Source organism: Ursus arctos, unplaced genomic scaffold (genome assembly GCF_023065955.2).
Source record: "Ursus arctos isolate Adak ecotype North America unplaced genomic scaffold, UrsArc2.0 scaffold_30, whole genome shotgun sequence".
Lineage (NCBI taxonomy): Eukaryota > Metazoa > Chordata > Mammalia > Carnivora > Ursidae > Ursus > Ursus arctos.
Window position 1 is genome coordinate 31,632,212 of NW_026622986.1, and position 284,568 is coordinate 31,916,779.

At 46.8% G+C, this 284,568-nt stretch overlaps 4 protein-coding genes, 2 long non-coding RNA genes and 1 pseudogene across 8 annotated transcripts; 2 read left to right on the forward strand and 5 right to left on the reverse strand.

Annotated features, from left to right (window-relative positions):
* The first annotated feature begins 289 nt into the window (after positions 1 to 289).
* On the forward strand, positions 290 to 34,232 carry GDI2 (GDP dissociation inhibitor 2). Its single transcript, XM_026478703.4, has 11 exons — positions 290 to 3,506; positions 12,352 to 12,459; positions 14,285 to 14,384; positions 16,601 to 16,735; positions 22,699 to 22,897; positions 23,132 to 23,263; positions 30,141 to 30,240; positions 31,434 to 31,605; positions 32,826 to 32,970; positions 33,169 to 33,223; positions 33,306 to 34,232. The coding sequence occupies exons 1-11, from the start codon at positions 3,462 to 3,464 to the stop codon at positions 33,450 to 33,452; spliced, it is 1,338 nt and encodes a 445-aa protein (XP_026334488.1). The 5' UTR covers positions 290 to 3,461; the 3' UTR covers positions 33,453 to 34,232.
* On the reverse strand, positions 34,227 to 111,194 carry TASOR2 (transcription activation suppressor family member 2). 3 transcript variants are annotated; one of them, XM_026478697.4, is made up of 25 exons: positions 110,603 to 111,194; positions 88,187 to 88,274; positions 85,677 to 85,810; positions 81,435 to 81,580; positions 81,051 to 81,146; positions 79,934 to 80,006; positions 76,431 to 76,522; positions 74,163 to 74,300; positions 73,892 to 74,016; positions 73,793 to 73,812; positions 73,603 to 73,702; positions 71,601 to 71,701; positions 70,825 to 70,928; positions 67,992 to 68,064; positions 67,831 to 67,893; positions 64,018 to 64,737; positions 60,162 to 60,404; positions 55,805 to 56,684; positions 53,547 to 53,976; positions 46,816 to 50,670; positions 41,176 to 41,301; positions 40,374 to 40,527; positions 39,542 to 39,647; positions 36,798 to 36,979; positions 34,227 to 36,392 (listed from the first exon to the last, which is right to left on the reverse strand). In XM_026478697.4, the coding sequence occupies exons 2-25, from the start codon at positions 88,195 to 88,197 to the stop codon at positions 36,274 to 36,276; spliced, it is 8,091 nt and encodes a 2,696-aa protein (XP_026334482.2). In that variant the 5' UTR covers positions 88,198 to 88,274; positions 110,603 to 111,194; the 3' UTR covers positions 34,227 to 36,273. The 3 variants fall into 3 exon arrangements, with proteins under 3 accessions (XP_026334482.2, XP_057160614.1, XP_044247987.2); XM_057304631.1 differs by lacking the exons at positions 76,431 to 76,522; positions 79,934 to 80,006; positions 81,051 to 81,146; ... (1 more) ...; positions 85,677 to 85,810; positions 88,187 to 88,274 and having other exon boundaries at positions 110,603 to 110,624; XM_044392052.3 differs by lacking the exons at positions 74,163 to 74,300; positions 76,431 to 76,522; positions 79,934 to 80,006; ... (2 more) ...; positions 85,677 to 85,810; positions 88,187 to 88,274 and having other exon boundaries at positions 110,603 to 111,190.
* Positions 111,195 to 155,301: 44,107 nt separating this feature from the next.
* On the forward strand, positions 155,302 to 176,114 carry ASB13 (ankyrin repeat and SOCS box containing 13). Its single transcript, XM_026478696.4, has 6 exons — positions 155,302 to 155,417; positions 163,071 to 163,258; positions 164,380 to 164,530; positions 167,194 to 167,328; positions 172,867 to 173,058; positions 174,216 to 176,114. Exons 1-6 carry the CDS (start codon positions 155,375 to 155,377, stop codon positions 174,341 to 174,343), a joined length of 837 nt encoding a protein of 278 aa, XP_026334481.1. The 5' UTR covers positions 155,302 to 155,374; the 3' UTR covers positions 174,344 to 176,114.
* Positions 158,144 to 167,197, reverse strand: LOC130542152 (uncharacterized). Its single transcript, XR_008956506.1, has 2 exons — positions 167,110 to 167,197; positions 158,144 to 159,972 (listed from the first exon to the last, which is right to left on the reverse strand). It is a non-coding gene; the product is annotated as an uncharacterized LOC130542152 (long non-coding RNA).
* A 16,327-nt stretch (positions 176,115 to 192,441) lies between the features above and the next one.
* On the reverse strand, positions 192,442 to 259,207 carry LOC113241091 (uncharacterized). Its single transcript, XR_008956505.1, has 9 exons — positions 259,073 to 259,207; positions 256,233 to 256,380; positions 204,538 to 204,756; positions 203,665 to 203,867; positions 201,846 to 202,049; positions 198,724 to 198,818; positions 195,301 to 196,477; positions 193,924 to 195,216; positions 192,442 to 192,881 (listed from the first exon to the last, which is right to left on the reverse strand). It is a non-coding gene; the product is annotated as an uncharacterized LOC113241091 (long non-coding RNA).
* Positions 217,664 to 217,759, reverse strand: LOC113241160 (U6 spliceosomal RNA; annotated as a pseudogene).
* A 20,262-nt stretch (positions 259,208 to 279,469) lies between the features above and the next one.
* On the reverse strand, positions 279,470 to 280,900 carry LOC113241128 (calmodulin-like protein 3). The gene has a single exon (XM_026478695.4). The coding sequence runs from the start codon at positions 280,599 to 280,601 to the stop codon at positions 280,152 to 280,154; it is 450 nt and encodes a 149-aa protein (XP_026334480.1). The 5' UTR covers positions 280,602 to 280,900; the 3' UTR covers positions 279,470 to 280,151.
* Between the last annotated feature and the right edge of the window lie 3,668 nt (positions 280,901 to 284,568).

The following is a 284,568-nucleotide window of genomic DNA, read 5'->3' on the forward strand; positions in this document are numbered from 1 at the left end:
TAAGGAAGTGGAAAGAGCCAGCTGTGAAAAGAGGTGTACGAGGGGAAGTGAGGGTTAGTAGCTATGGGACCCCCCAAGGTGCTGAGGTCGTTGGGTGGTTAAAAGCTTGACCAGATTCTAGGAACTGAAAGACTAGCGTGTTTAGAGTGTAGTGAGCGAGAAGCATACAAGATGAAGTTGGAGAGAAATACAAAGGTCCAACAATACCTTTTAGCCCATGGTAAGGGGTTTGCACTTTATTCTAAATGCAAAAGATAGAAGCATGAACATGATCTGATTCACATTTTAGGAAGATAATGGTCAGCCCAGAAAGAAGGGGAAACTGGGTGAGAAACTGTCGCAGTGGTTCAGGACAGAAAGATGACCGGGACTAAGATTCGTTCTGATTTTTTTTTTCTTAGACTCAGGCTCTCCCCTTGTAAGGTGCGGGTGGGGGGCTCAGTGCAAAAGATCAGCAGTGATTCCCAAGCACCTGGGTATAAATAACACTCACACTGGACTCTTGCTTTGTACAAAGACTTGAAATATCTTTCATTGGGATGGTATTTCCCACTCCTCTCCACCAATCACCCACTTCCCCCAAACCTAAGGTTTCACTCTGTTGGGAACTGAGACCTTTAAACACAGAACCAATTAGTGGCTTTCAAGCCACTTCCCACCATAAACAGTATTTGTTGTCTACCAAGTTCCTTGGCAACTAGAATAGGTGATGAAGATCCTAGAGCAGGCATAGAATTTTCGATTAAACCAGTTGCTGGTTTTTGTTTTTTTGGTCCTTCCACAGGGCCACGGGACTTGTACTGCCAACAAAACTAAACTTCAGTGTAAGGGATCGGATTGAAGAGCCTCATTAGTCTTAAATTCAGATCCTTTATCTGATGCCTTGAAGTTTCTCATTAACTCCATCTGAATATTGATTAAATGGCCTTCACTTAAAACATGGTAACATAATTCAGCAGATATGCTTAAAAGCCTCAACATTCAGAGGTTGATGGCAATACATGAAACCGGCCTTTATTGTTATTGCTAGCTTTTATGTTTTATTTTTTACAATTTTTTTTAAGTAGGCTTCACACCCAATGTGAGGATTGAACGCAGGACCCTGAGATCAAGAGTTGAATGCTCCACCAACTGAGCCAGCCAGGTGCCCCAAAGATTTTTTTTTAAGTAATCTCTATGCCCCAAGGTGGGGCTGGAACTCATGAACCCTAGATCAAGAGTCACGTGGTCTACTGATTGAGCCAGCCAGGCTCATTATTGCTAGCTTTTAAAAAATGGGTCAGTATTTCAAGTCAGTTAAAAAATATAGGTAACACTGTCAAAGCAGCCCTAGAGAACCCTTTCCTCTCCAAATAGGTGAGAACATAGTGAAAAGACAACTTGAACCAGGAAGCAGGCCCTCACCAGACACACCTTGATCTTGTACTTTGCAGCCTACAGAACTGTGAGAAGTTTCTGTTGTTTATGAGTTTGTGCATATAAATATGTGTGCACATACTTGGAGAGGAACAGCAGGACCTTTCTTAAAGCATCATGTTTAGCCAACAGAAAAATCAGCCATACCCACTGGTACATAACGGGTTCAGTAGTCAACTTTGCAGTTGATTTTTGTCTACTCATAGAAATTCATTTCATGGGGCGCCTGGGTGGCACAGCGGTTAAGCGTCTGCCTTCGGCTCAGGGCGCGTGATCCCGGCATTCTGGGATCGAGCCCCACGTCAGGCTCCTCTGCTGTGAGCCTGCTTCTTCCTCTCCCACTTCCCCTGCTTGTGTTCCCTCTCTCGCTGGCTGTCTCTATCTCTGTCAAGTAAATAAATAAATAAATCTTTAAAAAAAAAAAAAAAGAAATTCATTTCATGACTGATGTATACAAGCCCAATTAAGGTATGTAAATTCAACCCCCCTCCCCCGCCGCCCCCCGCCCCAAGGTTCATCGTCTGATAGAACACACTTTCTTAAACTCTTTCTGGGGTGAAGAAACATTGTACAACATTGTTAGATTATTTCCGGAATCTGAATGATTTAAATATGAAGGCCACCAAGATTCACTTTGAATAGTTCTGCTGCTGTGTTTGAGAGTAACACTAGAAGAAGTACCAGCTCTTTCGTCTGAGTATGCAGACCTCTCACAGGCTGTAAACACCGGCTGTCCAAGGCTTTAGGGGAATCACTGTTCGGACTGCTTCTATAGGGTCTCCTCTCTTTGGTTGAGAACACAAGCCTCTCCTTACACCCCTCTCTTTACCCAAAGCTGGAGATTCCAGTGGGAACCCTAAAAAAGTTGGGGGTGAGCAGGACTAGAGGAGACGGAAGGCACACGAGGAATGTTTCTTCCACGCTCATGGACTAACCCTATTCCTGCGTGGTCCCCTGCAATTTCTATGGCTGGCCCGAGCTATAGCTCTCAGTAGGCACAGACCTGCTTCAACTCCAGTCTGGCTTTCCCCTTCATTTGTAACAAGGGTTACTTTTTAAAAAGTTTTTTTTTCTTCTCATTGAATTTCCTCGGGCCGCACATGGGGCAACGCAGCAAGCACGACACAGGGCGGGAAATAAGATACAACCTGTGATCTCTGAACTGCTTTCAAGACGGTGGGGGCTTTTTCATTCAGAAAAAAGGAGGCCGGATGGGAGGAAACACAAAGCAAGCTGCCAATGACAGGAGTAGGCGCGGCCGCGCGGGCACGCCGGGCCGAGGCCTGCACAGCGCCCGGGCCGCAGCCGGAACCAGGCCACTAGACGAAACCCGGCGGGTGCGAGGGCCGCAGTGCGGGGCCCGAGGCGGCCGCCCGCGTCCCCAGCAGATCCCTGCGCCGCAAGCTCCGGCGCACGTGGCCGCCACGGGCTCAAAGTCCAAGGGCGGCGGGAGGTCTCGGGGCCCTGGGCGTGCTTCGGCTCCCACACCACAGTGGGAGTAACGAAGCTGACCGCCGCTCTCCGGCCACGGGCGCGCTCCCCCCACTCCACAGCAGGCCCTCAGGGGCCCGCGCTCAGCCACCTCCTCCGCCCCCAACCACGGTGGCAGCGGGCCCGGCGGGGAACCGGAACCGCCAGAGGGACGGCCCGCCCTTCTCTCGCGAGAAGCGAGAGAGGACGAAGGTTGGTCGGGCGACGGGAACGCAGCCAATGAGAGAGCGGGAAGGGTGTGATCGACGGCTCTCCGAGCGCCGTCTCTAAGCCCCGCCCCGGCTGCGGAAGCCCGGGTCGCCGCCCGCCTTTCCCTGCCCTCCCCGTCTTCCCTCCCCTCCCTGCCCCGCTCTTCTCTTCCCGTCTGAGGTGGCGGCCAGCCTCCCTCCTCTCCAGCTCCGTTTCGGCTCCCGCCCTGGCTCCCCGTTCCCGTCGGGCCCCGACACCGGCTTGAGCGCTTCCCCCGTGACTCCAGGGTGGCCGTATAGCCGCTGGCCCCTAGAGTCCCCGCGCCTTGTGCTTTCCCTGGGCCTCGGTCGTCGCCGTCCCCCGCCATGAATGAGGAGTACGACGTGATCGTGCTGGGCACCGGCCTGACGGTGAGTCCCCCTCCCCCGCGCCCTGCAGCCCGCGCCGCGGGAGGCCGGGCCCACCCCGCGGGGCCGCGCCGTGGAGGACTGCGTCCCAGTGCACGCGGGGTGCCGTCGTCGTGGGGGGCGCGACCCGGGGCGTGTCCCGGGGCGTGGGGGGCCTGCGGCGGAGGCTCGCGGCGGCCGCGCGGACCGGTCGCGGGGGGCCCCGGGTCTGCCCCAGAAGTGCAAGGACAGACCCGGAGATGGAGAACCCGGTCCGGGGGGTGGCCTGATGCAGAGCGACGGGGAAGTAAAAGTGGGTGGGAAATGAGAGAAAAGCCCGCTTGGGGTGTGGGTGCCCCTCCGCCTCCTCTCCGGGTTGATGGCCTCTCCCGATTGGAAACGGAAAAGCACCAGGCGGGGTGGGGGAGGGCGGGAGCGCTCGCAGCTGCGTTTCCTACTTCGACTACAGCCACCGCTGCTCGTCGGTCTCGGCCTACAAGAGCTAGGCACAAGATTTTGTGACAAGTCATTGGATAATCAGTGTCTTGTAACTGATGCAGTTCAGTGAACTTAGAGAAAATTAGCTTTTTTATGCCCCCCCCTTTCAAATGAGAAGCATTACACATTCCTTTTAACCACTCTCATCCCACTTAGCGTCTGTGGAATTGGAAATGAGTGTTCACAAAGCGTGCCTATCCGATGCTTTCTCTCCTGACCTTTGCCATCTTCTCCTTTGGTTTGGTCCGTTCCCGCGTCCATTGTCTCTTCTGGGGGTTTTCCCCTAAGAAATGGAACGGTGATGGGTTGCTAGAGGCCAGGTTCTTTCCTGTAGACTAGTCCGAAGCAGACATGTGACTGGCTAGGAAGTAGTACCAAATAGATGAGGTCGCTTACCTAGAAAACTAAATAGTCATTTTTAATGTGCGGGATTTGGTCGAATTTCTTCTTAGGTGGCGAGTTGGAAGACGGTGGGATGCCTAAATGAACAGGCAGGCCTACCAGCTGCAGGGCTGTTTTTCTTCAGTTAGTATTTTTAAAGTGTCTAATTGGCATTGCAAGCCTAGTAGTTCATGGAGGATTTTGGGCGAACAGGCCCCGTTGCTGCCAGCGTGTTGTAAGAGCCAGTTCTGTTTTTTCTAGGGTTGTTGCTGGTCTTTCAAATTTGCTCTTGATTAGGTCGTTGGACATGGACAAATGAGTGGAAATCTGCCCTGCGGGTTTCTACATGCCTGGAACAGAAGCATCACTTTGTGTCAGAGATAGCACGGTCTTACTGGATAGCAACCAAGTTAATATAATGCACTTTATTTAAGTATTCCTTTGGGTTAATTGTGACTTTTTTGATGAGTGATAGGTACTTAACTGGAAATCAGACCAATTTCTGCCCTCACTTTACAGCTGTGATAACTTTAATCCCTATGAGCCTTCTTAGATTGCTTCCTGAGATGTTCTTTGAGAATTCTATCCATGCAGAGCATTCACATTATTACCACCATTGATAGGAGTAGTGATGGTGGGATGATTTGGTAATGGTAAATGTGTACCCTCATTTCTAGTGACACAAATACTGCTTAGCGTTAAATAAGATCACTAAGGTTAGAAACCTCAAATCAGAATGGACTGGAGTGAACATACCACTTAATTTTCTTATTTTTTGGCTTATAAATATTTAGTGCCAGAGAGTTAATAACCTAAAAACAGGCATACTCTATCAGTTATGGGTATGAAATAGTAGGTGATGGCTGTATGTCAAGTACTTTTAGTGCTATTAACTTGCTACTTTTAAAGAAAATGTGTCAGAGTTACTCTGTTGCCTAGTATTGGCACTGTTTTGTATCAGTTGTTCCTTATAAAATGAAGGTCATGGTGATCCACAAATGTTGATAGTAACTTTAATAAATAAAACATAAAACCTGTAACTTGGAACAAAATCATTATCCAGGAGAAATGGAATATTTCGTGTAATCGAATTTTCTCAGGAATTGAAGATTATCCTTCTAAAGAACCACCACTTTCTGAAAAAAGCCTTTCCAAATGACATCACAACTTCTTTAACAAACTAAGGAACGTAATTTACTTGATAACTAAGATTTCACATCATGAGGATTAATTATTGTGTTAATGCTATAACATAATGAAGCCATCGAAACACCTGGTAAGCTTGGGCGCTCCTTATTAAGTACTCTCAGACTGCTGGCTTTGGGAGTTAGTTCAGTCTGCTCTTTCATTTTTTCCCTCCTCCCTTACTTTGCTGTTAGGCTGGTGACTTTTCCTTTTTTTTATTTCAGTGTGAATAGCCAACATCTGACCACCTAATACGCTGCTTGTAATTGACTTTGGGGTTGGCAATAAATTCTTGAATCTTCTTAAAAACAGTATAAAAGGGTAACTAGTTCCACAGCTATCTGTGGCTCTCAGAAATATCTGTGTTGTTTTGTTCTACGTAATAATTCTGGTAAGGACTTACGAATAGAAACGTGTACTTTAGTGAGATTTGACCAATATTCTCAGTATTAGATGTTTAGAAATTATTTTACATCCCAGACGTAATTTTACCCTTTTTCTTTATTAAAATTTTGTGATTTAAAGGAGTTTTTTAAAAATATCTGATTTAAAAATCTTAAATTGTCTCTCAGATTTGCTCCTTGAAAATCCTTGCCATTGCTGTGTTAGAGTTTTGTAGATGGACTTTCTATCCACTGCAGTAGTGATCATAGGGTCAATACTGTACAAATATCTTACTTTTGGAAGGTATAAATATCTTGTAGGCAGTCTGTATTTCATATCAGTTTCAAGCCTAGTGGCCCCATAGGATAGAAGTAAAATCAGACACATTTTAGCATCTTGAAGTAGTAGTGAGATATTTGGTTTGAAAAACCACTAACTAAATGTTTTGGCTCACATCCATGATCATCAGCAATCCCCTTTACCTTCCTTCCCCTTGTACCTGATTAAAGACTCTTACTGGAGTAGTGGCTTACCCAGTTTCACTTATTTAAACTGTGACCGTTGTGGTCAGTTATGGGCAATAAAAAGGTAAACACATCTGTGTATAAACAAATGGCTTATCATATGGAGGGTGACGAATAGTCAATATGAGGAAGTACTAGGTGCTGGACTAGAGCTTCAAGTGTGGGAATTCAGACAGGGGAAGCAGGAAGACCTTCATAAAGAAGGAGGTATGTAAACTGGCTTTAAAAATTATTGGTAAGCTTGGAGCAGGAGGCATGATTTTCTAGGCAGAGTGAGCAGGATGGATTGGTATCGAGAACAGGATGTATATAAGGAATAGGGAGTTTATTTTGCCTGAAACAGAAGGTATGAAGAGGCGTATTGGGAAATTGGGCTGGAGAGAGGGCCTATCACTAAGAATGTTGAATGTATTAGACTAAGAAAAATTTGAACTTTATCTTTTAGGCAGTGGGAGAGGATTTTGAGCAGGAAAGATATAATTAGAGCCAGTTTCAAGAAAAATGATCTTTTGACAGCATTTAATGGGATGCATTCAAGAGGCAGATATTTAAAGGAACATTCTGCTGAAAACAATTATTTTTACTATGTTGTTGCTGACATATAATATGGAGATTAACTGATTTAAAAATGTTCTAGTTAATGCATTTTCCCCATAATTCTAGGTAAGTAGCTTTCAAAAGTCACTTTTCTTTAGTATTAGTTTTTAGTTACCTTGTTTTCCTTATCACATTTTTGTGTGCATTTATTTTCTGTTTGGGTTTTTTTTGTTGTCGTTTATGTTTTGTTTTTCCTTGTAACAACTTTAAAATTCAGTAGGACTTAGGGTTCTGGTAGGTGCTTAGTTTGGTCTCTTGGAAGATCTGTCAGAATATTAATGTACTGTGACTGTATTCTCTTGGAAGCTTACTCTCTAAAGCAGGAAGGGTTTGGGCATTAATTTTTCCAAGACACCAGGATACTCTTTAGTACCGCTGACCTAGGAAGCTGTTTAGGTCGATCACGGTTCATAAATAGGAACACCATGCAGGCCTCTTCAGGACATTAGAGGTATTTCCCCCCTAATGTATTTAGGTGCTGTCCAAATAAGTTATTCTGATTATTGCAACTCTGGTGATATGTGCGGGGTGCTGAAGGGAAGTGAACTTCATACCACTGATAGGGCCCTTCCCTCACCCCCACGCAGCAACAGGTACTAGGACTTGGCTGCATCTGACCTTTAAACATTTGATCTGGATTCCTCTTTTTATGTAGAACATGAAATGCCAGGTGAGTGGCAGATGCCATTATCCTAAAGAACTTCGATTCTGAAGGTGGTTTTATAGTTCCAGTTATCCTGGATGCAAGTTTGTATTCTTATCCTGCTCAGGTCCTTCGCGGGTGACTTTGAATGAAATGTGGAGTACTCTCATCCGTTAGATGTAAAACTAACATGTTGGTTAATAGTCACTAAAACATAGATTTTTCTGGTAAAAGTTATCAGTATTGTTGATATATCTGATGGGTGGACCAAGTTTTCTAGTGCAAAAAAAGGAAATTCATGTAGAGTATTTTCTCTGGCTCTAGTGTGCTTTGCTTGTTATTCTATATTCATCAGCTAGGTAGTAGTATTGGGTTTTAATTTTGAGTTAATTTTGTAAGATATTAAAATTTGGGGATCATTAATATATACCCTTTGCCCAGATATGATTGACAAATTTTATCAGTGAATTAGTTCATCCCATGCTTTAAAGCAAAATGTAAAGTATTACACTTAATGCTACTATGTATTTCATCCTTTTGGCGATGTAAAAGCAATCTTTTATAGAGGGGCTTAGGAGAATCCATGAACCTGCAGATTTAACTAGCTTTTGTCGTATTTGTTCTAAGTAATGCTTCTAAAGGTAGTTGTTATTAGCTCTTTGGACTTCAGTGAATCTTTAAATTATTGAGCCCTTTATTTTAGGCCTCCCACCTGTAGTGCTTGCTTTAGAGCCATGGTCCAGTGAGTGGATCATGCTTATTTGCAGGGGAGTGTGGAAAGTTATATATAGAAGATATGCAACACTCTGAGTTGCTTGCTGTGATTTTGCTTCCAAAAGTTGAGCTCTGGAGTCTGCCTGTGTTGGCTGGAAATAGGACTGTTTCTCTTCCTCTGTTTCTGTCATAACCTGTTTTTGTGAAAGTAAATTTTATTTTACTTTCATGTAATATGTTGAACCATGTATGTTATTGCTTCTTTGGGTTTTGCTTTTTGGACAAGTAAATTGCTTTTGAAAAGATTAGGGTTGATTTTTGTAGTTGTAAAATGCCTTCAGTTCTCTTTATCAAGGCATCCTTACAGTAGAAAGGCAAGCCACAGAGTGGAAGTTTGCAGTGCATAGAACCAGTGAGGCACTTTTATCTATCCAGAATATGAAAAGAACTTTTATATAGCAGTAAGAAAAAGAAACCCATTTTTAAAAAAGGGCAAATAACTTGAATAGGCACTTATCAAAAGAAGATACCATAATTATCAGTAAACTAAAAAAACTAAAAAAGTGCTCAACCTCATTAGTTGTCAGGAAATGCAAATTAAACCACATCCTAACTATAGAATGGCTAAAATTAAAAAGAAACAAGTGTTGGGCAAAATTTGAAACAACAGGAACTTTCATACACTGCTGTGACAAAAGTGTAAATTAGTGCAACCACTTTGGAGAGCTGTTTGGGAGTTATCTGCTGAAGTTGAACATAGCTGTGCTTTCCTTGATATATATCCAACAAATGCATAATAAAATATGTTGAGAATATTTATAGAGCATTATTTATAAGAGTCAAAAACTGGCAACTGTCCAGATGACCATTAATGGTAGAATGGATAAATAAATGGTCTTATAGTCGTGCGGTGTATTCATTCAACTAAAGCCTCTATCGCTTTGTTACCCAAATTGTGGTCCTTGGATCAACTGCTTCTGCAACACCTGAGAACTTACTAGAACAGCAGGAGGTTAGGCCTCAGGCCTAGTATACTGAATCATAAAATCTACAGTTGAACATCCCCAGTTTTTTGTTTTAAGTGGGCTCTAAGCCCGACGTGGGGCTTGAACTCACATGGTCCAGTGATCTAGAGTCCCGTGCTCTACTGAGCCAGCCGCGCACCCCTAGCATGATCCCCCATTGATTCTTACGCTTATTAAAGTTGGCGCAGCGCTGCTTTAGTAATGGTTCTGGAATTGGTCCTGGACCAGCCTCATTAACATCACCTGGGAACTCGCGAGAGAGGCAGATTCTCAGCCCCAGCCCAGTCCTATGGGTGGGAGTCCCAGGGTCTGTTTTAACGAGACCTCCAAGTGTTGTGGATGCAAAGTGAAGTTTGAGAACCTGCTTAGAATTTACATTCCAAACACGTTCTCAGGTGGTCCTGAGTTGGGAAGCAGCCTTCGAGATGCGTCCTCCGCTTGCAGGGTTAGGTAGACTTTCTGTAAAGGTCCATGTCAGAAATAGGTTACAGTCTCTGTCACGACTACACTTCTACCGTGCACAGTGACAACAGATGTAGACAGTATGTAAATGAATCGGAATGGGTGTTTACCAGTAAATCTTTATTTATGAGAATCACATGCAGACTGGACTTGGCTCCTGTGCTTTGGGGACCCCTGCTCTGTAGCAGTGAGAATAAGTACATTTCAAGAACACGCAAAACATAATTTGGATGAATCTTGTAAACATAATGTTGAATAAAAGGTATATACAAAAAGGATACTGCATGATTCCATTTATTCAGAGTTTAAAAACAGGCAGAGTGAATCTGCACTCTTAGAAATCATGAGAGGGGATGGGGCGTGGGGGTGGAGTTAGAACTGGAATAGGGCATGAAGTGGCCTTCTGAAGCACTCATAGTATTTTGTGTCTTGATCTAAATAAGATATGACGCATCTTTCTAGAGTAAAATTTGAACCTGATAGTAATTAAAAACCTTTAAAAATACTAAAATGAATAGATACATTATGGAGTAAAATTAATGAATTTTTAAAATAAAAATATCAAAGTCAGACTTCTAGGGGAATGAGATTGTTCCCTGCTACCTAGGGTCTTTGGAGTAAATTTGAAAAGCCCTAAGGATTAATGAGGATACATGGAATTCCCCTTTTCTTTTAAAAAAATAAAGCCTTGGTCACCAAAACACGGGTGTAAAGAGTTTTCAGTGAATGTGTATCCCATCTGTTTCTTCTCATTAATTCATTAATCATATTCTTTCTTGATTTTCCCCCCTCTGTCTTGATAGGGTATATCTTAGTATATTCATGCTTTATTTACCTTTTCTTGAGACTGGACATTTATAATCCTCTATTGCCAATTTATTTATGGTTATCTTGGATGCTTCCTTTAGAGCTGTAGTTCTCAAACTCTTTGGTTTTGGGATCTATTTATACTCTTAAAAATTAAGGACCCTGAAGAGTTTTATTTATAAGGGTTATGTCTATCAATATTTATCATTAGAAATCAACACTGAGAATTTTTAAAAATTATTAATTCACTTAATGATAAACCCATTACATGTTAATATAAGTTTTATGAAGTGTAACTATATCTTCCAAAACAAAATTGTGAGAAGAGTTTCATTGTTTTACATCTTTTAAACCATTTATTTATTTTTAAAGATTTTATTTTAGAGAGTGGGCATGTGCAAGTGGGGGTGGGCAGAGAGAGGGAGAGAAAGTCTTAAGCAGAGTCCTTGCTGAGCACGGACCCTGCCGCGGGGCTCGATCTCACAACCTTGAGATCGCAATGCGAGCCAAAACCAAGAGTGTGTCACTCAGCTGACTGCACCACCCAGGTGCCCGTGTTTTACCTTTTCTGGCTCTCTAACGACAGCTGGGTTCTCATCTGCCGTGGTGTTCAGACTGTGAGATGCTGCCCCAGCTGAAGTGTACCAAGAAAATCAAGCCTCATGCTGATGTGTAGTCGGAAGAGGGAGGAGCATTTTAATAGCCTTTCACATTGTTGTGGATATTCTTTGATTTATACCAAAACGTAAATGGCAGGGTTTTTTTTTAATGATTAATTATAGTGTGAAATCTGCAGCCACATCTGCCAAATACCTAAGTCTGAATAAATTGGTCTGTTGTTCTTTCAAATAAAATGATGATCCATGAGAAAAAGTAGCTAGTTCAGCTTACAGATCAGTTGTACAAAAGGTTTTCCTTGAGCCAGAGTTACTTTATGTGGACTTCCCATTTTGTTACCCAGAGCATTAAAAAGGTGGGCATTCAAGGGTGTACATTTAACAGAGGTAATTTTTAATGCTTCATCAGGGACCTTTTTGAGTGAAACTAGCCTTGTTTTGTTTTGGTTTTTGTTTTTAAACTGCGAGCCCCTGGTGGTGGAGAGTATGATGACTAGCGCAGTGTGCAGCAACTGCCCTAATTTTTCTCTACCATTGGTCTTGCACCGTCGGTGCTAATGTCAACAGTGAAAAAATAGTCTTAACCTTGAGGCCCATGGGGTTCCACAGACCACACTTTGAACCCTAGTCGCTTTAGGGTTATGTTATGTTGTCCTTAAGTTATGTCATATGTTGTACATACGTTAAGTATTGGGTGCTCTAAGGGTGTTTAATTTCAGGGCTTTTATTTTATTTTTTAAAGATTTATTTATTTGAGAGGGCACGCACACGCATGCCCAAGCCCGGGGGGTGGGGAAGGCATGGGGGTGGGGAGAGAAGACTCCTAGCTGAGTGCGGAGCCTGATGCAGGGCTTGACCCCTGGACCCTGAGATCGCAACTCGAGCCAAAACCAAGAGTCATATGCTCAACTGACTGAGCCATCCAGGTGTGCCTGATGAGGGGCTTTAGAAAAAAAGTATCTGGGGGAAAAAGTATCTGAAACATGTGGTGACACTTCACTTCTTTTGAAGATACTTGTGCTTTCCCTGTAGGAATGTATCCTGTCAGGTATAATGTCAGTGAATGGGAAGAAAGTTCTTCACATGGATAGAAACCCGTACTATGGAGGAGAAAGTGCGTCTATAACACCTCTGGAAGATGTAAGTATTAGAATACATTAGTATGCCTTTCATTCTTTAAACTTTTACTTGTGAATCTCAACTTTACTCTTTATAAGAGGTTTAATTTTGTTTTATTAACTAGATTATCTGTAGCATCCTATTTTTCCGGGGACTGTTAGTTTTAGGGCTTGTTAAGTTGCGACCTTACTGCCATCTGGAGCAGTTCGCTGTTCCGTCTTGAAGTGCAAGTTCTCGTGCGGGGTCTGATACATGCCGCGCACAGGGCCGTGCTCTCCGCCTGGCTTTATGTATTCCTCCAGTTACTCAAGGAGAGATTTTTATCCCCCTCTTTCCGATGACAAAGTAGTCTGTGTTACTAAAATCAGAGGATTGTGAGCCTGGATCGTCAGACTCCAGAGCTTCGGTTCTTTTTGCTCTACTCCCCTGCCTCCGACCTTTTTAGACTGTGGGCACATGAGGCATTTCCAAAGTGTGTTTAGCCGAACGTTCCTCCGGGAGGTCTGTTGAGCATCCACACGCGTGGAGACGAGCTGTACCGTGTTGTATCAGAGACACGGGTGTCATCAGTTACTGTCAGTCATGACTGATGAAGTAGACTTCATATTCTTATCAAAATTGTTTTCTCTGTGCAGGCCTACAGAAAAGTTGAAAGAATAATACCAGTGAATCAACCTTCCATCTGGATTTAGCCATTAACATTTTGCAATATTTGCTTTATGTCTTTTTTTGTTACTGGTGTGCATCCTTGAAAGTAATAGACATCATGTTATTTGACCTAAATATTTCAGCATTTACTCGCTAAGAATAACATTCTCCTACATGATCATAATATCGTTCGTTATCACATTTAAGGAAATTAGCAGTAATACCCAGATGACAGTCAAATTTCCCAGTGACGCCAAGAATGTCTTACATTGCGTGTGGTGGCAGTGTTTTCTTTTTTTAACTACTTTAAACATTGCCTTTGGTCTTGTTTCTCTTTATTCTCTTAATCTACAGAAATCTCCCCACTTTTTTTTCCTTTTGAAAAGTCCACACTAGCTTAGTTGTATATCACATCAGGAGCATAGAATGTCTAGACTCCCGCACTCTTCTGATGCCCACTTTCACCTGAGTTAAGGCGATGACCACCAGATCTCTTCATTGTTAGTAATCTGTAGAGCAATATGTTGGCATCATTCCTTCTACCCTGAGTACATTCGTTAATCTTCAGTAAGATGAGCAAGCTGTCTCCCCCGCCCCCACCCCCTTGAATATACTCAAGGACTTGGGGATATTTTTTTTTAGTAAATACACCACCTTTGCTTATTCACTTCCACATTAGCAACAAAATGAATATTCCCAAATTTTAGACCATAAGCTTCTTTTTATCTAGAGCTCCTACTCAACTCACATAAGTTATAAATTAGCTGGAACTAACTTTTTAAATTTGAAGAATCCAGAATTTATTTTTGACTCCTTACATAACTACAGAAGCAAAATTAAACCTTTTTTTAGCTTTTTATTCAGGAGAGAATGAGTTTAAATGATTTCTACAATGATGTGTCTGCATAGCTAGTGTGTCATTGACAAATTGTTTTGTATTTGTGCTGTTCTGTTAGTAAAAAAATACCTCTGTAATACTTATTTTAGAATTCATTAGTTTAGTAGTATATTTAACTTAGAGTTGTATTGGAATTTCTCTAAAAGTTTTATCTGATGAAAAGTGAAATGCTGTTGTTACACCTTATGTCACTGTTGGTGGTCGGTTATTATACCAAAACCAGGTTGTGGAAGAATAGTTGCATAGCATAATGAAGAGCAAATTTTGTTACATTATGGGTAATTTTTGTTTTGGTTTTAGTTATACAAAAGATTTAAAATACCAGGAGCACCACCAGCATCGATGGGGAGAGGAAGAGACTGGAACGTGGACTTAATCCCTAAATTCCTCATGGCCAATGGTAAAGCATTCTGACATTTATGGCGGTACATGACTCCGATTTAAAAGTAGACTCTAGCTCTTGACAGAGCGTATTAATCCTCGCATGTGAAAGTAGACTTTGTCGATGGCAGCAGTTTGGTGAGTAGACTGTGGGCCATTAGAGGTGTCTGGAGTTTATAAGAGTGGAGGAGGGGGTGACTCCTTCCTGATTGGTTTTGGAGACACAAAGTTAGGACATGGCGCAGTGTATATGAAAACCGAAGTGTCTATAGCGCCCCTTCATTTCAATTTTTGTCACTCTGTCATACCTAAAGGCAAGATAATGGATTGATTATTTATTTAAGTTGACTCCACGCTCAACATGGGGCTTGAACTCATGACCCCAAGATCAAGAGTCGTATGCTGTACCCATGGAGCCAGCCAGGCGCCCCCATGGATTTTTTTAAAAGTATTTGTTAGACAGTGAAATGGTTTCTAGATGTTTATTGCCTTTCATATTGGTCGGCCTTAGGCTTTATACATTTTTCTTTTGAGGTTTTTCAATTTTTCCTTGTCGATGTGAAGGAGCTCTTTATAAAGACCATGGAATAAATAATCCTAACGTAATCGAAGGTATTTTTTCCAGTCTGTGATTGGCTTTCTATATAGCCGCGTTGTATTTTTCTTTCGCACATGAGCTTTTACTTTTCATGTAGCTATACAGATTGATTTTTTTTCTTCTTTTTATTATTTTTGATTTGGAAGGGTATGCTTAAAATTTTTCTCTTTACCTCAAGGTTATAAAAATATTAAATATTTGCTATTAATGGTTTTATAGTTTAATTTTTTCGTTGTAAAAATAAATTCACCTATTTTACTTTGTAAGTTAATTTCTTATCCTGTTTGATAACTTTACTTTAGATTTTTCTGGTTTTTTTGTGTTGTTGTTTTTTAAGTAATGTTTGCACCCAACATGGGGCTCAAACTCAGGACCCTGAGATTGAGAGTCACAGCTCTTTCAGCTGAGCCAGCTAGGTGCTCCCTCTGTTAACCTGTTTGAGAAGTAGAGATTGAGATTTATTTTTTCAAAGTGGTTAATCAGTTGTCCCTCAACACCATTTATCTTTTCCACTTTGATTGAACTTTTATAATATATTAAGTTCTTAGACATGGGTCTTTTCCCCCCTAATTTGTGGATTAATCGGTATACCTGTACAATTTACTTTAACGCCTGGCTGCATAAAGCTCTCTTCATTACTTTATTTTTTTTCAAAAAAAATTTTTAAGTGGTGCCTGGGTGGCTCAGTCGATTAAATGTCTGACTGCAGCTCAGGTCATGATCTCAGGGTCCTGGGACCCAGTCCCATGAGCTTAGCGGGGAGTCTGCTTGTCCTCTCTGCTCTGCCCCACTCGCTTGTGCATGCACTCTCTCACTCTCAAATAAAATTTTTAAAAATATATTTTTTATTTTGATTGTCCTAGTGTTTCCTTTCACATGAGCTTTAAAATAATTTTGTTTCTCGAAAAGTTCGCTATTTTTAGCATACCAGATTTCTTTGGTTTATAGACAGGTAATATTTTTAATTGTATGCCTGGTTTTATTCTTTATCTGAAATTAATGTTCATTTTATTTTTTGTTTATTTTTTTAAAGATTTATTTATTTATTTTAGAGGGGGAGAGGGAAAGAGAGAATCCGAAGCAGGCTCGATGCTCAGCCTGGGGCCTGGGGCAGGGCTTGAACTCGACTCTGAAATCATGATCTGAGCTGAAATTAAGAGTCGGATGCTCAATTGACTGAGCCACCCAGGCGCCCCTGAAATTAATATTCATTTTAATTAGTACAGATTGAATAATATAAACTGAATAGCACAAATTGGTGAAAATTTTTTCCTGTTAGTTGCCTCTCTTTATAATAGGAACTTAAAGGAAACTCAAACCCATTTGCAATAGTACTATAACTCTAAACTTCACACCTGTAATAATTATTAATACAGGTTTTACAAAAGCAAGTTGATAAAGTTATTAATCTTGAAGTTGTAACATTAAAAAAATACTATGCTGAGCAATAGGTGTGCATTCTGTTTGTCCCATTTAGAACATGGCATTCGAGACCTTTTTTGGTAGGGGTTGTTGGACAATGTTAGAAAAAACTAGGATAGCCATTAGTATAAGCCACAATAAATGTACTTTTATTTCTGCTGGTTTTTGAAGGTAGTAAGGCTTAAGTTACAGTTTGAACTGTGGGACTTTTTTAGGTCAGCTGGTTAAGATGCTGCTTTATACAGAGGTTACTCGCTATCTGGATTTCAAAGTGACTGAAGGGAGCTTTGTCTATAAGGGAGGAAAAATCTACAAGGTTCCTTCCACTGAAGCAGAAGCCCTGGCATCTAGTAAGTAATTTTATTTTATTTTCTCAGAACATTGAGATTTTATAATGGAAAGGAATCTTAGAAATCACATTTAATGTCCCTCGTTCTGACAGCCATCTGTCCACTCATCCAGTCAATAATATTTATTGAATGTCTGTTCCTTGCCTGACACCGTTCTGGGCAGTTGAGAGGACGTCATTGAAGAGAATGTTCAAAAACCCCCACCTCTGAAGCTCAGAGAGGGTTTAAGTGACTTATCTCTGTCTCATGGAACTTGGTGCTGGGGTGGGTCAGCTAGTGCTCTTTCATACTAATAATAATTCATAAGAGCTGTTTTTTTGGGTGTTTCCTGTGTGCTAGGCTCTGTGTGAAATGCTTCACATTCATTTTCTTATTTGACTTTTGAATCACCTGTATGGGTAGGGTTTCCATTTTATAGATGAGGGAACTCAGGCCTGAAGTCATGTAGGTAAGTGGCGAGATTAGAGTAGAAACTCTGGTAGTATTACTCCAGCGCCTGTGTACTGAGCTGACCGCTTACGCCTCATTGTCCAACCTGCCAAAGAGAACTTTGTTCTGGTGAAACATCCTCTAATTGATGCTGTTGTCATTCTCTGAAATCTCTGTTTTTAGGAATTTCCGGTGAGTATGGAGTGATTGTATTCTGTGCCCAAAATTATTTCCTCTCTTGGCTCAACCAAAGATTCCTGGTTAACATTTTCTTTTCTTTTTTTTTTTAAGATTTTATTTATTTATTTGACAGAGAGAGACAGCCAGCGAGAGAGGGAACACAAGCAGGGGGAGTGGGAGAGGAAGAAGCAGGCTCCCAGTGGAGGAGTCTGATGGGGGGCTCGATCCCCGAACGCCGGGATCACGCCCTGAGCCGAAGGCAGACGCTTAACGCCTGAGCCACCCAGGCGCCCCAACATTTTCTATTCCTACCTCTTTTCAATAGCAAACATCCCTAAAAAAGACCTTCTGTCCTTGAAGGTGTTGGAGTTGTTGCGCAGAGCAGTTTGGGAAAGGATGAATTTGGATGGCTAATGGGTGGATGAGTTACTATAGTAAGTGCTCGAGGAGTTTAGGGCGGGGAGCCGTTTGGATCGAGAGAAGAGAAGTGCCAGTAAATTCTCAGGGATTATTTTGGCCTGAGTGTGGGGAAAGTTCTCTCACCTAAAAACCTAATTTGAATTACTTTGGCAGCTTCTCTAACTCCATTTATTTCCTTCTTGCTATCAGGGGAGAAGATGTTGAAAGGCACTCTAGCCAGAAAGTGAAAAATCAGCCCGGAGATTTGTGGCTAAATTAGGATTGACAGCGGGAGAGGGAAAGAAATGGCTCCTACTTAAATTGAGGGAGTTAGTGGTATAATCATGGGTTAGAAATTAGTTTAAATGACAGTGTAAGTTTTATTCAAATGAAGTATTTTCATAGAAATAAGAGTTCAACAGTTTGGAGAGAATCTTGCAACAAAGTTTGTGTTCTGAGCTTTTATTCTCTCTTTGAGCTCTTACCTGTGTTAACAGCTTCACTCTCCTCCGTTAAACAAATATTGAAGGATTTACCTTGTAGCAGTTGTATTTTTCCTTTTTCTGGTTTAATTTTTTAAATATGTAAAACATTTACATGACTCGAAAATCAACGTTATACGACAAGAATTTAGAGTCTTGTCCTTATTCTGTTGTCTTCTAGTCCTTCCACTTGATTGTTTTCGTTTCTGGTTGATCCTTCTTAATGTCTCTTTTTCCAAAAATAAAGCAAGTATGTTTATGTATCTGTTTTTATGATTAGGCTTCTTGAGGTTTAATTTATATACAGTAGCGTTTACCTGTTCTTAGTGTACAGTTGTGGGAATTTTTTGCCAGATCCCTACTTTCTCAGCAACTGTTTTTCTGTTAATGAGTAGGATCTTGAAGTCAGAACGGCAGGCAGGAAAATCCTTGGTAGAATGAACGGGATAAGGATAGGTGGAGAAGTGGAGAAGCTCAGGAGGATGACCAAGAATAATTATTGTATAATTTTAAGAATAGCTAACGTGTTTTGGACATCACGTACAGACGTGTGTGTACTAAGGACTTCATGGGTATTCTTTACCCTTTGCTGTCACCCTGAGATGTGGGTACTAGTATCTTTAGTTTACAGATGGGAAAACTGAGGTATACAAGTGTTAAAGAAAAGCCCAAAGTAGCAAAGCTCATGACTGATAGAACTGGTTTGAGGCCAGATTTGTTTGACTCTAAAACCCCATACTGGTAACCTCTTAATATATAGTTTAAAATTACAGATTTTTAAAAGCCAATATTTTAACAACTATCCTCTGCTTTCTAGTTTTTCCATTTTTTTTTTTTTGTTGTTTTTGTTTTGTTTTGTTTTTTAATACTGAACCTTTCTGGTTTCCATCGCAGAGTTATTTCTCACATCATACGCCACTTTTTGCTGCTTTTCTCCGGGAGTTCTGATTTGTCGGGATTATCCAAGTTTAGTAAGGTGGGAGCCAGCAGACCGAGAACTCCGTATTGTCAGCTCACGCGGGGTCAGTGAGACTAGTGCTTGGCTAGGACAGTGCATTTCTGTCCGTGTGGCCTGAGTGCACACTGGCGTGTTCAGGAGCCGCACTCACGGTTGGTTCTCGTGGCGGTTCACGTGACGCCTCAAGGTTCCAGGAAGTAGTTGCTGATTGGCCAAGCATTATTTTAATCAAATCAGTGAGAAGTATCTTTGACCTCTAAAGTCATGTTGAATGTAGATCTGTTCAGAAATGTTCCGAGAAGTTTTCATGAATGGCTTTGACATGTGTCCAGCAAAATCTTCTGTCTGAATTTAAACCTCCAGCTCGTGTATTTGTTCTCACTCTTCACTGCTGTGAGTCCTCTGTTGATGCCGAGTCACCTTTCCCATGACAGAGTGAGTGACCCCCCAGGCCGTGGCGGCCTGAAGCAGCCGGAATTAGGTCAGGCCCACCGGCACTGTACTTCAGGACAGTTCTTTGGACACTGATTTCCACTCTCACTTTTTTTAAAAATTCTGTGGTCAAATTTCTTGTTTTAATTGAAGTATGGTTGGCACACGATGTTATATTAGTTTCGGGTGTACAACATGGTGATTCAGCCAGTCTCTGCCCTGCTCGCTGCCAGGTGAGCTGCCATCTGTCACCACACGGCGCTGCTACGGGACCTTGATATGTTCCCTGTGCCAACCTTTCATCCCTGTGACGTATTCATGCCGTAACCGGAAGCCTGGACCTCCCGCTCCCCTTCCCCATTTTGCCCAGCCTCCCATCCCTCCACCCCTGACATCTGTCAGTTTGTTTTCTGTATTTATGGGTCTGTTTCTGCTTTTGTAAGTTTGTTTATTCATTTATTCTGTTTTTATATTCTACCTGCAAGTGAAATCATACAGTATTTTTTTTCTTATTTCACTTTGCAAAATACCGTCTAGGTCCATCCTTGTTGTCACAAATGGCAGGGTCTCATTGCAGTTTTGATTTGCATTCCCTGATGATGAGTGATTTGGGGCATCTTCTCTTGTGTCTGTTTGTCCTCTGAAATAGAACTAGAAAAAGTTCTATTCAGATCCTCTGCCCATTTTTTTTTATCAGTTTATTACTATTTCTCTCTCTCTCTCTCTTTTTTTTTTTTTTGATGTTGCGTCGTGTGAGTTAAGTTCTTTATGTGTTTTGGATTTAGCCCCTTGTCAGATGTATCATTTGCAGATATTTTCTCCCATTCCATAGGCTGCCTTTTTGTTTCATTGATGGTTTCCTCTCCTGGGAAAAAACTTTATTTTGGTGTAGTCCGACATGTAGAAGACTGTTGCTGTGGCCGATGTCAGAAGTCACTGCCTGTCTTTTCTTCTAGGTGTTTTATGATTTCCTGTCTCACATTTAGATCTTTAATCCGTTGGCAGTTTATTTGTGTGTGGTGTGCATGTGGACGTCCAGTTCTCCCAGCACCATCTGTTGAAGAGGCTGTCTTTCCCCCCCGGAACCCTTGCCTCCTTTGTCGGAGATTAGTTGCTCATACAGGTGTGGCTTTATTTCGGGGCTCTCCTGATGCACTGATCTGTGGGTCTCTCTTTGTGCCAGTACCAGACTGTGTTGATCATTACAGATTTGTTGTAAATCTCGAAATCTGGGATTGTGATACTGTCGGCTTTATTCTTCTTTCTCAAGATTGCTCTGGCTATTCAGGGTCTTCGTGGTTTGTACAAATTTTAGTAGTAGTCTAGTTGTGTGAAAAATGCTGGTGGTGTTTTGAAAGGGATCGTGTTCAGTTTGTAGACTGCTTTGGGTAAGTATGGACTTTTAAGAGTATTCTTCCAATTCTCCGTGGTCAGATCTTATACCTGTAGAAAGCTTTCATTTATTCTCTTCATGAAACCGCTCTGGATTTTGTAACTTAATGTTTTAAATGTCTTGACCTAAGGTTTGTTTGTTTTTTTTCTTTGTAAATAAACCTAAGTGTGCAAGTGAATGAAGTGAAACATTTGAAATGATGTTAAGATACTACTCAGGAAACAGTAATTCGGAAAAAAGATTTTTTCTAACCCTTTTATCATATAGTTGAACATTTTTCTTCCTATGTTGTGTATCTAATATGTGGATAATTTGACTTATATTTGCTTGCATCAGTCACTGTGTGAATTGAATATGGAGCACATGTTTTGTGCCATGTTCTCTTCTAGGTTTGGGGTAGGCTGGGTTCAACAGAAGGGGAAAGTAAACAAAAAATGCTTTCTGTTCTTGAGCTTAAATTAGTGGGATTTAGGCTATAAATAAGGACGAGTATATCACATGGTGATAATGTTGTGCGGACAGATGAAGGGAGGTGGGAGGCACAGTTTTAAGTAGGGTGATCAGAGAAGGCATCAGACAGTTGAAAACTGAACTGTATATTAGCCGTCTTATTTTTACCCCTGACCACTAAACGTAAGTTGGGGCTCGTGTGGTCATAGAATATCTTTCTTTAGCCTTGTACCATTACTATGTATGCATTCTGTCCTTTTTTTTTTTTTTTTAATTTTCAAAAAATCATTCATTCATTGACTGATTCATTTAAAGTAAGCTCCATGCCCAGTGTGGGGCTTGGACTCCAGCCCTGAGATCGAGAGGGCCATGCTCTACTGACTCTGTCAGCCAGCTGCCCCGTCCCATTTTTTTAAAGCTGGCTTGCAAATATAATCTAAACATGTTAAGTGCAGTCAGCCGTCATGAATGGCCTCATGATCATTTTAATTTTCAGTTTCGTTGATTTCAGCTATAGTCTTGGGGGCAATAATATTAAAAAATATCAAAACATGACACCGTTTCGTGAGAGTTTGTTGTTTTTAAAGTAGTCCGTAGTTAGGAAAGGGGACTAGCGAAGGAGATAAAGCCAGAACACCTTTGCCTTGGCCTCGTCTGCCGGCAGCTGTATACTCAGGTAGGGCTGCTGACTGGTAAGAGAGCTCAGGGTTTGTAAAGTAGTTTATACCTGTATCTTCAGCCTTGCTTTTAGTATAAAAAGTGGTAAACTGATTAGGACTTTATTAAAGCAAGTGGCAGCATAATCATCTCTCCTGTGAAATGCTGGAGTGAATGTTAGCACACAGAAAAAGGGGGAGCATTCAGAATTTTAGCCGGTTGGCTGGTTTGGGTCAGAGTTGTCAAAAGAAGAGTGTTCAGGTGCATGCCCTCGTGAATGATAGTTTTTCAAAGTCATATCCACCTTGTACCTAATAAGAGACATAATTAAACTTAGTACAGTTAATTAAGTACTGGTTATAATTACTTGTGATTGTAAAATTGAAGACTTAATAACTGAGCTCTCGTAGGTTCATCTTAAAGCTAGTGGGTGGAAGCCGTCCCATGTAAAAGCTCCTGTCTCGCTTCGCACACGGCGTCAGAGGAGTCCTGCACCGTAATGTGGCACATTTAGACTTGCCTCTCACGCTCTCTTTTCCTCAGTGTCCTAGTGTGAATATTTGCTTTTTGACACATTCTTTAGGTTTAATGGGACTGTTTGAAAAACGTCGCTTCAGAAAATTCCTAGTGTATGTTGCCAACTTTGATGAAAAAGATCCCAGAACTTTTGAGGGCATCGATCCTAAGAAGACCGCAATGCGAGAGGTGTACAAGAAATTTGACTTGGGACAAGATGTCATAGATTTTACCGGCCATGCCCTGGCACTTTACAGAACCGATGAGTAAGTGTTTTGGGTTTTAGATTTATATTTTTCTTGGAACTGTCACTGAATTTCTCAGTTCTCCAAAATGGAAAGTCTAACAAAACAAGGACATAAGCATGTTATATTATGAAAGGTTCCAGCTGTAAATTAGTGTTAGAATCTTTTAGGTAAAATACGAAAGTAGTGAAATAAAATCATTTCAGAAAAACATTTTAAATATTTATTTTCTGATATTTATTTTCTTTATTTTAGCTATTTAGATCAGCCATGTTGTGAAACCATTAATAGGATTAAACTTTACAGTGAGTCTCTGGCAAGATATGGCAAAAGCCCGTACCTTTACCCACTCTACGGCCTCGGAGAGCTGCCACAGGGATTTGCAAGGTCAGTGTCCATCGCTAACCTGGTCCCCTCTTCAGCGGAAGGACAGGATGCCTGCTTGGGGATGATGAGAGGTCTGTGAGCTCTGAGGTGCTTTTCTTTTTATTGAAATAAACTTTATATAAAATGAAACCACAGATCCACAGTAAAAAATTCAGTGTGATGAGTGTACAGACCTGTGTATCTAACACTCCAGTCAAGAGAGGAAGCCGTTTTGTCCGGGAAGCTCCCTGGTGTCACCTCACGACCGCCCCCCACCCCCGCAGCAGCTCCTCTGTGACTCCTTTCACGGTAGAGTCCTCGTGCCTGTCGCGGAAGGTCACGCAAAGGCAGTGATATGATACGGACTCATTTGTGTCTGGCTTTTGTTTAACAATATATTTGAGATCCGTTTATGTGGCTGCATGTACTGTGGTTCATTTAAAAAATATTGAGTGGGTTTCCCTTCGCAAATCGACCACATTTTCGTGTGGATGGACGTCTGGGTGGTTTTCAGGTTGGGGGTTTTCGGAGTGAAATACTCTGGACTTGGGTGTAGAAGTCTCTGCGGACGTGGGTTGTCGTGTCTCATCGGCCAACGTGCGGGAGTGGAGCTCGGCCGAGACGGAGCGCGGAGGCGTGAGCGCGGGAGACCCCGCCGGGCAGCCGTGCAGCGCGCTGTGCCGCCTGCCGCCGCACCGCCCGCCCGGGGTCCGTGCCGCCCGCCCGGGGTCCGTGCCGCCCCCCTGCCTAGTCAGCAGCTAGTGCTGTCCGTCCGCCTGACTTGAATCACCCGAGTAGCTGTGACACTCTCATCCTGGCTTGAACGCGCATTTCCCGAGAACTCGTGTCGATCTCCTTTTCGGGAGCTTTTTGGCCATTTGTATAATTTTGTGATCGTTGATGTCTTTTGCACGTTTTTAAAGATTGGGCTGTGTTTTTTGGTTGTGATTTGTAGGAGGTCTTGAAGTCTGGCGGCAGGTCTTTGGTCAGATATGTGTATTATAAATGTTTTCTCCCAGCGTGAGCCTTGTCTTCTGTTCAGTGGAAGTTGTAAATTTTGATAATATATCAAGTTTTTTAGTTATACTTAGTGCTTATTGGGTCCTGTCTGAGAAAGTGTCACATACCTCAAGAGCACAAAGATTGTCTCTGGTGTCTTTTTCTAGAAACTTCACAGTTTGGGCTTTGTGTTTAAATTTATAATTCATTGTGAAATAATGTTGGTGTGTGGGGTGAGGTAGGGCTTGAAGTTCATTTTTTTTCTGTACCCGTATTTAGTTCTTCCGGCACCATTGCTGAAAAAACTTTCTTTTCCAGTTGTGTTGGTGCCTTTGTGGCAAATCAGTTGGCCGTAGATCATATCTGTTTTGTTCCATTCGTTTTTATTTTTTCTTACACCATTACCGTAGCATCCTGATTTTTCTAGTTTTTCTTTCTAAAAGACTTTTTAAAAGTTTTTTTTTTTTTTTAAATATTTTATTTATTTATTTGAGAAAGGGAGCACGAGCCAGGGGGGAGGGTGTGGGGAGCGGAGGGAGAGGGAGAAGCAGGTTCCCCCACCGAGCAGAGAGCCCGATGCGGGGCTCGATCCCAGGACCCCGGGATCATGACCTGAGCTGAAGGCAGACGCTTAACGGACTGAGCCACTCAGGTGTCCCTTGAAGACTTTTTAATTTTTAAGTAATTTCTACATCCAGCATGGAGCTCAGACCCCAGACCCACAGATCAAGAGTCGTGTGCTGCACTGACGGAGCCAGTCAGGTGCCCTCTGATTCTAGTCTAGTTTTACATTAAGTCTTGAAATCAAGTAGTGAACGTCAGCTCCAATTTTGTTCTTTTTCCAAAGTTGTTCTGGCCCTTCTAGGTCCTTTGCATTTCCATATACATTTTAGAACAGCTTGTCAATTTCTAGGGAAAAAATGCTGGGATTTTGATTGGGATTGAGTATAAATGTACAGATCAGCTTGGAGGAGAAGTATCTTAATAATAGTTTTCTGACCCAGGAGCCTGCTGCTCTCCCTGTGGACTTAGGTGTTCTTTGTCTGAGTGTTTGGAAGCTTCCAATGGAGGGCTCTAGCACCTAGTTCACGTTTATTCACAAGTATTTTATGTTATTAGATGCTGCTGTTAATGAAACTGTCTCAGTTTTATTATAAAGTTGTTTGCTGTTGAGAGTGGACATTCCTGCTTTATTACTAAACGTTTTTTATAGAGTTTTTGTGGATGGCTTTGTTGGAATGAATTCCTTCTTATTCTTGCTTTGCTGGGAGTTTTCTTATTAATGGGTATTGACACTGAGTTAATAATGCAGATTGTCTTCTCTATGCTATTACTATGGTGAACTAGATAGATTTTTGGATAGTAAACTGGCCTTGCATTCCCAGGGTCAACAACACTTATTCATGATGTATTTTCCTTTTAATTTAGTGTTGGATATACTTTGCATGCATGTGTGTATGTGTACGTGTGTACACACACAAATTAGAAATCAGGCTACTCAGATGTCCCATTTATTTCACTGTTGTGTTTTACAAGAAATTTGACCATTTCACATAAGTTCTTGAATTTTCTGATAATCAAGTTGTCTATAATATATATATATATTTTAATGATTTTATTTATTTGAAAGAGCAGACAGGCAGGGGGGAGGGGCAGAGGGAGAAACAGACTCCCCACTGAGCAGGGAGCCTGATGCAGGGCTCCATCCTAGGACTCTGGGATCATGACCTGAGCCGAAGGCAGATGCTTAACCGACTGAGCACCCCGTAATACTTTTTTTTTTTATTATCCTTTCAGTGTCTGGGATCTGTAGTGAAGTTCCCACCTTCATTGTTGCGATTGGTCATTCATATTATCTCCTTTTTTGGTAGGATTTTATCAATTTTATTAATCTTTTCTAAGTACCAGATTCTTAGTTTTATTTATTTTCTCCGTAGCTTATTTTCTATTTTATTGGTTTTGTTCTTTCTTAATTTCTTCTCCCTACATGGGTTTACCTTTCTTCTAGCTTTCTAACGTTGAAACAGATCATTGATTTTACTTTCTAACATGAGGATTTAAGAGGTTTAAAATTTCTCTCTAAATATGTATCATTCACTGTGGCACCCTGTCTCCTGTTTTTTTTTCCTTATTTTTTTTTTTTTTTTAAAGATTTTATTTATTTGACAGAGATAGAGACAGCCAGCGAGAGAGGGAACACAAGCAAGGGGAGTGGGAGAGGAAGAAGCAGGCTCATAGCGGAGGAGCCCGATGTGGGGCTCGATCCCATAACGCCGGGATCACGCCCTGAGCCGAAGGCAGACGCTTAACCGCTGTGCCACCCAGGCGCCCCTTTTTTTCCTTCTTTAATCCTTGCGCTGGGTCGTTCAGTCGATTAAAGCATCTGCCTTCAGCTCGGGTCACGATCCCAGGGTCTTGGGATCGAGTCCCACATTGGGCTCCCTGCTCCATGGGGAGTCTGCCGCTCTGTCCCCCTCTCCCTCTCTCTCTCTGTCTCATGAATAAATAAATTAAAAAAAATAAAATCTTAATCTTTGGGTTTTTTGAAGGTGTAGTGTTCAATTGTTAAACATTTGGACATGTTCCTAAATACCATATTGTTACTGATCTCTAATTAAATTCCATGAGGATCAGAGAACAAACTTGTAAGATTTTAATCTTTGAAATTAAGGCGTAATTTATGGTCACATTTATTTTTTATTTTTTTTTAAAGATTATTTTAGAGAACGTGCACAGAGGTGGGAGGGGAGGGGCAGAAATGGGTAGGAGGGTCCTACCCCTCCTACCTCCCATGGAGCCCACCACAGGGCTCCATCTCAGGACCCTGAGATCACAACCTGAGCGAAAACCAAGAGTCAGAAACTTAACGAGCTGAGCCACCCAGGGGCCCCCTAGTTTATGGTCGAATCAGTGGTCTGCTGCAGTGAATGAGTCTGCCCTTGCGGGGAGCATACGTCCTGCTGTGTTGGGTGCCGCGCTCTAGAAGGGGAGCGATAGGGTCGTTCACATGTGTTCGTACTGATTCTTCCCCAGTTCTGTTCCTGAGGGAGGGTCTTCCACCCAGAGTGTGGGTGTACTGGTTTCTCAATGTAGTCCTGTCAGTTTGTACTTCATACGTTTAAAGCTCTTCTACCAGGTGATACTCCTTTCCACTTTCCTTGTTTGATATTAAATACAGCCGTATCAGGGGCGCCTGGGTGGCACAGCGGTTGGGCGTCTGCCTTCGGCTCAGGGCGTGATCCCGGCGATCTGGGGTCGAGCCCCACATCAGGCTCTTCTGCTGTGAGCCTGCTTCTTCCTCTCCCACTCCCCCTGCTTGTGTTCCCTCTCTCGCTGGCTGTCTCTATCTCTGTTGAATAAATAAAATCTTAAAAAAAATAAATAAAAAAAAAAAAATAAATAAATACAGCCGTATCAGCTTGCTTACTCTTTTTGTATTTTTTTCCCATTCTTTTATTTTCAAACACTTGTCTTTATATTTAAATGAGTTTCTTGTAGACAAAAATATAGTTGAATATTGCTTTTTTATCCAGTGTGACAACTTTGGCCTGTAATGGGATTGCTTAACTCAGATATATTTAGTATAATTATTGATATGGTTGGGATAAGATTTTTTGTCTTGTTTGTTTTCTCCCCTCCCCCCCTTCTGTTTCTCTTCCCCTTCTGTTCCTGTTTTCTCTTTTCGGATTAATCAGATATTTTTTTTTATAATTCCAGACTAATTCCTCTAGTGGCTTTGTAGCCATGCCTTTTTATTTTTAAATTTTTAGTGCTCTGCAGATTATAGTATGCACCCTTTATCAGTTCATTTGGAGTTAATACTGTGCTAAGTACTTGACATAAAACATGAGCACTCTGCAACATTCTTGATGTTTCTCACTCTCCTTTGTGCGGTTGTTGCCTGTGTGTCACGTCTGCGGACTTTAATCAGTCCCACAATGCCGTGCTACGGTTTCTGCACTGCACGTCAGTTTAAAGAAATGAAGAGAAGGAAAAGTAACCGTTTTCGCACATTACCATGTTTGTTGCTTTTCTTTCTTGTAGACCCTTGTTTCTGTCTGGTGACATTTCTCTGTAGCTCTCCCGTGGCGTTCTTGTAGTTCTAGGTCTGCTGGCGACGAGTTCTGTCCCTTTCATTTTTGAAGGACTTTTGTTGGCTTGAGATTTTTCATTCAGCACTTTCCAGCTGCTGTTCCCTCACTTGTGTCTGCTTTGCTTCTGGTGAGAAGTGAGCTGTCACTGCCGTCAGTAGCCGTTCCTGTGTATGGAGTGGGTATTTTTTTCCCCTCTGGCTGCTTTCAAGATTCTCTTTGGTTTTGGACAGTCTCGCTAGGGTTTGCCTCAGTGTGGTTTTGCTTGGGCTTTGCTGAACTGCTTGGATGTGTAAGTTAATTGTTTATGTCAAATTGGGAATTTTAAAATCATTATCCTCTTAAGATGTTTCACCCATTTTCTCTGTCTTCTCCCTCTGGGACGATTCGGTGCACGGTGGGCACTGGCTATTATCCCATAGTCACTGAGGCTTTTTTTTTTTTTTTTTTTTTGGTCTTTTGGTCTCTCCATGCTTCATATTGGATAATGCCTATTGATTTGTCTTCAAGTTCATGGACTCCTTTTTCTATTTCCAAAAGGCTATACATCCCATTCAGTGAGTTTTAACTTTTTTTTTTCTGGTACTGTACTTTGTACATGTAGAACTTCCAGTTTTTTTAACACAGTTTTTTGTGAGATTCTGTTTTCTCATTTTGACCCCACTGAATATCTTTCTAATAATATGTTCTTAAACGTCTGTGTTTGAACGAGAGTGTCCTCGAATACATCTGTGATAGCTGCCGTTAGCCCCTGCGTATTGTAACATCGGTAATCTGGGCACCTGTTTGTATCGATTGCTTTTCCTGAATCTTTACTTGGAATCACATTTGTTTCTTCACATGCCTAGTAATATTTGACTGTATACAGGACACGTTTATTGGTACATTGTAGAGATGCTGGGCTCTTTCTCTGGGGGGTGATTTTTGTTTGAGTCGGCATTGGCCACTCACCTGGAACTTCTGGAGGTTTGACTTTACCCTTTATTGGGCGGGGAGGGCAGTTTTTGTTTCAGCTGAATCCTTAGTCCTAGTCCAACAGGTGTGACGCTCCTGGGGTTTCAGGGGAAGCTCAAGGTGCGTACCAGGCTGCCTAACGTGGCGGTTTCAGACTTCAGACCCGTTTGTCCTTAAGGCCCTCAGCTCTAATCTCTGCTCCGGTCCTGGCACCTTTCAGCTGTTGCTTTTTGCTGGATTCCTTGGAATCTTTCTCAGGTACAAGCCCTTTTGGAGGTAGTTAAGGATTTGAAGAGATTTTATAGATTTGGTGGCTCCCCTTTTTGTAGCATTTCCCCCTACAATTTTCATCTCCTTTGACAGCCCCAGCTTCTGTCCTGTGCCTCCTCGAATCAACAAGACTGCAGGCTTTCTGCTTCTGTTCGAGGGGCTCCTGGTACCAGGACCAGGGAGGGGGGAAGAGCCATACGAGCCACACACACAGCTCACTCCTTCAAGTCTCCTCTCCACTGTCTGTCTGCTTTTAGTCACTGTCCAGGGCCTCCAGATTGGGTATTTTTATTATTCATTCATTTTTTGTAGTTCAGTTTTATTTATATGTGGGAGGATTAGACCAACATAAGCTGTTCAGTGCACTGGTCAGTGCTTTTTTTGGACTTGGTATTCAGAACTGTGAATGTGAGACTTTGTTTCATGGTTTTGACTCTTTTATAATTATAGCTTTAATGACTTTTAAACTAATGGCTTCTGGAAGGAAATTGAGCAACTGTACATTGCCTGTAACTCAAGATCTAAGAAAGACTTTAGTAGTTGACCCAGTTATAAATTATTGTCATCTCAAAAATTTTTTTTAGGCTAAGTGCTATTTATGGAGGTACCTACATGCTCAATAAACCCATTGAAGAAATCATTGTGCAGAATGGAAAAGTGATTGGTGTGAAATCTGAAGGAGAGGTAAGTAGCTTTTACAATTTAAAAAATACTGTGTTCTTGTGAAGAAAATGTTGCCCGATGTCACATGGTATGGGCATCGATGCTGGATTCGAGTGTGGGGTTTGTTTCTGGCAAGTTGGTGTTTGTGATGACTGGGACTAAAGATGCTGAGCTTTATTGAGAAGAAAAACTTACTGCTTTCTGTCGTGTTGATTATTAAGACAGACGCGCATTATGGATGAAGTCTTAGTGGTGCGTATTCTTCAGTTATGTAGTGTGGGTTGGTCCCTCTCTCCCAAATTTTCATTTAAATTTAGCTTTATTTGTACCATTCAGAATTTATTGGTTGAATCTGGGCTTGAATACTGATCATTTTGTTATTTGGGTTTTAGCTGTGGAGCTGGCTAGGTGTTAGTGTTTCTCCAGTCCGAGTGGAATATGTCTGTGTTAACCTTGCGGACGTGCTTCTGCTGAGTCAGTAGGTCTGCGTTTCCTCGCGAGCTCTCGGGCGAGGCTCATGCTGTGGGTCTGCCAACCAGCTCGTTCGTATTTATGAAATAACCGCTCTGGCAGGTAGAACTGCTCAAAAGCTAAGGATGGAAAAGAATTTGGTGTTCCCGATGGCATTCTGTGGGGTAGGTCCACATAATCCACACTCCCTGGTTGTCTCACGAACCCTTAGTACTGTAGATCCTTTGTAACTGCCTTGGGCTCCCAGCAGAATGGGCTTTAGGGAATAGGGACAAACGGGGAGGAGTTCATGTGGCATCTCAGAGTCCTTTTTAGTGCAGTGGCATCTCAGTTTGTTTCCCAGGGCTGCTTCCTCTCAGATCATAGAACATTCACTTCTTACTGGGCACAGTCACATAGGACGATGGCCCTTAAATACAGTCTTTCATTTAATCCTAGCAACAACCGTTCGAGGTTGGGTACGGCCAGGATTGGACACCTGTCTGCCCGATTCTAAAACCTGTAACTTCTACAGACCGTGCACCAGGTTGCCTAATACTTGAAAAGGACTTAGAATTCATGGGTCTGTTGCAGGAGAATTTGTTGGGATTGTTGGCAAAATCAGTTTTAAGTTATCTATAGTTGAGTAATAACTTCCAGTTAACCTGATGAAGGTAACAGAAGGGGACAATGGCATCAGTATTCTATCTAAAAACTTCGTGGACACAGATCATTGTACATGCGACTTAAATGTCTTGGGACAGGTGGCCCGCTGTAAGCAGCTCATCTGCGACCCCAGCTACGTCACAGACCGGGTGGAAAAGGTGGGCCAGGTGATCCGAGTCATCTGCATCCTCAGCCACCCCATCAAGAACACCAGTGACGCCAACTCCTGCCAGATCATCATCCCCCAGAACCAAGTCAACCGGAAGTCAGGTGAGTTTGGAAGATCAGCACATGCTGGAGTTTCGTTAAGAGTTTGCTTTGTGTTCTAGCCCAGATTTTTAATTTTGTTTGCTCTGGTATAGTGAAGAAACTTGAGGTCACCTCTGGGAAACGAGATGGGATGGATTTAGCTCAGACCCTAAATCCTCACTGTGAAAGGCACACGTTCATCCCGGAGCCTCCCTCACCCTCCCGCTGGTCTACCACTTCCGGCCTCTGTTCTCTTGTTCTAGAAAGAGGAAAGAAGAGGCTGGACTAGATGAGTGGTCACGGTGTCTCCTGGCTCGAACACTGTGGCCTGCGGGGGTTTCGTGCTTATTAGGTGACCCAACTCCACTGTGGTTTTGAGCCAGTGACTGTGCTTCTGTGTCATTATTTGTCAAGTTCACACTTACATTTGGGTTTAACAGTGTGCTAGAAAACAGCTTTCTACGCTTAGGATCAGGACTGACTTCTAAAATTGTAATTCCTCATCTTTCTGTGTTGAGCAGTTGTTTTCATCCCCCCCCCTTTCCCCACCATCCTTTCAGGTAGAAGCCTAAATCTTTTATTTATTCAAAATTCAACTTAAAAGGGGTTATCAGCTTTTAAACAGAGCTATCTGTATTTATTTTCCCTGTAAGAAGCCGGAATCACGGAGGCTTAGGACTGCAACAAAGGGGGCGTTCAGGGGTCCCAAGCAGATCCCAGGGTTGAGGAAAGCCTCAGAAGAGAACGGGAGCTCAGTAACGACCCTGCGGTTAGACACGGTGCACTTACCGAGGGGCGTGCGGACAGGCAGAGCCGACGGACTCGTCGGAGTTCGTTATGCTGACTGAAGAACAGCTTATGCTGATCGGCAGTTTTGTTACTAATAAATGAGAATACTTAATAAATCCTTTCTTAGCTGTTGGAAAGCCTTTCTAAATGCAAGGCTTGGAGACGGAGCAGCAGAGCAGGTAATCAGGTTTGTCTGGTGTCTGGGGAGCGGTCACAGAGCCGGGAAAAGAGATCTGTCCGAGTCCAGCAGTTCCGGCTACAGAAACCTGTCGTCTCCAGTGGGCGAGAAGTCGCTGGATACGGGCCTGCCTTACGTAGGACCCTGTCTGCCTCCACGTAGAACTTAAGCTTAGAAGATCGGGGCTATTGCCAGCAATTTTAAGTCGCACCTCGATGAAATCGGGCGGAAGGGTCGTGAGCCCGGGCAGTGAGACGGCCTTGCTCGTTCGCAGATATCTACGTCTGCATGATCTCCTCCGCGCACAACGTGGCCGCGCAAGGGAAGTACATCGCCATCGTCAGCACCACTGTGGAGACCAAGGAGCCGGAGAAAGAAATCAGACCGGCTTTGGAGCTTTTGGAACCAATCGAACAGAAGTGAGTGATGTGCTCGTTTAGATGAGCTCGAGTGCAGGACGCTTTCTGACTCCGAGGCGGGGTGAGCCCCGGGAGCCGCCGGTGGTCGCCGTGCGGGCGTCGCGCCTGCCGGTCTCACGCGGCGGGTTTGGAATTGCGGGCGAAGCTGAGTGTGGGCTCGGGTGCGCTCATCCGCTTTCTCATTCTTTTTCCCTCCAGATTCGTTAGCATCAGTGACCTGCTCGTACCGAAAGACCTGGGAACAGAAAGCCAGGTGAGCGTGGCGGTCTGAGGAGGGCAGGGCGCAGGCGTCGTCGGGAGACGCCCCGCCGCACGTCTTTGTGGTTTTGTTTCAGATCTTCATCTCCCGCACCTATGATGCTACCACTCACTTTGAGACCACCTGTGACGACATTAAAGACATCTACAAGAGGATGACTGGGTCCGAGTTTGACTTTGAGGAAATGAAGCGCAAGAAAAACGACATCTATGGGGAAGACTAAGTGCACGTGCTCGCCTCGTTAGACAGACTAACTCTGGCAAACGACGCATACTGTGTGACGTCACTATTGTAAGGCCTGCTTTTGTAATCAGAACTGAGCCTGCAGCGCACTGTACCAGTGACTACGCCTCCCTTTCTAATATCATGTATTAACCCGTTTTCGTGGAGTGGCTCCAGAATGGGCGGGTGACCACGTTCTGTTCAGTTTAACCGATACTGGCTTTTTTCCCTAGCGAAGGATCCATTTTAAGAAAATCCTGTGATCCTGACACGGAGCACCCGATACAGTATTTGTATCTTTTAATCAGTGTCGCCTCCGCGGTCGTGTGCTTCTGCTGCTCGAGCGCTGGAGCAGTACCATCCGCGTGCCGTCTGTCCCCTGGGCCCGAGGTTCCAAGTGAACATTCCATCACTTGGGACAGCATCCCTGCGTTGGCCCCACACCGTTACATCTTGTGTGTCCTGTCCCGCCCGCAAACACAGCCACAGGTTGGGGTTACGTGGGCCTAAAATTCTAACTCAGTTCCAGGCTCGAGAGTCATTTGGGAGGAAGGCTGTGTGCGATGTTTTAACCTTATAAAATTGATGAGAGCAAGGGGGGAAGAAACCTATCGTAAAGCAGGTAAACGTAGAAGCTTCTTTTGTACCCCAGGTGTGGCTTCTTCAGCGGACCAAGCTGCGACGCAGTATTGTTTGACAGAGCCTCCCCCTCAGTGATGTCTGTCTCAGACGGCTCCACATGATTTCTGTACTGCAAAATAAAGCCAAACTCTGGAAACCAGTTCCTTCTCGCTTGGTCTGTTTCTGTCCTGGTGTTACGAGCTAGTGAGTACCGTCCTGACTCTGGCACAGTGGCTCCCCCTCTCCCGTGCAGCCGACGGTCGCCGCATAGAAGGGTGCGCTCCATCCTGACCGCACGTGGAGGCCCAAATCCGGACGGATCCAAACATCCCTGTCGTCGGCTTCACTGTGAGTAGGCCCCAAATGATGTTCTCGACACACCTCCAGAGGCACAGAGTGACCCAGTTGAGAAACCACTGCTTTATTTATATGGTAAGAGGATCTGAAATCCCAGCAAGCCTTTGCTTCCCCTTAAGCTGTCGGCCAGTGACGCGGGCAGAGGTGCACGCTGGGCTAGAAATCCGCAGACTCGTCTCTACTGTCAGGAGCTTCTCATAGTCTTCGTTTCACACATGTACGGAACAGCTGTAACACTCAGGCGCAGGCCCGTGGGGAGCAGGGACGGCGAGGGCGGTCTGGGAGAGTGGACGGTGCAGAGGAGAGCGACTCCATGGCTTAGTTAAGTGTGAAAGCGGTTCCAGAAAAGGTGCTATGGACACAGCCCTGTGGGTTGTGGAGGGCTCTTCGGCGAGAGGGAGGGTAGACCACCGCCCCCCCCCGCCCTGCCCCAACCCGGGCACAATCAATCAGAAAGGTTAGCAAAAGGCAGGTGCTCAGTCACTGGTCAGTCATTTCCGGTTCGGTGCGCCCCATACACAGTCCTCTCATCAGATCAAGTGACCGGGCTTCCAAGCAAGAAACAGTGTGACATCGGCCGTGTTCGGGTAGCACGTAGAGAGCCGACGAAAGGCTTGTGAAAGCCTGTCCATCCTGGCTCGGCGCCCTGCCTCGGGAGGGGAAGCATGGGGCAAGGCGGTAGGGCCAGAGTGACAGACGTGGAAGCAAAGTCATTTCCAGTAAATGGCCTAAAAACTCCCATAACATTCCCCACAAATTCAAATTTTGCTATAAAGGAGTCCCAGAAAGTTGATTTTTTAGTTGTCTTTATTTAAAAAAATGAAACAAATTAGTTACAAAATTTGTTCCAAAAACTTGTTCCAAATAGATACTATGTATCTACAAACATTTTTTGCTTGGTTTTGAATTTAAAGATTACGGTAGAAATTATTTCTAATACCATAAATAAATGATTTTCTTCCTCAGAGGGTTGATTCTGTAGTGCAATATTTACAAAAACTGAGTGAAAACTGACAGTTTATAAATCTGTAACATAACTTACTGTAGTGTTGCTAGGACAACAGCATATAAACCACATAGGATCCTAGCTTCTACAAGGGTGGGAAAGCCTGTAAAACAGACCGTAACATGCACTACATACGCCTTTCAGACATGAACATGCAAAAACAAAGCTATTTGTTAAAATAGACGTATTTTTGCTACAACTAGGTAAACGTGTTTGTAAAATTCTTTTTAACATTGAGCTTAATTCATAGCTTTGAAGGCTCTCTGTAAAAATGAAAATAATTTAAAACAGTAATATTGAACACTGCAGCCCAAAGCTAGTGGACAGCTGACGTCCCACTGTGAATGAAGGCCAAGATTTGATAGTAAAGTGTAAAGAAACGAAGGAAAACTCTCAAGTTGTAGAACATTGATTTTTCAAATATGCGAAAACTGCTGTTTATCTAAACAGTTTCAAAGTAAACGGAAACGAGGGATCAGTTGGCGGCGGCATCGCTGTCTGAGCCAGCTGGTCACCTGGATAAACCCAGAACTGGTAATTTCATCTTTAAACAGAACCGCCAAGAAATGCCTTAGAAACAGGAGAGGCTGTTGAACAGGGACAACTTCAACACAACATCTTAGCTTCTGTCGTGGGAGCAAGATGAAGTGCAGGTGACAACGGGGTCAGTCAGATGAAATGCCAGACCAACAGCAGTTCCACCCCTAATACGCACTGAAAATTGACAGCATGATGAGGAAGGTGAAGAACAGAGTTTGCCAACAACTGGTTTCCTCACAGACCCAAATGTCAGTGTCTGTCATGTCCCGTTCACACAGGAGAGTTCTGGAAAGTGTCCTTACCAATAGCTACTCTTAAACGGAGCTGCTATTTTTGGTGTATTTTCAATGAAATTATTTACATCTGTAACAAGGATGCCACTGTTTTCAAAGACTTCTCTGGACACAGTGAGCTTTTCTGTAAAACAAAAAATACAATATTCTGGTGAAAAATTCATTGATGTCTACTTTTTAAGTGTTAGAACCCCTTTTATTAAAAAAAAAACAAACCAAACTTTTATGGAACTGCTTAATCCATGGAGGGGAGGGGGGTGGGAGGTTCCAGGGAGCAGCTGCCGGGGGTGAACACCCATGACAACTAGTCCTTCCTTACGGAGTCTAAAAAGCTGCGTTACCACTCGTTCACCTGAAACAGAAGTGCCTGTACGCGGGGATGAACAAGGGCATCGGGCCTGCTCGCCAGACCGAACCCGCGCCCGCGGCCTGCCACGCGGGTATGAGAACGCGGCAGACGGCAGGCGGACATCCGATGTCTGTACCTGGGACATTTCTAGAGTGGCCAGAACGAAGGCTGTGAGCTTACCTGTTAGGAAGACCGCAAACCTGGCGTGGACGTGCTGAATCTGCAAGTTTAGCAGACATTTTAAATGTTCGGCTTTTGTTGGTGCCCGAGTGTCACACTGGTGATAAGGAAGCAGCTCGATGAGATTTGCACTCTGACAGGATTTCAGTAGTAAGTTCTTCTTACGTGCAACTGAATCCACTCTGGAATAGAGACAAATGAGAACCGAGTTTAGACTCCGTATAAAGTTGCAGGTTTACTTTTCACTGTATCTTCATTTTTAGCTGTTTCATTCCTAGACTTCTTGCTTTCACCATCCTTAACAGTTTGACCTCTTCTGTTAAAACAGGCTCCTGAGATGCTTTTTCCCTTTTCTGTCCTTTCCCACGACACACCTGGCTTCCATCACTGTGGTCCCGTCCGGTTCCCTCAAAACATTACACGCTTGCTGATTCCCTCTGTCAATACAGGTTTTTAGAAAATACAGGCCTCGTTCCAAGCGAGAGGGACACTGACATGTTCGCGTAACAACGCTGCTTGGCCAGCCTTGGGTCATTTCTAGTGCGTCGACAGCTGCGTGCTTTATGGTACAGCAGTGCTTCCAAACCCTGTTCTACACTCACCACGCTTTTTAGTCAGATCGGCTTCATTAAGGTAATTCCCGCTGCTACATAATTGTAATTTCTCATCTCTCTTAAAATTTTTTAAGATTTCTTTTTAGAGAGAGCACATGCATGCACTGGTGGGAGGGGCGGAGGGACGAAGAAACTCTAGCAGATTCTGTGCTCAGCGTGGACCCCGATGCGGGGCTCAATCTCACAACCCTGAGATCACGACCAAGGCTGAGATGGAGTCAGATGTTTAACTGAGCCACCCACGTGCCCCATGACCTCCCTTAAAATCTTGTAACTACCTTTTTTTCTTCCTCTTTTAGTGGAAGGTGTTTAACCTGTAGACATCTCCCCATCTGCTCTCCTGTCCTCTGTCAGCCTCTCCTGTTCGCTGGAGGAAAGCAAACTCCCCCAGGTCCCTGCATCTCCAGGGGCGAGCGCTGCCCGTGTCACGGCTGCGTTTCCTTCCAGGCTGTCCCCTTCGTACACATAGACTGATGTGCTGGGCATCACACTGCATGCTTTTATACATGTATTCCTTATTTTGCATATGTTTTTATTTTATTTTATTTTATTCTATTTTTTTAAAGATTTTATTTATTTATTCGACAGAAATAGAGACAGCCAGCGAGAGAGGGAACACAGCAGGGGAGTGGGAGAGGAAGAAGCAGGCTCATAGCGGAGGAGCCTGATGTGGGGCTCGATCCCACAACGCCGGGATCACGCCCTGAGCCGAAGGCAGACGCCTAACCGCTGTGCCACCCAGGCGCCCCATGCATATGTTTTTAAAAATACATATGTATGGAACCCATATAATCTGTCATATTTGCCTAGAGATGGATCTGAGGCAGTTTGTAGTTCCTGATAACCACCCACTGCTATAAACGTCTTTGCAGAAACAGTTTTTAAAAGCTAGGGGTTTTTTTGGCTTTAGTTGTAGGTAAATATCTTCAGAGGCCACAGGATAGGTTTCCGGACGACTTCCCACTACGCCCGTTCTCGAATGTGAGACTGGACCATTGGAAGTGCCTATCACACGGCCGGCAGTGGCGCGCCTGTTTGTTCACCTAAAGTTCTCTGTGAAACTTAACGGGCCCTTGCCAGTTTCGCAGGTGTACTGTGGGACCTCGGAGCTTGCCTTAGTCCTTGAACTTGAACCTTTCCTCTAGAGTGCTGGCTAGCCCCCTCCTCAGGAACTCTAGGTGGGCCTCTGCACAACCCCTCTACACAACCCCGCCCCCAACGCGCCCCGGGGAAATCCCTCCCGGATTTGACAATACCAGCTCTAGGGTCCACTCAGACCTCTTGGCTCGCTTTTCCTCCTGCACGAGTTCTAGGTGCAGCCCCTCCTGGACCTCTGCTCTCGGCCACTTCCCTTTCAAGACCTCAGGCTCAGGCCTACGTTTGTCCTTGGGAGGGAGCAGTGTGGTGAGACAGGAGAGAGTGGTCATCTTAGAGGTGCACATTCTAGGCTTGAAGCCCAGCGTCACAACAACTTGTCTGACCTGGATCAGCTCTGTTGTCCCCGTGCTTCAACTTCCACCACCTGAAAGTAGGTTTTTATTGTTGGTCTCTGTAGGAGGCGGGGGCGGGGCCATCGCTGTAAAGGCCTGACAAAGCCTGCCAGTCACTTCCTGGGGTGGGGTGGGGGGGCTTGTCGCATCTTCTCGGGGCTCTACACCGTGCCCAGTCCCATCCCAGCCTCACCGCAGCCGGGGGCACCCGCACGCCCCGCATCTCTTCAGCCAGGAAATCGATTAAAAAAATACTTTGGAAAATCCCAGCTGTACATTGCCTATTCATAGTCCGCTGTTTAGGGGTAAAACATTCTGGTCGCAAGGTTTCCATCCCTGTAACTGTGGCCACTTGATACCCGAACATCTGAATCCGAGTGCGGCAAGCCCAAGCCCGCGCGGTTCGCGTTCTCTGTTCCCTCCGGTTCACGGTCGTAGAGCCTCAGCTTCACTAAATGGACATTTCAGGACTCCTGCAACTCACTGCTGTTGGCCTCGAGTGCTCCAACTCGGCCTGACGCTCGCGGAGGCGGCTCCAGCCCACCTGCCTTCCCTGACAGCCCCGAGACAGCAAACGCTAGGACCTGTCGTGCACCTGCGCCCCCGGGTAAAGCACGCTGGCTGCGCCCCGAGGCCTCACCTGACGTCTCCTCTCAGCTTCTTGTTCTCCCTGTAGTGAAGCAGCCACTTCCACCTTCCGTTTCCATTCAGCTGCTCCAGGGTCCTGACCACATCCTTCAGCTGAGCTACAGAGAGAAAAGGTCTAGTCAGAGGCCGGGAACTGTGACTCGCGGGGAGGCAGACTCGGGGCCAGCGCACACCGTCCCCTGCCCGTTGCACGCCCAGGCCGCGGCGGGAGTGCCGACCCCAGACATCCCCCGCGTGCACGCGGCAAGCAGGACGTCCAGCTGTCTAGCTTGCAAATACTCTCAACTCAGTCTCCACGCGGAATTCATGCTTGTGGGGGTCCACTCCCCTCTTCTGAGCCATGAGTGGCGTCTACGGTGAGCTCTAATGTGACATCAGTGGGGGCAGGTTTTGATCACCCCTAAAATTAGCACCTGCCCAGCGCTGCTCTAACTGCCCTCTCCGTCTAATCACTGCGCAGAGGGAAGGGAATTAAGAGTGTTCAGCACATAATTCAGAAGACTTTTAGGGGCTATATTTCTGATTTCTAGAACATCACCAAGACGGCAGGGCTGACAGCGAGAGACACGGAGGAGAGAGGGCTGCTGGGCAAGTGTAGGAGACAAGGAACGGAGAAGCGGGGTGGGTGCTGGAGATGAGCCGGTGACACCTGGGAGATCGCTCAGCAGAGCACGTGGCCAAAACGAAGGCCCCAAGAGGTGGTGGTGGGTAGTGCTCTGGGTCCGTTTCTTTTCGATGAAGTAGTATTCGGGCCGCTGGGTGAAGAGAAACGGCTTTGACTAGATTTCAAAGACAGAACCAAGGAAGGAAAATAGAAGACTGACCTAATGTTACGGTTTCCAGGATCTTGTCATCCGAGACCACGAAGCCTCCCGTCTGAAAGAGCTCTTGGTAGGTGTACTCGAGCACGTCCTCGGGGCCGTCCACGCCAGCGAAGAGGACGCTGGGGAAGTGCTTCAGCTTCAGCAGAAAGGGAATCTAGCGAGCACAAAAGGGTCCCCGGGGAAGAGAGGTTGGCGGGGTCGCTTTTATCCGGTTTCGAGATTCAGGGAAGCTGAAAATACGCTCAACCTGGATGACTGGGAATTCCGCGACCCCTCTCAGAAGCCCACGCGCTTCTCCCGCGGAACACGCTCGTTCCCCACGCACGCCCCTCAGACCTCGTCCGTTACAACGCGGTCTCAGACCCCACGGGCTGGAGAGCGTGAGCGAGGGAAGAGCACCGCTCAGGTGTGGGGACCCGTGATGTGGCGAAGCAGGCGACAGGCTCACTCGGCCGTTTGTGTCCGGCTCCGTTCCCGCCCTGACCACAGCCCTGCAGCCCAGCCGGTGCTGCGGGGCCGGGCAACTCCTTTTCCTCAACGTAGAAATCTTCACGAAGACTCCGGAAAACCTGCACAAGTCCTTTCAGAGCCCAACTACTCTTGGGCCTAAGAAATGCAGGTTTACTCTCGGCCGAGGCAATGTCCCCATACCCTCTCCCCCCCAGCTACGATGACGTGCCCACTCCGAGCCCCAAGTGCCCCACCCACGCCTCGCTAAGGACGCTACCCTGCGGGACACCCCCGCGGGACACCCCGGAAACGCCCGGAGCACCTTTCTTATAAGAAACAGGGGCGGACGTACTTGATGGAGGTGCGAGGCGATGTCTTCATTTCTGATGACGACCAGGAGCGTGTCATTCTCTCTGTGAAAGGCTTGACAGAAATGCTGAGGTTCGATTTCCGTATGGCCTCCTTTCCTCAGGACGCTCTGGAAGGTTTACAAACAGCCGTTACTACAGAAAGGGCGTCTGCTCACGATTACTCTCCCAGTCCAAGAAACGCATCGAAGAGCACGTCTAGTCACTGACTGTCCTAACCAGGCCCCGTCAGTGGCCGTTAGTCCTCCTCCTAAATGAGCGTCCACATCTCCACCGGAGCCCGCGGCGTGGCTCACCACTGGCCTTCGAGGTTCACGTCGAAGGCAAGCACGCTGTCATCGATCCTTTATGTCCGTTGAGCGGCCGACGGCGGACCGATGCGGAGACACAGGCTCCCACCCGATCTGAGGCAGTTACCCTGGGGAGGCAGGCAGTCCCTCCAAAAATGCCACCTCTAGTCAAAACGTTTCTAGAACTCCCGGAAATGCCCCCTCTGCACACGTGGAGCGTCATGGAGAGCCGCGGAGCGAGCCCCCGGCCGGCCCTGCGGTGCCCGCGCTCACGGGCCCGCCTGCCACAGGCCTGACGGGCAGCCTACGTGCGTGTACCGGGAAGGAACTCCACTCTGCCCCCTCCGCCATGCTGGCACCGCTGCTGTCTGAAGGATTCTGGACGTTTCCGCCGCACACCTCCACGTTCCTCCTGGCACCAGGACACTGTGGTCTGACCAGCACTTGTTATTTCCTTTGTAAAAGGACGGTGTCCACCTCCCCTGGATCTCAAAACAACTCAAATCTGGTTATTTCCATTCTTCGCTCAAAACGCATGGCAACGTATCTTCAAAGAAACTCCTCCAGGTAAGATCTCTTTTAACAAAGAGCCCACTAAAATAGTTAAATATAAATTTTTAGCTCTGACTTAATTTACTATGAACAAACTACTTCGGAGACGTTCAACACCTTCGCCACGGGCCGTGGAGCGGGCTGTTTTCTCACGCACCCTGAATCGCGGTCACGATGGACCACCCAGCGCTTCCTCCACTTACGGAGAAACGGGGCCTGACGCCCCGTCTCTCCCGCACGCCTCAGCACCCTCCAGCACAGGAGACTTATCCGGGGTAGCTTTCTGAGTTCTTAAAAACATTTTGCTCAAGATTATCTTTATTCTGAAGCTGATTTTACACTGTGTCCACCTTCTCACTTGAAGATTAGTTTTACCTTTGCACAAAACGTGTCATTTTCTGTCGTAAACAGCAGCCACGTGATAAAGAGGATCACGAAACACGTGCGCTCCTGAACGCCGTGTGGCTGCTTCGCTCTCTCCCCCGCACACAAACCAGGATCCCCTGCGCTCTGTCAGGGGTGTGAATGGCACTGTTGCTTTTGAGCAGATGGAAGCAAAATATAAAGCGGGTTTTTTGCTCACTGTGGCTGTGATACTACTGAGTTGACCCTGGATTGACTCCAGCACCGGTCAAGGTACAGTGTATGTCATCAGCCAAACAAAATGAACTTTAATTCAAGGTTAAAAAAAAAAAATTTCATTTTTAGGTTACTTTTGGAGGCCAAGCACCTAAAAAAACTGCTTCATTTTTTCAACTCCACTGCTCACCAAGGCGGCATGGAAACTAGAACAAAGATGACGGCGGAGGGGCTGGGGGGACAGACCTGGCAACAGCTTATTTGAAAACCTTGGAAACCAAAGGATCCTTGATGGGGAATAAAAATCCATTACTTTAAATAATCTCAAATCATATTTAAAGGGTACAAAATAGGAGCCATTAGGCATCTTAGAGAGAACATGTGTTTGACTCTAGCCTCACACGCCGGCCTGCTACCCATCACGTTTCCAGTCCATTCCCCACACTGTAGCCAAAGAGCTCCTCTCAACACAAACATGACGTTATTTATCTTTTACAAGCATTGTTCAGGGCCCCCCACTGACCTCAGGCTGGGCGAACGGCCTCTCGCTCCGGACAGCGGTGTGACAGCACGGCCCTCCGCACTGCCGGCCGCGTGCCACCAGCTGCCCGCCCACCCCGAGGCCGGCAGGGCGACCAGGGAGCCGCCACCAGCTCGGCTTCCGCAGAGCCCCGCACTCGCAGAACTGGCCTCCCCTACCACGCTGTGCCGCGGTGACGGTCACAAACTTCTTCTGATGTTTAATGTTAGTAATTCAACATTCGTGGGCTTGCCAAGTGACACTTACATGACAGATACTCTGGACTTCTTGGACGTGTTGACATAAACCACCTCTGAAACAAATCTAGGCGAACGTTCAGAAGCAACACACTTACTAGTCTAGCTGTCCACACTTCATACAAGAGGCCAGCATCGCTTCCTTACGAAATAGGCCCTGACCCTTCGACGAGGCCCGCTGCCCTCACAACATCCAAGCACCCGCGCCATTACAAGGCCTGTGGATTTTACATTGAGGGTGTTTTGCTTGTCCCATTAGCTGTGAAGGTTATAACAGAATGGCAGGAATCCCCCGCCCCTTACACGCTGGGACTCCAGAATGGGTATCAAGGACTGCCGTCCTTCGAACCAGCTCCTGCTGCGAGTGTAGAGGGTTGAGGGAGGCGGTGTGTTTGGGCACCAGCTTTGGGTGGGCGCCCCAAGCCATGAAGAGGGGCTGGATGTCCAGGGGTGAGCTGCAGGCCAGGGGTGGGACTATCCGCGGTTTGGCGGCTTTTGACACCGGGGGGAGAGAACTGCTCTTCTGGCAAAGGTGGCCAGGACAAGCCTCCTGGTGCTGGACTGGCCCTGGGATGCGTGTGCAGCCGTTTCAGTTTTGTAAACACATCCATAGATTTCCTGGCTCTGCTGGGACAGCCGAAAGGCAGTGACACCCAGTGGCATGGAGTTAACCCAGTGCCCAGACACCAACTCCAAATGCCCTTCCTCCCTTAAAAGAATCAGCACTCCTTAGAGAAATGGCAGACTTCAAGGCTGGAGCAAGGAATACAGGAGATAAATCTGGAACATGGAGTTATACCACAAAGGAAGAAAGGATAGGGATCCAAACAATCATGGGGACTTGTCAGAAGGACATGGAAGCCCCTATGAAAGACTCCTGGGTCTGGGACAATCTAAGCATTACCATAAATAATGAAGGACCAAAACAAATATTGTTAAAATGTCCATACGACCCAAAGCAATCTACTTATTTCATTCAATCCCTATCAAAATACCACAGCGTTTTTCACAGACCTAGAACAAAGAATCTATGGAACCACAAAAGACCCTGAACAGCCAAAGCAATCTTGGAAAAGAAAAACAAAACTGGAGGCATCACAATTACAGACTTCAAGTCAATTACAAAACAGCAGCGATTCGAACAAGGGAGTACAGACACATAGATCAGTGGACGAGAACGGAAAACCCAGAAGTAAACCCACAACTATATAATCAATTCATCTTCCACAAAGCAGGAAAGAGTATCTAATGGGAAAACGACTCTTCAACAAATGGTGTTGGGGAAACTGGACAGCCACATGCAGAAGAATGACACTGGACCACCTTCTCACATACGCAAAACCAAATTCAAAATGGATTAAAGACCTAAATGTAAACATGAAACCATAAAAATCCTAGAAGAGAGCACAGGCAGTAACCTCTTTCACATCGGCCACAACTTCTTACTAGACACATCCTGAGGCAAGGAGAACAAAAGCAAAAATAAACTATTGTGACTACAGCAAAATAAAAAGCTTCTGCACAATGAAGGAAACAATCAACAAAACTAAAAGGTAACCTACAGAATGGGAGAAGATATTTGCAGATGGCATCTCTGATAAAGGGTTAGTATTCAAAATATATAAAGAACTTATCAAACTCAACACCCCAAAAACCAAATAATCCAATTACAGAATGGGCAGAAGGTATGAACAGCCATTTCTCCAAAGACATCCAGGTGGCCAAGAGACACATGAAAAGACGCTCCACATCACTCATCATCAGGAAAATGCAAGTCAAAACCACGAGACACCACCTCACACCTGTCAGAAAAGCTAAACTCAACATAAGAGGGGCGCCTGGCTGGCTCAGCTGGAGGATTGTGCAACTCTTGATCATGGGGTCGTGACAGCACCAGGAGGCTTGTCCGGGCCACCTTTGCCAGAAGAGCAGTTCTCTACCCTGGTGTCATGCACCCACACTGGGTGCTGAGATTATTCAAATAAATAATAATAATAATAATAATAAAACTTTAAAAATCCCCCATAAGAAACAAGTGCTGGCGAGGATGTGGAGAAAAAGGGACCCTATGCACTGGTGGGGGGAATGCAAACGGGTGCAGCCACATTGCAAAACAGTACGGAGGTTCCTTAGAAAGTTAAAAATAGAACTACCCTACGATCCAGCAATCTCACCAGTGGGTATTTACCCAAAGAATATGAAAACACTAATTCAGAGGGGTACATGCACCCGTGTTTACTGCAGCATTACCTACAATAACCAAATCATGGAAGCAGCCCAAGCGTCCACTGACTGATGAATGGATAAAGATGATGTATGTGTGTGTGTGTGTGTACACACACACACACACGGGAATATTACTCAGCCATAAAAAAGAATGAAATCTTGCCATTTTCAAAGATGTGGATGGAGCCAAGAGGGTATAATGCTGAGTGAAATAAGTCAGAGAAGGACAAATACCCCAGAATCTCACTCCTATGTGGAGTTTAAGAAACAAAACAAACAAGGAAAAAAAAAAAGAGAGAAACAAACCAAGAAAGAGACTCTGACCTACAGAGAACTGTTGCTGCTCCCTGGGGGGCGGGGCAGGAGGTGGGGGTTAAGGAGCACACGTAGGATGAACAAAAAGTGACGAGGGCCTGGATGGTAACCGAATAAAATACAATGGAATGCAGGTCCACGGGACAGAAATAAGCAAATGGGGGAGAAGGGAAAGCTCGACCCTGCAGCAGAACGCCCACTGATACACGCACAAGGAAGGATGGACTTTGAAACCCCCCCATTATATTAGTAGCTGCTTCAGGCCAGAATAGTCAATGGATATTAAGTCACGGGGGTGCAAGTCTGATGAGGAACAGGATACTGATATATATCCTATCCTACCTCCCCATTCATTCATAATTACAGCACATTCATTAGCTTTACACTGGAGGTGGAGGAACCCGGCAGAAACCATCTCACGTGAAAAGAACTAATACACGGGAATGGGACAAATCGGCGCGGTGTGCCGTCTCCTACGAGGCACTAAGAGGACAACGTCGTATGGGCATTTTCACTCAAAACGCATAAATCATGAGGAAACAGGAGATGAACACACATGGAAGGAAACTATCACTTAACTGGCCTACACTCTTCACTACTGTCGAGGTCACAAAAGGTAACAAATGACAGAGGGCCTACTCCAGACTGACGGAAATGGACAGACAGGACAAGTAGAGGTGACTCGTGACGCGGGACCCATAGCAGGATCTGTGATCTCGGCAGAGGAACACTTAGCATGCACATAAAGACACAGCTGTCAGACTCGAAGGCCACTTCCTGTCCTGATTTCTCTCTGAAGCCGAGAACGCTAACTGTACGACCTCTAAATTAGACTTAGATGGCAGCCAGACTCATGCGCACTCCGAGATGAAGCCGGCACCGTACCTTTGTTCTCACAAAGAAGGACTGGTCTTCGGTCTCCAGGAGGTAGAACAGGAAGGGGCTCTTGCAGGCCTCCTTGACCACGCTCTTCAGTTTGACGTGCAAACTGGCGCACAGGTCTGTGATCATGTCTTCATAGGAGGCTGCCCGCGGGAAAGAGGAAAGCAGCTCTCGAGAGGCGGCTTCTCCAGAAGCCACGTTTGACCCTTTCTCTGGGAAACCGACTGGGCAGCTATTCATCATCACCTTGTTGAATTCAGCATATTCGTTGAGAATGAGTGAAATATCGTTCCGGGGTTCTTTTAAAGTAGTGTTATATTTCAGTTTGTTGAGGTGGAATGAAACAGTCTGATTTCTTTCAGAATTTGCAAGACGATTTCTACTGGGACCACTCTCCTTCCAAAAGGAAGAACCGTCCACACTGGCGAGCGTGCGGCCTGTCTCGCGCGGACTCTGCTGCCTGGTGCCGGAGTGCACCACTGTTACCACAAGGGGACTTCTGCTCCGGGAGGCAAGGGGCAGGGCCGGCGGCTCAGGTACTTTCGTCAGGGGGAAAGCTCCAGCACCACTTTGGAGAGGGGGCTCCTTCGCAAAGACACTGGTGGAGGAGGCAGAATGGCGAGAATCTCCCTTCTTTACAATTTGTTTTAGCTTATGTGCAAACCGCAGATACTCCAGGTCTAAAGTGTTCCGGGTGAGGTCATCTGCCACCTGCCAGGTACTCGTCCAGGAGCTGAGCAAGCCACACTGTGCGGTGAAACTGGGGTGTCTCTTCAGGCTGTGCAGAGCTCTCGTGGTGTCTGTGAGCTCTTTGGTGACGGTGAAATTAGCATAAGTCCTGGGGATGCCACGGAGGTCTCGGATCTGGATATAAGATGGCACACACCTGTCTTCTTTCTTGAATCCAACGAGCCAGTGTCTGGGAGCAGTGCCCATCTCCAGCCCTGGGGTGTGGGTAGAGTAGCCCCACTCTTCATGATCACTGTTATTTAGGCTCAGGAAAGAGTCATAATCATCTTTTGAAGCATCTTCTTCTTTCTTGGTTTGACTACACCTCAAAGTGCAGGAACCCTCTACCTCTGACTTGTTATCTCTACAGTCCCCACAAGAGTCTTGATCAGACTCTCCAGAAAGCGGCTCATAATGGATGTCAGAATTCCCACTGACATCCACGTCTCCACCCACGGTCCCTGAGTTCTCCTCAGCTCTGAGCCCCTCACCAGAGCCCTTATCTGCCATCTGCTCTTCAGAGACTCCACAAACAAGAGGGGCACAAGACTGGGGAACAATGGCAGCACAAGGCTCTCTACTGGTATTTCCACCGGTGACGGCTGTTTGATGGTATGAATCTGCAGGTACACACGTGGGGAAAAGCCCAGCATTCAGATCTTTTGTTTCCCACACCGCCCTATCTTGCAGCACATGAACTGTTTCTTGTTTGCCTTTTGGAGATGTGGTGTTTGACTGGGAGTCAACATCTCCTGGATCTGTGGCTTCTTCACGGAACTTGGCCTCAGCGTCACTATTCGTAAGCAAACTGGCCATTCTCACTACTGGGGTTTCCTGTGTCTGGAACCCAGTCTCTGGGTCCGTGGGTCTGGGACAGTGGGGTAAGGCAGCACCATCTGAGGGAAAAGCAAGTTTGGGGACATCTGAGTGCCCGTGTGTCTGTGTATCAGCTCCGCCAACGGAGCCAGAACTCAAGGACTGAGCTTGCACGTAAACGCCCCCATCTGTCTCCACATCGCTGCTAAAGAGATTTTTCTTAATACTTTTAGGGCTGGCCTGTTTTAGTGACACGTTCACCATACCACTTGGAGCAGCTGTAGAAACAAATGGGTCCGCCAAAGACTTATTTTCAATCATCTTTCTAGGACTAGATGGAGGCTCACCAGTCTCCAAGCCAAGAGGACTTAAATTCCTGTTCTGTACGCTAACTGGCTGCAGTGGATTTCCTGATGTCACTAATTTTTCTAGAGCAAGCGTGACATCCTCTCCATATTTGGCAGCCGAGGCAGGCTGGCTCAGCTCCGCTGTATCACAGCATGGCATCTTTTCTGAGAAAGAGAAACCCTCACCATGCTCCCCTGGGACAATTTCCTCAGTTACTTTCCCAGAAAGGGTCAAACGGCTATCTTCCCTTCCTGGATGCTTACTTCCTCCTAGAGGCATTTCAGCAGAACGCGGCATCTGTTGTACTCCAGTTAAGTGATCTTGTCCCACTGGATGGGCAGGACCAACAAAAGAACCGTCTTTCTCCGTTAAGGCCAAATCCACCGACTCGACCCGGGAGAATGTGTCATTGCTCTCACCCCGCGTATCAGCCAGTTGTAAACTACACAGAGACATAGCCTGAGATGGCTGTGCTGCTTCGGCTGGGTCTTGGGGGTCAGGACTGGAAGCTGGTGACACTTCTTCAATGAAAGAAGCAAAGGGAAAGTCCGAGGTCACATTCACTTCCTCTGCGATCTCAAGGGCGCAAGTTTCTTTAGAAAGTATTAAGGTAACTGTTTGTAAATTATCCCCTCTTCTCTCCTTACTTTCTAGCGCTTTCTCAGGCACTGCAGGGAACACACATGTATAACCAGCAGAATCCGCTTCTGGGTTTTCTAGGAGAGTCACCTCTTCTGGCCCGATGAGCTCTTCAGTCGTGTCCTGAAGTTCCAAATTTGACACTGGGGCCTCCTGCCGCGGCTCTAGTCCCCCTGCCAGCATCTCTTCTCTGGGGCTGGTGGGTGGCGATATCGTGAGAGTGAGGTCAATGTCAGAATCTTCCTCTGAGAACTCCAAGCTGGCCTCCTCTCTACTCACAGAGAGGCTGGTTTGTTTGGTAAAAGCTGAATTAAAGGATTCAAAATTCCTGTTTTCGCTCTTTAGACCACTCGTGTCATTCCCCGGTTCTGAGGAGCTATCTGCCGTATCACCCACCGACGGAATGCAGTTACGTGAGGAACTTTTCCCCAAAGTGGCAGAGGCAGATGCCGAGACCACTTCTTCAACCTGGGACGGTTCTATGATCTCTTCCGAAGATACGCCAAAGAGACTCTGAGTCTGCAGGACAAATTCTTGAGAGCGTTTCATTTCTTCTCTGGGTAATGAATAATTAGAACTTCTAACTCGTGACAACGCCTCTGCCACCACTGAGTTATCAGATGGCGATGATGAGCCTGGAGCAGGGATCTCTTTCTGTAGCGAACACATTTCTTTTCCAAGTGTCTCTCTACTTACTGAGGAGGCACAAAGGTACTTGGTGCCTTTTTGTTTGGACGTTGCTGGAGAGGGAACGTCCCTAAGGCCTTGTGTCTGTGCCTTTTCAAACGCAGACACAGGATGTCTAAGACTCGTAGCAGGTGACTCTTGTTTCATCAACTCCGTATTAAAGGTTGTAGGCTCGTCGCTTCTATTTACGACTTCTGTCTGTATCGGTACGTAGGTATTTTTTTCGAGAGTGAATGTAACTGGTTCCAGATTAATCATCACGTACTCTGTATCATCCTTCCTCTGCAAGGCAGGCTGACACTCGTCGCTCACGGGGCTGTTCTGCTGGCTGAGGCCCTGTAATGCACTGGTTTTTGTTTGCACTGCTGCATGAAAAATATCAACTTTGCTTTCAAGGGTGCTGTACGCCGGCTTCTGACAGATCACCGACTGATTGCTGAGCCCATCATAAGTCTTGCTGAACGGGGTCTGTGTGACGGTATCACTGTACGACGCTCTTGTGCTATCAAGTGGCTCAAAGGTTTTATCTTCCTCAGGAATAGAAGGTCCATTAGTTTGGGTACTTCCAATACTAGAGAGCATAAGATTAGAAGTCTCTAGTTTATCTGATGGGTCTTGTTTGGCTTTTTCCCCAATTATCTGAAATGACAAAAGGAAAAAATCAAGAGTCAAATAGACTCTTTTTTCACATTTACATATGGTGAAAAACAGAGTGGACGAGAATCGATTTGTTTTTCATTTTGAATCTTTTAACTTTCAAAAATATCACAGGGTAGATATCAAGCAAATCCCTCTCTTTTTAGACAGACTTACAACAGCCCAAAACAGGAATTTTTCTTTAAATATACACAAAGGAGAGCTTCAAAACTTTAACTGCACAGACTTTTTTTTTTAAATTGACTTCTGGGAAGAAAAGTGGCTGGACCCATGACAATGCAGAGACCTGAAAAACGCAGCCTGTTTGCTACCTAGCATCACCTAATGCAGAAACGCAGTACTCGAGAAAAAAGGACTCAGTTTTAAGTATTTTTTAGTAAGATTAAAAGACAGTTTTTAAAGCAAAGAATAACTTATTTTAAACACAGCTTTCAACGAGACTGCAGATACACTGTTGTCTAGAACTTTCCCATGAGGAAAGAGTAAATTATGATCTCTTGTAGTGGTTTTTCCAAGGTGTCAATCTCCATGCTGGAAATAAAGATCCCTTACCCCCTAGCTACCTTCTTTGCTTGTAACTGGAGGCCATCTCTCATTACAGAACAACAGAAAACACATGTGGTTTGCATTAACAAACCGAACCAGAAGGACTGCTTTGAAGCAGGAAGGACTTAGGCTGAACACTAGCAGAACACCTCTGGACATTCTGATGACCTCACAAACGGGCTGTCTTAAGGCTAAAGCATGGTCTTGTCCAGAACACAGTACAACAGACCGGTCATCATGGACTGTACACCTGTAATATTTGGAACATTACGGTCACAGATTTCCTGACACGCCTTGAGGCGATCATGCTGAAAGTCAGGACCTGGGTCTCAAATCTGTTAAAAAGACTAATGTCTTAAACAAAGAAAGACACTGACCCACGTAAATGGCAGGGTAGAGCCGAGACTCAGAGTTTTAAGAGGACATGACTGGCCAGACACAAAGCATAGAAAAGTCTTGATGGTAAGAGTCATTCTGAAAACTTTCCTGTGACCCTTCAATCATGCTGTGGCTGCTAATCTCACCAGGCCTGTGGACTTAGTGAAATGCAAATTGTCATCAACTTCCTATGTTTATATTGACAGATATTTTTTTACTATTGCTGAAATGTAATGTGTTTAATATAAAGCCTGATACTTAAAAAGAACTATTTATTTATTTCTTACTTAGTTCTTTTCATTCACACACAAAATTAAACACACGACTAAGAGCAACATGCCAATGGTTTCTAATGCCTATGGTGCTGGAGTTCTCGTCCCATCTAGTGTGCCCACGTGGGGAAGGAGGAAGGAGGACAGTGCACGTGCACACACTTTTAAAGTTCGGGCACAGTAGCCAAGGAGATGACGGAAAAAAACCTTAAGTATATGCTATAGAAATTAGTTTTAATACTCTTTCTACTTAATACTCTTTCACATTTGCAAAAACACCATTCCTAGAATTAGTAATGATGATAGCTGATTACAGATTAAAACAACAAAAAATACTTGATCAGGTAGTAAGAAAGTCTTCTAAACTACATTTTCTTGTTCTAAGGTAGAGATTCTTTTTTTTTTAAATTAAGGTAGATTTATTAATTTATTTATTTACTTATTTCAGAGAGAGAGAGAGAGAGCACGAGCAGGGGAAGGGGCAGAGGGAGAGAGAGAAGCAGACTTAGTTTCCTCATCTGTAAGATGGGGGCAGTGGTCCTTATTCACCGGGTGGTGTGAGACTGAGCAACTGTGAATAAAGAGCGCGGACCACTGTCTGGCCCACAGCACACCAACAGTTTCATTTCGATAAAGATGAGCATCTGGAGACATCAGCTCTCTGAGGCTCGCCCCTGGACCCGCAAATCCCCAAGTAACCCCAGGTATAGAAACACTGTCTACTCAATGTTAAGACAGGCACTGCAGGTGCCCAAACCCATGCAAAAGTATTCTGGAAGAGATCAAGGCTGAAACCTTAAAGAGGCATATATTTTGTCAATCCATTTACTTATAGACTTTTGATTCAACTTTTTTATCTGCTCCAGTTAAAATGTGATTATCTGGTCTTGCTGAACATTAGTTGAGAAAATGGAAAGAAACAAAGTGTATTTTCCATATTTACAAATAGTTACCGACAGACCTAGGGAGTCCAGCATTGTACTTACTATTCCAGCATTTGTTTTCACAAATAATTTTTAACATATTCAATTTCAGTTTAAGGTTTATCAAAGACTTCTAATATTTATTACTGCACTTGCTCCTTAAAAACTATTCTAGGGCATCTGGGTGGCTCAGTTGGTTAAGCGTCTGCCTTTCGCTCAGGTTATGATCTCAGGGCCCTGGGATCGAGCCCTTTGTCAGGCTCCCTTCTCGGTGGGCAGTCTGCTTCTCCCTCTCTCTTTGCCCTTCCACCCTGCTCCTGCTCTCTTTCAAATAAATAAAACAAAAAACAAAACAAAACAAAAAACCTATTCTAAGTAAAAATAGGTATTATTTACCTCTTTTAAAAGATAAATATGTTCAGAGAGAACAAGTAATTTGCCCGAAATTATACAACTAATAAGTGACCCCATTATGGCTGGCCTCCAGACCCATATGACCCCCATGGTTTGTTTCTACTTCTGCTTCTTCAATCAGGATGGAGAAAAGCTCCACCTGCAGACAATCCAGAACAACATTTACGGAAACTAAATTGTTGGTTTCATCTTTACATAGATGGAGAATCCACCTTCCTAAAAGAAACCAATGCCGTGTTTTGAATATGATTTTATATATCATATCAAGAAAAAATACGGAATTTCTTCAAAAATGTCAGCACGTATAGTGTTCAGCTTTACTTACCTCATTATTACAAGAATAAATGAAATTCTGGCTTTTTGGGGTATCTGGATGACCCTCTCTTGCAAAAATTTCTTTCTGTCCATTCTGTACCCAGAATTCCAAGCCTCCTCTGGGTGGTGGTTTCATGAAGGGAAGCAAGGAGTTAGTGTCAGGGAAGGACACCTCGGCAGCATGACCTCTGGGAGTTTCGCTGGTCTCCAGCAGAGGGTCTGCAGAACATCTTTCCACACTGGAGGACTCCTCAATTTCACTGAATTCAAAAGATTCTAATGTGCTATTTATAGACACATATTTTGCTGGGTTGCTGTGTTCTACCACTTTTCGGGATGAGCGTATGACTTTGTTCTGATTGCTGTAAAACAGAGCTACCCACATATGAAGTAAAAGCTTCACTTCTTCCACGTTATCAGGTAAGTCAGTGTTCCAGGGCCTGAGATTTTAAAGAAAAAAACATGGAAAAATCAGTGAAACTGGTGTTTTTAATCTTAGTTTTAAATGTATTCATTTTTATAATAAAAATACACAAATGTGAAACAGTGAATAAGATAAAAAAGAAGTTGATTTAACAAATAATGACAACGGGGGCGCCTGGGTGGCGCAGTCGTTAAAGCGTCTGCCTTCGGCTCGGCGTGATCCTGGCGATCCGGGATCGAGTCCCACATCAGGCTCTTCCGCTGTGAGCCTGCTTCTTCCTCTCCCACTCCCCCTGCTGTGTTCCCTCTCTCGCTGGCTGTCTCTCTGTCACATAAATAAATAAAATCTTTAAAAAAAAAAAAAAAATGACAACGGATCTAATCCCCTCACTTACCAGAGTCAGAAGAGGGAACTGAAAATCAGAGCTTTGAAAAGTAATTTCTTTCAGATCGATCACAAAACCCTTATGCAGTAGAGCCATGACTGGAACAGAGATCTCTGGGGTCCTGGTCTAGGACTTTTCTTTTACTCTACTCCAACTCTCCCTGGACACAATATGCCTATTATGTGAATAATGGCTCCAGCAACCACCCAAATCCTCATTTTTGCCAAGTCTGGTCAACTCACTTCTTTTCCATTTTTGAGTTTATCTTCTAGTAGTTGGGAAAGTCTGAAGAATAAAATACCTCTGTGGCCAATTCAGCAGAACTACACTATTTTCAGATTACAGTCCTGGAAAATCTCCTGAAACCACACAGGAAGAAAACATTTCTGGCCATTTGCCCAGTGAAAGTACAGCAGAGAGCGGCAGGGAGAAGAGTCAGAGGGGCTGCAGAGCTGGGCTTCAGTTAAGCAGGATGAAGGCTAAAGAACTGACCCTCCTGAGTAGATGGGAACGTTAAGTGTATGCTCCCACGAGTGCGAGCTTGTAACCGGAGCACGGAGAGCAGTCTGGTACAATTTAGTGGCTCCCAGGGGAAACACTGCACGAAGAGGCAGCTGAGTGCCATTCCCCACAGACAGCACGCCTCGTGAATAGTAATGGTCACCACTTGCTAGTCTGTGCCAGTCACTGCGCAAAACCCGCAAGTACACAGCAACCTGACTTGTAGCTGTTACTAACCCATACTTCAAAGGGTTCCCCACAGAACCCTTTGCATCACCCAGAAATCTGTTGGAAATGCAGACTCTCAGGCTTGAGTTACAATCTGTGCTTCAATGAGGTCCCTAGATAAGCTGTACCGACAGTGAAGACTGAGAAGCACTTCCCCAAAGAACAGGAACCTCTTCCAGGTCACAGAAGCTAGTTCAGTGGGAGAACCTACGTTAAAAACCTGGGTTAGACCACACTCCAAAGCCCGTGCTTTCAGTCCCTCTGCTGTTCCTGCCTCGGCCCCTTAAAGGTTTACAGAACAATCCAATGTAATCCTGCTCGCTCAGAACAATCTGACCAGCTTAACAAGCTGGAAGTAACTCTTGAAATGTTTCTTCCGGAATTCAGTCTGTAAAGCATTATTTCTCTATCTCACGATTTTACATTAAGATCTCACTTAAATAGTATAATTCAAAGACCACAAAGTTATGTAGGAGCATCTCAAAATGGAAAGCTGCTCACAGGGCTAAAGTCAGCTTGCAAAAGGTCTCCGCGTGACCACTGACAGTGGCCAAACCAGCCTCATTTTCTTCGTTGTTAGTAAACACGACTGCTTGATATTATTACTAAGTTCCTGGGTTCACATACAGTACTTCTCTTTCCCCAAAGCCTGGCACAAGGATTCCTTCCCACTACATTTATCTCAACACAAAAGTCACGTCTACGTTCATGGAGCGTCACTCCTACTTACCCATGCAGTGCTCTGATGACAGTTTTCTCCAGTGGGTTGTTGGTATACTTGCTGTCCAAGCTGAATACATACTCCGTGTCACATGTGAAAGTGACCTTAAAGGAGCCGTCACAGCTGAACACGGTATGAGAGCAGTAAGAATCTTTCAGGCTGGAGGACAGCAATCTGCTCCTGCGCTTGAACGCCGGGTCCTCAGACAGTTTCTGCAGCGGGGAGGTGCTCTGCTGGTGCCGGAACGGCATTACTTTCCCCACCGGGGTTCCTGCTTCGGGGCCTTTTGGGCCGTTCTTGGCGAAGGCAGGGCCAGGAATTCCTCTCTGCTGTAGATGCTTCTTTGAATGTTCCGCAAGGAGCAGGGCATAGGAATGTTCCACGGCAACAAAAGAGCTTTGGCGTGCATCATTAGTTTCCAGCGTTTCCTCGACAAGTGCTGATGGGGCTTCCACAGGGGCCGGACTGCCAGGAGTCAAGCTGTCTTCCTCTGGGCTGACAGTGGAGTCTGACCCCGGATTACTCTTCTTCTCAGAAGGGGGCTTAGGTAACAGTCCGCCTTTTTGATTTTTAACTCCTCTGTGATACTCATGGTCAGAGGTACCGCGCACAGAATGTTCTTTAGAAAGCAAAGCATCATTTTTTGGTGACTCGGAGGAGCAGGGGAAGTTTGCGGGTTCCGACGGCGACGTGGCAGAAGTAGCGGCGCTTAACGCTAGGTCAGCGAGCATATTTAGGGCTTGGGAGTCACAGCCGACGATGGAGTTTTCAGGTAGGTCTTCCTGAGCCACGGAGATATCTTCCTTCTGAGCTGCATTTATGCTAATAACATCCTCTTGACCAACTGATGAGATTTCTGATGGAAGCTGTGACCCAGTTTCTCCTTTTGCTTCAGTATAAAAGAAAAAGATATGTAACATTTGATTTCCATATATTTTAATTTCCTGCTATATTACTACAATGGCTTAGTGAAAAATCAATGGTTAAGTCAATATATTCAAGAAGAACCTCTGGATATGTTACATAGATTATACGTTGAAATTTTACTATCAGACAGGTTTCTTCCAACTGCCAGTTCTAATATAATGTATTTACCAAAGGAACAAATCTTAAGGAATGTGCATATTGATTTAAAAAGAAATCACCTCTCCAAAATGCTTGTACTGAACTACACACAAGGTAGACTGCTCAGCTAAAGAAATATACAGAGGGGAAAAAAAACAAGAATAAAAAACAAGAGTCCTGCCCTCAGAGAGCTTACAATCTAGTGAGAACATAAGAATTTCTAAGTTTGAAGTGTATATTATAGTATGTTAACACATTTTGGAAAGCATGTCCCTTAAGTGCTTTGTTAGAGAAATCGCCTAAGTTCAAACTAGAGACAACTTTTAACCGTACTGATGTTTCATTAGAATATGTAATGATACAGATCAGAAGAGTCATAAGATTATTCATTCAGAATCACCAATTTCATCCCCTTCAAGAACTTTAATTTCTGTACTGAAAACATTTCCTCTGTACTCTGTCTGCAAAGAGCAAATCTCCTTGTCTACCGGTAATTCTCCTTCCTGTAGATGATCCGATCCACCCATTTGCCTTTAAGCAGAAAGCCGACCTTCTACAGTGGCCTCCTTGCTTTCTCAGGATGCAGTTCAGCCTCCTCACATGCAGCTACCATGAAAGACGGAGTTCACAACAATACCAGGCAACAATGCCCTGCAGCAGGTGTATGGACAGAAAAGCCAACTGTGTTCTTTATAACCGCAGCAGCAGGTCTGAAATGAATTATTAACCTGCCTGCAAAGGCCAATGACTACTCCATTTAAAGAGAAAACGCTGGCCTGTGAGGTCATCAAACAACGAGAAGGTATGTATATGCCGGGAAGGATAAAAGCAATCAACCACTGTCCACTTTTAAAATAGCAAAACCCAAGGGGATTAGGTGGAAGAAAGTGACCCAGAGCAGAGAATCACCTCATCAGCCCCATGATCTACTGGAAACACGAAATCCATTTTGTGACCTGATGTGTTTATTTACACTAATTCCATTCCACTGTCTTTACTATTATGGCTCTCACACAGGTGTGAGTAAAGCCTAATATAAAGAACACTGCACTGAAGAAAAAGGCTTCATTTTCACAAATATGTGTCTCAGATAAATCATTTAATTTCTGACTTGTTAGAAGTTCTCAATCAGTTAAAAATAGAACACTGGTCATCTCTTTTATTTTTTTTTTAATGTTTTTTTATTACATTATATTAGTCACCATACAGTACATCCCTGGTTTCTGATGCAAGGTTCGATGATTCATTAGTTGCGTATAACACCCAGTGCACCATGCAATACGTGCCCTCCTCACTACCCATCACCGGCCTATCCCATTCCCCCACCCCCCTCCCCTCTGAAGCCCTCAGTTTGTTTCTCATAGTCCATAGTCTCCCATGCTTCACTCCCCCTTCTGATTACCCCCCTTTCTTTATCCCTTTCTTCCCTTTAAAAAAAAATACAAATAAGACAACACCAAATGAAATACATAAAAAATATAGAGTTCAATAAATAAGACCTATACTGAAAACTTGAAAAAAGAGGCAGAAAAGCATTAGTTTCAGGAACAAAATTGAGCCTTAAGTTCTGATACTTCAACTATACGAAACGAAACAGATTAGTATAGGTGACTAAGAAATAAAAGAAAATTAAGAGATTATTTAAAAGGTAGCAATCTTAAAATTTTAACCTGGGATGTGGCTACACAATCATACAGACATTTACAACACAAATCAGCCCATGTCTGAACACGTACTTTAAAAACTTTTCATTTTCTGGGTGCACTTCTCTGCCAATACCGAACTGCAGTCCTCCCATTAATCCATTAGTCTACAAATATCTACAAATATTTGTACCAATTCGGTACAAATAATGCAAATGACACAGCTAAGCACACATGGCATTTATACGTGTATCTATGCTCATAATGTTTACAAATTCATTGGAAGACAGGACAAAGACACACCAAATGATCAGAGAAGAGGGTGAATTTGATTCCACAGTGTTCTCAAAAACCTAGAAGAAATGAAACAGAGAGCTGAGTGAAGATCAGAGCATCGGGAAACGCCTCACGGAAGAGGCAGGACCAAGCTGCACAGAATGTGGTGGAGGAGAAATGCACATCGGGGTAACACGTGTGGGGAAGCACGGAGTTGTGGCAGAGCAGGGACACGCTGAGCGAGAAACAGCAGGAGGGCAATAGGGAGGTGTGGGGTAAAGCCTCCTTATGAACCGCCCAAAAACCAGCAGAGTTTCCATTTGGTATGTGTGTGTCTCAAAACCGCAACACTGGGTTTTCAAATCACAGGACAAGCTCTTAAAAAATCATCACTCATTGAAAACAAAACAAAACCCTTCTGTCATGAAACAATATTAAAAAAAAAAGTAGAAAAAAACCCACACTTATCCATAATACCAACACCTCAACAAAACAATATTTTCTGAATTCCCGCTAATCGTGAGGTTTTTTAAAAATCCAAAAATAGGTGAGGGAGAAAGCAGAATCAGGGAGATTAGACAGAAAACTGATAGGAATACAAACATGTGAGGACATTACATCTTCGTCAAAACAAGAAAAACAACACACGTGCAACCCCACAGGCCTCAATACGGAAGACGTAGAAGTCCGAGACCCCGCAGGCTGGAAGAAACACACCACACACACACACACACACACACACACACACACACACAGATGTGAGGTGAGACAGGACATGGACATGACGGTGAGCTCCGCCTGGGAGGTGAACTCTGCGGGCACAGTGGGGCTTTCTGTCTAGCAGCTGAAAATACAGAACTAGAGCAGTTGGGCATTTATTCATATAACTAAACTTTATTATTCACTGAAGCGAAACTAGGAAAGTAAAACCGCTTTTAAAATTAATCTAATGCCTTTTAAAACCAAACACAGGGTTCTGGATTACTGTCTTCAACGATCTCTTTTTAACTCCCTTTGGACAAATAAACTTATACCTTCTACTTTTTAAACTGATTACAGCCCAGAAAAATATTGCCAGATACTGTCTGTGTGCACTTAGTTATAAGAAAGCCTCTCTACACTGACACTCTTGTAGACGGCTCATGTTCAGGCTTTATGCAAACTAAAAAGTAGGATCTATTTTTTGAAGGCCTGAACCTGCACTTGACAGATTTATTTACAACAGGAAACCCGCCTACTTAGTCCTGTTAGTGTTTGAACTCAAGGGTATAGCAGGAACTGTTGGTAAATTTCAAATGCTCTTAGATTATTTCAATACACTATCTTGCAATCTCAATTAATCTGCATTGTGGTGTTTAAGTTGACAGGAAGTGTTTTCTTACCAGGTTGTGGCTGCTTTCTGATTCTGGGATTCTGATTGCCTTTTACTAGATTTACCCTCTGCTTTTGTGGAGATTTCTTCACGGGTGGCTTAGCCCTTGGAACAGTTTTGACTGGAGATTTCTCTTGTTTCCTTGCCCTTTTAACACTCGTTGCCACTGGAGCATCTTTAGAAATGGGAGCTTCTTGGTTTTTCCTATCCAATCTGGTTGTCTGTACAAACCGTGCAGCCAGCACGTCAGCACCTTATGTAGAAAACACACCGTTTTTTAAGGGGTAGGGGGCTCAAATATTTATCAGCAACAGCTTCTCCTTTGACTTCTTTTGTTTTCGGAGGGGTAATTTTAGTAACAGAGAAGAAAATATAAAATTTGGGGTATTTCGTTAAAATATTTTTTTTAATAAAGCATGAGTTAAAAGGTCTCAGATAAATATAAAAAAAAATATGACTTTCTAAGCGCTGGACTATAGCCTGTCAGGTGAAGAAGAAGAAGGTCAGAGTAATAACTTTATAAAAACAAGGCTTGTTTTTGACTTAACTAAAGAAAAAAAAATTCTCCATCATCTTTCCTGACTGACGAGGCAGGTGAAGGCTGAAGATGGGAGTTCACAGCCCTGGGGAATGGAGAATCCCATTTATGGAAAGGCAACACAGCGCCCACGAGGTGATTAGATGTAACTGCACTGCAGACAAGTGACTGTATATTCATAAAGAGCCATCTTCTAGATTTCACTTGACTATTCCTAAATATACAAGTCTTAATACCACTCGGAAAATCGTCTTCAGAGAGCAGACAGAGGAAGGTCCACTGAAGAAGGCTTCACCTGATTTAACTTTCTACAAGTCTCTTACGGTGGTTCACCTCTTACAAAGTGCTCAGCTTTGCTTCTCACAAGGAAGGGAACAGCTAAGAGGCAAGGATGTAGAAAAACACCTCATGACTACCCTGCTAATTTAACAACAGAAAGTGTTTCAACCTTCTAAGGAAAAAAAAAAGTTAATAAATACTCTCTTTGAAAACTTTTACTTTCAGCTGTTCCCACCAAAAATTTAGTCCCAAAGATATCAATAAAAATATCACACATGAGTACTGGCAGGTATTTTAAAATTACGTTATACAGAAAACACTACAGTTGACCCCTGAACAACACGGTTTGAATGGATTCCTTTTAAATAAATCTAAGTATACTACTGTAAATGTATTATTATCTTCCTTATGATTTGCTCTTTAAGGATTTATTATTGGAGAGAGTGCACACACGTGAGTACTCGAGTGGGAGGATGGGGGGAGCAGAGGGTAAGGGGGAGTCTCAAGCAGATTCCAAACTAAGTGCAGTGTCCAACGTGGGGCTCAGTCCCACAACCCTGAGATCATGACCTGAGCTGAAATCAAGAGTCAGACGCTTAACTGACTGCACCATCCAGGTGCCCCCCCTTATGATTTTTAAGATTTATTTATTTGAGAGAGAGAGCACACAAGTGAGAGACAGTGGGGGGAAGGGGCAGAGGAAGAAGGAGAGAGAGAATCTCAAGCAGACTCCCTGCTGAGCAGGACCCTGAGATCATGACCTGAGCTGAAATCAAGAGCTGGATGCCTAACCAACTGAGCCACCCAGGGGCCACCCCCTATGATTTTCTTACAGCAGTTTATTTTCTCCAGCTTACATAGTTGTAAGAATACAGTGTATAATAAGTAAAACAGAGTATGTGTCAGTCAGTGACTTGTATTATCAGTAAGCTCCTGGTCAACAGGAGGTTATCAGGAGTTAAGTCTGGAGAGACAAAAGCTATAGAGATTTTTCCACTGTATGAGGCCACTTGTCATGCCCACATTGTTCAAGGATCAACTGTATTTCTAACTGAGAAAAGGAAACACGATACCAGTTTAATAAATTGTGATGACTGTTACTGAAACGTAGGAGAGAGACCAATTTCATTTCATTCGTTTGGGAGTCTGAGAAAGGAGTGGGTTTAAAGAAAAAAAAAAAAAAAGCTCTTGCATCTCTTAACGTGGTACACTTCCCTGGGTCTAATTATTTTCCTCCCTACTAAACTATTCCAAGTAATAAAGCAACATACCGTTTGTTTTTCTTTCAAGACTTCTCATTCTACTGCAGCTATTTTCTAAAATTTTTAGCACAAAAAAGGCAAAATATAAATCAAGCAGGAAAACAGTTCAGACTAAACTGAGAAAAGAAAGAAAATAAGACGAGAGGACCAAGAGCTTGGGGAGGCTCCTAGCAGCTGCACAGGCAGGCAGTAAGACCGCACACAGCACAGGTCCTGGGAGGGAGAGAGACACGGGAGAAGGTGATCTTTCAGGGATCATCTGCGTCACTCAGTCCCCATGTTTCTGGGAGTTGCAGGCACAATTCATTGGTGGACTGTAAAATAAATTTAATGGGTTGCAACCAGAATCCTCTCTTAAATGAAACAGAATTGAAAATACAGATTATGCATAGTTAGGGTAAATGTTTTTTGAAATTTTTCTTTCAGTCATGTATGTATTTGCATGCACTGGACTGTATAACAGAAAACATTTCTTACAATGGATGAAATTAAAAACATTTGAGAAACAGTGACAACATCTATGTTGAATTACAGATTGTTTAATAGCTTGAAGTAAATTGGTGTTATATATATATATTTACTTATTTATATATACAGCAGAAACTCAACATGGTTGGCCTGGACTGTATTTGTAAGTGGTTGTACAGTCTGATTCACTGCTTTATACTGCCACACTTTCCATCATCCTCACACGTGTGTGTGGATACACACCCCATTTCTCAAACTATAATAAGCCAGAAATAACTATTTGTTAAGCCACAGGCTAAAGTCTTAATTATCTAGAATCCTGAGGATCTGCATATCCCTGATGTTTTCCTCTTTAGGCACCAACATTTCTAAATTCAAAATGTTACACATACAGTTAGCAAACCTTTTCTGTGAGGGGCTGCCAGTACATCTTTTCAGCTTTGAAGGTCATACAATCTCAGTCACAGCTGCTCACCTCTGCCAGCAAGGTGTGAAGTAGCCAGAGACAACAGGTAAACGCCTGAAGGGCCCTCTGGCCCAGCTGGCTGACCCCTTCTGTAAGGGGTCACGGAGCATATGGTTCCCTACTTTTAAGCAAAGTACACTACACACAACTAAGATGACTCTACGCCAAAATCATGTTGTTCGCTGTGTTGTGTTTGCCACAGCCCATCTGACTGTACAGTCAATGGCTCCCCACTCTGATTCTCATGCAGTTTACAGGGGGCAACAAAGCCATTTGTAAAGCTGTTTCAATATACAAGTCTCTAGGCCACTGGACAGTTTCAGTAGGTCTATGGCAGGATCCAGGTGTATTTTTAAAACTGATGCATACAAGGATGGGAAAGTCTGCCCCAGACTGCTTTCGGTTTGGAGAGTCCCGGCATTTAATTCCCTCTTTATACACAAACTACTGGTTATCACTTCCTGCTGCTATTGGTGAGCCTGGTTTTAGAAGACCCTCTTCTTCACCCTTATTTGTCCGAGGATAGCTCAAAAACTGACTCATCATTGCTTAGGACGGAGTATAAATGAGTGACGGGTGGAACCACTTAACAAATGAAGTATGAGCCTTTGGTGAGTGGGCTTTCCAGGTATCTTAGAGTTTTTCCTATTTCTTGATTTTTATCTGCCATCTAGATCGGTGCTTCTCAAATCTTAGCATGTATACAAATCACCTGGAGAGAAATGTTGGTGTTTCTAGCAAACTTCTACCTGGTACTGCCCAGCTTGGGCCACGACAATCAGGCAGGACCCGCGTTAAGAGTACCACAGCTACTACTAATGCTCACTTCATAATCCACAGAAATCGTACTTACCTCTTTTTCTTTTCTGAGGGAACGGTCCTTTAACTAATTTGAGAGTTGTTGGAGAGTCCGAGCCCTTGCTTGCTCCAGCAGGAGTTCTTTTGGGGAAGGGACAGCACAAGTTCACCCTTTTACTCTGCACGGCGGGCGGCACGCTGGCCTTTCTCTTAGGCTGAACTCTCAGATTTGATGCTGCACTTAACGGAACCAGAGCTCCCTGCCTGGCTTTAAACATTTCTTCAGGATTCTTTTCGGTTTCAGTTTCTTTTCTTACTTCTACCTCTGAGTCAAGAAATTCAGGATCTGGAGTCATTACTAAAGAAAATCCAGCATCACAAATTCCATCTGAGATACAAGGGGACTGAGGCCGCTCTGCCAGTAAATCTACCGCAGTAGACACTTCCAAAACGTACCCATCAGGATCGGAAAAGTAAGACTTCAGCTGAGTTAAAGACTGTGAAGGGCACTTTTCCGCTGGAGGAACCAAATCAAATCCATTGGACAGCTGGCCAAAGAATGCAGTCCCTTGAATTCCATTTTGGGAAGCAGCGGTCAATGAAGGACCTTTGTCTACCTTGTACAATTCTTGGAAACTACGCTTTACTAATGTGTTTGGACAGACTCCTTCTTCAGTAAATGACTTCTTCGCTTCTAGCAGGGCACAACTAAGGGCAGGTAAAACAGGTGTCACCTTCGATGAGATGTCATCTTCACCTTTCGATTCTTTCAGCCCTAAAACATATACCATACATTCAAACCTCAAGTTTGGTCTTTTTTTTTTTTTTTTTTTAATTTTACAAAAACATACAGGAAGAAAACGCTTTAGATTACAAAACTATGGGATGGTTAAATATGGTAGTCTTTCAGATGGGAATCTAACTGGCAGTGAAAAGAAGACCTATGGGTACGTTTCATGAATATATGTATCTCTATTTACATGAAATCTCACACACACACACAAGAACCAGAAACGAGTGATCCCAGTGCAATCACTGGGGTAAAGTGAGGAAAGCAGCTCCACCTCATCTGGCCAGGAGCCCAGCACGAGCTCACATGCCATCGCAGATTGGTTTTCAACTATTTTCAATGCTCAGTTCCTGCTTTTAAAATCGGTCTTATTTTATCTGTACTTTATTTAACCTACTTCAAATTCTTTTAAAGAAGTTACAATGCAAACTAACTGACCTGCAGAAAATAAAACCTTTAAGTGATCCCTAAACCTCATGGTAACTATTGGTGTTAAAACGAAATAAACATTTTTAAAGAAATAAACTAAACTGACTAGTCTTGTGTTCCACTCTCTCTCCTTGGCTCACTCTTTGAAATGCTAATTTTTCAGCAAATAAAAAAAAAGAGAGAGAAAAGGTCAGGTCACTGAGAAATGGGCAATGAAGTCCTAGAAAATGTAAGACATCAGTAACTCTTATATTAAAAACCCCACAGATGGGGCACCTGGGTGGCTCAGTTGGTAAAGCATCTCCCTTAGGCTCAGGTCATGATCCCAGGGTCCTAGGATGGAGACCTGTATCGGGCTCCCTGCTCAGCGGTGAGTCTGCTTCTCCTTCTCCCTCTGCCTGCCACTCCGCCTACTTATGCTGTCTCTGTCAAATAAGTAAATCAAATCTTAAAAAAAAAAAAACCAACCCACAGATGATAAAGGTCTCTGGTGTCTACTGAACTGAACTGAGTCATGCCACTCTGTTTAAAGAAAAATTAACTGCAAAATTAAGAAACATCAAGTTAGTCCTAGCTGAATACACTTGCCCTTGAGCTGATATTACAAAAAGGAAAAGAAGAGCAAATACGGATAAACAGGAAAATGTGACTACACATTAAAATAAAAATTCCTTTCTTTGAGCAGTTCATCATTTAAAAAGTAACAAGTGAAGGAAAAATATTAAAAAGTTTTTATGTAGCACTAACTTCACAATCAAGTAGTATTTTCCTAGACAACTTTGTTATTTCAAAAGGTAGAAAGGTGGAAACAGAATGATTTGTAATAAACCATTATAAAGTCTATGAAAGGGAACTTTTACAGTCTGCTAAGCAAAGTGGGCATTTAAAACCACCACAGTTCTGAACCTCTGAATGCGCCACGTAGAAAATATCTCAAGGATCCAGAGGAAGATGTGAACATGGTAGTGTAACTGTCCACTGTTCACTCTGCTAGGAGCCCTGTGTTGTGTGACCGTGAGTGGTGTGGGGACCAGTGTTCCTCATTGTCTGGACGTACATTTAAAAATAAGGCTAATGACTATGAGAAACAAACTGGGGACTTCAGAGGGGAGGGGGGTGGGGGAATGGGATAGACCGGTGATGGGTAGTAAGGAGGGCACGTATTGCATGGTGCACTGGGTGTTATACACAACTAATGAATCATCGAGCCTTACATCGGAAACCGGGGATGTACTGTATGGTGACTAACATAATATAATAAAAAATCATTTAAAAAAAAAAAAAAAAAAAAAATAAGGCTAATGTCCGAGCTCTCACAGAAGAGGGAGGCAGTACGGGATCGGGGCTGGAAGGCAGCTCAGGAGTCCGCTATCTGACTGTGGGCAAACTCAGGTCTCAGTCCGTCTGCTCTGAAGCAGTCCTCACACGCAGACCTGCTGTCGGGGCCACCGAGCCAGCCACCCCCAGCACACTACTAGACACAGCAAATGCTTGAGAAGCACGCACAGCTACTGCCATTATGTTCTTATAACTGGTAATGTCGTGCTTCGTCCAAACTGATGCCCAAGACAGTATAATTCTCTGCTTTGAGTAACTGAATACAATTTTTAAAAATCAACTTTAAAAACATTTTTGTATTGGTTGTAGCTTTATAAATGCTGTATATAATTTGTGTTTAAAGATACACAGTGTGATTATAAAATTGAGGGAAATACCTTCACAGGACAAAAAGAAGTGACTCATTTACTTTCATTTATTTGTTCAGCAAACGTGTTATTTTTTTTAAGTCTATTTTTTTTTTTTTTTAGTACTCTCCACACCCAACATGGGGCTTGAACTCACGACCCTGAGATCAAGAGTCACACGCTCTTCCTTCCGACTGAATCAGCCAAGGCCCCAACATTTGTTATTTTTCAGTTGCCTGGCACCAGTAGGTGATAGGAATACAATAAAATACAAGAAGGGCAAGCATTAAATAATTACACAAAGAAATACTGAAATGATACTGCTGAGGGCAGCGTGGTAGCAGGAAGCAATACTGTCATAGTAAGTGGACCCGACAGACAGCAGTAACAGACTCAAGGGCTGCTCCTCTCATTTTAGTCCTTATTTCCCTCTGCCTCAGAGCCCTTTTAGACTTTGTTTCCTGATCACCCTCTAAAATTTTAATACCGCAGATACACCTATTTATATACTGTAGGAGTAATATTTTTTTTGCCCCCACGAGCCCATCCGTGGTCCCGTAGGAGCCAACTTCGGCTGCCGAAGGGGAAGGAGATGAGCAGTCTGGACGGAGGGAGCTGCATCTGTGAAGGTCCCAAGTCCTATCTGCTGGGCAGATGGTGACGACCGTATCCCCTAGCTACTGCTGTTCACTAGCATGGGGAGCTCCATCTGGGGCGTGCTGAGTTTGAGGAACACCTGAGATATCTAAGTGAACATGTCAACAGGCAGCTGAATATGGGCATGTGAAGCTCAGAGGAAAGGCCAGGTCTGCAAAGGAGATAAAGAGGGATCACTCAGGGAGGTTAAAGGAGAGTGATTTCAGAGCAGAAAACAGTTACCAGGGTCAAGTGCTGCTGAGAGGTCAAGATGAAGACTGGAAAATATCCCGCAGACTCTAAGAACTGGATGTCACTGTGCCCTTACCTGCTGGAAGGGATGCATGGAATAAATGTAACCCATGTAGACCTGTTTGCTCATCTCCAAAATCTACACAGAATGAAAATCATAAGAAAAGTTAGGTTGTTGATCTTATAAAACAAAAGTGAACATACTAAAAAACAGGTTTTCTAAAAAGTTGTCCTTACTTGTTTCTGGTATTAAGGCTGACGATGTAAATAAGATGAAAAACCCCCGATCTTCTAAGCATTTGATGAGTGCCTTAAACATCAAGAAAAGAAGTGAAAGAAGATTTAGTCCCTCTCTCCTTCTCCCTCTACCACACTCTGCAGTGAACTGTGAGCTCACGAAAAGTATAAATATAAAACAATTCTTGAAATGTGTTTGTGAGAATCAGGAGAATTCTGTCCCCAGTATCAGAAACTGCAAGTTTCTTAGTGCTCAAATAATCTTGGCCCTGTGAGGCCTGTGTATAAGCACCAGAACATCAAGGTTAGTTTTAGAATAGTGCTCAACTATGTAACAAATCAATTAGAAAAGACATTTCAGTTTTTCATAAAGATGCTTCACATTTCATACTGCTGCCCACGTAGCCAATCTGTCACCATTCAGCCACTACAAATTCAAGGTGACTCAGACCTGGGATTAGCATCTTAAGCTCATGTTTACACAAAAAATATCACAGAATCCTGGAACTCAAGACTGGAAGATAGCATCCAATAAAATAATCCTTTCTACAGCATCCTAAGAGAAGAAAATAATAGAAAATAATATAATAAGGTCCCGTGGCAACACGAGATACAAATAAAAATAAATTTTTCTTCTTATTTTCCTCTACCACAGTCTTCAGGGGAATCTGGAGGTCAAGAAAAAAAAATCCTGAAATTGTCATGTTTCCAGTAACTCTGGGAATTTTTCCCCAGATAGTGGGGAAGTTATCTAAAAGCTGCCATTGTAAATCATAAAGATAACAGCTTTTCCATTAGTCACCATTTCAAAAGCTTACATATCCATAACAAAGAGAAAATCCAATGTTCATATAGTAATTTTTCAGTTAAAAAAGAAATCTAAACAAAATAAACAATTTTTAAGAATAAAGTGAGAAAACGTTCTATTTCAAAGACTGATAGGTCATAAGCCTACAAATATGGGGAATCAATAAATTATTCAGTAACAGTTAAAGTACGAAAAAAAGACTTCCGATGATTACGACCACAGGAACAATCACTCCGCAGGCTTCTCTGATAAGCCCCTGGGCACCTGATAGTTTCTGCTTTTGTTTCCTCCAGTCTTACAAATTCTCTGATTGGCAGGAACTGTATTTGTATTTGTGCTTCTGGCGCACAGTAGGGACTGAAGAAAAAAATTACTGAATAAATATACCAGTAGTTATATATACCCATAGCTTTGGTACCTAGTAAGTTGCAGGTATAATTCTGGCTTCATTTTCTACTGTTGTAAAAAGTGAAAGTGACAAGAGTCAGCCTCTACATTCTTCTGCATTTTAGTTTTGCGATACAGATGAAATGTGCAAATAAAAGAGAAATAGATGCCTTACTGGTCTCTCAGATTATGTACTGAAAGGGCTAAAGTTCCTATTTGAACCTTTGTGGGGAGGAATCATACAGTCTTTTACATATCTAGTAGACTCTTCCATTTACACACAGAAAAACACAGCCATACATGTCCTTAACACCCCGTTAAAGACACCTTGGTCTGTACTGTTCTTGAAGGTCAGTGTTCTAGGTACAAGCCCACATACACTTTATCCGAGGGGTATCTATTGCTTGTCCTCTATACACCAGGCACAGGCACCAAGGCGTCAAAGATGCTTAAGAGATGATAATTGCCCTCAAAGAACTCAATGTCTAGGTGGAGAGATGAATATGTAAAAATTATTCATACAATGACGAGGCAAGAAAAAAAAAGCATGGGAGCTAGAGAGTATAATGCTAAGTGAATTAAGTCAGTCAGAGAAAGACAAATACCATATGATTTCATTCAACACGTGGAATTTAAGAAACAAAACAAATAAGCAAAGGGGAAAGAGAGAGAGACAAAACAAGACATGGACTCTGCACTCTAGAGAACATACTGCTGGTGACCAGAGGGGAGGGGTGGGGGTGGGGCAAGAGGTGATGGGGATGAAGGAGAGCCCCTGTCAAGATGAGCACCGGGTGCTGGACAGAAGTGCTGACTCACGGTACTGTACACCTGAAACTAATATAATACTGTATGTTAACCAACTGAAATTCAAATAAAAACTTAAAAAAAAGAAGAAAAAGCATGGACACCAAGGAGGAAGGACCTGATGTAATCTGTGATCTGTGACTTCACAGATCTGTGATCTGCGATCTGTGATACCATTTGCACTTACAGTCGCTTCAGGAATACATGTCCTGAAAACATCTTTGGGCTCTCTTCCTTTTACTTTCCGAACAGAAAATGGACTATGCTACTGCAGAGCAACACAGCCTCCATCCCCCGCAGACATTGACAGCCCCCCGCTCCGCATCTGCCGCCCGGCTGCCTCCCCTCGTTGGGGAGAAATGGACAGAAGTCTGGATTGTTACATACTCCTCATTAGCATCTTACTTTCTACAATATGGAAACAGTGGGAGCACCAGCATTTGATTCTTTTCCCTTACATACCCATAGATCAACACAGGCCACTTTTAAAGAAGGATCTCAGAAGTGGTCCTTTGATTAATTCAGAAACACTAGGGATCTACTCAATTCTTCTGTCATAAAACAAGAACAACAAAGGATTTGCGAAAACTTTCCTCTTATTCTTAAAATCAGGAGTACAAACTAACCAGCGAAACACGAAAGTAAACTGAGACACAAAGGGGGATGAAAATATTAGATAATAAATATTAAGAATATGTCACATATTAAGTGATGTAAATCCTTTCAGCAAACTAAAATAATTCACTCCAGGCACAGTCAACTAATAATGAGATAGCAATTTCTTAATTCAAGGAAGAAATACTAATTACATTTTAAATAGGTGATTCTTACCAATTGCTTATTTTTAATGTACTCTGTTAGTTTATCTATTTTTTCCCCTTGTTTGTTTGACAGTTCCACCTCATACATCCTGAAGCACATATCCTGGCAACAGACTATGGAGAAAATCAGAAAAACAGAACATTTCTTATTTTCAAATACTATTACGCTTTTTTATACCAAGTTTTTCATTTGGTATGTTAAAAAGATGAAAGAACTAGAAATACTCTTAAAAAAACATTTAATATTCAATGGTCTTTGTTATAAAACTCCTCAATAAGAAGTTACTGTGTCAAGTATTTGAAAACAATGCTTTCATTAATATGGACTCTACGACAGGATTTAACAAGACAAATATATACTATATAAATAATACAGACATCAGTGTTCCATGAATTAATCTAAATGACCAGGAAATTTCCTTGTCATGTTTTCTGCTTTTCTTCTTCAGTCAGAAGTCCATAAATATATAAAAAACACCGCCACAAAGCCTCTGCTCTCCTTGAAAGGCACGGTTATGAGTTTCCAACTATTCGTAATCATCTCTGCTGAATTCCCTCAGTGCTCTATAGTAAAGCTAGTCTCTACCACCTTAGAAGAAACCACCTTTCACTTTCTAGTTAGCCTCCAAGGCACTAAATCACAGCAACCCTACAACTTTTACAAAAGGCCCTTCTGCGGATCACTTAGGGCAAAGCCACAACAAGCATGTATGCGTGTGCGTGTGACAGACGAAAATAACTGAACAAAGCCCAGGGCATGCAGTGTATCACTGCATCTGAACAGACCTTTTTGCTCCAGGTAATTCTGTTTTCTAAAGGCAGCTTCTGGTAGTCTTTTTTTCAAAGATGACACTTTCATTACATACTTAAAATCTAGCTCATGTGGTCTAAAAAAAAAAACGACACCACGCAATTCAATAAACATTTAAACTATAGCTTCATAATTCTTTATTTTCTAATAAGTGCAAACAAAATACCATAACAAGAAAGTCCTTAAAATGATAAAATCTGAATCAAATAATGTGCATATTTATAAATATTATTGATTTTCAAATATATGACCCCACAGACCACAGTTTAAAAATATGTTCATATTTTCTGAATGCATGTATTTTTGAAATTAGCAAAATACCTAGATGAATGAAAGAATTATGCATGCTGGAATGAGAATTTTCTAAAAATTATGCTATGTAAGAGTTGCCAACTTTTGACAATAGTGGACTGCTTACCATGCAGTGCTACTGAATGAATCACATCCAGACTTCTTCACCACTTTCCCCGACTTTTCACTGAAAACTCATTTTTAATACTTGTAGACTTATAAATGCCCCTTGCCCCTAAATAATTCTTTGTGTGTGTCCTTAAAAAAGGACATTTCCTTATGCAACCACAAAACAACTAACGAAATCAAGAAATTAATAAGTTCCACTATTTAACCTACAGACCTTACTCAAATTTTGCCAACTGTCTCACTAAGGGGCTTTATAAGAAAAGAAAACAATTTTTTTTCTGTTTTAGGATCCAAGCCAGGGTGACACACTGCATTTAGTTATGTCTTTTTGATCACCTTCAATCTGGACGGTCTCTTGGTCTTTAATGCTCTTGGTATTTCTGAAGAATGCAGACTATGTATTTTGCAGAATGCCCCTCAATCTGGGTATGGCTGATGCTTCCTGCTGTTTAGATTGGCAGGAATAGCACACGGGTGGCACTGTGTCATTCTCTATGCATCCTGATAGGAAGCACGTGATATTTATTCCACCACTGGTGATGTTAACCATTTAGGCAATGGTTCCAGCCACTTCTCTCTACGCTCATTAGTTGTACTCCACAGTGACAACGAACTTTCCCAGCTCTTCCATTTATTTATTTACAGAATTTGTTTTGTTTTGGGTTTTTTTTGAGAGAGAGCAAGAGCACACATGCACAGGGGAGGGGCGTGGGGAGGGGGAGAGGGAGATGAAGAGAATCTTAAGCAGGCTCCACGCCCAGCGTGGAGTCCGATGCAGGGCTCGATTTTACCACCCTGAGATCATGACCTGAGCCGAAGTCAAGAGTGGGACACTCAGCCAACTGAGCCACCCAGGTACCCCTGTTCACAGAATTCTTACTTTATTCTCTGGGTTGTAATAACCCTCCATTCTCCCTCTTAGAACAAGTCAGTCAACAGAAAAAAAAAATGAATTCTGATAGCACACCTGTTTTCAGCTTATATTTCAACAAAATAGGTGTATCTTTCAACAGTTTGGGGTGCAAACTAAGAACAGACTAAATAAAAAGATTTCATAAGATGCCTTTCACAGTGCCCCAGAAGCAAATAATTCATTATAATGCAAATATATGTAATAGCTACTCTACTTAATAGGGGTCTAGGAAAATCATGGGAAAATTACAAAATCAGCTCCTGCAACTCTTAATAAAGACTCAATAATAGTATGAAGTGCCTATAATCTGCTGCATCTGTTATCCAGGCAAATCCAATTTGTTTCTTGGAAAAGTCAAACATCTAGTATCAGTTCAATTTAGTCTGTGAGGTCATATTCCCATGAATGGATTAAGACACTAAAACTTCCAAAGTGACTTGTCAAAGATTATAAAACTATTTCAAAGCCAAGGTCAGAATTTAGACCTGAATTTAAGTTTCCTATGCTCTATACATCTACCCCAAAGTACTCTAATCAAAAACCAAGTACAATTGCTTTGTTTCACACCAGTAACAACAAACAAGACCACAAAATGAGAATAAAAAAAAAAATTAAATAGTAAAGGACACAAACTCAATACTTACAGTTGTGTTGGAACAGATGTACTATAAGAGGACCAAAGAGTTATATCACACAGCAGACAGCCTTGAATAATTAATTTGCCTTGCCACGAAGAGGTAAGGGCTTTAAGAAATGAGTAAGAAAGACACTGATTATTTATGAGCAGAACATTTACTTAAAAGACATAAAAGAACCAATTAAATAATTTCTTACCATTTTCACTGAGTTCACATCTAGGGAAAAAGGAAAGGCATGCTTATAAGAGCAATCAGAACATATCCAGTAAAACAAAGTATGTGCATAATTACTTACATGCTTTTATGAGCTGATGCTGCCATCGTTTTAGGTTCCCTGTACTGAAAAGCTACAATAATATAAGGATAGATCTGCCTGGGTCGCTCAATAACAGAGCTGCCTGAAAGTTCATAGAGGTAATACTGAAAGAAAAGAAATAAGGATTATCAGAGTAGCACTACGGAACTCCATTGGTACCAAGTTTATCTCAACTCCACCCAGTCCTGACATTTAACACATGAGATTCAGAAATGTATCTTGGGAATGATTTATTCCCAGGTGACTATACCTGACTCAGTTCAAATGCGCGAAAATGACTCGTCTTGTGAGAAACCTTGTTAGTATTTGCAGCCATGTGGCAATCATAGCCAGAAGATGGACTAGTATAGTTAGTGGTATAATTCTCAGACACAAACTTGACTTTTCCCTAGAATAAAAATATTAAGACTAATCAGATGTCTTCAAATGGCAATAATCTTACTCTAGGATTCATTTAAAAGTAGCCTAATAAGTAAGGATGTGGATATGTTTTAAACAAACTGTGTTAACAACTATGGTTCTGAGCGAATTATCTTAAGGCCAACAATAGTTTTAATTATCCACGAGCCTCTTAACATTATATTTAAAAATCTGGTATGTCTGGGCATCCTTCTGAAGTAAATGATCACAGCTTTTATCACAACATGAAAGGAGTACATGAATCACCCCAAACTTAAGAGAAACATTTCTGTAAAAGAAAAATTAGATAGCCCACCAACTGAACAGATTAGCTTAGTCAAAGACTGTCACATAAAAGGTGACAAATGAAATATAAAATTTCACAAGATGAATTTTCAAACTGAAGTATTAGCCATCAATTGTAATTTTTAGATCAAGGTATTTCTACTATGCCAGGACCCAGTAAATCAGCAAGGGGCAAATATACAGTAAAGTGCTTAGCTGGGCCCGATTACTGAATAGTCGATAGTATTTCTGACAACAGATTTCTCTTCATCAAGGGTTACAGGTCTTTCAAGGCGGGGGGAGGGGGCAGTCAAGGTTACCATACAATGAAATATCATACAATGATTTTGAAAGCTGTTGTGAATAATATAATGACATATGTGAAAAAATACACAAAATACCTACCAAAATGAGGTAAAGTTATAGGAAACTTTTATTTTTATCTTTACAGGAAGAATTTTTTGGGGGGGGGGTGTTAAGGTCCTGCCTCTTCATTCATAGGACCACCAGGAGCAATAATAAAAAGCCGAAGAATATAAATAGTACTTCTCAGTGAGCAATCAACCTGTATCTTCTCCCCCCCCAACATTTTATTTTTATTTTTATTTTTTTTAATTTTATTTATTTATTTGACAGACATACAGACAGCCAGCGAGAGAGGGAACACAAGCAGGGGGAGTGGGAGAGGAAGAAACAGGTTCATAGCGGAGGAGCCTGACGTGGGGCTCGATCCCATAACGCCCATAACGCCGGGATCACGCCCTGAGCCGAAGGCAGACGCTTTAACCGCTGTGCCACCCAGGCGCCCCCTTCCAACATTTTATGATCTTGGGCATGGCTGGCTTTTGAGCAGTAAAGTAAGGAGAACTGAGAGCATATAGGTAAAAACTGACCAGCAATATCCACCAGACAGGGGGGTACAGGGCCAAGAAACCCAGGGCGAAGCACAATCTGACAGAGCTACAACACCTAAGGAGGGTTGTGTGAGCCGACGGCCCATCTACCGCAGCAGCTCTCCTGCAGGAGGACAGAGGGAGGAGGGGCGGGGATTGCCCGCCACTGTGAGGCTACCTTCCCTCCAGTCCTTGGGGACAAACTTTGGAATGTGAACAGTTCACACTCAAAAAAACCACATCAGTAGTGTTGGCTTATAATCAGAGAACTCAAGATAGTGAGAACTCAAGATAGTAAGAGCTAAGACCAAAGCAAAAAACAACAAAACGAGACCACGGAGTATGTCCTTACAAAGCCCACCAATCTTTAAAGTCAGAGTTTTCCTACAAACTACTTGAGTAAAAACTCTAATTGTGCGATTCACTTATACTGAACTATTGAGGGTGTTTAAGAATTTCTGAGATCAGCAGTTATAGATGCCACATAAAACTGTGAACAGGTCTGGATGTTTCAGGGATAAAGGAAAAAAGGCTCTCTTATTTCAACAATTTAAACCAGAAAACGAAAAGTCGCTTTCTAAATTCCTCTCTTACAACTGTAATCACGTTGTTTTTATAGGTTGCTACTTGTGTTGTTATTTAATGTTTAAAAAGTGGCACTGTGGACCAGGGTGAGAGGAAGGCTTTTTACTCATTACCTTTTTACCTATTATTTTGAAAGCTGTTTTGTTTTTTAAAGACATATTCATAGATCATCTATCAAATGAACAAAAAAAGCTTTGTCTTTAAAGGAAAGCAAGAACAACAGTTATTTTTTCTGAATTTACAGCTGTCTTCAGTGACTATGATGTTTAGCAAATGATATACTAAGAACATTATCACAGACTGATAACCTTTAGTTTTTAAAAGAAGAATTACATAGAAGCGCATTTGGGCTTTACCTTAATTAGGTTAAAAATTACAACATAACCAGACTTCCCATGATACCATGGTCTTGCATGAAGATAGTCTGAGTATTTGGAAATATACACACCTATAAAAGTATAAGATATAGATTAATTCACACTTTAAAAGGATTGTTTACTCATATACATTTCACATGTAGGTGCTACCTTTAACTGAACAAGACAACACAAAAGACAAAAGTCAACATTAAACTGTTTTGAAACTGCTTACCTTTTAAAAACTATTTGAGATATTCTAAAGGTATGGAAACATTAGAGCTGAGACAGGATGTATCTGACGGACAACCAATGTTCTAATTAGGTACCATACACACACACACACACACACACACACGGGGTACAATAACTAAAAAGGGATAAAAGCATCACAATTCTTGGCAAATTCTAAGTTTATTTTGTTTAAGGCAATCATTCAGTGAAAAGGCCTATCTGTAGTAATTCGATGCTCAGTTATCTTTTGCAAAAAATCTCAGTAAGGACTCTTATTTAATAATAAGCGCCAAAGCCTGCTACGTGCCAGGTACGTGCTGGGCAGCAGTGGCACCAAAGTAAATAGAACAAGGTCCTGCCTTGAAGCAGCTTATGCCGCTAGTCTGTGAGGTTTCCAGTTCAGGCAGGGGTCACGGCTGTTCTGTTCACCACTGCGGCCACACCACAGCCCAGTATGTAGTAGGTGCCTAGCTATTTGTCAGACACATGTATTTGAGGACACAAAGAAACGGAAATAAGCACTTATATTTGCTTAGAAAAGGAGTTCTTTAAACAGAGAGAGGAATGACATTCTCAGAGAACAGAGTGAACGCAAGTATGGAAGCATAAGGCTATAAACTGTGCAGGAGGGTGGGCCACAGCATGGGGAAGCAGGGGTGAAAGCAGGGGAAACTGAGGCTGAAAGGGAAGCTTGGAACTGAGTGGTAAAGACCTTTGCAGGACTTGCTCTTCAGGCGAGACCTCACCCTGTGGGCAGCAGAGACCCACCAAGGGTTTTCAGCAACAGACTGCCACTCACAAGACAGTGGAGTATGCAGAAGGGAGAGGCCAGAAGCAAGACCAACCAGAAAGCTACCATCAGAGCCGAGACAGGAAAGGGTCCCTGGGTGGCAGCAGCAGCAGGGGAATGGCAAGGGAAGAGCAGATCCCACAGAAACTCCTAAACTGAGGCATCTCTTGAAATATGAGACAATGGTGAGACCACCTGGATATCCTGGAAAGAGCCATGAACTTGTGGTCAGAAGCTTGGGTTCCAGCACCAAGGCATTCAGTTGCTACTACTAACCATGTGACTTGGGGGGGGGGGCCTTGGACACATAAGCCACAGGGTTTTCAGGAAGATTTAAAAAGATCCATAAACTTTTAAAACTGTAAGACACTACATTCATATAAAATATTACTATTATACACAGAACTAACCATTTCTATTTGAGACAAAACTATAAAATACACGCAGGCAGTAGTGCTACCTTCTTACCCACTCCAGTATGTTTTAACAAAGTATATTTGTTAGGAATAATGCAGTTTCTACTCCAGCACCCCACTGAAGCCAGCCTTTCAAACATCAACCATATAATTAGGGACTAAAGTAATATAGAACAAGGGCCTTATATTTTGGAAACGAAAGCTGAAGTATTTACTTGTAATTTATTTTCAAATTCTTCAACAACAACAACAACAACAACAACAACAAATTTTAACCAAATGAAGGGAATAATGCACAACGTGACCTGTTAAACCCAGGGAATGGGTACATTATACCCTCCTCTCTTCCTATGTTAGTTATGTTTTACAATGAGGGGGGGGTGAAAAAGAGTAGGAAGAAAAAAAGGTTTTATGTAAAATGTTATCGGGTTTATGAATATATTCTCTGTCATGGCCTTTAGAAGATGTAAATGTAAATTTTAAAGCGTTTTGTGTTACACAGAGTGACCACATAACCCAGCAATTCCACTGATGTGTCTGCACCTAAGAGAAGGCTAAACACATGACTCCACAAACACTTGTACATGAACGCACACAGCAGCGTTTCCATAAGAGCCAAGAAGTGCAAACAACCAAAGGTCCCTCAAGCGCTGAAAGAATAAAGAAAACGTGGTAAAACCACACAATGGGGCACTATTCCACCAAAAGGCAGATGAAGTACTGGTATGAGCTACAATGTGGATGAGCCCTGAAAACATTAAACTGAGAAAAAGAGTCACAAAACATCACACAGGATTCCATGTATGTGGAATGTCGGAATGAGGCGAACCTGGAGGGGTGAAGAGCAGGGTAGTGGTTGCCTCGGCTGGCGGTAGTGGGGAAGGGGGCATCACTGCTAATAGGCACAGGACTTCTTTTTGGGGGGATGAAAACACTCTAAAATGGACTGCACTGACAGCAGCACTACTCTATGAATACATTAAGAAAAGCTGAACTGTACACTTGAAATGGGTGAATTACAGGGTGTATGAATTTCATCTCAATAGAGCTGTGAAAAAGAAAAGGTCAGCAGGAAGCTAGCCGCTCCTGATCTCCACACTGGTAGCACCTAATAGTGCTACATACCTGTCCTCTAATCCTTCTGCTGTCAAACTCTACTCCCCAGTTCCTCCTCCACTGGACTGTTCTCCCCTTCTCCCCCCTCCCCCACTCCCCCCCACCTGCCGGGCCCACAGAGAGTCACAGTCCTGTTCTTTGCCATCTTTTCCTTTGATACTGCCCCACATTAACAGTATCCTTGGCTTCAACTAACACCTAGTCCTGCCACCTTGAGCCCCATCTCCAGTTCTAACCCGGCTATTCTTTACCATCAGCAGGGTATGTCTCAGAAACACCTAGGAAAATCTCACTATTTCTCAAGTTCAATTCATGAAAGGAGTAGCGTCCATTTACTGAGAACTAAGTGCTTCATGTAGCCTCACACGATCCTCACAGCAGATCTAAGAGACAGTTTTATCGATTTCACAGATGAGGAGCTTGAAGCTCAAAGAAATGTAGTGTTAATCCACATTCTTAACTGTAAGATTACCATTCTCTTTTAACTCCTGCTTCCCTACCAATCTCCTTTCCTTCTGTGTCTCTCCTCTATTAACAACATCACTGTAGTTTAAGTTTACAAGCTTGTATCTGAATACTTCCTCTTACTCCTCACATTCCACAGTTGCCAAGTCTGGCCAGTTCCATCTCTTCTCTATTCCTACTGCCATTCTGATAGTTTAGAAGACATCCTCATTAGCCCTGGATGATCGCACTAATCTCTTGGTACTGAAAACTACCTTCAGCATCTCTTCTAGTCCAACCAACCTTTAAGAAAAAGTTATCATGTAACTCCTACTGGAAAATCTTAAGTCTTAGACCTGAAGCTCATATGTTTAAAGCCCTGATTCTTAAGATTATTATTCATCATTAATGAAACTGGCTTTTAATATAAGTGTCTTACGAAGTGAACTAAACCCCACCTCATCTTGTAAAAGAAGAGATTCTTTCTTTTCTCACAGACTTACCTTTTGCTGGGTCACCGAGAGTGGTAATAGCACTGCTGCCCACACAGAGTCCGCGCTGACATACTAACTTTGCCTTTAAATAAAAGACAGTACTTTGCTTATCATATCAGTCTTAGGAGAGACAATGAAATAACACTATAAGCTTTCAAATAAATACAGAATCTGTACACGGTATGTATTTACGGCACAAAGTAAGCTTATGTAAGGCAACTGTATTTGGTTAATAGTTCACGAAATTATATCATTTCTGTTAAAAATGCCATCAGCAAAAGTAAATTAAACAAGCTCCCAGATTAAGTCCTCTCTTCAAGACTTCAATTATAGCTTTGGAATCACTAAATTTGAAAATGTCTTATCCCCTAATGCCTTTTTTAGTATGAATCCATAGTGTATCTTATTTGTAAGTAGATGATTAAGTAAATACACAAACTCTTCTGGTCTTACTATAGAATTCCTACGTTATGTGCTAACGTAAGTATTCTTTAAGCAAGTCTACCCTTTAAAAATCACGAACCCAATCAAAATACTAAATTATTTTAAGTTGAATTATAAATCTCTGGTATTGTTAAAACTGTATCTAGGAAGCCACATACATCTCTGGGGACACGTTCCACACAGCAGTTTCCTTCTCCCACAATTTGGGTACGAGCAACAATACGGAAGCTCCGTCTTCAAACACAGGCATGAAATAATTTCAAGTAACTCAACTGCCAAAAGTGTTCACCTTATCCCTAAAACCATGTAACTGAAACCTGAAAAACCTCCACAAGAAACAAAGTATCTATGTGAACGATGATCCAGAATGGAGAAATACCGATTCACTCCATTAAAAGGCATTGCCCATACTTAGGAAACCGTATTAATCCAAATCTCACCCTGAGCTGACAAATCTATTTCGATGAAATTAAAGAAGGCCTGCAAAAAGGAATCCAATCTCTTTCAGGACTAGCTGTCACGATCATTTCCACTGCCACCAGACTCAGCAACAAAAAAGAGTGGAGAACTAGTAATCTTACAAATTTCAGAGATGTGAAATACCAATATTTAAGTTTAATGATATCATTAATTTTGTACGCTACTATCACAAAATTAACGTTCTACGACCTAATGCCCTTACCTGATTTTCAGTTTCAAACAGAAGAAACCCGTAAGTCTCTTGAAGTTCTTCCTGAGTATAATTACTTGCTTTTTTTTCTTGGTAAAAAGTTTTGTACTGTATAAAAGAGAGAATAATCGAATTCTATAAACATATTATTTTGCCTTGCAAATTAAATTTTAAAAATGCATCATCTGAATTCCTCCTGTTAAAGAACTAACGAAATTTATTATTTTCCTAGTCCCTACTAAAACATATTCTTATTACCTTCCAAGGATTTCTTATCTCATTTGAAAGTGACAGCTGAGAAGAACTAGATAGGCTTTTATACCACAATGATGGGTTTATTTCTTAAAAACTAAAATAAAACTAACACACAGACACAGTGTGTACCAAGCACCTCACCTCATTTAAGAAAATGTCATTTTTCACCAAAGTCACTTGACTGTACTGAAAACCATGCTCAGATGCAGAGTCCAAGTAAGAAGTATGAAGAATTGAAACTGCCTTCTGGAAGACAGAGTCTGAACTCAAGGACACTGTCTCAAAAACTGTAAAACACAAACAAAAATAATGCAACTGTTTAAAATAACCAAAGGATGGGGTTAAAAGCGGCATACTAAGTATCACTGAATACTTCGTCTACTTCCTTCCTGTAAAACTCAGACACTTACATTGTGTTTTGGCTCCACATCCGTACTATCTGTACTATCTTAAAAGACCTCTCATGTGAAGAACATTACACAGAGGTGAGTTACTGAGGGTGAATTACTTTCAATACAACAGTAAAATAAACCCTGCCAGACTCCTTGGGCCTTTTGGTTTAAAACCGTGTGTTATAACCACAGTTGGGACAAGCAGATCAAATGTGGTAGCATCAAAGTGGTGGTCAGCAATCACTTAGACCAATGTTTCTCAACCTTAAGTTTTTTTAAACTTATGCCACATTTTGATAAACTTACCCCTCCCATCTTCTCATCAAATCCCCCAAGTAAGCCTGTTAGGTTCCTTTTAAGGGGCCTACCATTGCACACTCAAACACATTAGAAATTGTTCTACCTTTGGGGTTTCCTCATGGCCTAGACACATCTGTTGAATTTACTTCTTATGGGTTATATTTGAAGTCATTACTTTTTTTCATTTCACAAAAATAAAACTTTATTACTTTTAGAAAGTGCTTTTTTCAAACCCTACCCATGTGCTAGCCCAGAAATTCTGATATGACCCTCCCAAGAAAGGCATGTTTCCTCACAGAGAATTACTGACTTGACCCTTGATTGAGGCTTTGTGCCTTTTGTTTTACAAGTTTTTACTTTAGCAAGATTTGAGCCTAACGAATTCTTGTAACATTTAACTACCTGATTTGGTTACTCCCTTCTATTTTTATCTTTCTCTATGTTCTTTAATAAGGTCAAGGCAGGGAAGTAACAAACTATTTACAAATAATAAAGAGAATGGAATAATATACAGAGCACTGGAAGTTTTGGTGATATAGTATAAATAAATACATTAATATGGCTTCCTGCTTTTACCAGAACTCTGCTAATTAAAGTTCAAAAGCTAAAGGAAAGACAAGCACTTTAATTAAAATTAACTTCTGAACAACAGTAAAAAACTAAACTATTATAAAAATGAAAAACATTTCAGTAAAGTTAATTTGGACAAACAGTCCTAACACTTCAATTATCCAAGTAACTTAAAAATGCTTTAATAAACTTCCTAGTATCAAAAGTCAAAGACTTAAGTAGCAAGGAAGGAAAGAAAAGAGGATGGAACATTTAAGAATATCCTGAAGTTTGTACATCTGATCCATATCAGTTGTTCAACTTTTTCTCAGTTTCACTTCTTCCTTCAATATCAGTATATGAATGCTATAAAAAAATATGGATATTCTAAAGAGGTTCAAATAGCAAAACAACAGGGATGATAATTAAAATGATGGCTTTCTTTAACTATATCAGCTCAAAACAAACTGGGAAGCCTAAGCATTTGTGATTCTGTCTTACAAACAAGCTTCCCTGCTAGCCCAAAAGCAAGTCAGGATTCCTCCAAAAATCCTAATTTGGGAAACCTTGTATTTAATATTTGTAAAAGGGCAAAATAATATTTAAAAATCTATGTAAACTCTGAGGCTCAATATTTTAGAAATACGTTGCTTACAGCGAAAGAAATAAAAGTTGTCAGAGCTTTGGAAATGACCATTCTATGGTTATCAACTCTTAAATTCCACAAAATGTAATATGAAGACACAGGTTTTAACTTTTCCAAATACTACATATAGCCACATTTTTGAGGGTCAATGCACAAAAATAAACAAAAACCTGTGAAAAATAGTGCAATCTGAAAAGCAAACAAAACCAGCCCATCTGAAGTGTGCCAAATATATGTGGTCACAGAACACTATTTACCAATGTGAGGAATACTGTTCTCCATAAAGCTACGAACAGAGAAAATGGTTTAAAATAAACAGTAGGAAATGATTTTGTGCTAACATATTTTTATTCCTAAACTATTTATAGTTAAAAATGCTTCCCCTTTAGGTCAGCATTCTCCAAACAGCAATATATTTTACAAGTAACCATTTTACAGTTAACAGAAGAAAAAGCATGCCCAAAGCAAAACTGTTAGAAATCCACAGTAAATCTTGAATCTTTCATGATTTTATAATAAATGAGGTCAACTACACACTTTAAGAAAGCACAAGTTTCCTGCTGTATAACTAAGGAGATAAACATTTTATCAAGATATTATTTGACATTACCTCTTCTCACACAATGTACTCTCACGTAAGAGTCAAACTAGTGTACAAAACATTATGAGCACTCAATAAATGGATGGCTGCATTTTTGCTGAGCAATACACATGCTTCACTTAAACACTCAAGGTTATCAGAATATTGAGAGAAAGAAGAGGGGGCTATTCTACAGAGAAATACTGAAACAACTTGAAAAGTACCTGTCTGTAAAGTGAGAGTGTCCCTTAGGGCTTAAGTGACCAATGGAAAACAAGTGGGGAAAATTCAAGTTCAATCACAATAATTCTAGAAACAGAGTTAATATTCTTTCCCATAGCACCTAACTTTGGGCATATTTCTCCACTATTTGTGGTTCAGTCTTAAAAGTTAAGTCAAGCTTGACATAAGCTGGATTCTCCCCCTTTCTCAAAATCCATCAGCAATACGGAGTGTCTGCTTTTGGATACCTGTTTCTCTTTTTAACTTCTAATAAATAAGAGGGATTAGAAAATGATAAACTGATCTCCGATGCTATGGCACACGTATCTGTTTCCTATTCTCTAAGCGCCTAGTCTGAAAGCTAATAATGAGATGAACTAATGCCAACAACTTAAGTGTCACAATAATTCTAACAAAAATTAGCCCCTTCTATATCTCCCTGGGACTATCATGACCACTCCTCCTATTTGTGCATTATACAATAGCACTCATCAAAGACAGGAACACCCAGAACCGAACAGTATGGACTGCAACCTACCTCCGTTAACACTGTCGATGCCTACATATTGGACCTAGTCTAAGTAGGCCCGTTGATAATTAAAGAACCCATTTCTTTTTTTTTTTTTTAATATTTTATTTATTCGACAGAAATAGAGACAGCCAGCGAGAGAGGGAATACAGGCAGGGGGAGTGGGAGAGGAAGAAGCAGGCTCATAGCGGAGGAGCCTGATGTGGGGCTCGATCCCGTAACGCCAGGATCACGCCCTGAGCCGAAGGCAGACGCTTAACCACTGTGCCACCCAGGCGCCCCTAAAGAACCCATTTCTTAATCATCTAATCCTAAAATGTTACCTTTATTTTTAAGGGACTGACAGTTTAAGATAAATACAACTTTTTTATAGCACAATTTGGCAGGACCGAACAAAAACTTAAATGTGCATACCTAATAACCAGTCCATTTCTGGGAATCTTTTCCTTAGAAATACTAGCATGAGTGCACAGGAGATAGGTACAAGGCTACTCCACGCACCAGCATCCATAGCAGCAAAAACCTGGTGATAAACTAACTTGGCACCAATAAGGAAACACCTTACAACTACTACATAAAAAAACCAAGTAAACCTGTATGTACTGACACATATAGATATCTACTCTACTACTGAGTAAATAACATGCATTATATAATGTCATTTTGGTAAAAAAAAAAAAAAAATACATAAAAAATTGTGTTTGAAAGTTTACAGAAATAGATCTAGAAAGATGGGAAACCAAATTGTTAACGGCGTCTAAACCAATGGTTACTGAAATGGAAGTGGAAAAAGGTGAACTTAAACTTTTTACCTTACATATATTACTACAATTCAGGTTTTTCTTACATAAGCATGTATTATTTCTAGTATTTAAAATATCTCAATTCAAAACCAAGTAAAATGAATCATAATTTCAAAGAAATACAAATAGAGAAATGTGACAATTTCCCTTGAACCTTTTCTGATGCAATTCAAAAATTTAATCACCTACTAATTTTGGATTAATGATTATTTTGGATTAATGAAATTTGTAGTCACTGGAAATCATAAATTTTTTTAAAGAAAGTCCTTTCATTTTACATGATCTAAATTAAAAAAATTTAAATTGTACTGTTCTACTTGGATTCATTAGTAATAACTCATAGCATTTAGTTTAATACCCACTCTTTTCTGATATGAACCCTGGCTCGGTCTTCTCTAAGAAAGAATGTAGCTGGGAGGGTGGTCTTAATTCATTTTCACCAAGTATACCCCCAGAATTCTTGACATAGTCCTGTTCTCTGTTAATGTCATAAATGCTAAAATGAGAAAAGAAAAAATTAAATCACAAAGTGAATAGTTCTATTTATGTCATATCTACCATATAAACAAATGTCTACTGAACATCTAATTTACATTAGGTACAATTATGTAATGTTTACTTCCTTTGACAAGTCTCCAGAGCTAAGACTAAATTTGTAACATATTAAATGAAATGCTTTTCCTTCAATATTTAAGTTCTAAAGAAAATCTCTTCACAGAAATGAGTTATGCTTATAGGAATCACTTTTGCCTCAAAATAAAAAGTAAAGATTATAGAACCACATTCATGTTTCACTGGTTGAAAATAACAAAATCTAATAGAAAACAAAATTAGTATATGATCCATCCATTCTTTTTTTTTAAGACTTATTTATTTATTTTGGAGAAAGAGATGGGGGAAGGGGCAAAGGGAGAGGGAGAGAATCTCTAGCAGACTTCCTGCAGAGTGCAGAGCCTGATGTGAGGTCAATCCCACAACCCCAAGATAACAACCCAAGCCGAAGGCAAGAGCCAGAGGTTCAACTGATTGAGCCACAGGCGCCCGACCCATCCATTCTTTAAAAAAAAACTATTAGTGGTGCCTATTACATATTCAGTACCATGCTATACCCTGGATTCATCAAGAGAAATGAGAAACCGTCTCTACAGTGATAGCTTAGACTAGAAAAGGAAGACAAACCTATACAGAAATCAGTACTTTAAATGTGTAGGAGAATCTAGAACACAATGCAGTGGATGCATAATAGGGATTTCATTAAGACAGGGAAATGTCAAGAAGTTTCAGAGGCATTCATACTTGAAATCTGAGTAGGTATTCAAATAATAAAGGAGCCAAAAAAGGGGCTAGACTGCATGTTTTCTAGGTAATAGAAACAGTAGGAGCAGAGGCAGAAACATTATACATATAAGGAACCACAGTAGTTGATTTGAAGAATTCAATATGCTTCACACAAAAAATTAGCATGTCTAGTTTTATATTAGTACACCTTTTTTCAAAAAGCATTTGAGGCAGAATTGTATGGATATATTCAAAATTCTGTAGAAAAAGTAGCAATATTGATAATATTCATTCATTAAGCAAATAGGTTATTTATGTCTAGAGGGAAAAATTAAATTGGGAAACAGGAGACCAGGAGTCTCGTGTAGGCTGACCACTAACTTGTTCTGAGTCATTAGTGTGAGGACATTGTCGGCTGCCTTCCCAATAATCATGCCCCATTTTCTTTCCATCCCCCAAGCCACAATTTTGTTTAGGTGTTGGGTGATCCCATGCTTTAGGAGAGGCTTGGGAGGTGTTGGGGGGGGGATGAGAAGGGGAGAAAGAGAGAGAATTTAAGCTCATATGGTCTCTGGCTAATGTGATGTGAATGGACATCAGCAGAGAGAACTCTGGGAAAGCTTTCTTACAAAAGCACTGGAAGAAAAGATGCACTCTCCCTGCCTCCATCTTCTTCTAGACGTAAGGCCTTGTCTTTTTTTTTTTTCTAATTAAAAGATTTTATTTATTTATTTGAGAGAGGGAGGGAGAGGGAGCTCACGTGCACGAGTAGGGGGAGGGGCAGAGTGAGAGCAAGAAAAAGCCTTCCCACTGAGCAGGACTCGATTCCAGAACCCCGGGATCAAGACCTGAGTGGAAGGCAGATGCTTAACCAACTGAGCCACCCTGGCGCCCCTAGCCTTGTCTTAGGATGTGTTTGTTGCCTGGAATTCCTTGTAACCAAGATGGGACTGATCACAAACATATTGAGGGTGGAACAAAACAGAATCTCCATCACTGATGAAGTCCTTGAACTGTTGAACAAATTCACCTAGAGCCACCCTGCCTTTGAGTTTTTTGAGAGATGTAAAATAATAAATGTTTCCTACTGTTTCAACCACTTTTTTTGGCAACTGAAAACACACTATGAACTTTGTTACATTATTTATTCTAAGGTCTCGTTTAGTTGGAATTATCTAAGGCTCCTTTCAGTTCTAACACTATGACTTTTCAGACTGCCCTCCTGAAGGCCTCTTATGTATGAGGCATTATGCATTGCCCTAGATAATTTATCAAATTCCTTTTTTATTTGTTACCATGCACGGAGACATTTATCCTAGTATTTATTAGTAAGAAATCACAAAAGCTAATATAACTTCTGTGAAAACTTGAAACCTAAAATATAAGAATATTTAAAGCCTTTGATGCCCACTTTCTCGATAAAGTCTATCTCCCCTCCATACACAAAGGAAAAATGTCCAACTCCGAGCACTCCTGATGTAATTTCCCTCATTAGTTCCACAAAATCTGACATTGACACTCCTTCCCCACTTCATGTCTAAGTTGTCCTCATGTTTAAAGCCCACCCCCAAATCTAGCTTCTCTGATGACTTACGATTTTTCCATCCTGCTTTAACTGTTCTTCACCCATGTCCCACAGATATTCACTGTACTTCTGTTACATGTATGGCTCTGGGCTGGAGCTAGGGAATACAGGAAACAAAACAAAACAGGAGACTGCATGTCTATCTGAAAGAGTGGTCTTTAACACTGAGGTCATTAATTTCAGAATTGTATGTGAAACAATTATGTTCAGGACAAGCTCCTCTTCAGACTCAAGGGAGGGAGTCAGGGGTCTTGGCAAGACAGGATTCTGAACCTAGGTCTTTCTAGCTTTGTGACTTGGAGAAAGCTACTTAAACTTTCTTCCCCTTGTTTTTTTTTTTTTTAAAGATTTATTTATTTATTTATTAGACAGAGAGAGACAGCCAGCGAGAGAGGGAACACAAGCAGGGGGAGTGGGAGAGGAAGAAGCAGGCTCCTAGTGGAGAAGCCTGATGTGGGGCTCGATCCCGGTACGCCGGGATCACGCCCTGAGCCGAAGGCAGACGCTTAACGACTAAGCCACCCAGGCACCCCTCCCCTTGTTTTTTAAAATAAATTTCAACAAAGCATATACACAAAATAAAAAGCCAAATACCACTAGGCTTATTAATCGCTGTCCACAAGCTCCAAGGGAGCCCCTATTTCCATTCCTCTTAGGTGACCACTTTCAACTTTAGCTGTATCTTCTTGTGTAACTCCATGTTTCTAAATAAAATACCTATATAAACTCGTATCACTGATTTTGCTGTATCAGAATTCAATGTTTCTCTAAATTGTATGCACTAATCACAGCTGGGCCACACTGGGTAATTTCCTTTCTTATAGGATGTTTCATTTTACTGAATTTCAAATTGTCTCTGCTTAATTTTCAGTTACCAATCATTAATTCGGCCTAGAATTCTAGAAAACCAAAAATCTCCTCTGAACAGATAGATACATCAAGTGCTTTTGGAGGCATCCTTTGTGGAGCGCTATATTATCCAGCTTCAGTCTAGACTTGTGTTCTCCGGTAACTAGGGAGCTTTGTGACCTTGCTGGGAGATGCTGAGCTACGACAATGATGTATAAATATAGTTCCCCACACTCCCAGTTTGCAGAAACTGATGACCTGATTTTAAAACTTGTATTCAAAGGATACAGAACAGCTAGAACCATTTTAGAAAAGAATAAAGTTAATAGACTCACCACCTGATTTCAAGGATTATTACAAAGGAACATAAGTTGAGACTATGGTGTTGATGTAAAGATAATATATACAGATCAGTGGAACAGCATGAGAGCTCAATTTTAGCAACACTGCCAATATAATTCAAAGGAAAAGAACATCTTGGGGTGCCTGGGTGGCTCAGTCATTAAGCATCTGCCTTTGGCTCAGGTCATGATCCCAGGGTCCTGGGATCGTGTGCCCCTCATCGGGCTCCCTGCTTGGCGGGAAGACTGCTTCTCCCTCTCCCACTCCCCCTGCTGGTGTTCCCTCTCTCCCTGTGTCTCTCTCTGTCCAATAAATAAACAAAATTTTAAAAAATAAAATAAATAAATAGGAAAAGAACATCTTTACAACAAATGGTGCTATAACAACCAAAACAGAAAAAAAAAAAAAAAAAAAAAACAACCATGAACCTCAACCCCTACCTCAAACCATAAAATTCAACTGGAAATGAATTATAGATACAAACCTAAGAGCTAAAACTGTAAAGTTTCTAGAGAAAGATCACAGGAAAAAAAGCCTGACCAGCGGGCAGGTGAAGATTGTGTAGGGTACAAAAATCAGTTACCATAAAAGAAAAACTGACACACTGGACTGCCTGAAAATTAAAAGCTTCTGAGCTTCAAAAGACATCATTAAGAAAAATATTTGCAAAGGACTTGTGTCCAGAATATACAAAGAACTCTTAAACACATCACAAAGGACATACTAATGGCAAGTTAAGTACATGGGAAGATAGTCAATGTTATTAGTTATTAGGGAGGTGATGTTTTTGTCTCAAAATAAAAAGTGGTGCTTGCCCACTAGAATGGCTAAAATTAAAAAGACAGAAAATACTAAGTGTTGGCAAGGATGAGGAACCTCTGGAACTCTCATTCATTCCTGGTAGGCATATAAAGCTATACAGTCGACTCGGAAAATAGTTTTGTCAGCTTCTTCTAAAGTTAAACGTACTTATTTGCAGCCAAGCAGTTCTATTCTTAGATATCTACCCAAGAAAAATGAGAAATTATGTCCACAAAAAGATTTGTACATGAACCTTCACGGCAGCATTATTCTCAGTAAGCTAAAATTGGAAACCTACATGTTCATGATAGGTGAATGGATAAACAAACTACTTATGGCCTATTCATATAATATACTACTACTCAGCAATAAAAAAGGAAAACTGCATGCATCTCAAAAACATTAGTTGGACAAAAGAAATCAGACATAAAAAAGTACACACTGTAGGATTCCATATATGTTCCATTTACACACACACACACACACACACACACACACACACACACGTATATATATAAAGTTCTAGAATTGGCAAAACTAATCTATAGTGATAAAAATCCCACCAGTGGTTGTGGTTGCCGGGGTAGGTATAAGGAAACTGACTGCAAGTGAAATAGGCACAAAGGAACTTTCTGGGGTGACAGAGATAGTCTCTTTTTATTTGTATGCTGGTTACAGGGTACACACACATTTACCAAAATTCACTGAACTATATACTTAAAATGCACCAAATACTAATATAGTATAGAACACAATTTCTGACCAAGATCTAGTAAAATTATAATGTGACCATAAAAAAATTAATCTCAAGAGCCCCGTGTTTAAAAAAGAAAACCCACACCCCTATTTATAAATGACTCACAAGTTAAATTATAATGAAATTTAAAATGGTTGAACTGAATGACAATGTAAACACCATCTAAACTTAGACACATGTAAAATGTCTACAAGAAAAAAATATCTACAAGAAAACCATTAATTTTAAATGTAAATATTTTAAAAAAAACACTGGAAAATCAGTGAACTAAAGAGTCGATTCAAGAACTCAGAAAACATAGTAAGTTCAAAGAAAACAAGGGAAGGAAATAAATAATAAAGATCAGAAGTTAATTAAATGGAAGAAAAAAGAACTAAAGAGCAGGAAAAATAAAGATTACTTCTTTGAAAAAAAAAAATCAGGGTGCCTGGGTGGCTCAGCTGAACGGTTCCATGTCTGACTCTTGATCTCAGCTCAAGTCTTGATCTCAAGGTTGTGAGTTCAAGCCCTGAGCCTACAGTTTGCTGGCATTGCTTCTGTTCCGCCACAAAGCTGGTTTTCTTTCCCTTAAGATCTTTCGTCAGTCCCAATTTTTTTACCAGAATATGTCTCAGTGCTGGGCCAGTTTTCCTTGGAACATTGGGCATCCTTCCAATAGTATATTAAAAAAAAAAATTTTTTTTTTTAAGGAAATACCTTGAATTATACTTTAAGGTATCTGATTTATTGCACTGTTTTGATTTTCTTCTTTGGGGGCTCCAAGTTTGCATGTATATTTTGGATCTCTGTTGGTGGTCTTCCATATCACTATCTCAGTATTTACTTTTTTAGAAAGATCTATTTGTTGGCTTTTATTCACTTTTCTCATGTTATCTTTGGTTTTGTTTTACACAGTAAAAATCATGGTAAAATAAACATATCATAACATTTCACATCTAATCTTTATGTCCTTTCCCATGGTACCTAGTCTCCCATGCGCCTCATAATTTATTCTGTTTCTGAACTGGTTTAATCTTTTTCTTCCTTTTCGTTTCTGTTCTGCTAGTGTCCATTTCACATCCTCCTGTGGTCTGGCTATCTCTTCCTCAAATTCTTATAATTCTGCTTTGTGGTCTTCATAACTTCTGTGCTTCATTTATTTTTATTTTTTAACACTTTATTTGATATAGTTCACATAGCACACAATTCACACATTTATAGTATACAATTCAATGGCTTTAGTTTTATTCAGACCTGTGCAACCATCACTACTATTAATTTTAGATCATTTCATCACTCCAAAAAGAAACCCTGTACCCCTTAGCCACCATCCTCACCCTTCACTGCTCCCTATGCCCAGGCCTAGGCAACCACGAATTTACTTTGTCTGTACAGATTTGCCTATACTGGACCATTTTATATAAATGGAATCATACAATAAGTGGTCCCTAGTGACTGGCTTCTTTCACACAGCATCATGTTTTCAAGGGTCACCCATATGGTAGCCTGTACTGTACTTCACTCACATTTCATTTCATTGGCTCATTTAGGGCCAAATGATATTTTACGGATATACCACATTTTCTTTTATCCAATCATCAACTGATGGACATCTGGTCTGTTTCAACTTTCTGGCTATTATGTATAATGCTGCTATGAATGTTCAGGTACATGTTTTTGTATGCACATTTTTTTCATTTCTCCTGAATATATACCTAAGAGAACGGCTGGATCATATGATAAATCTATGTTTAATCATTTGGAGAACTGCCATTTTGTTTTCTAAACTGACTGTGCCATTTTACATTCTCATTAACAGTGCATGCAAAGTTCTACTTTCTCCACATCATTGTGACACCTGTTATTATCTTTCTGATTACAGCCATCCTACCAGGTGTGGAAACGATGTATTATTAGTTTATTTTTAAGTTTATGTTGGAATTTTAGGTTACAACTTTTCACCTACTTCAAAAGGTCCACAAGCTTTTTCATAAAGGGCCAGACAGTAAATATTTTAGGATTGTGAGCCACACAGTCTCTGTCACAAAGACTCAATTCTGCTGATGAAGCATAAAAGCAGCCACAGACAATGCATAAATGAATGGAAATGACTATGTTCTAATGAACTTTATTTAGAAAAATAGGCAAGACCACAGGCAAGGGCTCGCCCAGCCCTGATCTACACTGTACCAGTATTTTGGGCTTTTCTTATCATTTGTAGAAAATTGTGGTGCACATCCCCCTACCTTAGCCTTTTCTTACACATTTGTGTCAGTTAACTACTGCTTAGTAACAAGCCATCTCAAAATTCAGTGATTTATAGCCACAATCATTTACTACTGCTCACATTTCTACAATGTTGGCTGAATTAGGCTTAGCTCAGCTGGGGCAGCCCTGATCCATCTGTCCCCCATCTTGCTTCGACCAATGAGTTAGGAAGGCATGTTTTTCTCATGGAAATGCCAGAGGTGCAGAGCACAAATGGAGAATACCCAAGTCCTCTTAAGGTTTATTAGGCCTGAAACTGACATACTGTCATTTGTACCTGATATCATTGCCCAAAGCAAGTCATATGGCCAAACTCAAAGTCCACGGGGAGGGAAAAATACCGTGTTTTTAGTGGGAAGAATTTCAGAATCATGGAAGGAATACAAGAGGAAATAAAGCCCTGGGGTTCATAACACAATTGATGGTGGTGATGGTTGTACACCTTGTGAATATACTAAAAACCAATGAATTCTATCTCAATATTAAAAATATTGTGTTAAAAAAACCAAAAACAAACCAACAAAGAAATGCAATCTACCACATATCACTGTAAGGATGCTGTGCATATTCTTTTTGCTTTTTGTGTTCGAACAAGATGAATTATCCTGAACCAGCAGAAGACTCAGGGTGCAGGGAGGGGTCAGAGAAGTCTTTAGGTTTCTTAATGTAAGAGATAACCCTTCTCTGTTCCTGCATCCAAGGACTTTTGAAAAAAGCATACGGTGCCTTTGTTGCCAGTCCTCTTCTAACCTGCAAGTGTAATCTGGTTCAGGAGGGCCTATACTTCCAGCTTTGTTTTCCTCTTCAAGACTACTATTACTAAGAGCCACACCCCTTGCTTTTCAAGGTCATATACTCACTTCTAGGGGTATTTTGCTAGCACATTCTAAGATCTCTGGGCCACCAAGGCACTTTCCAATTCCTCTCTGCTTTCCTTAATGGACACCGTATGGCTGTTCAGTCTTAGCCTGGTATGCAGCAATTCTCTCTTAGGACAGGACTGCCTCTGGACTAAACAGCTGCTGGTGATTTCTGAGCTATGCCCCTTCTGCCCAACTCTGCCTTTTCTCACAGAACTGGTGGGACTTCCCAACGGTACTTACATATAATTTCAAGTTTACAAGGTTTCTTTTATTCCTGTATTTGTTCAAAGTGCAGTTTGAGAACTGCACCTCCACCACCACCCCCCCATTCTTCTTTCTAGAAGTAGAATGATTAAGAACTAATCGGGTCTTCTTCCTTTTGGAACTACACATTCGGTCTGATGATTTGGTTTTGTTCTCGTGTTTTCTTCTTCAGGACACCAGACAGAAGACACGTTCAACCAGAAGCTCACCTCTTCCAGTTCTGGGACTTAGATGATGTTTCCTCCCACTGTATAAGACAAAAGACCTCCTTGACCGGTTCTCCATTTTTCTTATTCACTCACTCTTATTTTCTAATTCTTGGCTGTTTTATTTTGGGGGAGAACTCTTCAGCTTTATTATCCAATCCTTACATATCTTTCTCTGCTCTCACAGAGACCTTTTCTGTTTTCTGAATAATTTCTCTTTTTTAAAAAATAGAACCTCTTCTTTCACAGATGTCATATCTTTTCTCCCAAAAGGTACCAGAGTTTTATTTGGTTCAAGTTTCCTCTGTTACCTGCAGTAAATCTATTTCTACCAAGCTCCTTTTATTTCCTACTTGTTTATTCCTGTTTGGTTTCTTTTTTAAAAATATTTATTTATTTATCTGAGAGCGAGAGAGTGAGCTAGCAGGGGGAGGGGGCAGAGGGAGAAGCAAACTCCCCTCTGAGCAGGGAGCCTGACTCGGGCTCAATCCGAGGGCCCTGGGATCATGACCTGAGCCAAAGGCAGAGGCTTAACTGACTGAGCCACCCAGGAGCCCCTCCTGTTTGGTTTCTTTCATGTTAGAGACTTCCACCAAATGGCTGGTGATCCTTGGCTGTCCATTTATGTTTACCTGTGAGGCACTTACAGCTGACTGAAAGTCTGGTGTATGAACAGTGTCTCTTGACTAGAAGCCCCCCCTCTCTCTCTCTCACGTGATGTGATGGTGATGCAGCTGTTTAATCAGGTGAACTCCCAAAGTCTGTATCTGTTAAATATTTTATCATGGGTTGATGTTTCTCCAGAAAAGAATCCTTCACTATCCTGTTTAGGGGAGCATAAGCTTGACTATTAGTTGTGAGTGTCACACAGAAAGACAGCTCTGGCTTCACTGTTCAGTATGTTGACTTCCACTTAATCCTCATTTTCCTGTAGGTGCTTCGCTCCACCTCAGCTGTCTGAGCCTGCCTCCTGAGTGCAATTCTCTCTTGCAGGTAATCTCTCAGTGCTCTGGATAAAAGAGAGCTAGGCAATTGTCTAGGTGCAAGGAGCAGGGAAGGGAATCCAGAGCATCAAAACTACAAAAATCTTCACTTAATCATTCTACTTCTACTCCATCCTATGATCTTGCCTTGAGAAGTACTTGTAATTCCCAAATCCTGAGGAGCTGCCAGGTTGACTGGTGGGAATCAGCTTGCTTCTTGTCGGTTTACTGCTGTTCAGCCTTCAGTATCCCCTAACCCATAAAGTCACTTATCACTGGACCATCTTCTTTCTAGTTTCCCAAAGGTGATTTCACCTGGTATGGAAAAGTAGATACTTTTCCATTCTTTCTGTCAATTCATATCTTTATTCTTTTCCTACCACCTCAGTGGGATTTCTAGAGGATGTATACAATTGGACATATTAAACTAGAAGTGTCTACTTAAACTAAATCTTAATTTCTTCATTTAAAAAATGTGGAATATACCCTCTAACTCTGGTAGCTATGGTTACCAGTACTTTTTATTTTAACTTCTATAATTATGAAGACTTCATTTTATTTACCGCAGAGCTAAGAGCATATCAAATCTTCAATAAATATTTCACGTAAAAAGAATTACCTTTTAGTGCATATGTACTCAATAAGCATGTCCTCAAACACAGAAAAAGTACGATCTCAAGTAGAACTTCAATGATATTTCTCTCAAAGCACTCTGTTCCTTTCTTTCAGAGTACTTGTCATGATTTATAACTACATATTCATAATTACTTCATTAATGGCTAATTCCCTAATGAACCAAACCCTATGAGGGCAGAAACCATTTGTTTTGTTTACCTCTGATTACTCAGCATCCAGCCCAATGCTTGGCATACAGTAAACATGTATTTGGTAACTAAATGAAAGAGTAAGTAATATTTATGCTATTTAATCTGTTCCAAAACTCAGTAAAAGGAATAAAGCTTCCCAACTTTTTAATAAAGCAGCCAAATGCAGTACCAAAATAAAAAAGGAAATTAAAGACTTATTTCTAGTATGAATATTGATACTAAAATCCTAAAATATATGCACTGGCAAAGAAAGTCTACCAGGATATTAAAATAACAGAGATCAATTCAGATTCATTATAGGATTGTTAAGAATTGGTTCAATAAATAGGAAATCCATAAATTTAACTAACTACATTAATAGGTGAAAACAAAACAATCACAGAGGGGCTGCTGGGTTGTGGGATAAAGTAGGAGAGCCAAACGTCAGACTGTCAAAACAAAGTTACTATATACCTGTTTATATTATGATGCCTTATAATGTGTAAATTTTTGTTGCTGCAGAGTATTTTTTAAATTTATGCATTATTTTTTGCCATACTTAATCTAAAAAACAAATTAAGATGCTCCCAAATAGGGGTGCCTGGGTGGCGCAGTCGTTAAGCGTCTGCCTTCGGCTCAGGGCGTGATCCCGGCGTTCCGGGATCGAGTCCCACATCGGGCTCGAGTCCCACATCGGGCTCCTCCGCTATGAGCCTGCTTCTTCCTCTCTCACTCCCCCTGCTTGTGTTCCCTCTCTCGCTGCTGACTGTCTCTCTGTCACATAAATAAATAAAATCTTAAAAAAAAAAAAAAAAAAAGCTCCCAAATAAAAGCTGTTGATTTAATAACATAGAAAAATATCCTACCACACCAAAAGAAAGCCAGAGTAGCCATACTTTTATCAGACAAACCAGATTTTAAACCTAAGATGATAACAAGAGATGAAGAAGGGCATTATATCATAATTAAGGGGTGTATCCATCAAGAAGACGTCAACGACTGTAAATATTTATGCCCCCAATTTGGGGGTACCCAAATATACCAATCAATCAATAACAAACATAAAGAAACTCATTGATAATAATACAGTAATAGTAGGAGACTTTAACACCCCACTTATAGTAATGGACAGATAATCTAAGTAGAAAATAAAAAAGGAATCAACGGCTTTGAAACACACTGGGCCAGATGGACTTAACAGATATATTCGAACATTTCATCCTGAAGCAGCAGAATACACATTCTTCTCAAGTGCACAAGGAACTTTCTCCAGAACAGACCACATACTGGGTCACAAATCAGCCCTCAACAAGCACAAAAAGAAGATCATACCACGTATATTTTCAGACCACGACACTATGAAACTTGAAGTTAACCACAAGAAAAAATTTGGAAAGACCACAGATACATGGAGATTAAAGAACATCCTACTATAAGAATGAATGGGTTAACCAGGAAATTAAAGAAAAATTAAAAAAATACATGGAAACAAATGAAAAGATGACAGTCCAAAACCTTTGGGATGCAGCAAAGGCAGTCCCTAGAAGGAAGTATATTGCAATACAGGCCTACCTCAAGAACCAAGAGAAGTCTCAAATACACAACCTAACCTTACACCTTAAGAAGCGAGAAAAGGAACATCAAATGAAGCCTAAAGCCAGAAAAAGAAGGGATATAATAAAGATTAGAACAGAAATAAACGATACAGAAGCAACAACAAAAACAGGTCAACAAAACTAAGAACCTGTTCCTTGCAAGAATAAAATTGATAACCCCCTAGGGCAGTCTCATCAAAAAGATAAAGACCCAAATAAATAAATTCACAAATGAATTCACAACCAACACCGCAGAAATACAATTATAAAAGAATATTATGAAAAATTATATGTCAACAAACAGGGCAGTCTGGAAGAAATGGACAAATTCCTAGAAACATACAGACTACCAAAACTGACATAGAAATAGAAAATTTGAACAGACCCATAACCAGCAAAGAAACTGAATCAATAATAAAAAATTTCAGAACAAAAACAGAAGTCCAGGGACACATGGCTTCCTGGGGGAATTTTACCAGACATTTAAAGAAGATTTAATACCTCTTCTTCTCAAACTATTCTAAAAAACAGAAATGGAAGGAAAATTTCTAAACTCATTGTACAAGGCCAGCATTACCTTGATTCCAAAACCAGACAAAGACCTCATTAAAAAGGAAAAAAATAGTCCCATGTCCCTGATGAACATGGATTCTCAACAAGATACTAGCAAACTGAATCCAACAGTACATTAAAACAATTATTCACCATGATCAAGTGGGATTTATTTCTGGGTTGCAGGAGTCGTTCAATATTTGCAAATCAATCAACATGATACACCATGTTAATAAAAGACAGGATAAGAATGCTATGATCCTCTCAATATATGCAGAAAAAGCATCTGACAAAATACAGCATCCCTTTTTGATAAAAACCCTCAACGAAGTAGGTATAGATGGAGCATACCTCAACATCATAAAAGCCATATACAAAAGACCCACAGCTAATATCTTCCTCAATGGGAAAAAACAGCTTTTCCTCTATAGTCAGGAACAAAGACAGGGATGTCCACTCCCACCTTTACCATTTAACACAATACTGGAAGTCTTAGCCTCAGCAATCAGATAACAAAAAGAAATAAAAGGCATCCAAATCAGCAAGAAAGAAGTCAAACTTTCACTATTTGCAGACAACATGATACTCTGTAGAAAACCCAAAAGACTCCACCAAAAAAATTGTTAGGATACATGAATTAAGCGAAGTCCAGGATATAAAATCAATGTACAGAAATCTGTTGAATTTCTATATAGCATTAATGAGGTGGCAGAAAGAGAAATAAAGGAATTGATTCCATTTACAACTGCACCCAAAACAGTAAAATACCTAAGAATACACCTAACCAAAGAGGTAAAACGTGTACTCTGAAAAATATAGAACATTTATGAAAGAAATGAAGAGGACACAAAGAAATGGGAAAAAATTCCATGCTCCTGGATTGGAAAAATAAAGACTATTAAAATGTCTATCTTACCCAAAGCAATCTACACATTTAATGCAATCCCTATCAGAATACCAACAGCATTTTTTCAGAGCTAGAACAACCCTAAAATTTGTATGGAACCACAAAAGACGTGGAATAGCCAAAGTAATCCTGAAAAAGAAAAGCAAAGCTGGAGGCATCATGATTCTGGACTTTAAGCTACATTACAAAGCTGTAGTCAAACAGACACCTAGATCATGTAACAGAAGAGAGAACTCAGAAATGGACCCACAACTATATGGTCAACTGATCCTTGACAAAGCAGGGAAGAATATCTAATGGGAAAAAGACGGTCTCTTTAAAAAATGGTGTTGGGAAAACTGGACAGCCATATGCAACAAAAGAATGAAACTGGGCCCCATTCTTACACTATACGCAAAAAGAAATTCAAAATGGATTAAATATCTAAATGTGAGACCGGAAACCATCAAAATCCTAGAGGAGAACACAGACAACCTTTTTGACCTCAGCTGGAGCAACTTCTCACTAGACACGTCACTGGAGGGAAGGGAAACAAAAGCAAAAATAAATTACTGGGACTTCATCAAGATAAAAAACTTCTGCACAGCAAAGGAAACAATCAACAAAACTAAAAGGTGGCCTACGGATTGGGAGAAGGTATTTGTAAATGATGTATCTGATAAAGGGTTAGTATCCAAAATCTATAAAGAACTCAACACCCAAAAAACAAATAACCCCGTTAAGAAATAGGCAGAAGACATGAAAAAACACTTTTCCAAAGAAGGCATCCAGATGGCTAACAGACATGAAAAGATGCTCAACATCACTCATTATCACGGAAATGCAAATCAAAACCACCATGACAGGGGTGCCTGGGTGGCTCAGTTGGTTAAATGTCTGCCCTCAGCTTGGGTCCTGGGATCAAACCCCATGTCGGCTCCCTGTTCAGCAGATAGTCTGCTTCTCCCTCTCCCTCTCTTCCTCCCACTTGTGCACTCTCTCTCTGTCTCAAATAAATAAAATCTTAAAAAAACAAAACAAAACAAAACAAAAAAACACATGATGAGATACCACCTCACACCTGTCAGAATGGCTAAAATTAATAACACAGGAAACAACAGGTGTTGGTGAGAATGTAGAGAAAGGGGAACCCTCTTGCACTATTGGTGGGAATACAAATTGGTGCAGCCACTCTGGAAAACAGTATGGAGGTTCCTCAAAAAATTAAAAATAGAGCTACCCTATAATCTAGCAATTGTACCTCTAAGTATTTACTCAAAGCATACAAAAACACAGATTTGAAGGGGCACATGCACCACAATGTTTATAGCAGCATTATCAACAATAGCCAAATTATGGAAAGAGTCACTAAGATAAACCTCTGATCACCCCACCTAAAGTAGGTGTTCTCTTTTAAAGCACTCCTTACGACATGCCAATTCTTTTATCAATTTACTTTTTGGGGATGCATCTTCCCCACCAGAATGTCAGATCCATAGAGGCACATACTTGTTCACCAAAGACCCCCAGGGTCCAGAAGAGCTCCTAACACCACAGGAAACACTCCATATTGAGTTATCTTTAGGTAGGGCAAGTATAGGTATTTTTTATCTTTTGTAACTTTTTGTATTCTCTAAAATTTTACATAAGCATAAATACAATCTGGGGGAAGTAAAGCAATTTGCATTTTGGAAAAAAAGATCTCCCATAGCCTTAAGTAGCAGCAAGCTAGTTTTTAAATATGAAGACAAAGCAGAGAAAATAAATGGAAATAACATTTCCCATGAGGCAAAATAATAGAGATCCACGAAACAAAGCATCCCTGTTAAAAAAGATAAAATACTATAGAAGAATGATATGATGTTCATAAAATTTTTTAAAAATATAAAGAAGTTTGCCATGTACGAAGTTTAAATGTTTTCTAATGCCCAGATAATCATACCAGAAGGAATAAAAACCAAACGACCTTTGCTATAAGAACAAAACATGTGGACTCTCACTTCAGAAGATGACCTATAATACTGTAAATCTATACACACAGTAGAGCTGTCAGACGTGATGCCCTCTCTCTAGAAGTTCTGCAAGGGTTTCCTCACTACCATACTGAGAGAATTCGGTGAGGAGTTAGGAGCAAAGGAGTTCCGTAAACCTGTAAGTACCATCCGACCTGTCTTGGCGGTCCCACCACAGCTTCACTCTCCAAAGTCCCCTGAAGGCTAGACACCTCGTCTGTCCCTTCTCCCAGTCTCCTCTGCACCCCGCGCTAAGGAAGACAGCCCGCTGGCCAGGTGGGGCGCCCTGGCAGCACTGGGGAGCAGAGCTGCGGGTGGAGGCCAGCCCCTCCTCCTCCTCACCTCATGGTGTGTGGGGGAGGGGGCTGCACCTCGGCCCAGCAGGCCTGTCGGCTGGGGAAGCGCGGGGCGGCACCTTTTAAAAGTCAACGAGGGCGGCTGACCGCGAGCCCGCGGAAGGCAGGCGCAGACCCCAGAACCCCAGCCACCGGGTAGAGGGTTAATGGGAGCTGCGATCTGGTTCGAGGGCTGGTCAAAGAAGCAAAGTGCCCTTGGTCTTCCTCTGATGTCTCCCAATACCCTCAGGTGTTTGTTATTTTACAGTGAGGGCTCCAAGCTTCAATGTCTTCAAAGGATCTTGCTCACAGGCTCTCAGTAATGATGCTGTAATGATGATGGATTGCCAACCCCAGACCTAATGTGAAATCCACATCTTTTCACTACAGTGATCCCCAATTACTCTAAATCAGTGCCCCTATAATGCTTTCCCATTATCGTCTATATAAATTCACCAGCTGAAGTTTCATAAGGCTTTTCTGTACAATTTACAAAAATAGAAGGTCTACTGAATATGATTTTGAGTGCTCCACGGATCCCCAGGAGATGCTGATATTAGCACTTGTGGTCAGGACGGGAGTGCTCACCCACTAAGCCAGGCAGCCCTAACAAAACCTACCAAAAATAGAACTTTGGGGGCGCATGAAGTATTTGGCCTGACCCAAGGACATCTCTACTTTTGGCTCATGCTTGAACAAAGTTACTGAAGACATGCATCTGCATTCCTGAACATATCTGCATTTGCTGGAGCAACTATTCAGGAGATCCTAGAGAATCATTACCACTACTGTGCTGTACATATAGAAAACATACAGGAAAATCTTAACTCACAAAATTCACTTAAATTCATAAAGAACCATGTAGATTGATTATGTACTACTTTAAACCGCAAATCACTTTGAGAATTTAGTATATCGAAAGGGAGAGAAATTGCTTTTTTTAAAAACATTTTTGGAAGTTTATATCCATTGTATAAAATGAGATATACCTATGTACTAGGACTTTTTCATTTAACTGTGGCATATTTACTTTTGGATTTAATATTCAATTTTTGAAGACTGTTTTAACATCCTCAGAATCCAACCTGACAGTCAAAAGTATTTTTGTATATCAAATAGATGCTTATAATCTTATATCTACAAAATTTGTTCTCTTGCTATGCTATATAAATTCTTTTGGAGACCATACTTTCCATGTTCAAGTTATGCACCTTTTAAGTTTATATGGTGTCATTTTTAGACATGGGTATAAAGTAACTGCCCTTTTTCTGGCTCCTTACCAAACTGGATTTACTAATTTGTGCTTTATTTTTTAAAAAAGATTTTATTTATTTATTTGAGAGAGGCAGCACAAGCTGGGGGAGAGGCAGAGGGAAAGGGAGAAGCAGACTCCCACCAAGCAGGGAGCCCAACGTGGGGCTTGATCCCAGGACCCCAAGATCATGATCCGAGCCAAAGGCAGACGCTCAACCAAATGAACCACCCAGGCACTCCTAATTTGTGCTTTAAATTAAACTATCAGCCTCCAATGAGATGGCTGCATTAAACTGTACTTTATTACAAGGACACTGTTAAGTTGTTTTGTACCTCTTAAAAGAAAATCCTAAAAATAAATTTTTCTCAGAGACAATTACATTTTAAAACCTGCTCTGGATTCTTTTGATTACAGATGATGAAATAGAAAGTGACCTAATCCATGCCATAACAAAGGTGACTTTTTTTTTTTTTACTGCTTACACCCCTAGAAATACCCATCCCGAAAGTCCTGCGCAAAGAACAGGACTGTTCACTAACAGTGGCTCACAGAGAAGTAGGGGAAAACCACAGGGTAAAACAGGTACTTCAACTGGCCAAACTAAATCTCACAAGGTGGGGTCTTGAATATTCTTCTAACCAGGGAGGGAGAAGGTGTACTCAAAAGTTCTAAACAGGGTCTATTTCACCATGCCAAGGAAGGTAGTGAGTCTTTACACAGAATATAAGCAAGAGATTTAATTCTCCAATTCTCCTTCTCTTATTAAGGGAAAACAAAATATGCTCCAGACATATTTCTTATGATAAAAGTAGTAATGTTAAAAAGAGAAGCCAAATTTAAAACAAAAACAAAAGGCCAACTGAGTTAATCAATAAAAATAAAAAATGTTACTTTTAGAATAAATGAAATAATCTTTTAGCAAATATATTCAAAACAGAAAAATTAAAAAGCAGAACAAAAAGGAGACTATAACCACAAATACAAGGAAAACATTCCTAAAATTATAAAATATCACAATTTATACCAATTAATTTGAAAACTATAAAAATATAATTTGCCAACACTGATCTAAACAGAAGAAACATCTAAATAAACCAATTATGATGAAAAAACTGAAAGGATACTCATAGTCCTACCCCTTCTCCCCAAAAGACTCGTTCCAGAGTTTTATTGTCAAATTTCACCTCTCACTTATCAGATTATCAAAAATCCACAAGTTTGGCAATGCATTCTGTTGGTGGAGCTGAGGGAAACAAAGTGAAGAGAAAAGCAAAAGAAGAGGAAAAAATACTACACAGATGATAAAAGACTGATTTATACATTAAGATGGATAGATCAAGAGAAATGGAAATTCACAGTTCAGAAATTATGAATAGCTAATAAACACATTTCAAAATACCTCCAGCTTACAGATTTAAGCCAAACGATCCCCAGCAAGATAAAGATACATTGCATTGAAATAGCACAGAACTAAAGACAAAAGAGAAAAATACCAAAGTAGCCAGAGAAAAAAGAATGGAGACACAGCCGAGCTCTCAGTGGCAATAATGGAAAAGACAAAGGAACAAGGGATGAGATCCACAATGTGCTCAACAACTGCCAAATTAAATTGCTATATTTAGCAAAAACGTCTGCCATAAGTGACAGTGAAACAAAGGTATTTTCAGGTAAACAAAAATGGAAAGAGTTCATCATCAAGCAATCCTTCAAAAACAACAAAAAAACCATCGCAAAGAACACGCTTTGAGCAGAAGGAAAATGGTCCTAGACTGATGTTCTAAAAGATAAAAGAAGCAATAGAGAAAAGTAGTAAAAATGTGGGAAATGTAAATAAACACTGACCTTAAAACACAATAATTCTAAACAAGCCCTCTTCTGTCCAGTAAGATTATTATCTTAAAATATTAAAATATATGATAACATATAAGTCACGCAGGGACACTGAATGAAGTTAAACTTCTAAGGTTCTTGTACCATCTAAGAGGAAGATAAAACTATTGGGGTTTTCTTTGTTTTATTTTTTAGATTTTGAAAAGTCAAGGATGCATGATATTTCTGAGAGAATTAGGAAAAGGAAAAAAAAGCGTATTTTCCAAACTAGTACATGGGGAAAATGGAATGATAAAGATACTAAATTGATATTTAAATAATAACAGAAGGGGGACGCCTGGGTGGCTCAGTTGGTTAAGCAGCTGCCTTGGGCTCAGGTCAGGATCCCAGGGTCCTGGGATCGAGTCCCAGCATCAAGTTCCGGATTGGGGAATACCTGCTCAGTAGGGAGCCTGCTTCTCCCTCAGCCTGCCATTCCCTTTGCTTGTGCTCTCGCGCTCGCGCTCGCGCGCTCTCTCTCTCTCTCTCCGACAAATAAACAAGTAAAATCTTAAAAAACAAAACAAAAAAAAAATAAAAATAAATAAATAAAAAGTAACAGAAGGGAGAGAAAAGAAATATAGAATAGCCAGGGCAAATAGAAAGCGCAAAATGAGAGTAATTACAGTGAGTGTAAATAGGCTAAATGTCCCAGCTGAAATGCTTTAAAATTGCATTAAAAAATTCCAACAGATGCTCTTTAAAAGAGACATCTAAAACATACAAGTGCATGAGTCTACAGCTATTTCAAAATAAACGCATTTAAAAAACACAAAAAGAAATGTATTAAAGAGAAAATCACAAAGCATAAATGATTATAAGCAAGATGAATTAACAGTACAGAAGGGAGAAATATTCAATATCAAAACTGAAAAAAGGAGACATAATTACACATGCTTCACACATTAAAGACAGCAAGAGGGCACTGTTAACAGCCATAAATATTAAAAATTCAGACAAAACAGGGACCTAGAAAAATCTAAGCAATACTGACATCTTTTTCAAATCTTGATTAAATCATGTAACCACTAAAAAATTTGAATCACTAGTCAAAAATTTGCCACAAAAAAAACCTTCAGACCCAAGTGGATTCAATGGTAAATTCTACCACAACTGGTTATCTACATGAGAATAAAGTTAAATTTTATCTATACTCCAAACTATCCACAATTAACAATTCCAAATATATAGACACGAAATGAAAAACTTTAAAATTAACAACTTCTGTTCATCAAAAAACATCATGAAGAGAGAGAAAAGGTATTTGCAATCCATTTAACTATCAAAAGATTAGTACCCAGAGTGGGTAAAGAAGTCCTATAGTCCAGGAACACCTGGATGGCTCAGTAGGTTAAGCACCTGCCTTCAGCTCAGGTCATAACCCCAGGGTTCCAGGATGGAGTCCTGCATTGGGCTCCTTGCTCAGCAGGGAGTCTGCTTCTCCCTCTGCCTGTCATTCCCCCTACTTGTTCTCTCCCTTTCTGACAAAGAAATAAAAATCTTAAAAAAAAAAAAAAAGTCCTTTAGTCCAACAACCCAATAAAAAACAGAGATGGACAAGGGATATGAACAGTACAAAGGAGAAAAAAAGGCCTCTAAACACATGAAAAGATGCTCAAATTCAGTCATAATTATCTGTAAACTGATTTATCAAACTACCAAACACACAAGTTGAGCAATGCACCCTGTGAGGGGGGCTTTAGGAAAACAGTCACTGCAGCATACTGCAGGTAAGCGTGCAAAATCCCAAGAAAAGCAGTCTGGCAATATGTCTCAAAATTTCAAAGGCTTTAACCCAGTAATCACAGTTCTGGAAATTAATAGTACAGAAATACCTGCTCAGATACAAAATGACAACTCTACAAAATTACTCCATGCACCACTGTTTTTAACAGCAAAAGACCAGAAACTAATTATCTACTACAGACTAGTTAAATAAACTGGTACAGCCACACAATGAGAAACTGGTTTCCTATGCTGTAGAATAAGCATCTACCTATATGCTGATTTGTGAAGATTTTCAGGATATACTGAAAAATGGAGGGGAAAAAATGTAGCATAGCACAAATCAGATTAAGAGGAATATAAAAACAAACACTGGGGAATGAGGTGGATAGGTACAGGAAAGAAGACTTTTCTTTGTATGGTCTTTATGTATGTTTTAAATGTTTAAATAAATTATTCCAGTAATTTTTTAAGCAGCAGGAAGAGTTCAACTTGTATATATAACGCGTTTTTTAAAAATTCATACATATTAAAACAAGTACCCAATAGAAAAAGTGGCAAAAACATGACTAAACATTACAAAGAAAACAAATGTTTAACTTCTTTTATGTAATCGCAGAAACGCAGTTGAAAGCCACAATATTTCATTTCCACCAGACTAGCAAAAAGTAAAAAGCTGGACAATGCCATACATGGAGAGAATGGGAAGCAATGGGAGGTTTCATTCAAAATTAGTGGTGTATAAATCAGAACTACCATTTGGGAAAAGTTAGACATTATCTAATGAAACCAAACATGCATATATCCTCCCAACGCATCCAGCAATTCTATTACTAATATGCCCAAGCAAAAGTATCATATATACACACTTGAGGATGAACAAGAACGTTTATGGCAGCACTGATTATAATAGCCCCATGTTGGAAATAACCAATATGTTCATAAAGAATAAAACAGCTAAGAATATAATGCAATTATAATATATTCTTAGAGTAGACCATTATACTTCAATGAAAATGAATGAAATATAGCAGTGGTTCCCAAAGTGGTGATGGTGCTTAGGTGGATTTTTTGATCTATATTGAAATGTGTCATCATCTGAGAGATCTACACAACTCAGAGAACTAGTATCTATTGCATGACCAATGTGTGGATGAAAGATCCCTTCAAAATGCAAGACAGACCAATGAGTTTACATGTCACAGAGTTCGAGAAGTTCACTGACATGGCTTCAAATTTTACACTGCAGCTAACCTGTAAAGAAACTATTAGTTTTATTTTCCTTTGATATTCATCAAAACCTATCTTAAAAGTTTATTAAAACATTCCTCTGTTTTCTAAATACACAGATGAGTCTGGATTTTCTTCATATACCTTCAACCATAACAATATATTGCAACAGACTGAATGCAGAAGCAGACATGAAACTGAGTCACTAAAGATATTGGTGAAAATGTAAAAACAATGCCACTTATTTTTTTTTGGAAAAGTTTTTTCATTAAAATGTTATTTATATTGTATTATTATTTTTTAGAGATACCAATAAATACACCAACAGATGCCATATGTACCATATTTAAGATCAATCGGTTTTAATATCTAATGATATAATCCACATAAATGAAAGATCTTTAGGGTCCTCACTAGTTTTTAAAATCATAAAGGGAGCCATGAGACCAAAAAGCTTCTGAATTGCTGAACTACAGGCACATGCTTCGACAATGATGAATCTCAGAAACATAACGTTTAATAAGTCACAGATAAAGCTCAAAAACAGGTGAAAGTAAATAGGTTGATTTAAAAAATATGTATGTGATACAACTGTACAGAAAGGCAAGGGAATAATTAATGCAAAATTCCGGATGACCATGGTGATGGTGGCGGCGGCAGTACATTGCTTCTGGGGAGAGGTACACAGTGACGCTTGTAAGGTAGATATCCTTCCAAGCTAGGTACACAGATATACTTTTTTTTTTTTAAAACAGTACCTATAAATGGTATACTTAGCAACAAAAATTTTAACTGAAGAAACAAAGGGACATACCTACCATCCTAAAAGGAAAAACTCAAAAGAATGTCTCTTCTCAAATTAATCTATAAATTCAATGCAGTCACAAACAGTATCCTAACAAGATTTTCTGTAGAACTTGGAAAGATGGTTCTAAACATCATCTGGAAGAAAAATGCAAAAAATGCCCAAAGCTTTTTTCAAAAGAAAGTAACAAGATATATTATAAAGGTACAATAATTAAAACAGTGTGATAATAAATGGGTCAAAGAAGAGTTCAGAACCCGTTTAAAAAAAAAAAAGAGCAAAGGATATGAGCCAGCCAAGATGTTTCTTTTTTTATCACCCAAGAAAGATAAAAATTAAAATGAGAAGTTACTTTCAGTTATTAGAAAAATTAGTAAGACGTTCGAGAAATACTGTTATCATCCACTGCTGGCTAGCAGGGAGATAAAGCGTACCTTTTGAGAGTGCATTTTATTAAAGGGTATGATATTTGAGGACAATTTCACAGCATTATTATTCAGCATTCTTACAGGGAATCAACTCTACAGAAATACTATCATTGTTAGTTATAGGGGAAAACTTGAAAATAAATATCCGGCAAAACGGAAAGACTCATTTGATAAAGATACCATACCTACTTAATCATACCAAGCAGATACCATACTACATTTGTTAAACACTATGTCTCAGACAAGTTTTTAGGCACTTTGGGTATTTTAATTCATTTAAGCAACTACGTTTGGAGTACAGGAGACGCTTATACAGTTCTAAAAAGAGAAGTGGTTACATTTGGGCCAACGTCCTGAAAACCCAAAATTTCAAACACTGTTCTTGGTCTTTCTTAAAAAGAATTATATACAATCTGTCCCTTTTTACTTCTCTCTAGTCTGGGTTATTTACTGGAGTGCTGAACATACTGCACAGCATTCTCCAGCTCTGGAAGGCAGTTTTCAACAGAAAATATTCTTACACTGTTAAAGAAGATCTGCTTTGTTATAAAACTGAGTAGGCTTACTACCAATTTCAGATCCTATAAATTTACGTATCACACCCTTTTCCTCTTCTAAAGCTTCTTCAGGAAAACACTGTGGGCCTTCCATCACTAACGTTACTAAAATAACAGATACTCGCTCAACACTTAAGTTTACAATGTCCTTTCATAAACCCTACCATTCTAACTACTTTATAGGGAAAATAAAGAAGGGTAAGACAAGTGTATTTAAATTTTTGGATTTCAAATAGACAAGTACTAAGTGAAACCAGAGGATTTTCAAAGTGTCTTCCTCAAGTTTTGAGGTTAACCTGCCATGTTCCCCTACAACCTGCTGCTCGGTGCCACCTTCGGATAAACTGCTGGGCTGCGTGGACCAACACAGCTACGACATTCCTTGTGCACTACTTGAGCTTTCTGCTACATGACCCTCCCTAGGGATAGACCCCTTCCTTCTAGAACTACTTTAAAGGAGAAAATGTCATGCACTGCCATGGATTCACGACAGAAGGAGACCTGAGATGCAGACTTCATACAGAAGCCTTTACAATTTATTTAACAGCGAGTCCAAAGCAAATGAGCAAAGCTTGAACTCAGTATTTATCGTGGCGTGCACGAGGATGAAGCTGTCCTCTGACAAGCAACTCAAAGGCAAAGCTTCTCCAGTTCTGGGCGTCCGAAGCTCTATACGAACGTGCAAACTACCGACGCCGCAGAATCAAGTCAGGATCGAAGCGTCAGCAATATTCAGAATGGCCACAGGTTATAACAGGCCGACTCATTTAAACAGCAGCATGGCAAAAACGATTCTGAAAACTACCGCCCCCCTTCCCGCCCCTTCACCCCGAGAGCGGAGCAAACAGGCAAGAGAGCGTTAGTCACGCACCATCCAAGGAAAGCATGCAATGTCCACCGGAATTTAAACAATTTTGTGCATGACAGCCTCGAAGCCCCCAGCAGACAACCACAAAAGCCCAAGCAGCTACGCCGTACACTCAGCTTTGGAGGCGGGGGCTGCTCCTTCCCTCCCTCCAGGTGCACAAACAGAAGCGCCCACCGCGGGTAAGGTTTACCTGTCTCCCGTGCGGCCGCTGCCCCCGAGGATTTGAGGTTACTGTTCAATTTCTTCCCCATGCTTATGGGTATCCGCCTCTCCACACATGCACTTCCTCTCTCTCGGTCCCCCGCGGCCAAACGTGACAGGTACGTCCGGACCCTAGTAGTCCCCCGCCGCGCTCTGCCCTCTCCCCGACGGGGGGGGAGCCCTCCAGGCGCCTTCGCGACTCTCCGCCCCCGGGGTCCCTAGCGGACGCCCTCAGCGCTGTCTGCACCGGCTCTTCAGGGGCGCGCAGGACCCTCCACGTCGCAGCCTGGGCTTCCTCCCCGCCCTGGGGCCGCGCTGGCCACGAGGGCTTGGCGCCCAGGCTCCCAGCCCGCAGGCACCACCGCGCTCGTCAGCCAAACGTCGTTCTTCTCCGGCAGGGTCATAGGAAGGAACGCTCACCGAGACGCCCCGCGGCCTGAGAGAACATGCCGATTATCTGAGGTGCGGCGGTAGGAAACCGGAAGTAAAACCTCTGGCCTCGGGAAAAGAAGAGGGTAGGGGGTGGAAAAAGAGAAAGTGAAAACTGAACCGTGGCGAACGGCGGGAGCCAATCACTGAGGAGAAGCCAATGCGCAGGCGCGGACTGCGGCCGGCGTCCACGCGGCGCTCGCTTCTCTCCTGTGCGCAGGCGCGAGGCTGCAGCTCGCCCTGGGATTGGAGGACGGAGTCTGGCGTGCGCAACTGGGGGAAGGGCGAAACAGAGCCTGCTGTCGCCAGGAGGTTGGTGCGTGGCCGGATACGGAAGACGTCCAGGGGGAGATGTGTAGCCACCCTGAAGAGTCTGCGTGTTTGTTCTAGCAGCTGCCTCACTCGGGGTTGTGGTGTTTGTCTGCCATTGTGTCTCCTGAGGGTATGGTGGTGACACTGGTCTTGCCTCAAAGTGACATTAAATAAAATCTTTTAATTTAGTAAATCCTTAAAAATAACCTTAAGAGTGTTAACCTTAAAAACAGAACTGATATGTTACCAGGCTTACTTATAACCAGAGAAACTGTAGTTCAAGACATGCAGAGTATACTGAACCACGGCAAGTGTCCTTTTATAGAGCAAAGGAAGACGTTGGGAGAGGTGGTTGTGACAATTCATTGGCGGAGAGCCAGAGTTCAGGGTCGTGGTGGCTTCTCATTGGCTGGGTTGTTGCCAGCAGGGAGAAAATCTTCCTGCTGGGGTATGTAAAGTAAGCTTCCAGTACTGGTGCTTATTGGGCACCCTTCATTGGTTCTTGACTCCGTTTTGAATTCGGTTTCTTTTCATTTTCACACATGTAATATTTAAGTGCTCATTCCCTAGGAAAACACCTCTAGAAGTTTATAATCTCTGCAGACGCTTACCATGAGCCAGGTATGTACCACATGCTGGGAACAGAGGATTTAGTCATTCAGTAGCAGCTTTTACTGTTTACTGTGGCCAGCTACTAAAGTAAGCACTAGGATTATAGCTGTGAACAAGCCAGATAAGCACCCTGCACATAACAGAACTTACTCTAGAAGTGGGTACCAAACATTAACAAGTAAACCACCACCACAACAAAAACAGAATTTGATTGAACAATACAGCTGTGAAAGCAAGCTGGAAATGCTGGAGAATCGGGTTGGAGGCTAGAGGCCTGGGGCCGAAGAGACAATTGCCAGAGCTCACTGAATAAGGGACATTTGAAGCCAAATCTCAATAGTAAAAGCAGACCAAACCAGTCCTTGGAAGATGTGGAGGAAGAGCTTTCCAAGCAGAAGGCAAAGCAGTGCAAAGTCCTTAGAAGTGAAACTAGGTGTGTTCAAAAACAAGAGGGTTGGGTGTAGAAACAACAAAATACGACTTATTTTTAAAATACACAAAACCAAAATGTACAACTCCATGATTTATCACAAAGCAAATATTCATGAAATGACCACTATGGTCAAGAAATAGAACATTGCCAAAACTCCAGAAGCACCATCTTGTGTCACTTTCCCTACCATGATACCTAACCACAAATCTAACTTCAATGGTAATCTCTCCCTTACCTTTATATTAGGTTTGCTGCCTAAATATACATCCCTAAACTTCACCATTTAGTTTTGCTTGTGGTTTGAACCTCATATAAATTGAATAATTTTGTGCCTAGTTTCTTTGGAGTAACATTGTTAGTGAGACATGTTTTCATGGGTACTCATGCTTTCGTTTTCATTGCTATATATGTAGATGTGGCCATAGCACATTTTCTTTATCCATTCTACTGTGTTGGTTTTGTTTTTTGTTTTTGTTTTTTTTTCTTAATGTATACCATACCCAACGTGGGCCTTGAACTCACGACCCTGAGATTAAGAGTTGCATGCTTGAGGTGCCTGGGTAGCTCAATCGGTTAAATATCTGGCTTTGGCTCAGGTCATCATCCCAGGGTCCTGAGATTGAGCCCTGTGTCGGGCTCCACACTTGGCAGAGAGTATGCTTCTCCCTCTCCCTCTGCCCCTCCCCCCAAATAAATAAACAAAATCTTAAAAAAAAAAAAGAGTTGCATGCTCTACCGACTGAGCCAGCCTGGCACCTGTCCATTGTACTGTTGATAGACATTTGGATAGTTGCCAGTTCTTGGCTACTATGAAAGTTCTGCCTGAATATTTTTTTTCATGTCTCTTGGTACACATGTGCATCATTTCTATTGGGTGTATACCACACTGGACATGATAATTTGGAATTGTTTCAGCAAGTATTTATTCTCTCCTCCTTCTGCTGTTGGCCAAATTTACTTCTCTACTCCATTGATATTGCTCTTGGTCATGTAAATATTTTTGGCTGATAGAATGTTAGCAGACATGACAGGAGCAGGAGTCTTAAGTATTCATATGTAGTTCATTTGACTCTTGAGTTCAGATGATGTACATAAGGAGACTGTGTCTCAAACAGCTGTGCCCCTTCAGCCTGGGCCTTCAGAACAAACATGGAGCAGATGAGAATCCAACCTGCAGCATAAACCCACCTTAGATTCACAGAATGTTAGACCTCCTGAAGACTGATGGTCATGAGAATTAATGCTGTTGTCCTAAGCCACTGAATTTGTGGTGGTTTATTACGCAGCATTATTGTGGCAATGAAAAAGACATAAGTTCAACTTCAATAGATAATATCAAATTTTTTGCAAATTGGTTTTACCAAGTTACATTCCCACAAGCAACATATGAGAATTCTAGTTGCCCTACATTTTTGGCAACTTTTTTAGTTACTCTGGAGGGTGTGTTATGGTTTGAATTTGCATGACACCCAACATTGTTCTTTTTCATATATGTTTTGGGTATTCTAAGTCTTTTGATTTTCACATAAATTTTAGAATTAAATTATTTTCTATCTAAAAAACTGCTAGGATTTTGTTTGGGCTTGTGTTGAAATAGATCAATTTGGGGAGAATTACCTTCTTAATATTTCATCTTCACATTCATGAACATGATATCTCTACTGAAGTCTTAAAATTTCTCTGGGCAGTATTTAAAGCTTAAGGTATACAGGTATTATGCACATTGTTATATTTATCTCTTTATATTTTTGATGGTATTTAAAAATTCAATTTATAGGGGCGCCTGGGTGGCATGGCGGTTGGGCATCTGCCTTCGGCTCAGGGCGTGGTCCTGGCGTTATGGGATCAAGCCCCACATCAGGCTCTTCCGCTATGAGCCTGCTTCTTCCTCTCCCACTCCCCCTGCCTGTGTTCCCTCTCTCGCTGGCTGTCTCTATCTCTGTCGAATAAATAAATAAAATCTTTTAAAAAAAATTCAATTTATAATGACTTGTTGCTGATACACAGAAATACAATTGATTTTTCCATATTAACTTTTTATCTGCAACTTGCTGAACTCACTTATTAGATCTGATAGCTATTTGTATATGTATATTCTTTAAGATTTTCTAAGACCAGCATACTGACTGCAAATAAAAATACTTTTCTTTGTTTCCAATCTGTATTTTCCTTATTATGTTAAGGCCTCTAATGCAATGATGAATAGAAGAGGTGAGAACGAACATCTTTTATATATCTTAGTGGAAAGGCATTCAGTTTTTGACAATTAAGTATAATGTTGGCTTTGGGGGTGCCTGGGTGGCTCAGTCATTAAGCATCTGCCTTTAGCTCAGGTCATGATCCCAGCATTCTGGGATCAAGCCCCGCATTGGGCTCCCTGCTCCACTGGGAGCCTGTTTCTTCCTCTCCCACTCCCCCTGCTTGTGTTCCCTCTCTTGCTGCCTCTCTCTCTGTCAAATAAATAAATGAAGTATAATGTTGGCTTTGGCGTTTTATGTCCTTTTTTAGGTTGAGAATTTTCCCCTTTATTCCTAGTTTTTGAGAGCTTTTATCCTAAGTAAGTGCTGAATTTTATCTGCATCTACTGGAGACTATATAGTTTTCCTTTTTAGTCTATTAATTTGGTGAATTACATTAATTGATTTTCAAATGTTAAGCCAACCTTGAATTCCTGGGATAAACCCAATTTAGTTAGGATGCATTATTCTTTTTGTATATTACTGAACATGAATTGCAGATATTTAAAAAAAAATTTGGCATTTACATTCATGAGGGATAGTGGTCTATAGATTTTACTTTTCTTGTAATATCTTAGTTTTGTTATCAGGTAACTCTAACCTCACAGACTTAGTTGGTAAGTATTCCTTCCTCTTTTAATTTCCAAATTACTTTGATTAAAATTGCTAATATTTCTTGGAAAAATGTTTAATAGAATTAACCAGTGAAGTCAGCAGGGTCTGTTTTTTCTTTATAGAAAGGTTTTTAAGTACAATTTTTTTACTATTAATGTAGAGTTATTAAAAAATATCTATTTCAGAGGAAGATAGCTCTACTAATATGACTGTCACACCAGGATGACTGTTGGCATACCCAGAGCTATGCCTCCCTGTGAAGGAATAATAGAAGCTTCACACTGTGTGAATGGGGAGATAGATATCACTAAAATAATCCAGCAAGTCACTAAACAAATAAGCAAATAATAGTAACAAGACCCAAAGGGAGGAGAAAAGACCAAAACACAGAATCGAGGAAACTTATTATCTAAAATGTAGCAGTTTTCAACCAAAAATTATGAGGTGTGAAAAGAAACAGGGAAGTATGACCTAGACACTGAGAAAAAAAAAAAAACAAGCAACAGAAACTCCTATAAAAGTGACTAGAGTTGGATTTAACAGAGACTTCAAGTAGCCATTATAAATATGTTTAACAAACTAAAGAAAATATGATAAAAGAAATAGATATGACAGTGTCACATCAGATAGAGAATATCAGTAAAGAGAAATTATTTTAAAAGAGCCAAATGGAAAATGTGGAGTTGACAAGTACAATAACTGAAATTAAAAAAAACACTAGAGGGGCTCAACAACAGATTTGAACTAGAGGAAGAATTAGCAAATTTGAAGATAGATCAATAGACACTATGTAAGCTGATAAAGAGAGAAAAAGAATGGAGAAAAATGTTAAACTCACAGAAATGTGGGAGAACATGAAGTACCCCAATATATGTGTGATGGGAGGACCAGGAGAGAGAAAGAAAGAAGAAAAATATTTGAAGAAACAATGGCTGAAAACTCCCCAAATTTATTTAAAAAACAATAATATACACAACCAGGAAGCTCAATGGACTCCAAGTGGGATGAATTCAAAGAGATTTGCAAACACACACATCACAGTAACAATGCTGAAAGTCAAAGACAAGGACAAAATTTTGAAAGCAGCAATAGAAAAAGAACTTGCCGCTTACGAGAGATATCCAATAAGATTAAAGGCTTACTTAGAAGAAATAATGGAACGTAGAAGCACTATTCAAAGTGCTCAAAGGGAAAAAACTGTCAACCAACAATCTTATATCCAGCACATCTATCAAAATGAAGGTGAATAAAAGACTGTCCCAGATAAACAAAAACTGAAATATGTTGTAGGCAGATCTGCCTTACAAAAAATATAAAGTTCTTCAGATTGAAACCAAGTGACCCCAGATGGTAACATGAATCCATGTGAAAAAACAGAGAACACTGGTAAAGTTAATTATGTAATGATATAAAAAGTATAAGTGCATAATTTCTCCTTTATTCTAATTAATTTTAAAAGCCATGAAATAATATGTATATAATATTGGATTTATTGGGTTTATAACATATAGAAATGTAATATATGTATGTTATATCTGCTAATAAAAGCACAAAGGAGGTAGATGGGAGCAAAGCAAAGGCTAAGGAAATGACAACTGATAGTAAGGTAACAATTATAACAATATACTGTTGGGCTTTAACATTAATAACAATAAGACCACAAAAGAGTGGAGAAAGAATTAGAGCTATATAGGTGCAGCAGTTCTATACATCATTGGAATTAAGCTGGTATAAATCTGATCTGATTCTAATAAGATGTATATGGCAAACTCTAGAGCCACCATTAAAAAAAAAACAAGTAAAATTAAAGAAACAAAAATGATACAATAGAAGATATTCACTTAATGCAAATGAAAGCAGTGAAGGAGGAACAGAGGAACTTATAAGACACGAGACATAGAAAACAAAAATATAAAATGTGCGACATATGTCCAGCTATGTCAATAATAACATGGGAATGGATTAAACAGTCCAATCAAAATGCAGAGATCAGTAAGATGGATTAAAAATGATCCAGCTATAAGCTGTCTGCAGAAGATCCACTTTGGATTCAAAGATATAAATACATTGAAAGTAAAAGGATTCAGATATAGCATGAAGATAACATCCATAAGAAAGCAGAAATGGCTGTATTAAGGTAATATACTTTAAAACAAAAAAGTTACTAGAACTAAAGAGGAAATTTTTATAATGATAAAAGGGTCAATCTCTAAGGAAAATATAACATAAATAGATATTCATGTAATAACAGAACTAAAAGATACATGAAGCCAAAATTGCAGAAATGAAGGGAGAAATAGCCAATAATAGTTGGAAACCTCAATACTCCTCTTTTGATAATGGATAGAATCAATAAAGACAACAGTAGAAGGCTTAAACAACATTACAAGTCAACTAGACCTAACAGACTTTTGCAGAACACTTGACAACAGCATATAAATTCTTCTCAAGTGCACATGGAACATTCTGCAGAACAGACAATGTATTAGGTCATAAAACAAACCTCATTAAATTTAATGTGTTTCTCTGAGCACAGTGGAATGCAATTAGCAATCAAGAGCCAGAAAAAAATGAGGAAACTTATAAAAATGTGGAAAGTAATACATTCCTAAGTAACCAATGGATTTAAGAATAAATCAAAAGGGAATTAAAAGACATATTTTGAGTTAAGTGAAAATTAAGACACTAAATGACAAAACCAATAGGATGCAGATAAAGAAATACTTAGAGGGAAATTTATACCTGTAAATGCCTATATTAAGAAATAAAATCTCAAATCAATCATCTAACCTCCACCTTAAGAGACTCATAAAAGAAGAGCAAACTAAACCTAAATCAGTAAGATGGAAATAAAAATTCGCACAGAAATTAAGGAAATAGTGTGTGTATAACTTTTTTTACACTGCTCTCAAGTCCCAGACGATCAAAAGGAAATGGAAAATCTGGTCACATTCACCACTTTTCTGATGTAAAGTTATACACACGCAAATATATATAAATACAAATATATACATAATACATAATATACATAATGTCATAAATATATTCACACACAAATATAAATGTATATGTGTGTATAAACTGACATTTGTATTATTCATAGCTCAAAACCTTTAAAAACAGTAGTACTAAAAAAATCATAAGGTAAAAACAGTGAAGATTAGCATTTACTTGCAGAAAGAATATTAGATATTCTTTTTTTTTTTTTTTTAAGATTTATTTAAGGGGCACCTGTGTGGCTCAGTTGGTTAAACATCTGCCTTTGGCTCAGGTCATGATCCCAGGGTCCTCGGACTGAGCCCTGCATCAGGCTCCCTGCTCAGTGGGAAGTCTGTTTTTCCCTCTCCCTCTGCCCCTCCCCCCCCCGCTCATGCTTTCTTTCTTGTTCACTCTCCTGCTTAAATAAATAAAATCTTAAAAAAATATATTTTAGAGAGAGAAAGCATGTGTGAGTTGGGGGGAGGGGCAGAGGGAGAGAGAGAATCTCAAGTAGATTCCCCACTGAGCACAGAGCCTGCCATGGGGCTCGATCTCATGACCCTGAGATCATGACCTGAGCTGAAATCAAGAGTCAGGTGCCTAGGGGTGCCTGGGTAGCTCAGCCGTTAAGTGTCTGCCTTTGGCTCAGGTCATGATCCCAGGGTCCTAGGATCGAGCCCTGCATTGGGCTCCCTGCTCAGCAGGAAGCCTGCTTCTCCGTCTCCCACTCCCCTTGCTTGTGTTCCCTCTCTTGCTGTCTCTGTCAAATAAATAAATAAAATCTAAAAAAAAAAAAAAAAAAAAAAAGTCAGGTGCCTAACCGACTGAGTCACCCAGATACCCCTAGATAGTCTTTATTTGATTACTCATTTGGAAGTGATTTTGAAAGAAGTTGCTTAATATTACTTATGACTATTTTCCTAACAAGAGTCAAAATAATTTTGTATGCTTTGGAAGGCTTTTTGAGAGCTGACTCTGCTTACCTTTTCATCCTCACGATCATACTTATATCTGTTTTGCTTAGATGTCTGGCTATGGCCTTATTTTGTTCTCTCATTTAGGATCAATCCCTCTGCTTCTCATTTTGTCTGTCTCTGCTTTCTTCTCTGTGTTAGAAAAGCCATTTATGTCTCCTGCTCCTGAAAGCAATGGCCTTATGAAGAAGAGGTCATATAATAGCCAGTGTCTGGTGCTTCAGGGAATGTCTCCAGGGTGTACTGTGTGCCCTCCGCTGTTGTGTTCTGGCTGCTCTGTCCTTTAGGCCAGTCTTCTGCAGAGTGTGTCCTTGCCTACTGTGGGCAGTGTTTTGGTCTCTGGCCTGAATGTGGTGAGTTTTAACTAGGTGAGTTTTGGTCTGCTTATGAAATGAGATGTGTCATTACCTCTACCAGAACCGAGGGCGTGCAAAACTCTCTGATGGGGAGAAGTGTTATAGGCAGGGGGTTTGTGCTGGTGTTCTGGAGGAGGGGTCTGCTGCACTGGCACTGAGGCAAGCTTGACTTGAGAGGGACAGTCCCACCAGAGCACTGGGGAGTGGGGCTGGGTGTAAGCAAGTTAGACAGTGCTGTGCTGCTTCCCTCCCACAGGTGTTTATGTTGAGGTGCGGGGGAGGGAAATGGAGCCAGCCAGCTCTTTTGTTCCCAGAGGGGTCTCTGTGAGTGGGGCTTCTCAGGTACGTGCTCGCAGAAGAACAAATACCCTCCCTGCTCTGCGCCCTGGGAGCTCTTCGAATTGCTGTTTCCGCACTGCCTGCCCCTGGGTCGTTTGCCTGCCTTCTCTCCAGGATCAGCACAGTACCCTCTGGGATCCATGCCCCGCCAAGCTTGCTGACCTTAGAACTCCAGGCTTTAAGCCCCACTGGTTGTACGAACTCATGAAATTTGGCCTTTCTCTTTTTCCAAGCCAATGGCTGTGGGGAAATGTTCTTTTTGTGTGTTCCGCTCTCTCTCACCCTTCTCTGCAAACACGGCTCCCTCTCTTCTGTAGCAGCCAGGATCTGTTTCTCTCCCAAGCCTCATTTCCATACTTCCTACCTTCTTTGATGTGGCCTCTTCTCTCTCTTTAGTTGTGGAGTTTGTCCTGCCAGTCTTCAGGATGATTTCTAGGGTAGTTAGGATTATTTGCTAGTTATCTAGTTGTATTCATTAGACGAGGTGAGCCTAGGATCTTCTACTCTGCCATCTCCCTGTCTTTCCCCAAAGAGGCACACTCTTATCAGGAGATTCAACATGTGCCCTCTACATTACAAGCTAAAGCTACCACCAGGACATTTTGGCCTCTTATAGCCAGAGAGCAGCAGGCGAGAAGTCAAGTCACTATCTTGAGAGTAGCAATTTATACTGATTAGCAGGACGAGGTAGGGCTGCTTTTACACACAGGAATACCTTTTACCCCAGGAGCCAATTGGGTGTGTCTTGGTCCTCCCATGCCCCATTATAACTGTGAATGAACAAACATAGCAATTCCAATGTATGAAATAATCACTATGCGTGCAGACCACTCAAGAATCAAGGTTTGAGTCACACCAAGTGAGCCATCACGACCTATTGAGATGATAGCTGACAGTGAGGGATGACGGAGACATTTAAAATGGATTAGTGGAGGAGGAAAAAGACGAGACTAACTTCACAGACAGAGGCTGTAGTGTATCCTATAAATTTTCTAAGTTCCCCTTGAGAGGCCCCTGGTAACAATGGAGGTAACTGCTCCCCAAATATATGTTGAGAAATGGATCTGTGTGGTGCAAGGGTTAGACTGTGGTGGCAACAGAAGTGATCTCCTTCAAGAGAACCTCTTGTGGAAGCATAGTTGACTCATGGACTCCAACTGCCAACCCACTGGACCCCATCATGGCGTTCGAGCTTCCTCCAGGATGCTCCCAGATCGTTACAGAGCACACCGGGGTTACTAGTGCTGGTGCATTCCCATCTGACTCCTCCAGTGGGTACCTTTGGTCAGAGACTCTCATCAGCCTGGCCAAGACTTTTTCAGGGCTGAGCTGCTGCCTGAGAATCCTTATATTAAAATCTTCTGTATTTTTTTCACAGTTATTAGACTTTCAGCACATCTGTAGGTTCTCCCTGCCTCTCCCTGTTCTCTCCCTCCATTTATCCTTTATGGAATTTCCCCTAATCCCTTCAACATCTATCCCATCTTGGTATCTGATTCCCAGAGGAGTCAAACTGGAACACTCTTCAATAAACATTTTAGACTCCTAACTCTAATTTTAGCATCTGCTCTCCAGAGAACCCAACCAGCACTTGTGGAGCTTATTAGAAATGCAAATGCTGCTGGGGCACCTGGGTGGCTCAATCAGTTAAGCAACTGACTCTTGGTTTCAGCCCAGGGCATGATCTCAGGGTCCTGGGATCAAGCCCTGCTTTGGGTTTAGCATGGAGTCTGCTGGAGATTATCTTCCTTTCCCTCTCCCTCTGCTTCTCCCCCTGCTTGCATGCTTATTTATAATAAATAAAATCTTAAAAAAAGAGAAAGAAATGCAAATGCTGGACCCCGACTCTGGGGTATATATTTTTAACTGGGTAAGAGTCAGGAACTACTCTTTCTTACTGGCATTTCAGGTACTTCTGTTGCAGTTGAGATTTGAAGAAACACTACCTTGTCGTCAATAGTAATGACTCCAAACCAGTATAAGACCATCAAGCCAATTCAAGAGCACTAAACCTGATTTTTATTAACAACAGCAACACAAAAGCAATTCAAGCCAAAAGAGCACATGCTATAATAGCAAAAGAAAGAGCAAAACTTTTAAGGGCTGGAGACGAAATGAAAACATTGATGGCATTTATAAAGAGAATTACTGCCATAAAGTGGGGATTGGCAAACTATGCCCACAGGATAAATCTAGCTGGCTACCTTTTAAATAAAGTTTTATTGGGACTCCATTACACACATTTGTTTTTGCATTGAGTATGGATGCTTTTGTACTTCAAGACCAGGGTTGAGTTTTTGCAATAGTAATTGTCCCATAAAGCTTAAACTATTTACCATCTGACTTTTTACACGAAAATATTTTTGTCAACCTTTGCCATAAAGCAAAGCCTTGGTGAGAATGAAGTAAACCTAGTGAACCTAGTGAAAGCTCTGGAGACAGACTAGCTAAGTTCAAGTTTCAGTTGTGGCACTCACCAGCTGAGCAGATAGTTTAAGCACTCTGTACTTAAGTATTCTTATTTATAAAATGGAGATAGTAAGAGAACCTACCTCATAAGATTAATATAATAATCAAATATGATTGTGTATCTAATTTCTTAACATACGGGTTGGTATGCAGTAAAGAATTGTGGTGGGGGCGCACCTGGGTGGCACAGCGGTTGAGCGTCTGCCTTCGGCTCAGGGCGTGATCCTGGCGTTGTGGGATCGAGCCCCACATCAGGCTCCTCCGCTATGAGCCTGCTTCTTCCTCTCCCACTCCCCCTGCTTGTGTTCCCTCTCTCGCTGGCTGTCTCTATCTCTGTCGAATAAATAAATAAAATCTTTAAAAAAAAAAAAAGAATTGTGGTGGGTTTTTTTTTTTTAGTTATTTTAATAGATGGATCAGGCTGACAACTCCTAGACCAACTGATCAAATTAATTATTATACAAAGAGGAAAATACAGGCATCAGAAACTTCCTGATTTAATGCAATAGGAATTTTACAATCTTTGATGTATTCTTACCAAAAGACCCTGATCTAATTAAACACCTGAACTATAGATCCAGCTTTCAGTGTACAGGAACTACAAAGAACAAAGAAACCACAGAGATGACACCACAGAGATGTAAGCAGCAAAATCTAGAATGTGGAAAATTCTATAGTTAAAATGACTAGTTTCTGGGGCGCCTGGGTGGCTCAGTCGTTAAGCGTCTGCCTTTGGCTCAGGGCGTGATCCCAGCGTTCTGGGATGAGCCTCACATCAGGCTCCTCCACTGGGAGCCTGCTTCTTCCTCTCCCACTCCCCCTGCTTGTGTTCCCTCTCTTGCTGCCTCTCTGTCAAATCAATAAATAAAATCTTTAAAAAAAATGACTAGTTTCTTTAAAAAATACATTACAAGAGGGAAAATAAGATGAGGAAACCTAGTTCAAGAGAGACTTAAGTGGTATATCAGCAATGTACTGACCTTGCTTACTTTCCAATTAAAACAAATAGTAAAACATTTTTTGGAGACAATAAGGAAAACTAGAATACTAGTTAGAGTTTTAATATGAAAGAGTTATTTTTAGATGAGGATAATGGCATTGGGTTTATATTAAAAAATTCCTTGTATTTCAGAGATATGTTCTAAAATATTAGAAGATTAAATATTATATTGTCTGGGGTTTGCTTCAAAATAATCCAGTGGCATAAGGAATTGGCAAATTATAGCTTGGCAATGCATTAAGAGTGATTAAAGCTAAAAATACCAAAGTCAGCATTTTTCTTTCTGGCCATGATGGAGTAATGGTACCAGTACAGTCTTCCTACTATATACTTCTGGAAAACTGGGGAAAATATATGAATAAACAACTATTTCAGACTTGGACAACAGACAGTTCAAGACTTCAATTCCTGACAAAAGTGAACAATGCGAATCCTATAATTGTTCTAGTTTTCTGAATAAATACATTTATTGCACCCTGGACATGAAGGAGAGCCTCACATAGAACCATGGTATTCTTGAACTGAGGAGACAAATTTCAGCTGCAAGAGGGTAACATGTTTGAATTTTGGGGACAGCACACAAGGAGGAGAAAGTATTCAGAGAATTCCAGAAATCTTTATAGGGATTCCTCTGAGTCTCTGACAGAGTACTAAACTGCACCTGGATAAGGAAAGAGTCTAAGAGGTCAGGAGAAGAACAACTTCCAGAGAAAGACTACTGGGGGGCTATAGAACTACCAAGTATCAGGGGTGGCTGGGTGGCTCAGTTGGTTAAGTGGCTGACTCTTGATTTCAGCTCAGGTCATGATCTCAGGGTCCTGGGATGGGGCCCCATATCAGGATCTGCCCTTACTGGGGAGTATGCATGATATTCTCTCTCTTCCTCTCCTTTTGCCCCTCCCCCTCACTCTCTCGAAGAAATAAATAAATATTTTTTTTTTTAAGATTTTATTTATTATTCGACAGAGATAGAGATAGCCAGTGAGAGAGGGAACACAAGCAGGGGGAGTGGGAGAAGGAGAAACAGGCTCATAGTGGAAGAACCTGATGTGGGGCTCGATCCCATAATGCCGAGATCACGCCCTGAGCCGAAGGCAGACGCTTAACCACTGTGCCACCCAGGCGCCCCAGAAATAAATAAATCTTAAAAAAAGAAAAAAAAAAAAAAAAAAAAAAGAAAGAATTACCTAGTACAGAGCTCACACAGGCTTGGGAAACATTTCTTTCTTTTTTTTTTTTTTTAAGGTTTTATTTATTTATTCGACAGAGATAGAGACAGCCAGCGAGAGAGGAAACACAAGCAGGGGGAGTGGGAGAGGAAGAAACAGGCTCATAGCAGAGGAGCCTGATGTGGGGCTCGATCCTAGAACCCTGGGATCACGCCCTGAGCCGAAGGCAGACGCTTAACCGCTGTGCCACCCAGGCACCCCTTGGGAAACATTTCTAACCTACCAGAGTGGAAAGACCTTGTTGAACACCAGGGGCATCCAGTAGAAATTAATAAAAGCCATGCTTTTGTAGGGATAAACTAGCCTGAAAGGAAAGGTACTACAGACATGCCCTAACAAAGTTAAGAGAAGGCTTGAATGAATCAAACAGATTTGCAAGTAAACTGACTGCTTGAACAAAATTCAATGTTCTTTGAAGACAATACATTCCAAACACTCAATGATGTAAAATTCATGATATTCTGCCTTCAATAACCATTGGACATAGAACAGAGCAGAAAAAATGTCTCCTATAATGACGAGAAAGAAATCAGTCAATAGAAACAGTCAGAAATGACAGAGACATTGCCCTTGGCAGATAAGGATTTTTAAATTGCTGCTATAAATATGTTCAAAAATTAAAGAAAACATGAAATAAGAGAAATGGGCACTATATTAGAAACCAAGTGGAACTTCTAGAACTGAAAAAAATTAATATCTAAAATGAAAAATTCACTAGATGGACATAACAGAGGATTAGACATTGCAGAAGAAAAGATCAGTGAACACGAAGGACATAGTAATGGAAACTACATTTCAGTACAGAGAGAAAAATCTAAAAAAATAAAACTCCAGTGCCTTGTGAAATACTCATCAGTTTAAAATATGTATAATCAGAATTCCAGGAAAAAGAACAGAGTAGAACATAATTAAGGAAACAACAGTTAAAACATTGCCAAATTTAATGAAAAATATAGACCCATAGCCCCACCAAGTTTGAAAAAAATCCTAAGAAGGATAATTACAAACAAAAGCATATCTAGGAACATCAATGAAATTGTTAGAAACCAATGATAAGGAGAAAATCTTAAAAGCAACCAGAGGGAAAAAAGGAAAAATCTGATACTTAGAAAAAACAATAATAATAGCAAATGACATTTCATTAGGAATAACTCAAGTCATAAAACAACGGAAAAATATCCTTAAAGTGAAATTGAAAACTGTCAACTTAAGACGCTATATTCAGAAGATGGCAGAGTAGGAGGACCCTAAGCTCACCTGCTCCCATGGACACACCTGGATAACACCCACATCAGTGTGAATAACCCAGAAAATGACCCAAACACTGGAAGAACCGACTCTGCACGGATAAATGTAGAGAAGAGGCTACCTAAAAGAGGGTAGGAAGGGTGGACACAATTGGGAGCCAAACTGACCCACTTGACTGTCTGCAGGAGGGAGAGACAGCATGGGCGCAAAGAGGGGAGAGGAGCAGACCCTACAGCAGTCACCCCAGGCAAGGGGACCTGCACTGGAAAGAAGAATTCCCCTAATGTTTGGCTTTGAAAACAAAAAGGACCTAACTTCATGATTTCTTACAATCAGTGGGTCTTAACACCTGGAATTTTAAAAATCAGTGAGCTCAACTCTGGGAAAGCTAGAGAGTGAAAGGAAACTGAGTCCCTCTCCTTAAAGAGACAGCACAACAAACAGTCTTGCTAATATACAGCATAGAAAGAGCAGTTTGAAACCCCCCTGGGGTATACAGGAGGGAGATTTGCTTACTAATTTCAGAACAGGTGCTAGAGGGGCAGAAGAATGGATCAGTGATCTGGAGGACAGACTAACGGAAAACAATTAAGCTAAACAGGAGAGAGAAAAAAGAAAAGTAAAATATGAAAACAGATTAAGGGAACTCAGTGACACCATTAAGTGTAATAACATTAGCATTATCAGGATACAAGAAGAGGAAGAAAGAGAAAAGGGGACAGCTACTTTTTTTGAATAGCTGAAAACTTCCCCAATCTAGGGAAGGAAATAGAAATCCAGATCCAAAAAGCACGGGGAGCCCCCAACAAAATCAACGCAAGGAGGTCCACATCAAGACACCTAGTAATTAAGATGGCAAAAAAGTATTGATAAGGAGAGAATTTAAAAAAAAAAAAAGAGAGAGAGAAAAGATAATAGTTACATAAAAGGGAAACCCCATAAGGCTATAAGCAGATTTTTAAGAAAACTTTGCAGGTCAAAAGGGAACAGCATCAGGGCACTGGGGTGTCTCAGTCGTTAAGCATCTGTCTTTGGCTCAGGGCGTGATCCCAGGGCTCTGGGATCGAGCCCTGCATTCGGGCTCCCTGCTCAGCTGGGAGCCTGCTTCTTCCTCTCCCACTCCCCCTGCTTGTGTTCTCTCTCTCGCTGGCTGGCTGTCTCTCTGTCAAATGAATAAATAAAATATTTTTTTTTAAAAAGAAGGGAGCAGCATGATATATTCAAAGTCCTGAAAGGGAGAAAACTGCAGCCAAGATTATCCTATCCAGCAAGGCTGTCATTATCATTCAGAATAGAAGGAGAGATACAGGTTTCCCAAATAAACAAAAGTTAACGAATTTCCTCACCACTAACCCAACCTTTAAGAAATGTTAAATGGGACTCTTTGAGTGGAAAGGAAAGACTAATAGCAGGAATAAGAAAAGTAGGAAGCACAAAAGCAGTAAAATTAAGTATATCTGTAAAAAATCAGTCGAGGGATTTACAAAATAAAAGAATGTAAAATAGGACACCAAATACCTAAGATGTGGGAGGAGGGAAGTAAAACTTTAGTGCTTTTAGATTGGGTTCAACTTAATATGACCCTCAACTTAGTATAGATTGTTATATACATAACATGTTATATATAAGCCTAATGGTAACCACCAATCAAAAACTGGTAGTAGATAAGTACAGAATAAAGAGAAAGACCTCCAAGTCTATCACTTATAAAAGCCAGCAAACCATGAGAGAAGAGAGCAAGAGAAGAAATGAATGGAGAAGAACTATAAAACAACCACAAAACAAGTAAGAAAATGGCAATAAATACATGCCTATCGATAATTGCTCTGAATGTAAATGGACTAAATGCTCCAACCAAAAGACATAGGATAGAATGGATAAAAAGCAGGATGCATTTATATGCTGCCTACAGGAGATTCATTTCAGACCTAAAGACACATGCAGATTGAAAGGGAAGGGATGGAGAAACATTTATCATGCACATGGATGTGAGGGGTAGCAATATTTCTCTCAGACAAAATAGACTTTAAAACAAAGACTATAAGAAGGGAAAGAGGGAGACTATATAATCATAAAGGGAACAATCCAACAAGAAGATATAACAATTGTTAAATATTTATGCAACCAACATCGGAGAACCCAGATACATGAAACAGCTAATAACAAACATAAAGGAACTAATCTACAGTTATATAATAAGAGTAAGGGAGTTTTAACATCCCACTTACATCAATGGACAGATCATCCAAACAGAAAATCAACAAGAAATAGTGGCTTTGAATGACACACTGCACCAGATGGACCTAACAGATAAATTCAGAACATTCCATCCTAAATCAGCAGAATACACATTCTTTTCTAGTGCACATGGAACATTCTCCAGAATATCTATCTAACATGGAGACAAATAAAAATGAAAACACAATGGTCCAAAATCGTTGGGATGCAGTAAAATGTTCTAAGAGGGAAGCTGATAGCAATATAGGCCTACCTCAAAAAGTAAGAAAATTTCAAATAAACAAGCTAATCTTATACTTAATGGGGCTAGAAAAAATAAGAACAAACAAAACCCCAAACCAGAAGAAGGAAGGAAATAATAAAGATTAGAGTAGAAACAAAATAGAAACAAACACAAACAAAAAACACCCCACAATAGAACAGATCATTAAAACCAGAAGATGGTGCTTTGAAAAGATCAAAAAAATTAGCAAAACTCTAGCCAGACTCATCAAAAAGAAAGAAAAAGAGAGAGGACTTGAAAAAACCAAATCAGAAATGAAAGAGGAGAAATTACAACTGACACCACAAAGGCTTGTAAGAGAATATTATGGAAAAATCCTATGCCAACAAATTGGATAACCTAGAAGAAATGTGTGTGGGGGGGATGGGTGAAATAGGCAATGGGTATTAAAGAGCACACTTATCATGATGAGAACTGAATAATACATAGAATTGTTGAATCACTATATTGTACTCCTGAAACTAATATAACACACTATGTTCACTATCCTGGAATTTAAAAACTTAATAAGAAAATAAATACCAAAAAAAGCCTCTAGAAAAAGCGGATAGATTCCTAGAAACATATAATCTCTCCAAACTGAATCAGGAAGAAATAGAAAATTTGAACAGACCAATTACCACCAATGAAATTGAATAATAAAAAATACTCTCAACAAACAGAAGTCCAGGACCAGATGCCTTCACAGGTATTCTACCAAACATTTTAAAGATGAGTTAATACCTATTCTTTTCAAACTATTCCAAAAAATTGAAGAGGGAGAAAAGCTTCCAAGTTCATTGGACAAGGCCAGCATTACCCTAATACCAGAACCTGATAAAGATACTACAAAGCAAAGAGACAGAGAGAGAGAGAAAGAGAGAGAACTATAGGCCAGTATCTCTGATGAACACAGATATAAAAATTCTCAAAATATATTAGCAACCTGAATCCAACAATACATTAAAAAAATCATTAGCCATAATCAAGTGGAATTACTTCTGGGATGCAAGGTTGGCTCAGTATAATCAAATTAATCAATATGATAATCACATCAACAAGAGAAAGGATAAAAACCATATGATCATCTCAATAGATGCAAAAAAGGCATTTGACGAAGTACAACATCCATACAGGACAGAAACCCTCAACAAAGTAGGTTTAGAGGGAACATACACCACAGGTAACATCATACTCAAAATGGTGAAAAACAGAGCTTTTCCCCAAGAACGGGAACAAGACAAGGACATCCACTCTCACCACTTGTATTCAACAAAGTATTGGAAGTCCTAGACACACCAATCAGACAACAAAAAGGAGTAAAGTCATCCACATTGGTAAGGAAGAGGTAAAACTTTCACTACTTGCAGATAACAGGATACTATACATAGAAAATCCTAAAAACTCCACCAAAAAACTAGTAGAACTGAGCAATGAATTCCATAAGGTCACAGAATACAAAATCAATGTACAGAAATACATTGCATTTCTATACACTAATAATGAAGCTGCAGAAAGAGAAATTAAGAACACAGTCCCATTTACTATGCACCAAAAATAATAAAATACCAGGAATAGCCTTAACCAAAGTGGTGAAAGACCAACACTCTGAAAACTACAAAACACCGATGAAAGAAATTGAAGATGACAGAAACAAATGGAAAGATATTCCATGCTCATGGATTGGTAGAACAGATTTTGTTAAAATGTCCATACCACCCAAAGAAATCTACCAATTTAGGGGAGCCTGGGTGGCACAGTGGTTAAGCGTCTGCCTTCGGCTCAGGGCGTGATCCCGGCGTTATGGGATCGAGCCCCACATCAGGCTCTTCCACTATGAGCCTGCTTCCTCCTCTCCTACTCCCCTTGCTTGTGTTCCCTCTCTCGCTGGCTGTCCCTATCTCTGTCAAATAAATAAATAAAATCTTTAAAAAAAAAAAAGAAATCTACCAATTTAATGTAATCCGTATCAAAATACCAACAGCATTTTTCATAGAACTAGAACAAATAATCTTAAAATTTGTATGGAACCACGAATGACCTGGAACAGTCAAAGCAATCTGAAAAAAGAAAAGCAAGGGTGCCTGGGTGGCTCAGTAGGTTAAGTGTCTGCCTTCAGCTCAGTTCATGATTCCGTCCAGGGTCCTGGGATCAAGCCCCGCATTGGGCTCCCTGTTCAGCGGGGAGCCTGCTTCTCCCTCTCCTCTGCTCCTGCTCTCTCTCGCTATCTCTGCTCTCTCTCTCCAATAAATAAATAAAATCTTTAAAAAACAAGCTGTAGTAATCAAAGCAGAATGGTACAGGCACAACGACAGACAGAAAGATCAATGGAACAGAATAGAGAGCCCAGAAATAAGCCCATGATTATATAATCAATTATTTTTGATAAAGGAGTCAATAAGCAATGGGAAAAAGTCTCCTCAACAGATGATGCTGGGAAAACTGGACAGCTACATGCAAAAAAAATGAAACTGGACCACTTTCTTACACCACACACAAAAATAAACTCAAAATAGATTAAAGACCTAAATGTGAGACCCGAAACCATAAAAGTCCTAGAAGACAGCAGAGGCAGTAATTTCTCAGACACTGGCTGTAGGAACATGTTTCTAGAAATGTCTCCTGAGGCAAGGTAAATAAAGGCAAAAATAAGCTATTGGGACTCCATTGAAATAAAAAGCGTCTGCACAACAAAGGAAACAGTCAACAAAAGACAACCTACTGAATGGGAGAAGATATTTGCAAATGACATATCTGATAAAGGGTTAGTATCCATAGTCTATAAAGACCTTACACAATTCAAATCCAAAACACCCAAATAATCCAATTAGAAGATGGGCAGAACATCAAGGAAATTCAAATCAAAACCACACTGAGATACCACCTTACGCCAGTTAGAACGGCAAAAATAGACAAGGCAAGAAACAACAATTGTTGGAGAGGATGTGGAGAAAGGGGATCCCTCCTACATTGTTGGTGGGAATGCAAGTTGGTACAGCCACTCTGGAAAACCGTGTGGAGGTCCCTTAAAAAGTTAAAAATTGAGCTACCCTATGATCCAGCCATTGCACTACTGGGTGTTTACCCCAAAGATACAGACGTAGTGAAGAGAAGGACAATATGCACCCCAATGTTCACAGCAGCATTGTCCACAATAGCTAAATCGTGGAAGGAGCCGAGATGCCCTGCAACAGATGACTGGATTAAGAAGCTGTGGTCCATATATACAATGGAATATTACTCAGCAATCAGAAAGAATGAGTTCTCAACATTTGCTACAACATGGACGGCACTGGAGGAGATAATGCTAAGTGAAGTAAGTCAAGCAGAGAAAGACAATTATCATATGATTTCTCTCATCTATGGAACATAAGAACTAGAATGATCAGTAGGGGAAGAAAGGGATAAAGAAAGGGGGGGTAATCAGAAGGGGGAATGAAACATGAGAGACTATGGACTATGAGAAACAAACTGAGGGCTACAGAGGGGAGGGGGGTGGGGGAATGGGATAGACCGGTGATGGGTAGTAAGGAGGGCACATATTGCATGGTGCACTGGGTGTTATACACAACTAATGAATCATCGAGCCTTACATCGAAAACCGGGGATGTACTCTATGGTGACTAACATAATATAATAAAAAATCATTATTAAAAAAAAAAAAAAAAAGAAAAGAAAATGGGCAGAAGACATGAGCAGACATTTCTCCAAAGAAGACACCCAGATGGGGTGCCTGGGTGGCTCAGTCGTTAAGTGTCTGCCTTCGGCTCAGGGCGTGATCCTGGCGTTATGGGATCGAGCCCCACGTCAGGCTCTTCTGCTGGGAGCCTGCTTCTTCCTCTCCCACTCCCCCTGCTTGTGTTCCCTCTCTCGCTGGCTGTCTCTCTCTCTGTCAAATGAATAAATAAAATCTTTAAAAAAAAAAAAAAAGACATCCAGATGGCCAACAGACACATGAAAATATGCTCAGCATCACTCCTCATCAGGAAATGCAAATTTCAAAACTACTATGAGATATCACCTCACACCTGTCAAAATGGCTAAATCAATAACACAGGAAACAACAGGTGTTGGCGAGGATCTAGAAAAAGGGGAACCCTCCTGCACTGTTGGTGGGAATGCAAACTGGTGCAGCCACTCTGGAAGACAGTATGGAGGTTCCTCAAAAGTTAAAAATAGAGCTACCCTATGATCCAGCAATCATACTACTCAGTATTCACTCAAAGAATACAAAATACTAATTAAAAGGGATACTTGCACCACTACGTTTATAGCAGCGTTATATATAATAGCCCAATTATGGAAACAGCCCAAATGTCCATTGACTGATATATGGATGTATGGATAAAGAAGTGTTTTATATATATAATAGAATATTACTCAGCCATAAAAAATAATGAAATCTTGTCATTTGCAGTAACATGGATGGACCTAGAGAGTATAATGCTAAGTGAATTAAGTTGGAGAAAGACAAATACCGTATGATATCACTCATATGTGGATTTAAGAAACAAAACAAATGAACAAAGGGGAAAAAGAGAGAGAGAGACAAATCAAGAAAGAGATTCTTTTTTTTTTTTTTTAAAGATTTTATTTTATTTATTCGACAGAGATAGAGACAGCCAGCGAGAGAGGGAACACAAGCAGGGGGAGTGGGAGAGGAAGAAGCAGGCTCATAGCGGAGGAGCCTGATGTGGGGCTCGATCCCACAACACCGGGATCACGCCCTGAGCCAAAGGCAGACGCCCAACCGCTGTGCCACCCAGGCACCCCAAGAAAGAGATTCTTAACTCTAAAGAACACGCTGCTAGTTACCAGAGGGGAGGTGGATGGGTGACGGGTAAAACAGGTGATGGGGATGAAGAAGTACACCTGTCGTGATGAGCACCAGGTGATGGACGGACTTGCTGAATCATGACACTGTACATCCAAAACTAATGTGACTCTGCATGTTAACTGGAATTAAAATAAAAACTTAAAACATTATTCCAAGTGAAAGATGCCAGTCACAGAAGACCATATATTATAACTCCACTTATTTGCAATTTGGAGAGTAGGCAAACCTCTAGAAAGCACATTAGTAGATTATCAGGGCTGGGGTTAGGGTGGGAATGGGCAGTGACTACTAATGGGTAGCAAGCTTTTTCTTGGGGTGATTAAAATGTTCTTAGAGGATGGTAGTGGTTTCACAAATTTTCGTATGCTAAGAAAACTACACTTTATAAAGGTGAATTTTATGGTGTATAAATTATCTCTCAACAAAGCTATCATTAAAAAATGTTTAAGAAAAAATAACAATGTATCATGGTTTAAAGCACATGTAGAAGGAAAATACTAGAATATAGTACAAAGGGTGGGTGTGGAGAAAATGTGGCAAATTATTGCAGGTTTCTTAAATCATGAAGTATGATAATATATTTTGCAAGGAGACTGTTTTAAGTCTAATCTTATGTAAACCCTAGAGCAACTTCCAAAAAATAAAGCAAGGAGGTATGGAAAATAAATCAATAAAGGAGGCAAAACGGAAAATTTTTTGAAGGTCCTTGACCCAGGAGAAGGCAGGAAAAGAGGAAAAAAGAACTAATGGGGAAAATAGAAAATAAATAGCAAACCCAACCCTATCACTAATTACATTGACTGTAAATGCACATTAATTAAAGGGTGGAGATCATCAAACCAAGTAGATGCTTAATATAAGGGACATTCTTTAAATATGGACAGATAAGTTGAGAGTAAGAGGACGGAAAATATATACACGTGTAAATACTAATCATAAGATAGCTATAATTGCTAATCATAAGAGTGGCTGTATTTATATCAGATGATACAGACTGCCCAGCAAAAAAAAAAAAAAAACAGAGATAGAGAAACATCCAAAATGTTCAAAGGGTTAAATTCATCAAGAAGATGCTTCTTAACTGAGTATGCCTCTCATGAAAGCTTCCATAAACATAAGACAAAGTCGGACAGAATTGAAAGAGAAATTCTCCCAAGCACTTTCAAGCAACCCCTCGCTCCGTCATAAGCTTTATTTTCACTAACGTGTTTTGTGGCTGCAGCTACTTGGTCACCCAAAGCCCCGCCTTCTTTCAGGTAGCTACTGGCGATGGCTTTAGGGACTGCTTTACCACTGCGTCCGATAGACTACCAGTGTTCCTGTTATTACTAGCAACAGCATCGGCAGTGCCTTAAATCTAATCAGAGCAGGACTTCCCATACCAGCCAGTGCAGTCGGCCCAATACAGTCTGTCTCCCACTGGTTACAACCAAACACTGGACAAACACCAAAAGCAACTTCCCAATGTCTCTGCAAATTTAACAGCAGCAGAAGATTGGATTGGGAGGGGCAAACAAACACTTGAAGAATCCTTGTGCACACCTTTGGGCACTCTTCAATACCTATATCATCAGAAAAATCATCTCCCTATACGGATTTTTTGCTGAGCGTGCTTCCTCACAACCTTTGGAGGACAAGGTGCACCAATCTTTGCCCAACTCCTCTATGGAAAGAATCTCCCTTAGCAATAGTTAAAAATTATAAGGCAGCTTCCCAGGTCTCTTTCTTGCAGTCTAGAATCTCCAGGAGGAACTTGGGAGTATAAATTTTTAAAAAAGATCTGATTATTCTTTTATTAACCAAGTTTAGAAAAATTGGCTTAACCAAGGAAAGACAATTGGACTCCCTATGAGTTCAGTCCTCATCCAAGCTATCCTTTTTCTAAAGATAAAGGAGAATGTTATAGGACCTGGAAGACTGAAAAATGTGGTATGAAGGCTATCTTTATTAGAAAAATCGGTGCTGCTCTTATAATTATTTGCTTTAGGAGGCGGGGCCTGGGAGTGTGCATTTATCCACTTCCAACACAGAAAAAATAAAACCTGGCTGATGGGTGGGAAGGAAAGATGACCATAGATGTGATTCCCCATTAGTCCAAAAAGAGATTCCGGGGTTGTAAAACTTCTCTGAGCCTTGGTTTTGTCTATAAAAAGGAGACACTGGTCTGAGTGGAACACTTTGAACATTTTCCAGATTGCCAAGACTTTACAGTCTTGCATTTGATGCCTGTGTGGTAGATATGTCGTATTTCCATTTAGAGAGAGAAACTACAATAAAAATACTCCCTGGTCTTTAAAAGACTCTCGCTCAATACCCTCCAAAGCCTTCCCATTGCACTGAGAACGAAATCCGCCTTTTTAAAATAAATTACGTTCAGCTAGCCACTGTGTAGTGCATCATTATTTTTGATGTTATGTATACCCCCAGTGCTCATCACAGCACACGCCCTCCTTAACACCCATCCCCTGTTACCTCCTCCCTTCTGAGACCCTCAGTTCGTTTTCCGGGGTCCATAGTCTCTCATGGTTATCCACCCTTTTGCCCTATTTCTTGCCTTTGCTTCTGAGAGAAGTTCCTGCTTTTTGACCACCAGGGACTTGTCTGTTCTGTACTTTAGCCTTGAGAATGACAGCTGGCTCTGAACAGACTCTCAAAAGGAATTTGTTGAGTAAATGAATAATTAAAGGCTGTCTTTCATGAGCACGTTCTTTTTTTAAAAAGAAATTTATTTATTGTCAGAGAGAGAGAGTGAGAGTGAAAGAACACAATGGGGGGGGGCGTGGGAGAGGGAGAAGCAGACTCCCCGCTGAGCAAGGAGCCCAATGTGGGGCTTGATCCCAGGACACTGGGATCGTGACCTGAGCGGAAGGCAGACGCTTAACGACTGAGCCACCCAGGCACGCCATGTTCTCCCTTTTGACAGAGAGTTATCAGATGTGTATTTGCTGCCATAGAAAGATGAAGATAAGGCTTGAAGCTAAGGTGAATCAGGATAAAATCAGAAGGATAAGGAGCACCTGGGTGGCTCAGTCAGTTAAGTGTTTGCCTTCCGCTCAGGTCGTGCTCCTGGGGTCCTGGGACCCAGCCCCGCATCAGGCTCCATGTTTAGTGGGGAGTCTGCGTGTCTCTCTCCCTCTGCCCCCTCCCGCCCACTCATATGCATGCGCACGCTCTCTCTTTCTCTCTCAAATAAATAAACAAAATCTTAAGAAAAATAAATTCAGAAGCATGAAATCGTTCCTGTACTTGGCATCCTAAAGCAAGAGTCTTTTAAAGCATTACGTGACCACCTTGACATCCATCTTCCTCTGCTTTTGTGGCTATTGCTTATGCAGAAAGGGAGGCGAAGTCACTCCCTCAGTCTTTGTCAGGGGCTCTCTGATGCCGCAAGCTGACACGGTGCAAACTTTGCTCCTAGGGTGCTCCTTTTCCCGGGTGGCACCATCATCTTAATATTTTCCCTGAACCCCTAACTCTTACCCATTTGGAAGAAGTAGTGAACGTGAGAGCTAACATTTTAAAAAAGAAAAGGTAGATTTACCCTACCAAGTTATAAAACTTGTTAAAACTTATAAAAATCTGTGGTACAGTTTTAAAAATCATGAAGACAGTATCTTTTATAGTTAACATGAAAAGCAGAGACAAGTAGAAAGAACACCTATCAATCCCTCAAAAAACGTATCCCACCCATTACTGTTAATAGGCTGGTTTATTTACTTTTGAGATATCCCCTCCCCCCAATCTGGTACTCTTCAAAAAAATGGATGTAATCATATTATCTTCATATTTTTAGTTTTGATTTTTTGACCTAACCTTATAATTTTTCAAGTTATTTTATATTGGCTCCAAACATTTTTAAGGACCCCTTAGTGTTCTGAAAGGTATATAATTCACTTAACCATTTACCCATTACCTTGTGTTTAAATGTTACAAGTTTTGAGTATCTTCAATTAAATATCTTGAATATCTTCTTTTATTTATTTTATATTTGCTATTTTTTTTAAATATTTTATTTATTTATTTAACAGAGATAGCCAGCGAGAGAGGGAACACAGCAGGGGGAGTGGGAGAGGAAGAAGCAGGCTCATAGTGGAGGAGCCTGATGTGGGGCTCGATCCCATAACGCCGGGATCATGCCCTGAGCCGAAGGCAGGCGCTTAACTGCTGCGCCACCCAGGCGCCCCTATATTTGCTATTTTTTAAAATAGATTCCCAGACAGATATCAGACAATAGGTATGAGGTTTCTAAAGACTGTCTTGCTATGTAATGCCAACTTTTAAAAGTCTCCTCATTTAGGGCATTGGGCTGGTTCAGTTGGCAGAGTATGCGATGCTTGATCTCCTGGTTGTGAGTTCGAGCCCCACATTGGGCATGAACACTACTTTAAAAAAATTTGTTTTCCTAATTTACACATTTGCCAGTAATGGCTTCGTAATAGGTTTCCCTCGCTTTTTACTTAATATTAAGTATTCTCACTTAATATTAGAAAATAAACTAATTAGGATTAAATTATCCCCCATTAGGATAAAAAAAATGTGTTAATTCTTGTTTTATTTGGCATGTCTGTGATTCTGAGGTGGGAATACTCTGGTGTATGTTATGGTTGACTGATTTTGTTACGTCTTCAGTGAAGTGTCATAGGAAAAACCCCAGCGAGGGCTTTGGACCCAGACCAACCTGGGTATAATCACAGCTCTAACACCTACCATGTGCAACCTTGGGAAAGTCAACAGGTAAGAATCCTGCCACATAGGGTTCTATGAGCATTAACAGCAGCATGTGTAAAGCATCTAGCGGATAGTAAGTATTCAATTCGTGTTTGATCCAGTAGCAAACACAACACCACGGTCTGGTTTGGCTTTACCACTTGTGAGGGTTTGTTTGTTTGTTTTTTAATTTGCTTTTTACAGCTAATAACATGTTAAAACAATTAATCATTTAGTTAGTATATTTTCTTTTTTTTTTTTTTAAAGATTTTATTTATTTATTTGACAGAGATAGAGACAGCCAGCGAGAGAGGGAACACAAGCAGGGGGAGTGGGAGAGGAAGAAGCAGGCTCATAGTGGAGGAGCCTGATGTGGGGCTCGATCCCATAACGCCAGGATCACGCCCTGAGCCGAAGGCAGACGCTTAACCACTGTGCCACCCAGGTGCCCCGTATTTTCTAGAATTATTCTTACTTTTTATTTTATTTTGGAATCTGAGCAATTTAGCCTCTAACTATTAATAGGACAGATATGTTTGGCCTGGACTTATGTCAATACTTCATTTTATACTTTCTATTTTTATGGCATTGAAAAACATTTCATTCAGTGTTCTTTGCATGTTTCTTGTGAGAATTAGGGGGAAGGATGTTTATTTTTCATCGTGAAGTATTTCAAACATACAAAAATATAAATAATAGATATTTATGTACTTACCATGAAAATTAAACAAATGCTAATCTTTTGTTATATTTAAGATAAATGAAATCCTCCTTTCTTAGAACTAAAATTTTGCAAAGTACCCCCCCCCCTGGGAAACATTATCTTGAAATGGAAGGGTTATCATTTCTCTGCATATTCCTATTCTTTTGGGGTGTACATGAAAGTATGGTTTTATACAATGGCATCATATTGCAAATATTCTCTTGACCCTTCCTTTTTTACTCAAAATTAAAAAACAATTTTGGGGGCTGTGGTTGGCTCAGTCAGTAAACCTGCACCTCCTGATACCAGGCTTGTGAGCTTGAGCCCCATGTTGAGTGTAGAGATTAAAAATAAATTCTCGGGGCACCTGGGTGGCTCAGTCATTAAGCATCTGCCTTTGGCTCAGGGCCTGATCCCAGGGTCCTGGGATGGAGCCCCACATCGGGCTCCCTGCTCCGCTGGGAGCCTGCTTCTTCCTCTCCCACTCCCCCTGCTTCTGTTCCCTCTCTCTCTTACTGTCTCTCTCTCTGTCAAATAAATAAATAAAATCTTAAAAAAAAATAATTCTTAAAAAAAATTTTTAAACATTTTTGTTAAATGTAGTTTGTTTCATTAATAAAATGACACAATTGCTTCATTCTCTTACAATTAGACGATTCTGTATTTTCTCTTGAAAGCATGAAAACATGAAGAATGAAGATTTCTGCACATCTCTTAAGCATGCTTGGGAGAGAGCAGAAGAGCATCATCATAGGGTGTACGGAGAATGACCATATAATTTATTGTGTGACCCCAAAACACTTGGGAGATGAAAGGGAGTCTTACTAATAATTATTCTGGGACAAGAGGCTGCAACTCTAAGTTTCTCAAATAAGCCTTAGGTGGGTGCATTTTCAAATTTACTAGGCTTGGTTAAAGTGGTGAGGTCATTTTGCCCTTCCGCTGGGTATGTGTAAGAGTTCGTATTTCATCACTTCATCACCAACCCTCCTATTGTCAGACTTTAAACTTTTTGCCAATCTGGTGGGTATAAAATAGCATCTCACTGGCACATCCAAGACTTTATTTTCTTTCTCTGTGAATTGCCCATCCATATACTTTGCTTATTTTTTTTCTATTGGTTTATCTTTTTCTCACACATTTGTAGAACTTCATCGTATTATACCAGCGATCAATCTTTTGTTGACTATGTGGATTGCAACTCTCTTTTTTCTGTCCGTGGCTTATCTTCTCAGTTTGTTTATGGGGTCTTCTGTCATACAAAAGCTTTTTATTTCTGTGTAAATTGACTAACACTTTCCTTTATGCTTTGTCCTTTTTGCGTCTTAGGAAATTCTTTCCTATCCTGGTGTTATGACAGTTTTCTTCTATGTTACAGTCACATTTTTGTTTTTTACCCTTGGATTTTTAATCCAGCTGGAATTAATTTTTGTGTGTGGTGTGAGGTAGGAAGTAAATTTTATCTTTTTTCACACAGACATGTGACTGAATACAATTTATTAAATGAGTGCCTCTTTCTCACAGACACTTCTGTTGAACACTAGGTTCCCTCCTGTAAGTGAATCTCTTTCTGGAGAGTTCTCTTAACATTCCACATCATCACGCTGTTTTATTTACTGATTTAATTGCCCACTCATAGAAAGTTACCTGGCAGGCCATCTAACTCCTTAAGACCTCTCAATTCACGATGCGTGGGAGTCGCTAATATACCATTTTCCAAATAGCTGTCTTATCTCATTAAAAAGTTACGATCTTATAAAATGACATTTCTTTAAAAAATGTAACAGTTAGTTTAAAAATTGCCTACCTTAAATTAGGTAATCAGTAAATATTTGCTAAATAGAACTTTTAATTAATATCATAGATATTCCTACAATAGATGTGAAAGATAATTGTAAACTCGTAATGAAGTGAGTATAGAGGGAACATAGCTCAACATAATGAGGGCCGTATGTGAAAAGCCTACAGCTAACATCCCACTCAACAGGGAAAATGGAAAGCTTTTTCTCTAAGATCAGAAACGAGATGAGGATGCCTGCTCTTGCCACTTTTATTCAATGTAATATTCAAAGTTCTAGCCAGAGCAATCAAGCAAGAAAAATAAAAAGCATCCAAATTGGAAAGAAAGAGAAAACTGTCACTATTTGCAGATGACATATCCTAAAGAGTCCACCAAAAAAAAACCCAAAACAAAACAGAAGAAATTCAGTAGAGTTGCAAGATACAAAATCAATATACAAAGATCTATTGCATTGCGATACACTAATAACAAACTGTCAGAAAAAGAACTTAAGAAAACAATCCCATTAACAATTCCATTGAAAAGAATAAAACACCAAGGAATAAACTGACCCAAGGAGGTGAAAGACCTGTACACTGAATATTATGACATTTATGAAATAAACTGAGGAAGACACAACTAAACGGAAAGGCATTTCACATTCATAGATTGAAGAATTAGTATCATTAAAAAGCAGTCTGTAGCTTCAATGCAATTCCTATCAAAATTCCAATGGGATTGTTTCACAGCAACAGAACAAGTCTAAAATTTGTATGAAACCAAAAAAGACCCTGAAGAGCCAATGCAATCTTGAGAAACAACAACAAAGCTGGAGATTGCACACTTCTGATTTCGAACTATATTACAAGGCCATGGTAATGAAAACACTCCGGCATTAGCATGGAAACTGACACGTGCAGGGATTGCAGGGAAGATGGCCGAGTGGGAGGACCCGAAGCTCGCCTTGTTTCAGGGATACAACGAGGTAACACTCACATTAGTGTTTATAACCCAGAAAATCACCTACAGTCTGGCAAAACAAACTCCCGACTAAATGTAGCGAAGAGGCCACATCAGAGAGGGCAGGAGGGGCAGAGACTTGGTGGGAGCTAAACAGGTGGAGGGACTATCCAGGAGAGGGAGGGACCCGCAGGGACGCCCACGTGGAGAGATGCACACTGCCGGGAGCCCACATAGGGAAGACGAATCCCCATAGCATTTGGCTTTGAAAAACAGAAGCGCTGAATTTTGCCAATTCTTAAAAACAGCAGGCCTTAAAAAGCCTGGAATTTTAAAAATCGGTAGCCAAGGAGAGCCCAGAGGGCAAGACGCAACTGAGTCCCTGCCCTTAAAGAGACAGCACAACAAACACCCGTAGAGATAAGAGCCTAGAAGCCGCAGTTTGAAAAATGCCTGGGGCACACGGGAGGGAGCGTAATTTACTAATCTCAGAGCAAGTCCCAGAGAGGCACAGATCCTCCGAGGCTTCTTCAGGAACAAAGGAGCTGATAGCAACTCTGTCCCTCCCCCGCCTCCCACCATACATACACAGCACCTGCAAGAACCAGTGCCACCCAACTTGCTCCCCTAACTTGCTCACAGCTTCCCCAGTGCATACTTTGGCAGAACAAGCCTCCCTCCCCCCAAAAGCCAGGTCTCCCTCAGTCCTGGTGCTGCAGGGCCTCTCCCACAGAGGACCAGCAGCATAAAAAACACCACCCGGCTGCCCTGTTGACGACCTGGCCTCCAAAACACTCTTGGCCAGAGCCCAGCCAGGGCGGTGCCCCAGCCTGGCAGTGTGCAAGCAGCCCCAGCATGGGCCAGCACCACTGCACCGTGATTCCTGCCCCCCGGGAGAGGGAAAGATAACCACACACACCAGTCAGACTGGGCCCCGGCAGTGGGCGAGTGGCAGACGACTAGTCTGACTGCAGGCCCCGCACACCAACGGAGGCTGCTCAGGGGAAGCACGCCCTGCAGCTGGATGCCACTGCATCTCCGGCCAACGCCTGGTCTGACTCAGCTCAGCCCACGGCAGCCCCAGACTGGCTCACTGACACGACGGGGACCAACCCTGCTCACGACAGGCAAAGAGAGCCACTGCAGACAACAGGGCAGAAGGAAAAAGCCGCTCAACCGCCACAGCAGGGTGGACAGAACATGCATAGCAGTCGCCCTTGAAGAGCCAGGTTCTGGTGACCAGGGGACACTGCCCTGCAGGGCACTATAGGACTTCTTCCGCATAAGGCCATTATTTGCAAACACAGGGAGATGTAACTGTATTTCCTAACACACAGAAACAGACAGAGAGACTTAGAGGAGACACAGGAATATGTCCCAAATGAAAGAATAAGACAAAATCATAGCAAGAGACCTTAAGTGAAACAGAGACAAGTAATATGCTTGATAGAGAATTTGAAGCAATGGCCATAAAGATATTTACCGGTCCTGAGAAAAGAGTGGGGGACATCATATAAGACCTTTGACAAAGAGATAAAAAAGAACCAATTAGAGATGAAGAACACAGTAAGTGAAATTAAAATACACTAGAGGGAATAAATAGTAGCCTAGAGGAAACAGAAGAGTGAATCAGCGACCTGGTGAACAGAGTAATGGAAAGTAATCGAGCTGAGCATCTGAGAGAGAAAAAAAAAAAATTGCAAAATGACGACAGATTTAGGGAGCTCGGAGACACCATTAAACATAACAATTCACATTATAGGGATCCCAGAAGAAGAGAGGGTAAAGGGGACAGAAAGTTTATTTGAAGAAATAATAGCTGAAAACTTTCCTAATCTGGGGAGGGAAACAGAAATCCAGATCTAGGAGGCACGGGACCCACCCCCCTCTCCAATCAATCTTAAAAGCAGCAAGAGAAAAGATGACAGTACATACAAGGGAAACCCCATAAGGCTCTCAGTGGATTTTTTCAGCAGAAACTTTGCAGGCCAGACGTGAGTGGCATGACATAGTCAAAGTGCTGAAAGGGAAAAATCTGCAGCCAAGAACACTATATCCAAAGGTTATCATTCAGAATAGAAGAAGAGATAAAGATTTTCCCAAAGAAAAGTTTAAAGGAGTTCATCACCACTAAACCAGCTCTACAAGAAATGTTAAAGGGAACTCTTTGAGTGGAAAGGAAAGACCATAAGCAGGAGTAAGAAAAGTCGGAAGGATAAAGGCAGTAAAAATAAGCTTATCTGTAAAAATCAGTCAAGAGACTCACAAAATAAAAGGATGTCAAGTACGACACTATACCCCTAAAACATGGAGGGGGGAGGTAGGGAGAGGAGTAAAGAATGGATCCTCTTTTCTGTAAGTCGTGCCAAAACATCAACTTAACTTGTTTCATTTGTACTATTCCTTCAAAGAAAGTAATTTGGTGCCCCTCCCCAGAAAAGAATGGGTTCAAACTTAAGTGACTATGAATTTAATGTAGACTGCTCTGCAGAGATGCTGTATACATACCTAATGGTGTCCACAAATCAAAATAGATCTATAAGAAATAAAGGGAAAGGAATCCAATTACATCGCTAAAGAAAGCCAACCTATCACAAAAGAAGAGAACAAGGGAAGAAAGGAACAGAGAACGGTAGAAACAACCATGAAACAAATAATAAAATGGCAATAAATACATACCTATCAATAATTACTTTGAATGTAAATGGATTAAATGCTCCAATCAAAAGACGCAGGGCGATGGAATAGATAAAAACCAAGGCCCATTTAAATGCTGCCTACAAGAGACTCATTTCAGTCCTAAAGACACATGCAGATTGAAAGGGAAGGGATGCAGAAGCATTTATCATGTAAATGAATGTGAAACGAAATGTGAAGTAGCGATACTTACATCAGACAAAATAGACTTTAAAATAGAGAAAGACAATTGTCCTACGATCTCACTGATAAGTGGAATTTAAGAAACAAAACAGAGGATCTAGGGGAAGAGAGGAAAAATAAAACAAGATGAAACCAGAGAGGGAGACAAACCATGAGAGACTCTTAATCATAGGAAACAAACTGAAGGTTCCCGTAGGGGAGAGGGGTTGGGAGGGATCGGGTAACTGGATGATAGACATTAAGGAGGGCGTGTGATGGAATAAGCACTGGGTGTTATATAAGACTGATGAATCACAGACCTGTACTTCTGAAACCAATAATACATTATATGTTAATTAACTGAATTTAAATTTTAAAAAGTTTATTAAAAAATAAATAAAATAAAACAAAGACTATAACAAGAGACAAAAGGGACACTATATAATCACAAAGGGAACAACCCAACAAGAAGATGTAACAATTATACATATTTATGCACCCAACATGAAAGCACCCAAATCCATAAAGCAGCTAATAACAAACATAAAGGAACTAATTTATAGTAATACCAAATAGTAGGAGACCGTGAACACCCCCTTACATCAATGGACAGATCATTCAAACAGAAAATCAACAAGCAAACGGTGGCTTTGGATGACTCCCTCAGATGGATTTAACAGATATATTCAGAACATGCCATCCTGAAACAGCAGAATATACATTCTTTTCAAGTGCACAGGAACATTCTCCAGAGTAAATCACGTTAGGCCACAAAACAAGCCTCGACAAATTTAAAAAGACCAAAGTCATACCATGCATCTTTTCTGACCACAACGCTGCAAAACCAGAAATCAAACACACACACAAATATCTAGAAAGAGCACAAATACATGGTCATTAAATACCATGCTACTAAATAATAAATGACTCAACCAAGAATCAAAGAGGAAATTAAAAAATACATGTAAACAACCGAAAATGAAAACACAATAGTCCAAAACCTTTGGGATTCAGCAAAAGTGTTTCTAAGAGGGAAGTTTATAGCAATACAGGCCTACCTCAAGAAAAATCTCAAACAACTTAACCTTACACGTAAAGGAGCTAGAAAAAGTACAAACAAAATGCAAAACTAGCAGGATGAAGGAAATAATAAGGATTAGAGCAGAAAAATATGAAATGGAAACTAAAAAACGATAGAACAGATGAATGAAACCACAAATTGGTTCTTGGAAAAGATCAACACAATTGATAAACTTTTCAGCAGGCTCATCAAAAAAAAAAAAAAAAAAAAGGAGAGAAGACTCAAATATACAATATCAAAAATGAAAGAGAACGACACCACAAAAATACAAAGGGTTGTAAGAAAATATCATGAAAAACTCTATGCCAACAAATTGGACAACCCAGATGAAATGGATAAATTCCTAGGAACATAACCTACCCAAACTGAAACGGGAATAAAATTTGAACGGACTGATTATCAGCAATGAAACTGAACCGGTATCAAAAAACTCCCAACGAACAAAAGTCCAGGACGAGACAGCTTCACAGTATATGAATTTTACCGATTTTTCTCACATTATTCCAAAATCTAGAAGAGGTAGGAAAACTTCCAAATTTATTCTGAGGCCAGCGTTACCCTGATACCCAAATCAGATAAAGACACCACCACAAAAGAGAACTACAGGCCATTATCCCTGGTAAATACAGATGCAGAAATCCTCAACAAAATACTAGCAAACTGAATCCAACAATTAAAAAAAGATCACTTACTACAATTGGGTGAAATTTATTCCCAGATGCAAGGTGGCTCAATATTCACAAGTCGATCAACATGCTACATCACATGAATAAGAGAAGGATAAGAACCACAGGAACATTTCAATAGATGCAAAAAACACACAACGTCCATTCATGATAAAAACCCTCAACAAAGTAGGCTTAGAGGGAACATACTTCAACATTAAGGCCATATACACCCACAGCTAACATCATACTCAATGGTGAAAAACTGAAAGCTTTTTCTCTGTCAGGAACAAGTCAACGATGCCCACTCTTAACGCTTTTATTTACCATAGTACTGGAGGTCCTAGTCACAGCAATCAGATAAGAAAAAGAAAAAAAGACATATAAATTGGTAAGGAAGAAGTAAAACTTGCACTATTTGCAGATGACATGATACTATATATGGAAATTTTAAATACTGTACCAAAAAAACTGCTAGAACTGATCAATGAATCCAGTAAAGTCTCAGGATACAAAATCAATGTACAGAAATCTGTTGTGATGAAGCTGCAGAAAGAGAAATTAAGAAAACAATCCCATCTATAATTGCACCCAAAATAATAAAATACCTAGAAATAAACTTGACCCAACAGGTGGAAGACCTGTACTCTGAAAACTATAAAACACTGATGAAAGAAATTGAAGATGACACAAAGAAATGGAAACACATTCCATGCTCATGGGTTGGGAGAACAAATATTGTTAAAATGTCCACACCACCCAAAGAAATCTACGGATTCAATGTAATCCTTATCAAAATACCAACAGCATTTCTCACAGAACTAGAACGAACAGTCCTAAAATTTGCAATGGAACCACAAAAGAGCCTGGATAGCCAAAGCCATCTTGAAAAAGAAAAATAAAGGTGGAGGTATCACAATTCTAGATTTCAAGATCTACCACCAAGCTGTAATAACCAAACAGTATGGGACTGGCACAAAAATAGACACACAGATCAATGGAATAGAATAGAAAGCCCAGAAAGGAGGTAAAAATGTGCAATAGGAAAAAGACTGTCTTTTCAACAAATGGTATTGGGAAAACTGGCCAGCTACATGCCGAAGAATGAATCTGGACCATTTTCTTACAGCATACACAAACTCAAAGTGCATTAAGTAAGTACCTAGATGTGAGACCTGAAACCACAAACATCCTACAAGAAATCGCAGGCGGGAAATTTCTCTGACACTGGCCGTAACAACATTTTTCTAGACATGTCTCCTTTGGCAAGGGAAACAAAAGCAAAAATAACTATTGGGACGATGTCAAATACGAAGCTTCTGCACCGGGAGATTGCGAGGAAGGTGGGAGAGTAGGAGTACCCTAGCTCATCTCGTCCCATAGACACAACTAAATAACACTCGCATCAGCTTAAAAAACACAGAAAGGATCCAAAGACTGGCAGAATGAACTCCATGCCCCAAAGTAGAGAAGAGGCCACATGGAAGAAGGTAGGAAATACGGAGACAGGATTTGAGACCTAAAGGGACTGTGGCTGTCTGCAGATGGGAGGGAGCAGGGAGAGCGGTGAAGGGTGAGAAACAGATGATCCTAGACAAACCCCCATAACATGTGGCTTTGAAAGCAAGAGGGGCCGAATTTCATGAGTTCTTACAACCAACAGGACTTAACGCCTGGAATTCTTAAAATCAGTGTGCTCCGCTCTGGGAGAGCTCTGAGGGTGTCAGAAGCACGGTCCTCACCCTTCAAGAGGGGGCAGGACAAGCAGCCTGAGCAGATACAGGGTGGAAGCAGAAGTTGGACAAATGCAAGGGGCAGATGGGAGGGAGAGTGATTTACTCGTCAGAGAGGTGTCCCAGAGACATAGGGATCTCTGAAAGACTTCTCCGTGAACAAAGGAGCTGGCAAGTGCCATTCCCCTGCCTGCCCCCCAGCATAAACACAAGGCCACCTGTGGGAACTGGGGCCAAGCCCACACTTGCCTGCATGATATTCTCCCCTACTTTGGTGGATCCACCCTTCCTAGTCCCATATGCCTCAGTCCCAGCACTGCGGGCCCCTCCCCCAGAAGATTAAGGCAAACCTCACCAGCACTGTGTCTCCCTGCTGGCACCTTTGGCAGGCCCTCAGAGGCAGGTGATTCAGAAGCCTGAAACGCAGCTTGTTAAAAGTGCAGGATCCACCCACGTGCCCTTTGCAGATCTGCTCAGGCTGGCTGGTACAGTGGCTGTGGCTCCAGGTCTCAGTTAGCAAGTGGATCAGACTGTTAAAACACCCCACATTCCCCAGGGACCAAACACTGCCCACAATAGGCAGAGAGAGCCATTTCAGACAACCGAACTGAAAAGAGGCAAGAACACAACAGGGCACACGAAACACACACAGAAGTCACTCTGTGAAGTGCCAGGTCCTGGGGGAACAGGGGACACAGCACTGCAGGGCATTTCAGGATGTCTTCTTCATAAGGCCATTACCTTTAAGAGCAGGAGAATACTGACTTTCCTAACAGAAACAGACACAGAGAGTTAGACATGAGGAGACAGAAAAATGTATCTCAAACCACAGAAAGAGACCTAAGTGAAATGGATATAAGTAATACGCCTGATAGAGAATTTAAAGTGATGATCATAAGGACTTGAGAAAAGAGGGGAGGACATCAATGAGACCCTCAACAAAAAATGAGACCTTTAACAAAGATTAAAAAGAACCAGAGATGAAGAACGCAATAAATGAAATTAAAAATACACTTGATAGGGGCGCCTGGGTGGCACAGCGGTTAAGCGTCTGCCTTCGGCTCAGGGCGTGATCCCAGCGATCTGGGATCGAGCCCCACATAAGGCTCCTCCGCTATGAGCCTGCTTCTCCCTCTCCCACTCCCCCTGCTTGTGTTCCCTCTCTCGCTGGCTGTCTCTATCTCTGTCAAATAAATAAATAACATCTTTAAAAAAAAAAAAAAAAAGGAGAGAGAGTTTTTTTCAGACAAACAAAAATGAAAGGAGTTCATGACCACTAAACCAGTCCTCCACGAAATACTAAAGGGGTGGAAAGGAAAGACCATAAATGAGAGTACGAAAAATAAGTGTATATGTAAACATCAGTCAAGGGATTAACAAAATAAAAAGATACAAAATCTGACATCATATACCGAAAACATGGGGAAGGGGAAGAGGAGTAAAGAACGGGTTCAAACGTAAGTGACCATCAACTTAATGTAGACTGCTGTACAGAGAATATGTTACACAAACCTAATGTTAACTACAAATAGAAAACCAGTAATAGACAAGCAAAGAATAAAAAGAATTCAAGTATATCATTTTTAAAAAACCCCAGCAAGCCATAAAAGACAGCAAGAGAAGGATCAGAGAAAAACTATAGAAACAACCACAAAACAAGTAACAAAACAGCAATAAATACATACCTATCAATAATTACTTTGAATGTAAATGGACCTAAATGCTCCAAAAGACATAGGGCGAGAGAGCAGATTAAAAACAAACAAGCAAAACCAAGACCTGGGGCGTCTGGGTGCCTCAGTCCGTTGAGTGTCTGGCTCTTGGTTTCAGCTCAGGTCATGGTCTTGGGGTTGTGGGGTTGAGCCCGGCGTTGGGCTCTGCGCTCAGTGCAGAGTCTGCTGGAGACTGTCTCCCTCTCCCTCTGCTCCTTCCCTGCTCATGTATGTTATCTCTCTCTAAAATAAACAAATAAAATGTTTAAAAAAAAACCTAAAAAAACGCACGACCCATTTATATGCCACCTATAAAAGACTCATTTCACGTCTAAAGTCTAAAGTCACCTACAGATCGAAAGTGAGGGAATGGAGAAATATTTATCATGCAAATGGGTGTCAAAAGAAAGCTAAAACAGCAATACTTATATTGGTCAAGCTAGACTTCAAAACAAAGACTGTAACAAGAGACAAAGACGGACTCTATTTGATAATAAAGGGGACAATCCAACAAGAAGATATAACAATTGTAAATATTTATGCACCCAACATAGGAGCACCCAAATACATAAAAACAGTTCATAAGGAACATAAAAGAACTAATTGATAGTAACACATTAATAGTAGGGGATTTTAACACCCCATTTACATCAATGAATAGATCATTCAGAATCAACAGGGATTGAATGACACATTGCACCAGATGGATTTACCAGATATATTCAGAACATTTCACCCTAAAACAGAATATACATTCTTTTCAAGTGCACATGAAACATTCTTTAGAATAGAACACATATTAGGCTACAAGTCCACAAATTCAAAAAGACTGAAGTTATACCATGCATCTTTTTTGACCAGAATGCTATAAAACTAGAAATAAACCACAAGAAAAAACTGGAAAGACCACAAATACACAGAGGTTAAATAATGTGCTACTAAACAACAAATGAGTCAACAACAACAACAAAAAAAATCAAAGAATCAATGAAAAATTACGTGGAAACAATTAAAATGAAAACACAGTGATCCAAAATCTTTGGGATAGAGCAAAAGTGTTTCTAGGAAAGTTTATAGCAACACAGGTCTACCTCAAGAAGCAAGAAAAATCTCAATCTAACCTGATGCCTAAAGGAGCTAGAAAAAGAATAACAAAACCCAAAACCAGCAGAAGGAAGGAAATAATAAAGATTACAGCAGAAATAAATGAAATAAAAACTAAAAAAAAAGAGAGAGAGAGAACAGATCAATGAAAACAGGAGCTGGTTCTTTGGGGAAAAAAAAATCAACAAGATTGATAAACCTAGCTAGACTCATTAAGAAAAAGAAAAGAAAAAGGGTTCAAATAAACAAAATCACAAATGAGAGAGGAGAAATAACAACCAATATTACAGAAATACAAAGAATTATAAGAGAATATTATGAAGAATTACATGCCAACAAATTGGACAACCTAGAAGATATAGATAAATTCCTAAAAATATATAACCTACCAAAACTGAAACAGGAAAAAAATAGAAAATTGAAACAGACCAATTACTAGCAAGGAAATTGAATTAGTAATCAAAAAACCTCAAAAAACAAATTCCAGGACCAGATGGTGTTACAGGAGAATTCTACTACAAGGATGCCCACTCTTGACACTTTTATTCACCACAGTATTGGAAGTCCTAGCCACAGCAATCAGACAAGAAAAAGGAATAAAAGGCATCCAAAATGATAAGGAAAAAGTAAAATTTGCACTATTTGCAGAGAGAAAACCTGGAAGACTCCACCAAAAAATTACTAGAACTGATCAATGAATTCAGTAGAGTCTCAGGATACAAAATCAATGCACAGAAATCTTTTTTTTTTCTTGACTACTCTCTTTTTTTTCTTTCATATTCCACAGCCATGTCAGAAAATCCTGTTGACACAGCTTTTATTTTTCCATTTTTAAAAACTGTTTTTAGATTTTATTTATTTGTCAGAGAGAGAGTGAGAGAAAGCACAAGCAGGGGGAGCGGCAGGCAGAGGGAGAAGCAGAGAGAGAGTGAGAGAAAGCACAAGCAGGGGGAGCGGCAGGCAGAGGGAGAAGCAGAGAGAGAGTGAGAGAAAGCACAAGCAGGGGGAGCGGCAGGCAGAGGGAGAAGCAGGCTCCCTGCTGAGCAAGGAGCCGGATGAGGGACTCGATCCCAGGATCCTGGGATCATGACCTGAGCTGAAGGCAGGGGCTTAACCAACTGAGCCACCCAACCATCCCTCACTATACAGAAATCTGTTGCATTTCTGTACACTAAATAATGAAGCAGCAAGAAGAGAAATTAAGAAAACAATTCATTTACAATTGCACCAAAGATAATAAAATACCGGGGCACCTGGGTGGCTCAGTCGGTTAAGCCTCTGCCTTTGGCTCAGGTCATGATCCCGGGGTCCTGGGATCAAGCCCTGCATCAGGTTTCCTGCTCTGTGGGGAGTCTGCTTTTCCATCTCCCTCTGTCCCTCCTGCTTGCTTGTGTTCTTTCTCTTTCAAATCTATCAACCAATCTTTAAAATAAATAAATGGTAAATTAAAAAATAAATCTTAAAACAAAACAAAACAGCTAGAAATAAACTTAACCAAGGAGGTGAAAGACCTATATACTCTGAAAACTACCAGAACTGATGAAGGAAATTGAAGATGACACAAAGAAACGGAAAGACATTCCATGCTCATGGATTGGGCAAACAATATTTTAACAAATATTGTTAAAATGTCCATACTACCAAAGCAATCTACAGATTTAATGCAATCCCTATCAAAAGACCAGCAGCATTTTTCACAGAACTAGAACAAACAATCCTAAAATTTGTATGGAACCACAAAAGACCCTGAATAGCCAACGCAATCTTGAAAAAGAAAAGCAAACGTGGAGGCATCACAATTTCAGACTTCACATTATATTGCAAAGCTGTAGTAATCAAAACAGTATGATACAGTATGATACTGGCATAAAAATAGACACATAGATCAGAATAGTACAGAAAACCCAGAAATGAACCCGTAACTATATGGCCGATTAATCTTTGACAAAACCACCATGAGATAGCATGTCACGCCTGTTAGAATAGCTATTATCAAAGACGAGAAATAACAAGTGTTGGTGAGGATGTGGAGAAAGGGAACCCTTGGGCACTGTTGGATCAGCCACTCTGGAAAACAGTAGGGAGGTGCCTCAAAGCAGAAAAAGTAGAACTACCGTGTGATCCAGCAATTCCTCTTCTGGGTATTTATACGAATAACATGAGAACACTAGCTCGATGTGGTAGTCTCTTCCAGTGTAACCTGCTCCATGGACATGGATAACCGGGGGTAGCCCCCTTCGTTTTCTTAGCTAGATCTTCTGGAGAACTCGCTGCAGCATCTATACCAGCACTTGCTGCTTCACTGGGTGCTGTGATGTTCGGGCGCTGGGTTCTTTCCTTAAGCCTCTGCTGGTTTTTCTTCTGCAGGGTCCTCACCTGTCAGTCTTCGTGGAATTGCAGAGAGCCGGGGCCTTGCTCTGGAGGATGCTTTGGCTTATGGGAGGGTTGTGGCTGGTTTGCTCTTCCATCTAGACCTCTATAACCTCATTATCAACAATAAGGCTGTTTGCTTTCTTATCATTTGTGTGTTTGCTGGAGTAGCGCTTTGTTTCCTTCCAGAACTTTCCCTCTGCATTCACAACTTGGCTAATTGTTTTGTACAAGAGCCCTAGCTTTCAGCCCGTCTAGGTTTTTTGTCTTGGTTTTAAATTTTATTTATTTGAGAGAGTGAGAGAGTGCAAGCACAAGTGGGGAGGAGGGGCAGAGGGAGAGAGAGAGAGAAGCAGACTCCCCACTGAGCAGGGAGCCCTACGTGGGACTCGATCCCATGACCCTGAGACCATGACCTTAGCCAAAGGCAGCCGCTTAACCAACTGACCTACCCAGGTGTCCCCAGCTTTTGGCTTAAAGTGAGATGTGGGGGGCGCCTGGGTGGCACAGTCGTTAAGCGTCTGCCTTCGGCTCAGGGCGTGATCCCAGCGCTCTGGGATCGAGCCCCACGGCAGGCTCTTCCGCTGGGAGCCTGCTTCTTCCTCTCCCACTCCCCCTGCTTGTGTTCCTTCTCTGGCTGGCTGTCTCTCTCTGTTAAAAAAAAAAAAATCTTAAAAAAAAAATAAAGTGAGATGTGGGTGACTCTTCCTTTCACTTGTACGTACAGAGGCCATTGTAGGGTTATTGATTGGCCAGATTTCAATATTATTACATCTCAGGAAATAGGCCTGAGGAGAAGGAGAGTAGTGGGAATGGCTGGTGGGTGAAGCACTCGGAACACACGCAACATTTACCAAGTAAGTCTGAGGTCTTACGTGGGTGTGGTTCATGGCCCCCCGCCAAACAATTACAACTGTAATATCAAAGATTATCGATCACAGATCACCACAACAAATACAGTAAAAAATTAGAAATAGTGCAAAAATTACCAAAAAGTGACACCAAGACACAAAGTGAGCAAATGCTGTTGGAAAAATGGCACCAATAGGCTTGCTCGACACACAAACCTTCAATTTGTTAAAAAAAAAAAAAATCTGCAAAGTGCAACAAAGTGAAATGCAATAAAAGGAAATTAACGCAAAAATAAATTACTAGTTAATATGTTCAGAACAACTTTATTTCAACTTGTAGGAAAATTAACTTACATCCTATACAAATTCCAGACTTAAAGACTTAAGAGCAGAACAGAACAATAATATACATGTTCTGGCTCTTGGTGGGGAAATACATTCTGACTGTTGGAGAAAGAGGGAACACTCTCAGAGTACATATTTCTGAATAGATAAAAACGTAAAATTTCTCTGCAATATTGAAATCAAGCAACAGAATGGAGAAAAATTTACAAAGTAAGCTAATTAGGAAATATCTGCTTTCTAATATATTTAAGAAATACATCCATGTCTCTATATAGACATAAATACATATATAAATATATGTGGTTTATAAATACATATGGTGTCTACAAATATACAGTCTATACTAAGATCTAGATGATGCTTTGTCAAGGAAGAAAAATCAAAGAAAATACGAACATGATACAAGGCATTGTTACAGGGAAAAACATAACATCCCACAGCAACTAGATTTTAAAAATGCACATTTAATACTGAGTGCAAGAAACTCGCAAGAAAAATGCAAGAGCCTAATTTTGTTGAACAAGTTGCAAGGAGGGTGCAAACACACGCTGCTAACAGGCTTGAAGTGTCATTTGCAGGTCTGGGGCTGGGACTCCCTAGGAGCTTTGGTCAGACAAGGTTCAAACTCCCGTTCGATGCAGTGCTTGCGGTCTGGACCCGAGGAAAAGACTCGAGTCCAGGGGAGGGATCAGCCCTTCTGCTCTCCACCCGTGTTTCCGCACTCCGTACGTCGTGCTATTTTTACTTTCCAGCCCAAACTAACTTCTATGCGTAGGCTCTGTACAGGTCAGGGTGGGAGAGAAATCTCGTGACGAGGCCACAAGGAACCTCGAGAAAGTTAAACCTTCCGAACCGTGCAACCAGCTTTGCAAAAGCAAAGCAAAGCACACCTCACTTACTCAGCGGCCCACCCGGACTTATCCGGAAACCCGTGCTTCCATCCTGCTGCGGGCCTGGGAAAGGCGCGTCTGCTTTGTCCTCACCAGACGAAAGGACTCGGGTGGAAAAAGCGGGGAGCGTGCCAGAGCCAGGAGGAAGCCAGTCTCTCGGAGCAAAGCGCAGAGCAGCTCCGCGCCGCCGCCCAGCCGGCAGCGCGACGCACGGCCCGGAGGTGCACCGGCGTGCGCTCTGCGCAGGGATCCACGCACCGGGGCCGCGTCCCGGGCGCCCGGCCGCGGCGGAACTACAACTCCCGCGGCCCCTCGGGCGGCCGCGCCCCGCCCCCGTCGGGCCCGCCCAGCCCGCGGAGCTCCGCCCAGGTCGCGGGCGCCGGAGTTGCCTGGGTCTGCGGGCGACCGGTAGAGAGCGAGCGGGCGAGGGGCATGGAGCCCCGCGGGGCGGACGGCTGCTTCCTGGGCGACGTGGGTAGGTGCGGGCGCGGGTACGGGGAGTGCGAGCGCGGGGCGGGCCCGGAAGCACCGACAGCCGGGCTGCTCCCGGGCGGGACAGGTGCGTCTGAGGACACGCGCCCGGCGATCGTGACGCGCGCTGCCCCGAGGGCGCCGGCGGGGGAGTTTTGGTGGGCCGAGGTTGGCGGTTCCCGTTCGGGAGCAGCCTCGGTGATCCCCGAGCATCTCAGGCGCGCTCTGAGTCCAGCTCCTAGTGCCCGGCCAGCGTGTTGCAGAGCTGGTCATCGTCGTGACGCGTCAGTCGTGGGACTTCCCAACTGCAGACCCACCGGCGCACCGCGCACCTTGGGGACGGCGCGGGGAGAGGGTGGGCAGAGTCTGGGCCAAGCTCAGAGCACCCAAGAGGTGCTCTGTGAGAGCGTCCTGTCGCACTGTCATTAGCATCCTACAGGTACACCCAGTTGTGATAGAAGCCATCTGCTCCTGGAGGAGGAGATGCCCTTGCGACAGGTCACCCTGTGTTTAAAAAAAAAAAAAGCCATCTCTGTCTGCACTGAATCTTGCCTACCATTCAGGTTACTGAAGAGTAAAATGAATTCGAGGGCAAAGGGACATTCTCTGGGGAAGCAAACGTCTCTGCCTACGAAGTAATACTACAGCAGATGAAATGTGCCCAGAAAGCACTTTGAAACCCTGGAAGCAAAAAAAAAAAAAAAAAAAAAAAAAAAAAAAAAAAAAGTCTAAAGTACCTTTCCACTGGTAAAAACAGCAGTGCTAATAAACGTAGAAAGTCTTAAGAGTCAGTTTAGTGTAAGAGGAATTACAGTCCTAGCAAGGCATGTATTTTAATTGATCTTGCAAAACAGCCCCTTCAACAAGATCAAAGGCATTTAGTAAGCGTCTGGTTTTACTTGGCGTTCCACCCTAGGCAGGCACAAGACTTTGACCCCGCCAGTGTGATCTGTGTTTGGTTCAGTAAATAAGCGATGGACAGCTAACCAGGGCAGCCTAGACACAGCCGCACATTTTTGGTCATGTAGAAGCCTTAATAACAGAGCATCTACTTCTGAGCACTTTTTTTTGTTTTTGCATAGTTTAAAGAATCCTGAAAAGCATAGTCCACTAATGGATTTATGGCTTCTGAGGTTCATGGATATTTTAGACTGTCATGGTTTTATTTCCTCCAAAAACTACGCCTGGACACTTCCATTCTCAACACTAATGAATCACCTCAATGTACTGAATCTGGAAGCCTGCTATCCCAGCAGAAGCAGAGGCCCATTGTAGGAATTGTAACCCATTTTAACTTTCTGATCTGAAATTCTAGATGCATAGTATACCTCAAAGCATTACGTTTTCCATTTTTTAATAGAACACCTCACAGAGGTAAAGATGGTACGTATTAAGGCCATATTGTAAAGCTCTGCAGAGAATTTACGGCAAGTCGCCTCCGAAGTGACTCCAGTATTCATAACTTAACAAACACAGTACAGCTTGTTACGGACTCAAGCGAAGTGTCCATTTGCAAAGTTGAAAAAGTGATCCCATGTTCAGGATCTATAGTCAAGAGCTGTACTCGAGAGGCTGGCAGAAGATGACAAAAGGGTACCTTAAGGATTTGGGGGCTCTAAGCCAGGTGAGCCAGTTTTTTTTTTTTCAGTCATCCTTGGCCAAGAACTCCAAACACAGCTCACTACCGTCTCAGGTATTCAGAAGGTCAGATGGAGAGAGAAAGGAGACAGTCATTAAGAGCCTGGAGCTGCTAGGTTATGGGCCAGCACTAGCCACGCGCCCTGGGGCCGCTGCAGGACAGTCCTTATGTCTGATAATTTAGAGGGACAACTGAGTTCACAAGACTAGAAAGAAGCAAGGCTGAGGCTTAAGCCCAGGTGCATTTTTTCTGGGTTGCTTGCTTTATGCGAAAAGGCTCATTCCCATCAAATATATTTATCTCTAATCGACTTGTAAGGTTACTTGAATGCTTTTTCCTGAGCAATAAGTCTCAAGAATGGGCTTAAAATATTCAGTAAGCTGTGTTGTAAACATATGTGTTCTCACCTAGGCTTTGTCGTTCCGTTTACAGAGCACAGGAAGAGCAGATTTAGCAGAATTCTTTAAGGGCCTTAGGGTTTTTGAAATGTTCAGTGACTGTTGGCTTCAACTTAAAGTCTCCAGCTTCGTTAACCCCGCATGAGAGAGCCCGACTGTCCCCAGAAGCCAGGCTTTGACTTCTCCTCTCTAGCTCTGAAAGTCCTAGATGATATATTCTTTCCATAGAAGGCCGTTTCATCCGCACTGATAACGTTTGGTGTAGGCACCTTCCTTAGTTTTCTCAGCTAGAGCCTCTGGACCACATGCTGCTTCACCTGGCACTTGTATCTTTTGGAGACCAGCCTCTGCTAGCTTCTGGTTTTTCTTCTTACAGCTTCCCCACCTCTCACCTTTCACAGAACTGAAGAGAGTTAGGGCCTCGCCCTAGATTGGGTTTTGGCCTAAGGCAATGTTGTGGCTGGTTTGATCTTCTGTCCAGACCACCTGAACTCATTCTCCGTATCAGCAGTAAGGCTGTTTCATTTTCTTATCATGCATGTGTTCACTGGAGCAGCACTTTTAATTTTTCTTGGAGAACTTTTTTTCTTTGCATTCACAACTTGGCTGTTAGGTGCAAGAGACCTAGCTTTCAGCCTGTCTTAGCCTTCCACATGCCTCCCTTACCAAGCTTAATCACTTCTAGTTGTTGTGTTTTTTTACATTTTTTAAAAAGATTTATTTTAGAGAGAGAGCCAGTGCACATGCATGAGTGAGGGGGAAGGGGAGAAGGAGAGAGAATCTCAAGCAGACGCCCTGCTGAGCGCAGAAGCGACGTGGGGCCCCATCTTGCGACCCTGAGATCGCGACCTGAGCCGAAATCAAGAGTCGGGCGGGGCGCTTAGCCAGCTAAGCCACCCAGGCGTCCCCATTTCTAGCTTTTGATTTAAAGCGAGAGATGTGGGACTCTTCCTTTCACTTGAACACACAGAAGCCATCGTGGGGTTATTAATTGGTCTTAATTTCAATGTGTGGTCTTAGGAAATAGGGGGCCTGACAAGAGGGAGATTGGGGAACAGCTGGTTGGTGAAGTCAGAACACACACATTTGTCAATCAAGTTCACCATCTCCTGTGGACATGGTCTGTGGCACCCAAAGCAGATAAATAGCATCAAAGGTTATTCATCACACATCACTACAACAAATGTAACCAAGTCTGAAATACTGCAGGAATTACCAAAATGCGACACAGTGAGGCAAACACTGTTGGAAAAATTGCAACACAGGATTGCCACAAGCCTTCAATTTGTAAAACAAAAACAAAAACAAAAAACAACGAATTATCTGGAAGTGCAAGTAATGGAAGACTCTCCCTGGCCTTCCTGAGCTGCGTCTCCCTTCCTGCTGCGAGATGGAGGGTCTCACCCCGCTTTCCTCTTTGTAGGGTTGCAACCCCTCCCTCTGCCGTGGGGTTTTGCTTCTTCCAGACTGATGTTACAGTGGTAGCCACTGTTCACTAGCCCCCAAGACAGGCGTGTCAGTGACTGGTAATTACTACCAGGGAGACAAACATCCTGACAGACCTTCCCGAGTTTCAGCTCTCCCTTTGCTCCCCACCCCACATGCGGTCAAGTCCCCATTTCACGGGGTCACAGGCTCTTTGGCTACTGGGCAAGACAGGGAGGCACCATGGGGGCGTGGAATATTCCTAACAGACACCATTTTCTGAGCACTTTGTGCCAGGCCACACGCTACGTGCTTTTGCTTTACTTTAATTTACCTTTCACGAACCACCAGTGAATATATTATTCTCATCAGCCCAGTTTCTAGGTGGACAAACACTTTGTTGGGGGGGGAGGCGAGGTCCTGGCCCCCGCCCTTCCCTGCCCCACGGCCGTGGCGTGGGCTGTCGCGTGGTCGAGCTGGGGCCATCTGGGTAGACCGTCATCTACAGACAACTGAGAAGTGGCCCTTCTGCGGAGAGCAGTCCACCCCGCTTAGGGTCTGTGGAAGCGCTCTGGTAAGATCTGGGACTGACAAGTTGATTAGAAGGTTTTGTAGGGAAATGTAATACTAACATGTGCAATGTAATAAAAGGGAACTGCTATCATGAAGAGGTATGTGACGTGATCTTGTCTTTTGAAGTAGGGGCATGACAGTAGGATAGGTCAGTATTCACGCAGCGTTGTCATTTAGGACTTTTTTTTTAAGCCTAGTGTCACTGTATCCTAGGGAACGGACACTGAGGAAACACAGCCGAAGCGTGTGCAGTCAGGTAGTTCACGGTCTCGGCTGGTTAGCGTGCTTTTGTCTGCACTTGGCCCAGACAGGAACCCTCCTTCCCACATAGTAGGGAGCCCAGTGGGCAGCGGAACCCCAGGCCCCCTGTGAGCCTGGACTCACCACCTTCAGGGCTCTGGCACTCTGTCCCACCGTTCTTGCAGGCTCCATGCTCAGGCGAGCAGCCTCATGGCCCAGCACCTCTGCGTTCGTGTCCAGGCCGTATCCAGACGAAGAAGGGACAGGGTCTTCTCCTGGAAGTCCTTGGGAGAAAGGGGAGTTTTGAAGCTGTGAAACCATTCACAGGCTCTCCCTCCCTTCCTGGGAACTACAGTTGGGTCAGATGTCCAACAGGAGCAAGGATTACCGTGATTAACTTAGATCACTCATCTGGGGAGGAAGGGGTGCTTCTGGGAACAATCTCTGTGGCCATTAGTCTTTTTCTACAGAGTGGCACATAGCCGGCAAACAGGTGGTGAGCACAGTCTGCTGGGCACAGGCAGGCAGGCCGTGGGGGCACAGACAAGACCCTAACCCAGTGTGGATGGGGGCGGAGGTGGGGCAAGTCCTCTGGGGAAAAACAGCCTTTGGATTGCAGTGTGGAAAGGTGCAAGTAGAATTTGTCCAGGGTGAGAAGAGGTAGGAGTGGGGGAAAGAGTGGGGGGAGAGAGCAGCTTTATTCAGAGGGAGAAATATGGTCTAGACCAGTGGTTCTCAAAGCGTGGTCCCCAGACCAGCTGCATGAGCATCATGTGGGAACCTGTTAGGGCTTCACCTTCTCACGCCCCACGGAGACCTACTGACTGGGACGCTGGGGGTGGGCTCAGCAGTCTGTTCCCGCAGGCCCTCCGTGTGGTGCTGCTGGGTGCGCCAGTGTGAGAGCCACTGGTTAAAGGTATGGGGAGGTCAGAGTGCCACCTCCCATGTACCTCATTTCTAGAGCCGAAGAGCAGTGACGGGAAGGGCTGAGCCAGTGTGTAAGAGAATTTTACTCCATGTGGCGGTCAGAGTATTGCCTTTATTAATCAGAAATTCGTTGAATGTGTCCTTGGAGGTTGAATGCAAAAATAGTTATGGTTTGAGATAAATGACAATGAGGGTAATCTACCAAACTCATGAGATCTTCAGTAGTACTTAGAGGAAATTTATAGCTGTAAACATCTAGATTAAGAAGAAATAGCTCAAATCAATATCCTTCCCTCTTAAGACACTGGAAAGAGAAAACTAAAGCTAAAGAAGCAGAGGGAAGAAATAATAAAGATTAGACTGGGGGCGCCTGGGTGGTTCGCTGGGTTAAGCGTCTGCCTTCGGCTCAGGTCATGATCCCGGGGTCCTGGGATTGAGTCCCACCTCGGGCTCCTTGCTTAGCAGAGAGTCTGCTTCTCCCTTTCCCTCTGCTCCTCCCCCTGCTTCTGCTTTCTCTTGCTCTCTCTCCCGCTCCCTGCCAAATAAATAAATAAAATCTTTAAAAATAAATAAAGATTAGACAGGAAATCCATGAAATAGAGACTAGAAAAACAACATAGAAAAATCAACAAAACCAAAAGTTGGTTCTTAGGAAAGTTCAACAAAATTGACAAACCTGTAGGCTAAACTAATCAAAAAGAAGATGCAAATTACTAAAACTAAAGTCAAGAATGAAAGAGGGAACATTACTCTGACCCTTATAGAAATGAGGAGCATAAAGGGACACTTTGAACAGTGGTGTCTCAGCCTGCCAGGGCTGCTGTGACAAGATGCCACACACTGGGTGGCCTGAACCATGCATATTAATTTTCCCAAGCTCTGGAGGCTGGAAGTCCGAGATCGAGGGGTCAGCAGGGTTGGCTTCTCCCGAGGCTTCTCCTCCCCTTAGTTTACAGATGGCCACCTTCTCACTGTGTCCTCATGTGGCTTGCCTCTGTTCATGCACATTCCAGGCGTGCATCCTAATCTTTTTAAGATTTTATTAATTTGAGAGAGAGAGAGAGAGAGTGTGCACAAGCAGGGGGAGGGGCAGAGGGAGAGGGAGAAGCAGGCTGCCGGCTGAGCAAGGAGCCCGATGCGGGGCTCGATCCCAGGACCCCGAGATCATGACCTGAGCCGAAGGCAGACGCTTAACCAACTTAACCAACTGAGCCACCCAGAGGCTCCTGTGTCCTAATCTCTTATCAAGACCCCAGTTAGATGGGATGAGGGCCCACTCCAGTGGCCTTACCTTAATTGCTTCTGAAAAGGTGTGGTCTCCAAATACAATCACATTCTGAGGTACTAGGGGTTAGGGCTTCAGTTATGAATTTTGGGGCACAGTTCAGTCCATAACAAATTTTAGGCCAACAGATTAGGTGATGTGCATGAAGTGGACAGATTCCTGTATAGACACAAACTACCAACTGACTCTAAAAATAGAAACTCTGAGAAGACCTATAACACGCGAAGAGATGGAATTAGTAATTGAAGCATGCAGCAGCAAAGGACAGCTCCGACCCAGAGGTCTTCACAGGTGAATTTGACCCAACGTTTAAAAATTCGATACCAATTCTTTGGAAACTCTTCCAAAAATCAGAAGAGAGAACAATTTCCCAACTCACTCTGTGAAGCGGGTATTACCTTGATACTAAAACCAGACCAAAACATTAATCCTAAGACAGATGACTTACAGACACAAAAATCCTCTACACATGGGGCGCCTGGGTGGCACAGCGGTTAAGCGGCTGCCTTCGGCTCATGGGCGTGATCCCGGCGTTGTGGGATTGAGCCCCACATCAGGCTCCTCTGCTATGAGCCTGCTTCTTCCTCTCCCACTCCCCCTGCTTGTGTTCCCTCTCTCGCTGGCTGTCTCTATCTCTGTTGAATAAATAAATAAAATCTTTAAAAAAAAAAATCCTCTACACACTAGCAAATCAAAGGTACCATCCCGTAAGGAAATGCCATGACCAAGCGGGTTTATCCCGGAAATGCATCGTTGGTTTAACATCTGAAAGTCAGTCAATGTGATATATTTCCACACAATTCAGGAGAGCTGCCATGATCGTTGCAATAGACACAGAAGTATTTAACAAAAATCCAACACCATCTTGTGATTTTAAAAAACCTCAGCTAGAAGGGGAGGTGAGCTTCCTCCATCTGGTAAAGGCCACCTGCGGAAAAACTCACAGCTGATATCCGACCTGATGTGATGGTAGCTGAAACCAAGAGTCAGACGCTCAATCGACTGGGCCACCCAGGCTCCCATCAGCCAGGGATTTTGAGGAGTGTTTGGACCAACTCCATGATCACACATAGTGTCTTGGGTTTCATAAGAGTCCGTGGGATCGAATGGGGTTCTCTGGACCTGGACGGCAGCGGCACGGTCCGGTGCTAGGTCTGCTCTCCTTTGCAGGTTTCTGGGTGGAGCGCACCCCCGTGCACGAGGCCGCCCAGCGCGGGGAGACCCTGCAGCTGCAGCGGCTGATTGAGAGCGGCGCGTGTGTCAACCAGGTCACGGTGGACTCCATCACGCCCCTGCACGCGGCCAGTCTGCAGGGCCAGGCGCAGTGTGTGCAGCTGCTGTTGGCTGCTGGGGCCCAGGTGAGTGGCCCTGCAGGACGGACCCCCGAGACGGGAAGGGACGGCACCTGCTTCCGAGAACGTAGGGAGGGAGGGGAAGGAAATACGAGGCCTGGGATTAGCGTGATGGGCAAAAGCACGGAAAGTAGAGAAACCCCTGGAGGGGGAGGAGGAAGCCCGAGTGGGCTGCAGTGGATGCCGACACGGGAGCCGCCTCTAGGTCAGCTGCACACCGAGGACCAGCGTGGTCATGGCTCAGCTCTCCGGAGGGCGCTGGGGGCCAGAGAGAAGGCAGTTGTAGCGAGGGAGAGGCAGGGGGAGTGCTCTGCAGGGGGCAGGAGCAGGCCTGCACATCGCAGGGCCGAAGAGCTGCTGCTTGAGTCCGGGAGCAGGATTCTGGTCTCTGAGATGACGGAGTGGGACGCTGGTAAAGCAGCTCTCGCTGGAAGGTGGAGGTGGGGGCGGCACAGAACCCAGAATTCTGGTTGGTTTTCCCCGGTGTAAATACTCCCGCCAGGGCAGACTGGGAGCCCCCCGCGGTTTCTGGCTGGCAGAGCGGCTGCGGGGAGCTGGGAGGACTGGCCTGACACCCTAAGCCGCTGGAACACGGGCTCCAGTGTCCAGTGCCTGGTTCACACTGCACCGCCGACTCTGAGGCCGGCCCCGAGGAACCGGAGCACCGTTTAGCGTGTCCCCGAATAGCAGCTGAATTCAAGGCAGAATCTGCCAGCTTGCAGAGTGGCCTTTTTCCTTCCCCGTCGTGTTGCGGCTAGAGGCACACATGAAGCTTCAGGCACTCCTAGCTGAAGTTCAGACTCGCTCTCCTACCCTGTCTCCCTCAGCTTGCAGTCTGGGTGTGTGTGGGGTGGGGGGCAGGTGGCAAGAGTGAAACAGAGTTGAGCCTGTCCTGGGAGAAGAGCCCCGAAGAGGACGCCTCCCGCACCTGGCAGGCTAACAGGCACTCCCAACCCCCGTTCCTTTGTCCTTGAACGCCCTTGCCTGGCGCAGCACGCTGGGAAACTGGTGCTTCTAAGAAGGGCCTTTGCAAAGATGACTGTGCATCAGGGGGAGAGAGCGGGTCACGTGGGTCCCCCCCCCCCACCCCGACGCTCGCCCTGACGCTCGTTTCTTCTTCCCACAAGGTGGATGCCCGCAACATTGACGGCAGCACGCCCCTGTGCGATGCCTGTGCCTCAGGCAGCATCGAGTGCGTGAAGCTCTTGCTCTCCTACGGGGCCAAGGTCAACCCACCCCTGTACACCGCATCCCCGCTGCACGAGGCCTGCATGAGCGGTGAGTCCACACAGGAAGCAGTGTAGACGGGAAGCCATGGGCTGGCTAAGGAGCGCTCCCAGTCTGCTTCTGGCTCTTGGTCACTGGGCTGTGAGAGCCTCAGCTTTCCCTCCTGAAGATGGCTTTCACCCGGAAGTAGGGGCCATGGTTCTAGGACTGGATTCCGTTTCTTAGCGGTGTCCTCCAGTGCCTTTCACATGTTAAAACTGGAAGTCCCTCCACCCTGCCGTGGCTGGCTTAGTCTTCCCCGCCCTTTGCCCTGTGGCTCCCTGTTCTAGTGGGGAGAGGGGACCCAACATATGCCCGAGGACAGGTGCTCTCAGGGAGAAGGGGGCTCATCCTGGAGGCTCGGAACAGATGGGCTTTCAACTGCCCTGCAAGAATGGATAGGTTTCAGATGGTGGGAGGGTAAGAGGAATACCACTCCATGCACAGAGAAAGTGACTCCTCCAGGCTCACTGGACCCGAAGTTCCCAGTGGAGGGGCAACAGAGAAGACTGGAAATTTAGGGCAAGCCCGGCAGGTGAGAAATTGTTAAATGACAGACGAAGGAGTTTGGATTCTACTCTTTTGAGCAAAGGTTGCAGGCTTGTGGCCAATACTTTGATTGGCCGGCACCGTGCTCGTCTGTGTTGTGTTGTGTGGGGGTGTGTGGGGGGGTGCACGCTCTTCCATGGCTCCTCTCAGAGCCGCTGTTCTCTGCTGCCTCCCACCCCACTTCCCAGTGAGGTCATCTTTTGTCACCCGGACCTAGTCCTGAGACCACACCACTGCCGTCGAGGTCAAACGAACATTGTACAGTCCCAAAGACACTTTATGAAACCCAGGACACTACATATGATCCTGTAATTGGTCCAGACACTCCTCAAAATCCTTGGGGGTCCCCACGGCCAGAGGGTGGAGGCCAGAGACTTCGGCATGGCCTGTAAGGGGTTGGTGGCCTGGGCCTCGCTCAGGAGCTCTCCGAGCCCTCTCCCACCGCTGCCCCACACAGACCCGCTCTCCAGTCCCGCCTGTACCTGCTCAGTGCCCCCCCCATTTCACACCTGCGTGTCTCTGCATGTATTCTTCTCGGCCTGAGACCCCCACCTGTGCAGAATGGACTGGGACAGGAGCAATCTCTTGTTTAGATAGTACGTACTCGGCCCTGTTACATACATTCCCTGGGTGCTCTCTCTGGGCCGATAAGTGTCTGAATTTTCTCAGGTCATTGATTTGTCATTCCATGTGGAGGGCAGTAAGGACACCTTTTTAAATTTATGTCCTGCTCTTAGGCCGATGGGGAGGGGAGGGAAGGGCTTTTCATGTATCTGCTTAATTGCCTTAAACTCAGAATAATCCTTATGCTAAAGCAGCATAGTTTGGGGTCGTGTCGTCTGCTGCTTTTCAGTAGAGGAGTGAAGGGGTAGGGGTGTCCTGATGTGGAGAGAGGAGCTGGGGCCAAGGCAGTGATCTAAGTGCAAAGCCCTTAGAGCCCAAGTGGGTGGATTCATGTAGAAGGCTTTGGGGGGAAGATCAGCAGGATTTAGTATGAGGGAGAGCAGAGCACAGGGTCAACACAACTCAGGAGTGATGCCAATGACAGAGACGGATTGGCCAGGAACAGGGGCCCCCAGGGACGGGAGGGAGAGGACTGTGCTGTGGTCAGGACCCCAAGAGCGTGGCCAGCGGAGGGCTGGAGGTGGAAACTTGGTAGCTACCAACGATGAAGCATGATTAAGGGAGGAGAGAGGATGCTGCCTGGGACAGAATAAACCTCTCCACTCAAACCGAGCTGGAGATACCAGGGAAGAGGCAGGAAAAGCCAGGGAGAAGGGCAGGGGAGCTCCAAGGTAAGGAGGCTCAGGGAAGTTCATCTGGGAGCCTCGGACTCGGGCTGCCAGCAGCTTTAGAAGATCACCTCCAGAGATAATGCTAAGTGAAATAAGTCAAGCAGAGAAAGACAACTATCATATGGTTTCACTCATCTATGGAACATAAGAAGCCGGAAGATCAGTAGGGGAAGAAAGGGATAAAGAAAGGGGGGTAATCAGATGGGGGAATGAAACATGAGAGACTATGGACTCTGAGAAACAAACTGAGGGCCTCAGAGGGGAGGGGGGTGGGGGAATGGGATAGACCGGTGGTGGATAGTAAGGAGGGCACGTATTGCATGGTGCACTGGGTGTTATACGCAACTAATGAATCATCGAGCCTTACATGGGAAACCGGGGATGTACTGTATGGTGACTAACATAATATAATAAAAAAACATTAAAAAAAAAAAAAAGAAGATCACCTCCAGGCTTGGCGTTCCTGACACAGCTTGGGAGACAGCCTGGAGGCGGGGAGCACCATCCTTCCCACTGAGGAGCAGAACCCGGCTGTTCGGAGGTGGTATTCCCAGACCGTTTGCCCTCCCCTGAGAGGGTCAGCTGTGCCCTCTCTCCCCCTCCGCTCCCAGGCAGGCTCGGAAACCCTGCAGGCTCAGAAGGGACAATTCTTTGGCTCCCTGGGGCCACACAGAATTGTGAACCGGGTTTGGTTGGGCCGCAGCTCTGGGTCCCCTTCCTCCCCCTGCAGCTGGGCACGGGGCTTACCTGTTCAGACGCCACTCTCTCCGCCTTGTTGCAAATGCATACATTCATGCACGCTGCTTCTCCTCCTTTCCCACGGGTTTGAAGGAAGTTCTGAATGCGTGAGGCTGCTTATTGACGTTGGGGCCAACCTAGAAGCTCATGACTGCCATTTTGGGACCCCTCTTCACGTTGCCTGTGCCCGGGAGCATCTGGACTGCGTCAAAGTGCTGCTTAATGCAGGTAGGTCTGCGTTTTGGGCTCAGGGCGGGTGTGTTGTGTTTAAACCTGCTGTGCCCCGTGCAAGTGCGTTGGTCTTTACACCTGTGCGGCTCAGTGCAGGTGTGTCCTGCTTCTCCCTGCGGCTCAGGGCAGGTGTGCTGGTGTTCGTACCCGCGTGGCTCGGTGCAGGTGTTTTGTTGACCTGCACCGAGCGCTGGCCGCAAGCTGGGCATTGGAATCGGACAGACCAGCTTTGAAGCGGGCTCTCCCACTCGCCAGCTGAGACCTTGGGCCTCGGTTTCTCTATCTATAAAACTGGAGAAAATAAACCCCATTTTGCAGGGTGGTTGGAAGGACTTGTGATCACATTTCTGCAGGACCCGATGCTCGATGAATGCTGGTCGCTATTTTTAGTGGCCACGGGGACCATCACAAAACCCACCTAATGAGTTTGCAGCTAAATCAGAAAGAGGTGGAGATCCGCGGGAGAGGAGCCGGTAGCGCGTTTGAAATGCAGGTCCTTGTCGGGTGTTCCAAAGTGGCTCAGGGGAGGGAGGTTCCCAGGCAAAAACCAAAAAACAAAATGAAACACAGCCCAGTCAAGTGAAGGTTGAATTCAGGACCCATCTACCACGGCAGTTTTAAAACGTAGCCAAAGTGGGTGTTGACAGGGAGTTTTCATTATGAACCCAGTGTAAATATTTTGTTGGAAAATTTTAGCTCAGCCATTCCGGGTGCAACTTAGGAGAAAACCAGACCTGGTCAGGAATAGAAAGCTGACGCGCTGTCTCCGGACGACGGTCACTCGTGCTTCAACTATATGTGCGTTTCTACTGGGGGTCTTGCTTTCGTGAACCACTTTCACATGTTTTCAGCGAAGAAGGTTCGTTTGTGTCAGGTTAGCCATTGGGGTGGTTTTCTTTTTCACACAACGATTAAACATCTAGATGAGAAGTCGTCCTAGGCCTTCCAGGCGATCGCTCCGCTTTTCGGTTAACCAGGGGTTCTGTAGCTGCCGTGACCGCTGAGCTGAAAAGGCAGGATTTTGGTAACAACCGTCCCCAGAGCACCTGCTGTCCATGTGCTCAGGACACCTGGTGCCCTTTTTTCTTTGGTTCCTTTAGTGGTGTCTCAGGGGAAAAGGATCGAGTCAGGGGCTTGAACCCCAGCATCCCTCTGTGTTAATTAGGACTTTATGGAACCGATTACTCTTGTAAGTAACGGGGAACCAACTGCAGGGGCTGAGGGGACGTCTTGGTCCAGGTGACCGAAAGGATCAGAAGGAGGCAGGTGTCAGGGTCACTTTGCCCTGAGGGTGGGCGGCACGGTCCGGGAATCTTGTAGGTCCGCTGTCCACCCCGCTTGCTTGATCCCATGCCTGGCATGCCTTACGGGCTGAAAATGGCTGCGTCAGGGTTGGGCTCAAATGCAAACACTTTTCTTCCCCGAGACTTCAGGTAGTTTTCTTGTAAGAGAGAGAAACCGCTTCTCCAGCTGTGTCCCACACACTTCCCCTTCTGTCCCAGGGGCCCAGATTGGGTCCTGGGTCCGAACCTAGTCCAGCCCCTTTGTGCAGTCTTGGCCATATTCTGGTTGGCTCAGGCCCAGGTTATTTGAACCAATTTCTGGGGGTGGATGGAGAGGGATTAAGCAATCAGGGCCCATTCCCAGGGCTGGAGGCCAGGCCATCCCCCCACCCTAGCAGCCACCTCCCCCCCCACCCCGTCCCCCCGTTGCAAGGTGTGGGCTCACTGGGGTGGGCTGGTCAGAGTGGGAAGGCAACCGGGGGCTTTCCATACACCTGGAGGACGGAATGAGGGATAGAGTAGAGTCCCCAGGGAAAGGCTCCCCCATGCACCTGTGGCGACCACCACTGCCTGACCGGCCCCTCTGGATTTGACTGCTACTGTAGACCTGAGGGTCGCCTTTGACAGCTCCTCCTTCCTAGATCGCAGGGATTCTTTCCAAAGAAATCGTTTTCAGCTATGGGAAACCTCAAACATACGGAAAGTAGAGAGAAGAGGGCAGCATATGGGCTCTTCTGAAAGTAGTGATTCTTCACGCGGTGGGGGTGGGTCACAGCCCCCTTGGAAAATCCCCTGGAAGCCTAGGACCATGTTTCTGGAAAACTGGTGCCCTTGGGCCCCCTGCGTGGAGCCCAGCTGGTGGCAACCCCCAGGTCAGCATGGAGGCTGCAGGTCTACTCCAGGCCGAGTCCCCTCGCTGCAGGCCTGCAGGCAGTGTGGCAGAGGAGGGGGCTGGAGCTGGTGAAGGTCCCGTTGTCCTGGCGAGGTCACAGTGACCGTAGCCCTGCAGGAAACCTTGAACTCTGCAGGAAGCGCTCAGAGGAGCGGGGGAGGGTGCTGGGCGCACCTTTCAGCCACGGACACCACGCTGCTGGGGCCTCCGTGTCCCAAGTCACGCGGGCTTCTTGGCGTGTGTGGCCGTCCCTGGTCTTCGCGTGCTTAAGGCTTCAGTCTGAGTCCACTTTGATCCTGTTGCGCTTCCAAACCAGACTTTGACCCCTGTTTCCCTGAAGCAGGAGGTTGAGGATTTTTAATGCCCAGATGCCTTCAGTTGTTGTACCTGCTTCCTCTCTCTCTCCCTTGCTCTCCCCCTCTCTCTCTCCCTTCCCTCTCTCCTTCACTCCCTCTCTCCTTCACTCCCTCTCCCTCCCTCCCTTCTTCACTCCCTCTCTCCCTCTCTCCTTCACTCCCTCTCCCTCCCTCTCTCCCTCCCTCTCTCCATCCTTCTCTCCCTCCCTCTCTCCCTCACTCTCTCCCTCTCTCCCTCCTTCTCTCCCTCTCTCTCTCCTTCACTCCCTCTCTCCTTCCCTCTCCCTCTCTCTCTCTCTCCCTCTCTCCTTCACTCCCTGTCTCCCTCTCTCTCTCCTTCACTCCCTCTCTCCCTCCCTCTCTCCTTCACTCCCTGTCTCCCTCCCTCTCTCCTTCACTCCCTCCCTCCTTCTCTCCCTCCCTCTCTCCCTCCCTCTCTCCCTCTCTCTCTCCTTCACTCCCTCTCTCCCTCCCTGTCCCTCTTTCTCCCTACATCTCTTCCTTCCCCTCCTCCATCCCCTTCTCTCCCTCCCATCCCCCCCCCAGTTCAAGGCACATTATCATCATCAGTCCCCACAAAGTCCCCACCTTCTCCCCTCTTCCTTCTTTCCTCTGTCCCTGCCCCCCAGCCCCCCATTTTAATGTGTGTGTGTGTTTTGTAAGATACACGGGAGGGGGGGAGGCATGTATCTGTAATTGACAGACTGCGCTGTGTTACACTTTGCCCTCTCTGCTGTTTTCTGCCCTGTATTTTCAACCCTCCAGCCTCATGTACTCTGTGTGCCCGGGTCTGTGGTTGTGGTTCCTGCAGCTGCAGCACGTGCCAGTGTCCCCTCGCGATCTCCCGTCTGTGTCACACCCAGTCCAAAGGAGCCTAGAGCACAGTCTAAGAACAGCCCGTTTTGTACCTCGGGATGCCACCTCGTGGAGTCCCCCTGCCCTGTACCCTGAGAAGCCCTAGTGAACGGGATGGAAGGGGGTATGAGTGTGAGAGCTATTCCTACCCCGAGTTTTCTCCTTGACTGCCCGTCCCCTTCTGTCTTGCTAAATAGAGACAGTCTCTTTCCTTCCCGCTTGGCCAGATCATTGCCACAGTCAATGACCTGCGAAACCGCTCCGCACTTGATTCCGTACACTTGACAGTTTATTTTTCGTTACCAGTTTGCGTCTAGCGTTCACACTCCTGCTTTGACTGCAGCTGTGGAGTTCTTTCGTCTTCTAGGCGGCTATTGGAAGAGCACCCCCCATGTGGTGGTTCCATGGGGGGCGCCGTTCTTCTCTTTACCGTGTTGCCTGTTTTGCAGCGCATATCTGCTGGATTAAACACTTGGGTAACGTCGCCTTCTTCCTGAGGGATTTTTTCCCTGACCTCACTTGGGAGTTTTGGCTGCGAGCGGTGGAGAGCACGTGTCTGCACTTGCGTTATCTTGTCGGGGTGCTTGCTGTGTTCTTAGGATCAGGCAGTGACCGCTGTTACCGACACAGTTCTCAGGTTCTACTAGGGCATTAAACCTGTTTTAACTCACGGGTTCCTGGGTGGCCCCGTTGGTTAAGCATCTGACTCTGGCTCAGGTCATGATCCCGGGGTCCTGGGATGGAGCCCCCTGTTGGGCTCAGATGGGAGGCTGCTTGTCCCTTTCTCCCTCCCCCAACTCGTGTGGGCTCGTGCTCTCTCTGCCTCAAATAAATAAGTAAAATCTTAAAAAAAAAAAACCCTTTTAAGTCAGAAACCAGGATTTCTAAATATTTTTGAGCAGTGGAACAGGAAATCTAATAGCCTTACACTCCTTATTTCCTCTAAATGTATCATGACGTGGAGATATGTTGGTGATCTGATTTCTTTTAACCTCACTGTGCTGATATTTTATGACTGATTTGAGTCTGTTTGGGGGGGGTAACTTCACTAACGCTGAGCAATTTTCTTGGCTTAAGATAGTTATCTCCTATCCCCTTTCTCTTATAACCTCCTTATCCATGAGGAGCAGACTTCAAAGAAGTCGGTATTTTCTTTAAAAAAAAAAAATCCTGAGGGTCCAGGAGATCCCCTTGCACAGAATTGGTGATGGCTGTGCCCTGTGAATGATGTTTTACACAAATCCTATTTTTATCAAAATCTTTATTTTTTATTGCATCTAAAAATATCGTAATTAGCTACTACTTGTCTGCCTCATTTTGAACGTCTGCTATTTTTTTTAAAAGATTTTATTTATTTATTTGTGAGAGGGAGAGAGAGAGAACGCGCGCACCGCGCGTGCACGAGCATGAGCCGGGGGAGGGGCAGAGGGAGAAGCAGACTCCCCACTGAGCAGGGAGCCTGATGTGGGACTCGATCCCAGGACCCTGGGATCATGACCTGAGCTGAAGGCAGACGCGTAACTGACTGAGCCCCCCAGACGCCCCTCTGAGTGTCTGCTATGATCCCGAAAACAGGTGGGCGGCAGAGCTGAATTCACAAGTAAGACACCTCATGTCTCACCCAAACTGTGGAGGAAGTTTGGGGAACGTGACCGGTGTTCCCCTTGAGCTTCTCTTTTGTGAATCAGCATTTACATGTAAGGACCGTTCTTCATTCCTGCAGCAGAGCTTTCTAGAGCCTCCGCCCGGCGCTGAGTGAGTGGGAGCAGGAGAGCTTCGTTCAGCAGCTCGCCTGTGCTCTCAGAGCCTCAGGACCCGGGGACAGCCTGGGTGGGCTCTTAGAACTGCCTCTGAACTCACGGGGAAGTTCCCTGTTTTATTTTTCTTCTTTTTGGTTCCGTTTCCAGTTACATTACTTTCCTACAGCGACCTGTCTGTAGCTCTCTTACCATCAGGGAAAACAGTACTTACTTACTGCTTTGGGATCTTGAGAAAAGCTTCTGAAAAGGCTGCAGCAGAGTCTTGACTGGCCTTCCTGGCTGGGGCGTTGCTTGTATACACCGTGCTGGGCGGGAGAGTCCCAGCCGACGTCTCCGTCGGCTCCCCGTCCTCTCCTTGGTGACCCTTGCTCTCCACTCCGGGCCTGCAGGGGCCAATGTGAACGCGGCGAAGCTTCACGAGACCGCCCTGCACCACGCGGCCAAGGTGAAGAACGTGGACCTCATCGAGATGCTCGTTGAGTTCGGAGGCAACATCTACGCGCGGGACAACCGCGGGAAGAAGCCGTCCGACTACACCTGGAGCAGCAGCGCGCCCGCCAAGTGCCTGGAGTTCTACGAAAGTGAGGCCGCGCCGTCCTTGTCGCTCGAGTGTGCTTGCGTGGTTTAGCTTTGCACAAGCTCGCTTGCAGGAGCTGCTCTGACGGTCTGTCCAATCATGCACGAGTCCCCGTGAGCCACCCCCAGCCTTCCGGAGACAAGGGACGGATGGCCGGGGGCCAGACTTCTTTGGGTACAGATTTTTAAATGAGTTTACACAGCCTTCCAACCACAGGAGTTTTGCAGACACCTCTCGGTTGGGGGAAAAGAACCCCAACTTACTCAAATGTTTGCCGGCCCCACCCAACAGCATCCATGTGAACTTAGAGGCAGGCACCATCCCAAACTGTCAAACATTTCCTGCAGGGTATTTCTTTTCCTGCATCCAAATTATTTGGGGGATGAAGTAACAGAGGAAGATGAATTTCTCTAGGATTTCTTTTTTTTTTTTCCTCTCAAAGATTTTTTTTATTTCATAAATCTTCATCGGTTGAGAATACTGTGTTTGGCTAAGTTATATTTTTATCGAGCAGATGTTTGCAGCTTACGTGGGTTTTTAAAGCCTCAAATTGTAAAAGCTGACGCTGCTCTGCAGCTGCTCGTGAGCCTCGGCGGCCGGGGGCCCCCGGGGACCGTCCATCCTTGGCCCTGGTTTGCTCACCCCTCCGAGCCATGGCTGCAGGCTTCACCTTTCGCCCCGAGGTCCTGACCCTCAGGACTAGGACGCGGGCTCGCGGGCTGTGTCTGCCAGAGCTGTTCCGTGGTGTGTGTGCTCCCCGGGTCCCCTTGTGCCCCGCGGCCCGCGGCGGTGAGGGCACCTGCCCGGCACTGGCCCTCGCCCTGTCCCTCATCTCTCTGGAGGTTTGAGAAACAAGCCCGCTAGCCACAGAGTAGTCCTTTGCTGACAAGTCTGTGTGCCAAGTTATAACATTACGGAAAAGGAAAAAGAAAAAACAACTCCCCAGAACCCCACAGTGGATGTCACCCAAATTCCATTTCCTGATCTTCTTCCCTGGTCCGTGGCTGTCCTTGCTGGTAGCCTTCCGGAGAAGGCCTGCAGGCCACGTCCGAGCTCCAGGGAGAGACAAGCGTTTCCACGTCCACCCTGGTATTTGCTAAGTTGGAGGGTGTTGTGCTCCTTCCTTCAGCTGACCGCATGATTCCTGTTCCCTTTTTTCAGAAACACCTCTGACCCTGTCGCAGCTCTGCAGGGTGAGCTTGAGGAGGGCCACTGGCGTCAGAGGACTGGAGAAAATCACCAAGTTGAACATCCCTCCCCGGCTCATCGATTACCTTTCCTACAACTGAGCCGCAGGCCCCGGGAGGCAGGAGCAGGCGGGGGGCACCCTGGCTGCCGGCCTCGATGAGCCCAGCGGCGGGACCACAGGGACCTGCATTGTCTGCAGCCGCCCGACGGCTAGAGAAAGAACAGCGTTCCCCGAGTCCCTGCCTGCTGGCCTGTTCTGTCTGCTCTGCACATCCTGGAGGATAGTTCGAGGCCCTGGGAAGGCCCTGCCTCAGCTTCCGCAGGGGGCACGGCTCTGTGCTGGCTCTCCTGGAATTTCGCTCTCACTGCGCCTGGTCCCAGCCATCCAGCGTCCTCCTTTCACTGACCTTCCTCAGAGGGACTGTCGGGAAGGACTCCCCTGGGAGCACAGGGGAAGGCCAGGCGGGCTGGGGGTCCAGGGCCCTGATGCCCGGGAGGCCGGGCAACTGGCACCATCTCTGAGTCCTTTGGCACTAGGGTGGCCCTGGGTGTCCAAAGGGAGGAGCCTGTGCTGCAGAGGTCAGGTCCTCACCACGTGGCCCCGGTCAGCTGCTTTGATGACATCCTGCTACTTGGACGCTTTTTTCTGGAGCTGTGGTTGGCACTTTGCAAGGCCCAGACTCTGCCCAGGTAGACCTGTCACTCAGGGGGCTTTGCACGGGTCTTGGTCGGGGAAGCGCTTTGCACGGGTCTTGGTCGGGGAAGCCTCAGGTTACTTATTCCCACACCCAGCACAGTGTTTCTTAGGAGCTTTGCAGCCCTCAGCTCTTAACAAGTTTGTCGGGGAGAAAATCTTTTAGAGCGTACGTAGCCTGCAGCACTTGGGTTTGGTTGACGAGTCTGCAAGAGCGCAGATAACAGAGGTACGTCCGTGCGTACTGTATTCCCCAGTAGTTGTTTCCAGCGGGAAGGACCGTTAGGACACCCTTTAGGGATGTTTGCTCACCTGTTTCTGCAGTTGCCAGATTCTCTTCCTACCCTACAGTTTGCTCGCTCCTCGAAGCTCTGAAATTGGGAGGAGAGGGAGGTTGCCAGGCCCCGTACTAACCGCCACTGACTCGCGCGTTCTGCAGATGCTTACGGAACACCGATGATGTTTTAGGAGTTGTCCAAGTGTGTCGAGCTGTGTAGGAATCCGACTCACTACCCGAGGTGTGGAGAGAAAACGTGTTCCGGTCTGTTCCGTAGTAATAGAAACGGCGAATTCTACAGTCTCGGCCACGAGGTGAAGTCTTCGGTAGTATATTGACATTGCATTTGTGTCAGATTCTCTATCCTAATTTAGAAACACAAACAAAAACCAGGCAGTTAAGCGAGAGGACGTCTGCACAGTTAGCTCCGGTGCATTTGGTTTCTGAGGGCATGGGGAAGGCACACCGCCGGGAGTGTGTGGGAGTGTGTGGGACAGAGTGAGCCTGGACCGGGGAAGCCAGCGGCAATGCATGACTGGGGGCGGCTCTTCTCCCCGACGTTACTTGGTGGGGCCCCAGATCTGGGGAGAGTTTCACGGTGGCTGCCACGGGCATTTTCTGTCTCGAAGATGACATTGATGCCATTGTCACGGTGGTGCCTCGTTGAGTGCTGAGACCGGGTCGCTCCCGTTCCGGTACCATGTGAGATCCGAGCTCGGGGTAAATGGGTATTTTTGCTGTACTAACAACAGCAACAACAAAGTCACTGGGTTCTGCCCATCCTTCTGTGAAACAGAAACCGGCCTCTAGCCACGAACGCTGACACGCTTCCCCCCGTGGAGCACTGAGTGCAGAATCGGTCCCCACACTCACCACTCAATAAAAATGGTTTCAGAGTCCATCCTGACGTTCACGTGGCCCTTTTGTTGGGAGCAGACACACTGATGGGGCCCTGCCCGACTCCCAGATTCCCGTCTTCCTGCCTCTCTGTCTCCTAGTGCTGATGTCGGTGACTGAGAATTTAGGGTCTCTTGTAGCTTTTCTCCCCTCGGCCTTATTGAGATGTCATCGACATGGATCCCACCGGTACCCTGGGCAGGGGGGTGACCGAAGACACGTTTCTCCACTCCTCTGAGCCCGGATCTTCCCAGCCGCAGTGGAGGGAGGAAAGGTCAGACCCTGGTCGTTAAAAGGACGTTGATGCCCAAGTCCTGAATCTTACGAGTGAGAACATGAGGCCCCGATAGCCTGTGTTTTCATGAGGCTGAAGTCAGGTGATTAGAAGATACCTCGACAAGTACAAAGTGCTCCCCCAACATGAGAGTTAGGTGGGTTTGTGTGTACTGCGGCTTTATTGATGTTTGTAGAGCTTACGGCTGTGTAAATGATTCTCTCCTGCCTTTGGGACCGTCCCACTTATTTCAGGAGAAACAGATCAGAAGACCTCTCCGTCGGCATTTTCAAACTTGGCGGGTCAGGAGACATTTGCAGCACAGAAAACAAATGACTAGTAATGAAAATATAGAAAGATCTCCCAGAAATCATGAAGGAAAAGGTTCGGGCTCCTGGTGGCTCAAATGGTTAAGCGTCTGCCCTCAGCTTAGATCATGGTCCCAGGGTCCTGAGATCGAGTCCCGCATTGGCTTCCTTGCTCAGCGGGGAGTCTGCTTCGCCCTCTGCCCCTCCCCCCCACTCGTTCTCTCATCTCTCTCTTTCTTTCTCAAATAATAAATAAATAAAATCTTGAAAAAGATTAATAACCCGACAGAAGAAAGAAAACAGGCAAAGACTCTGGACAAGAAAGTTATAAAAGAGAAACCTCAAATGTCCCCTGATGGGAAAGGGTGGTTAGTAATGATCAGGGAAATGCAGATTAGTGAATATTTACTTCAACAAAAAGATATCAGTATATAGTGTCCTCTTGATGACCGTTGAAAGGTCTGACTGTATGTTGGTGGGCCTGATGGGCATATGGGGCTCAGGCTGCTAGTGGGGGTTACAGACTGATACGTGTATTTTGGGAGGCGGTAGATGATGTCGAGGACCCTTAGACACGCATACCACACGTACGCGGGATTTCTCCTTTTATGAACGTACTTCGAAGAAACACAGGCACCTCCCACGGAGTCAGTGTGAGGACGTTTACTGCAGCAGTGTTGGTAACAGCGAAAGGCCCCATTCGTCGGGGTAAGTTGGAGAGCATATTCATAGTACGTCTATCCTCTACCAAGGTTAAGGTGGATTCGAGTACGTGTTTTCACACTAACAGATCTAAAACTTACAATGGCAGATGGAAAAAGAAGTTGCCAGCTTCATTTATGAGCGGTATGACTCCACTTGTATAGATTGAAATACACAACAGCCTAAGTATGGAAGCGTGCCCGTGTCTGTAGGAAATGCATGAAATCACAGAACCGCAGGCCAGCATCGTGCTGCGGTCGCCTCCGGGCAAGGAAGGGGTGTGTGACTTGGGGAGAGACACAGAGGGAACTCCAACTCTGTGCTATTTCATTTCTTGAAACAAAGTTAGGAAGCAAATGCAGAACGCTACTATTTGTTCAGCTTGGGCGGCAAACCGGACACAGGGGTCTATGCTCTGTTTCGGTGATCCCAGGGTTTTCATACCAGCCGTTGATGGCACAGAGGAGGATCAAAGCGCAAAAACGTCTTTTTAAAAAAGAGGAAGAGATCCATGGAGCTGTTGCAAAGTAGACTCAGCCTCCCACTGGCTATGAGGTCCTGTTTTCGGTTATGAGATCTCGTATTCCACAATAGGACCTGACACTGTTTCTCCACCATCCTTATTTTTGGGCCGAGGAAACAGGTTGCAACTACTTTCTTAGGTAAACTAGATTTTGAAACCCTGAGGGCACCGTGTGGCCTCCAGGACCCGTCTGCCTCTTGTCCGAAGGGCAGTGTTGGCTAAATCCCCCCTGCCATTGGCTAGCCTCTCCTGCTCTGGGATGGCCCACTCCCTGGGGGATTGCGAACCTTCTAGATGTGACTCTGGGCAAGGTTCCCAGCCTCAAATCCTACCTTTTGGAGACATGGGAGCCTGAGGAACCGGTTCAGTAGGAAGACCCATCATCCAGCTCCGGGGTGCTGCCTGCCCCCCACAGGGAAAGAAGGGGTCTCCTAGCACCCTTCACTCTCCTGCTCCTCTCTGGGTCCCTTCCTATCGCCAGGGAAGGAAGTGGAGTCTCCTCCTTCCCTCCTTCCCTTCCTGATGCTGGTACCCCATCTGTACTTGAATGAGTCCGTGCAAAGAAATTGTTTGGGACCAAAAGAATGCCATGGCAGTCCGTTCCCTCCCTGGGGTTGCTGTGTTAGAGCTGATGGTGCTGTAAGCGGCTGGGTTCCTTTATGCAAGAAAAACAGCCTAAAACCAGCTCTGCACACACGGCTCAGCCACGACCTCACGTTGTTAGCGGCTGTGCTGTCTCCCAGACGTCACGAGGGATCACAAGGTGTGAGCAGGCCGGCTGCGTGCCCTCCCTCTGGGCAGCTCCAGCATTGATGGTTCTCCCAGTAACGGCCTGGAAAGTACTTCCAGACCCTGGAGTCTTTTCTTTCTCTCTTTTCTCAGTGTCGGTACCACATGGCACTGACAGCTGAGCCCCACTGCTGTTGGCATGAAAGTCTTGTGATCTCTGGCAGCTGGAGTGAAAGTATGTCTTAAGTGGGTCCAATCTAAACAAGGTGCCTCCTAAAAGCCCAGTGTCTCAAAACCATAAAGAAAGGGAGAGAAGATTCATGATGGGTCTCCCCCCCCCCCCACACACACTTACTTCTTTATATAGATTTTTTCTTTCCAGCAGCTGGTCTCCAGGTGAACCAGACTTCAGAGTGGAGACGTTGCAACTGAACTCGGAGCCAGTAGGTGCGATTCGCTTAGCTCTCTGCTTTCTGCGTGATCAGTAAAGAAAACTCCCATTGCTTCTTGTTAATCCAAATCCTGAGACATTCTGTTGTGTTGAAGACAGAGCACTAGATGGGAGAAGAGGCAGGAACATTGACTCAAGCCTTGGTCCACTTTCCCCATCCACCCACCCGCCAGCCCACCCTCCCTTTATCCATCCATCCAGCTCTCCTTCCCTCTCTGTCTCTCCCTCCCTCCATGCACCCAGCCATTCCTCCTTCCCTCTGTCCATCCACCCATCCCTCCCCTCTCCCTTCAGGCATCCATCTATCTCTCCCTTCCTTGCTCCAGCCAGCCAGCCAGCCAGCCAGCCCACCATACAACCACCTCCCCCCTCCTTCCATGCATCCATCCATCCCTCTTTCCCTCCCTCCACCCATACACTCATCCTTTTCCCCTTTCTCTTTGTTTATTTTAGAACAGTTTTTCTATTTTAAGTTCTCTGCTGGTCACTAAGGATTTAAAAAAGATCCATGAAAAACAACTCTCGGCCCTGAGGATTTCAAAGATCATTTCTCAGGGAGCAGACACAGGAGCAAGTGCTGAGTCTAGAAATGTAGCAGTTAGGGTGCGAGCCCAAACAGGACAGGGCTACCTCTGCTCTTGTCGGGGGAGAAGAGAGATGCCCCAGACTCGGGTCTCAGGACTTGGGTTAATAAATGGATTCGTTTTTATATTCCTGGTGCCGTGTAATTTACAAAACTATTTTTTAAAAGATTTTATTTATTTGAGAAAGAGAGCTTAAGTGGGGGACAGGACAGAGGGAGAGGGAGAAGCAGACTCCCTGCTGAGCAAGGAGCCCAACATGGGGCTTGATCCAGGACCCTGGGACTATGACCTGAGCTGAAGGCAGACGCTTCACCAATGGAGCCACCCAGGCATCCCTACAGAGCTTTATAAAATGTCCATAATTGGCACTATTTTTCATTTGTTTTGTGCCTTTTCTCCCAAGCACAGAAACCAGAGAATGAAGTTCAATCCTGTGGAATTTTACATGAGTGGAGAGTTTACTGTAATCCCTTCTTGTGTTTATGGTTTCCAAGACATGGATGACACTTTCTACAAGGCCAGACCAGGCACCCAGGGAGCAGGGGGACTTCGCCGACGAACCTGTGGTAATCTACACTTTGCAGAACACGTGTGGGTCATTTAAAAAAATTGAAATAAACTGAGGCATGAAAGAAATCCATCACAAGTTACTTTCAACATGTCTGATCGTTAGTTTTTTTTTTCTTTTGGGGTGGGGGTTGGAGGAGTCCCTTGCTTCTTTTAAAATAACAGTATAAAATTTTATGCAAGAAACAGCAAAAGTATGCTTCAGTCCCATCTAGTAGACACCTGGAAATGGAATAAGAAGGGTAGGGACAGGAACGCGGGAGAATGAAGGGCGGAGGCGTGGTGGAAGGAGAGGGAAGAGAGAGCGCCAGTGAGCAAGTAGGTGGGACGCTGGGCCGCGCCTGGTGGGATTGCTGAGTTTATCAGCTGCCCTTCGTGACATCATCTGAGGGGTACCGGCCAGAGCTCTGTAGGGGTGGGGGCTTTCTTCTCAGAGCAGGCGGACAGCGGGTGCAGCTTTGGGTGAATATGGCAGTGAACCGAGCAATCCCATCTGAACGTCTGGATGACATCAAACCCCAGTGCCCACACCTGCCTCCCCCCCTCCCCCCCACTCTTCCACCAACCAGCGACTCCCAGGACTGGGGGCTGCGCCTGAAGCTCCCCGGACGCTCTGACCTAGTCCGTGGATCGATTCTGCATGGCCCTGCAAGAGCGCAGCGCAGTGGGGAAGGCTCAGTAAAACCAAATGCCATCTCTAGTAACGAGGAAACTGTGACCCAAGACGGGAGGCTTTGGTTCTTACGTTGAACACGAAGATCACAAGTTCCCAAGCTGGCAGTATTCCTTTGCATTCTAGAAACATTTATCTGATTGCCTATGTTGGTCAGGACATTCTATGGGACTCTGCCCGGGTCACAGAGGAATAAAACCCAGAGTACGGCAGCCGGCTAAGTGCAAACACAGGGCTCTGCTCGGGGCCGTCAGGAAGAATCTCAGCAATGAGCAGCCACGTTCCATTCGGAAGTAGAATGGAGTCCAAAGGGTGGATGGTCAAGAAACGTCACTGCGTCTACTCAAGACTAAACACAACAATATGATTTCAGCGCGAGGCCGCTGATTTACACTCAGTGCGAGAGAAAGCAGGAAGGGGTGGAGGAGGCGGGAGGAAGGCACTTTGGGGGACTTGGAAGGGTTTTAGAAGTTTGTCGCATGGGTGGTTTTCCTTCTCCTCATCACAAGCACGCTTCTAGAACGACTGGGTGTCACCAGAGAAGCCAGTTTGAGCCGACAATGGGGGGAGAGTAAGAGAGGTTAAAATAATAATTTTCTCAAGCTATCGGGCAAAGGTCGGATGAGAAGCAAGGTAGGGGTTAGAGATACTGGAAATCTGGCCCAGCAGCTGTGTTACCATCTGGAGGAATATTCTGGGGCAGGATGCTTCGGGGTGGTTGGAGAGACAGGGGTTCTATGAGGGGGGTGAGGGTTACCCTGCCTGGGCCAAGGGACGCCCAGGTAGCCGGCAGAACGTGATTTCTGGTGCCTCTGTGAGGGGCTTTTCACAGGAGATGAGCGTTTGGGCTGTGGGACCGGGTAAAGCCGGTGGCCCTCCACAGGGCAGGCATCGTCCCCTCCGCGGAGGGCCTGCAGAGAACAGAGCTGGAGGAAGGGAGAATCTGCTCTCTCCGCCTGAGCTGGGACATCACTTTTCTCCTGCTCTCAGACCAGGACTTAGCCCACGGGCTCCCTCGCTTCTCGGGCTTCTGTGCGGGACTGAATCACGCCAGCAGCTTCCTGGGCCTCCAGTACCCATGGCGGACCGGGGGACTTCCCAGGCTCCACAGTCATGTGCGCCAGCTCTTACAATAAACCCTTCTACTGATATTTCTCTCTCTCTGTCCCATTAGCTCTGGTTCCCTGGAGAACCCTGGCTACCACAACCAGTGGGAGTTCTGCAGATTGTGTTGTCGTAATTCAACATGGTGATACCTGTTGAACACGAACCGAAGGCCATCATTTGCCATGCAACAACGTGGCTTAAGATTTGGCATTTATTAAAATACGTGGTATAGTCTACGACCTACTAAGCATTGTTTTGTGTCAGGTGGTAATGCAGGGAAGCAGCTACGTTGGGAAGGGCTCAGGGTCAGAGGGAGCGGAAATATCAAATTCCACACCCTGATTTACCAGGGAGGCGGTGAAGGGGGTCATGCAACCTTCCTAAATCTTCTATTCCAGTGGCTTGTTTTGGGTTTGTTTGTTTGTTTTTTAAGATTTTATTTATTTGTCAGAGCACAAGCAGGGGGAGCAGCAGACAGAGGGAGAAACAGGATCCCCGCTGAGCAGGGAGGCCGATGTGGGGCTCAATGCCAGGACCCTGGGATCATGACCTGAGCTGAAGGCAGACGCTTCACAGACAGCCACCCAGGCGCCCCTGAAGGGCTTGTTAAAACAAATGGCTGAGGGGCGCCTGGGTGGCTCAGTTGGGGAAGCATCTGCCTTCGGCTCAGGTCATGGTTTCAGGGTCCTGGGATCGAGTCCCACATCGGGCTCCTTGCTCGGTGGGGAGCCTTCTTCTCCCTCTCCCTGCTCTTGCGGTCTCACTCACTCTCCCTCTCTCCTTCTCAAATGAATAAATAAAATCTTAAAAAAACCAAAAACAAGACAGACTGCTGAGCCCCACTTCCAGAGTCTCTGACTCAGTGGCCCTGGGGTGGGGCCTGAGGAGGTATCTTTCTGGTAAGTTCGGGGCTGCTGCTGCTGCTGCTGGGGGAACGGGGAGAAGCCACGTTTTGGGACAACTGCCCTCGTCGGCTGCAGTGAGCTCTTCACTAGACTCCCGCATTTTAGCTTCTAGCCTCAGTGCAATGAAATGTCCCGAAGCCGAGTATTTTAGGGGGACTTGGGGACCCCGCTGCAGGCCTCCTGGAGGAATCACTCGGGACCCGGTTTCAGAGGCCGGGTGTCCAGCAGCGTGCTCTGCAGGTCTGGGCTACAAGGCACACGACGCTGTGTCCCTCGGGGCTCCGTGTGTCTGCATGTCCAGCCACAGCCAGCCCCGTCTGCACTCGGCGCCCGCACTCGGCCCACGTTACCTCAGAGCAGGTGCAAGCCATTTTCCTCAGGACGCTCTGGCCGCTGAAGGAAATGATTGATGAGCCCACCACATCGCCCACGGATAAGCACATGCCGCCGTTAAGGGGGGTTTCTTTCGTGTTTCTTCTATTGCCAAGCAAATCAAAGCCCTTTGTAAAGTTTGGCCCCTGGTCAGCTTATGAGGTAAGAGACTGTTGGTGCCATCTTTCTGTACGGAAACGCTGGGAATAAAGACATAGCCTGGGGGGGCAGGGGGGGGGTCCCTGTCCACCAGGTCACCTTGATGCAAGGCCTCTCCGTGTGGTTCCTGCACATTTCGGGAAGTGGCCACATCCAAGTACATGGTGGGATGGGGAGAGTCTCTCTCCCTTTTGGGAATTTCCAGACTGGTCCTTGGCTGTACCCTATTTCCCCGAGGCCCTTTTGCCCAAACTGGGACATCTGGTCCGGGGGACATCAGGATGCTCCCCTGGGCTTGTGACATATTCCAGGGGGACACAGAGGGAAGCTGCGGCCAGAGTAGGGGCCAATCCCTGGCCCCATGCAGCTGGGACTTTTAACAGGGCTTCAATAGCATCCTCTCCGAGGCCAGAGATAAAGGCTGTTCATTCACTCTGTCTGTCTGTCTGTGCATTATTTAGCAGACATTACTGAACGTCCAATGCATGATTCTGAGCAGGGTATCAGGAAGGGGAATGCAAAGTCTTGGCTCCCCTCTAGGACCTTCCCATTTAGGAGGGGAGAAAGGCCATATCAACAGTATCAACATCAATGTCAATAAAAGCCAGAACGGAGCGAACGCCTTACAAGAGGGAAAAGTGCTCGAGAGCTCTTAAAAGAAAATAAGAAGTATATAAACCTGGACATGCTTCATAAAGGAGGAAACTTGGAAAATTGGATAAAATGCAAGTACGGGGAGAGTGCGAGGGTGCACGTGCTTTACAAGCGCAGGGACTCGAACAGGCAGCGGGTGGGGACAGGAAAGCTTAGGCTTTTAAGATAATTTAGGATGTGTTCGCCTGCAAGGGGACCCCAGAATCAAAGAGGAACATGTTCTCTCAGAGAACGGGGAGTCAGCAGCGGGCAGGCTCCAGGATGGGTCAACAAGCCCCCACCTAGCCCAGCCCAGCTTGTCCTCTGGGCAGAGGACAGCTGGCCATCCCCACCTGACAATGTCCAGTGGAAGACGTGATATCCTCTTTTCTGTTGTTCTCTTGGTCGGGGGGGGGGGGCATTCCTTGTCTTTCGACAGCCCCACTCCCCGCTCCCTGCCCTGCTCAGCAGACACAGGGTAGATGAACTCGTGTCCAATCCTGAACCAGTCGCTGAGTCACTGAGATTGGCTTAGACTGATCGCTGGGGGGAGTGGGTGTCAGGGGTCCACAGGGACTACCGCAAAGGGAGTGCCCGGCACAGAGGAAAAGACCACCTGCTGTGGCATAGGACATGGGAGGTGCTGACCAGCAAACAAGATGGAAAAGAAGGGCAGGCTGGAAATGCCAGGTAAGGAGGCTGGGGAGTTTATTCTGGAGACAGGGAGTGATAAGAACAGAAACATGCATGCATGTTCTGGAAGATGGGCAGCAAGCAGGGGCAGGAGGCAAGGGATCTGTCAGAGGTTCTTTCAGGAGGGGGGAGAGGCGGGGAGGGGGCAGGAGGAAAGTGAGGAGGGTTGTGCCTGCCAATTCAGAGTACCATCCACTGGATGAGTGACTAACTGGATTAAGTCTGGGGGTGGCTGGTCTTGTGAACCGAAGCCTGAGCTCCTGGGAACATGGGCATGCCATATAAAATAACATAACATAAAGGGATCGAGAGGTGGGGCTGGTTGACCAGTGGTGCCCTCCCCCACCCTCACTCAGGTTAGGACCCTGGTTCCCACTCTGCAGACAGGCGCCAGTCCCCTAACCGGGGCCCTCTAAGGTCGTGCGTCTGACCTTGCTGCTCAGAGCGAGAGGGCAGAGGCCGTGAAACAGCTAGGTTGAAAATGGAAAGATGACTCATGGGCTTCGGAACTGGAGGAAATGAGGGCTGCGGAGCCTTGATCCTGCCCCTGTGCTAATTGTTTAACTCTCTACCCAAGATTGCAACGTTAACAGAGCCGAGATTCCCAGCATAAAGAATTTCCATTCTCCCCACTGGCGCTCAGATCGCTTGTCCCTGCTGGCACTCAGTACCTGGAGTGAGTCTTTGTTCTCTGTGCCATGCTGGGAACTTTCTCTCTACTTTTACGTAACCCAGATAAGGACAGGAAGAGAGTCCCTGCAAGCTTTACTTGGGGACGTTGGCCCCTTGAAAGTGACCCCACGATTTCTGCACGTTTCCAGCAGCAAGCTCAGCCTGGGTTTTCATTCTCTCCTGTAGAAACCTTGCAGTCCAGTCTTGTCAGCCCTGTGAGTGGGGGCTGCTCAGGGTAGAAGGAATGGGACCCTCCTCTTGAAAGCCTAAGAGTTCAACTTTGAACCTCCTCTAAGACTCCATTCTTAAGTCTGTGTATTAGTCAGGAGAGCCAGGTGCTGTAACAAACAGCCCCAAGCCCCAGGGGTGTAATACGATATAGTTTACATTTCCTCCATGGCACAGGGGACCTGAGTTTTTGGGAGGGCTCTGCTCCTGTGGTCATCAGGGACCCAGGGTTCACTACCATGTGGGGCCTTGGGATTCTCCTCTGAATCTCTTCCCACAGATAAGAGAAGAGGAAACACGTCATGCTCCCCTGCCTCAGGGTGGAGGGGACACCCATCACTGCCACTTACAGCCTACTGGGGACAACTCCACCCAGTTGGGGTGATGCTGAGAATGTAACATCGCTGTATGGTGGGGAAGATGAAAGCACAGATACTGGCGAACAGCTAGCCTGAGTGCCACTGACCCCATGTCAGATAGAAAACCATGTGTATTGAAGCATGCCAAATGCAATCTCCTCCTAGAATTCCCCTTGGTGGTGAGGGGCCAGAATTCAGCTCATGGGCCATAGTTTGCCAACCCCTAGTACCAAAGCTTAAATATGCCAGAGCCAAAGTTTTTATAATTTTTTTTACTTTTCCCATACAGTGCCAAGATGGCTGCCACAGCTCCAGTCATCATGTCCTTATTCCAGGCAGGAAGAAAAAGGAAGGATCAGGGACAAAGGCGTGTCTGCCAGCTAAGTAAGCCTTGTTTACTTAGCTTCAATCTCACAGGCCTCCCCACCTCTGCAAAGAAGACTAAGACAAACAGTTGTTGCTTTTTTCCCTCAGTTTGGGCTCACTGTCATACCACACAACATATGTTTTCTCTTATTAAGGAAGAAAGGAAGTATAGCAATTACTTAAATAAAGAAAACAAACAAACAAAAATAGTAAGTAGCACCTAGTTGCCCTATCAGCGCTGCCTTTTTACAAAAAAACCCTCCATGGAATCCAACAGGAAAGCCTCCTCCGTTTACTCGTTTTTGGTCACTTCTAACTTTGCTCCGTGCTGAAATCCCGAGAGGAGAGTACAACCTTCACAGTCTAATGCTGCAAAAGGACTAGAATTTTCTGATCCTTGCTGAAAACAACAACAAAACCCCACAAAACTCAACGACTCCTTTCAGGCTGCGTCGGTTTCCAGTTGAGGAATGAGAAGGGCAGAGGCAGGGGAGCAAGGGCATGGTTAGCAGCTTGTGGGGAAAGGCGGAGGCTCCCGGCCTCGGGCAGGACTGCTGATGCGCAGCGGGTCCCAGGGACTCTCCGCCCCACTAGCTCGAGGGTCTGGGGAAGCAGATTCCATGGTGTCTCTTGGTCGTCACTTCAAGGCTCCCTCTTCCAAAAGCATTTATGACCCGGCAGTTCTCGAGCCCCAGGTTGTGCCCCGTGTGCTGCAAGTCTTTCCAAACTGCGGAGAGCAGACCCTGCAGACTCGCTGCTGGTCCCACGACGTGTGGTGCTGCAGACAGTGTCCCACCCGCAGACCCGGGGAGACCCAAGTCCTCCTGGACCCCAAGCGTCACGGTCTCTCTGTTCTCCTTCCTGTCGTCCCTTTCTCCTTTCCAGAATTAGCGCTTTTTTTTTCTTTTTTTTTTTTTGAGTGTCTGGCGACAAGGACAGGATGAGACGTTGGCCTTAGAACCCAGAGAGCTGGTGTAGAAGAGGAGGAGGTTGCCGTGCCCCGCTGAGCCTGTCCCCTTGATTTAGGAGCAGCCCCAGACGGTGCTCTTCGTCCCTGGTTTTTGCCTGTGTTCAGCGACTCTCTCTGACACCCGTCTTGCCCCTTCCCTCCACCACCTTCCGTGTTCTCTGGCCGCATGGCTGTGCCTGACGGCGGCACACGGAATTGCATCCGTCGGATCCCCATCTCCCACGTGGCTGTATTGGCGACAGGCTTGTCGAGAGGTGGTGAGGGCTGAATGAGCTCATAAAGGGTGTGGCCCTGACCGGAGAGAACTGCTGTCCCCATACAGAAGAGCGAGGGACACAAGAGCTCTCTGCTCAGCAGGTGAGGAGGACGCGCGTCTGCCGGCCAGGAACAGAGCTCTCACCAGGATCTCAGCAGCTCTCTTGGACTTCCCACCTGCAGAACCTCCTGGTGGAACCACAGTACAGCCTGCGGTGGAAGCCCCAGTCTGTGGTCTTCTGCTGTCCCTCCCGCTGTCATCGGCACCCCCTTGCCCCAGACGTCCGTGTTAACACGGGGAGGTGTACTGCTGGCTTCGGACGCCAGGAGGCGCTCTCCGCCTCTCCTCGAGCTCTCCGTGAAACCCATCTCAGGCTGTGTAGAAGGCTCTACACTTAAGAGCTAAAATCCTTTTCATCTTTCAGGGGTTCAGCTCATTTAGGACCCTTTCAGTATCTCCATAAATTCACCCCCTTGTTGGGTTTCCACATGTGTTGCTTATAACTCTCCTCAAAGCACTTTAACCTTGGTGCCAGTCTGATCATAGGCCATTCTAGTAATTCACTGATGAGCTTGTGTGGTTTCCCCAAACCGTAGGTGCCTTGAGGATGGTGACCGGGTCCTGCTCCTCATCACCCCGTAATCCTGGTGCCAGCGCCCGGGCCGGCTCAGAGAACCAGCTCATGTGTGTGCACTGAGCACGGCTCAGAGGGAATGGGGTTGGTTGCTGGGGAGTGTGTGTGCCTGGTGCGGGTGAGAGCCCGTGAGAGGGAGGTCTGGTGCCCCTTCCCGTCGCTCAGTTGCACGCTTGGCACTGAGCAAAGACCTGAGCATCTCAGTAGCCTGCTCTCATTTCCAGGCATTCACGGAGCCAGGGGCAGCAGGACTGTAGGCAATGCCCCGCGGAGATGCGAAGAGGTCCCAGAGCAGCCGGCTCCGCTAGGGCATTTCTGGGATTGGTGGTTAAACAAAGGGGCTGCCTTCTAGTTGGGTTTGAAATCTGGGGTTTGGATTTTAGTTGCAGCATGGGGTGGATGGGCGAAGAAGTCCCCGCCCTGAGCTGGTTCACTGGACAAGGCAGTAAGCCCTTCACGAAGATCTCCAGAACCTGCCAGAAGGAAATAGCCTTTTGACCCAGATGTTGGTCAACACCACCTTCACTCCCGTAGTTGCCAGAAGTTCTGTTACCCTTTGGGTTTTCTGACCTTCGAACCAGCAGTGTCCAGGATGTCCTGGCCTCCTGAGCGGTCTGCAGAACATTGTCCTCAAGCCACAGTCAGCAAAAACTAGAGACAGAGCAGGGTGGCTCCTACAGCAGAGACCCGTTCTGCCACGCTGGGTGGTCAGTGGTGGGCCAGTTCCAGGAAGATCATGGAGTGGGTCATCTCGCTATTTTTCTGGAACCTTCTGTGACTCTCCCCCAAGGCCACTCCTCTCTCTCTCCCAGTGAGAGAAGGCTTCCCCCTTCCTCCTTGTACTTCCCAAGGCAGTATGTGGACCCTGGTCTGGCCCTCAGTCGTGAGCCCCACTGTCCCAGGCAGGGACTGGCCACCACCAGAGGGTGACTGGCCCATCTTTGGACCACTCAGGATTTGCTTTGAGATGACAGTGACGCTTTTGAATCATCAGCCTTTGCTCCATCCTTGGAACTAGAGAAAACAAGTCTACTTTTTCTGCCATTTGGCAGCTGTGCAAATAATAATGATGGTGATTATTTGCCTTCATCAGCTTGGGCTGCCGTAACAAAAGTCCACGGGCTGGATGGCTTCCACAACATTCGTTTCTCAGTTCCGGAGCCTGGACGTCTGAGATCAGAGTGCCAGCAGGTTTCATTTCCGGTGAAAGCTCTCTTCCTGGCACGCAGGTGGCAGCCTTCTTGCTGAGTCCTTGCGTGGTGGCGAGAGCGAGCTCCAGTCTCTCTTCTTCATCTTATAAAGACGCGAAGCCGCCCATGGCCTGATTTAACCCTAATCCCCTCTCAGAGGCCCCACTTCCAAATACTGTGGCACTGGGGGTCGGGCTTCAACATAGGAATCTGGAGGGACACACACATTTGGTCGCTAACATTATTATTATTAAGCTTTCAGTTCTTTTTTTTTTAAATTTATTTATTCTTAAAATCCCAGAGTAGGGAACATGCAGTGTTATAGGAGTTTCAGGTGTACAAAACATGGAGTCAACAATTCTATATATTACTCTGCTCTTCACGATCAGTGTGCCCTCAACGCCCTTGACCTATTTCACCCGTCCCCCACCCACCTCCCCTCTGGTGACCGTCAGTGTGTTCTCTGTAGTTAATAGTCTGCTTTTTTGGTCTTTTTTCTTTGTTTTCTTTCTTAAATTTCACATGTGAGTAAAATCATATGATATTTGTCTTTCTCTGACTGGCTTATTTCACTTATCGTAATACCCTCTAGATCCATCCATGTCGTTGCAAATCGAAAGATCTCATTCTTTTTTATGGCTGAGTAATATTCCAGTGTGTGTCTACCCTTCTTTATCCCTTCGTCTATCAGTGGGCACTCGGTCTGCTTTCATAGTCTGGCTATTGTAAATAATGCTACGATCAACCGGGCTGTGTGTATCTCAAATTAGTGTGTTTGTTTTCTTTGGGTAACTACCCAGCAGTGGAATTACTGGATCATATGATAATTCTATTTTTAATTTTTTGAGTTAATTTTGTCTCCCACTGTGGCTGTACCAGTTTGCATTCCCACCAACAGTGCACGAGGATTTCTTTTTCTCCACATTTTTACCAACACATTTTATCGTTGTTTCTTGTGTTTTTGAGTCTAGTCATTCTGGCAGGTGTGAGGTGGTGTCTCATTGTGGTTTTGACTTGCATTTCCCTGATGATGAGTGATGTGGAGCATCTTTTCACGTGTCTGTTGGCCCTCTGGATGTCTCCTTTGGAGAAATGTCTGGTCATGTCTTTTGCCCTCTGAGTTTCCTTCTCTCTAGGCTAAACATCTCCTTGCCTCTCATCTCTGTGTCATAGGACCCACCTTCCTGGTTGCATGGTCTGACCATGCTCCCTTGGTTGTCTGCCCCGTCTCAGAGAAAAATGAACCGGTCACCTTCTTGCCAACAGACGAGAATGAGCTGATTATGTTCCTCATCTCTGGAAATAGAGTTTTAGTTTAATGAGAGCCTTCTGGAGGCATAAGTCCTTCAGGCCCACGTTATGACTGTTGTGAGTCCTATGTATTTTTGCTCTCATGGTCTCCTCCATTAATAAAAATTTAAAAGAAAATTTTTATTTTATTTTATTTTAAAGATTTTATTTATTTATTTGACAGAGACAGCCAGCGAGAGAGGGAACACAAGCTGGGGGAGTGGGAGAGGAAGAAGCAGGCTCCTAGCAGAGGAGACTGATGTGGGGCTTGATCCCAGAATGCTGGGATCACGCCCTGAGCCGAAGGCAGACGCTTAACAACTGGGCCACCCAGGTGCCCCTAAAACAAAATTTTATACCACTGTGTTGGTACAAAGGTGAATTTAATCCAGGCTGGATTATTATATATTCATATTTCCTTCTCATTTTAAAAGAGCTTAAAATTATAAGTACTGTGGGCCTGAGGCACTGTCCTCACTGTGCCTAGAAACAAGGTGGCCCTGAGGGTCTTCACCCTGGATAATGAGCAGGAATTTAGTCCCTGGGATGGGTGGCTAAGGGGGAGGTGGCTGTTCTGGGGTCCGGTAGCTGCTGAGGACAGAACCAAAGGGGAAGTTCTGGAGGTGAGCTTTTTAATGTCACTAATATGCACCTGTAAGCTTGGGGTCTTCCACAAGTCCTCAGCTTTCATAAATGAGCCAAGTGTTCACCCCAAAATACTGGTCAGCCACGGGTAGGGCACACATTTATAGCCTGAGTTGCATTCTCATATAAGACTTTCTTAGCTTCATGGCCACTGCCCCACAGGGGTGAAGGGTGTGGGACGGTTAGGGCAAAGAGTCCCGACAGCATTGGTCCCCAGCCTGGCGTCTTAGTGTTTGGCCACATGGGGGCACCGATGAGCCGGCCTGCTGCCCCCATGGTCCAGGCCAGGTTCAGCCTGGGGAATCTCTGTTTCCGGAGGTCAGTCTGGCTCCAGAGGCCCGACAGGGGTTTGCCCAGCGGCCTGAAGCCTGGGCCAGAGCAGAGCCCTCTCCCTGCCAGCCTCAGCAACTCCAGGACTCTGGAGACACTGAAGGCGACTCAGTTCCAGGGAAACACGCATAGGGAGGTAGAGCTGCACTGCCACCTCCCGTGTCACTGTTTGGCCCTGGGGAGGGGATGTCACCTCTCTGGGCCTCCGGCTCCTTATCTGAAACCCTCAGGGTGGCCTGTAACAATCTCTAAGGCCACTTCTGCTCTCAGACTGTAATCCTGCAGGAACTACAGCAGGGCGGGAGCATCTGCTTCACACACCACAGAGGGCCATCCAGCGGTTTCCTGTGGCCACTTGGCCGTTATCTTGGAAGGGTGACTTTGGGCAAGTCACTTTCCCTCTGTGGTTCTCACGTCTGTGTAAAAGAGAGACCTTTCAATGGAGTATCCTTAGACCCACAGGACCTTGGCCTTCTCCCACCTCCCTCCCAGACAGTGGCTGAGACAGGAAAGGCTGGGGCCTCTCAGAGAAGCAGGGCTGGCTGCACGCAGGCCATCTGCACCTGGAAACTAGAAGCTTCCACCTTCTTGCTGCTGAGGCTTGGGGGGTACAGACGATGGGAGGACAGCTGAGCCCTACCTAGGGCAAATGCCATGGTCCCACCCAACAACACATCTTCCAGCAAGAGCTTTGCTCAGAGCCCATGGCAATGAATTCTATTGATTGCTCCATTTTTATTGAAGTGCTTCTGCAGCGTGCGGAATTCTCCTGTACTGAAACATCTCTGTGTCTCCAGCACCCCCATCTGCCCTGGTGCAGAAGAGTCAGCGGGGGTGTTGAATAAGAATATGGAGGTCCAGGGGCACCTGGGGGGCTCAGCTGGTTAAGCATCTGCCTTCTGCCTTCGGCTCAGGTCATGATCTCAGGGTCCTGGTATCAAGCCCCGCCTAGGGCTCCCTGTTCAGTGGGGAGCCTGCTTCTCCCTCTCCCAGCTCCTTGCTCCTGCTCTCTCTTGCTCTCTCAAATAAATAAAATCTTAAAAAAAAGAGAATACGGAAGTCCAGGCCCTGTTGCCTTCATAGCGCCGGGGTGGGCCCAGAAATTGCCATTCTCTTCACCAGCTGGCCAGGTGGAATACTGCCACAGAATGCTGTTGAAAGAACAATTTTCCTTAGTGGGTGCCATTTTTCTTCTATCCTTTCTTTTGTTTCTTTTTGTTTTAAATCGTATCTCAGTGCCTTGGCATCCTGGCAAGGAGGATGTAAAAATAGCCTTTTTCGGAGCCAGCCTTTCCCCTCGTCTCCTGTTTAGTCTGGGGCCCGTGCTCTGGGCCTGTCGTGCTGGTGGCGGCACAGGTCCCCGACGCCCTCCAACCCCATCGGATCAGGAGGCCTGCGTCCTGCCCCTCCACTACCCCGGTCACCTGGGACGCTCCAGAACACAGAGGCCAAGTACTCGCGGGAGGGGCTCCGTGCACCCTCCCGGCTGAGTCCCACTCACCTGACCCACCTCGCCGAGCCCACACCGCTCTTGGGGCGGCTCCGACGCCGCCCCCCCGCCCCCCCCCCGCGCCTTGCGGGCGCACCTGCTCCCGGACGCCGGGCTCCAAACCAGCCCTAACAACATCACAAAACAAAGGCGGAAAGGTAAAAAACGTGTCTCGGCCTCAAAGCCTAGAACAGGGTTCACTCACGCAGCACCTGCCGCAGCCCAGTGCGGGCTAGGGCCCCAAACCACCGGGGAGAGGGGGTCCGCGAGGACAGCGTGGGCACGCGCGCCGCGGGAGGGACAGTCCCCACGGGGGGACCCGGGGGTGAGCGGGGCGGGGGTCCGCGGGGCTGCCTTCCCAGGAGCTGCAGCGCCCTGGCCCCAGCCCCTCGGCCTCCTTTGGGAACGGAGCGCCCCTTCCGCCTCCCACCTTTCCAGGAGTCACGGTGGCCCCGGCCCGGGCGCGCGTGGAGCCTGCGTGGTCCTCGGGGAGCGGGGCAGCCAGGCTGTCGCGGCGGCGCGTTCAGAGACGACGCCACAGGCCCTTTCCTCCGGCCGGCGGGCGGCTGGAGCTGGACGCCCAGCAGACCAGGGGCGGGGGGTGCGGGGGGACCGTGGCTGCCCCTTTTCCAGGGAAGAGCAGCAAGGGCTCACTCACTCACCCATTCACACAGCCAGCATTTGAGCATTTCATGAGCACCTACTCTGTTCCAGGCGCTCTCTGAGATTGGCAGGTGCGGACGAGGGGCAGGAAAGCACAGGCTCTGCGCTCAGGGTCTGGCGGCAGCTCTGAGCTCCACCTCCGCCGGCTGCAAGACCCTTAGCCAGCCAGACCCTCATCAGCTGTGGCCAGCTTTGGGTGTCAGGTGGCCTTGCTCCCAAGAGGAAATACGAATGCCCCCTGCAACCTGTGGAGAAGAGCAGCTGTGGGGGGTTTGAGGCATCAGCAGAGTCCTCTAATTCTGCCCACCTGATTCCTCGAGGAACTCAACCTCCAGGACACGACCATCCATAGTTTTTGCTCCCTGCCCCCCACTTTGAACACTAGTCACTCCTAAGGCTCAGGCCAGCACCTCCCTCCTCCCTGCTTCTAAGATGAGAAGGGGGGCCAGGCTGACGGAGTGTTGTCCCTGGGACAGCCCTGCCACTTTGCGCATGAACCTCCCGAGGTCCCTGTCCTCATCAGGAACATGACGGTAATTGTCGTTCTTACCTCCAAAATTCTCAAAAGGCTCATTATTATTCAATGTTCAGTTTATTCTTGTCTTAGACTAGACTAGGTGTGGTTCCAAATGTTTTACCGGTACTATGCGGTGAAATCCTCAGACTGTCTTTACGGGGTAGGTGTTACTATGATTCCTAGTTTGCTAATGAGGGAACAGAAGCCCAGAGAAATTAAGGAATGTGCAGAAAGTCTCACATCTATTAGCGGTACATTTGCAAGTCCAACCTGGATGTTGGACTGCAGAACGCAAACTTTCCAACACCACCCCCCTCCCCCACCAGCCCTCCCCCCTTATTGAGATATACTTGACCTAAAACATTGTATCACTGGTGTACAGCCTGAGAACCCACACTATAACCACTGCCCTGTTCCACCTCCCAGTGTGGAAAAGCCTCTGAGCCCCCTGCTTTTAGAGCTCCTTGGCTTCACCTTCAAAGCTGATGCTGAGTCCTGCCCCAGCGTCTCGTCCCACCTTTGCGTGCTGAGGTGGGGTCCCTGTGCTGGTACCGTTGCTGAAGGACTGCATGGTGACTGCCCCACGGTGGGCCAAGGATCCTGTTCTGAAGCATGGCACTCTCGCTACTTCCAGAGATTTTCCTTCTGGCTCCAGCGCTGTCTTGAGATGTCAAGGGTCCTTCTTGCCTTAAGGTCTCAGAGTCGCTGGGTTTCCATTGGGCCCTCTTCTTACGACGTATATCTGAAGGCCACTCTGTCCCCCATGAGTTGGCTGCATCTCCTGTCTCTAGTCCTGCCAGGCTCCCTTGGCACCCTGCTAAGAATCAGAATCTTTGGTCCTCAGAGCAAAACCCAACCTCCGTGGCATGGTATTCAAGGTCCTGCCACTGCCCCGACTTACCTGTCCAGCCTGTCCTCTTCTGGCCACCTGCTGCCGTCCCACCTGGAAAAGCCAACACTGGGAGTCTTCCCAGGCTGCCTCCCAGCCGGCCCAGCTCCTTTACAGCTGGGCCTACCGCGCCACCAGCTCGAGAGCTCACACTCCGTCTGCCCCGGAGCCTCCTTCAGGCAGTGACTTGTACGCGAGCATCTTGACGTTCCTGTGGGAAACTGTGGAAAGCTGACAGCAGCAACTATCTGCCGGGTGAGGGGATCCAAAGCAAAGATGCAAAGGGATTTTCCAACAATCCCTGAAAAAATCAACATGAGAATCCGGACTGGAACCCAGTCCCGTGGGGTCCTGGGTAGAGCTGTTTAGGGAGCCAGAGGGCCTCCCTCCCCGTGTCCACACCAGTGCACTGAGAAGGAGCGCACAGTGGGCTGACCAAGGGTCCCCAAATGCCAAATGGCTGTGCTCCCAACGGGCAAGCATCTCCTACCCAAGAAAACCTACCTTCTCCCTGCCTCCCCAGGATCCTATATCCAGATAGAGAGAGGGAATGCATAAAAATGAAAAAACAAAAGGAAACATGTCCCCCAAATCCCCAGACACCCTTTATTAGAGTTATCTGAAGGATTAAGTAACTGGGGGAGGCCACACAATTTTAACCCCAGGCTCATGTGTTCAAACACACACCTGGTCTTGAGGGGACAAACCCGAGCACGAGAAGAGCAGAGGGCAAGCAAATGGAAACTTGGCAGGAGCACGCAGGCTGCTATTCGTGGCGGCAGCCAGACAAGGAAAACTGAGAGGGTGTGAGCGGACATGGCTGGAAGGAGAAGCCTTTTCCAAGAAATTACAGAGGGATCTCCTTCCAAGGGGCTGCGGGCCTCTGCAGACATGATCTCATTGCCCCCTCCCCCCACGGCCTCCCGGGGTACCTGGGGGTCTCTGCCCAGTCCCAAGTCCAAAGAAAACTCAAACCACCCACTTCCCTAAAGAGACCTGGATCCGATGTTTGCTCACTGACTGTGGAGGGACCACAACGTCCCCCCGACTGCTGATATAGCAGAAGTCTTCTCAAGCTTCACGAGTCCTTAAAAACACTGGAAATCTCTCAGGACAAAAAACGACCAGGGAAAAAAGCAGTTGTTTAAAGAAGAGAATCGTCTCATTCTGGGCCAAGGGGGTTGACCGTCTGGAGGAGAGAGAACGGGACCCAGCATATTAGGTGGGGTTCTCAGCAGAAACAGAACCAATAGGACATACAGAGACATACAGGAAGGTTAGGAAGGATTGGCTCCTGCCATTATGGGAGCTGAGGGATCCCGCCATCTACCGTCTGCAAGCCGAGGCCCAGGAGAGCCGGTCAGGTACAGTTCCAGCTCAAACCCAAAGGCCAGAGAACTAGGGGAACCAACGTATGAGGGCAGGACAAGGTGGGTGTCTCAGCTCAGAGAGCAAATTCTCCCTCCCTCCCTTTTGTTCTACTGGGGCCCTCCCACCCCCACATCGGGGAGGGCTTCTCCTACACTGAGAGTACCCATTCAAAGCTAATCTCTTATAGCACCGCCCCCACAGACACACCAAAAAAATAACTTTTCCCCAGCTCCCTGGGTGTCCCTTAGTCCAGTTGAGTCGACACACAAAATCAACCATCACCAACAGCGTGGAGGGGATGCCAGGTTCTGGTGCTGTGGGTAAAGAGCATTTTGGGGGTCCACTAAGCAATGTTTTGGGTCCTCCCCTCTGCCGTGAGCACTTTGCTGGGGTGCTAGATGCTGGAGGATACCCAGGTGAGCCAGAGCCAGGCCTTCTGGGCAAGGGGAGTAGACCCGGCTCGTGGTGAGCCCTAAATGAGTGTCACAGACCGTGCTCAGAAGAGACGTTTGGTGGCGGTGGGCGCTCCAGCAAGGCTGGGTGGGGCCAGGTATGGGGTGCCAATTATGGGCCAGCTCTGTGAAAGTGATCTCTATACACCTTCTCGTTCAGTCTGCATGATCATAGCTGAAGAGTGGGGGAGCTTGGACGCACACCCCTTCACAGCCCTTAGCACAGGGCCAGGTGATGTAGGAAAATGTTGGGGGTTGGGAGCGAACAGTCAAGAAAGAATTCTTGAGATGCCTTCGGTGCAAAAAGGTGGCTTTATTAAAGCACGGGGACAGGACCTGTGGGCAGAAGGAGCTGCACTGGGGTCATGAGGAGTGGCCCAGTATATACTTTCAAGTTAGGCGGGGGTTAGGGATATCGTAAGTCTGCAAGGAATTTGGAAGCGCGGTTTCCAGGACCTGGAGGGGTTAGCTGTTGTTAGGAAAGGGTCGTTTACTACTGTCTAGTAAAACCTGAGTCATGAGAACTTTCGGATGTATATCAGTGGGTCATATGCTTGGAGGATGATTCCAACATATATCTTGGGGTTTAGAGATAAAGGAAGTTTCCAAAGGAATTTTTACATGTTAACGAAGTCTTGCAGGATCCTGGAGGTCAGGATAATGTTAAGCTAAGATTGCTTTTTGCGCTTAGCAAAGAATTAACATCAGGGCAGCTGAGTTCCTGGAGGAAGGTCACTCTGCCTGTCCCAAGGACTTGTCAGTGGGTTGTAGGTTGTAAGGGAATTTAATTTTTTTTCTTTTGCCTTTGTTCTCCACAACACCTGGCAGGCAGCGAGCAGTAGGGCGGGATACCCACATTTGGGACAGGTGGGGGAAAGGGGTCTTTTCTAGTGGGGCAGTGGCTCGGTCCCCTAGCTGGTAACCTATAGAAACTCAAGGAGCCTTCTTAGCAGCTGGCCAGGGCATGCAGCTAAAATGCAGGTGGGGATGGTGTGTACCCTACAGAGAGAAAGACCCGCGGCTCTCAGCCTTCTTTCCAACTCCCGGGGTTTAGTTTGGCGCTGGGCAGCGGACCCTCCTAGGGATAGAGGAACCTCCTGGAACATGACAGGGAGGAGGCATTTGAAAACCACAGGGTTAGTGATGAGATAGTGCAAAACAAACCTGACCAAAATATTGAGTTTAGGGTGGGTCGGGCATGGTGGATTTCAGGACTATTCCATGACCGCCAAGGGCAGTGTGCAGAACGGAACACACCCAGATTCCTAGTTCCTGGCAGACGTCGATTTCCTGAGAATCATTGCACAAAGTGATCCCACAGCTTTAGCTAAATGGCCTTCCTAAGACCCGCCTCCCTCCCCCCATAACCACAAGGAGCAGCTTGGAGGTTGGTGGATTGGCACACGATAGACAAGGCTTCCTAAACACCAGGAGAGATTTCCATTTGCCTCCCCAGCCCCACTCCAGCTCTCTGGGCTTGTGAGCCCCAGTACGTCATAGCCCCAGCACAGACCTTCCCCAGCATCCCCGGGGGTGCCACCAAGCTCTCCGATTGGCTGGAGCTGCACGTCCATTACCTCTGGCTACAAAGCCTCCCAGAGCCTGTGCTCACCTGGTGTTCTAACGACAGCGAAAATGCGTGGCCATACTCTCCTGGACTGGTGCTTTCGACTCATCCTTGGCAACACGCCTCTTGTCTCCTTCTGCCTGCAGAGCGGTAACAGAAGAGGAGTAGAGAGCTGCAGGTGTCAGGCTGAGTCTCAGGCAGGGCCCAGGCCTGAAGAAGCACGTTCCCATGCTTGGCTTACCAGGTCCGTTAGTCACCTGTTCACATGCTTGGGCTTTGGGCCCTTAGGACCTTAACTGGGTAAAAGGTCAACGGTCACCCTCTGTTGCTTCCAAGTTGCCCCCACTCCCCCTTCCTATCAAACAGAACAAAACACACAAGCAAACAAAAACCCTTCCAACTGTCCAGAGCTTGCCTGCTTAGGGAAATTCTGTCCTGAGGACTGGAGAAGCCACCAGATTCAAGGGGATTGTGAAATAGGCCTTCTCTCTGCTTCCTGATTAGAAATGTCATGGTTTGGCTTGTGGACTTTAATAAGGAGTAGACAAAAATGCCAGGACTGAGATAGCCTGGGTTCAGAAACTTCTCAAAGTGTCCCCTCATTCCTTCTATGTTTCTATGTGAAGGCGGCAGATCTCTCCAGGCTAACCCTGGTTCAGTCACCATCTGAGGCTTACAACCACACAGAGGCCACCTGAGACTTCTGGTCCTATGCTTCCTAGAGTCGCTTCTGGGTGACCAGTGGTGTGAAGTCAGGAAAAGGAGCCACAAACCTAATTTTAATACAGCACAGCTGTTTGGGAATGCTGACGCCTCATACACAGCCTGGCCTGGTTTCCGGGTAAGACCCAAAGCACAGAAGACTTTCCTCTTGGAACTGTTCACTTGCAAGAAGTGGTCAAGGAATCAGCTTTCCTTTTCCCCTTGCCCGACCCCCGACACGACCCTACACAGTTCTTACTCCTGACTGGCCTCAGTTGATCCCCTCGGGGCAGGGATGCTGCCTTAGCCATCTTTGTATCCTCAGGGCCTGGCACACAATGTTGCACAGAGAAGGTTCCAGATATGCTGAGTGAGTGATGGGGAGGGACAGAGAAGTTACCTGCCAGAGGAGTGGGGCCAGGAGGATGGGGAAGGGGAAGGTGAAGACTTCTGGTGTTACCTGGCAACCTCACTGTTTCACCTTCCCCTGTCTTTCCCAGGTTTTCACTTAAGGCGCTAAAGAGAGAGGGGATTACCCAGAGAGGAGTAGCTTTCTCTTCTCAGTGGCCAAGGGTCAGAGAGGCCAAGGGCTGAGGGTGGGGGTGGGGCTGCCAGCCCATCGTGAGCCTCACACTGGAACCTCACTCACTACGGGGACCCAGGCTCCAGACAGCTCCCGCCAGGCCTGTGCACTCTTGCCGGCCACTGTGGGGCGGGGCGTCATTCATTCTTCGTGCTACAGATGTCACTTTCCAGGAAATGGGACAGTACGCAGAGATACGCACGCCGTGCCTACACCCACGCACAGACCGGGCCCGCCAACAAGGGAGTGGACACCCCAAGCCAGGCCCGTCCACGGTTCCTGGAGCTCTGTGGTCCGGGGGTGTCTGGGGGACAAGACAGGTGGCGAGGTTTTCTGAGATGCTTCTTCTCTGTGTGGTGCTGAAGTGACCAGGTTAAAGACTCTGGTCCCTTGGGGGCCCCTGCACTGGTGAGCACACAAGGAGAACATGGAAGTCTGCAAACATTTCCATTTGGGGCACGCGGTGGAGACTGAACCCAGCCTGACGGCTCAGAGCCTTGAGCAGATGTGTTCTTTCATGCTCATTTCTGATAACACGCAAGCGTTTCGGTGAGAACCCAAAGTCCTCATTCAGGTAACTGATGGCCCCTCTGCTGTTAGACCCCTCGCTCTGCACTGGCCGGGGTCACGGGCACAGGGGGTCTGTGCAGAGAGATGAGGAGACAGAACTCAGGCTCTCAATGCAAAGTGGGGGGACATCCTGCTGTCAGGAGTCTGTCCAGAATGGTGAGAGGCTTGGACCCAAGATTCACTGTCATTCGGACAGTCACCAGAGGGATGGATAACGGCCCTGCTGCTTCCAAGACAGCTGCAGAGGACATCCGGGCACAGGAAAAGTTGGACTGGGTTTCTTCTCCTGGGCCTTGATTTTGTCCTCTTTAGACGTGCCAACGTTGCTACGGTCCCTTCTCTAACCTGTCCACAGGTAAATTACCAAATTGAGAAGCTTTCCAGAAGAAAAATGGGACCTAGACATGACTCAGTGTCCTACTCTGCTGGCCCCATCCATGCGAAATATCAACCCCATGAGAACCTTCTAGCACTCTCTTGCGCATTCCTGAGCAGCTGCCTGAGTCCTGGCCCTTGCCTGATGGTTGCTGACCACGTGCCAGGCACTGTCCCAAGCCTGCCCATCCCCCCACAACTCTGAGGACCCTGAGAGACTTATGATGGCTGTGACTGTTGAACTTGTGTTTGCACGTGCTCAGTAAGTGTGTGAATTGTGTGTTGACGGTGGGGAGGCGAGCCACACGCCCCATCTGCGTCTGCACACACTGTCCTGACAGTGCCCTGCTGACCATCTGCTCAGCAGTGAGCCCTGAAGTTGTGGGGGGGAGCCCCAAGTGAGCAGGCATTGCAAGGTAGACCGGGGTCACTCACCCATCACCGCCAGGAGAGAGGGGCCCCTTCCCCAGTCCTGCACCCAGCTCCTGAGGCAGAAGACCCTGGGCTTGAAGACTCACGGTCATTTCCCACTGGACCCCAATCTCTCCTCTGGGCTCTCACGCTTGACTAAGAGAAGGACTTGGTGATCCTATGTCCTTGGTCTGTCCAGACTCGGCAACCCCGGAGGTGGTGGGCGGAATCATTTACTGTGCAGATCAGGCCCTTCCCAGAGTGAACGGGGGTCCACAGAGATGACGCTGGGCACGGAGGGACCCCAGACCCTCGTGCAGGGACAGGAGATCTGCACTGATCTTTCTGGGCCTCAGCTTCCTCTGCGGTCAGAAGGCGTTATTCTGACGTGACACGTTCTTGCCTCTAGTTACTCAACACACTGCAGCTACTCTACAGTAAGTCTGTCTCATTTCTAGGGAGGGTGCGTGTGCTTCCTGTATTCTAGAATAGTTCCTAGAAGGGAGGACCTTCTAGCTGAGGTTACCTTTTAGGGAGCCGCGCCGCGTGGCCAGTATGTCAGCATGGACTCCAGGCGCCCCTGAGACCCATCGGGGTTTTAACGGCGAAATATGAGAAGCTGCTTCCCCATCTCCATCTTCGCTTCTTTCAGCAGAAGAGTGATTTCTCACGCTCTCAGTCCCATAAATCTCCTGCATAACCACTGGAGCTCCCACGCCGCCCTGCCAAACTAAACAACGCTCAAATTAGACAAAACTGTAAATGATCTAAGACCAAGAGAGACCCTTCTTGGTTCCACCCTTGCAGGCATCAAGGTTCATGTAACCAAATCCCTAAACCCATCTTCCCATCTTCCAGTGTGCACCCCCCCTGCCCGTTTTGCCCTTTGGGAAAGGCGTCACCATGCGCTTTGAAGCTTGGAGTCACTGCTGGCCCCTTGGTCCCTCTAACACCATCAGGCCATTGCTCCTGGTGGGTGTCTCTTACCCTCCCTGCTTCCTCTCCCTTTGGCCCCATCCCTGCCAGCTGCTGCTGGTCTGTGGAACTCTGCCAGACCATCCCCCCAGAATACTTCATCCATCATGCCGTCCCTTCTGCTCAGGAATCTACCGTCTCCGGGTGTGGGACAAGTCGGGATGTTGGATGGGACTTTAGGGGGGGCTCCAGGCTGTCTGGATAGGGGGACTCGGGATGGCAGTCTGGCCGGAAGGGAGGGATGAGGATTCGTCTTGGAGCCAACTTCTAGAGCAAGCACATTGGGTTTACTTCTTCATGATAACAGAGGCTTACGAATAGCAAAGGTTTCTAAAGATGGTTTTAGCAGAGTGCTTCATGGTTCAATAACAGAAGAGGCACTTCCAAGTGGTGTCAACACCAGGGCACTTGGCCACGCAACAGAAACACCCAGACGTGGGGTGAGCTTCCCTCTGGAAGTTCTCGGTCTCATCAGGTCTGCGAGTGGATTTACCCATTATTCTCTGAGCCCTGTCTCTTCTAAGGAGCAGTTTGTCCTCAAGCTGGTTTCCCCCATGGTGGTGGCACGTGCTTCCTTGTTCACCTCTCAGAGGAGGGAGAGGACCTCTTCTCCTGAAGGGAGGACATAGCCCTGCGTTTCACTCTGAACACACATCCCTCCCTGAGCCATCTATGACAAGAGAGAGCACCCGAGCTTGGGGCTGTGTCTGTCTTATGCAAACAGCGGATGTGGGCAGCTGGTCCGTTGTCCACGATGGCCTAAGATTGAGAAAACTGCATTGAAGATTAACAGGGTCAGGGGGTGGCTTGCGTGGGGGCAGTTGATGGGGATTACGTGTGAGCATGGGAATGTCAAGCCCCACTCCTGTCTGGGCCCCAAATGCTGGGCTTCTGGCCATGAAAGTACTGGTTCTAGCCAGAGGGGTGGCGTTTGAGAAATAGCAGGCAGGGGGGCCTTCTCCGAAAGAACCAATTACTCTTTGGAAAGGGGGAATGGTTGTTCTGGAAGGATCTCCTCTTGGAGGTTGGCTTGAGGACAAGCAAGGTCCCCAGAGCACATCACGTCTATGGGGAGAAAAGGAGAGGGATACAGGACGTGGGGCCTCTTCTGCACACCTGTCCTGGGACAGCCTGCCTGGTGACGTCTGCCCTGCAGGACTGGAATCATTGACCTCCACCCTGCACACACCTCTCCCTCTTTCTCGGCACTATGGCAGTTTAAAATTAGCCTTTTGCCTAACACTCAAGACCTGGTTCAGTGTGGCCGCAGAGTTGGTGAAAACCTCCTTTGTGCCTCAGTTTCCCCAGGCAAGAAGCAGAGACAGGTCCGCAGGAAGCCAGGAGGGAGGCTTCTCTTTACCAGCCCTCACCTTGAGGACCAAACTGATAACATGATTTCCTCAGAACTGGGTTATCAGTGCTTTCTGTTTCTCTTCTGGCAGAAAGTCCGGAAGGCCCCTGCCCACCCAGTTCGTGCTGACATGTGACCTCTCCATTCTTCGCTTCCTGTAGGCAGGAAACCACAGGCGGCACGATGCTTTACTCCACGTCCAGACGCACACCATTTCCTCTGCTGGAAAACACATTAATCCGTGTGGTGAGGGAAAGGAGCCTGGGCTCTGAGGGATGCCGTGTTCCATGTGGCTCACTGGTGGCTGCTTTAAGGGCTCCCACACACACTCGCGGCCACTGCCCTGCGGGTCACACAGTGGCTCCTGGGAGGCACTGGGTTTGGTGGACCTCAAGTCTCATAGCAGTTAGACCCCCTGGTGGGACCTGGCTGAACCCGGGGTCGGGGGCCCCGTGGGGACTGGCTCTTGGACACCAGAGGACGCCGTTGTGGAGAGTGGACAAAAGCCAGAACAGGATAACCCAGGAAGAATTGAATCAGACACTGGCGACCCAGGAGGGACCCTCGAGGTCATCGGAGTCCCTCCTTTGAGCTGATGCAGAAGGATATTGAGACTTGGGGAGGGGGGACAGGATTTACCCCCAAAATGAAGCATTAGGAAGTGAAGGATTTAAAATTTGAACCTGGATCTATTGCCTCTTGATCTCCATCCCTGGGCTCGTTACAAATAGATCACGTACATGGACACAGGCAATGTTTTAAAGAATTTATCGCTCGGATATTGGGCACTCCTGACTCTTTGGGGACCTACAGGCAGAAGTAAACGCAGCCCGGGGAATCCTACCACGTCACCGTTCCTGGCCTTCCCCCTCACAATAGGACGGATGCTCACCTGTCCGTGAGGCCTGACGCAGGCAGCGGGCTGGGGTCGCCCTGGCCTTCAGGGAGCTCACGGGGGCTCCCCAGTCTGCGTCTCGGGGGGAGTCTTGCCCTCAGATGCTTTGAGAAAGCGTGACAGGTGTGAGAGAGGTGGCCGAACGAAGACTTCAACGTGAGTCCATGAGGTATTTCTGGAGGCATCCTGGAGTCCTCGGCACACACCTTGGTGACACTGTAGGCTCAGAAGGGGACGACAAAGAGCAAGAGGGTCTTTATAGGGTCTCCCCAACAAGCTCTGCTCTCATTCATTGGCACAATTTTTGTTTTTTGAGAGCAGAAACTTTATCTTTCCATTTTCCTTGCTACCTATGCATTATGTAACTCCGTGGGCTTGTTTTCAAGCCGGATGATATTTTCAGGTGGAGATAGATATTACGTCCTAGGTTTTACGAGGAATGGGACTCTGCTTGGCTGATGCTTGTTCTGGGAATTAATGTGGTATGTTCACCCGTGTTCTCGGCATCAAGCTGCCTGAGGAATGTTGCTTGGACTCCGCACGGATTCTGGCGGGGCCCCCTCAGGCCTCAGTTGACACCTCACCTTCCAGATCTTCCTCAGAAGAATCTCATGAATGGAGATCCTTGAAGACAAGGATCTGAGCCTCATTCTGAGACCGGCAGGGAGGGTCTCGGCCAGGAGCACATACCAAGGTCTGGGCCCCCCAATGCAGGGCTTGGACCACAACCCTGAGATCAGGAGCAGGACGCTTAACTGATGAAGCCACCCAGGCGTCCCCAAAAAGGAGATTTTTACCCTTCACCCTACTTGACAAAGAAATAAGGAATGGAAAACGAGGTCAGGTCGGTCAGAAGACTCTTCCCTTTGGAAGCTTGAGTGCCCACCATGCGGACAGGTGACAGGCGAGGGCCAGTCCTGCTGTGACTTGCTGCGCGTACCTGGGCGAATGTCCTCCTGGGGCCACGCCAGTGCCCCCTCCTGCTGGAAACCCCCCCCCCCCCCCCCCCGCACACGCAGACGCTCCAGGGATGCCTTCGGGCTTCAGCAATCCCACAGACGGCTGGGACCTGCCTACCAGAGCCTCGTCACCTGTTTTCACTTGTGCAACCCCATGGCAGGGTCCCACCATTGCCCAATCCCCTGGTCCTCTCCCCTAACAAGAGCAGAGCAGATTCACCGCCTTCTGAACACTCTCAGTAATGAAAATGACAATTCACGACCCAGTCTGAGGCTCTGTCCCTCTCCTTTGTACGTCCTTCAAGGCTAGAGTTCCCTGTATTAGTTTGCTAGGTGCTGTAACAAAATCCCACACATTGGGGGGGCTCCAACGACAGAAGTGATGGCCTCAGAGTCCTGGGGCCGGAAGTCCGAGAGCCAGGTGTGGGCAGGGCAGGCTCCTCCCGAGGCTCACGCCCCTCCCCTGCCTCCGGTGGCTCAGTGGTCGTCCTGGCGTTCCGTAGCTTGTAGAGGCATCACCCCGATCTCAGCCTTCGTCATCATGGTGTTCTCCCTGCGTGCGCATCTGTGTCCAAATTCCCCCTTTTACAAGGATATTGGCTCGTTGGGTTAGGACCACCCGACTCCAGTGTGACCTCATCTTAACGGATCACACCTGCCGAGATGCTATTTTTAAGGGAGGTCACATTCTGAGGTACTAGCAGCTAGGCCTTTGACATACGAACTTTGGAGAGACACAGCTCAACCATGACAGTGCCCTAGCGTTCCAGGATAGGGGGGGAAGGTTATGAAACGGTTGGAGTGAGGCACCTGGGTGGCTCAGGCGGTGAAGCGTCTGCCTTTGGCTCAGGTCATGATCCCAGGGTCCTGGGATCAAGCCCCGCACCGTGCTCCTTGCTCAGCAGGGAGCCTGCTTCTCCCTCTTCTCCCTGTGTTCTCTCTCGCTATCTCTGTCTTTCTCTCTCAAATAAATAAATAAAATCTTAAAAAAGAAAAAAAGGAAATGGTTCTAGTGGAAGCCAGACAAAGCTAGGCGCCGTGTTGGAAGTCAGGGGAGCAGGGATGGTTGGGAGGAGGGAGGGTAGAGACCCAGAGGGAAGCTGCAGGGAGGTTCTGGGGGCCTGGCCACGTGCTACTTCTTGCCTGGTTGTGTGTTGTGGACCGCACACTCTGCCGCCCCGCCCCCCATAAATTCACAGGCTGAAACCCTGCCCCCTCCCTGATAGGGTGATGGCAGGTGGAGGTGGGGCCTCCCAAAGGGTCTTCATGCCCTTATAAGGGTCCTGAGAAGGCTGGCCTCCTCTGTCTGCTCTCAGCCACGTGAGGACACATGTGAAGGTGGCAGCTGCCACCACAAGGAGGGCCCCACATGCCGGCACCTGACCCAGGCTCTCCAGCCCCCTGAACTGCAAGAGATACGTGTCTGCTGTTCAAGCCACTCGGTGTGTGGGTCTGTTATAGCTGCAGACAGACGAAGACAGTGCCCACATGGCAGCTCGCTTCACGATATTGATTCATGAAAATCATGGAACATTTATGTTGTATGCACGTTTCTCAACGTGTGTTACACTGCACAATTTTTAAAAAGGTTTTATTTATTTGAGACACAGAGAGAGCACAAGCAGGGGGAGGGGCATAGGGAGAAGCAGACTCCCCACTGAGCAGGGAGCCTCGATTCCGGGACCCTGACATCATGACCTGAGCTGAAGGCAGATGTTTACTGACAGAGCCACCCAGGCACCCCTAGATTCACATTAAAAAAAAAAAAATCAGTCTGATAGGGCAGTGGAGTCTGGCTTGGAAGTGGCAGAGCTGGGAGCAGATGGAGAAACTCCTCTACTTCCTGCACATGGAGGCAGACCTGACTGAAGGCGGGCAGGGCTGGGTAACCGGTTCTGGCAATGACATGAGAGTAGAAGTTCCGTGTGTGTATTAGTCATGTTCTCCAGAGAAACAGAACCATGGGGATGTATACACACATGGTACAAAATATATTTTAAGGAATTGGCTCCAAGATTGTGCAGTCCAGCAAGTCCAAAATCTGCAGGGTGGGCTAGCAGATTAGAGACCCAGGGAAAAGATGGTGTTGCAATTCTAGTCCAATGACCTTCTGCTCTAGAATTCCCTCCTGCTCAGGGGAACCTCAGTCTTCTGTTCTAGTCAGGCCTTCAACTGATTGGATGAGGCCCATCCAAATTAGGAAGGGCAATCTGCTTTCCACAAGGTCCATTGATTTAAATGTTGATCTCATCCAAAGACACCCTCACGGAAACATCCAGAAGAATGTTTGACCAACTATCTGGGCACCATGGCCCACCCAGCCAGGTTGGCACATACAATTAACCATCCCAATGTGTTACCTCCAGACTAAAGCACTTAATTGTTAGTGCTCAACTCCCCAACCTTCGGCCAAGATGCACCTCCAAGTCTTGATTGAGATGTCAGCCCCATAATACGGAGGAATCTCAGTGCATCTGGGGCTCTCAGTGAGTAGAGTCCTCCCTCAAGCCCATACTGGATTGTATCATGAGCAAGAAACAGACCTTTGTCATTTAAGTCAACGGGACTTTGGGATCGCTTGTTAGTGCGACCAACCTAGCCTGTCCTCACCAGTGATGGAGGACTGAAATATGGCAGTGGCTATGCGTATGGAGAGGAAGACCAGATCTGGAGTAAATTAAGGGCTAAAATCAACCAAAGACAAGGGAACAGGAGGAGTCTACCATGACTCCTGGGGGGTACTTGGGGAAACACATGGGAGTTGCCACCACTTTCAGAGTCTGGGGGCTCAGGGAGGGTTGTGTATGGGCAGAAGATGAGAACTCACATGGGCCGCGACAAGGATGAGGCCATCATGGGCCTCTGGGGGGACGACCAGGGGGCAACCACAGGGGCATTCCCCCCATCCATTCACTGGTGCCTGTGCTTTTGAATTCTAGGTATCAACAATATAAGCAGAACTCTCGAGTAAGTTTGGGTCCTTGAAAAGTGCTCTGTACAAAATAAAACCCAATAAAGGGAGAAAAACACCACGTGTCATCACGGGAAGGGTTTTTAAATGTCAGTGCGTAAGCCCTCTTTCTCTGGGCTCCCCCAAAATGTCTCCCTCTAAGGTCCTATATCCTGACATTGCTTCTGTGTTAACATTGTTCTATTTCACTCCCCTCAAATAGCTACCATATAACGCCTGGTAGAGAAACTTTAGATATAACGTGTAGACCATGTTTTTAAATCGAACAGGCGGAAGCCATGATAACAAGTGGTAGGATGTTTCTTCTACATCAGACTCATTTGAGCTGAAAAGCAGGAGAAGGCGCACGTACCCCACACACGGCTTCTGTGGGTGGATCGCTGGGGGACTGGACTGGTTGGAATATGGTGCTGACGGGTTCAGAAACAAAGATCACAGCTTGGATACTCATTTTGGCCCGTTGGTTTAAATTTGCTCATTAACCACAGACTGTACCCAAACCTCTCAGACGTTTTTGCGCACGCGTGTCTCTGTCCGTTTGCTCTAACGGAGTACCGTAGACGTACTAACAGCAGTCCCGGATCAGGGTGCAAGCACGGGGGTGGGGGGCCCTCCTCTGAGTCATAGGCTGCCACATTCTCACGGCTGAGAGCAGAGAGAGGAAGCCAGCTCTCTCATGACACTCATAAGGACTCTAGTCCCATTTGTGAGGCTGCACCCTGACCTTACCTGCTACTGATCAATCGCCCCCCAGAGGCCTCACCTTCCAGTACCCTTACATTGGGTGCAGGGTTTCAACATATGGACTCTGGGGGGACACAAGCATGCAGTCCCTAACAAATGTGTCTCCTCGGTCTAAGAAGAATGAGATGGGAGTGTGATACCTTTCAAACAAACCTGTCACCATGATTAGTTAATGTAAGCAAGGGCCATTCGTGTAGCTTTGGCACAAAGAATCTTCTTGACATCAGGACACAAGCACAGAGATTTGCTCAAGGCCAGATCAGAGTCGAGGGTTTGGCCTCTGTCTTTTCCACCAAGCTTCAGTGCCTTTTTTGGGAATTCAAGCTCATCACCATTATAATCTATTGCAAATGTTAGCCTGCCAGCCCCCCACATTCCAAGCCGGTGTGGAGGACGAGGACGCTCTTGCTGGGGCCTTTCAGGTTAGCTGCCATTCAGGACTGAGTCGCTCACGACAGCCGCTTTGCAGGGAAAGGTGCTCAGCAAGACATAGAATGTTTTCTCTCTTTGAGTCTTATTTTTTTCAGAACGCTTGAAGACTTTATGTCTAAGCTCCAGTGCTAAGAGCACCTGGACGGGGAACGGACGTCCTACGAGCACCTCATGTGTTAACCCCGAGGTGTCTGACCTGTGTTGCAGGTGACGTGGTAATAGCACAGGAGGAGTAAAGTCCTGATGTACGAACCCCTTTCTTCCCGGGGCAAGAGCTTGTTTGCTTGAGGTTGGATTGGCTGAGTGCAGAGAAGTGAAGACCAAGCCCAGTGGGATCCTTTGGGGGAAAACTGAGACCAGGAAGCCAAAGTAAAGGTCAAATCCACAAAGTGCCGGCCGCCCAGCCGATGTGAGGGAGACACGGCCAAGTGTTCCATGCTGGGCGAAGATGGATGGGGTCTGGAGCGAGTGCCGATTAGGAGCAGAGGAGGGCTTCAGATGGTCCTGTGACAGTTCTGAGGGTCCTAGGTCCAACTGCCTGGGTGGGTGGTGCAAGGTCTGACCAGGGTGAGGACTCTGGGGTCCTCGTCCTGGCAGCTGAGGACCTGGCCCAGGAGGAGCTTCAGCTGCATGGGGCGTGGTTCCGCTCTGCTAGACTTTCTGAGAGCAGGATCTCTGCCCGTACCAGCTCGCTCACCCCACACAGACGCGGCCTGGCATCCCAGCAATAACTGAGAACGAGCTGAATTCCTGAGTCTTCCAGCCGAGGGATAGAAGGCGCGCAGTGCTGACACAGCCTGCTTCTTGTGGGGGGAGAAAACGGGCATGAGAACAATATTTGTGGGGTTCATCTCGCCTAGACAACACGTGCAGTAAAGAGAATCATTTCCAGTGGCCCCAGGGCTCTTGTAAAAAGGGTCTAACCCCAGACTCCTTGCTCTCCCCAAACTCCTTTCCTGGTGCCTCGAGTCTCTCCAGACTTCAGTGGGTCCTTTCTTTCCAGCTTCCTCTCTTCATTTTTTTCTGGTTCTTTTGGGATTTGGGAGTTCATTACGTTCCTCTGTGGCTCACACACCATCTTGGGTATTTATCATTTGGGTCTACAGAGCGCCAAGAGGCTGGGAAATCCTAGCCCAGGTTGTTTTTCTGCATGCCATCACGACTGCTGGCGAGGACGGACAGGTTCCTCCCCCGCCTTCCATGTTCCCTGAACTCTCATTGGCCCCTCACCCCCCACCTTCCCTCTTTCCTCAGGCTACAAGATGATAAGATTTTTTAAAAAATGGAAAGAGAAAACTAAAATTAGGCTTATGTGACCAACGATTCTGCTTTGAGCAATGGAAAAATAAACCATACCCACATTTCTGTTTTTCCCAGGATCTGAAGAACAACCTCGGCTATTTGGGTAGCTGGCTATTCCTGGGTACATTTCAGAAATAACTCATGTTTATTTATTATTGGGTATTTATAACAGTGTTTCAGAGCAGGTTTCCAATAGCCCCACAAAGAAGTGTGGGCTGCAGGGCTGGCTGGGGTGGGGTGTGGGTTGGGAGGGATGCCCCCCCCCCCAGGAACCACAACCCACCTCTCAGCAGCTTGCTGAGGCCACAGCCTGGGGGGTGGGCGTGGGGAGGGGGGCGCTGCCTGAGCTTTGTTTCTCCTCTGAGGCTTCCCTGAAAGGACGTCAGAGCCTAAATCGGATTACTTCGAACATTTGATGGAGTGCGGACACCCACACATACACCCGCGCTCTGGGCTCAGGCAGAGATTAGAGGTGACGTTTCTGGAGGAACAAAAGGATGGTGGATTCCTGAACAGTCATCCACAGACCTGAGCCGCCAGGAATGCTGACGGCTCTCGGGCACTGACATCATCCTCCCTCCTGGCTCTGGGAAGAACCCTCTGACCCCCAGGTCTTAGGGCAACTATTTTTAGCCAGAAAACCCATCCTATGGCATTCCCATGGTGCACTCAAGGGAGCCCGGATTTCAAGGAGGACCCTTTAGAATTGATGGGTCTTCCCTCTCTACCTCTGCCTGTGGTATTAATGATTGTTGAGGTTGGAACCTTGAAGTCCATGAGTCCATTGTCTCCATTTGGTACCTGAGCGTGGAGAGGCTGAATGTCTTGTTCAAGGTCAAACAGCTGGTTGCAAATCTGCCCTCCAGTGTCTTCCACCCTAGCCCTCCTCCTGTTCCTCCTTACAGCAGTTCCCAAACAGTTTGTTCTTCAGACCCCTGGTACTCTCAAAAATTACTGAGGGTCCCCAAGAGTGTCACATCTATTGATCGATCCCATGTTAAAAATTAAAGCTGAGAAATTTAAAAAATATGATCTATTCATTCATTAAAAATATATTTTAATATACCCGTTGCATGTTAACATGAAATATTTTATGACTAATAGCTATGTTTCCAAAACAAAAGAATTAAGCAAAGAGAGTGGCATTATTCTACATTTCGCAAACGGTTTTAATGTCTGACTTAACAGAACAGGGGGATTGTTGTATCTGCTTCTACATTCGATCAGTTGCAATATCACCTGTCACGCTGCCTCTGGAAAGCCCCACTAGGAGAGAATAAGATTGAAAAGAGCAACGTCATGTCTTTGGATTCTTTTGAAAATGTCTTGGACACCCACAGCGGTCCCTGTACCACACTTTGAGAACCAGCAATCTATACCATATCTGTATTTGCCTCATCTATAACACTCTGTTTTACAGTCATTCAAAGAATATTCAGTGGAGAACTAGCAGGTGTTAAGCTGGGAATTTAAAGACAAACGCATCATATGTGATCTCAGTCCAAAAACTCGGTTACAAAAGAAACAGAACCAACTTTATTTTTCTTAACAATGTATGATCTGATTTCATTCCTGCCTCCTGCCAGGCTGCTGGGAAACTTAACCTCAACCCATCCTGGGCTTTGCCCATCCAAAGATTGTGGAATATTCTTGGGGTCTTGTTTAGTGCAAAAGCCTTGGGGGGGTGGGGTGCAGGGCTGTGGCCTTGTTGCTCAGTATCCGCAGGAGCCATTGAGACCCTTCCCGGCCAGGCCAATGACCATTTCAGCCCCGTGCATCCATGTCAGGCTTGAGGTAGAGGAGTCTTGCCCGTTTTCATCTGCCTCTCTCCCTCAGAAGAGCCAAGAATGTGGGCGCAGTTCTCCCATCCTCTGCTGCCCCAGAAACCACAGATCCTCTCCCTCATTCCTACTCTCTCTCCCTTGCTTCCTTCCTTACAGGCCAGATCAGTTCTTTGTCAAGGGGAAATCTTTCCTGCATGGTTCTTCAAGACGTTCTCCAATTCTCCCAACAAAACCCAGAGCAATGTGCCGGTGATTTCTGGTTTCCCCCCGCCTTCTGCCTCTCCCTTGGGATTAAATAAGTTAGTAATAAACGTGCCTGGCACATACTAAGTACCCAATAAATGTTGTTATTAGTATTATTTGAAATTTTTTCCAGCTTTATTGGGGTATAATTGACATGTAACATCGTATGAGTTTAAGGTGTACAACAACTTGCTTTGATACATACATACGTATGTAACTATTAATAGTCTTGCTGCTTTTGCTCAGGGATACTGAGGCACAAAGTTTGAATAGGGAAAGGGGAAAATTCAGGAAAGAAAAGCCTTCAGAGCTCACATGTGCTCCTGTCCCATGACAATGGCACAGGGTCCCCTCTTCACTAGCGGCCTCGGTGGTCTCTCGACACAAAGTGGAAGGCTGAGAAGTGCCCGCAGGCCCCCCTTTCCTCCTTAGCTGCTCTTTTCCCTTGGATCATGCCACATGTTACTCACAGAGAAGTCTGCTCCTAGGTGGCTCCTCAGTGCCCAGGTGGTGGGGGGGTCATCATCATGGAATGTGAGGATCAACAGAGGCTTTGGAATTTTCTGCACAGTCCCTGAGTCCCCCAGCGCAGCCCTGCTGAGGCCATTTCAGAGACAGGCAAATCTGCAGAGATCCCTTCCCACCATTCGTCTCTAGCACCTCAGTCCTCCAGGTAACCACCTGCCAAGACTTTTCCGTGGCATTCGATGTGAGCTCAGCGCGTCCTGTAAAGCACCCCTGGCAGTCTGATGGGAGCATCAGGCCATACTGTGGGCAGGCAGACCACGGTAGGTCCATTTTGCAGACTGTCAGTAACGATTCATGGAATGACAGGTGCGAATGGGCAGCGCAGTTGGTCTCTGGGCAGATGGACAGCGTCCTCTATGGGAGGCTGGTGGGGCTGCCACCTGCTCTCCTAGCAGAGCTGGAGTTCACGATGCGCTTCTGTCTTCGCCCAGACTCATTCTGTTCCTTATTCCTGCTGCCCTTCCTGATGCGGCTGCTAAGGCATGGTCACCACTAGTTGTACGTGTGTGTGTGTGTGTGTGTGTGTGTGTGTGTGTGTGTGAGAGAGATATGCGTGTCCACAGCCAGACAGCAGAGAAAAAAGAGCACAGTATGGAGAATCTTCTTGCTTTCTTCCTGGCTGTCAGTTGCAATTCCCTCCACCAAGCCTTGGAGGTAAGTCTGCAAGATGTGGTTGGTGGACAAGGAAGACCTTTTTTAAATGGAAAATGCCCTTTGCCTTTTTCTCAGGGTGTGATGTTCACGGCTGGGTGAGTGGCAAGCCTGGCGAGAGTGGCTGCCGAACTCCCTTGGAACGCACCCTGAGCTGGGCGCCACGCTCCTGGGCAGCTGGGCAGCCTTATCCTCACATCCCTCCGAGCAGAAACCGGAGATGAACGTGATTTGTTCCAGGCACTGCCCCCCCCCCCGCCCTGTAGGAGCAGAGCAACAGGATTGGGACTGAGCCCACTGCCCCCAGACCTGGGCTTCCTGCACGCGCGACATGACCCGTGGGAGCCCGCGAGATGACAGCTCAGGAAAAACCCGTACCGTCTGGTTCTGAGCAGACTTGTTCGAGGTGAATCCGAGGTGAGTCAAGTGCCTGCAGAGGAGGAAATGACTTATCAGAATGACCTTCCCCGCAGGGCATCCATCTGTCCCTCGCAGAAAACAAAAGAGAGCAAGAGAGAAGAGAGTTTGCAAGCTCTTGGTTGCAAACTTCCTTTTTTCCTGGGATGGGACTGTCCTGGCGGGTGAGCCTCCTGGGGGTGGGGTGGGGGATGTCAGCATGCCTCCCCCCCCACCCCGAGTCAGGCCTGTACTGTGAGGTTGAGAAGCTCCCTTCAGACAAAGGCTATGCTGCTCCACGCACTTTTCCACGCACAACCTCGGCTCCCGTCTGGGGGTTACTGCGAAGCCTGGAGACCTGGTTGCATCATAAAGCAGCCCTTTAGAGATTTTCCTTGAGAGGAATCCGTGGTTTAGAAGCCAAATTCCATCCTGAGCCCGGAGGCTTGCTTGTGCAATTACAGCCATCCGTGTGGACTCTGGAAAGCCCAGGCCTTTCTGTCTACAATGCTCTGGGTAGCACACAGCCCAGCCAGCTCACTGCTACATACGGTACGAAGATTTCTCCAGTCGCGGGGGACTTGATCACCTGTTAGTTTTATTTCCGTATCTCATAAAGGTGCTCAGAGCCCTAGAGAGTTAGAGATGGAGGGACATTCAGATCGGAGGAGAATGAGATTCAGGGTCTGGGACATGCCCAAGGTCATGGAGCAAATTCGCAGAAGAAGCTCCGGGTGGGTCCACTGGATGTTTCATGGTCTCCACAGGGCTCGTTAATACAACTACACTTTATACGCCGTGAATAATAATAATAATAAACAGCAGTATGTTGCTTCTGTGACCTTGCATTAGGTTCGGGACGTGAGTCTCCAAGCCCGTCACTGTAAAGTGACGTGTGAAAGCAGCCCACAGCTCCTGATGCCTGAGCCGCTGGTGGAGCTCAGCCATTCATGCCCTGGGGGGCTGGTTTGTCTGCGGAGCCCAGAATCCAGATTTCTCCCTCCTCTGGTCTCAGCGAATGCAGCACTCCATCTCCATACAATCTGGGGACTGTTCCACCACCATGAGACTGTCATCATTTCATTTCACACCCCCCACGGGTAACACAAAGGGTTGTAATTGATGTGGTTCAGAGACCCTCGTTGAAGCAATAAAAATGGATCCCTCATGACAGTCTGCAAGAGCGCCGACGGATCCAGCGTCTGGCTTGAATGGGAGCGGGAAATCGCTAGCAGATGACTGTAGCGTTCACAGGGCTAGAGTCTCGGGCCTTCCAACTAAAATCATTCCTGACAGCAACCCGTTCTCCCCACATGTGCTCCCCAGACGTGGGTTATTTGCAGGACGCCCGGAGCGCGCGGTGCTAAATGTATAGCAGTGGGGGCTGCGTGTGTGACGGCTGAGGTCATGGTTATTCATTTCAAGCTGTAAAGACATTTGGTTTTAAAAACCACAGCGACTCCACTGGGATTGGCTTTCAGAGAAGAAAAACAGCCCCAGAGTTCTTTTCCTGTCCAAAGCCGGTGGGATCGGCACTTACCTCACTGGCCCCCACTTAACCCTTTGGGGTAGGAGGAGGTCCTGCCAGCTCTAACTTGCTCCTCTTGGAGGACGATGCTGTGAGTCGCTGTGATTTACCATGAACTCACTAAGAATGTGTCTGATGCCTCTGGTCTCAAACCAGAGGCACAAAAACTGCTAAGAAATTATCCAAGACTCAGAAAAAGACATCTCGGGGCGTGGCAGGAGGCCTTTGGATAAGTCCATTTCTGGAACCAGTTCCCTCATCTGTGGCATAAACGTGGCTGGGGGGACGAGGACCGGAGTATTTCTCAATCCCTCCCCGGCTTGCTTTGTGCAAGGCCATGAGCACACTCCGTCACACACTGCACGTCTGTGTTTAATCGGCACGCTGCCTCTCCCATGACGGGCGTTTCCTGGAGGTCAGGGGCCACATCTGGGTACACATGGCTATTTCTCTACTTCTTCCTGCCCCTCTGGGTTCACTACTCTTGAACCAAATAGGTTAGATGAGAGGCGGGGAGGTGACTAGGGGTATTTTAAATATGCCTCCCCTTCCACGGCGGTGCCACAGACGTGCAGCAGGGAAAGCCAAGGGGAGATGGGTGGGAATGTCGGTGACGGTGTGGGGGCGGGGAAATGGGGGGTGGGGGGACTTGCCTTTACTTTGTGCAGAGATGTCCAAGGGAAGGTGCGACAAGTGACCGTCATCCCTCCCAAAGGGTGGCTCTTCCCAGGCCTCGGGTGCACAAAAGGGGTCTTCGCTGTCACTGAGCCGCCTTTGAACACATGCAACAGCAGCACAATCTAAGACGAGTGCACCCTAAATCGGTGGTCTACTTAACAAACGGCAATTTAGCGAGACTGCTCTCGCAGAGAAAAAAGACTGGAAGGAGGACGTGTTGCCACGGGTAACAGTATACATGATTTGCATTTTCTTCTGCTTGCTCATTTGTAGTTTCTAAATTTTCAACCACAGATATGGACAGATTATTTCAGGAATGAGAAAAAGATCTTCATCCCATTTAATGGGTAATTTAGGAATGGTAGAGGCGCGGACGGGGGTGGAGGGAGGAGTTTCTCAAGATGGGCTTCCTATGGCCCCAGGGACAGAACTGTGCCCATTCTTCCTCCTGTGGGGATTTGGGCAATTCTACACACTCCTCTTCCCAAAGCCAGACTCCTACCTCTTGGTTTCTGGCTTTGATATCAGCACCTCACACGGAATGACACGACTGCGTCTGTGTGACATTCGGACTGCCCTGAGCCCAGACCTGGGTGAATCCCGCCTCCTTGCGTCTCACGCCCGCAGGTCTGGGGGCCCCGTGCTGCCTTGCCAGAGGGCAGCTCCGCTCAGCAGCTCGCCTCCCCAAATCCTCAGGCAAGCCACTCGAAAGGGGCGATTCTGGCCTTTTCCTCTTGAGTTCTTTTCTCTTTCTCTTGTCCCCCCACCCAGCTTTATGGAGATGCAATTATCCTATAATACTGTATACACTTAAGGTGTACAAAGTAGAGATTTATATGTATATATATCGCAAAATATACGTATATATTGCAAAATGATTACCACAGGAACATGAGTTAGGACATCCAAAAATACAGAACACCTCTCGAATTTGCGTCTCATCCTCACGCAGGGCCGGGCTAATCTTGTCTGGATTGTTACCATTTTAGCACGTAAGTGATTTCTAATGGCCTGGCTTGGGGCTACATATACATGAAACATCAAGAAATAAATGCAACATGCAATCACTTTGGAGCGGCACTGATAGCGTCTTACCTGAGTCCTAAGACTATCAGACAAGGGCTTGAAGACATCCCAGAGGCAGTGGGGCAACTATACAAAGAGGAAGAGCTCTGAACGTCAGGGGCATGACCCCATGAGCAGGCCAGACAGGCAGGGAAAGGCCACGAAGCCTTGTTTGTCACAGGTCACCTGTTTGCATTCGCCTCCTGGGTGGCCGAGGAGCCTGTGGCCTGGAGGGGCTCCCGGAACAGACCTCGGCCCCTAGAGATGTACTTAAATAACCAAGAGAACGGGAGATACAACCACGAGAACTAGGCCCTCGACAAGCACAGCCCCAGGGGCAGGTTGGCAAAAGCTCCCAGCCGTGGGGGCATCAGTGTTTGGAGGCTGGGAGTCCTGCACCAAAAGGCTCCAGCCTGAGTCTCGGCCACATTCCAAAGGATTTGTCTGCAGCGGTGTGTGGCTGCCCGGGCCACGCGGGCTGGAGCCAGCCTCCCCTCCGCCGCTGGCCCAGCTCACGGCTCATTCATCTCCCACAGCTGTCAGGCCAGAGGACAGCAGGTGACAGCAGGCTGGCTCATAGTTCCCAGGAAGCCTTTAGCTACGCCTGTCACCCCCTCCGTGTGGGCACACAGACCTCCAGCTTAGCGCGTTTCCTGCTGGGAGGCCCGCTCTCCCAGCCACTGCGACCCGGAAAGGCCTCGGTCCAGACCCAGCCCTTGAAAGTTCCCCATCTCTGGGCCCTGGGACCTCTAGGGGGATGCGTGACATACAGGCACAGGTGCCACTCGCCCCTGGGGAGCTCGGCCGGGGGCCCTGATGGCTGTGGGTCAGAGAGCACATTCCAGGCCTAGCCCCCCCCATCACCCTGCGTGGCAGCTCGCCCCCCCAAACTTCAAGCAGGCCACTTACGTTACGTTTAATGGCTTAGCTGGGTACTTTATGTATCTATGTGAAGCATGGAGAAATAAATGCAGAGGACAATTGTGTCTGACGGACACTGATAGCATCCTGCAGAGATTCTCAGAAACTGTGAGATGCGGTCTTCAAGGCCTCCGGGAGTGAAGCTTGCCAACTATGGCAGGAGAAAGCCAGACTAGCAGGGGACCCTGATGAGCTGGAGGTGTGGGCAGCCCTCAGGAGGGTGCAATGAGGCCTGAGGCCTGGGGTGGGAGTCGGGTCTCGCTCCCTCCGGAGGGAAGGCTGGCCGCCTCCCTCCTTCCTCTGCTCTCCCATCTCAGACCTTCCCTTCTCTGTCACCCCGTTGCTTTCCCCCCATCTTTGGTGGTGAGAGCGGCCAGTGAGCATGAGGAGAAACAGAGTCTCAGTGAGGTCGGGGGCCGGGGACAAACTGTGGAGGAGGAAGGCAGTTAGGCCGGGGGCTGGGCAGCCAGATCAGGAGAAGAATGTGTGAAATCATAGGAAGCTAGGGCCAATGGAAGCGTGGAGTCACATCGAACTTTAAATTCGTGACTCCTGGCAAACGGGCCTGGCCTTGGCTGCATCGGAGAGCGAGCAGGCCCCTTTCATGCAGGAGGGTGCAGCCAGGGCTCCCCAAAGTCAGAAACGGGAGGGGCCCACGGAGAGTGGATCCCGGGGGCTGGGGCCGGCCACTGGTTGAGAGAGAAGCCTTTTTTCTTCTGCCCCCAAGGGTTTTGTCCTTTTCTCCGTGGCCTCTGCCGTCCAGATGGCAGTACCCCGGCCCAGTCATCTGCACAGAGACAGGGTAGTGAGATGGGCCGATTTAGCCCCAAACTCTGTGCCAGCAGCGTCTGAAATCCCTGGCAAGCAGCCTCGCTCCTCATGGAGCTGCTTAAAAATATGCCATTTAATTAGGCTGCTTAAGTCATCTGTGAGGGCAATTACTTAGCGTCCCTGTATTAGATTTTCCAGTCTGGAAACTGGAGTCATCATTCTGCCCCCCCACCCCCGCCCCTGCCCCCTGGAGTCCGCTGACTCCGCTGTCTCCCTCTTCCTTTTGCTGACCCAGCTCCCCCGGAGCTGTCCTCCTCCTCATCTCCCCGCACCCGGTGCCTCCCGGGTCACAAGCAAGTGAGGGGGAACCCAATAAACTGGCTTCAAAACAGCTTCGCTAAGCCCCCTGGGGACACCAGTCTCCCTGGCGCCTGCTCCCCATTTCTCTGCCACGTGGTCCCAGCTGTGCCCATGGTGAGGCTGTCACTCAGTGGCCCAGAGTGCATGCCGATTTTTAGGCGGCTCCCAGTGCATGCCAGCCTCTCTCTGGGGGCACTTCCCAAGGTCCCCAGGTCCTCCCTCCCAGACCCACAGTTGCTGAGCATGCTTTGGTTTTCTTGAGGAAAAGCAGCTCTGGCCAGGGGCACCCTGGAATCCAGCACAGGAGATGCTGGGGATGACAAGGCGATGGGCTCCTGGTGAGAGGAAACAGTTGCTAGGTTTTGGGTGGGCTCTCCTTGGAGGAGATAAGGGGGACGACCGAGTCTGGTGACCACAGGGTCCTGGCTGTGAGGCCTGCCTTTAACTCCATGACACAAGGGCTCTAGGGCACTGGGATGAGGTGAGGCAGGGGCGGTGCCCTGGCCCCACATCTAAAGAAGTGCTCACTCTCAAGAGCAAGCAATTCTCTCCTGGTTCCCCTCTCCCCTTCGGGGCACCCTCAGGCCCCCAGTGGGGTGCTAGATGGAAAGTGCCAGAATGAGAGTCTGCGTGGCTGCCATCCCCCAGATTACGTCCCTGCACCTGAGTGTTCCCTTCTATAAAATGGTTGCAGTAAAACCCTTAAAGGCCTGCCCTACCTACTTTTGCAGGCTTGCTGTGAACACGTAACCTGTCCTGTGAGAGGATGGCAGCCCCCTCCCAATGCACCCAGTGCCGGGGTGCAGCCGTGCAAGCTGCTGGGACCGTCCCTAGGAGCCTGCTCTTGTCCCGCCCAGCTCAGCATCTCCAGCGAGGAGGCTCACTTGGGGTAGAGAGGGTCAGAGAGGGTCGCCAGGGCTGAAGGCACTGGCCAAGACCTCCAGCCTGGGGCCCTGGAAGGAAGGCCTCCAGTGCCACTGCCAAACTTCCTCCAAGAACAATGAGAGAAGAGATGCTGTTTTCCCCGACGGGGAAGCCCGTGGGGCGTGGCGGCTGTGGGTCTTGGCCAGGTCAGGCAGAGCACCGGGAAGGGCTCTCCATGGAGCAGGCATCACCCCGCCCAGCCCTCCCCAGGGCTCCTGGGCCAGCTGTAGGAGCTGGTTTCTCCTGCTCTCCAGGGCCAAGGTTGGTCATTGCCACTAGTGTTAACGGCTACCAACACCGTACAAGCCACTTGTTGATTGCCATCAGTACCCACCATAAGATGTTTTTGTGAAGACGCTATCTGCACTTTCTAGAAGATTCCAAGCTACTTACGGAACATGCAGACCAACATGGCAGAATGAAAGGCAGCACGGAGGGCTAAGGCCAGGGACTCTGGAGCCTGTCACCCTGGTGTGAATCCTGAGTTGGCTGCTTACTGGAAATATACCCTGGGCATGTTCCTTAATTGCTCCGTGCCTCAGTTTCCCCTCTGAAAATGGGAATGAGGGTAATTATGGCACCCACTTCACTAAGCTGCTATGAGGAGCAAATGAGTCACTGTTTGCAAAGCCCTCAGAACAGCCTCTAGGGTTACATCCACCCAGGGCCTGTAAAATAAGTAACATATAAGGGGGAAATTAGAATGTGGCCACACAGATGGGAAGAGACGGTATGCAGTTTTTAAGGTGAGGCCTGGCGGTTTTCCAGCACGGGTTTTGTTTTCAAGCCTAGTTTCAGTTGCTCTATGTTTGGGGTTTGTGGGCGCGGCTCTCCCAAGAGCAGCGGCCTGCAGTCTTGCAAATCATCGTGTAAATCACTTCTCTGACATGTTGGGGTGGACGGCAAGGGTTCCAGGGGCTCCTGAAATCAGTGCTGCCGCATGTAATGAGAAGGGCTTTGGCTGAGGTCACGGAGCACGATGACATCTGAGGTAGTGCGTGGGCTGATTCAGACAAATCGAGGGACTGGGTGAGAACGGGACAAGTGGACCTTTATATAATGTTACAACCCCGTTGGGTAGGGCCATCTCCAGTCCTCCCAAGACTCGGAACACAGATAAAGATGGTGACTTCCCTCTGCTCCAGCCCAGGCTAGGTGCAGGGCTGGGGTGGAAAATATGCTTTCCTGGCACTCATGGGTCCTCAGAAGAGTGGGTCCCTGTGATGCACCCACAGGGGGACAGCCCTCTCAGTAGTGGGTCCCACCAAGGGCCATAATGTGGGCTGGCAGCTTATAGGCTCAGCCTGTGCTGGGGAGAGAGAGGGTCATTGGTCCCTCTAACTGATGGAGCTCCCTGGGTACGGACCTTACCCCTAACAGGCACAGCTTGACGATATCAGGGCGGCTGGGAGTTTGGAGGTTGAGTTGTGCAAGCGTATTGAGGCTGGCCGGACATTCAGAGTCCAGGGCCTTTCAGGCAAAAATAACTCCTGAAGCTTTTAAAAGCACACAGCTGAGTCACTGATAACCAGTGAAAACCACTGACAAACGTTCACTATGCTCCAGGTGCTCATCTTACGAGCTTTATCTCCATTGTACATACAACAGACACACAGAGAGGGTAAGTAACTGTTTCAAGGACACACAGCTTATAAACACTAGAGCTCCATTCAAACCCAGCCAGTTCGGCTCCAGAATTCTTGCTCTTGACCACAACATTCAACAGCCCCAGAGCTATAGCCCGACATACCTACGCTTTAAATAGGGCACTGCAACCCGGATTCAGAATCCATCAGCCACCAACTTCCAAGACCTGTACGAGTTACCTGAGGGAGTCCCAGCCCCGGAGCAGGGCAGGGGAGCAGGTGATAAACCAGTGCGCCCCCAAGGGTGCCCCCCTCCCACCCGCAGCTGCTTTCGAAGACGCCCGGGCTCCTATTGGCTCCCACGGGGTTTGTGAGTGATTAGAACCCTTTAGACAATTTCCCTGCAGCTGAACCTCCCCCATAGTGATTTTCTCAAAATTACTGGTTTGGGCCCATTCTCCTCCTCTCTTATGAATAAGTCCCCAGTCATCTGAAGCACGCTCTGCCCGCAGCTCTGTGTCATCTGTGAGTCTGAGCGGCCTGTTTTCATTCCAGTCACTGATTAAACAATGAAGGAGCAGCACGGGGCAAAGACGCATTCTTCGCTTACTGTTATTTAATCAACTGCAGATGGGTCCCCCGCCGGATCCCCGCCCGGCGCATTTATCCGCAAGGGTGTAACGGGAAAGCTCCTTGTTCCCCGCCACCCTGCGGCTGCTCTCCTAGCTTCCAGGCTTCTGTGGCCCCCTGTTTACCTTTCCTCGGGATCCTGTGCCCTCCCCGACTTGGGGGTGGGGTGTGTCCTTGGGGACAGGTTCTGAAACCAGAGCTGCTGCTCGGCATTCCCTCTATTGTCTTGAAAGCCAACGGAGCAGAACAAACCTGCCTGGGATTTGCATTAAGCTCGGTGCTTTGGGAGGCCCGGGGCCAGCAGCAGCTGTTGCCAAGGCAACCGGTGGGGCAGAAAAGAGTAACAGACAAGAGCCCCCAGGAGCCTTGGCCTCCAGAGGGTCAAGGAGTTGAGGGGAGGCCAGGGGTTGGGCCCAGGTCCAGGGTTCAGGAGCAATTGTTCCAAACGTCAACGGCGGATCCCCCGCTGGCTCCCCGTGGCCAGCTCCACTGACAGGTGCTCCTGAGGGTCGGCCTTGTCAGGGGTCTACCCGCCTGGCCCTCCCTCCTGGCCCTCGTCCCTGCCCTCCACCTCTCTTGAGATTCTGACCCCCGCCCCCCGCCCCCGCCTGCCTTTCCCAGGTATGAGAGCAACAGCATCAAAAGGGTGAAACATCAATAAAAATCAGATGAAAACAAGGCCTGGGAGGGACGGGTGGTGGCCACACTGGCAGACCCACCCTGCAGCCTCAGCCAGCACCTTGACCTCCAGAGGGCCTGCCCCAACAACATCAGACACTGCCAGGAGGACCCCCCACGATGGTTTCCTCCCTGGGGAATCACGGGTGCCTTTGTTCTTTGAAGACCTCCGGAGGCTGGCCAAGCCCTTTCTCTGCTTCGTCTCCTTGCAGCCACACCTGAGGAGCCAGCCTTCCCTCCGTGCCCAGCTCCTTGCCAGTCCCAGCGCTGGAAGAGGAAAGCCCAGTGGTGTCTCGGTCCTTGTGGACTCCCCTCGCCGAGCACAGGCTTAAACCATTCCTCACTTCTTCACACCCCACCTACGGGCTCCATATTTTTGGTTAGCTCTGTCTTTCTCAAAATATCCCTCAGAGGCATGTGTTTAGAATTCAGATTCCTGAACCCCACCTGAGACCCACAGAATCGAACACAAATAAACAAAATCTAAATAAATAAATAAATAGGGCGCCTGGTGGCTCAGCCTGTTGAGCACCGACCCTTGGTTTCGGCTCAGGTTGTGATCTCCGGATCCTGAGATCGAGCCCCACGTGGGGCTCTGTGCTCAGCGTGCTTGTCCCTCTCCCTCTGCCCCTGTCCCCCCCCTCACCTCCACTGCTCATGCACACACGTGTGTGTGCACTCTCTCTCTCAAATAAATAAATAAATAAACAAATAAATGAAATCTTACCCCCCAAAGAACAAAAGCCCAACTCTGGGAAGGTTGCCTGGGATTCTGTCTTGGACAAATTGCCCCCAGGGATGCTCATGTCTGGACAAGGCTGGGAACTGAGGCCAAATCATGTGTTTCTCTTCTCAGGTCCAGCCCCTTCCTCTGTCTCTGGGCCTCAGGGGCACCTTTTCAGCGGTGAGGTGGGACTGATCCACATGGGTGTGCCAGTCTGCTCACACCCTGCCCCCTGCCAGGTGGCCCATGGCCCACCCTCGGCTTCACGCCAGCCCCATTGGCTCTGTCTGTTCCCTTCTCCATTGTGGTCATTCCTGGGGTCATCTGGGTGCCGTTGGGCCGCTGTGCTGTGGGCAATGCATTGGTGCCTATTGGCTGCAGCGGCTTGAGCCCCATAGGACATGGGTGGGAGCCCTGTGATGCCGACCAGGTATCTCAGATCTCCTGGCTCCAGGAGCTGGACTGGAGGTGACACACCCGTGACATAAACAGCACCGCCATATGCCTGTACCCCACCAACACTCTAACATCGCGTTCTGCTGTGCACTGTGGCAGCACCAGCTGCTGTGGGGCTGGAGTTCAGTAGCTCCGGGGGGCAATCCTGGCTGCCGCTGCCTACTGCTGGGATCTCAGAGCACTCAATTTCCCTATCTGTAGGACACAGAGAGCAATGCACTTCACAGCATTGCTGTGAACATGACGTATGGAGAAGGTCTAGCAGAGTGTTTTGCAGACTGAGCAGTCAAAACGTGATTACTCCCTTTCTGTTTCTCTTTTCTCTTTCTGATGAGATACAATTTGATTGATTAAACCCCTCTCATTTCTCCTTCTTTCTGGTCCTATTAAAGTACTTCTGAAAAACGTCAATATATAAAAATCAATTGTATTTCTGTATAATAGCATTAAACAATTAGAACATGGTATTTAAAAAGACCAATGTCATTTACAATATTGTTTAGAAGCATAAAATACTTAGAAAGGAATTTAAGGAAAGATGTGGAAAAATTCAGTGCTCAAAATACTAAACATTGCTGAGACATATGAAAGAAGACACAAATAAATAGAAAGCTATCCTATGTTCATGGATTGGAAGATTCAGTATGAAGGTGGCAATTCTTCCCAAGTTGATGTATAGCTTTGGTACAATCCTAATAATAATCCCGATAGGACTTCATTTTTTAAAAATGGAAATTGACAGTTGGGTTCTAAAATTTATTTGGAAATCCAAAGACCTGGAAATAGCCAAAAACGATTTAGAGAAAGAAGAAAAATTTGGGGGGCTTATACTACCTGACATCAAGGTTTACTGTGAAGCTCTGTTTATTAAAGCAGTGTGGTATTGATACGGGAAGAGACAAATAAATCGATGGGACAGAACAGAGAGTCCAGAGATAGACCCACACTTACAGGGACAGCTGGTCACTGACAAGGTCATTGAAGCAATCCACTGTGGGGAAAGGATGGTCTTTTTAACAAATGGTACCAGCACAACTGGAAAACCACAGGAGAAAAATGAGCGTGATCATTACCTCACCATACACAAAGATTAATTCAAGATGGATTATAGCAAAAATATGAAAGCAAAACCCATAAAACTTTTAATGGAAAATGTAGGGTAATAGCGGTCTGATCTACGGGTAGGCAAAGATGACTTTGCCAGAGCACAGAAAATAGAACCATAAAATAAATAATCGAATTAGACTTCACAACAATTAAGAACTTGTGCTCATCAAGGCCAGCCTCAGAATAGACAAGCCACAGACTGGGAGAGAATATTTGCAAGACAGATTATCTAACAAAGGACTTGTAGTGAGCATATATAAAAGATTCCTACAACTTAATTAAAAATACCAATTAAAAAATGGGCAAAATGGGGCGCCTGGGTGGCACAGCAGTTAAGCGTCTGCCTTCGGCTCAGGGCGTGATCCCGGCGTTACGGGATCGAGCCCCACATCAGGCTCCTCCGCTAGGAGCCTGCTTCTTCCTCTCCCACTCCCCCTGCTTGTGTTCCCTCTCTCGCTGGCTGTCTCTATCTCTGTCAAATAAATAAATAAAATCTTTAAAAAAAAAAAAAAAGGGGCAAAAGACTTGCCAAACCCTTCATGAGGGAATAAATTCAACTGGGCAATAAATACATGGAAAGGTGCTCAACATGATTACTCATTATGGTTTGATTTCATGAAATTCAATGGATTAAATTGATGAACTTCATGAAATTAAAATCATGATGAGATACTGCTTCACCCACTAGAATGGCTAAAAGTAAGAGGACTTACAACTTCAAGTGTTGGCAAGAACCCCCATACATTGCTGGTGGGGGTATAAAATGGCGACACCACCTTGGACAAAGGTGGGGCACTTTCTTACACAGTTAAACAGATACACTATGACCAGAAATCCCACTCCTAGATCTTCATCACAGGGAAATGAAAACACACATCTACGATAATATGTGTACAAGAATGTTCATAGCAGCTTTATTCATGATAGCTAAAAACTGGAAGCAACAGAAATGTCCATCAGAAAGAGAATGGATACCCAAAGATTGGCATAGCCATAGAATTGATTTTTTACACAATAAAAAAAGGGGTAAATTGGTGATACATGCAATGACTTGGATGGCCTTTATAGACAGCTAATCTATACCGATGACATCCGACCTGTGATTGGCTCTGGATGAGGGCTTGATCAGGAAGGGCCACAGGGAACTCTCTGGAGTGATAGAAAGCTTCTATATATCTTGGTAGGGGTGTGGCTCATGTGGGGATACGCATGTGTCAAAACTCATTCAATTGTACACTTAGGATTTGTTCATTTCAATGTATGTAAATTTCACTCTAAAAGAACTACACACAGGTATCGATGCTAATAGTAGGTTTGCTTCTTTCAGTGGTCTGGGTTAATAATTCTAAAACCATTTTCTGTTTACTGCAGGCTTGAGCAAACAAAAAGAATACATATATAGCAATGATTATGGGAGCCAAGTTTCTCATTTGGGGAAGGAAGTGAAAAATGTGGAAAAGAGGACAAAGTAGAATGTAGTTTTGTGGGACTGGATTGGAGGCATCAGCATGAACCCAGGAGTTTTCAACATCTTTGTCTCTATTTTTATAAAGGATATGGATATAGTTATAGACACAGAAATATAGAAACTGGGGGGGTGCGTGTTTGTACTCCTAGATTCTTGAACTATTCTTGCAACTTTTCTATAAATTTGACATTATATCAAAATGAAAAGTGACAAAAATAGACGTCTTTTGGAAAGCCACCTTAAATTCCTGGAAGATGTTTGGAGCCAAGTTAATGTACCAAACGCCTTGAGAAAGAGCCCCCATCTCCTATTCTCACTTCCTAATTGGAGCTGAACCCACGGTGGGTAGTTCATCCGACTTGACGTCCTACAGAGACCCTTCCTCATGTCTTCAGTGCCTTCTGTTTCTTCTCCCAGCCAGAGGTGACCTCCATCAGCTCGCCCCGTGTCCCTTTGACAACCTCCTGTGCTGTTTCTCACAATGGAAGAATTGCCAGGGATACATCGAGGTCACCTCTGGCCACCCCTCCCTCACCTGCAGGTGGCTTCCATTCCAGAGACCAAGGAAACAAGGGTCCTGGGTCTCTGACTTCCCTCTCACCACCCGACTGAGCTCCAGGGCATCACCAAGCCTCCCTGGCTCCAAAGCTGGAGGGGCCAAAGGAATCTTTTGCTTTCCTTGAATTTTTGTTTTCGGGTCATCTGGGTCTGTTGGAGACTGGGACCTCTAGCCCAGAGGAGGTGGCTTTACTCTAAGGACGGGCTGGTTCCCGCTCACACCCTGTCTGTGGAGGCGGCTCCTCAGCCTCCCGAGCAGCCTGTCTGAAGATTTCTGCAGGTCCTGAGCAGCCCGTCTGATTTCCGCAGGTCCCGGGAGGCGCAGCGGTGCAGCTATTCTCTCGCGTGCTGGGTTCACGCAGAAATCCCACCCAAGTCCCAGAATCTTTACAATGTGGGTGCTGTGCACTACACGCAAGGGGCCCCAGGCACTGGGGCAGTGACAGAATTAGGGAGGGCACTCGATGCTGGAGACCACACTTGTTTGGGCCGTGACAGTTTTTGGCTCCCTAGAAAGATGGGTTCAGTTTGGTGTTTCATTGTACGTATTTTGCAGTGTTTCAGGCGGCCTGCTTGGTTCGCATGCACACCCTCTATCTCCATAGAAATGCCAGGGAGGAGTGTGTGCGTGTGCATGTGTGCCTATGTGTGCACATGTGTGAGTGTGTGGGCTGTGTGTGTCAGACTCACAAAGAGACCCAGAGAAGGACGGAGGGAGAAGAGACTGCAGGAGACATGGTGGGGTGAGGGGGTGACAGAGGCTGAGAGCCAGTGTGTGGACAGGAGGGGTGTGTGCACGTGTGAGGAGGGGACTCTTGTGTCTTTGCAGGAAATGGAAGCACATAGGCTTTCGGCGAGCCCCATCTGGGATGAAGAGGCCTCTCCTTGCACAGCTGTGCGTGCTCATGTGTGAGGGGTGTACAGGAGAGAGTAGCTGGCGGCCTCTGTGAGTGTGTGTGTGACTGTGAGTACATTGTGACAGCGTCATTGTGCTTCTCTGAGTATCTGTGATTGCATGTGAGCATGTCAGTGCTCATGAACATATGTGTGCATGTGTGTGTGAGCACGTCAGCACGTGACTGTGTGTGTGCGTGTGTGAGCATGTCAGCACGTGCCTGTGAGTGTGTGAGTGCGTGTGTGAGCACGTCAGCATGTGACTGTGTGTGAGTGCGTGTGTGAGCACAGTAGCATTTGCCCGTGAGCGTGTGAGTGTGCATGTGTGAGCAGGTCAGCATGTGTTTGCGCAAGTGCAAGTTCATGGGTGAGCGTGTGAGTGTGTGTCCGTGAGTGAGCATGTGTCCGTGAGTGTGCACACACGAGCAGGAGGCATGCAGGGGGGAGGAAGAGCAGCAGAGGTTGCCCTCTGCTCACCTGCGTTCCAGGTCCTCGGGGGCCGCCTCAGGGCCTGGGCTTGGAGCAGGAAGGAAACAGGCTCTGGGAAAAGTCTGCACAAAACCCCACCAGAAATATTCATGTCCAAGAAAACCCAGGGGGCTGGCCTCGGCTCCCCCGCTCTTCTTAGCCCCCTGACCACCCCCCTGGTCTCCACTGAGGGGAAATGGAAACAAATGTCTGGAGAGAGGCCAAGAGCAAAGCAAGCTGTCTGGAGGAGGTTGTGGCCTCGGCAGAGGAGAAACGAGGAAGAGGAGGGGAGAGGGAGAGATGGGGGCGGGGAGACAGACACCAGCAGGCCTGAGAGCTGGGGTCCAGGGGGAGGGGCAGGGAGGGCAGGAGGGTGGCGGGCACAGCCGGCAGAACAGCCGCGGAGGGGTGGGCCTGGCTTTGCCCTGAGCGGCTCCTGTGCCCCCCCTCCCCCCGGGGAGAGGCCACCCTGTCTCTACCCGGCCAAGCTCATTTCTGAGCAGAGGCCAGAGGACCATTCAGCAGAGCAGGGCTTTGGCTTGGAGGTGGGGGGCAAACAGGGACAGCTGTCCCCTCTGAGCCCAGCCAGGGCTGCCCGTCCCGACACCGCAGCAGGGAGGGGGCACGGTTCCCTCAGGTGAGACATGGGCTCAGACACCTGGCCCAGGGGCTCAGGCACCTGGCCCGGGGCTCAGCTGGCCGCCGTTGGATGCCAACAGGTGCACTATGAAGAAATACCAGAACAGTCAGCCTCTCCTCAGTGCCCCGTGTGTAACGTTGCTACACGGGCTCCTTCTCCGTGGCCCCTCCCTCTTCACCAGGCCATGCCGGGAGGTCCCATCCGGCAGCCTGGAGACCTCCATGTGTCCCTCGGAACTGCCGTGGAGACAGTCTGCGAATGCATGCCCTCTGCCTGGCCCTGCCCGGGGTCCCGGCACCACGTGCCCGGGCAAAGGCTGCTTACTGATGGCCCACAGGCCATCAGATGAGAGACTCGGGAGGCTGAGGTCCCCTGGCAGGACTGATGCCCAGGAGTCGGCGTATGATTCCTCTGCCCCCTACCCTTACGAGGGAGAGGAGTAAAAACAACCTGGAAGGACGACCCCTCAGCAGGAGAACGTGGAAATCTTTCTCTAACGTGGGATTGCCTGAAGTGCTCTTCCCTGCGAATCAGGAGTGAGACCATTTGGCGGGGTCCTGTCGATCAGAAGGAGCGTTTTCTGGTTACGGTTATTTAGGTTTCCCTCCCTGACTTAGCATGATATTCGAGATTGGTCTGTCTCCTAAAACAGACCTCACTTCCCAGGCACCTCCTCGGTGGCAGGGCGCTGGGCAGATGAAGACACGGTCCCTGCCTCACAGGGTCCCCCGTGCTGGGACAGAGACCAGCGCCGTGTGGCCAGGTCCGGGGGCCCCGGCGCCCAGGGAGACTGAGCTTCACGCTGACACTGGGCCTGCCACCTGCTTCATATGCACTCGCTCATCTAACCCTATGGCATCAAGTTTTACAAATGGGGAAACCGAGGCACAGAGAATTTAAGTGCCCTCGAAACCCAAAGTCACATGGCCAGTGAATCAGATTCGAGGCAAGCAGGTTCCCAACCGCTGCCCACTACGGCCTCGAGGGAGTGGACGGTCAAGGCTTTCTGAGAGGGAGCGCCAAGGTGTGAGCCGTTCTGGAGAAGGCAGGTGTGGAGAAGGCGTGTATGTGTGGGCAGCAGGCACCACGTGCCCACCCTTCCGGCTGCAACGGCGTGTGGGCACGGAGCTTGGACGTGAGGAGGAAGTGTCGGAGCGTTCACACCGGTTCTGTGTGCTGCTGCCTTTGAGAGCCCGCTAACCGGCATCTTCAGGGTCACAGGACGTTTATGGCCGCCCATAAAAGGGCAGGTGCCGGTGAGCTCAGGGCTGGGCACACTGCCACGCACTTTGGATCCTGGAGAACTCGTCAATCATTGACCCGGCGGCCTTCCTGGTTGCTGAGGCTGAGGCTTTACCGGGGCCCGAAAGAGCCACGGGGCGCGAGGGGAGGGAGAGAGGCCTAACTCGCTGGTGGGCCTGTGGCCAAGCGTCTGTCCTGCGCCTCAGTCTGCTGCGTGTGACCCGGAGACAGGAGCCTCGCTGGCCTCACAGGGCTGCTGAGGGTTTTGAAGGAGTGGATAGTGACTCTGTGGGTTCCCCTGGAACGTTCTCTCCAGATGTTGGGTGTTGTTGTCATTACAAAGGTCAGGATAGGGGGCTGCAGTCTTGCTCCCGACTCTGAGCCAGAGGGGGGTACCCCCACCAGCTCTCCGAGCCTCTGTGTGCCCCGCAGTCCCTGGTGGTCCCTGACGCTGGGGCCCACACAGGTCCAGAGTGGTCTTCCTCTGTCCAGCCCTGTGGTTTCCTCCCTGCTGCAGCACCCTCGGCCCGCCCGAGGGCAGGCGTGGGCAGCCTGGGAGCTTTTCCTCGTCAGATAATGAAATTCCTGGTATGTTTATCAGGCAGGAACACGGTGTGCCACCCAGGGCGGCGGGAGCAGCTGCATTTCGTCCCTGGCCTCCTCCGGATTGACCTCTGAGCCGGGAGGGGCACAGGCGGGCCCATGTGCTGCAGTGGGTCCAGGGGCCTGGACGCGGGCTGTGGCTCTAGCCGTGGCAGTCACATCTCATGCCAGGGCTGGGGGGTCTCTGACGCACCACGGAGGCCAGACTTGCTGCTGCGAGCAATTTAGCGGGCCCGGGACGTGCCAACCAAAGCTGGTCACTGGAAGTCCCCGGGGCCGTTGTGAACAGGTCCTGAAATAATGTCCAGCAAACACTCCGCCCAGGTCCTGACATGCACAGGCTCTGGGCTGAACACTCGTGAATTCCATCGTTTCCACCTGGGGAGATGACCCTGACTTAAATACCACATTTTCCACCAGCCTGCAAGCCCCTCCCTGCCCTGCTTGCCAACAAGCGGTACCAGTCACAGGGAGAAAACACCGCCGCAACCCGGAGGGAGCTCTGTTCCCAACTAGACAGACGGGCAGGGCCATGTCACAGTCTCAGTGTATTCGCCCGCGAAGCTTCACCTATCAACTGAGTAGTTTCTCTTTCCTATGTCTCATTTCTATGGGGGCCTGGCCTCGGGTTCTTCAAATGTGTGTAAGGCGGCTGCATGACTCGTGGCTGTGATTTGCATGTCCTCCGGGACCTCCCTGTGCTTTCAGCCCCTCCTGCTGCAATGCAGGTCAGGGCGGTAAAACTAATCAGGTCCAGACTTTGTGGGCACCAAGGGCCACGTGAGTAAGTGCTCTGAATCACGGACCAGGGAAAGGCATGAGGAAGCATCGGTGTTTGCCCAGGGAAGGGATGCACAGGAGTGGGGAGAGTGTGCCCGGCCTACGGCACCACCCCCCACAAGAAGTCCCAGATCGACCCTTCCTGGGCCAGGGCTGGGAAGGGCTTGTGGCCTCCAGGTCCGGGTCCATTGGAGGACCAGCCCAACCCGGAGAGTTTGTGGTTATCTGCCCAGAGGCCTGCACGGATGCAAAGGCGACAATGACAGGGAGGCAAGGACACACATACATCCTTGGAGCCCCTGTGCCGTGCGAGGCTGAGGCAGCCCTGCCTCCTTCAGAGTGTGCCTCTTACGGTGGGGAGGCCGGCTGGTTGGGAATGGGATCCGCTGTGAAGCGTCATTGTTCTCAAGGCCATTGCCGTCCTGTCTTCCTCCTGCTCCAAGGGAAGGAGCTGGCTGACCTGCTCCAATCCCATTCCAGGAAAGGTTAAGGAAGGGAGGAGCCGCTGACCCGGACCAGGAGCCCAGGTACAGACAGTGGCATTTCTCCTCACCAAGGCACAGCCCCAAATGGGAGGAAACTCGCATGTGGAGGGACCTGCTTTCAGGGTCCGAAACACAACGAACAGTGCTAACCACACTGCAGGACGTTTTAAAGCTACCCTGGGGCCTTCATCCGGAACCAGATGTGGGCAGGTGTGCCCACACCCCAGTGTGCGGCGGGAGCCACTCTTTCTCCTAAACCCCAGATCCTACAGGGCTCATAAACCCTTGGGCCCAAGCACGGCCACAGCTCGATTTCCTCTTCCTTTGAAAATCCCAGACACAGCAAGCAGCCAATACATTATGTAAAAAAATATCAAATTTATTTTAAAAATGCCGTATCAGTCACTTCGGCTCCCTGACCTTGTCCCCATTCACCTAAAGAAGATCTAAACCCAGTGCATAGCGCACAGTAGGTGCTTCATAGATGTGTGTTGAATGTGTTCCAAGAACCCTTCCCTCCAGCTCCGGAGAACAGAGCCCGTGACTCAGGAACACAGGGTCCCACGGAGAAGCACTTGGGGTCTTCGTTCTCGAGGGGCCTGGCACTGGGGCGGGGCAGCAGTTTGAGCGTGCAAGCCCAGAGGATGTCCATTCCCACCCAGCAAACACACCACCCACACTGATAAACAAGGCACAAAACACACGTTTGTGCAAATGCTCGAACACAAATGCAACAGTGTGCAAATCACGTCCTTATCAGTAACTAGCACTTTATCTGCAGAGCGATGGGTTCCATGCGCAGCTCCTACCCCTGCTGAGCCCCTGGCCCTATAGTTCAGAGAGGCTGACCAGTTTGTCCAAGATCCCACAGCTGGCCCAACCCAGATGCCTGATCGCCCCTCCCCAGGTCAGAGGGAGGGAAGGGCAATCCCGAGCTTTCTACCTGTTCCCTCTGGAAGCAGAGGCTGCAGAAGGGCGAAGAGGGGAGAGTGGTGGTCTGGCGCATGGCTTCAGCAGCAGTTAAGCCCACCCGGACACATGGGAATCGAGGCAAACCCACATGAAAGGGGAGAGGGTTTCGCAAGCCCATAGGTCCAGCTCACACAGAGCGCTTCCTGTGTGCAGGGTACCGGCCGGCCCACGCCCCTCGCTCAGCTAAACACCCAGGCACTGGGAACCCACACGGAGAGACTTGGAGGAAACTGAGGCCCCTTGAAGAGGAGAACGAGTATTTATCTGAACCTCTCTGTGGGCCAGGCTGACGCAAGACTCAGGGCACCTGAAAAAGCAGGGCAGCGCTCTGCTCTGGGGTGGTCGGCAAGGCAGTGAGAGAGGCTCTCAAAATCAAAACACAAAGCCCTGGGCGTTCTGGCTTCCTCCCGACAGGGCCCCACTGACCTCTTGAGGCTGTCAACCCAGATGGGTTCTGAGACCCAGCAGAGCCTGGAAGGCCCTGAGGTTGCCTGTCGCACCAGGCTGTGCCCTGAGTCGCCCCCAGCTCCCCACCCATCCAAGTGTGATGAGCTTTCTCCAAGGTTGGCCTGGAAGGGTAGGCTGCTGGGGGGGGGGGGCACGTCTACACACCTGCTGTCCCCACGTGCCCCTTGTAACAGCACACAGCCCCCGTCAGCTCCTGAGAGGGCAGGAAAAACTGTCAGTTGGGCGAAACCTGGTCCCAACACGCAACACACTTCCTTCGAGTATTGCCTGATTCTGGGCTCCCAAACACCCCTCCCTGCCTGCCAAGCACCCCCCCCCCCCACGCACTTCTTTCCACCTAGGCCTTCACACCCTCTCCCAGGGCCTTGGCCAAGAGACACACACTCATCTTCAGATCACCTGGTGGGTGTCTAAGAAACACCCTTTCCTGCTCCCAGCCTCCAGGATGTTCCCAAAGGTTTAGGGTGGGGCCTGGAAATGCGCTTCTCAGAGGGTCGGTCGCCGGCGGTCCTGGCCGCAGATGAGACAGAAGCCTTGGCTGGAGAATGCATGGCCCACGCTGGGCTGCTTCAGTGAGCATTTTGCTCGGCTGTGGTTCTGGGGTGAACCGGTTTTGAGAACTTTTCCCCATGCAGTGCTCCTTTTGGGGAGATCTGTGATCAAGGTAACACATGGAGGGACATGAGGGGCCTTCCCAGCAGATGACCGTCGTTTACAGATGAATAAACAAGCTCGGCTGAGGGGCAGCCGAATCACAGCGGCTTTTCCAGAATGGTTTTCCAAAACGTCATGTGGGGAGTTCTGCTCCCACCTTCTCACTTCTGTCTTTTCCATCCCCACGCGGCCTGTCCCTTGCACGCGACCCCCCGGGGTGAAAGGGGTGAAGGAGCCAGAGAAGGGTGTGGGTGGTCCATCAGCTTAACGGGTACCCTGGCAAATCCTTCCGTGATCCAGTTACAAAAGTCATGTTTCCAAAAAGCTTTTACACTGGTGATCTTAACATTGGAAACGTCAGACCTTGCAATCGGTGGGGAAGAGATTTGGGGAGGGTGGGCTTTCGAGAGCACAGATGTCAGTGATGCAACCAACTAACCAAGCAATCAACAACCTGGCGTTCAGTGAGTGTGTCCCGTGTGTGCAGACGTCTGCAAGGCAGGGCTCAAAATCATAGCTCTGCAGGTGTGCCTGGGGTGGGAGTGTGCAGAAGGCAGGGGTGGGGGGTTCCTGGCTCAGGACAGGTGAGAGGGGAGAGGGGCACTCAGCCCCACGGAAGAGCCCGTTCAGACCGACTGAAGGCTCTCTGGAGATTCCATCTGCAGCCATCTCAAGCCCAAGTGTCTAGCTGGAGTCTGGAGGACACACTGCATTCGGGGTGGGGGGGATTTACTCCTCTTCCCGAGCCCAGTCTCCTCCTCGGCAAAGGGAGTGCTCCTCGGGGGAACAAGAAAGGAGGTAAGAGGACAAATGCCTGGGAAAGACCTGCTATTGAACAAGGTCTCAATACACAGGAGCTCTTTATACAGTCAGCTTGTTGCCAAACGAGGGGAGAGCCTGGAGGATTCGGGCTCACGGGTACAGGCGCCAGGCTACAGAGCACGCACCCAGACAGCAGGGCTCACGGCCGGCCCACTCTCGAGCTGTGGGACCTTCCGTAGATCGTTTCACCTTCTGGGGCTTTCATTTCCTGGCTGCAAAGCAGAGATGAAAACCCCCACCATGATTACATCACTCTTGGTCGCAAGAATAAAAGGAAGGGGTTTCACTGACAGTTCCGCGAAGGGCCATGCCCCAGGGAACTGTTCCTAGCATCCCGCCTTTAGGAGTGCCCAGGAGCTCGGCTGACTTGCAGGTGGGAAGTATCAGAAGTATCAAAGTAGGGGTGAATAGGAGGGAAACGCAGCCGTGCAGACACCTGGACACCTTCCACCTTCCTCTCCCCTTCCTGCTTCCCCTCCCCTGACTTGCTTTCTGTCTCCCCTCCCCCTTTCTGTTTCGGTCTCTTTCTCTCCTCCCAGGGCACCTGCAGCCTGAGCCCCTCCTGCCCCCAGGTCACTCGGCAGAGCCACCCTGCCCCCTAGAAGCCTATCCCAAGTAAAGCACCTGCCCCCAGCCTTAGGCCCTGGTTTCTGGAACAATCCTTAGCTAAGACAAGAATACAAGAACGTGGAAAGCACGACCTCAATCTCTCGCGCCCAGTAGGCACAATCCTCTCAGCGCCCAGGTGTACCGTGTCGCCAGCGGCCGACGTATCTGCCCAGAATACACAACAGGCGGGCAGTATACACACTTTATCCTCCTTTTTTCTTAAATAAACATTTAGTTGTGAGCATTCATTAAAAATGGTTTCTGATGATGTTTTTATTGCCTGTGTACATAATTTATTTAACCACTACCACACGGTCCAAGATTTCGATTCTTTCAACACGTGGTTGGTACGAACAACACTAAGGAGAATATCATCATACATGACTTTATCCTTCTTTCTGATAATTTCCTAAGGATAGTTTACGAGAAGTGAAATGACCAGATCAAAGGCAAAGGGCATTTTAGAATTGCTGTTAAAACCGAGCATCTGTGTGGCCCGACTTTCCACGGGAGGAGTTCCTTGTCTGGGTTCCTCCCAAACCTGATTTGCTCCTACCTACAAAGACCCTCGGACAATGGATTTCGGCAGGGAAATCCTGGCCATGCTGCAGACAGCACCCAGGGACGGGTCCCGCACATTCACGGCCCAGGAGATGCCCTCGGGTGTTCCCGCTCCCAGCCTTCCCTTCCAGATGCATCTTCAGAGATCACAGTGCAATTGCAGCGGCCCCTGGTCACTGGCCCCCAACCCATCCCCCCTTGTGGGAGATTCTGAAGCTGGTGGTCACCCGCCCAGGGCATTCTGTACGGCAAGACTTGTTGCACTGTTTCTTCAAACTTTTTCACATTTTCTCCGGTGGGGGCTCTCTTGCCAGGCACCATGTGAATTCCCTGAGCGTAATTATAATCTTACATTCCCAGGGCTGTCATTTTACCACCATGGATCCCAAGGGTTTATATTCCCAGGGTGGGGGCCAGCTGCATGAAAGCCTGCAGACTGAGGCTACTCTCTGCTGGGTGGGTGGGGGGGGATGGAGCAAGAATGAGCGCAAGGAGGGTCGAGGCTGTGGTGCCAGATACTGCCTGGGTCGCTGAGCCCCTGGCTCCCTATGACTCTCATTTCATAATGTCTCTGGTTAATTGGTCATCTAGAAGGAAAACTCACGTGCCCTGGGGAAGGAGGCCTGAAGACTTGTTTCATGAATTGTCTGTAATGCATGGCGTGACCCCTCCCAACAGAGGCCACACGAGGGGGTGGCATGGGGTGGGTTTCACCATTCTCTTGGCCCCTCCAAAACTTAGGTGTTGGGGTGTTTCTTTTCCTACCACCCTGCCCCTGTCGGTGACAAGGACTTGCACTTTTGTTTTGGGGTTTAAAGGTATTCTGGGCTATATGCAGGACTTTTGATGGGTGTCTAGAAAAGTTAGGTAGCGAGTTATCTCCCCTTCTGCAGGGCAATCCGCAGGGAGGTACAGTGAGCGGTTAGTGGGCAGTCCTGGCCGACGGCACCGAGAAGGACAGTAGTGTCCCCTCAGCGGGGGATGAATGGATTCACCTGCATGAACAGACCTGGCCTGTGGGCAAAGCAAAAACCATTGCCTTTCAAACATGGCTGATCTTTGTCACCACCTGGGGGAGTTAAAAAACAGAACAAAACAAATGCCTGGTTCCCACCCCAGAGATTCTTAATTGTCCGGGAGTACAGTCCAGGCCTTGAGGGATTTAAAAGCTCCCCAGAAGTCTCTAACCTGGGGTGAAGTTTGGTAACTGTCGGTATAGACGGTAGCTCCTTCCCTCAGCGCCACTTACCACGGCGAACCCAAGCGGACACTTTCCACATCCCCTTGCTCCTCGTTATTCACGGATTCCATATCTGCGAGTTCACCTACTTGCTCAAATTCACTGGTAACCTTGAAATCAACGTTCACAGCGCTTTCAAACTCATTCATGAACATGCACAGAGCTGCAAAAATTTGAACCACCCAACAAGGCACACCTTCCCAGCTGAGGTCAAACTGCCTTCGTGTTTTCAGCTCTCATACTGTAAACAGATGTCCTTTCCATGGCCTACACAGTGTCACGTATTCCTCATTTTTGTGCTTTTTCTTGGTGATTTCGCGGATTAAAATGGTCCCTAAGCGCAGTGCCGAAGCACTGTGTGGTGTAACTAAATGCTGGAAGATGTGATGTGTCTTCCAGGGCAAATCCGTGGGTGAGAGAAGCCTCATTCAGGCATGAGTTAGTGTTGATAGCCATGAGTTCAATGTTAATGACTCAGTAGTAGATAGTCAGCAAGAGGTCTTTCACCAGAAACATAAGAGACAAGGTTGTGCGTGGACTGGTTGATGAGAATGTGACCACCAGAGGACGGCAGGCGCTAACCCTGTGTCCCCGGGAGCAGTGGTTTAGGACCTGCTACTTCAGGGCTCCTGGGGGCTTAACGCAGCTACTGTGGATGACAGTAATGGTCCTTCATCTAGCACCAAGTGAGAACTGAGAGAAATGAAGAGAATGCAAAAAGCATCAAGCAAATTTGCTTTCGAAGTTTGAGACGAACGAGCATTTACTGACTCTTTACCTAGCTATGTATCTCCCGGCCCTTACACGCTCGTGGCATGTCACAGACTCACCCACCCAGCCGCCCTCTACACTTCCAGGAGGTATTTGAACACCTCGATGGCCAAAGCCGAGAGAAACGGAGAGGCTACCGGAAGTTCACCTTTTGCACTCCCTGCAATCACTTATTCTATTTTTTTAAGATTTAAAAATTTTATTTATTTTGAGAGAGAGCACAGACAGGGGGAGGGGCAGAGGGAGAGAGAGAATCTCAAGCAGACTCCCTGCGGAGCGCAGAGCCCGTTGCAGGGCTCTATCTCACCACCCCAAGATCATGATCTGAGCGGAAATCAAGAGTTGGACGCTTAACCGACTGAGATATCCAGGCACGTCATCACTCTATTTTTTATGTTATGTATTTTATAATACGGTAAAGCATGCAAAGCTATACAGGTTGATGAATTTTTACACAGGTGTGTACCTGTGAAATCAGCCCGGGATCAAGGTTTAGAAAAGTTCTCTGATTATGAGCCACATACCTCATTACACCTGGTGAATGAGGCTACGAATGACCTCACCTTTCAGAAGAGATTTCACCCCCTACGCCCATATAGATATAACTCATATCATAAAACAAAACAAGCACGTGTATTGGAAAAGGAGGGTTCTTCCCTTACACCATATGAAAAAATAACATTGGTGTTATTTCATTAGCTGATTCTTTTAAAACTATTACTTATGGCTACAGATATTGAACAAGGTAGTATTCTCCTTATCACCGGGCGGATATTTATGGATGGTTACTTTAACAGAATTTATTTAAAACAATACCTTCTGGATAATTTTTGGCTTGCAAGTATTGTGATACTACTTTGTGGAGTCAAATGTGTGCTCTGTGTTTGTTTCCCACGAGATATAGCAAGGTCTGTGAGAGGGCTTGCATTCATGCCTGTGTTTTTTGGATTTATGGCTAGCTTTATTTATTTATTTTTTTAAAGATTTTATTTATTTATTTGACAGAGAGAGAGACAGCCAGCAAGAGAGGAAACACAAGCAGGGGGAGTGGGAGAGGAAGAAGCAGGCTCCCAGCGGAGCAGGGAGCCCAATGAGGGGCTCGATCCCAGAACCCTGGGATCACGCCCTGAGCCGAAGGCAGACGCTTAACGACTGAGCCCCCCAGGCGCCCCTTTGCCCAGCTTTAGTTTTGAGCAACATCACCCACCAAAGCAGTTGGTGATCATGAGTGTGAGAAAAATCTTCAAAGCAGTTTTTGTTATAGGTAATATACAGTGATTAAAAAAAAAAAGGTATATGGTTTATGATCTTGCATTACAGGTTTTTTGCTGTGCAGGGACCTTGGGTACCCACCATTTTATCACTGGAGGAGTTAACTCCAAAGGAAAATAACCTATTTCCTGCCCTCAGGGAAGGACTTTTCTGCCCTACCCAAAGCTTACCAGTTAGAGAGTTCTCCTAGCTACGAAGAAACAAATCGAAGGGTACTCATGCTGACCACGGAGCGAAGTTGAGCTCATCACCACTTTGACTAACTGATGATGAGTACAAGCCCTTGCCTGTGGGCTCGTTTCTTAAGAGAAGGTCGGGGTAGGGAGGCTGCCATGAGCATGGCCAGTCAACATAATGAAGGAGGAAAGTGAAATTTGGTTCAAATGAACTAGCAGTCTTAAAAGGAGAGGGTGTGAATATTGGAGAAGGGGAGAAGGAAATGCAGCGGGAGTATTTGAGCCTAGAGATGAACGCTTATCACATAGTTATGGAAATTCGGCCTTCAGACTAACTGGCCGTGGGCCAGAAACCACAGCCCGTTGCAATGACTGTCAAAATAAGAGGACGCCCTGAAGCTAGGTGAGAAGTTGGTTGGCATATCCCTGACTTCTGTATTAGAGTCCTTGACAATTTTGTCCGGATTAGATTTGAACATGTGTGTGTTTCCATTTTATGGCTTTTCTGGGGTTATGAAAGGAAAGACCACCCATAGGAAGTTAGTTCTCCCTACACTTGGATTCTCATGACCAGAGGCCTCATGTTCTGCCATTTTCTTAGGCTTAAGATTGTCCGGGCCTTCTCTCCTTCCAAATCGTAAGAGATAACGGGAAAGCAATCATCCCAAGAAAAATAGGTTCTCATGGCATTGTCTTCCTTGCTCTTCTACTTCTCAGAAGGACTGAGGAGTGAGAAGCAGATGTTAGAAGAAGGTATCTGCAGGGCCTGGAGGCTGATGAGCGCAGGGGTCTAGAGATTAGCACGTAGTGTGTCCTAACAGAGCACTGATGCGCATGGGGCTGGGAGAAGGAGAACTGATCCTGAAGGATCATCATCACTGAACAGCTACAGTCTGGTGCTGCCTTAACCAACAGGAATACTAGCAACGGGATCTCCTAAACCAAAAGGAGAAAGTACTGGGGCTACTATTGGATACCAGAGCCAGCAACTCATGATCTCAGAGGGTCCATCAATCTTTGAGGGAAAACTCAGAAGACTGAACACCGACCAGGGTGGAGAAGGGGTCCCCTCAAATGATCTTGCACTGTGGTAGGGTTGGGGTCCCCTCAACATGGTCTTGCATTGCTTCACCTTTCCTTCTGTGTTGCTGATTTTTCTGCAGATGTTGAGCTTCCTTTGTCACTTGGGGGCTGGTCTGAATCCTGTAAGTGTACCCATCCTCTTTCTCATATCCCTTCTAGCAGCTTGACTCTGCCTCCAAGATGCAGGGTCATCAGCCAACACCCCTCCTTCTGCCCCTGTTCCCTGGTCCATCAACAAGCCTCTGGAAGGGCAGGAACAGCGCATGGGGAGATGATGGGAACAGAGTCTGAGCCTCTGCCTCTCGCCTCCCATTTGTCTCATCCCACTTGCTTCCAGAAGCCTGTCTGAACAGCTGACTCTGCTCTGAGTCACACCTTCTCAGACAGAGGCACCCCATTCTGTGGCTTTGTCCCCAAAGACTCCTTAAGCCTCTTAAATGTGCACTGAGGAAATTCAGAATCCAGTCATCCTGAGCCTGTCTTCTTCTGGAGCAGAATAGAATGTGTATTTGTGGTTGATGGGTGTGGATTGGGTGTGGGGGGCACACATCTGTCATGGTACTTCCTGCAGAAATTTCCAAATGTTCTGACAAATCAGCGTGACCTCTCAGACTCCCCCGGGCCTCTGATGACTGGCTAGTGCCTCGAAAAGCCTCTTGAGCAGGTGCTTAAAAAAGACAAACAGACCTGAGGCTCATTTACATTCAGAGAACATTCTAGAAACCTAGCCCCAACCATCACCAAAGGCAAAGAAAGAAGGAAACTCATTATTTTGGCATCCACCACGGGCCACGACCCTGCTAAGAGCTTTTATGTGTTGTTCCATTAAATGCCCCGATTCTCTGTCAGGGAGGTGTGGCAGAAGCAACGTGAAGTGTTTTCCAAAACATTTCATTTTCCACATTTCCTGCCCCACCTGCCCCGGTTTCTAGATGCCCCGGGGCCACTTCCTCCCTGGCCTAAACCTCCCGAGCAATGCTCTGTGCCCCCTCCCCTCACCCGCTGGCTGACCGAGTGCAGAAGGGCTGGTGGAGGACCGTGAGGCTGCAGCGTGGGGCAAAGCTCTGCGTGGGAGAAACATGGATCCCCGGGCTCCAGGAGCGCCACCTAAGAGAGCCACGGTCACACCCACCTTTGTGTGGTAAGTGTTTCACTGCATTTGGTGACCAGGTTTGGGGTTGTTTGTCGTAGCAGCTGGACTTACTCTAATACAGCAGGCGTTACCCATATTTCACATCAGACACGAATGGCAGAAAACAGCGCTTAGTTCAAGCGTACCCGCCTCCAAAGTCCATCCCTTTTCGGGAATTCTGGGCTCCTGCCTTCGATGTTCACTTCACTGAGATTTCATCTGCACTACACAGGGAAATGCTGATACACAGAGAGCGTCCAGGTCCCACTCTTCCTGGGGTTCAGCCTTGGTCTGTGGGGTCAGCATCTGTAGTTGGGGCCACAAAGGTGGCAAAGACAAGGGCTTTCTGCTGCCAAGTTGGGGCATTATCTCTCCAGTGCATTCTCATTCCTTCACAAAAAATTTCCAGATGGGGAGGAAGCTCAAGGGTGGTTTGGAGGATACGTATCTCTGAGGAACAGGGATATGGGGAGAGCAGAGGGTATCTGGGCGCAGTCACTGAAGTGCGGTATGGATCATCAAGAAGCCATTTCGGGGCTGGCACTTGCAACTGGGCATGTGGTCTACACCACCACATCATCTGCCCTCCGTGTTTGAGTACTCACTGTGCGCCTGACACTGCGCTAGGGCCGTTCAAGTTCAGTTTGGGGGACCACAGTAGAACGCCACAGACTGGGGGGCTTATCGACAACAAGACATTTGTTTCTGGACAGTTCTGAAGCCTGGAAGTTCATGATCAAGGCCCCAGAAGATTCCGTGTCCAGTGAGATCCCATTTCCTGGTTCACAGACGGTGTCTTCTGTGTTTCCACGTGGACGAAGGAACGAGGGGGCTCTCTGGGGGCTTTTTTATAAGGGCACTACTCCATCCATGGGGGCTCCACCTCATGACCTCATCGCTTCCCAGAGACGCCACTGCATACCATCATTAGGGGCTGGGTTTTGACGTATCCACACACATTTTGGGCACACACATTCAGTCCATAGAAGTGGGGAGGTGAGTCAGTAATCGTAACACACAGGTGAATGTTGTGCCGCTGAGCCTTGAGCGACGGGGAGACGCAGAGATGGAATGGGGAGTGGGTGTTAGGGGCACAGAGGCAAGAGCAGGGCCAGGTGGGGCCAGGGCAGAGGCCAGCAGGCCGGGTGGAGGGCGGTGGGCCGGAGAGGTGAGAGTGTGGGCCTGGAGGGCTGTGTCAGGGTGCCTGGGATCACAGGTGGTAAATCACGGAGGGTGTGGAAGCAGGGGTGCTGTAATCAGACACGTGGCTTCGACAGCTCACTTCAGCTGCTCTGTGGGAATGGGATGGCGTGGTCAAGGTGGCACAAGGAGACCGCTTACAGGCTGCTGCAGGGGGTCCCAACTGTGGCCGATGGTGGGCGGAATTAAGGCGACAGAGGGAAGGGGACGGAGTCATGGCAGCCAACACCCTTGCTGGGAAGCACCACCTGTGTCTAGCCTGGGCTTGGGTCTCACTCAGGCTGCTCTCTCCACTCCGAATCTCTTTCAGCCTCTGTGAGACAGGAGGGGACAGCCTGGACCCTGCTCTTCAGAAGGAAGTCGATGCAGAAGTGAGGTCATGTCCCTGAAACTCCCTGAGAATCAAAGGGAAGACAGTCCCTGGGCTTGAGAGTCACAGACAACACCCCAAGATGTCAGGAGTTGGGAGGGCTCTAGCCCAGGCCAGACACTGGCACCACAGACCCGTGACTCTGGGCTGCCTAGATGGCAGAGGGGGCAGGGGGAGGGGATGAGGGAGGGAGACCTCCCGACAGACCGGTTGCCCAGTGGAAAATGACTGTGGCCACTGGTACTCAACCAAAGTTGAGCCAACCCCAAGGTTGTCCCAAGGCCAGTAGTGTCTTTCTGGAGAGTCATGCTGCCCAATTCATGGACAAGGGGCCCGGCCTGGAGCACAGAAAGCTACAGAATTAAGATGCCTTGGCTTCCCCGGAGGAGCCTGAAATTCCTTCAAAACTGAGCCTCCAGACATCCCTTTGGCTCCTCCGTCCAAAGGTGGACACTTTAAAGGCCCCAGGGAGAATCCCTATGACGTCATGTGCTCTGCGTCCCATCCCCATGCTTTCTGCGGTCTGTTGTCTTTGGCATCTGTGCTTGGCGGCCACCTCCAGGACGGGACTCCCCGGAGACGTGTCGCAGAGCTCACTGTTGACGGCAGCCTTTTGCTGACTAAGAAGAAGCTACAGCATAGACACTGGAATGTGTGTCTAGACCAGGAACACGGCTCGGACGAGGGAGCCGCTAACACCAGGTCTGTGGGGCAGCCCTGACGGGGCCTTCCTGGCCGCGGGGCCGGGATGCACCCCCCTCCCCAACTTCAGGGCCAGCTCTGCCTGGTTTGTTGAACTAGCAACACACAGCCGGGCCAAGTCCACGTATCCCTGGCTCACGGGGTCCCAGATTTTATGTGGAGAAATGAAATAACAAGGGAAACTTCGAAATGATGTTATTGTCATGAGTTTCAATCCCTTGTCCTTCCAACTTCTGAAACACTTTCTATGTCTTTTGCTTTTTGTGGGAGGATTTTAGAGGAACACGAGTTTTACACGTGCAAAGGGAAACAGATTGTGGTAACGAGCCTGTGTATACCGTCCTCCCCATCGATGACCAGCTCACAGCCAGCCTCAACTCGCCGAACGTCCCTGGACTCCCCCCCCCTGGCCCCTGCACCATTTCTGAGCACATCGAGCCAACACATCATTCCATTCTTAAAAACATTTCAGTTGGGAACTCGGACCAAATCTTTTTATGAGAATTTCTAGGTAGGGAGGAAATGAAGCCATTCAAGTTCCTTTTACTGTGTCTAGCCAGGTTTGAAAAGAAGAAAAAAGGGGAGAAGTCAGGACGATTTGTGTTGAAGACTTGCCCGTAATGAAGGGGTCCCAGTGGCAGCAGGGTAGTCTCTGGCGAGGCTCCAGTGGGACTGGGACCTCAGGCGCTCCCCACCCCCCACCTGGCTGCATGAGTGGCGTTCACGCCGGGTGGGGGAGCAATGAGGTTCCTAGGGTAGAGACCAAGGGTAGCAGCGAACCGGCCTTCTAAGTGGTCCCATAAATTGCCTTCTGAGCCCACAGGAGTGTTAGGTAGAGGCGTAAGCAGTGTGTGTGAAAGGTGGGCAGGCCATGAAGGTGGGAAGGGGCACCCCATGTCCAGCGCGGTCCCCGGGCTTTGGGATCTGGGAGCGCCAGGCGGCTGTGGTCTGTGACGGTGGTGACCCTCACTCTGGGCACAGTAGCAACGGCTGCGGGAAGATGATCCAAAGGCCGTGTGAGCAGACCCAGCCAAGGGCTCGGGAACAAGACCACAAAGGCGCTGATGCCGTTGAGTAGAGAGAGCACACAAGACGTCCCGGACAGACGTGACACCCTTTCCAGACGGGGCTGTGGCAGTCAGACTGCTTTTCAGCCCCGAGAGCTGGCTATGCTGGAACTGGACCCCAGGTCGGGGGGTTAAAGCCAGAGTCTGGGGCCGTGGTCACGGGCGGGAGCACGTGGGGAAGCTCGAGGAAACCCTGAACTTGGGAGGGAAAGTCAGGAGAGGCAGGAGGTAGGCTCTGCAGCTGCGTGTCAGGGTCTGAACCCTCACTCTGCCACTCTGAGCTTCTGGGAAATGTCCTTAACTGTTCTGTGCCTCGGTTTGCTCCTCCCCACAGAGTGTGAAGACTGAGGGATTCGTGCAAAATGCTTCAAACGGCACCTTGCTCCCGTTCAGCGCATGGGCAGTGAGAGGCATTGTTACTGTTATTGTTATTACGATTATCACTGTTGGGAATGACGTGATGAGGATGGGTGAGTGGAAACACTGTCCACCGCCCTCGGCACCTCCCCTCTCGTCCCAGCCGCTCCCCACACAGAGCTCGGCTCCCTGCTTCCCATATGCCCTTCTACTCCTTTCTGGCTCCTTCCCTTTACCTGGGATTCTCCTGTCAGCCCACCGAAGCTCCAGTCCTATTTCTAATCCTTCTCTGTGGAGCACGCTCACCTTCTCCAGAGCTCCCACGACTGTCCTCACTGCCCGTGAGCCTTTGAGGACCGCTGGTGACCGTGCTATCGGACTGTAAGCCTCAGAGACGTGGACTCAGCGTTATTTAACTCAGCAAGCACTGGATGGGGCCTGCCACATGCTCGGCCCTGGGCCGGGTGTTGGGGTTCAATGTGAGAAAGACGCAGCCGGATCTGAACGTCCAGTGGAGAAAGCAGTGAATGAACAGCTACAGCACGAGGTGATTGGACCATGACGAGAAGTGAGTCAAGTTCTCTAAGAGCCCAGAGGCCTGAACTCCTAATTAATTTTCACATCTTTCACCAGGCACACTGTCTGATCAGCAGAAGTTCAAGGAACAGGTCACAGAAGGAGATATCCTGACGTAGCCTCCACCTGACTCTGCACACTCCATGCACCGTGACCCTTGGCTAACCCTTCATTCGGGGACTGCACCACAGTTGGAGCTCTGCGAAGGGTCTGCTTGCATTCTTTCCCCCAGGTCTGGGACAAGGCCAGCCAGGTGCTGGGGATGGATGTGTTGAATGAGTTCGGGCCGCGGGACATGGCCTGTAGGTCCTCTGCTCCGCCCTTCACCCTTGCCGGTCTCCCTCGCCTGGTAGGAAGCATGGTGGTTCTCTTTACCATAGGCTAGCTTGCTCTCAGATCCCTGAAGATATTCTGCGACCTCACCCTGGGAGCCCCCGACCACCTCCCTCTCAGCAGGAGTCACTCACTGGGATGTGGTGTCCAGAATGGGAAGGCAGGCCCGCAGAAGGGAAGCAGACAGCCCTGAACCCTACCCTTTGCAAGCGAGCAGTCCTGTCTGGCCAAGGCTAGAACAACCGAAGGAGGAGTGAGGGTCGTGGGTTAGGATGGTAGTCTCCAGGCTCTTGACCAGACTTTAAAAGCAGTAGCGACTGCTCAACACTGTCCTCTGTGAACATCTCCCTCCCCAGTCTCTATATTGCCCTGGTCCCCGCCCACAGGAGACTCTGCACCTGAGCCTCCCTGAATTCAAGGACTGTGCACTTGCCGCTGTGTCGCACGGTGCCCTGGGCATTATTTTACAGAGCACGGTGGTGACCCACCTTCCCGGAGAGCCTGCCTGTGCCAGGCCCCTTGCGTGTGTACCTCCTGGTCTAACCAGACTCCCAGAAGCAGGAACTGTTATCCCATTTTACAGATGAGCAAACCAGAGCTTCGGGTGCTTAGCCACGTGCCCAGAGTGACGCCGCCGACAGGGTGCCGCCGAGCTGGAGCTGGGCCAGGTGAACTGCTCCTCGCCTCTGGGAGCGGTAGCCTAAGCAGCCTGGGACAAGGAGCCCAGAGGGCGTCCTCGTCTTCCCGCTCTCCTCCATCAACAACTATGGACTGATCGCTTGGCTGCAGGACTGTTTTAAATAAAACAGATGCGCTTTCTTTTAAGCCATCTGCATCTCTTAGCAATCATTTCCGACTTGTTTTCAAAGCCTCCCTGGGCCAGAAAGGTCTATTCCTCCGACGCTGCGGTCATGCCCCACCCCCAGTGCCCGCGTGGATCTTTTCCTGTCTCGCACACACTGTCTGGACACAAAGCCAGGAGCGTCAAGAGAAAGAGGCAAAGACTCGAATCTATTTCAGGCAAGAACCTGAAGTGGCGAGCGTTTTGCCAAGAACACCAAATGTAATTTTAGAAGAAAACACGACTCACTCCTTCAAGCCCTGCCCGTCAGTTTTGGGTCTGTGTCATTGTTTATAGTTAATAATTCCTTGCATTCCCTGCCCCCCCAAGACTCGTTAATTTAGGAGCTGGCTTGAGGACGAGCTATTTATGAATGCGTGGGCCCGATCGGGCCTAGCTGCCTCTGAGTTTCTGCAGCCACTGGGAAAGGTGTGCCTTAGAAAAGGGCTCCGAGAACACTGGACATTATTTAGACATTACATTTCTTCGCGGTTTCCTCCCCGAGAGGGCTCCCGGCTCTCTCTCCAGATGGTGTGTGTGGTAAGAAGGCAGCGTGCGGGGTCTGCAGGCGGGAGGCATGACTGCAAGATCAAGCTCAATACAGTTTTTCTTATGAGGGAGATTGTATCATTCATACTTGAAGTTCCCATGCGGAACAGTTCGATTAACTATTTATAAGGTCCAGGTTACCCAGAGGTGGGGAAGAGGACAAAAACGCTCAAGCCACTTGACCAAAGATCACAGGCTCGCTGGCGGCAACGGTGCGTAACTGCACGGAGGGCCGAGCGCTAAAATATTTGCTAACGCATTATTCTCGATTTATTCAGCACCACACGGAGGCATGGCTCTGTGGAAGGGCAGACCCATAAAAACGCTGGTGCACTTAAAAAAAAGCGCATTCACATAAAGCTGAGTTACGGCCGTCAGACGATGAGACTCCCATATAAGGAACGCTTGGAAGAGAATTAGGGATTGTATCATCTGCTATTTCTCTGGGCCCAAAGACCCCGAAGCACGCGATAATCTTGAGCTGGAACAACACCTCTATTCTCCAACGTCTCTCCCGCCTCCAAGACAGGGATCTCAGACAGGATGCCCTCATCCCTTGTAAAGGACAATAGACACAGCTGGTTGATTCCAAGATACTAGAGCTGTCCCCAGACAGTGGGCTCCTTGTTTTAAGCTCAATTCAGGAAGTATTTTGGAGCCCTTTCTTTGTGGTGGACACTCTATCTACCCTGGGCCATTGGGCATTCAAAGATGAGTGTGGCAGCCCCTGGGGGGAGCCTGTTGCTGTAAGAGTTCTAAAGAGTGCGTACCCCCCTGAGGAACGGTGTCCACTGTGCAGACAGCTGCCGTTCGAGGTGGGTGTGCAGGATGCTAGGTGTTCTTCCTTCCTGGGTTCTGATGAAGACTGTCACCTTGCCCTCCTTTCTGGCCAGGAGCCCACTTCCAGGGAGGTAGCCAGAGGGCACAGTGTCCTTCCCCAGCTGGGAGGAGGCTTGGGCACCAGTCGTGGACGACGCATGTTTGGAGAGCAGATGTTCCCAGCAGTGTAGGAGTGGGGTCCAGTTCTGCAGCTGCCCTACAGCTTCTGGGCCACAGTCCCCTGGCCCCAGGCTTCTCTGGGGTCCGGACGAAGAGGAGGCATGCAGGGGGCAGGGTGCTGTGGGTTCCTGAGTGGCCTCCTCGCCCCAGGCACCATCGCTGGCCTTCTCCAGGGGGTGGGTTTGTTTTCTGGAGGGGCCCCCAGCACACGGACGGGGTCCTAGTCCAGCAGCAGCCCTAAGGTGGGTAACCCTCTCTCCAGCCAGTTTCTTGTCTCCTCCCCTTGGCTCTGCTTTGGCTACACACCCGTGCACCCCAGGACGTGTCTCCCTTCTTATGAGCCTGCACTTCTGCAGCACCCACCTGGCTGGTGGGAAGAGTGACAAGCAGAGGTGTTGAGGACTGATGCTAGCCTGTTCCCCAGGCACACATTCCCCATGCTTCGCTGCAGGGCGGCATTGGGAGGGTCTCCCAGGGTAGGGGGGGTGCCAGGGGTAGGGCCAGACAGCTCAATGAATGCTTGTGGTCAGAATGCAGGGCTGGGGAGGGACCCCTGCCCCTCCCTCTCCTCCAGGGAAAGGAGGAGAAACGCTCTGTCTACCCAGATTCTCCCAAAAGAGCACATGATAAAGGCACGGTGCACCGAGCAGCCCTGGGGTCAGTGACAAGATCGCAGGGAGCGAGAGGGCTCTTCGGGCTGGGATTTCCTTCTGGAATGCTAGGTTGAATTTGTTCCGGAATAGTAACAAGACAGTCTCCACTTTGAAAAGGAGCTGCCTTTGATGTATTGTCTGGCGGCAGACCGCAGCTTCCCCTGGTCCACAAACAGGACATGGGAGGGGAGGGAACACTCGGCTGAGCGGAGCCCAAGGCCAGGTCTGGCTAGTCGAGGAGCACATGGTCAGCCTGAAAGACACCTGGGTCCTCATAACGCTGGGAGGTTTCTGTGATGTGCAATGGGCGTTTTTCACTTGGTGAAATGTCTGGGTTCCGTGTGGGCGGCAGAGTATCCCCGGATCCACTGGATGCTTCCACACGTGGGGAGCCCAGCTGAGGTCCTGAGGGGTATGCATCGCAGGGGAGGAGGGTCTGGGCTCCCTGTGAGGGAGGACTTCCTAACTATCAGGACCTACTCCCAAATCTCGGTAGAGAGCTCCCCATCACCAGAGGTATTCAAGCAGTCTGTACAACCACGTGATGCCAGACTTGATGCTTCTTGCCAGTCCTGCTAGACTAAAAGCTCTTTGAAGAGAAATCAGACCTCCTGTGGTTTGGAAGCTCCCATGATTCTGACCCGACCCTGATTGTCTGGCCTACCAAGGGGAGCTCAGTCATCATTTCGTTGGGAGGTGTCTGAATCTTTTATGGTTTTGTTCCCAGCCTCGTGAGGTCAGCTGGGGGTTAACCCTTTATTTCAGGAAGGTAGCAGGGGCTGAGAGGAGCAAGGGTTCAAACTCATGCACCCCTGTGTTTCTTGAACCCCAGGGAAAGGCCCTCACAGGCCAGAGTCCCAGGGAGCGGCAGGTGCCACCTTTCCCTGGCACACTGTCACCAGGCCCCCCAAGGCTGCCATGGTCTGTCATTCACGTATTGCTTTATCTCAAGGCCTTGGCTTTGGAGGGGAAAGAAGGGAGGATGTTTTCCCCTCCTGTGCAGCGAATTTCTGTAGAGTGTCAGTGGCCTATAAAATTCGCACATTCTTTTTGAAATTTAAAACATGCTGTTTTAACATTTCTCTAGTTGGAGTAGGGTGATTCCCATTAGACTGCAACTCCCTTGGGTGTGGAACTGGCTCATTCACCCAGTAAACCCGTCTGAACTCTGAGACAGGAGTTCCTCCAAGTACCTAAAACAGAATGATCTGGAAAGAAGGAATGCGAAACTAGCAAATAGAGTGTTGTTTCATGCGTGGTGGGTGGCAGGATGTGGGGAGGGGGACATCTGAGATCTGGGGGCCACAAGGAAGCCCAGGATCAAGACGTTCCAGGACTGGAGGGCATTGTTGGAACCTGTGAGCCCAGCATTTTCTAACTGTGCTTCCCAGAGACCCAGGGGTCCGTGGGGGGCTTCTCCCATCCTGTCTTCAGCCGGAGCGCCTCTGCTTTGCTGTGCTTTACGAACTGGCCTCACAAGGGCTCTTGGCTAAAAAGAGCATGAAGCTGCCGCCCCCCGTGCCTCTCACGTTGTAGACAAGAGCCTGGAGTGCTCGTGCATTGCTCCCTTGGTGCCTGTGCGGGAGCGGCCCGGCCGCCAGGGTTCAGTGACGCCCGGGCGGGAGGAGAGCACCGTGAGATGTCAGACCTTTTCTGAGACAGGCCAGCAGCCCCGAGGTTAGAAGGACCCCCTTGGGGTCTACGGGGGGCACACGGCAGTGGGAGGCTGCGCTGTGCTGAGTGGTTCCAGTCAAGGGGTCCTTGGGGTGCTGCGGGAGGACGAACTCGAATATTCTGCTTTCCACCCGTGGCTGACAGTCCAGCCCTGGTGTTCTAGACCCGTGGTCAGCGGGCTGCACAAAATCCTAACCGTGCTGACCTTGAACCCAAACCTTGTGTGCGGGATGAAGGTCGTCGGGGAGGCTGCAGGGGGTCTGTGATGACAACACCCTCGAAGGGGTGAAGACTGCTGACTTTCGTCATGTGGAGACCTTGAGCCTGCGTTGTCAAGGTCCTTTTTGAAACCAAGGAACTTGGTTAGCTGCCCGTCCGTCTTGCGGGGCAGGAACTGAAAGTCCACGCCAGCTTCTGAATTTGGAATTGTTATTCTATGGCGAGGCCGCCTCTGTGCGCGCGCGCGCGCGTGTGTGTGTGTGTGTGTGTGTGTGTGCGCACCCATGAGCAGGCACTGGCAAGCCGGCTGTCACTCTGAGGCGTCCCTGCTCCCCTACATTTCCCTCTTTCTGTCTGGACTCAGAACCCCTCTATTCCGAAGACATGTCTTGCCCATTGCTCCAAATCTCCCCTTGTTCTCTCCTGCTCTGTGCTGCTTCCCTGACGGCGGGCCTGCGACCTCTGCCAGCAGCCACAGAGGAAACGCAGAAAAATCTGGAAAAATATTTGTTTAATTAATATTTGATCTGTGTGAACCTCTGAAGGACCTCAATCCACTTTTACCTGGCTGGCTTGGAGCCGAGCCTGATGAATTTTCCTGCAGGACTGCTTTTGGTTTTGAACGGAGTTACTGGTGTTCGGCTCCGACCTGCTTGCTGGCCCAGGGGAGGCTGACCCCAGGCCTGTGCGGACCCTGCTCTCTCCTGCTGGGCAGGGTCAAGCGCTTGTTTGTTTTGTTTCTTAAATTCCACATATGAGTGAATCATAAGGTATTTGTCTCTGACTGACTTACTTAGCATAATACTCTCCAGCTCCATCCATGTTGTTGCAAATGGCAAGATTTCATTCGTTTTTATGGCTGAGTAATATTCCATCGTATATATACCACATCTTCTTTATCCCTTCATCTATGGATGGACACTGGGCTGTTTCCATATCTTGGTTATTGTAAATAGTGTTGTAGTAAACACAGGGGTGCACATTAGTGTTCAAATTAGTGTTTTCATTTTCTTTGGGTAGATACCATTAGTGATAGAATTATTGCATCCTAGAGTAGTTCTATTTTTAATTTCTTGAGGAATCTCCATACTTTTTCCCAGAGTGGCTGCACCAGTTTGCATTCCCACCAACAGTGCACGAGGGCTCCCCCTTCTCCACGCCCTCACCAACACCTGTTGTTTCTTGTCGTTTTGATTCTAGCCATTCTGACACGTGTGACGTGATATCTCGTGGTCTGATTTGCATTTCCCTAGTGATTAGTGATGTTGAGCACCTTTTCATGTGTCTGTTGGCCACGAAAGACCTCAAATAGCCACAGCAGTCAAGAAGGAAGAACAAAGCTGGAAGTATCACCCTCCAGATTTTAAGATACACTACACATCAAAACAGCATGCTACTGGCACAAAAATAGACACATAGATCAGTGGAACAGAACAGAGAGCCCAGAAATAATCCCATGTTTATATGAATTAGGTCAATTAATCTATGACAAAGGAGGAAAGAATATGCACTGGAAAAACTCTCTTCAGCAAATGATGCTGGGAAAACTGGACAGCTACATGCAAAAGAATGAAACCACACACAATTCTTACACCGTAAGCAAAAATAAGTTCAAATGGATTAAAGACCTAAATGTGAGACCTGAAACCATAAAAATCCTAGAAGAGAACACAGGCAGTCGTTTCTTTGACATCTGCCTTAGAAATATTTTTCTAGATCTGTCTCCTGAGGCAAGGGAAACAAAATAAAAAATGAACTATTGGGACTACCTGAAAATACAAAGCTTCTGCTCAGCCAAGGAAAGAATCAACAAACCAAAGACAATCTGCCAGATGGGAGAAGACAATTGCAAACGACATCTCTGATAGAGGATTAGTATCCAAAATACATAAAGAACTTACATAACACCAGATAAACAAATAATCCAATTAAAACCTAGGCAGAGGACCTCTCAGCCTTCTTTTTCTTCCTCCACTTGATGATTCCCCAAGCTCCTCGTCTCTGAGGCTGCTGAGTGTGGTGCACAACGTGACCCCACAGTTTCTCCACACTCTGCGTGTCCCTGCAGAACCCATCCCTTCATCACACCTTCCTCGGTTACCCTAATTAGAGTTTGCACGCTTTCCTGCTGGGTCTCTGATCAACAAAGCCGGAAAACCATCTTTTCTGTAGAGTGAGTTTTGACAGTCTCCCTCTCTGAAGACAAAGCTCCTGAGAGCCTGTGCTGGACAGCTGCAGGATTCTGTGCTATCATGGCCCACACCCCCCAGTCTTGTGTAACCACCAGAGGGATCTCACAGCTGTGGCGGAGTCTCGGGGCGAGGTGGCCTCCACCCACTCGCAGAAATGAAGATGAGCACGGGAATACGCATTGTCTCCTGGGATCCCTCATCAAATGCAGGCAACTGAACAGAAGTCCTGGGCCTCGGGGATCCAGCCCTAAGAATTCTATTTAAAAGCCCCCATGGTCCTGCATAGACCCAGCCTCCTGGCCACAGGTAGGGGGATGCCAGACCAAAGAGAGACCCTGCTGGTATATTAACCAGGTTTCTCCAGAGAAACAGAACCAATAGGCTCTATAGATAACTAGAAAGAGATGTATTATGAGGAATTGGCTTGCAAAGTTATGGAGGCTGAGAAGTGTCAGGGTTTGTCCACCGCCTGCTGGAAGCCCAGGAGAGCACGAAGGCCCGAGAACCAGGAGCACTGGTAGCCAAGAGCAGCAGAGGATGGACGACCCGGCCCAGGCAGAGACAGTGAATTTCACCTTCCTCCACCTTTTGTCCTGCCCAGGCCCACAAAGGACTGGCTGAGGCCCACCCACACGGGGGGAGGTGGTCCTGCGGCACTGTCTGTGCGCCTCTCTTCCAGAAGCACCTTCCCAGATGTGCACAGAGAACGTTTTACCAGGGATGTAGGCATCCCTCGGCCCCGTAGGAAAATTATCGACCGACACGGAAAATTATCATCACACACGGTGAAGTCGCAGGAGAGAGGACGAGTCAGAGGTGGGTTCTAGAACCATCTGCACAGGCGCCCAGATGCCGCACCCGTGGCAGGGTCTGCTGGGCTGCTGGAAAGGCAGGGCGAAGGAACCGAAAACAAACGTGTTTCTTTCTGTGTGAACGCGAGTTACGGGCTTAGGAAGACACTCCAGAATGACTCAGGATCTAAGACGCAGAGGGTCTTCACTTCAGCCACGCCAGCACCAGCTGGAGCCCCGAGGTTGGCTCCCAGACCCCCTGGCGCCTAACAACCCAGCCTCCTCCCTTCGCTTCCTCGGCCTCAGGAAGGAAGATTCCTCTTTTTACCCTTCAGTCACCAAGTTAGCAATTTTCTACCTAGGCCAGCGTTTGTGTTCCATCTTCTCTGGACTAACGAGCTTGGCTGCATTGGCCTGAGCTCAGACCGGTGCCGTGGCCGTGGGTGGGATGAGGGGCTCCACCCTGGCCTGGAGGAGGCCGTGAGGGGGTGGGGGGCTCTGGAGGCAGCTCTGAGTCACTTCTGCCACCGAAGGTCTTGCCAGGGGCCAGCCGTGAGTCAGAGGCCATGGTGGTGGTGGGAGCAGAAGGCAGCTTCCCCGCTCTGGCCCTGGCCAGTGCCCCGCAAGGGGCCCCCAGCCCCACACAGGTGAAATCCGGGCGCCTGCACGGCGGCCTGCCATTGCTGCTGTGCGCGGGGCTGTCTGCTCGCTGCTGTCTACCGGGGGCCCCCTGAGGACTACCAGGGGAGGCTGTGGGTGTCCGGCTGGGGAGAGAAACGGAATGACTCCACACCCAACCTGGATCCCCAGTACCTATGTCCCACTGTCCTTACCGTGAGTCCGTCCTCAGGGAGCCTCAGGTCCTGGGCCCGACAGATGTCTCCTCGGCCTGCCCCAGCCGGTTCTTCAGACGAGCCGCGACCAGTCCCACCAGTGGCATCTGCCTCTGCTCACGGGGCCCCTCCGCAGGCCCAGAAGCCACTGGAAGAGAGAGATCCCCGTGGGAGTGAGGCAAGCATGGACGCTCCCTGTCATGGGCCGTTCCTCCCAAATTCACACGTCGAAGCGCTGAGCCCCAGCCCCTCAGACCCCAACTGTGCCTGGAGACAGGGCCAGAGTAGACTGAGTCACCGCCCCCGATGTAATCTGGCAAGTGCCCCTAAAAGAAGAGGAGATTAGGGCAGGGATGCCAGGAGTGTGTGCGCACAGAGGGACGACCGTGAGCCAGTCAAGGGGACAGTCCTCGGGGGACGCCAGCCCTGTGGGCGCCTTGACCTTGGACGTCCCTCCTCTAGACTGCAGGGAGTAAACGTCTGCTGCTGACGCCCCTGTGTGGTTTTTGTCACGGCAGCCTGAGCGGACGGAAACAGTCCCCAGGGTCGTCCGCGGCAGATTCGAATCGTCCGCTGTCCCGATTCCCCTCTGTATTCGTTTCCCAGGGCGGCCGTAACAACGGCCACAAACCTACTGCTTAGAACAACACAAATGAATTCCTGCCTGATTCCTTCTGGAAGCTTCAGGGGAGAACTCTCCCCTTGCCTTTCGCTGCAGGCCGCCCACACTCGTTGGCTCACAGCCCCTTTCTCAAATTCCCCTGCCTTCCTTGAGCTCCTCCTGCCGGCTCGGACCGTCCCGCTGCCTCCTAGAAGGAGGAGCTGGGCTGCTGTCCCGGTCCCACCCAAAGGCCTGAGCTCCAGGGGGCTGATGTCCGAGGAGAGAGAAGCCGGAAGTCCCACGTGCAGTGGCCCCACGACTCAGGGCCGGTCCCACATCTCAGGATTTTGAGCTGAATCCCATCTGCAGCGTCCCCTTGGCTGGGGACTAGGAGGGCGCCATCTTGGGGGGGGTGCCCCCATACTCAGGGGCCTCGCGTGCTGGCCCCCGAACGCGCACCACCCCGCTTTTCCTCAGCAGTCAGCCAGGAGACAGAAGGTCTGAGGTCTCTGGCTTCGCGCCCTGGCCCCTGCTCCCACCCCGACTTGGCTCCCACGGCGTGGCCCCGGAGAAGCTGATGGCGCAGGCCCTGCGCGGAGCTCTACCCGCCGCAGCGCGGAGCAGGCTGAGCAGGACGCAGGGACCGGCTCGGAGCCTCCTCACCCGAGCGGAGGTGGCCCTAACCGTGGAGGTTCTTAGGGGGCCCGAGAGGCGCTACACGGGAGGGGTAGAGCCAGCTGGGTAGCGGTGGCTCTCCTGTCGCTGCGCCGCGGGAGCTTAGAGGAGTGTCGTCAGCACCAGTCACCCCGAGGAGCTGAGCTGTTGACAGGGCCAGACGCCACTCCGAGCTACAAACTCTCCTCTCTGGAAGGTGCGGGGCACATGCGTGTGAGTGTGGGGACAGGAGTGCGTATGTGTGTGAAGGTGGGGGCATACAGGTGTGTTACTGTGTGTAAGGGTGTGCGAGTGTGGGTGCACACGGGTGTGAGTGTGACCATGTGTGAGGGTGAGGGCGTGTGAGTGTGGGGGCACGGGTGTGAGTGTGAGGGTGAGTGGGGGCACATGGGTGTGACTGTGACTGTGAGTGGGGGCACATGGATGTGAGTGTGACTGGGTGTGGGGGCACATGGATGTGAGTATGACTGTGAGGGTGAGGGCATGTGAGTGTAGGGGCAAACAGGTGTGAGTGTGACTGTGTAAGGGTGCGGGCGTGTGAGTGGGGGCACACAGATGTGAGTGTGACTGTGACTGTGGGGGCAAATGGTGTGTAACTGTGTGTGAAGTGTGAGTGTGGAGACACATCGGTGTGAGCATGACTGTGAGGTTGAGGACTTGTGAGTGTGGGGGCACACAGGGGTGAGTGTGACTGAGTGTGGGGGCACACGGAGGTGAGTGTGACTGTGTGGGCACATAGAAGTGAGTGTGACTCTATGAGTGTGTGAGCACACGGGGGTGAGTGTGACTGTGAGTGTGGGGGCACACGGGGGTGAGTGTGACTGTGGGGGGCACAAGGAGGTGAGTGTGACTGTGAATGTGTGGGAACATGGAAGTGAGTGTGACTGAGTGTGGGGGCACACGGGTGTGAGTGTGGCTGTGTGAGCACATGGGACTGAGTGTGACTGTGTGAGTATGGGGACACACGGGGTGAGTGTGACTGTGTGAGCGTGGGGGCACATGGGGTGAGTGTGACTGTGTGAGCGTGGGGGCACACGGGGTGAGTGTGACTGAGTGTGGGACACATGGGTGTGAGTATGGGGGCACACGGGTGTGAGTGTGACTGTGTGAGTGTGGGGATACACGGGGGTGAGTGTGACTGTGGGGGGCACACGGGGGTGAGTGTGACTGTGTGAGCGTGGGGGCACACAGGTGTGAGTGTGGAGTGGGGCAGGCTCACTCGCTCCGCAGCATTGGGGGCTGGGGCGCAGGGCCCCACGTCTGCAGGTTGGACGTGGAAATCTGAAGTTGCCCCTGCTCCTCCAGGCTGGGGAGCTACAGAGTGGTTGGGAGGAGATTTCAGGCCAGCTGTCACGTTTCCTGCGTGCACGACCTCGACTTCTGGGGGATGGGGAACGAGGGGTGGAGGCTGGGAGCAGGAAGGAGCCACTGGAAGGAGCGCAGGCCTCAGGGCGGGACTCACCTGACTCACACACCCTCCATGAGTCTCCAGAAAGTGGAGCGGCCGCGCCTCCCCCCCCCCCCCCCCCCGCCTCGGGCGGTGGAGAGAATTAAATGAGCTTACTAGGTAGGCTCCAGTCAGTGAACACGACACTGGCCCAGCGCTCAGAGGCGTCAGGCCTAGCAGCTCCTGCGTCAGGCTCGGCTCAGGGCTGGCCCGGGGCTTCTCTCTCTCCTGCCCCGTTCTGGGGCCCCTCCCTGCCCACGGCTCCTACGTCCGTCCTCCTCCTGTAGCAGGGCCCGCCCCCCAGCTCCCTGTTTGCCTAAGCCAAAGCCCAAGGCCTCCAAGGAGCCTAGCAAACCCAGAGAGAAAGGTTTGTTTTTGTTCTCCTACAGAAGAAGGAGACAGAAAAGTTTGCTGAGTAAGTCAGGCCCCATTAAGCTCACAGAATGGCTCTTTGTTGCAGCCCGAGACCGGTAACAAATAATACCAGTGAGAGAGGGCGTGTGCTTCTTTCTCTCTCCCGGAGCCCTTAGGGAAGAGTAGCCCCACCTGGCTTTTCCTCCCAGTGCCCGCGTCATGCAGTCCTCCATTAGCCGTAATCCTATCTCTTAGAGCAGAGAACCCTAGTGACCCAGCCAGAAGACGCTTCTGCGGTATTTCGGTCATCTGGATTTTAGTCTTTAAAATAATGATGCATAATAACCAAATTATATACTTTCCACAGTACTTGGACATGTTGTATATTGTTGGGAGTGATGCAATTTAGGCTTCTGCCTAAGGTCACACAACCATTCCTGGCTAACCTGGGGCTACCACCAGCTCACTATGAATTCAGCCTGGGCTTAGCCTAATGTCCTGCACCGTTTGTCACTAGTCACTGGAGTGGACAAGTCTGCTTGTTCCTAAACCTTTGTCTACAGTAAAGAGAGATCTATATTAAGATGTGTTTGTTTCCATTAAATCATAAATCCCTCCTGGTATGTCACTGTGTAATTGCAGTTGTGCAGTGTACAACCTGTGAGACTGAACACGGCAGCCCTGCATCCAGGGTTAATCCAAATAGTATTAATTCATCCCTCCAGCACAAGGCACAATGCCCGAGGGGGGGAATTATGCCTTTGCTCCTAAGAACGGTGGTCCTGGTCCTAATGTGCGTGATCCAGTATAACTCAGCCCCCAGCTGTGTTGAAAGAAACCAGCAGGTAGACTAAACCGGGAGGGCCTCCCACTGCTGGGCCTCCTGGCGGCAGGAGGAGGCCTGTGTGCTCTGACAGGCTGGGCTGGGCAGCTGTGGGTGACAGGAGCTCATTGCCAGGGGCTCTCACGGGCGGAGCCCTCAGGCCAGGTTTTGTCCTGAGGCAGCTAGAAAAGGAAGAAGTTTGTTGCTTCTGTCTTGACTCAGAGGTGACAAGAGTTAATGAGCTTTTCTGCCTCTGGCTCCATTTCCTTATCTGTTAAAATATGGGCTGCCAAGGCCTGGCCCCCACCTGCTGTGAAGGACTGACAGTAAGAACCCGCTGGGTTTGGGAACTATCCCTGGGGCATAGCCGTCCCGCAGTACCTGCTGTGGCCCGGCGCCCTGCTGCATTTGTGCGGAGGGTGGTGCCGAGAGCCGGGAGAAGCCTCTCCCAGCGCTGACCTCGGGGGCAGCACTGTGTGCCCGACTCTGTGCTGGGCACCCTGTAGGGAGCACCCGTCTTCTCTGCCACTAAGGAACTATCCTGCCCACCATAACTTTTTTTTTTTTTTGGAGTAAGATAACCCTGAGTTAGAATTTTTTTGAGCAGCCTTGTTGAGCTATGATTGACATATGAGAAACTGTGCGTAAAGCGGACATTTTGACCTGTGGAATACACATGTGAAGCCATCATTCCAAACAAAATGAACATACCCATCACCCCCCAATTTTCCTTGTGCTTCTCCTGCCCCTGCCCCCGCCCCTGGGCAACCACTGCCAATGCTCATTTAAAGATGCAAGATGCTCACAGAGAAGTAGTGAGCACGTGTGGCTGAGGGATGGTCACGAGAGGCTTCCTGGTGGAGGAAGCATTTCGGGGAGTGGTGGTTGGGGGAGGGGAAAAGCATTTACCCCAAGGGACATGTGGCAGAGCACAAAGGTGAGCTGGCTACCATCTGCTGGGGGGGCCGTGAGCCCAGTGGCAGGTGTCCCCCCCCCCCGCAGGCTGGAGTCCTCTCTGCCACTTGGCTGTGTGATCTTAGGCAAGTCCCCTAACCTCCGTCAGCCCCCATTTTCCTAGTTGGGAACTGGGGGTCATGATAAGGTTTGTTGCGAAAACCATGTAAATGACTTAATGTCAGGTCCTGGCACACAGTAGGTGCTCAAGAGATGGGGACGCAGGCTTGCAGGGTTCTTGTCTAACGGAGTCGAAGTGGGAATCTCACGGACACGGATGGGTGCAGTGAAGTGAAAGTTTAGGAAGGAAGGAAGGAAAAAGCTCTCGAGCGGGGGGTCCTGGGTGGGCTGCCCCTGAGGCTGACGACGGCCATCTTTTGCTGAGAACTGACTGGGAGCTCGTGGCCTTGAGATTCTTGCGCCCTCTTGGTCTGCCCCCTAATCTCTTGTCCCGCTCTGTCTCAGCGTCTCCACCTGCCGGGAGTCGTACCAGAACCCAGGCGGGGGAGTCAGGGGCCTCCCGTCTCTCCTGCCTAGACCTTCACTGCTTCCCGACTCCCGGGACAGGAACTGTGGGCAGAAAGAGCTGTGCGGGACTGTGAGCGGTGACTGAGTGCACAGTCTCTAAATAGCGGGGGCTCGGGGTAGCCCAAGTCTCCAAGGAATCTGGAAGCAAGGCTTTCAGGACCTCGAGGGGCTAGTTGCCGCCAAGATAAGGCTACCTTTGTTTTATTTTTTTTTTAATTTGTTTTTTTTGTCAGAGAGAGGGAACACGAGCAGGGGGAGGGGCAGAGGAAGAAGCAGGCTCCGCGCTGAGCAGGGAGCCCGATACGGGACTCGATCCCAGGACCCTGGGATCATGACCCGAGCCGAAGGCAGATGCTTCACCGAGGGAGCCGGCCAGGCACCCCGATAAGGTTCCTTTTACACAAGAAGGCACTAAGGCAGCCAAGGGTTCCTGAGGAGGGTCTCTCTCCGCATGTTTCAGGGACCTGTCTGTGGGCCGCAAGCTGGAAGGGCTTTCTTTTGCCGTTGTTTCCCACGTCAACGGTATCATCCCACCATCTGCTGTTTGACTGGAGTATGGTAGTGAGGCCAAGAAGTGAATAACCCGCTGCCTCGAGCTGCGTCTGAATTCAGTACTGACTGTTCATGCCGCCCCTCCCATCTAGAATTTCATCTCCCCTCTCTGAACCCATCATCCAAAGACTCACTCAGGCCTCACCACCTCCAGGAAGCCCTCCCTGAACACTCTAAGTAGGACTCCAAATGCTGAGGTTTTCTGTCCTCTCTAAACTGCTAGTACTATTTGGGTTGTAACCACACAGTCTTACAGCTCGGACTGTGGTGTTCTGCGCCGTGCTCTGGGAATCTCTATTTTGATTCCTGTTTCGAATATATGGTTCTTGAAGGTTAGGAATTCTGTCTCGTGCCTCGTGAGCCTTCGGCCACATCCTTAGGACACTTAAATAAGGACAGGAGTTCATCAAATATGTGAGTACTGATTTAGCTATAGTCGCTGTAGAAAGTACCAGGATCAGCCCTCGTGGTCACCAACACACCGGAGATTTTGAGTGAGGAGAGGTAAGTAGCATCTAGCGAGCTCAGGCTGCTGGAACAAACCGCCCAGACTGGGGGCTTGGGGACCACAGACATTCATTCATTCTTTACCGCTCTGGAGGCTGGAAATCCAGGACCAAGATGTCAGCAGAGCCGGTGTCTGGTGAGACCCCATTCCCTGGTTCACCGAGCCGGCTTCTTGCTGTGTCCTCACACGGTAGGAGGGGTGGGGGCTCTCTGGGGTCTCCTTTCTAGGGACATTAATCCCTCATGACCTCATCATCTCCCAAAGGCCCCGCCACCTAACACCATCACGAGGGGGGTTAGGTTGACAGTCTGTGTGTGGTGGTCATGCTGGCGTTGGTCACGCTGACACTGCCCGTCTCCCTAAAGGCTGCATGGGTTTTGGCATGTCCCCCAGAGATGCCCATACTTGCAGGTGGCCCCCAACTCCCATAGCCGTCCAGTGGGTCAGCACAGACACCATCAGCGGGCAGCCCTCTCCCACCCGGGGCTCAGGCCAAGCCTGGTCCGGCAGCAGGAGCACCCTTCGGCTCCCAGACCCAGATGGAGCTGGCTTTCATCAGCTCGTCACTGCTGACTTCTGCTCGGCCTGTCGTCTGACCTGAGGCTCCTTCCCTGGGGGACTGTCCTCTCTGTCCCACAGGCAGCTGACGCTCTCCAGACCCACAGAGTCTGCCCTGCTCTTTGATACACTGCTTTTGGAGTGACTCACCACTAAGGTTTCCTGTCAACAACAACAAACACGCAGAGGACGCCTGGGGGCTCTCCTTGGCTCAACGTGTTTTGAAATTGAACTGGAAGGGAAGACCCATTACACAAAGGGCTTTGCAGGGGGAGAGGGAAGAAGGCACTAGAACAAACACTAGGTGAGCCAAGCCTTCCGGCGAGTCAGTGGATGCAGACTCTGGAGGGACAGAGAACCGAGCTCTGTCACCCGCTCCCTTCCCACGATTCACAACCCGGCCCTTGGCAGGTCCTTCCTGGCCCGGGGAAGTCCACAGCTGACCGACGCTGGCATGGCTGGTTGGACTGGACCTGCAGGTGGGCTCCCGGTCACATCCTGATGTCATCGCAACATGAAAAGGTCTTCAGGAAGGTTGGAGTCTGCAAGACCTGGCTTTGCTGTCTGCTGGCTTGATGGACCCAGGCAAGTTACTTAGCCTCTCCAAGCCTCAGTTTCTTCATCTATAAAATAGGTGGAGTGCCTCCTTTCAAGATTGCCGTGAAGATTAAAAATGATGTCGGCCAAGTACCTAAAATGTGAGGAACGCTTATGACTTCACAGCAAATATTACTGAATTAAATATCTTCATCTCTCAAGCCCTCTGGGTCTAGCAAAAGGAAATGGGGTTATCATCCAGGCCCTCTACGGTAGAAACAAAGGGGGTGTCTGTGGAGCCTGGTCTGCCTGTGGCTCCCACAGTTGGGGTTTGCACACGTGTGTCTTGTTCTGGTGGAATCTCAGCACTGGGCCCCCGGGCTCTGCCACCTTTCTCACGCCCCCTTCCCCCCGAAGGCAGGTGCAATCTCCCGTAAACCCTGGGATGAATGCTCCGTGGGGCCTGGCGTGGTCACCGTCCAGGCACTGCAAGGCGGACCAGGGCGGAGGCATGGGCTCCCCTCGGACCCTTAGCGCGGGGACCACCTGCCGGCTGCGCAGACCTGTGGGCCTGACTGTCCACTCATCCTCGAGGAAGGCACGGGGCGGGTGAGAAGACTCTCAGGAGAGAAAATCCACTGGGCATGGCCACAGAGCTGAGGACACAGTGAACGCTACTGGTTAGAATTTCTGCAGGGGCACCTTTCATCCCAGTGGAGGGCAGAACTTTCTGTTGGTAACATGTCACAGTCCAGGAATGGATTCCCTGGCACCTCTACCCTCGCTGCCCCACCCTTACTTAGCCACAGGTGGTAGTAGGAGAGGTTTAGCCTCATGACCATCAAAGCCATGCTGTGCAACCACATTCATAGGAGAAAAAGGAAGATTCGTTTGTCCCCAGGTTCTGTTAAAGTGGATGTATCTGGACTAACCAGCCACTGACCCCTCAGCTACCAGGTTCGGCCCCAAATCTGGACACTCAAGGCACAAGCCAATTAAGCAGTACTTCCCAAATACTGACACCTGGACAGGACTCATTCCTGCCTGGGTGCGGCCACGTCACAACAGTGTTCCTACACCGCATTCCTGCTTTGATCCTCCGATGGCTGAGTGGGCTGGGCAGGCCTGGTATTAACTTCCTTTTGCAAAAGAGGAAACAACTTGCCAGGGGTTGCATGGCCAGCAGCAAGCAGCAGGCCTGGGAGAAGAACCCAGATCCTTCCACTAAGCTCTGTCGAGTGGGCTGCCTCGCGAGTCCCTCCAGGTCCAGAGATTGGTAGGTGAGGGGCTGACCATTTAAGAGCTTCTGGATCCCAATGTGCCCCATTAAAGCATTCTCCTGCTGCTGGAGGGAGCAGAAGCTGGCGTAATTTTTAGGAATGTAATTTGTCAAAATGCATCAAAATCCTTCAAGGTACCCATATGCTTCGACCACTTATTTTCACTGTTAGGAATGTATCTTACAGCAGTACTCAGAAAAGGGCGCCTGGTTAGAAAGTTAGCCGTAGAGTTACCGTATGACTCAGCAATTCCGCTCCGAGGTGTATAGCCTCGAAAGTGAAGCATCATCCACACACAAAGTGATGTGTGACTGTTTATAAGCGGCACTATTTACAATAGTCTCAAAGTGAAAACAACCCAATGCTCGCCGGTGGTTGAGTGGATAAGTGAAATGTCATCTATCCAGACAACGGAATATTATCCCGCAGAAAAACGAACGACGTTCTAGAAGACACTACAACACGGACGACCCTTGCAAACAGTTTGCTAAGTGAAAGAAGGCGGTCATAAAAGACCACACATTTACGATTCCATTGCTGTGAAATGTCCAGAATTTGTCTCTATAGGCAAATTGGTCGGAAGAGAAAGTAGATTAGTGGTTGCTTAGGGCTGGGGTGGGCAAGTGGGTGGGAAGGTGGGGATGCAGATTGCTAACAGGGGACGAAAACATTCTAAAATCAGATTATGGTGATTGTTGCACCAACAATCATTAAACACCAACAAGCATTAAACCATACACTTTTTTTTTTTTTTTAAACTCGCTACCTTGAGATCAAGACCCGAGCCAAGATTCAAGAGTCAGGAGCTTAACTGACTGAGCCACCCAAGCGCCCCTAAATTGTACACTTTAAATGGGTGCATTATTATTATTATGTTATTTGTATCTCAATAAAGCTGCTTCAAAAAAACAGACACCAGGATGTCATTCTCGGCATTTTTTTTTTTTAAGATTTGTCTATTTATTTGAGAGAGGGAGAGAGCCTAGAGAGAGGGGCAAAGAGACTGGAGCAGACTCCACGCCAAGCACGGAGCTCGACGCAGGGCTCCATCTCACCACCCTGAGATCACGACCTGAGCCAAAACCAAGAGTCAGACGCTCAACCCACTGTGCCACCCAGGAGCCCCTATTCTCAGCATTTTTAAAAATAATAAACAAACTACTTGAAATCATCCAAATCCCTGGGGGAGGGGAGGATAGTTAAATAATATGGCATATCTCTAAGTGAAACATTTATAGTCAATAAATATAATATATAAGCATATTTTAGACAACAAATAATGCTCATGATATATTACTAAAGTGTAAAATATATATACTCATAATTTTATTCTTAATTTAAAAAATCAAATGTTTTATTTGAGGTAATTGCATACACACATGTGATTTGCAAAAAATTTGTACTAAGTACTTTATTAATATCGTTCCCTAGCTAGATTCCAGTAAAGTAAAACAGAAACATTTACAGAGTTCTCCATAAAATTAACATTAAATGCTGACCATCTGTTGAAGCTTAGAAACCCAGTTTCAGGGGCACCTGCCTGGTCCAGTAGAGCACCAGACACATGATCTCAGGGTCGTGAGTTCGAACCCCATGTTAAAGCTTACTTAAAAAAACCCCGATATTAAAAAAAAAAGAAATCCAGTTTCACCCTGAAATACCGTACTGCATTCTGATCTTTGATCTCAAGAAGTGATCCTACTTTATTTCTTAATTCACTATTTTAGTGATGAGCTTAAGAAGTTTTGTTTTTGGGGTGAGGATTTTCGCAGTGCCTTCAGCCCAGGCTTTTCAACGTTTTTCACATTCCGGCACATCTGTAAAAGGATAGACTTTGTGCATTTGTATGTGGCTGCCAGTAACCAGCCCAAGAACGCCTTCCCCTTGGGGAGCAATTTCTCGGCCCCCTGAACGTAAAATTTCCTTATTGACTTCCCAGACCTGCTCTTACTACGGGTTTACAGCAGAGTGTTCACAGGTAGTTTTAAGAAATAACACAGAGAGAGGCAGTGTACCCTTCACCAGTTTTCCCCATAGGAATCTTCTGCAAAACCGCAGTACGGACACGGATACACCCACGGTACAGAATGCTGCCACCGCTGCCCGGATCCCTCCTGATGCCCTATTATAGCCACGCCCACTGCTGCCCCCTTTGCCGCCGGAACTCCCGCTGGCTATGATCTCTTCTCCATCTCTATGGTTTTGTCCTTTCGAGGACATTGTATAAATGGAATCATATCGTACACAACATTTCGGGATTAGATTACTTTCACTCCGCATAATTCTCTGCAGATTCCTCTGGGTTGCTGTGCACATTAGCAGTTCCTTTCTCTTTGGTGCAGAACTGTATTCCATGTGTGGCTGGACCGCTGTTTGTTTAGCCATAGTCACTCTATGAAGGATGTCTGGATTGTTTCCAGTTTGGGAGCGTTACAAATAAAGCAACTAGAGATGCCTGGGTGGCTCAGTCGGTGAAGCGTCTGCCTTCAGCTCAGGTCATGATCTCAGGGTCCTGGGATCCAGTCCCACATGGGGCTCCCTGCTCAGCGGGAAGCCTGCTTCTCCCTCTGCCTGCTGCTCCCCCTGCTTGTGCACGCGCTCTCTCTCACAAATAAATAAAATCTTAAAAAAACACAAACAAATAAAGCAACTATAAAATATTTGTGCACTATTTTTAAAAATGTGACTATACGTTTTTCTTTCTCTGGGATAAATGCCTAAGACTGTCATTACTGGATCATTATGTATTTAGTTGCTGTTTGCTTGTTTTTTTTAAGAAAACGCCGAGCTCTTTTCCAGAGTGGCTGTACCATTTTATATCCCCGTCAGCAATGTATGAGTGATCTAGTTTCCCCGTCCCATCCCGGCATCTGGTTCAGTTGCTATTTTTCATCTCAATCATTCTGGAGATTGTGATCTCTCATTGTGCTTCTCCTCTGCATTTCCTTAATGAATAATGACGTTGAGCATGTTTTCCTGAGTTTATGTGCTGCTTGTAGATCCTCTTCGGGGAAATTTCTTGTGTTTTTTTGCCCGTCATTTTCTCATTGGAATTCTTTCTTTCTTTCTTTCTTTCTTTCTTTCTTTCTTTCTTTCTTTCTTCCTTCCTTCCTTCCTTCCTTCCTTCCTTCCTTCCTTCCTTTCTTCTTTCTTTCTTTCTTTCTTTCTTTCTTTCTTTCTTTCTTTCTTTCTTTCTTTCTTTCTCTGTTGGGTTTTGAAAATTCTTTATATATTCTAGACAGTAAGTATGTGATTGGCAAATGTTTTCTCCCAGTCTGTAGGTTGTATTTTCATTCTCTAAACAGGGTCTTTTGTGGAATATAAGTTTTTACATCTAATAAAGTCTGGTTTATCACTTTTTCCCTTTTTTGATCATGTTTTTGGTGTCAAATCCAGAAACACTTTGCCTAGCTTTAGGTCCCACAGATTTTTTTTCCTATGTTTTTTCCTATGTTTGATAGCTTCACATTTAGGTCTCTGTGATCCACTTTGAATTAATTTTTGTATAAGGTGTGACTTAGGTTAGGTTGAAATAATTTTTTTTCTGACTCAATTACTCCAGCACCATTTATTTTAAAAGGGTAGTTTTCTTCCAACGAATTGTCAAATATCAGTCGGATATATTTACACAGGTTTATTTCTGGATTCTCTATTCAGTTCCGTTGATCTGTGTGTTCATCCCTCAGCCAGTGATGCCTTGCTGTCTTGATTCCTGTAGCTATATAGTAAGTATTGATATTGGGTGCACTGTTGCCTCCCACTTTATGATTCTTATTTTTTGAATTAAAAAAAATTTGAATCCAGTATAGTTAACAAACAGTGTTATATTAGTTTCCAGGTTACAGTATAGTGATTCAACAATTCTATACATTTGTCAGTGCTCATCGCGATAAGTGAACTCCTTAACCCCCTTCACCTATTTCCTCCACCCCCCTACCCCATTCCCCTCCGGTAACCATCAGTTTGCTCTCTATAGTTAAGACTCTGTTTCTTGGTTTGTCTATTTTTTTCTTTGTTCATTTGTTTTCTTTCTCCACTGTATGATTCTTTTTCAAAATTGTTTAGCAATTGTAGTTCCTTTGCCTTTCAATATCAATTTTGGAATAATCTTGTCATATCTATAGAAGTCTTGCTGGGATTTTGATAGGAATTGCTTGAAACCGGTTTGTCAGTCTGGGGAGAACTGACATCTTTAAGATTCTGAGTCTTCCAATCCATGAACATGGTATGTCGTTACATTTGTTCAGATCTTCTCTGATTTTTTTCAGCATTTTGTAGTTTTTAGTGTACAAATCCTACATGTATGTTGTTAATTTTACACCTAGGTATTTTTTGAGCAATTGTAAATGGTATCTTATTTTAAATTTCAGTGTCCAAATGGTCACTGCTAGCATATATAGAAATAAAATTGATTTTTATATGTTGATCTTATGTCCTTCAGCCTTGATATTTTGTTCTAGACACTCAAGCAGACTAAGAGTCCCTAGGGCCTTGTCTCCTCCATGTGGAAGCCCTACACTACCCACACCTGCACCTGCCATCAGTGTTCTGCAAGGCTGCCTCCTGCTCTCCTTGGACCGTTGCTAGTTCCCGAGGTTCTGGTTTTGCTCATGCTGTTGTTCCTCCTATAAGACACCCTCCTTCCCACTCTGCAGACCCCAAGCCCACTCCCCCTGCAGGAGCAACACCAGCCCTAACTCTCCTACCATCTTTTTGGAGTCTTCAGATTTGCACTGGGCTCTCCCTCTCTGACCTTGTGCATTTACGGTCAGCAGCATACATTTCATTACTTACATGTCCTCTGACTGTTTACAGGTGATAATTTTATGTTCAAAGACACTGGAGAATAAGCTTGTTGAGGACAAGGACTTTGTTTTGCTCTTCACGGCTCACAGAAGGAGTTCCAGCAGAACTTAACTGAGTGATACACATACAGATGTAGGTTTCTGTAGAAAGTCAGACAAGAGATAGAGAAAAAAGAAAACACTAAGAGGGATTCTCAAACAACTGCCATGGACTTCTTTTCTTGGCTTCCCCACTGTGTCTGAGATACAGGATGTACCTAGAGACCTTCCCCTCTATGGCATGCCTGCAAAAACAACAGCCAGGGGCCCTGGACCAGCTCCTACTGTTTCTGGCCTTGCTCCCTGTGCCGCAGCCAGAAGGGAAGGGCTGCTCAAAGGCTCTCATGCCTCAGGAAGGAAAAGCAATCTGCAGTAAGGCTCTGTCCTGAGATCAAGTTCTTAAACAACTAGTGAATAAATAGGAAAAAAATATGTTAGGCAGTAGTGGAGGTTGGGTTGTGTTTGGAAAGAAGTGGCAGGCATGAGGGAAGGATGGCAGGAGTGAGCCAAGAGTTAGAGAACTGAAGATGCAGGGAAGGCATAATGGAGAGTAAGGTGAGAGTAAAGCCAGGAGAGAAAATGAGACAGAGAGGCAGAGATCTCAGAACAGAGAGATGACCCTGAAAGAGAGAGAGAGAGGAAGAGAGGAGGAGATAGGAGAAGGGGAGAGGGGAAGGTGTGGGAGAAGAGGGGGAGCCGAAGGGGGTGGAGAGAGGAGAGGATGGGATGGGAGGACAGAAGAAGGGGAGGGGAAGGGGTGGGGAGGGAAGGGGAGGACAGCAGGGGAAGGGAGAGGATGAGGAGTGGGGAAGGGGGTATAGAAGGAAGGGAGAGGTTGGGAGGGGAGGGAATGGGAGGGGAGGGTATGGGGGAGAGGAGAAGAGGGGGAGGGGAGGAAAGGGGGAGGATGGGAGGAGGGGAGAAGGGGGGAAGGAGGTTGGGAGGAAGGGGCAGGACAGAGGTGGAAGGAGACAGAACAAAAGAGGTCTATAAGAGTGGACAATGGAAGAAAGTCTTGAGTGGATTTACTAAGAGAACTGAAGACAGCAAGCCTTGGAAAGTGGTCTGGCAGACAGCAGTCACACGTCGGGAAAATCGAGGAGGACCATGGAGAGGCAGAGCGATGTCAGATCTAAAAGCAGAGGCAAGGGTTTAGGGTCACACCATCTTTTACTGGCATTCATGGAGGGCCTGATGGAAATGTGTGTGTGCCTCTCGAATGTGGACCTGAGGAAACTTCCAGGGCTGAGGGTGCAGGCCCTCCCCATGACTCGCCTTCACACTGGGCAGGAGGAGGCAAGAAGAATGGAGAACACTCAAGGCTCAGCACAGATAGTTGCGTCCAGTGTTCAATCCCTCACCTGGGAATGTGTTTACCTGGATGAAAACAAGCTCGAGCTTCTGCTTGGGGGGCCCTCTCTCCTGGCACCCCTTCCACAGCTCTGGGAGGGCCCTACGATGGCTCGCATGGTCATCTGTTTTTGTACGATCTGCAAATGTCTGCTGTCTAAGTGCAGTGGAGACAGTGGTCCCCTCTCTCTCTAACCCAGGGTGGTTCCAGCCCCTGTGAACAGATATGTCCTGGTCGGGGCACGTTTCCAGGAGTACTTACCGCCCCTGGCACGCTGACTTGGAAGGACAGAGCCTGTGGCCCTCCGGTCACGTGAAGGGCCCCAGCGGGAAGGGGCAGCAGATGAGAAATGAGGTTTGAGATTTCTAGAGCCAGAAGTCAGGCCGGGGAAAACTCTTGCAATCATCAGATGTAAACTAGAAAGCCCAGGATTTCCTTCCGGCGAAGGCCTCCTCAAACCTGAGGCTCTCATCTACCGGGAATGTACCCTCGGGCATCTTGGGGCATCGGGAGGCCACCACATGTCTCTCGCCCTCCCCATGGTGGCACTCCAGCCCTGCAGTCACGGAGTTCCCAGATGTCTGTGTGCGTGGCTCGGGCCACTGCAGCCAGCTGAGGACGGAGTGTCTCCAGCATGGTGCTGGGCCCCTGGCCGTCAGTCCACGCATAACCCTAAGACTCACGAATTTGAAGGAGTGAAATATGCATTGAAACTGATATCTGCTTGTTCGTTCCCCAGATGCCATCAGTGTAACTTTGTCTTCCCCACAGCCAGAGAAACCATCACTGTGAGGACATAATCCCATGCAAGGGACCCGTCCTTTTGTCCTCCCGCCCTCCCCTCCTGCGCGGTGAGGGAGGCTGGACATGAGGAGGTGGACGGGTGCTGATTGCCACATCCGGTCTCTCTCCCCGGGGGGAGGTCCCTGGGTTCTAGGTGGAACAACTCTCTCTCAGCTGTTCTTTGGAGTTTCCCAGCATCCCTGCAGTTTTTTAAACAGAGGGCTTGCTGGTTGCAAAACTTCTTTGGCTGTTTTCGTCCCCTTTCGGTGGAAACCTCTATTTGGTAACAGGACTGGTTTCCCCACAGGTTTTGTGGTACGGATGGAGTCTTGCTCCAGCCCCGGAGCCTCTCCTTCGGGAACGCTGTTGTGCTTCTTGGGCTGTGGCCGTGCAGAAGCTGGGACTTACGTAAGGGCCGCAAAGACTGGGTGCAAGAACTGAAAACTGGCTTTTGAAATGAGGTGGAGGACTTTGGACGGGAGTTCTGTTTGGGTAGCCTGCTTCTTGGAAGTGCTGTGCGTATCTCTTGGGATAGGCCAAAACCGCTTTGATGCCCAACTTCAGGCACTGACTTGCAAGCAGCCCTGGCCAAGCTCCAGACAGGGCTTCACGGGGTACGAACCCCCCTCCCCCGTCCCCCCACAGACCATGAGCAGCGCTCTCCTGCAGGTCAAATTGTCTCCCGTGTGGTCTCCCCACAGACTCTCAAAATCCCTGCTTCTGTGGCATTGTCCTTCACACTCACCAGAACCGTCCATGTGGGTGTTCCAGACCATTTCTTGGGGTTCATTTCTTACAAGGCAAGAAGAACAACGCTTTCCTGGCTGCTGCCTGATCTCCCTGGGGAGGATTTTCTTTCCCTCCTCGGGTGGTGGAGACGGCAACGGGAGGTGGGGTCTATCGGGGAGAATTTACTGTCTCGGGCCGGGCTGATCACACCTTCGGGCTTACAAGGGGCTCTTTCCGCCTACATCTGCTGTCCTGGCTGAGAAGGCTCCAGGGCTGCTGTGGAAGGGCCTGAGCGGCCTGGCCTGGCCGAGGGCGCCACAGGGCCTGGAGGGAAGGCGGCATCCTTTGATGGGTCGGCTCTGTGCGGTGCACGGGGTTTGCTGTTGCCGGAGTAGTCAAGTCATCTCCCCTTTCGGGGGGTAATCTGGCATCCCAGCAGTGTTTTCTGGAGAAAGAAGCCGCCAGGAGAACCAGCCAGACGTGCCAGGCGGCGAGGAGGACACGACACCAGTCCCCGTGCAGACATCCAGCTTTGCTCTTCCGTGTCGGCGGACGGAAGGGGCTGGTTGGAACAGAGACGGTGTGGGAACAGCAGGCACTCAGCAGCCTGAGGCCTCAGCCAGCAGGACCTCCCTGTGCCTCTGAGGCCAACGCTCAGGCGCCCTCCCCACGGCCGAGGCCTCCGAGTGCGTGGAGTGCAGGCTTCTCTCGGATCCTCCCCTCCTGAGTCCTCCCTAGGGATTCTTCCCTCTGACGATCTTCCGTCTCCTCTCTGGGCACCCGACACTCCACCCACCTGCTGAACTCCCCCCCACATGGCTGGCCCCCGTAGCCATGGACATCACAGCGCGCAGAACCAGCTACATGATTTAGGGGGCCCGTCCTTCATAATTCAGAAACCATTCAGAATTTCGGGGTAGTGACGGCAGAGGACTGCACCAAGCAGCATCAAGCCCAGAGCCCCCCGGGATGACAGAGGGGACTTTTCATCACCTCACTTGGCCGCCGGCCGTCCTCCAACGGCGAGGACGTCTGTAGCTGGGATGTACTCGGTGGCTCACGGCCCCATGCAGCACCCTTGCCGTGAACACCGACTCTGGCGGGGCTCTGCTCGGCCTTCAGCGGTCAGGTGGCTGTGCTTGAGGGGCGGGCCCTCGGTGGGGAGACAGGGCAGTGTCGGGGGGGGGACAAAGGGGCCATGCTGATATCATCAGGTGCGTGCAGAGGCCACGGCTATGCTGTGAGGGTTCTGGAGGCTGGAGAGAAGTTAGCCGATCCGATCGGGAGAGTAGGGAACGGGAGTCAGCCTTTCTCGAGGATTAGACGACAGAACTGAGTTTATAGGGTTGGGCGGGAAGTGGTCTCACAAAGACGAGGCAGAAGGACACTGTGCCCCTCTGCGCCCCTGCGCCTTCTCCCACGCTGTCCCTTCAGCCTGGGAACAGCAAACCCAGGCCCGCCCGCCTCCTCCCCACCCGTCGTATCCACCTGGCTGCCGCTCCGTGTGCGGGGCTCCTCCACGTTTCCAGAGCACGTCTCCGTCCATCCCTCACGCCACCATTTGTGCTCTGATCTTCACCTTTGTGTCCCCTAAAGTCCGGTACGCATGCACGCACGTTCGACAGTATAGGCCGAAGGAGTGGCACATCGCCTGAGCACGAGTCTGGTTTGACCCTGAACTTCATTCTTGGAAGTGCGGTGTCTGGAACAGGGAGACGTGGCCCCCTCACCACCGGCATCGGCCAAACTTGGCTGGGGTCCAGGAACGCGTCACCGCAAGGGACTGACACAAGCTGAAATATGTCAAGAGACAAGGGGGCCTGATGTGCGCCATCTAAACTCACTCTTGAAAGGGTCAGTGCTGCTAAAAAGTAATGAGTAAATAAATAATAAATAAAAATTACCCAACCATTGGACAATTGGCCTTGAACTCCCCACAATGGGCACATATCCAGGAGAGGCAAAGCAGCCACCCCCCCGGGATGTCGTCACTTTTAGGCCTTGGGTCCTGGATGGGAGGTTAGGCCAGACAGCCTCTAAGATGGTGTGCGGATCTAAGAGCCTGCACGCGTAGGAGTTCGTCTCCACCTCAGGCCCTGCGGTGAGGCCACATTGCGTCCATGCCCGGAGACGGAGAGGGCGCACCCCAGACTTCACAGGCCCTCGTCATGCCAGCTCTGGTCCTCGGGAGTGTTGAGGTTGGGAGTGACGAGCCGGGCGAGTCCCAAGTCTGTGGACAGCCTTTCCCTACGCTGTGGGATTGCTTCTCTCCCTCACCTTCCTCATTTGGGTCTTCTCCAGAACCCGGGGTGTAGGACTCACCCCACAACTCCTAGAGCCCAGGAGAGAGCCAGCTCTGGCCGGGTCCGCAGCAGCCCAGTCTGTGGGTCCCTCTGACCTCCCTTCGGCGGTATCCTTCCCAGGACCGCTGTCACAGACTACCATGGGCGGGGTGCTTTAAGCAGTAGGCATTTATGTCTCTCATCTGGAGGCCAGAAGTCTGAGGTCCAGCTGTGGGCAGCCCTGGTTTCTCCTGAGGCCATGCTCCTTGGTGAGCAGACCCCGTCTTCTCCCTCTGTCTGCAAATGTCCCTTTCTTATAAGGACATCAATAATGCTGGATTGGGGCCCACCCCAATGGCCTCGTTTTAACTTGATTGCCTCGATAGAGACATTATCTCCAAATAGGGGTTATATGCTGAGGTTCTAGGGGGTCAAGACTCCAACATATGAATTGGGGGGGGGCACAATTCAACCTCTAATGGAGGACATGTGTCTTTTCTGATTGCCCATCACCTGCACTCCGCGATGTGACTTTGGGTGGGAGGCAGAGCTCTCCTTCCACAAAGAGGCTGAGAGGCCCAGACACGGCCCCGCTGCTCTGTACCCATGACAAGGCTTGGGCCCAGCTTTGGCAGCAGAGAGGCCTGCATGGGACGGTCTACTGTCCCAAAGATGTGGCCAGGGCAGAGTTCTCTCCTGCTGGTGGTGGCCGCCTCCACTTCCTAGGGACCACAGCGCCCCTGCGCCCGCACTCACCGTTGGCACTGGGCAAGAGGGGCCCTGGCTTGTGGGGTGTTTTGACAGCACCCCCTCTGCAGCCCCCTGACCTCTGACCCCGGGGCTCTCACCGACGCTCAGTTTCCCCAGCCCTGCGGGACAGCACCAGGTGCGGAGCCCAGACAGCCTGGGCTGCACATTTAGCCTTCCACCTCCCCCGCCTTCTGAACCACGTGCCTGGCTCCTTTCCCCTCTCTGTTAATCCTGATGCATGCTAGACCGCCACAGAAGCCCGAGAAAAGATGTTTGGAGGCCTATGCGGAACCCCGTCATTGACCGTCCCCATGGGGTGTGGAAACCCTGCTGTCCTTTATTCAAGCCCATGGCCGATTCCTGACTTTCCCTCCCCTGCCCCCCAGCACCCAGCCCCTGGCAGGAGGCCCCGGAAGGGCTCTACCTGCTTCCGGCCCAGCTCCGTTGCCCCCTCTGGGTGGGGCCAGGCTCCTGTCTGACACCTACCAGAACAGCAGGATGGTAGGAGGTCTGGGGTTTGCTTCCACTCACCCTGGGGCAGTGTCTACCTCACATGAGTTTTAATTTTACATTTCTCCAAAGAGAACAACAGAGTCATTTTTAGCTGGCTCGTTCGGGAGCTTTTGAACAGGCCCTTGGAATCTGTGAGGATCAACAGAAGCCGGCAGGGCTGGGCTGTGTTTGACTTAAAATTGGAAACACACGGGGCGGGGGGAGGGGCTTTATGTAGTCTGGGAGGTCCCCGAGCCCCGAGCCCTGATTTACGAGCGGCTCGGTGAAAGCCTGTGGTAATATTTATAAATTCCTTCCCTGGGGCTGGATGGAATGTTCTTCTGAGCTGCAGTCAGATAGCACCTTTTTGGGGGATGAAGGGAGGGTAAGTCCAATTATTCAATGACCGGGAATGTGGGTGAGGAGTCACTGTGAGAGGTCTGCTCCCAGAGACTCGGGGAAGGAAGCTGGTCTGCGGACCTCCTTACACCCTCAGGGACCCACTCCAGGGACTTTCGGGGGCTCCTCCCTGGTGCTCCAGCCCCCAGGCTTCCCCCTGCCCTACTCCCCCTGCCCTACACCTGCTCATTGTGGTGAACACATTTCACAAACAAACATCCACCTCGGTCGGTGTCAGGGAACAAGACAGGTCCTGGACGCGTGGAGGAAGAATGGGAAAGAAGACGGAGGGGGCGTGTGGAGGGGGCTGAAGGCAGACGCAGGTGACCTGAGCAGCCCGAGTCCCCAGGCTGACGTGTGACAGGACACACACAGTCAGACCCATGCCTGGCACGGAGGTCGCGTGCATGCCAGGCCCGGCGAGAGGCTCACACACCCACTGTGAGTTTTGGACCCACCAGCCAAGCCAGGGGACGCCACTGAATCGGAGAGCGCCTGCCCAGCAGCGTCCCCCTCAGGCCTGGCGTCCCTGACCCGAACCCAGCAGGTGGGCAGAGGGCTGAACCACGTGGCCAAGCTGGCCGATGACCTTGCTTGGATGAGAAGGAACAACAGCAAACATTTTTAAAAATTGTGTTCAGGAAAGTAAAACCAAGGTGGGGGGAGAGGGAGCATATTCAACTCTGTGGGCCCACCTTGCCCTTGGAGCCTCAGGTTCCCCCCGTGAGCAGAAGAGAACCCCGTTTCTTAGTGATCTGCTCCGAGGCTCCCAGAGGTGCGTTTCCTACCTGCTGCTCAGCTCCCTACAGAAGCGGTGACCACGGCGGGCGGTGGTCTGAGGAGCCGTGCTGTCGCTGGGGCGGTGCGCAGCTTGTCACCTTCTTTCCAGGCTGTCTGGCCCCCTCATCCGCAGCCCGGCTGCGGGAACACCGAAAGGAGGGGCTTGTCAGGAGGCCTTTCAGCAGCAGCCTAGCTCCTGCCCGGCCCAAGGACTCTCCAGAAGACTCTACAGCCTATTCAACTGCAGGCAGAGTGGGTCCGGCAGGATGCCTGCGGTAATTATGAGACCTGCATCGGCGACATCACCGGGAGGCCGGGCGGAAGGCACAAGAAGACACCTCATCCCTTCTAGCTCAGTGTCAGCAGGCCAATAGGTCCCCATACTTGCAAGGGCTTAGTCAGGCCGACGCCGGGAAAGCAGGGGTTAAACGCCCAACTCTCCAGCCTGGTCCAGGTGCCCTGCACCTCCTTACCTGGTTCTTTGCTTCCTGAAGCCTGGGTCCCACGAAAAACACTGAGAAGGAATCCTTTTGTCCCTGGGGGTGACGTCAGTGTTTCCGTTGGCTGGTGGGACCGTCATGCATGTCTGAACCTCAGAGGTGACGACTCGCTTGGCTCTTCTGTGCAAGGCACCCCGAAGGAGCTGTGTCCACGGTATCTGGACGCTCAGTCCGGCGCGCAGAGGCGCTGGCTGCCAGCTCTCCACCTGTGGGTGTTCAGCCAATCCCGACCCTTGAGGGCTGCGGGAGGCTTAGCTCAAGCAGGCTCAGCCTGCAAGGGCCTGTGGTCAGAGCATGGCCGTCCGAGTCCGTGCCCGGGAGGGGCTCTGCAGCCGCAGGACATCGGGGCCCTCCTGTCCGAGACCCCGCCCCGCATCCCCCCAGCCCCTGCCTCTTGGACAGAAGGGTGGAAGTATGTTGCCAGGCCTCACAGAGTGTTAGAGCTGAAGGGGGATCCTAAAGGCAAGAGAACTTGTCACTTATTAAGCACCTACTGCATGCCAGGCAAGAGAACTTGTCACTTATTAAGCACCTACTGCATGCATGTCACTTATTAAGCACCTAAGATGATTTCTAATCCTCTCGCACATGCTCGAGAGAGGCACTGTTATGGTCGTCGGCCTCCATGGGGGCCAAGGGGCTGCGGAGAGGCCGCACAGTGTGGTCAGGGGCACAATCCCAGCCCCATCACTTTCCAGCTGGGGCATCGCGCTGATTTCTTAAGCTCTGCGTGTCTCAGCGTCCTCGTTTGCCCGACGGGGAAGCTACTCGCAGCGGCCAGTGCATAGGGTGCTAGTGGGCTACCGTGCACGCAGAGTGCTCCCCACAGTGCCTCGCACCCAGGGGATCCTGTGCGAGGGGCTGCTCTCCTCGTGAAGAAGTGCTCCCAGCCGGCAACAGTCCCAAGGCCGGAAATCCAGGCTCTGCAGCCCCAGTGCCATGTTCCTCGTTGTACATGTCAGGATGCGCGTGCTGGGGAGGGGGTGTGGGGGAAAGCACTTTTCCAAGATCAGCCAGCTGCTGTGTGACTGTCCCAGAGCTGGCAGCTGTTTGTCACCAGCCCCAGCGTGGCGTCCACTGCCCAAAACACTGCCTCCCTTTGGCACTGAAGTAACCGCTGCAGGGTCCCTTTGACCTCTGGGAGACGCCGGCAAATGCAGGAGTAACCGTGTCGGTGGCTGTGGGGCCCCACGTGCTGGACGGGCAGTTCACACCCTCCGCCGCCCGCGTTCCTGTCACCTCCCAGCGGCCCCAAGCCCACCAGTGATGGAAACGCGCGACCAGGTGCCTTCTCACCTGTAATCTGCTCGGGGCTCCGGGAGTTCTACTGACTTACCCATTTTATCTGAAATACACATCGAAGACTGACCTTCTGTCTTTTCACTCTGCTCTCCAACACAAGGTTTCATGGCCTTTTCAAAAAGCACGGAAACGGAGATCCTGCGTCATGTAAACCCCAGACGCACCGAGGATCATCTCGGCAGGAAGCAGAGCCAAAGGAGACGTGATGGGGATGCAAGCACTTTATTACTCCCTGTGCTTCCCTCTCCCTCCCGCTCCCGTCTCCCTCCGTGAAGCTGCACACAGACGTGTTACAACGGACCCAGCTTTCCGCCCAGCTGCAAAGGGTGAATCACAGACAAGCGAGCGCCCCGTGGAAAGGGGGTGATGTTGCTCAGGGAAGCCTGGTCTCAAGCGTCATCATCTCCGGCAGCCCCTGCAGCCCCCTCACTCAGGTCAGGTCCGGTCCCTCCTGCCCGCCCCAGTCCAGCGGCTGATGGAGCCATCGGGCCGCGGGGGCTCCCGTGGCCCCGGGCCCAGTGCCGAGTGCCTTTCAGGGGTCCAGCCAAGGGCTCTATGATGTCACCCTGCGCCTCCGCAGGTGTCCAGTCACTGGGACTTGTGCTGGTCCTCTGCTCACTGTCTGTGCAGAGTGACGTCGCCGCTGGTCCAGAGTGGCAGACGTACCTGGGCTTGGGGGCGGCCTGTGTCAGTCCAGCTGGGAGGAGAGGGGAGGAGGGCTGGCAGGAAAAATGGGACAAAGGGAGCTGCACAAAGGTGGGCGGAATCACCTGGAACGGGGAAGTGGCAGAGCACAGAGGGGCCGGAGGGACGCAGGGAGCAAGGCCGGTCCCAGGTCCCCACAGCACAGCCAGTGGCCTGGTGTGGGGCCCAGCGCCAGGCCCGGCCCCTCACTTGGACACCAGCATGTGGACGAACTCCTCGTAGTTCACCTGCCCGTCCCCGTCCACGTCGGCGGCCCGGATCATCTCGTCCACCTCCTCGTCACTCAGCTTCTCCCCCAGCCGGGTCATCACGTGCCGCAGCTCGGCCGCACTCACCAGGCCATTGCCGTCCTTGTCGAAGACACGGAAGGCTTCGCGGATCTGCTCCTCGCTGTCCCTGCCCTTCAGCTGCCTGGCCATCATGCCCAGGAACTCGGGGAAGTCCACGGAGCCGTTGCCGTCCCGGTCGATCTCGCCCACCATGTCACGCAGCTCGGCCTCCGTGGGGTTCTGGCCCAGGGAGCGCATGACGGTGCCCAGCTCCTGGGTGGTGATGACGCCATCCCCGTCCTTGTCAAACAGGCAGAAGGCCTCCTTGAACTCGGCCACCTGTTCCTCGCTCAGCTGGTCGGCCATGGAAGGTGGGCGCCGTGGGCTCCGGTGGTGGTGGTGGCGGCCGGCGGAGGAGCAGGACAGGTGGTGGTGAGCGGGCGCCGGCTGGCTGGCCGTGTGGCCCGGGCTTGACTGGCGGGCGCTTAAGAAGGAGCCGGGCTCTCGCTCACATGCAGGCTCCCCGCCCTGTGGTTGCCCCAGGCCGGGTGCTGTTGGAACAGGAGTCCGGCACCCAGAACGAGGCTGGCCTGGGGTTGAGCTGACGCCAGTGCCGGGGTGTGTGCGTGTGTGCGTGCGTGTGTGTGTGTGCGCGTGTGTGTGTGCGCGCGTGTGTGTGCGTGTGTGCGTGCGTGCGTCTGTGTGTGTGAACGGCTCCCCGCCCACCGCACTGGGAGCCGGCAGGAACCCCCCAGAGGACACCCACAGGGAGGGCGGCCTGCCCAGCCCGCCGGAGACTGGTTCGGGCTGTTCCTCCTGGAACCGCCCGGTCCTGTCTTCAGACCCCACGCTCCACAGAGCAGCCAGCTTCCCTTCGGCGGAGGCTCGGGCCAGGATGAAAGGCAGAAGTGGCCTTTGCCTGAAGGGAACTTCCTCCCGTGTCTTTGCTTTCCAAAGCCTGAAAGCCTCCGGGTTCCCAAGAGGGTTTTCCGAGAAGGAGCAAGGTTCTCTTCTCCAGGGCGAAGCAGATTGTCTTCTTATCTTCAGAAGAAACATGAATGGAGATGTATTTCATTCCAACTCATTCATTCCTATGTATATACTGAGGGCCTACTCTGTTCAGGGACTGTTCTAGAAGCTAGGATTAGAGCCACAAATGAGACAGGCAACTCCCAGTCCTCTAGAAGCTTCTCTCCCCTCCAAGAGACGGCTAGCTAGTGAGTAAACTAACAGGTGAGATACTTGGATATTGGACGAATGCCATGAAGGAAATTGAAGGGTGCTGGTGGGGAGAACACAAGCGGGTGGCTTCCACGGTCATGGTCAGGGAAGCCTTCCTCGAGGTGGCACGTGAAGGTGACCTGAGGGGAGAAGGTGCTGTCCAGGCAGGGAGGCTAAGCAGGCTCAAAGCCCACAGGTGGAGAGGGCTTGGCATGGCCAAGGGACAGAGAGGTGGCCTGCGAGGCTGCAGCCTGACGGGGGCGGGGAGACAAGGACATGAGGAAGGGCACACAAACAGGAGGAGGTGGGGGGGGATTTACGGTTTACTCTGTGATTGACGAGAAGATTCGCAAAGGCAGGTCTGAAAGTCTGGTCCCCTTGTTTTGGGGTAGCAAAGCAGAAGAAAGTGGTGTTTTTAAGAGGAGATATTCTCAAGAAGGCTATTCCCGGGAGCCTGGGAAAACGACCACCCAAATGAGTGAGAAGAGGTGGCTTTGCCTGCAGGAATCCATGAAAATCCCAACTGGGAGAGACCCCGGAGAACCACCAGGATACTGCAGGACAAAGCTGGAAGACGGCCACGACCTGACTTCCAGACTCACTGTAAGCCCACAGGAATCAAGATGGCATGGTTGCCCAAGAATGGTTCGAAGGAACAGAAGCGTAGAGGGCCCAGAGATAGACCCACACGACACAGTCGACTGATCTTTGACAAAGGAACAATAAGAGGGAGAAAAGATAGTCTTTTCAACAAATTATGCTGGAACAACGGGACATCCCTGTGCGGTGAATCTAGACACAGAGCTTATACCCGTCCCAAAAAGTAACTCAAAATGGATCACAGACAAAACATAAAATGCAAAACTATAAAACCCGCAGATGATGACAGAGAGAGTCTGAACGACCTTGGGCTTGGCAATGAGACCAGAGCATCCAGTTTGGGTCTGGGTTGGGTTTAGATAGGATATCCAAGGCCTGACCCATGAAAGAAAGAATTGATAAATTGGATGCTATGGTCTGAATGTGCCCCCCCCCCGCAAATTCATAAGCCAAAATCTCACCCCCAGAGGGATGTACATATGAGATCATACAAGGGCAGCCGCAGGAGACAGGCGACACCACCAGACGCAGGGGAGGAAGTGGCACGCTGTCCTGGAGAACCAGGGGCTAGCATCACGGGAGAGCGCGTGCCTGGGACGGTTCCCCGATGGACGCGTACAGTCTGGTCTTGCTTCCTGCCTACTTCCCCCGCAAGGGGTACGTGGCCGATGGGTGTCTGCAGGTTTCTGGATTATGGCATCGTGGTCCAACATTCAGCCCTCGCCCTAAGCGTGTTCTTCAAAAAGGCGCATTGAAAGAGAGCTCAGTAAGGATTTTAAACAGAGTTACTCATGACTCACAAAGGAGAGAGCTGGGATGGGCTACACTGTGGCGTCTCGCTAGCTAGGAACCTGGCGCTTTGTTCACGGGCCTCTGCAACTCTCTCCCCGCAGCCTTCCCCAAGAACAGAGTTTGGATCTTCAGACCCACCTAAACATTTAAAGGGATTGAGGACCCCAAAGAGCTCTCATTTATGTGGGCTGCACCTATCCGTACTTACTGGATTTGCAATCACCACTGGAAAAACATTAAATGTTGAAATATATTTTCTCTATTTATCGGCAACTTAAAGAAAACAGACGTAAAAAACTCACGTTAACATAAATAATATCGTTTTCTGAAAAATAACTACGTTTCCAAAACAAACAAAAAAAGGAGATGAGTGGCACCTAATAAAAATAGTTTTGCACGTATCTTCCTATGCCCGGTTTTGTAGAAGCATGTTTGCTTCTGCTGCCCTGGATTTGTGGGGTAACCCGGCTTCACACAGATACGCAGGTGGAAAAGGAGAGAACGTGTAAAATGACTCTCTCAGGTATTGGTGGGTGTTCTTTGATACTGTATCAAAATTTGGCAAGTGGGGGTTTCTCAAAGGTTAGCTGTGGTGTGGAATCTGAAACCATGTCTGTCTGTCCGTCTACTGTCACATTAAAATCCATTGGTCACTCGCGTGCTTCGTGATTTTGTCACATGATGCATGGGTCATTTGGACGATGTTGGTTCACCGAGTTCTACAAATCTTCTGCATGTTGAGCCATTGCAAATGTAATTTAATTTTTTAAAAGATTTTATTTATTTATTTATTATTATTATTTTTAAAGATTTTATTTATTTATTTGACAGAGACAGAGACAGCCAGCGAGAGAGGGAACACAAGCAGGGGGAGTGGGAGAGGAAGAAGCAGGCTCCCAGCGGAGAAGCCTCATGTGGGACTTGATCCCAGGACTCCAGGATCACGCCCTGAGCCAAAGGCAGACCCTTAACCGCTGTGCCACCCAGGCGCCCCAAGATTTTATTTATTTGAGAGAGAGAGAGAGAGAGAGAGCACGAGAGGGGGGAGCAGCCAAGGGAGAAGCAGACTCCCTGCTGAGCAGGGAGCCTGATGTGGGACTTGATCCTGGGACTCCAGGATCATGACCTGAGCCGAGGGCAGTTGCTTCACCAACTAAGCCCCCCAGGCGCCCCTGCAAATATAATTTAAAAAGTCACTTTCATTCATTATCGCCACCAATCCTATTAGAAAAGTATCAGAAAGTCTCAAGCTCTCAGTGGCACATACGGAATTTCCAAAATTCTAGTTTTCATTTGAAAGCTCAGCTATTAGCAGTGACAGCAGATGTTGTCGGTTGTTTTTCCTGAAGCGACAGGCTCGCTTCATCCATTTTTGAAAACGTGTCTGCCAGATACCCAGTCTGAGTGACCACACTTGTCCTATCAGCCGTTCTTTCCGGTAAAAACAGCAGTCCACAGACAAGGCGCACCCCGTTACTCGTGGGCTCACATGGTGCTTCTCCTACGGCAACCGCTGTTTCTCCGCGTCCAGCAGCATATTAGACACGCGCATGCAAGGGTGGAAATTTAAAAAAATTATGTCACTACTCCAAGAACATTCTTACATGAAATGGCTTTTTGGTTTTTTTTCAGTTGAGACTCTGTGGCAGCAAAGAGTATAACGACTGTTAGTACCCATGCTAAGGGGCTGCTGATTTCACGCACCATTGCTTTGGCCTCA

Excerpts from the sequence above, each read along its gene's own strand:
- ASB13 (XM_026478696.4), top strand. The coding sequence starts at position 155,375 with ATGGAGCCCCGCGGGGCGGACGGCTGCTTCCTGGGCGACGTGG. Across the intron at positions 163,259-164,379 it reads TGTTGGCTGCTGGGGCCCAG|GTGGATGCCCGCAACATTGA; the intron begins GTGAGTGGCCCT and ends TCTTCCCACAAG. Across the intron at positions 173,059-174,215 it reads GTGCCTGGAGTTCTACGAAA|AAACACCTCTGACCCTGTCG; the intron begins GTGAGGCCGCGC and ends CCCTTTTTTCAG.
- TASOR2 (XM_026478697.4), bottom strand. Across the intron at positions 67,894-67,991 it reads AGCCTTAATACCAGAAACAA|ATTTTGGAGATGAGCAAACA; the intron begins GTAAGGACAACT and ends CATTCTGTGTAG. Across the intron at positions 41,302-46,815 it reads CCTTCTTTGTGAGAACAAAG|AGCGTCCTGAGGAAAGGAGG; the intron begins GTACGGTGCCGG and ends TAAACCTTCCAG.
- GDI2 (XM_026478703.4), top strand. The coding sequence starts at position 3,462 with ATGAATGAGGAGTACGACGTGATCGTGCTGGGCACCGGCCTGACG. Across the intron at positions 14,385-16,600 it reads TAAATTCCTCATGGCCAATG|GTCAGCTGGTTAAGATGCTG; the intron begins GTAAAGCATTCT and ends GGACTTTTTTAG. Across the intron at positions 16,736-22,698 it reads AGCAGAAGCCCTGGCATCTA|GTTTAATGGGACTGTTTGAA; the intron begins GTAAGTAATTTT and ends CACATTCTTTAG.
- LOC113241128 (XM_026478695.4), bottom strand. The coding sequence starts at position 280,601 with ATGGCCGACCAGCTGAGCGAGGAACAGGTGGCCGAGTTCAAGGAGGCC.